This window comes from Nycticebus coucang, chromosome 8 (genome assembly GCF_027406575.1).
Source record: "Nycticebus coucang isolate mNycCou1 chromosome 8, mNycCou1.pri, whole genome shotgun sequence".
In the NCBI taxonomy this organism is placed as follows: Eukaryota; Metazoa; Chordata; class Mammalia; order Primates; family Lorisidae; genus Nycticebus; species Nycticebus coucang.
Genome location: NC_069787.1, coordinates 90,883,469 through 91,171,826, shown reverse-complemented (window position 1 = coordinate 91,171,826; position 288,358 = coordinate 90,883,469). Strand labels below are relative to the sequence as shown.

The following is a 288,358-nucleotide window of genomic DNA, read 5'->3' as shown; positions in this document are numbered from 1 at the left end:
TATACATATAGGTGTGAGAGTGTTACATGGGCATAGCTGTGTGTACTTGTGTGATGAACATGTTCTCAAATTGATTGTGGTGATGGTTGCACAGCTCTGTGAATATGCTAAAAAACCATTGAATTTTACAATTTTAGTGGGTGAATTATATGGTATGTGACATATATATCAATAAAGATGGTATTTTTTAAAAAAGCGATGGGGTACAAACTGGCAGGCATTGGGGACCTCTGGAAAGGTGTTCTAGAAGGATGACAAAAGTAGCAGTAAGTGGGGTGGTGAAGGTCATACCAGGCAGAGGGATCAGCAGATACAGAGACCTGGAAGTGAGAGAGAAAGCTTGGCTGGTCTGAGGAACTGAAACTAGCCACAAAGACACCAGCGGAGTCGGGCGAGGTGGCCGAGGAGGGGAACAGCAGGGGAGGGTTCGGTAAGACACTGACTACAGAAGCCTTGCAGGCCACGCTGAAGGCTTGGTCCTGACACAATCAGTACGTGACCCCAGCTTGGGAAAGACATGACCAGATCTGACTTTAGAAAGCTCATTCTGGCTGCAGAAAGGATTAAGAGAGGATAAGATATGGGGGTGGTAGGACTCTTTTTATTAGAAGCAGGGTGCGGTCCTCAAGGGAGGGCAGTGAAGACAGAGCCGTGAGGACATGTGTTCAGGAGGAGACCTCTGCAGGATTGTGGGGTCCAATGGGTCTGAGCAGCAGCGCCCAGAGGTCTGCTTCTGGAAGATGGGATGAGGGTGTCGCCACTTTCTGGGATTGTGGGCCCAGCTTGGGTAAGGGTGTATAACAGATTGGGTTCTAGATGTGCCACATTCTGGGTGGCTATGAGACACTCGGGGCTACTCAGAGACATGTACTCCCGGAAGATCTCCTTAATGCCAGCACCTAGTAACCAAAAGATTTCAGACAAAATCCGTATTTCTGGCTTTTTTAGAGAACCAGAACATTTGGACGCTCTGAGTTTGCATTACTCTCGGTCCCTGGGTAGCCGTCTGGTGCAGAGAAAATGAGAAGCAAGAAGATAAAGGGCCAGGAGCAAAAACCACCTTTCAGAGACAGGTGAAGATAAGACAGTGAAGGAATAGTCAGAAAGGGGAGAGGAAAACTAAGAGAGGAATGTTTCCTAGAATGTTTTAAAAAAGGAAAAAAAAAAAAAAGAAAAGCAGCAATTCAGGACACAAGTGATGTCCACAGTGTCTGGTGCAACTGAGTCACTGAGCAGCTGAGATGGGGCCTCTGGATAGTGACTGGGGAGAATGGGGAGGTGGAGGCAGATGTGGGTGCGCTGAAGAGCAAATGGGAGTTAAGAACGTGCAGTTGGCTTCAGGAAGTTTGGCTGTGAAGAGGGGAGTAACAGGGAAGAAGCTGGAGAAATAGGAAAGATGTTGCTCAATGAGGAAGATGCGTGCCATGGAGAGAGAGCAGTGGGCGACCTCAATGCTGCGGGGCAGTGTGCAGGGGGGCATGGGAGGGACTTGTGGGACTTGTGTCCTTGAAGACTGAGTCTGGCAGGGGAGAGCGCAGGTGAAGGGAGAAGATTTCTGGCATAAAGCTAGAAAGCTATAGTAGAACAGAAAGCTAGTGGGCTTTATCCTCATGGCTTCTATTTTGGGGGGAATAGGAATAGGTGTGTCACCTGCTAATGGCCAGGACAGGAGGTCAGAGAATTCTAGGGAGTGACAGACGGGATGTGAAGTACGTGGGAAACTGGGAAGTCGCTGGACAGTGATGAGACGCTGCCTGAGCAGCCCTGGGAGCTGCCTGGAGCATGGGGACGAGAGCCTGTGAATGACCTCAGGTCCCTCATCTGCACATAAGGCACAGCAGTCTCACCCCCCTGGGGGACATTTGAAGTATGAACTCCAGCCAGAAATCAGGGCGCTGATAACTATTTGGATGCACATACTCTAACTAGGGTCTTCAGCAGAGCAGGAGAGACCAGTTCTGTCTTTGAAGTGTACTCTGTATGCAATATAAAAAGCAAACGGAGCCCTTTCTTTTAAAAACTTCACTTTAAAACCCATGCAATTAAATGTGAATTCTAACTGAGCATCTACCCAGGGGTCCTCAAACTGCAGCCCGCAGGCCACATGCGGCGGTGTGATTGTATTTGTTCCCGTTTTGTTTTTATACTTCAAAATAAGATATGTGCAGTGTGCATAGAATTTGTTCATAGTGTTGTTTTTTTTTTAAACTATAGTCCGGCCCTCCAGCGGTTTGAGGGACAGTGAACTGGCCCCCTGTTTAAGAAGTTTGAGGACCTCTGACACAGTGCCCCCTCTTTTTCTAGGCTTGTTCCTACCTACTGACAGTTCACTTCCCCAGCAGTAAACTAACCTACCCCTGGGTGCACTGTGAAGGTAAAACTCAACCCACAATTCTGACCCGTCCTGTCACGTAGGAAAGGCAGTGGAGGGTGTTGTTGACACCAGGGCCTTTTTCATTAACCTCGAGTTCATGTTCCAGCTCCACTTTTCTCAGCTATGTGGCCTTGGGCCCTGCGTTCCTTCTTGGAAAGTGGGTTTTGACCACAATTCTGACCACAGAGAGTGCAGAGGAGCAGGCTGGTTTCAGAATGAGCAGCTCACTTTCTCTCTCTGGGCCTCAGTTTCTCCATTTACAGCATGAAGCCATTGGCCCAAGTGGCTTCCAAGGTCCTCTCCAGCACTGACATCTATGGATCCTTGGGCCCACAGTTCAGGAAACTGTAGACAGGGAACAGTGACCAGGCATGTCCTGTGTCTTTGCACGGTGAAGAGACTGGTTGGTTAGGCTTTTTAAATAATGCCTGCTTCATTCCCCCAACCATGTTAGAGGACGTTTTGAGTATCAATTGATACATCTTAAAACCAACCTAAAACTTAGTAGCTTAAAATACCAAAGCCATTTCATTATTTCTCGTGACTCTGTGGGCTGACAGAGTGATTCTCCTGCTTTATGTGATCTAGGCTAGGAGCTAGCAGGGCTGGAAGGGCCAAAGCGGCCTCCTGGGACAGCTGGCAGGTGTTCTGGGTGCCTCCCCGCAGCTCAGCTGGACTGTCAGTCAGGGGCTTAGTTCTCCTCCAGACCTGGCTTGTCGTGGTAGGACACTGAATTCTGAGAGCCAGCGACCAAGAGTAAGGGTTCCCAAGGGGAAGAAAGCGGAACTGCCAGCCCTCATAACCTGGGAGTGGGAGTCCCCACACACCCCTTCCACACTAGGTCAAAGCAATCACAGGGAAAGCCCCAGTGGGAGACGGTGGAAACACTCCACCCTCTGAAGCATATGGGGAAGGAAACAGAACTGGTGGTGAGCATCTTGGAGATTATCTACTGCTGGGTACAAATGCATCTTCTTTTTTTCACCAGTTAATAGCTCGAGAAGACTGGTATGCTGTGCCTCCTATCTGAGGCCTCCCCCTCACATGGCATAAGGACACTGAGGGCTCGAAAAGCTTGAGTCCTTCTTCCAAACATAAGCTAAAGGCTGCTCTGGCTGCCGCTGCTCTGTTCTAGAGACATCACTGGTCACTGTAGAAGCTTCACAGGGTGCAGCAAGAGGGAGTTGGGGTGCAGCCCCAGGCACGCTTGCCTACTTATGAGGTGACACCCTCACTGCTCTGGCTCCCTCCAGGCCACTGCGTCTGCCCTCCCAGATGCAGCTTCTTCAGCTCACAATGCTCAGCCATCATCCTCGTGTGAGACACATGCTGTGGTTGCTGGTGCAGAAGGCTGCAGGTCTTGGCCGGGGTGCTAGTCCAGAGTCCCCCTACACATAAGTACCAAAGATGAGGCTCTGCATTTAGCTTAGACTGCTTCACCCTGGAGAACTGACCTTGGCCTGTGAGGCTTTTGTCCCTCCCTTCCTGTCACCCTGGGCCATTCTTTCAGATTTTTTCACCCCTCAGTGTCCGCAGTCCCTCCCTTCCAAAGGCTTTCGGTTCCTTATGTGAAACAGTTCTCCCCTCCCCAAAGTCCTGTGGAGTCCAAGTTCCCAGCGGTCCCAGAACAGGCAGCTGTCATCAAGCCACACTGCACTGTGTGCAGAGCAGGGAGCTCCCCCTCGCTGCCATCTGTCAGTGGGAAGACGCTTGAGAAAAATCTCACCCAGCTGATCACCATTCTAAAAACCTCTGGCCAAAAATTAAAGTATAAGTGCACACTATAAAAATGATAGTGCAAATAAAACTACACAGTGCTCAGTAATCATTAATATTTGCAGAATATATTTACGTCGATCTTCCACGGCCGCTGACTTTAAAGAAAACGCGCAACCGTAGTGTTGGCTTAGTCATGCCCTTCACAAGGTTTAGTTTACTCTTCCCTCGACTTTGCGTTCCTGTTCATGGTGTAATCCAACCCGGAGCCTTTTCTTTGTAAGTTTTAAATTTGATAAATTCAAATTTACACAAAAGTTTTGAGAATACAGTGAAGAACTCCAGTGTCGAGAATATTTTATCCAGATTCACCAATTGCATACTTCGTCCCGATTTGTGTTATCATTCTCCTTCTTTCCTCTTTATACTATGTATATAATTATTTATTATATGTAATATATTATATATTTAATATAGCTATTATTTTATGTATATATAATTGCCCTAAAATGTTTGAAAGTGAGTTTCAGACATCATGCCCTTAAAAACTTCCTAAATACCTCAGTGCGGGTTTTCTAAGAACAAGGGCATTCTTTTACATAGCTACAGAACAGAGATCAAGATCAGGAAATTTCACAGGCCTCCATGCCGCTGTCCCATGCATGGTCCATGCCCACCCCCATCTTGCCAGTTGTCCTGAAATAGTCCACGGTCCGCTGTCTTTTCGTGGCCCAGATCCAGTCTGAGATCACAGGCCTTTCTGAGTCGACAGCCTTTCTTTAGTCAGGGCCACAGTGCTCAGAGCCCTTCACCTCCCTGCAGCCGGGCCTGCTGCCCCAGGGAGAGCCGTCGGCCTCCCCCCTTCCTCTCCTCCCTGGAGCACACAGTTCTGCTTCAGGTTGGAAGAATGCGGAGTGAGTGTTTTGTATCGTTCTCTTGTGACTATTTTCCAGCCCGGAAAATGTGATTCTGGTAACCCCATGCTTGTTCTCTTTTTAGAAACCACACTTTGGTGTGAAAACAATGTGCTGGTCACAATAAAGGAAACTTTTTGAACAGAAAAGAGAACACGATCCTCCTTTGCGAGCCTGTTTATTTTGACGTGTCTGGTGTAGCACCATCTTATATCATTGTAGCCACTCTGCTCTTTGCTGTCATCTGCTTGTCCACATTTTCTAATAGGCAGATTGTTCCCTGTCACTCCCCTCTATGTGGAATACTCAGGTACAGATGTGACCTCACGAGGCCCCTGCCTACCCTCATCCCCAACCAGGGGTTCCTGTGATCCCCACACCAGGCTCTTCCCTCATGTCCTTCCGTTCAACTGTTGCTGCAGTTCCGTTGTGCCCACCTGGTGCTCAAGGTGCCTAAGCATCACCGCCCCCCTGCCCCTGACCTCACTACTCCAGCCCTCACTGCCGGTCCCAGCCATAGTTATCATTCTGATTTGCAAATGTGCTCGTGTGCCTGCCTCCCCCACTGGACTGTGCATTTCTGGGGGCAGCACCTGTATCTTTTATTTCAATGTCCCCAGCACCGGGCACAGCACACAGAGAAACCCAAAAGAAGTCTGGGAGTGAAGATGCTGCTGTGAGGTCAATGTCCTTCTTTGACCCCCATTTCTGCTGTGAGGTCAATGTCCTTCTTTGACCCCCATTTCCATTCTAAGCCACAGTTGCAAGTAACCCTCTCTTTTGGACATCCTGGCAAGTGGCCTCCTCCCTCATTGTCCCCACTACCCCCTCAGTCATCCCTTTTCATCCCCCTTGTCCCTCCCACCCCACTTCCTTCTAGACTCTGAGTCTGTTTGAATCCCATCTTTCCCAATGACTACCTATGTGGTCTTGGACAAATGACTTTACCTTTCTGCCCTTGAGTTTCTTGATCTCAAATCCACTGCCTCCTCCACCCTCCAGCCACCCACACTTAAGACCTTGTCACCTCCAGAATCTGCTTTACCAAGAAATCCTTAACATTAACCATCTCTCTCTGCCCCATCAAGCACATTCTGGCAGCTATGACCCCCATTTTTCCTGAGTGTATCAGCTCTTTGCTGCCTTAACTTAATTCTTTATCTAACCAGGACACACAGTCTTACCCCACTCCTTGTGAGTCCACTCCACTGACAGCATGGGAGGTGGGGTGGTAATGAGGACATACTCCAGGTATGTTTTTCTGACAGCCTTATCTGGCAGAACCCAAACCTGGGTCTCTCGGGTAATCATACTTCTGCATTTATGCTCAGCCTGCTGTAGAAATTCACCCGGGTGTGAAGACATCACAAATCCATGATGTTTGACATCAGCTGGCCCTCAGCACCTGAGAGAGTGTATGTGATCTATAATTAGAAACCATGGGGTCAAGGGCTGGCTCTGCCATTTCAGGCCGTGAGCTGGATGTCCACCTGGTAGAAAGCAGGCAGCGCCTCCCTTCCCCCACTGAAGCCAGCTCAAAAGGGTTTGAAGCACTCCCAAAGTCTCCTTACACAATGGCCAAAATTTCCAGACTTTTTAATGTGATAAAATATATCTTATTTTATATAATTATAAACTTATATAAACTTGACCATTTTGGCTATCGTAAGGGTCATAGTTCAATGGTGTTAAGTGCGTTCACATTGTTGTGCAGCCATCACCACCGCCCATTCATGGAACTCTTTCCATCTGCCCGAACCAAAACTCTGTACCCATTAAACAAGAGCTTCTTCCTCTGATTTGGATGCCTTTTATTACTTTTTCACCCTAGTGGCTCTACCTAAGACTTCTATTACTATGTTGAATAGAAGCAGTGAGAGCAGGTGCCCTTGTCTTGTTCCTGATCTTAGAGAAAACGTTTTCACTTTTTTACCATTGAATATGATGTTAGTCATGGATTTTATATACGGCCTTTATTAGATTAAGATACTTTCTTTCTATTTCTAGTTTACTGAGTTTTTTAAATCCATCACAGCCTAATATTGTTATCATGAAAGAGTTTTGAATTTTGTCAGATGTTAAATGATTGAGATGATTGTGTAGTTGTATTTTCTTCATCCTATTAAATGTCATGTATCACATTGATTGATTTCTGTGTGCTGAATCACCCTTGCATTCAGGGATGGGTGCTAAATTTGGTGGGCTAGCATTTTGTTGAGGATTTTTGCACCAATATTAATCAGGGGTGTTGGTCTGTAGTTTTCTTGTCATATATTTATCTGGCTTTGGTACTGGGGTAATGCTAGCCTCACAGATATGAGTGATGAACTGTTCCCCCCTCTTCAATTTCTTAGAGAGATTTGAAAAGATTGGTATGAATTCTTATTTAGAACTCTCTGGTGAAGCTAACTGTCCTGGATTTTTCTTTTTGGAAAGCTTTTGATTATTGATTCAGTCTCCTTATAGTTATCTGTCTGTTCAGATTTTCTATTCTTCACAATTCAGTTTGGTAGAAACCGTGTTTTCTTAGGAATTTACCCATTTCAGCCAGATCGTCCAGTTTCTTGGTGTATAATTGTTCATAGTACTTTCTTATAATCCTCTTTGTTTCTGTAAAACCAGTAGTAATGTCTTCACTCTCATTTATGATTTTAGTTATTTATTCTTCTCTCTTTTTCCTTCATCAGTCTAGCTAAAGTTTTCTCAGTCTTATTGACCTTTCTGAATAACCAGCTCTGGGTTTTATTGCCTTTCTCAGTTGTTTTTCAGTTCTCTTTTTTATTTATCGCTACTCTGATCTTTATTATTTCCTTCCTTCTGCTAGCTTTGCATTTAGTTTAATCTTGTTTATCTAGTTCTTTAAGGTGTAAAGTTAGGTGAATGTGCAATCTTTCATTTCTTATAATGTAAGCATTTACGCTATCAAAATTTCTAGGATTTATTTGAAAATCACTCATCCCACCAAGGACCAGGAAAATCTCAAACTGAATGAAAATAAAGAGAGAATCAACAGATGCCTCGCCAAGAGATATGAGAACAGCCTGAGAATGATTTTAAGCGGTTATCACAAAATGTTTCAATGAGCAATTATGAGCACCCTAGAAAGGAAGTAAAATAGAAAAAACTTAAGAAAGTTAGATATAAGGAAGAATCACGTATAAATTGTAGAACCTCAAGATACAATAGCCAGAATTCTTTAAAGATTCAGTGGATGACTCATTGGCAGACTGGAAGATGCCAGAAAAATGGCACTAGACAGAGTTAGGCCCCAAAATTTTATTTAAGATAATTCCAGTAGGCATCAAGACTGTTGCAATAGTCTTGGGAGAAAGATTGAAATAATTCTTTTGAAACAAAAATCAAAAGAATTTTCATCCTGGGTGAGCTAGTAAAATGTATTAGAAGATGTAACCTGGCAGTTTGCGGAGGAGCCTTTATCAAAATTAGACTCCGCCACCTCCACATACACAAGGACTGGAATATAATGGTAGGGTGCCAAGCTAACCCCATCTTGAACTGAAAAGCCATTCCGTGGGATTCTGTCATAGGTGGTCATAACTCAGAGAAGAGAGACAGGCTGCAGATTCCTCACATCCTTGCACCAGCCCAGTTTCAGACCCCTGAGAAGCATGCTGACACTGCAAACCTCTAACACGCTCGTGAGAAGAGCTGCCTCCAAAGTCCCCATCGTGAGGTAACGTTTTTGATGTCCTGATGAGGACAACAGCCTGGCAGTCCTTGATAGAAACCAGCTGCCCCTCAGCCTGCTATAAGAAAACCTGCCTCCCTCCCTAAACCCTGCTAACATCCTTTAGATCAGCAGTTCTCAACCCATGGGTTGCGACCCATAGGAACAGTATTAAAGGGCCTGGACATTAGGAAAGTTGAGAACCACTACATTAGATCTTAACCCACTTGCACCCAAGTATCAAAATAAACATCACTGCCTCTGTTACACTTTGGTCTTGAGAGTTCTGATTGGCACCTTTCCGTTTTTTATCAACAATGTAGGGGTCCGATCTTTCAGCAGGATGGCTCCCAGGTCCTTGAGAAAGACATTGCTGAGTTGTAAAACCAGCAAAAAATCAACTAAAATAGTAGAGAGGAAAGCTTTATTAGTGATACTGGTTTGCAAACTGGAAAGAGACAGTCTCTGGTGTGGACCCAAGATGGTCTTCCTTCAAAGTGGGAAGGGACATATTGGGTTTTGTACCTCACAGGGTCCATATTACACAATAGATTCATACGTATTTGCAGGTTTGGGAGAAAGCTCTAGATATGTATGAGGGGAGCTGACCCCATGTGAAATGAGTAAACACATCGGTAACATACATCCCATGGTCACTTTGGAATGAAGTTTTAGCATTAGCATGAGGTGGAATTTGGCTCTTCAAAGCTGTAGGACACAAAGGTAGTTTGTGTACAGCCTCTATAAGCTGGTTGAAATTAGCATAAGGTCTGGAGTTGCTTGTCAGAAAAGAATGTTTATAAGAGCATTCCTCCGTCCAATCAGAGTTGTAGCAGTCTGGGTTGTAAATCCGAGTTAGGAGGGGTCTGGTAATTTTCTCAATAGCTCCTATTGTTAAACAGTTTAGGCAAAGTGTGTTTTTTTATAGCCATAGGAATTTAGAAATTTGCCATGCTCCCTGGGGCCTGAACCTTCAACCCATAGGAAACTTTTTTACTTCCTTAACATTAGGGTCCATCTTACCTGATCATGGGGCATCTATTTTGGTCTCTCAGATCACAGACAGCAACATCTAGTCTAATTTACAAGAATGTAACAAAGCCACATAGTTTATAAAGAGATGAAAAGATAACTCAAAGACAATGACCACGGGAAAAGAAAAATAGTTCAGACCAGCCTGAGGTATGTGGGGTGTGCAGGCCCACAGGGACATGAGTGCAGGAATTCAGTCATGCCCACCTCCCACCCTCAAAGCCCCTACCCCTCTACCCCTTACTCATGCTCAGAGGCAATTGTTTAAAGGTATTTTATTACTAACTGCCTCATCCATTATCTTCATGTTTCTGGAATTTCTGAGACAAGGAACAATGTATAGAAAATCATTAGCTTGGGTCACTTTAATATAAATTCTTGGTAAACAACTCAGGAACTGCCGCTTCTTTTCCCTTAAAAATCTACTTGTAACTGCTGCTAGTTGAAGTAGATATTCAGGACAACTTGAATCTATGCTCCCAGGTTGTAATCCTCAAGCTTATCCCAAATAAACCCTCTATTTATATTAATCTTGCCTCTGCTTCTTCCTTTTCAGTTGACAAACAGAATTATAATCAGATAATGAGAGGTTCGTCCAAGATGTGAAAAAAGGAAGCTGAGTTCTGTGTGGGCACCAAGGCTGTTTATTCACTCAGGTGCAAGGGGGCTAAGTTCGAAAAGGAAGTCAGTGTGAGGGGCAAGGCGGGATGGGAATGGAAGGGTTTCCGGGTCGAGGCCTCGTCCCTTTCTGGGTGGGACTGTGCACTCGACCCTGTCAGTGGACTTTTGGGCTTGGCTCTATTTTGTGGGCCCATGTGCTCCACCCTATCAGATCATTTTCTACTAAAACATAAAATTTTTCTCCTTAATTGCCCTCCACTTGTTTATTTTATTTTATTTTATTTTTTGAGACAGAGTCTCTCTTTGTTGCCCTCGGTAGACTGCCATGGCATCACAGCTCACAGCAACCTCAAACTCTTGGGCTTAAGTGATTCTCTTGCCTCAACCTCCCAGGGAGCTGGCACTACAGGCGCCCACCACAATGCCCAGCAATTTTTTGGTTGTAGTTGTCATTGTTGTTTGGCAGGCCCAGACTGGGCTTGAACCCACCAGCTCCGGTGTATGTGGCTGGCGTCCTAGCCGCTGAGCTATAGGAACCAAGCCAATTGCCCTCCACTTTTAATCAAAGATAATTAAATTAAGATTATTCTTGTTTATGAAATATGTTTCATCTCACTAGATTTGGCCTGTTTATTTACAGAAGTGAATTGAGAATGGTGATTGACTAGGTCTTCTTAAGCTTGCTTTGCTGGAAGTTTTCATAAGTAATCTGACATTGAACTTTTAAAGCCTTTCAAGGCTAGGAAACCAAACCAAGAACTCACTACCAGTCTTCACCTGCAGTACCTATAGATTTGGATCAATTCCTCTCTTCTAGAGGTCCTGAGAATTTCCTGGACCGCCAGGAAGTGGCCTTTCTTACTTATCTGTTAAGGTTGGGAAGCTTTAAGTCAGGTATAAGGCCAGTTTTCTGGAAACGCTGGCCTCATAAGCTCAAGCTTAGCTCCTTAAAACTGCCTGGTCATATCTGATTCCATACATCATTCTCAAATATGATATTTGTTGAGGATCAGAAAAGAATACTCCGAAGTATGGTGTTTTGATATGTTGTTTGGGAAACAGCAGGAAACAACATATGAAGCTGAGGTTTTCCGAGGTCCCCTTACCCACTTAAAGATGGATCTAGGAAAGAGTTTATCACAGGCAAAGAAACTAAAGGTCAATATCTCACCCAGAGAGGCTTTGCCTCAGGCTACCATCTATTCTGAGGATTGCTAACTGAGAGATTTTATCTGCACAATAAGATAAAATTAGTTCACAGATTTCCTCCCCTCACCCTCTCGTGACCTGTTGCCACCTCCCTTCTCAAACTTCATGCCCCTCTTTCTTTCTGTAGCTCAAGATACTATATAAAAACTTTAATCATTTGGCTTTTCTTTGAGTCTTGTATTTTGTGAGGCTCCCATATGTATGTATGTAATAAATGTATCTACTTTTTCTCCTGTTAAACTATCTACTGTCAGTTTATTCCAGAGACTCAAAACTCACCTTCAGTGAGGAAAAGGAAAGTTTAAAACTATCCTACATATTCTAGTCAAAGCTTTGATTACAAAATTTTTTCAATTATTTCCTCTTCCGAGGTTGACAGATTCTTACTGAACCTATGCAAATAATTATATTGCCATGAAAATAAGAATATTCAATAAGAGCTTCTCAATTCTAGAGAGATCTGGCAGGGAGAAATAGATAAAAACTGTTTCATTCCTGTTTACTAAACCATAATCTACTAAATTGTTCTGAGTTAGCTTAAGAAAAAGGGTTTTTTTATATGCAGAACATGGAGCATCAGTAAATATTCCAAATGCCATCACTACTCTTCATCTGTTCATTAGTCCCACATGGTTAATTCTTACTCTGCTTGATCTTGAGTTAGCAGGTTAGTGAACCCATCACCTTCTCCTCTAGACCTCTGGAAATTATGGCTCAGTCTGGTGGTCTGGTCTTAAAGTTGTTTTAGCAATGCCATCAGAAGCCTATACCCAGGAAAACAAATACTCTGGTCTGTAGTAAATGTTTTCAGGGAAACCCCAGAATAAAATGAAAACAATCTGTGGATAACAAAAGTCTTTTGACTTAAAATACACTGTTTGGGCAGACATGGTGGCTTACATTTGTAATCTCAGCACCTTGGAAAGCCTTGGAAAGGAGAATAGCTTGAGGCTAGGAGTTCAAGACCAGCTGGGCCATATAGCAAGATTCCATCTCTAAAAAATAATAATTTTTAAAAGTTGGCCAGGTGTGCTGGTGTGTACCTGTAGTCCTAGCTACTCAGGAAGCTGAGGCAAGAGGGTGCCTGGAGTCCAGAAGCTCAAAGTTGCAGTGAGCTATGATTGTGTCACTTGCACTATAAGAACAAGACCTTGTCTCTAAAATATTAAACGTACAGTGGTTAAGGATCTTATGAAAGTTCATTTGACCAAAACCACTTAGTTGTTTCTGTGGTATGCTGGAATTATGACTGATAGCATTTTACTGATGTTGTCTGCCATCAGGCAAAGCAGCCCTAGGACATTTCACAGACAGGAAAGGCAGTGATAAATTTCTAGAAACTTCATACAATTTCTGAAATTTTATTTATTTTTATTTCAAAATATTAAGGGGGTAGAAATGTTTTTGTTACATGTATATACTATATAATGCTGAAGTCGGGGCTTTCCGTGTGTCCATCACCTGGACAGAGCTCATTATACCTTATGGATGGATTTTTATCTCTCACCTCCCTCCCACCCTCTTCCTCCTTAGTTTTCAGGGTCTATCACACCGCTTTCTGATCATAGACATCCCTTGTTATCTCTCCCTTATATGTGAGAACATGTGGTATTTGTTTTTTCATTCCTGAGATACTGCACTTAGGATAGTGGTCTCCAATTCCATCCAAGTTGCTGCAAAAGACAGTACCCTATTCTTCTTTTTATTTTTTTATTTTTGGATGAGTCATACCCCATGGATGTGTGTCACATTTTCTTTTCTTCCTGTTTTCAAGACCATCCTGAAAGTTGTATTTCTGGGTTCTCTATCGTGTCCCATTGGTCCATGTCTCACTTTTATGCCAGTTTTGGTTACTACAGCTTTGTAGTACAATTTGAAATCAGGTAATGTGATACCTTCAGATTTGGTCATTTTGCTTAGGATTGCTTTGGCTATTTGCTTCTTTTTGGTTCCGAATAAAGCAAAAGATTATTTTTTCTAGGTCTATGAAATAAGATGTTGGTATTTTGATGGGAATTACATTGAATCTGTAAATTTGTGCAGTAATGCTATTTTAATCATGTTGATTCCACCAATCCATGAGTGTAGATTGTTTTTCCATTTGTTTGTGTCATCCACAATTTCACTCATCAACACTTTGTAGTTTTCCTGGTAGAGATCTTTTACCTCCTTTGTTAACTACATTCCTAACTATATATCTTATTTTCTTTGTAGCTATTCTGAAATATTTACATTAATAACATTTTACCCTGCAAGTGTAGCCTAGCCAAGGTTAAGCATTTCTTTGTATTTGATAATGCTTCCCATGCAGCTCAACACATTAGAATAAACGTAATCATTTTTAACACCTCTCTTTTTGCAGGGTAAAAGAACAAATCTTTTGTGATTTTCCAGGGGCTCCCTAGAAAAATCTCAAAGTCAGTTTGAGATCAAGATTTCATTTAGGATTTTATTTGGGAAGTCAAAATACCAAAAGTTATAGAAAATGTCAAAGAATTTAAACACTTGGCTCTTTTATTTTTTAAGACAGTCTTACTCTGTCACCAGGGTAGAGTACTGTGGCATCACAGCAATCTCAAACTCCTAGGCTTAAGCGATCCTCCTGCCTCAGCCTCCCGAGTAGCTGGGGCAACAGGCACCCAACATCACGCTGGCTAGTTTTTCTATTTTTATAGAGAGAGTCTTGCTCTTGTTCAAACTGGTCTCAAACTCCTGAGCTCAGGCAATCCACTCGCTTTGGCCTCCCTGGCCACCACACCTGGCCTGAATACTTGGCTTAATAGAATCATGAGTCACTGGGAAATAATACTTAACTACCTATTTAACCAAGTGGCAATAAAAGATTTCAAGATTTGATAAAATTCAACAGTTATTCATGATTAAAAACTCCCAGGAAAATAGGAATTAAGGGTGCTTGCCTCAACTTGACAAAGAGCAATTATAAAAACACTATTGTAAGCATCATAGTTAATGATGAAAACATTGAATTTTTTTCCTCTAAGTCTGGAGGAAAGGCAAAGTGTTCACTCACACCACTTTTACCTAGCAGAGAGCTGGATGTTCTACCCATGCGCTAAAGCAGGCAAATGGAATGAAAAGCATGTATATTGGACTGAAGGAAATTAAATTATCCCTATTTGGGGATGACATGATTATTAATTGTCTACTCGAAAAGTGCCAATGAATGTTTTTTAAACTTTTGAACTTCTTAGAACTAATATTTAAGTTCAGTAATAACCTAGAAACATAACAAAAATATTTACATTTAAAATATGTATATTCGGGCGGCGCCTGTGGCTCAAGGAGTAGGGCGCCGGTCCCATATGCCAGAGGTGGTGGGTTCAAACACAGCCCCGGCCAAAAACCAAAAAAAAAAAAAAAAAGAAAAGCACAAGTAAAATATGTATATTTCTACATGCTAGCAACAAACAAATAGACACCATAATTAAAAATATGTATACCATTTATAATCACTCAAAAGAGAAATACTTAGGTATAAATCTAACCAAGCCTATACAGGATGTTATGCTTGAAAATGTCAATGAAAGAAATCAAAACAGATCCAAACAAATGGAAAAACTTACTATGCTGGTGGATTGGAAGTCTCAACATAGGAAGGCTGTCAATCCTTCTATATGTTTAAACTAATTACTCTCAAAATCCCAGTAAGATTTTTATAGATATAAATGAAAGAGAACAAGGAATGTCACCCCAAAACATGGCACCCTAGTATGCTGATCATTTTAAATTAAAAGCCCTTGGAAACCAGCAGATGCTGGAAGAGGGTTTACCCTGATGTTCTCTTATCTGCCTAAAGATCAGAAGGGCCAAAGAAGAAATCAATGACTTTCAGTTCCTTTCCTGAGTTTTCATTAACTAAATTCATATCACAGGTATGAGAGGGAGGAAGGCAACCACAGCTGAGCAGATTTTGTCACAAGCTATTGTCTATCTCCCAGGCCATTCAATTCCCAAAGAAAATCATTTATTAGCCATTATATGAACATTGGGCCCATTCATTTCCCCTAAAAGTAATTTACTACCCCTCAAAGTCGCCACATTTCTCCTATCTTCCCTTCCCTCTGGACTTTATTGGTTTTGGGTAATCACTTTGCTGTGACTTTTCCCCAGGCATGGTAATGAACGTGTCTGCCTTTTCTGCTCTCTGTACTCTTCTATCTTCACTCTACATTCCATCCCTCAGTGATCTCATCCACACAAAAGCTCCGGTGACAGCAACATGCAAATTACCTGCTGAACATCTCCCCTCGGAGAGGCCAAAGAACTTTGAACTCAGTATGTTTTCAACAAACCTGAATTCATTGTTATTCCTCTTGAATCGACTCTTCTCCAGCATCCTTTTTAGGACACTACCCACCCGGATTCCCAAGTCAATAACCTGGAATATGCCCTGCCTCCTCTCCTAACTCCCACACCCAGTCACCAAAGCCAGACAGCCATGCCTTTCACTTAATGCCTCTGGAAGTCACCCCCTCTCCTCCACCCCTACCACCTTACATGACTTTGGGGACTATATGTCAGGTCTACTGGCCCCATCCTCCACCCTGCAAGCAGAAAGAACTGTCTAAAGTACAAATGTGACTGTTCTTCTCCAACCCAAAATGCCTTCAATGGCTCCCCATTACCTTTATAACAAAATTCACCCTCCTGTTTATCAAATTTTTCTTAAGCACCTACTATATACAACAGACACCATTCCAGGCACAGGGAATAGACTAATCAATAGATTCTAATTGGTAGCGCAATGAAAAAGCAAAGTCTAGACTTCTATGGAGCTAACATTTTAGTGGATGATAGGGTAGGAAATAGAAAAAATACTAGAAGGAAAATAAACCAGAGTTAGAAGACGGAGAACAGCAGAGTAGATGGTGAGAGCGATGTGTTATATTATCTGAATTATCAGAGGAGGTCTTTCTGATTAGGTGATGCTATTGGGGCAGAGCCCTGAGAAAAGAGAGGAAGAGAGCCATCCATAACCCACGGGAGAGCATCCTGAGCAGGTGCAAAGGTCCTGAGGACAGAGCATGCTTGAGGAATGTCGAGGGTACCAGTGTGGTTGAAGCAGAGTGGTTAGCTGGGGGACGAAATAGGAGATGCAATTAGAAAGGTGGTGGGACAGGATTACATAGGGCCGTGTAAAGAATATAAACTCCACGGAAAGCTACATGGAGCTTCTCATAACCCAGCCACTTCTTCCTCTGGTGTTCTTGCTCACAGTTCCTATGTTCCTTCTTCCATGCTCCCCACCCTTTACCCTGCAGCCTCGCTACCCCGTAGTTAGCTGGAATGCCTGCTCCTCTCTCTGCCTGGCCAAGCCCCACTTACCCTTCAAAGATCAGCCTAGACGTCTCCTCTCTGGGAAGCTGTCTCCAACACCCTGGGCTTTCATAGTGCCCTGCGGCTAGATTCTGTAACAGCCCTGAGTTTTCTCAGTCGTAATTTTCTCTCAGGTTGGTCATTTTTGTATTCCCAGTCTCCATCGCAGTTAGTGGCTAGTAACAGATGCTGACATGTTTGCAGGAAGGGTCATCTGGCTCCTCTGGCTTCTCCCAAGCAGAGAGGCAGACGCCCTGGCATGTTCCTGTTCTGCTCTGAGCATCATCTAGTTGGAGTTCTTCCTCTGTCCCAAACATCTATGCCCGGCTCCTGGTTCTTGCTCTGTCTCTTTGAACAGAGGCAATTTCTTTTTTGTCAAATAAATGTAATAGGAAGGGTTGATGCTGTCATGTTAATAAATTATTACAAACTTTTCTTCTAGCTATGTGCTTTTTCCCCATTTTGTATTCTCGTCAGCACGTAAGCTTGTTCTGACCAGGTACATCAGCTGCGATTGGATTCTTTGTGAATTTCTGCCCAAGTACCAGCATGTTGTAGGACTGACTGGTTGCTGGGGGTGGCAGGGGGTGAGGGGGACCGGCCCACCCTCTCTGGAGTCCTCTTTCACTAATTATAGTCTATATCTTAAAATTGTTCTGACGTTTTGACCCAGGAACTTCATTTCTAGAAATGATCCTAAATAACTAATCAGAGACATTTGTGTGAGAATAATCGGTGCTGTACTCACAATCATATTAAAAAGTTGGAGACAACTTAAGTGCCTAACAGTAAGTACCTGATGAAATAAATTATGATGAACCTGAAGGATGAACTATGTGATCATTAAAAATTGTTTCAGAAAATTGAATGTATGTATATTGCACACAATACGTGATAAAAATGGAAAACAGATTGATCTCAATTTCATCAAAAAATATAAGACCAGACGGAAATACCTCACAGCCAAGTGGTTATTGCTGAGGTATTAGGGGTAAAGCTTTCTTTTAATTTTTATTGTATTTCTCCAACTTTTCTATAATAACTGTGTATTCCTTTTAAAACTGATTTTAATATTTTAAAGGAAAAGACTGATATGTTTGAATACATTAAAATTAAAACTCCTATGTGAAAAAGATACTTTAAGCATGTATTACTTTTATAATCAGAAAGTTTAAAAATAAAGATTTCAGGGTGCTGAAATTAGGCATCATCATCATCATTAATATTTACAAAAGCGCCAAAGAAAAACCATCTATGCAAAAATCTGAACTTCAAAAATGGGGAAATTAGTAAATCAATAATTTCATTATACTTGAATTCTTTCTCCTCAATCAGATATATCGAAGACCTAAGTTAAATATTACCCTCTCCCCACCCCCACATTTGAAAAAGAATTCTTTCCACAGAAATTGCTTTCCCAGGACATAATCTGTTCCACAGAATAAGGTGCGCCTGTTTGAAACTGGCAGTGTCTCATCATCTTAAGTCCTTTCATCCCGGAAAAAAATAGCAAACCAATCACCAGAATCTTGGAGGGAAGTTCTCCTTTTAGAGAAGCAACAAAATTGGGGAAGTCGATATCTTTTTCTACCTTTAGGAAACAGTGAAGAGAAAACTGAGCTCAGGAGCAGACCAAAGAGGCTAAAATATTTTTTCTTGATCAATACTCAATAATTCAACCTTGTCATTTTCTATGATTCCAGACGTGCCCAAAATACCAGGTGCCTCTGTGGTCCTACCCCTACCACTCTAGGGTCAAATATGAACAGTGTGGGGTCGGACCCCATAATGAGTTATCCAAATGGCATACGCTCCCTGCCAGTGTGCAGAGAGGGCCGAGGGTTCTCAAAGACATGGATACAAATGCACCTCCGTGGGCAGCAGGAAGCCCGCTGGGTGTGTGCGGATGGTCAGAACACAAACTTTCAGCCGAGAAAAGTGAGCCTGCTTCCTATTCTGCCTTACAGCCACAGAGGGTTGGCAAAAAAGAGAAGAAGAGAGAGAGAGACAGGGAGTTGGGGGGAGAGGGAGAAAGAAAAAGAGGCGGATGGAGGTGTCCAGAGGAAGCGAGAGAGAGGAGGGCAGCGGAGGACACAGAGTCTTCCAGCTGCCTCCTTTCCCCCTCCTCTCGTTTACGCACCACACCAGCCAGCACCGTGGGAAGAGCCAGGCCGTGGCTCAGACGCCTTTGCATGAAGAACAAAGGAGGCAATGAGTCAGCTCTGACTTTGAAAGGTCGAGAAAGAAGACAGCTGAGGGGTGATGTGGTCTCTCTCCTCACTCCTGCCAAAGTGGTATATAACACAAACCACACGCCCAGCGAGGGAGGAGAGGAGGAGCGCAGCCAGGATGGTGCTTCTTTGTCTATGTCAGGGCCCGGTTTGCAGGGATGCTTTAGCATTGGTTGGTAGTAAGACGGCATGGCGCCCCGAGGACAGCTGGCGCAGGCCTGGGAGGCCTTGCAGCACAGTGTGGGAGGCCTGGAAATAGCCACAGGGGAAGGACTACCAAGACAAAGTCTGCACAGCCCTCAGCACACATGGGCAGGGCAGTGCTAGGTCTAGGCTGAAGGAGAAAAATGCCAGTTAATGCCTGACAAATTCCTGGGCTGCAAACCCTAAAAAAAATGGAGTAAGTTAGGTTTACTCCCAAGATAGATGGGAAAGTACTCACTAACTTCTTCCTTTTTTTTGTCGCCCTTGCTAGAGTGGGGCTGTGGCATCACAGCTCACAGCAACCTCCAGCTCTTGGGCTTGGGTGATTCTTTTGGTTCAGCCTCCTCAGTAGCCGGGACTACAGGCACCCTCCACAATGCCTGGCTATTTTTTGTTGCAGTTTGGCAGGGGCCAGGTTTGAACCCTCCACTCTTGGTATATGGGGCCAGCGCCCTACTCACTGAGCCACAAGTGCTGGCCTCTCGCTAACTTCTTGCTTGACTAACTCCTGAGCATGGGAAATGAACTATCCCCAGACTGACCTTTAAACAATGCCAGGTGGACAGAATACAGAGACAAAGATGTATAGAGGAAAAGTACTGGAACTAAAATGTATGGCAAAATATTAAAACAAAGATGTATGATGTATGGCTAACTAACTGCAAAATTTTGCTTCTGTACAATGCTTGCTTGCTACCTCCCTCCCCCGCCCAACCTAGACAGCTTGTGTGCCAACAGGATGCAGACCAAGCCTTAAAAACCTGACTCCATAAGCACTCGGGCTGCTCTCAGTAACCCCATGTTGGGACACTGAGGCAGTCGCCAGCTGGCTCTTCAATAAAAGGCCTCTGCTGTAAATTTGGCTTGTTTGGCAGTGTGGTCTTTGTGGAACTCCTGGGCACTACAGCAGGAAGGCGGGAGGGGTTGGTCCGGGAAGAGGAGACAGAGAAAGGGAAGTGCAGAGAGGGAGCAGCGTGTTTAAAAGCACGAAGTCAGTGTGTTGAAGAACTGCCCGAAGTCAGTATGATTTGTGCCAGATTGTGGGCAACCTTTACAACCAGCTAAAAAGCTGGCGCTTGTGAGGATTGGGGGAAAATTAAAATCCTGTCAATCCAGAAAATCTTCTTCATGATAAATAGAAAAGAAAGACCACAGTTTCATTGTTGAGAAAGCATTGAATCACTTTACAATGCACATGGTGGATAGTCTGCTGATGAGATTACAAAGATAAAAAGAAATCTCACCATTTAAAAACGTTCTCCCGTTTATTTCTATATGTCTACATACATAGAGTACAAGTGCAAATTTGCTACATTGACAGATTGCGTTGCAGTGAAGTCAGAGCCCTCACTGGAGCCACACACATTGTACCCACCATGCCCCTCCCATCACCCACGCCCCACCCTCCACGTCTCCATTGCCCATCATTCCACACTCTGTTTCCATGTGGACACATTATTTAGCTCCCCCTAACAAGCGAAAACATGCAGCATTTGTCTTTCTGTCTCTGAATTGTTTCTATTAAGATAATGCCTCCATTTGGGGGGCAAGACATGATTGTAAGAGGGTCTTTATCTAACAGATGCAATCAGGGTAACCTGGTTTCTTGTACCCTCAATGAATCCCCAACAATAAATAAAAAATAAAAAAAAGATAATGCCCTCCAATTCCATCCTTGTTGCTACTAAAGGCACGATTTAATTCTTTGCTATGGCTGAGTAGTATTACCACATTTTCTTTACCTAATCCTACATTAGTAGACACAAAGGTTGGTTCTGTATCACTGCTATTGTGAATAGTGCTGTGATAAACATACAAGTGCAGGTATCGTTTTTATACATTGGTTTCTTTTTCTTTGGGTGCCCATAGTAGGACTGCTGGATCATATGGTAATTCTATTTTTAGTTCTTTGAGAAATCACCATGATGTTTCCATAGAGATTGCACTAATTTACATTCTCACCAACAGTGTATGAGAGTTTCCTTTTCCCAGCAGCCTTACTAATATTGTTATTTTTTGTCTTTATGATAATAGCTATTCTGATTGGTGTAAGATCTCATTATGGTCTTAATTTGCATTTCTCCGATCACTAGGGATGTTGGGACTTTTTTTTCATATGCTTCTTGGCCATTTGTCTTCTTTTGAAAAATGTCTGTTCATGTTTATTTGTTTGTTTTTTACTGCGTTGTATGAGTTCCTTATAAATTCTGGATATTAGTCTCCTGTCAGGGTATAGTTTTGAAATATTTTCTCTCATCCTGCAAATTGTCTGTTCATTCTGCCCATCATTTCTTTTGCTGTGCAGAAGCTTTGTTGTTTAATTAAGTCTCATTTGTGTATTTTTGGGTTTGTTGCCTATGTTTTTGAGATCTTAGTATGAATTCTTTTCCTAGAGCAAGGTCAACAAAAGTTTTCCCTAGGTTTTCTTCTAATATTTTTATAGTTTCAGGTCTTACATACAAGTCTCTAATCAATCTTGAATTAGTTTTTTATACAGCGAGAGATGAGGATCCAGTTGCATATGACAATCCAACTTTCCCAGCCCCATTTGTTGAAAAGGGTGTCCTTTCCCCAGTGTACATTCTCAACTTCATCAAAAATCAGTCTCACCATTTTTACACCAAGCAGTTATAATCCATGACACACATGTATTTGAGATTAACAGTAATTTATTTCCCATAGGATTTGGCAGCACCATTTGTTGGGCATTCTTTCATAGCTCCTCCCATGCTCACCAGCTAATTAGCCTGCTAATTGCCTATGTCTGAATTGCCATCCCCTGGATGATAAGCAGGTGGCTGTAGCTTGAAGCAACATGCCTAGGCTAAACTCCCTTTATGACTAGGAGATAGGAATGCTATCTCCCTTGATGTTTATATTTTAAAGAGATAGCACCCAGGCCCTTACAGCGTTCTTGGGTTGTAAAGCTGGCAGGCTGCCTTACTTACAAATATTTACATACACATCAAAGCAGAGGAAGGGTTCACAAACACTAGGTTTCTCATGGGAATGGTCTAAGAAAGGGAGGGGGAAGGTCTTTTTCCATTTTGCCACTGAGAATGTTCAATTTTTAAATTTACCCTTCCATGGGTAATGGTGAGGCCCTGAAACATGGTGAGGCATAGGCTTCCTTCCCCAAATTCTGTGGGAAATTCCATAGTCAGCTACCTTTCAAATGTCCAGAGGGAAATGATTAGGAATCTGGCAATGACCAAAAGCTGACACAAAGGGAATTTCTTCTCAAGGCCTGAAAGGGAAGAAGTGCTTTCCTGGAGAAATGGCTGTTCAGTTATAGGGGATGATTTTTCAAGTAACTTGCAGTTACATTTCAGAGTCATCTCTGTGAGCAATGCCGAAAGCTCTTGGGAAGATGTTCTTGTGAGAACTTCGAGCACAGGAAGTGCCTGACCAAGTATCAAACCAACTCTCATTATAGGTCAAGCCTGAGTGGGGTGGTCTTTTTTTGTGGGGCTCATCATCTGCTTGTAGGGGCCCCTTCTCAACACCCAAGCTATCTCATTCCTGTGTGGTACTTCGTCATTTCCAGTAACAGAAGATTGCAGACAGTTCCTAAGTTGCTTCTGCAAACCACAGGCATTGCCCAAAGCATCCCATCCCCCACTTCAGATCATGGGTGTCATACAGACTGCAGTGACCTCAACAGGAGGAAATTTGTAATAATCAGATTTTCTGACTTCAACAGTAAGCATCTAGACAAGCAACAGGCAAGCAGCTAGACAAGCATAAGAACATTAAAATCACAAATTATCTGCCCATTTAACGGGCATCCTTCCATTGTGATGTCCAGTGCATTTTTATATGCTTTTCTTTGTTCCTTTAAGTCATCTAAACATACATTTTCCCATGTTTTATCTGAGTCAGCTTGGTGATTAAAAGTGTATGTTCCCCAGACTTCTATAAAAAAGAAAAGGAACAGATTTTCAATAATTTTTTTAGATTATTTTAGTAACTTCCAAAATGTTATTATTTCTCCACTCTGTTTTCCTTACAAGACTCTGCATAAACTTTTATTGTTTTGTATTTTTGTGTGTTTTCTTAAATTTCTTCTTTTTTATTTTTTTATCTCTTTTTTATTAAATCATAGCTGTGTACAATATTGCAATCATGAGGTACAATGTGCTGGTTTTATATACAGTTTGAAATATTTTCATCAAACTGGTTAACATAGCCTTCATGGTATTTACTTCGTTATTGTGTTCAGACTTTTATATTCTACATTTAGAAAGTTTCACTTGTACCCTTCTAAGATGTACCATAGGTGTGGACCCACTAATTACCCTCCCTCTACCCATCCTCCCCTTTCCCCTCCCCTCCTTGGCCCATTTCCCCATATTCTTGTGCTGAGTTTGGGTTATAGCTTTCATATGAAAGCTATAAATTAGTTTCATAGTAGGGCTGAGTACATTGGGTACTTTTTCTTCCATTCTTGAGATACCTTGCTAAGAAGAATATTTTCCAGCTCCATCCATGTAAACATGAAAGAGGTAAAGTCTCCATTTTTCTTTAAGGCTGCATAATATTCCATGGTGTACATATACCACAATTTATTAATCCATTCGTGAGTTGATGGGCACTTGGGCTTTTTCCATTACTTAGCAATTATGAATTGGGCTGCAGTAAGCATTCTGATACAAATATCTTTGTTATAATGTGATTTTTGGTCTTCTGCATATATACCTAGTAGAGGAATTATAGGATCAAATGGCAGGTCTATTTTGAGATCTCTAATATTCTCTAAACATCTTTCCAAAAGGAACATATTAGTTTGCATTCCCATCAGCAATGTAGAAGTGTTCCCTTTTCTCCACATCCACACCAACATCTCTGGTTTTGGGATTTTGTGATGTGGGCTAATCTTACTGGAGTTAGATGATATCTCAAAGTAGTTTTGATTTGCATTTCTCTGATGATTAAAGATGATGAGCATTTTTTCATGTGCCTATAGGCTGTGCACCTGTCTTCTTCAGAGAAGTTTCTCTTCAAGTCCCTTGCCCACCCTGAGATGGGATCACTTGTTCTTTTCTTGCTAATATGTTTGAGTTCTCTGTGGATTCTGGTTGTTAAACCTTTGTCGGAGACATATCCTGAAAATATCTTCTCCCATTCTGAGGGCTGTCTGCTTGCTTTACTTACTGTGTTCTTGGCTATGCAGAAGCTTTTTAGTTTGATCAGGTCCCAGTGGTGTATTTTTGAAGCTGCTTCAATTTCCCGGGGGGTCCTTCTCATAAAATATTCACCCAGGCCAATTCCTTCAAGAGTTTTCCCTGCACTTTCTTCTAGTATTTTTGTAGTTTCATGTCTTAAGTTTAAGTGAGAGTCTATCTTAGTTTAAATGTAAAAGGTGTGGGTCCAGTTTCAGTCTTCTACAGGTTGCCAGCCAGTTCACCCAGCACTATTTGTTAAATAGGAAATCTTTTCCCCATGGAATGTTTTTAATTGGCTTGTCAAAGATCAAATAACAGTAAGTAGCTGGGTTCATCTCTTGGTTCTCTATTCTGTTCCATACATCTACCTCTCTGTTTTTGTGCCAGGACCATGCTGTTTTGATCACTATCAATTTATAGTATAGTCTGAGGTCTGGTAGCATGATTCCTCCTGCTTTGCTTTTATTTCTGAGTAATGTCTTGGCTATTCAAGGTTTTTTCTGACTCCATATAAAATGATGTATTTTTTTTTGAGATCTTTAAAGTATGACAATGGAGCTTTAATAGAGGTTGCATTAAAATTGTATATTGCTTTGGGTAGTATAGACATTTTGACAATGTTGATTATTCCCAGCCATGAGCATGGTATGATTTCTTTATTCAAATTAATAATGAGGGTACAATCTTTAGGGTACATTGTTATCAGTTACATTACTTCCAGGGTAAAGTTCCATTTGTAGAAGAGCCCCTCTTCTGCATAAACTTTTAAAATAAGCCTTTACTAACCTTACAAGAATACTCTCATCAATCCATAGGTCAAAACACAAAAGTCTATGATTTTTCTGCAAACTTCTATAAAAAAGAAAAGGAACAGATTTTTAACAAATTTTTTAGATTTTTAACAAATTACTATGATTTAGTAATTTTCTTGCTGGAAGAGAATAATAAAATATTTTTCTTTGGGTTGATTATAAATTAAATTAATTAAAACTGCACTTAAAGTTATAGCTATGATATAATGACACTGGTCTTATAATGAAATAACAAATACATGTATCCAAAGTATTATTGTTTCTTTTTCAGTACATTGCAGCTTTGGCCTTAATCCAAAAACAGCTTTGACACTCCCCTTTGGGAATTATCATCAGCACCTTCATCTAACTGTTTTGAGTATTTTTTTGTTTCAGCTAATTTTCTTCTTGAGACGCTAGATTTAATATTGAAACTATCAAAGTAAAGTTTTGTGGCAAGTTTGGAAATTTAAATTAGTAATTTAATTTTGATGAAAAAAAGAAGTGTGAAGCCAGGCACGGTGGCTCCACCTGTAATCCCAGCATTCTGGGAGGCGAAGGCAGGTGGACTGCTTGAACTCAGGAGTTCAAGACCAACCCGAGCAAAAGCAAGACCCCATCTCTACTATAAATAGAAAAACTAGCCAAGCATCATGGAAGGAGCCTATAGTCCCAGCTACTCAGGAAGCTGAGACAAGAGGATCTCTAGAGGCCAAGAGTTTGAGGTTGCTGTGAGTTATGACCCCACAGCACTCTACTCGGGACACAGTATTAGACTCTGTCTCCAAAAATAATAATAATAACAATAATAATAATAGAAGTATGTGGTGCAGGCCTGGATCACTTGAGTTGAAATCCTGACTCAATGACCTAGAGAAATCACTTAACTTCTGTGAGCTTCAGTTTTCTTACCTATAAGATGGGTATATCAATACTAACTCTTTCACTGGGTGCTTATGAATATTAAATATACATAAAGCACTTTAAACAGTGTCTGTAACATATGAATACTATGTAAGCATTAGCTACTGTTTTTTGTTTTGTTTTGTTTTTTGTAGAGACAGAGTTTCACTTTATGGCCCTCGGTAGGGTGCCGTGGCCTCACACAGCTCACAGCAACCTCCAACTCCTGGGCTTAAGCGATTCTCTTGCCTCAGCCTCCCTCAGCCTCCTGTGGCTGGGACTACAGGCGCCCACCACAACGCCCGGCTATTTTTTGGTTGCAGTTTGGCCGGGGCCAGGTTTGAACCCGCCACCCTCGGTATATGGGGCCGGCACCTTACCGACTGAGCCACAGGCGCCGCCCCAGCATTAGCTACTGTTTTAATTTGTTCACAATCCTCTAAAGAGTGTGCAAAGGCAAAGGTTTGCTATTCTAAGCATTGTTGCAATGACCATCAATGACTTTTCCTAAGGAAATATGGAATTTATGGCTGATAGTGTTGGCGTCTTTGAAGGCTCTTATGCATATTGCCAAATGGCTTCCCAGGGATCTGAAACTGTTTAACCCAGCTCCAGTGGTGTGGGGGAGTGCCTGTTCTCTCATCACCACCAGCAATCCCTCCTGACCAGCACTGGCACGTTCCCACACACAGCTACATTCTCTCTTACACACTCCTCCTTACACACACACACACACACACACACACACATATTTATTAAGCTTAGGTATAATCAATCATTTTAAATGTTTTTTAAATCAATTTGTTACATTGAAAAAACTGATCTTCCTCTCTTAATTTGCATACCCTTGATTGCTAATGAGGATCATCACTTATTCAAATGTTCCCTGACCATTTGTCTAGAGCACTGTATTGAGAGCCACTGCTCTTTTTGCCCTAGAATTGGCTGCTGTGGACCAAAGAGCCCCAGGGAACAAAGGACTGGGGGACAGACACCACTTCCTTGGCTAATTCAGAGGGAGCCGCACTTTTCTGACACTTAGAAAGGAGCATATTCTTAGGTTATAACTGGGTTATAGCTTTCATGTGAAGGTCCTACATTAGTTTCATAATAAGGGTGAGTATAAATGTGGAATGTAGAGGTCTTGGCAAAATAACTAAGAAAATGCTACAAAGGCTATGTTGACTGATGTGATGAAAATGTGTCAAACGATCTATGAACCAAGTGTATGGTGCCCCACGATCATACTAATGTACACAGCTGTGGTTTAATAAAAATAAATAAATAAATAAATGATTGAGGAAGAATAGTAGGACAGTGAGATATAAGATGGATGGAGAACATCCACTTATTCATTTGGTTGAGGGAGGCAGGATTAAGGAACATAACTAGAAGGCTATTACAATAAAGTAATGGGATGAGAAGTGGACTCAACAGTAGTGGTAGACTTTTTTCTTTTGCTTAAATATAGATTTTTTTAAATTTTGAAAAATACATAAGAAAATAAACCAACCATTATCTACTGCCCAAAGATAAAAAATAAAGGTTGGACCATCCAGGGATTGATTAAAAAAAAAAAAAAAAAAGAAAGAAAGGAACATATTACCGGTGGGAATCACTCCCACAGTGGTTGATGCTGTGACATTTCCTCTCTGGGAGAAGAGGTGGCTCTCCCGACCCCTCCATTTCTTCATTCCCCACAAGCCAAGTGAGTAGGGGCCACCAGAGAATCGCTTGCAGATTTAGGAGGTGCCTATGAGAAAGGAGACTGAGATCTTGCTCCCCACTCGGAGGCTGCTTCAGCAAAGGAGGAAGACAACACTGAGGAAAGCGGATGGATGGGAGAGGGACGGGAATAGCCAGCAAGGGGGTGGCCCTGCAGCAGCCTGCTCTCCCAACATTTAGGAGGGAAGGATGCAAGAGTTTTCTGTAGATCAACTGGGCATTGCAGAAAGTAGCAGGGCTTTCACCATCTTGCCAGGATCTCGCCCCCCAAATGTAGCTACCTCCACAAGGAAACCCCAGCTGCACAAGAGGTGGGGTTGGGATGGGTACTGAGCAGGTTGACATGAAGGCACATGCAGTGAGATTTGGGCGCTCGGCAGAGCACCCACCTGTGGGCGGCAGCAGGAGACAGTCACCATGAGAAGGCTGCGGCCCCACCAGGAAGCTGAGGACTGCGTCTCCTCGCCGTATTCCTCTGTCCAGCCCCAAAGAATCAAGCCTCGTGGCAGGGAAGAAGACCACAGCCCCTGTGAGGGCCAAAGTCTGGCAGGTGCTGGAGGCAGAGGATAAAGGGAGGGTGAAGCCATGTCAGAGGCTGGGGCTTTCACCTGTGCTGGCCTGTGCCGAACCTGTCCCTTCCTTATTGGGAAGTGACTGGGAGTCAGGGGAGCTGACACAATATTATCAAAGAACGGGAAAAGAAAGTTCAACACAGGACAATGGACAGCGATTGTTAGAAGAAAACTGACATTTATGGCGGTGCCCCCTCTGTTCGGTGGTTTAATAAATCAGCTGCATGTTTTTCTTCCTTTGTGAATTTACAGGCCATGCCCAAGACTAGTGATTCTGGATCTTCTCTACTGAAAAGGAAGCACTGAGCGGCTGGGCTACCTTTCACCAAACACTTCTAATGTGTTGTTTTTGTTTTGTTTTGGGTGGGGGGTTTTGCTGTTTTTGGCCAGGGCTGGGTTTGAACCCACCACCTCCAGCATATGGGGCTGGCACCTTACTCTGCTGAGCCACAGGTGCCGCCCTACTTCTAATGTTTTGAAAAGAAACAAACTTAGACCATTTAAATGAAAAGCAAGTCTGTGTTGGAGGTCTATATTTGAGGAATTAGAAAAGAACTTTCTCCTCCATGAGTTTCACATTAGCCCTCTGCCACCAGGACCTCAGCCGCCCACCTCAAATCCAAGGAGTTCCAAAGCTCCGTCCATTTCAACCCTTGAACTCAGCCTTGTGCTGTCAGTTGCAGGGAAGATCCTCCCTTTGGACTAGAAAAGCCATCTCATAAAGATCACACAGAGGTGAAAGCCAATAGTCAAGGTGGGCAGACAGCCAAGTTCTCCACCCTACCAAGAGGAGCCCAGTAAACAGACTCCAGGGGACTCCATCAGAACCCAGGCACTACTGAGAAGAAATATAGTCCAACACGTAACTGCAGGTCCCACAGGCTTAACCTCTAACGTGATGGGGTTCTCAAGACCACAGGGCTTCACCAGTGTTCACAGAGGCAAGAAGCAGTGGGAGATTTCTCTTGCTAAATGACTATCAGAGTTTGTATATTTTTAATCTTGTAATAATTCATTTTGTAAGCATATGATATTGGTATTATATTTGTCATTACCCAGTAATTCATCCTTATAGCTTGTGGTGGTTTGAAACACGCTCATAAATTATTTGACACTACTCACATTAAGAGGTCAAGTCTACGTCCTCTTAAAACTGGGCCGGGCTTTGTAGTCACTTTAATGAATGGAATGTGGTAGAAGTGCTGCTGCGTGACTTCTGTAGTTGGCTTAGAAAAGGTCGTACAGCCTCCAGCAGTGTCTCTGTAGGATCCAGGGCTCCAGCTGCCATGTAAGAGTCTCGGCACCCTGAAGCTACGTTAGGGAGAGATGATGTGGAAAGAATAGAAACCTAGATACATACATAGATATATACATAGATGACAAATAAATAGAGGTATAGATTGATCCCCCAGTCTTTGAGTCCTCCCAGCCCAGGCTCTAGGAATATGAGTTAAGAAGCTTCAAAATGACCTTCACCCAGGCACCTGTCTTTCTGCAGCTACACTACAGACCAAGAAAGAACCACTTGGCTGAGCTCAGCCAACCCCACACGGTTAGTATTTTAAGCCACTGTTTGGGGTGCTTTGTTATATAGTATAAGAACATGCCCTTATCCATTTATCTAATAGGAATCCATATTTATAGAAAAATCATAATAGTACCCTATAATCTGGACCTCCCTTGTCCATGCTCAGGTTTGAGCGCACCATCCATATTCCAGGCAAAGTTATTCCCTTGGTGGTAATGACTCCAAGAGAAATTATTATTCTGGGAAAGAAACAGAAATGGTTCTTGAGAACAGTCATTTTTATTGTTATTTCCAATATTAATGATAATATATTTCCAATATTAATAAAAATAATAATATTTCCAATATTAATGTCAATGAAACCATACCAAACAAATTATGACATTCAAATTCTTGCCCCTGACATCATTTTCCTTCCCTACTTACTCTCTTACCCACCGTATGTGTATAAGGAATCGCGGCGTTTTAGAACCTGAAAGGAACCTAGGGAACATTGAGGCCAACCCACTTATTTTATAGTGGATAAGTCGGAATAGGTCACAGGTCTCCAGGCATCCCAGGACATGTCCTTGTTACTCTCTTTCATCACATCCTGACAAACTAAAAATGGTCCCTGTCACTTTTGAGACCCAGAGCAAGGACCAGCCTGGGGAAAAGCTAGCCTCTCAAAGGCAAGCTACCAGGTCACGTCATGGTCAGGAGAAACCGACCAGTGTCTGTCACATCCAGCTAGCACTACTCTAGGTCAAACCCAGATCCCATTCAGGCAAATACACTTTGTGAACAGCTATTAAAAACAGAAGAAAACAAAATAAAGCCACAAAAAGAAGGGTCCCCCCTCATCCCTGCTGGAAGTGAGAGATGAATGAGGGTTTCTGTGTCTCTCAACACTGGTGATGTGAGGAGGCAGGGAAAGACACGAGAGTTGAAGCAGAGCTAAAATCCTCTCTCCTCCCAATCTAAAAAAAGAAAAAGACTTTTTTTTTTAATGAAATAGGCAAAAGTCTTCAGAAACTGTCAAACCAAAGAAGGAGCAAATGTCATACTACATGCTACTTAGCAAAGTGCTGTCAAAAGCAGAACTAGACAACTCTGGGTATCCTCAAGCAGCAAAGCAGCTTCTTTCCCCACAACCAACAGAGGGATGGGGAGAGAGGGGAGCAGAGGGTGTGGGCTGGAAGCTGAGTGGACAGATTCTGGAAATGTTGCTTAAATCCCCATTTTAAGGAAGTCAATGAGGAAGGTCAGTTTCTAGAGTAGAAATCCTTCCCACCAAGATATCAAGAACAAAAATTAACTCACAGCATGCGGAGAGAAGAAAATAATCAGTGTGTACAATCTCTCCCTCCTAACACTAATATGGCATGTTTTTTACATCATCACTATCGTGATATATGGGCGGCGCCTGTGGCTCAGTGAGTAGGGCGCCAGCCCCATATACTGAGGGTGACGGGTTCAAACCCAGCCCCAGCGAACTGCAACAAAAAAATAGCCGGGCGTTGTGATGGGCGCCTGTAGTCCCAGCTGCTGGGGAGGCTGAGGCAGGAGAATCATGAAAGCCCAAGAGCTGGAGGTTGCTGTGAGTCCTGTGACGTCATGGCACTCTACCGAGGGCGGTAAAGTGAGACTCTGTCTCTACAAAAAAAAATAAAATAAAATTCTATACACTTTTTCTCTGAAAATTTCATCAAGTATAATTTCCATCCCATATTCTGAAAAATTGTATACAATCATTATGTTTAAAAACTACATAGTATTTGTTAACTATGCCATAATTTACTTATTTCCTTATCACCAGATGTTTTCTCCAATTTGTCAGTATTTTAAAAAATACTTGAGAAACAACTTTGTGTTCTAATTATATTTTCCAGAGTTACATTTTTTCTCTTAGCTTTCCTCTGTAAACACCTAGAAATAACTCATGCATATCTTGATGGAGAGAGACAACTCACATTGTCATTCTTAGTAAAGCATCACAAGAATGGAGAAGCATGAATCCTATGTACTCAATTTTGATATGAGGACAATTAATGACAATTAAGGTTATGGGGGGGAAGCAGAAAGAGGGACGGATGGAGGGGGTGGGGCCTTGGGGTGTGTCACACTTTATGGGGGCAAGACATGATTGCAAGAGGGACTTTACCTAACAATTGCAATCAGTGTAACCTGGCTTATTGTACCCTCAATGAATCCCCAACAATAAAAAAAAAAAAAAGAAAGTAGAGGTTAATGAACTGATGAAATGAAAATATATTATATATATTATTACATAGCATATAAGTTTTATTTTTATATAATGTACTATAACATACCATATTACATAATAATATAATATATATTACAATAGAATATATTTATATATTAATAGAATATAATTTTTATCCACAAACTCGAGGATATTTGATCATTTTTTAAATTACCTATAATAAATATATACTACTTTATAACCAAGGGAAAAATCTTCATCCTAAAAAACTTGTCTAATAATATGTTGATTTACAGTCCAAGATGATGGGCAGTCAGGTTTACCAATCCTCTTTACCAGAAAGTTGTTCTATTAACAACAAAGACCCACAACAAAGGAAATAGTTCCTAGGAGCACTTGTGCCTAGGGAAGAAGACAGCAGACTGAAGCTAGTGAGGAATTCTGTAAAGATGGAAAGTGTAAAAGGTGGATGAAGAAGGCAATGCCCAGAGAGCTTTGGGGGCTGTGATAGCGTAGCAGTTACTAATGAGGGCAGCGGGGGTATCCTTCACACAGCAGCCTCCTGAGGTTGGCATGGACAGAGATCAGGATGAGTATAAAAGAAGCGATTGACGGAATGACTGTACCTAAACTACTATAGGAACTGGCCTTCCCCACCCCGCCCATCTACCACCCTGTGAGTTGACTGCAACTTTGACCCCAAGGTAAAGCTAGAGAAACAATCCTTTTTAAGTAAAATGAATAGGGGTGGCACCTGTGGCTCAAGGAGTAGGGCGCCGGCCCCATATGCCAGAGGTGGTGGGTTCAAACCCAGGCCCTGGCCAAAAACTGCAAAAAAAAAAAAAAAAAAAAAAGCTGCTCCTAAGAAAAATGAATAGACAGAAAGAGAGAGGGCTTATAACATGGGGGTCACATCCCAGAACAGGGCCCTCCTTGAGTCGACCTGCCTTCTTCCCACTTTCACAGCAGAAAACAAACCCCACCATCAATGCCCCCTTGCACACCCAGAGAGCTTACAGACTGCCCTGTCATTCCAAGAAGCCCCTGCCCAGTCACTTCAATTCAACAACCCAGCCTGGCATACACAAGTAAGAATGGGCTGCCATTCATCCAAGAAAAGAAAAGAACCAAGATCAGTAAATATAGCAAATGCACCAGGAGGAGGTAGAGCTAAGGAAAGTGAACTGAATATAAACCCTGAAATCTCCTTATCTTCGTAGAGAACCAAGATGATGCATGTCTAAAATAAAATCAGTCTTCTATTCCAAAAATAGCAGCTGGAAACCAAGAAAAAGTCTGCTCACATCCCTTTTTAAATAAGTTTACTTTTAAATTATTATTACAAATATGATACATGCAATAAAAAACAAAATTGAAACATAGAAAAACCACATCCAAAAAGTCGAAAAGATTTTACAGAATAACAGAGTAAAATGACCAAAAAAATGGATAATTGGAGAAAGAGTCCATTCAGGTAAGCCAACCTTTATGTAATAGGAGTTTCAGAAAAAGAGAAGAGTAAAAATGGTGAGAAGAATACCAAAGAAATGCTTGAAGAAAATCTCCCAGAGGTAAAGAAATATTTAAGTTTTAGATTAAAGGAGGCCAAGTCCTGAGCACAATGAACAAAGAGTGAGCCATAAAAACAACTTCATGGGAATTTCAGAGCACTGATAAGGGAAATCCTAAAAGGCCTCAGAGGGAAACAAGAAACAGACAACCAACAAGTTGGAGACAATGGAGCGATTACCTGCAAACTTAAAAAAATATTGTATCAAAATTTTATATCCCAGAAAACTATCGGTCCTGTGTGGAGGAGAAATAAAGGCTTGTTGAGACATGCAAGAACTCAGAAAGTTAAATCCCATTCATTTCTTTCTGAAAACAAAATACTTGGTGATGTACTGCCTAAGAAAGAGGAAGATACCAGAACTGAAAAAAAAAAAAAATTAAACCAGGCTAGAAATGCAATTAAAAGAAACTCCAGTACAGAGGTGCATTCAACCCAGACACAAGTCAGAGTATATTTTGCAGCAATCAAAAAATGATATAGTTAAAGAACAGGAATGTATTTGTAATTAAATAAAGAAGGCATATGCTTCTATTGCCGATCAATTAAAAATTTTTAAAAACAATAATATGTGTGTATGTATATATATCTCATGGCCCAAATATAAAACCAGTGCATAAGTATTATGATTTCGCAAAGCTGATGGAGTCTAAGAGAAAAAGACCCATCTGACTTTGACCTTGGAACATGCCTCCCTGTAGTTCTCAATATAATACTTACCTATTTTGGTAATATTTACACAATCTTTGTTCTTTAAATACTGTTTGCTCATTGGCTTTCAATTATCAGAATTAACTTACTGATAAAACAAGAGGACAAATTTGTAAAACAGATTGTATGTGTTACAAACCTTGACGATGTAAAAGTGATACAGCTGAGAGAGGGTGAAGAGGGGAAGAGAGAAAAATGGAGGGAAGTAAAGGGGTGTTAACTTTCTGTCTTATGTAAAGGGAATCAAGAATTACTACCCCCAAATTAATAAGCCAAAATCGAGACTGAATATTATGCAAAGTCACGAGCTTAACCACAAAAGAAATAAAAATATACAATTATCAAAGATTTGGAGGTGAGAGAAATGATAGGTTACTCACCTGTTAAAGCTAATAGTCTACAGACAGTATCAATAGCAGTATCAATACAGGTAACTACTAGAAGAAATATAAACAAACAACCAGAAGAAGAGACCTATTTGGAGGAAATCTAGGAAAAGAGTAACAAAGAACACTTCTTACGGCTCTCTATCCTGTGTGGATTTTTATTTCCAGACATTTATTAATATATCATATTAATTAAAAGACAAAATAAGAAAAGTACCAAAGAATTGTAAAGGCAACAGGTCAAAAGAGGTTATATGGGTGATATTTTCCTTTTATTTTCCAATTATGTGTACTATAGATTTTATTCTCATAATAGAAAAACGCATAAAGGAAAAGCGTTAACACTTTAGTTTTATTACATGTTGGTTAGGAAGGGTGGGAAATAAGGATGACTAAGCAAAGATATTCATCTGCAGTGTTTGTGGAGTGATTCTAAGATGACCATGAAGAGAGAGGGTGGGGAGGGGAAAGAGAAAAGTAGAGGGAAGAAAGGGGCGTTCCTTTCTAGCTGTGTGGCCTTGGGCAAGCCACTTAGCCTCTTTGGACTTCAGTTTCTATCTCTGAAAGAGAGAAGAGTTGGCTTTCAGAACCCTTAGGCCCTGTTCCACTCCAAAAGCTTATGAATCCAAATTTCTAGCAAGTGTGAACATTGCCACTGAGATCATGTGACCAGGCAATCTTGAGGATGAAAATGGCTGGCTTCTAACTTCCGCTTTTGTTGAGGGGCTGAATAAGATTTCTACTTGATGTCTGAAACTGTGAAGTGCTGCAAACCTCATGTTCCTCTAACAGCAATGCAATAATTTTCTCCAACGGAAGTCAAAATTCACATAAATCGACCTTGATGTTCACATAGGAAAAGACCAAAGACCTCCCACTCTGAGGCCCAGTGATGCCCTGCAGACCCTGTGCCAACCCTTGAAGAAACCTGTAATTATCTGCTCTGGCCTCACTCAGAGGGGCAAGGAGAGTCTCTGTTTTGCAAGAAAAGCAGGAAGTGTGTTGAAAGTCATAACCACAGGGTTACACATCTGTCCATGTCACAACCGGGATATGGGCATTTTATATAGACTGAAGTTCCATGTGTATATGGTAAGCTATTAACACAAACGAAACAAAAAACAGAAACAGAAACCCTCACTGTCCAAAGTGAGACATGCTTGTGGTGAGTTCATGTGACGAAAGGTAATTCACTTAATTTTTCTAACCATAGTGTCTGAATTTGTGGGGTCAATTTTTGAAGATGAGGGACAGTAAGAGGTATCTGCACCTTTTCCTCGTAAGGTATGGTTCTCAGAACAGCAGCAGCAGCACAAGAATCTCCCAGATACAGAGTCTGGAGCCACAGGCCAGGCCTGCAGAATCAGAACCTGCCCTTCACCAGACTCCCCAGGCGATATACACATTTGGGCACTAAAGTTTGAGAGGCACTGGGGTATAAGACCTGGGGAGTCTGCACGCATACCTCAAAAACTGGGATTTGACCATGTGGCCAACTGCCTGAGCTCACAAATCTCAGAGAAGATATTATTTATTACGTGTGTGCAAATGAGGAAACCCAGGTTAACTTCAGAAAGACTGGGATCTATTAGACCAGGTGCTCAAAGAGCAGGCTCAGAAAAGTTAAGTAAATCATTCAAGGTGAAAAGTTACCAAAGGGGGCCAGAAAGGGTGGTTCACACCTGTAATCCTAGCACTCTGGGAGGCCAAGATGGGTGGATTGATTTGAGCTCAGGAGCTCAAGACCATCCTGAGCAAGAGCAAAACCCCATCTCTACTAAAATAGAAAAATTAGCCAGGCGTGGTGGCGGTGTCTATAGTCCCAGCTACTCATGAGGCTGAGGATCACTTGAACCCAGGGAGTTTGAGGTTGCTGTGAGCTAGGCTGAGGCCACAGCACTCTAGTCTGGGGCAACAGACTAGATAGACTCTGTCTCAAAATAAATAAATAAATAAATAAAAAAAAGTTAGCAAAAAGACTTGAAATCAGATCTTTGTGAATCCCAAACTCAAGTTCTTAACCATCACTTTCTGTTTCCTCTCTAGTGTAGAATGTGTTCAAGTGATTCATTTGAACAATTGTATCCACTTGGTAGCGTGTCAAGAATCATGTTCCAGATGTCATCCATAGGAGATGCCCTTAGGAGCTTCTTTGCTCCCCCTCACCCAATCAATCTGGGAACCCTTCTCAGAGCTTTGTACCAGAGGCTGTGACCCTCTTAGGCAACCAAGTTGAGTCACAGGGGGAGTAAATGTGACCGTTAGCCCCAGAAACCTAGCCTAGAAACGCCTGTGTTTAAAAACAGAAGGACACAGCTTCTGGAAAGGATGGTCTATTTCATAATACCTTGAGGTTTCAAAATGACTAGAGGTGCCGCTCACCTGCCTCCCTGAGCTACACACCATCATCTACGCCTGTGCCTTCACTGTCGGGTGTGGTAACAGAGGGGGTTACAGCAAAGCCACTCACAACTGACAGGAACCTTGCTTTGGGGGGGCCTGGGCCCAGGCACAGCTCTGGCCAAGGCTCCTCTCACCTCTTATGGTGTGATTTGGGGAAAGGAGGGTATTCTGTAAAGTCATGCCTGCACGCAGGGAAGGGAGAGGTGAGAGAGCCCGTTAGTGAGCTGCTCAGCCACCCCTTCCCCAACCCCTCCTCAGAGACCCCGTGTGGACATCCTCTACTCTATCCGCAGGAATTAAGTTCAGAGGCAAATAGTAGGAAAAAATAATAATAATAGTGGCTTAACCCTTTCCAATCCAATTTTTCTGCCACCCTCATATTCTTAGCTGTTATTTCTTATTTGAGGGAGGGAAGAGGTTGGTGGATTACTCGTAATTATCCTACAGTTTTAAAAGAGAAAAACATAAATATGAACTTACCTGATGATTTTATTATCTACTTTAGGTTACGTAACATAAAGTGGCTTTGTTTATTTTTGTTTACAAACAAAATCATTATGTCGGAGGATCAGAATTAAACCAGCGCCTTTCAAACCAGCATGTGCATCACCTGGGGATCTTGCTAAAAATGCAGATTCAGAGTCAGAAGGTTTAAGGCTGGCCCCTAAACTCCCTCGGGACGCCGCGTTGCTGGCCGACAGAGCATGCTGAGCCCTGAGGGCTTGAACAAAACAGAAGTTTGTTCCTCACTTAGGCAGAAGATCCTGGGGGCTGACCCTCTCAGCCACACGGAGACCCGTAGCAGCAGTAGAGACTTGAACTCTGACCTCTCTGCGCCTCCATCCTTAAGGTCACCTTTTGGCCCAAAGTGGCACCTGCAAACCCAGCCCACTCCTCCATGCTCTAAGCCAGAAGCAAGAGGAAGTAAGAGAGGGAAAATCCACGCTTCTAGCCACCAATATAGCTCCTGGGAAACGTGTTCCTGCAGTCCCATGCTCGCTTCATTGCTTGGCCACCACAGGTTTCAGAGACACCAAGAAATACTGTTTCCTCTGGAAGCAATGAGCCCAGAGAAAAACTGGGGCTCTTTTCCTAAGGAAGACTAGGAGAATGGGCGATGGGTGGACAATTGTGACATCTGCCCCGTGTCCTCACCCTGCTCCTTTGAAGTCATGCCACCAGAGGGAGTGTAGCCGCAGCAGCTCCCTTGTCCAGTGGTTTTTCTGAGGAAGAAACCACACCTAACTCTAACTGTGTGTTTTCTGGGTGACCAGTGGCCAAAGATAGGAGTCTGGATGGAAATAAGTAAAAAAATGCTGAGAACAGGGCAAGGGTGAGGGTGAATCATGCAAAGTGGCCTGGCCTCTTCTGCTGGACTCAGGCAAGGGGTGGAAAGCCCACTAGCAGACCACTTAGTGCCCAATTCTGGAAACCAGCTTTAGTCTTACTTCCAAGACCCCAGATTTACCTTATGTGCCAAGGAGTGGGCCTTTTTCCCTGGATCTAAGAGCCTCTTTTGGTCCCTCTGGAACAACTCTTTCTGCAGTGTTCTAGCAAGATTCTGCCCATCTCTCTTTCCACTCAGATACTGGGGGCTGCCTGTGCATGCTCTGGCTGAAGCTTGGGCCCTGCTCTGAGCTCGTGATCTGGCACCTGTCCTTGTCCACTCCTGGGCCACTTCTCTTGCTTTGAATAGAACTACCGCTCCAGTGCCAAAACTTGCCTGAATCACCAGAAGTGTCTGCTGACAACTCCTCATGCTATAGGTATTTTTCTCCTGTGCCCAATGCCCCTTTAGCTGAAATTGCCCCAGTTACAGCCCCCTCCCCACCCACCTAAGGAAAGCAGTCTGGGATGACCTCTAGGCAGGGTGATCACTGATGAGACCAAGTGTGGACACCTGCCATAAGCTGCTAGTCACTTCTAACAATGGTCACATGCAAAGGGACCTGCCAAACCAAGATGGCAACATAAACTAAGGCAAGAGGTTACAGGGAACCAGCAACTTGTAGGTAGCAGAACAGAACAAGGCAGATAGGTGAACTGCCACTGAGCCAGATTAATAAAGCCACAAATGCCTTTTGCTGACTTCTCCACCTCCTGGTGCCTCTGGGCCTGTGTTTGCGGACAGCCAACCTGAAGCTTTCTCTGTTGTGTACCTTCAGGAGGCCCACAGACTACAGGACAAGCATAGCTGATATTCTTTTCTACTTATCTAGTGAAAATAGTTTGTGACAACTCTGATGTGGGGCTGGTACCATGCAAGGTTCCTGTTTTGACACCTGCCATACCATATATCCCTTGCCAGCTGAAACTGCCTTTACCAGAGGAAAAGGTGCTAACGTTTCCTCTGTGCAAAAGTGGCTACTGATGAGCATTGACACAAAGGAGCCCAACCATAGGCTTTCCAGTGGAGGTTGTTGGCTTGAAGACAATAATGATTACCCAAATATAATAGTGACTTAGCTGCTATGACCAAACCCCAAATAACACGGATAAAACAAATAGATGTTTGCTTTTTTCTCACGTGAAATTCTAAGCTTATGAAGAGCTTATGAAGCTCTGTTCTACAAAGGTGTCAAGGGTCCCAGCTCCTTCAGTCTTGTTGCTCTGCCAACTGTAGTGTTGTCCTCATCTGCATGGTCCAAGATGGTGCTCAATATACCCATATTCCAACAAGTGTTCCCTTCAAAGGCATAGCCTGGGAGTTGTGCAGAAAACTCTCGTTTATATCCCAGTGGCCAAAACTTGACCAGATGGCCACACCCAGGTACAAGGAAGGCTGGGGAAGGTTAATACTATTCTAGGCAGCTATGTGCTTAGCTCAAAATCAGGGGTTATAATTTGAGACAGAAAAAATATTAGGGGATATCTCCAATCTCTGCTGGTGAGACCAGCTCCCTCTGGAGTCTGAGGCTGAAGAAATCAGACACGATTATCTTTTTGAGAGTAAGAAGAGGGGGGGACACACATGAGGCTCCTGAAATAAGAAAAGGTCATCAATAGGCCACAGATGCCAGAGACATCAGCGCTGCTTCTCCTGCTGCTGCTCTTCCCAGTGAGCATCCGTCAGGAAGCCCTTTTGTCTAAGGGGCCGGTGGCACCGGAAGTCTCCGCTGCACATCCAAGACCTCCAGTCCTGCTGGAGGTGAAGTCTGAGCCATGTTGTAACAGGAGTTCCATTCTACAGACAGGAACACTGAATCCTAAATGCTGTCCTCAGCCTGCTGGCCCTGATCAATCAAAGAATAAAAGATGCATTGGAATCTGTTCCTTCCAACCTCTGGATTAGTGAGATGGAAACAAACAATTACTGTATGATACTATCCGGCTTCCTCTGGGTGGAAAGTGAAGCTAGCAGTTCCAAGGGTCATATTTGGCAAACCACAAGCTTAGGATGTGTAGTCATATAATATTATAAGAGATACATAACAACAAATAGCAATGTGAGAACGAGTGAGATGTGGGGCACAGAGCAGCTGGACCCACACGCCTCACGGAGGTTCCTTGTATGTGAGGCCACTTGGAGATAACAGTGCATTAGCCAGTGTACCTGGTGGGCAGCCTGGGGATAGGGAGGACAAGAGGGTGTGGCCAGGGCCTAGGACATGGCTGGCATTGACAAGATGGAATCAGCTTCAGGTACTGGGGAGGAAGTCCTTCCCAGAAGGCACAAATGGTTTCTGAAACCTATACCCACTGTGATCTTTTGACTGACAATATGATTTGTTGTCCAAACTAGGGAAAGTTTTGAGAATAAAAAAGCCAAAGTTACTTAAGAGTTCTTAACTGACCTTCAGTACGCATGAGCCAGTTGTGGGCAAGCCCAGAGATGTGGGCCTCTTGCTAACCCTCCATGGGCATCTGCCAGGTGTGCTGGCCACAAGCAGACTGCACTGGAAGACTGAGGAGCCCCATTTTGGCTTAGATGCTCCTCAAGTCATGGTCAAGACAGTCGGGCAGCATCAGAAGGACAGGGTGAATGATTTTGCTCCTTGACAGTGAGCACAGGCCTTTAGCCATGAGTGAAAATTTGATCCTGTAAAGCAACTAGATGGTTGCTCAACAAACGCATCAGAAACCCAACTTAAGACAGCTTGAGCAAAAAATGGAACCTGTGGGCTGCATAACCAAATCCGCAGAGTGCAGAGGTGCAGCTGAACCCAAGGACAACCAGATTTAGAGATTCAAATATTGTTAGGACTTCGTCTCTCCCCACCTACGTCTTGGTCAGATCAGGCTGCTATAACAAGTTACCGTAGACTGGGTGGCTTAAACAATAGACATTCATATCATAGCTCTAGAGGCTAGGGAGTCCCAGATCAAGGTGCAGACAGATTGGGTTCTGGTGATGGCCCCCCTCCCAGCTAGCAAATGGCTATCATCTCACTGTGCACTCTAACGACAAATTCTTTGTGTGTGTATATTGGAGAAAGAGGCAATTCTAGTGTGTCTCTTCCTCTTCTTACAAGGGCACTAATCCCAGCATGATCTCGTCTAAACTCCACCCTCAGGACTTCATCTAAACCTAACTGCCTTCCAAAGACCTCCCCCCACCCTTCAAATATTGTCACGTTGGCGATTAGGACTTCAACATGAATTTGGGGTGAGGGACACAAACATTCAGCCGTAACAACTATGTCTCTAATTCTCTCTGCATATTGGATTCATCCTCTCAAATCAGCTGCCCCTACCAGGCCATGGCCACACCTGCAGGCAGCTCTGAACCTGAACACAGGGAAGGGAGAGAGCATCCTCATCAGCTCCAAGTTGAAAAGATTTCAGTGAAGGTTTCCGGTTAGCTTTGTAGGCCTGCTTGCCCATTCCTGGCCAGTCACTTTGGCTGCAGGGCTGAGGCTACTATCACTGGCTCAGGTAGGCCACATGCTTGTCCCCGTGCCATGAGGGCAGTTGGAATGAGGAAGAAGCAACTTCCCTCCAAAATGGAGAGTGCTGTTGTAGACAAGCCAAACAACAACTGCCCATTGCAAGGGGATCGGGAAGTGGAAAGGGATGAAGCAGGGCTATGCTGAGTGGGACTACTAATGAGTCCATGTGAGAAGTCTAGGGCTGCCTAGAGATAATCAGAAATAATACTTTGCAAGGGGCTAACATCATTGAGTAATGTGTTGTTAATCAAAGAAATGTACTAATATAGGGTCTGGGGTACCCTGGAACTGTGATATGTGCAATTTACTTATCATAACCATTAGTATTAAAGAGGGACTCAGCCTAACAAAGTCAAATATTTTGACCTGGTTGTTTGTACCCTTCCATTAACCTAAAATAAATTTACTTTAAAAAAAATCAATTCAATTAAATGCAATTAAAAATAAAATAAAATAATTTACAGCCCTGAACACATAATCTAAATGTAGGTGTGGCCCTTTTATTGACACTCCAGAGGCCAGTTACCTTAATCAAGGCAGTAACTGGGGAGGGGCTGTTAAAGAAAGTCTGATTGGAAGGACAAACCCCAGAGGGGTACCCACAAATGCTTCGGTTGCCTGGATCTCTGATCAGTATTAGAGGTTTTGTTAATTAGTATAATGAACATAGACATGGGCCTCACTGGAGAAGACAGGAAAACTTCCCAAATGTATATGAGCAGGGTGTTAGACTCCAGTGAGCCTTTCCTCCTCCCTCCTCAGAAATGTCCCCCACGACCTTTGTGTTAGCTGGTTCAGGAGAATGTGGGAAAAGTCAAGTCTGACTAGGTGGCTCCCCAATCCCATCACTAGAATATTGTCACATTTGCCTCAGGAGAACCTTACTTTTGATATGTAAAATGATGCCTGGATCAAAACACATGAGACCAAAGGTAGCAAACATGCTGGAAAGTTTGTTTTACACTTGTAGGCTGAATCTAAAGGGATATCAGCAGGTTCGGGAGGAAGGCAGTCCTATTTATGGCAGGCTGAAGACCAGCGGGCTTTACAGACAGGTCTTTCTTATCAGCTTATTATTGGGATTCTTGCCAGCTCTTTTTATCAGGGTGCCAGAGGCTTGCAGTGTCAGCATATTTCTTACTGGTCTGTAACTGGACCAGTACAAAGACGTGAGGAGTCTGTAGCAGGTCTCTCTGAGTTACCACCACCTGTAATAGTGTCTCACAGAATGGCTTTTCAGTTCAAGATGGGGTTAGCTTGGCCAACCTAACAACTTCCATGCAAGATCTTATCAGAACCCCCTAAAGAACAAAGAGTCCAGGCTTTATTAAGCTCATAGGAGGTGGTGTGACTGACTTTTGCCTGCTTGCTAATAAATATCTGTTTGAGAGAAAGAATTCAATCTGACTGTTGCTTTTATGGTAACTTGGATTAATACAGTGAGGAGGAGCTGGCCCCAAACACCTATAACTAGTAGTGGCCGCTGATATTAACCAAAATGAAACTCACAGTTGGAGATGACTAGATCAGGATGTAGAAGGTACCTTTGCAAGCCCAGGGGCCTGCCAGTTTTCATCAGAAAGATCTGTCATCTGTCGTGTCTCCAGGTTCTAGGCCCTGGGCTAGACCCCAAGGCCGGAAGCCAGCTCCAAAAGTGGGGGCAAGGGTTGTAGGTACGAGGCAGGGTCCATTCACAGAGACACTGGGGAATGAGCAGGTGTCCATGAGGGAGAGAGGAGAAGATCCTCAAGGGGCCTCTGTGGATGTGAGCTCCCACAGAGCCCAGCAGGAAGGAGCTTGAGAATGGTCTTGGCAGTGGTAACAGGGAGGCTACAGAGACTGGGAAGTAAGCCACATCTGGAAGCCCTTTGTCCATCCCAGCAACATCCCAAACCACTATAACGTCAGAACCTGTGACACTTGCTATTTATCGAGAACCTTAAACCTCCCAAGGGTCAACATTTTCAAGATAATTGCAAAGACTATGGAGAAAATATCTTTGTTGATGCTGACATGAGAATTTCTTTGAGGAGAAAGGTTCTTTAGAAGACAACCTCCAGCCTGAATTTGAGCTGCTCCCAGATTATCTGTAGAAGGGAAGAGGAGCAGGGCTGGATATTATGGGCAAAAAGCCAGGGAAGAAGGGGACAGACACCGCCACAGCCCAGGGAAGGTTCCAAGGGCTTCTGGACACATGCTTTCCCCCAGTTCCCCTACTGAAACATTTAGCAAATTTCCATGGCTCATTCATGCAGCAGACCTCCTGCTGCCCAGGTGCTAGAACCTGATCCAGTTTGGAAACCACAAAGCAGCTTTTGTCAGCAGCCACCATTAGTGCTCCTCTGTTACCTCACTCCCAAGAACAAGTCTCAGAATGAATTCTGTTTCAAATACAAATATTTGTTAGCAAGAAGGAAAGGGTTTCAAGCACATGAGGATTGTTTGGGGCCACAGATAGGGGGTGAGGGTGAAAACAGAGACCTCAACCAAAGACAAGCACTTATTCCAGTGAAAACTCATATAAGTTGTTTTTCTAGGATTTTCTTGTTTTGTTTTGTTGTTGTTATTGTTGTTTTGTTTTGAGAGAGTTTTATCCTGTCATTCTGGGAAGAGTGGCATCATAGTTCACAGCAACCTCAAACTCTTGGGCTCAAGCAATCTTCCTGCCTCAGCCTTCTGAGTAGCTAAGACTACAGGCACCCGCCACAATACCTGGCTAGTTTTTCTATTTTTAGTAGAGATGGCGTCTTGGTCTTGTTTAGGTTGGTCAAACTCCTGAGACTATATATATATATATATGCACACACCTGTTACTTCATTCAAACACTTTTTGGAGGCAGGGCCTATTTGTTTTGCTTTTAAAATCCCCATGTAGGCAGGGCATGGTAGCTCACACCTGGAATCCTAGAACTTTGGGAGGCCAAGGTGAAAGGATCACTTGAGCTCAGAAATGTGAGGCTGCAGTGAGCTATGTTTGTGCCACCACACTCCAGCCTGGGAGACAGAGTTAGACATCGACTCTTAAAAAAAAAAAAAAAAAATCCCCACATAACTTCATGCCCCAGCCAACAGGGGAAGAAATATGGTAAAATGTGACCCTTGAGTGCATACAAAGGAGCCTGTGCACTGTGAAACATTAATGGTGATTCTCTGTTCTGTGAAGGTATAGACATTGCAAGTACAGATATGGGATATTGATCCTTCCAAACCAAGCACTTTCCCCCTCCCCAGGTGTCTGCCAAAAAGATCTGCAATGATATCCTGTCAGAAAGATACAACTGTCTAGCTGTAGGTGCAGGGAGGAAGCCTAGAGCAGCGGGAAGGACTTGGGTGTCTGGAATCTGCACAGTGCCATTAGTGCTGTGGCTTGAATGTGCATGTCCTCCAAAAGTCAGGTCGGAATTCAATGCCCAATGCAATAGTACTGGGAGGTATTTGGGTCATGAGAGCTCAGCCCTTGTGGGTTGATTAATACCGCTATGGAAAGGGGTCAAGGGAGTGGGTTCACTCCTTCTTTGCTCTTCTGTCATCTGATGCCTTCTGCTGTGCTATGTCACTAGCACTTTGGGAGGCCAAGGACTTGGGTGTCTGGAATCTGCACAGTGCCATACACAGAGGCCTCACCCCTTGCTTTGGTATTGGGCTTCCCAGCCTCCAGAACTGGGAGCCAATAAATTCCTATTTATTATAAATTATCCAGTCTTGGTACTCTGTTATACCAGCATAGAGCGGTTTAATACATTAACTGATTGAAACCAGGTGAGCATGAAGCACTGCAGTCCACCAGTCATGCACAAAGAGGGGCAGATCTCAGAACTCAGCCAGGAGGACCCCAGGAGCAGTGGCCCTCTCAAGTCAAGAACAATGGGCAGCGGTGGGAGGGACACCTGGGACAAGAGTGAGGTACAGGGCTGTGGCTACTAGATGAAATTTTGAAAGAGGAGAGGACTCAGCCATGAGCAGCTGAGAATGAGAGGAGTAACGAGAGTGGGTTCTGGAGGGACTGAGCCGCTCTCAACTAGAGATGTCAGTTAGTATAGACAGTGAGAGAAAATCCCAGCACCAGAAACCAGGCTCAGGTCAGGGCACACCAGCAATGCCTGGAATATTGAGCTAAATCTCCTTAAATGCCCCTTCCCAATGTCAGCTTTAATCCTAGAAACACGAGCATGCTTTCAGCTACAAGTAATAGGAAAGTGAACCCAAAATGGCTTAAACAGTAAAGAGATCATTAGTCACAAAAATGAAAGTTGCATAGAGCAGGCCCGTGGCTGACCTAATCTGGTGACCCCAAATTCATTCTCCAATGACTATCTTGCTATCCCTCCCGAGAAGGAAGCGTCATCTGGAGGCTGACAGTAAAATAGCTCCGACCATGCTGACCTTGGGTGACAGAGTAACAAGTCAGGGTCAGCTTAATCATCCTGTTAGAAAGAAGGGGTGGGCCGTGAGGTGAGCCAAGCCCAGAGGCTCAGTGCTGCGATGCCTTTGGCCAGCCAGATAAACCAGAGCAAGCCGCTTCAACTCTTGGAGTAATCCTGTTTTTCATCTTGTAATAAAATTATTAAACTAGAGCATCTTTAAGATTCTCCCCAGCTCTAAATCCCTCTTTGACACTTTGGAATTAGATTGGGGTCATCTAGTTTGGAGAATAAAATGCTCAGTTGTAACTCAATATAGGTCTTCACACACGGAAATGATTGTAGGCTTCTGTGAAAGATTATATAGCCAAAGATGGCCACAGCAACCTCTCCCATCCCACATGCCCTTCTACCATGGGACTGTGCCACTCTCCCATCAGGAAACGGGATCAAATTCTCATCCCTTTGAACCTGAGCTGGCCTTAGGATTCACTTACACCCAGGGGACCACATTAGCTTATAACTAATAAAACATAGCAGAAGTGATGCAGTGACTTCTCAAAAGCCACACAACTTCCGCCTAGTCCTCTCAGAGCACCAGCTGTAGGAGAATCCAGCACGTGCCCTGCAACTGCCACACGGGTGAGGCCAGGCATACATGCTTGGGAAGGCAGCCCTGGCTGAGCTCCCAGCCCCAGAAGCATCCACCACCAGCCAGGGCAGGCCATCCTCTTAGACATCCAGCCAAGTCTGACCTGACCTTCAGATGAATGAAGCCACAACTGACGCATACTACAACCTCAGGAGAAACCTCAGGTGAAGGGCCCAGCAGAGCCTTTCCTGAGTTCCTCGTCCAAATCATCATAAGCAGAATAGAATGACTATTGTTCTATACCCTTAGGTTGTGGAGTGATTTTTTTAGGCAACCGTAGTAACCAGTAAGACATTATACAGGAGTGGTGCGCATAAATACACAAGGGAGGATTTAGAGTCGAGTTTAACACCCTGCCTGCCACACCATAGGGAAAAAATGTTTCCTTAGAGCCGCAGTGTTTTACTACAAAAATAAAATAAAAACTTTGAAAACAAGATGATCCTTTCTAATTTAATGAAAAATGTGTTATTTTTCATTTTCTGTGTGTGAGTTATATGCAATTCACAGGGCTAGAATCAACTTTTACACTGCACACCACATGAGCTGTGACTCACAACATACTTATTGAATTTGTTTCGAGAATTGAGTCTTTTATCATTCTACATGTATTTATTTGTGTCTGGAGTGGGCCTCGGGTGGTCCCGGATGGCCACCTTGAATCATACCCCCTAAGTATGAGCAACAATGTCCCTGTACACTATCCAGTCAATTTCCTTCAAAGAGTTGCCAGGCAAAGATTCAAGAGGATGGCTTGGCGCCAGTAGCTCAAGCGGCTAAGGCACCAGCCACATACACCAGAGCTGGTGGGTTCGAATCCAACACAGGCCTGCCAAACAACAATGACAACTACAACCAAAAAAAAAAAAAAAATAGCTGGGCGTTGTGGTGGGCGCCTGTAGTCCCAGCTACTTGGGAGGCTGAGGCAAGAGAATCACTTAAGCCCAGGAGTTGGAGGTTGCTGTGAGCTGTGACGCCATAGCACTCTACCCAGGGCGACAGCTTGAGGCTCTGTCTCAATAAAAAAAAAAAAAAGATTCAAGAGGATATTCACAACTGGAAGTTATGGTAGTTGGAGAACACAGTCTAGCTTGGGTGATGCTTGGGCCACCAGCTGGAACAAGAGGTGTGGGAGATGTGACATTGACATCACTTGCCATCAGAAACAATGAGCAGAATTTTCACAACACACAGGCATGCTCTTGGCCCTCCCACTTCACCACCAGTTCTATGTGCTTCCTGAGGCCATGGGCTCATAACTAGCATGAGTTAAACACACCTCACATGGCAGTTAATGTGTTAAACAGTAGTTTCTCATCATTTCAAAACCCCTAAGATATCTAACAGCCCCTTTCTGTGACTGTTTTAAGGAATCAAGTGGAGAGATTCTTTGAGGAATTATCTGGGGAAGTCTTGCCAAGAGGTCATGACGAGGGACCTTCACAGTTCTGCAGCCCTTTGTAGTTAATGAAAAGCAAACAATCACATTTGATCCTCAGAACTAAGGGTTAGGGCACAATCCAATCTGAACCAATCCACCTTGGTTCAGACCCCCTCCTGGAATTCCTGAGATTTCAGCCAGCTTCCTTAGAGATAACCCTTACAGGTGAGCAAAACTTCTCTTAGGCAAACTCCCACATGTGGCAGACACGCATCCAGGCACTTTTCAAATTGTGTCCCCATTGTACCTTCATACTGGGGACATCCGAGGGGGCTGGCGGCCTCTGAGCTGCCAAATTTCCCAGCTGACTATACCTATGCTCCTCATGGAGCTTCTGGTGATGCCACAGATTAACTCCGTTGTGGTAGCCAGCCTCCATGTTGGTCTGCAGCAGTTTGCATCTCCTGATAGTCACATCCTTGGACAGGGTTGGCTTGAGTAATAAATAGGATAGTGCAGAAATGACAGAACTTGACTTCAGAGGCTAGGTCGTAAATAACAGTGTGCTATCTGCCTTGCTCCCTTGGATTGCTCACTCTGGGGAAGCCAGCTACCATGTCAAAGGACACAGCAGCGCTCCCACCACCACCACCAGGGTTCATGTGGCGAGGAACTGGGGCCTCCTGCCAGCAGCCAAAGAAGGGAGCTATTGTGCAAGCACATCCACAGTCCCAGTCAAGTCTTCAGATGGCAGCAGCCCCAGAGGACGCCTTGACCTTGACTTCATCCCATGAAAGACCCTAGGCCAAAACCAACCAGGGATTCTCTCCCAAATTTCTAACCCACAGAAACTGAATAGAATAATAAATAATAATAAAGTCTTGAGGTAATTTTTATATACCAATACATATCTAATACATCCATTATGCAAATGAGAAATCAAGCCCCAGCCCAGAGTCACACAGCCAGAGCAGAGCTGTGGCAGAGGTGGGAAGAGAGCCCTCATCTTGTGACTGCTGATCCACAGGGCACAGCAGGTTCTCTGCTTTGGCTTCAGAAGAGTGAGAGATGAGTTTCCAGGTGTGATGCAGCCATCATCCACGCAGCACTGGCCACACCTGAGCCTGGATCAACACAGCCCCTCTGTCAGGGAGCAGGGCTGGAGTAGGGGAGGTGGGACTTGCAGGGGCCTATATGACCCAAAGAAACAATTCAGTGGTGAGGACCTCCTGTCATCTGGACAGACCTACACATGCTCATGTGTCCGGGGAACATTGCTGACCCTCACATGCACTCCTGCTGGGCCATGGTGGAGAAGAGTTGGGTGCACGGGCTTGTGCTTAGGATCCCCCACTGTCTTGCTTCCTAGCTCCCCTGCTGCTGACTCATGGGACCACTTTAGAGAAGTGCCCCCAGCGAAGGGACATTTCAGTTCCTATGTGAGTCACTGGCCATGTGAGTACCAGTCAGCCCTGCAAAGCAGGGCCCGGGGGCTATGTGAGCTCAGTAGCGGGCTGGGTGTTTTGGTCATGGGGTCAACAAATGGCAACTCTAGCTGGCTCTGTTTTCTCATCCTTGCAGCTGGATTGGATTTATTGTAGCGAGAGTTACTGTGGCTCCTGGGCAGGACTGGAATTGGACAAGTCAAAAGGGTAGCTTAAGACAAGAAGGTAAGAATGACTGAGCAGTCACTGTGTGTCTTCAGGGCCTCCAGGTAAGAGAGACTTGAGATGGTGAAACTTCCTGAGGGAAGGCCTCACAGAGTGGCTCATGTGGCATTCAAAGATCTCCAGGACAGGAGAGAAAAAAACAACAAGGAAGGTATACAACAACTGAGTTCTCATCTAAACTCAAGATCCATCACTTAGATCATCTTGGACAAGTTGTTGGCCAATAACAGCTTCAGTGTCCTCATAATAAAATCAAGCTAATGGTTTATAAACTGGGTTCCTTGGAACCCTAGGATTCTTCAGAGTTACCTGGGGGTTTGCCATGGGAGGGAGCCTCTAGACCAGTGCTATTCCATAGAAATATAAAGGGAGTCATATATGCAATTTTAAGCTGTTTTGTAGCCTCATCTTTAAAAAAAATCTAAAACTAAGTAAGTAAAATTGCCCAGGCACAGTGGCTCATACCTGTAATCTCAGCCCTTGGGGGGGGGGGCAAGGCAGGAGGATTTCTTGAGTCCAGAAGTTTGAAACCAGCCTAGGCAACATGGTAACACCCCATCTCTACAAAACTTTAAAAATGAGTTGGGTATGGTGGCACATGCCTGTAGTCCCAGCTACTTGGGAGGCTGAAGCAGGAGCCCAGGGGTTCAAGGCTTCAGTGAGCTATCATGATATGATGATGCCTGGGCAACAGAGCAAGACCTTGTATCCAAAAAAAAGAAAGAAAGAAAGGCCAAAAAAAATAAATAAATGGGTAAAATTATCTTTTATTTATCTAATATATCATTTCAACATGTACGTAATCACCTGATTACATGTCTTAATATTTCCCAGTCTCTGTATTACACACATATTAATACTGAGCCTTCAATATCTACCGTGTGGTTTGTATACAGGTACATCTCAGTTCCCAAGAGCCTCATTTCTAGAGCTCAATATCCTAGAGCTCAATTAACCTGTGAAAAGGGTGGCGGGATGGTGTCTTTAAGAAGAGAAGACCGCCCTCTGGTGGAGAAATTTGGAAAATACATGGGAGACCAATAGATGGCAGGAGTGTTCAACCTGTGGCCCCTAGGCCACGTGTGGATTATTTGAGGCTTGTTTTATCTGTGATCTCAGACATCACAAAAATTATGCACAGATCTTTTTGTTGTTGTTAGTCACCAGCTTTTGTTAGTGTTCGTGTATTTAATGTGTTTTGTTTTTAGGGGTTTTTTTGGGGGGGGGTTTTGCAGTTTTGGCTGGGGCTGGTCTTGAACCCACCACCCCCGGTATATGGGACCGGCACCCTACTCCTTAAGCCACAGGTGCTGCCTCTGTTAGTGTATTTAATGTGTGGCCCAAGACAACTCTTCTTCCAATGTGCCCCTGGGGGGGGGGGGGATGTTGGACAGAATGAGCAAAACACTGGGAAGCAAAGAAGCCAGGTGTGTTTGGGATTGCACAGGTTCAGTCCAGGCAGAGTATGATGGGAGGGAGTGGGAGAGCAGAAGCCGGGGAATCACTGGACCTCTGCTATACAACAGGGCTTTTTCATGACACCAATTTCTCTGACCATGTCTTTGAATTGTGAACCATCACACAACTGAGTTTTGTCTTTATAGCTGAGGTTTGGTGTGGTCTGGAGGATAACATGAAAGTAAAGCCTGACATTGTAGCTGAAAACCAGGTTATGAAGCCCAATAGCCTGGCTTCTAGTCCCAGCTCTGCCCTTATGGGCTAGGGATAAGTTGACACAGTTTCTGCATCTATGAAGTGGGCATATCCAACTACAGCCATCAATAGTTCTTCATGTTGCCCCCTACATGCAGGCCTGCTGTTCTTCCCATTCAAGGTCCGGAGTCTGTTTTCCTTCGCCTTGAGTCTAGGGTGACACTATGAGGCCGATACAATATGGCAGAAGTGATGCTGGTGGCCTCTAGAAAGCCAGCTGCCATACTGCCATACTGTGGAGAAGCTTGGGCCAGACGACTGAACGATGAGAAACCATGTGGAGAAACAAATGTACAGGAGGAGACAGAGGCACCAGGTGTGACTAAATCTCTCCCAGACCTCCCGACTGAACCCTGTCACCAGACAGATGAACAGAACTGTCCAGCTGAACCATGCGTGAATTTCAGATAACTGAAACAAGTGTGATATTTGCAGAACCTATTTGAGAGGGCTAGGCGAAGATCAAATGAGGTAAGGTGTGTAACATGCAGTGTCTATGATAAAGACTCAACAAATTGTAAACATGTTTGTAATAGTACTGCTATGACTATGGCACATGATAATTGGAATTTTGGTACTAGAATAAACCTAAGTGTTATAAGCCAGACATACCAGTACCTTAAAAACGAAAAGTTATTTCTTTGAGTAAGCCTTCCAACAAGATCACAGGTGGCAGGTGTGGCCTGTGGCATTTACAAGAATGCACTTGTAAAAAAATAATTTATGTTTAAAATTACCATTTAAATGACAATGGTTTCAAAATTCTCACAGAGAACTTGAGGACTGTGGGGATCACAATCCCAACTGGGAAACACCACAGTGCACATGAGGAGCAGGAGACTTAGAGGACGTAGGCGAGAGTGCCATGATGAGACCGTGGTCCTCCAGACCAGCATAGGAGGATGAGTGGGGACAGGGCAGGGCAGGACCACAGTCTGCAGCCCAGTATTGTAGTCCAGGCTACAGGTACAGAGGAAGGGAGGCAGCAGAGAGGCTAAGGATTCAGGAAACAAGCAGCAGCATCATTTTTAGTTTAGAAGATGAGAAGGGCGATTGTAAATTGAGCTGCAATAAACAGTCTAGTACAAGTGTCCTTATGATAAAAGGATTTCTTTCCTTCTGGGTAGATGCCTAGTAATGGGATTGCAGGATCGAATGGGAGGTCTAGGTTGAGTGCTTTGAGGTTTCTCCATACTTCCTTCCAGAAAGGTTGTACTAGTTTGCAGTCCCACCAGCAGTGTAAAAGTGTTCCCTTCTCTCCACATCCACGCCAGCATCTGCAGTTTTGAGATTTTGTGATGTGGGCCATTCTCACTGGGGTTAGATGATATCTCAGGGATGTTTTGATTTGCATTTCTCTAATATATAGAGATGATGAACATTTTTTCATGTGTTTGTTAGCCATTCAAAAAAAAAAAAGAAGATGAGAAGGGGCCTAGAACAGGGAAAGGGGTGAGTTCAGTTTGTCCTAAGTCAAGTCCAGGTTGGAGCTACCCTCGTGTCTTAGGTTGGATTCCTGAAAGCAGAGCCTAAGAAGGAGATTCTTGTGCAAAGTGAGGTATTGAGAAGGGCCCTTGGAAGACACATTTAAGAGTGAGGGAAGTGGGCTGAAGCAGGGGGAGTATGGGGTGAGGAAGATTGGCCTCTGCCTGACCTCTAACAGGCTGGAGCAGAACCAGGCAGCACAGTGAGACCAGCTGGCTGAGCTTCCACAATCCAGCACCAGACATCTACCAGCCACAGGCACTAGGTGGAGCTAGGGCAACCTCTGGGAATCTATGCTGAGGTATAAAACACAATTTTAAAGAGTTTACTTCAGCCAAAGTGGGAACAGCTGCCCAGGACACGCCTCCAAGTTGCCTTGGGGAGTGCTCCTTCCAGACTTTGTAACTTATAAGTAGATTTTTAAAGACAAAGAAGTGGCAAAGAGTGGGCTGATACAAAGTGTATGATGGGAACTCACAGTTTACAGAAATAACATTCATTAGAGATTGGCCATACATTGTTAGACTTAGGTTTTGAATTATGGGGTCCATTTTATGGCTGCCATTTTCTTTTATAGAGCCCACAAAGCCAGTGGCTTCAAGAGGGGGAGTGAGACGTGACTGCTGCTCCTTCTAATGCCCCTCCGGGCCTGATAATTTAAAGGGGTTTATATTTCTCAGATAAAAAGGGTTTTCCTTTTTTATTTCTCCCTTTTAATTTCCCCCTTTAGAAAAAATTTTTTCTTCTTGAAAGCATTGATGATCAAAGTCTGAGTGTCAAGGTGTCCTTCATTACTAACAAGGCTCATTCCCAGGTGTTTCGGTTCCACGGCAAGTAAAAAAAGGAGACTTCTCCTGGGTGAGGAATTTTAAAGAGTGCCATGAAGCTGAATTGGGGTGGCATCAGAGTGGCAAAAATGAAACCTCAGTCAAGTCATTGATTTACATACCTACTGTCACTTGTAGCATTATCGCTAGTCTTTAGAATACCATGATTTTTGTTTTCTTGGAAGAAGTAAAAACAGTGAGAGATATATAACACCAATAATTTAAATAGTAGGCCAGGCACCATGGCTCACGCCTATAAGCCTAGCACTCTGGGAGGCCAAGGCAGGTGGATTGCTTGAGCTCAGGAGTTTGAGACCAGCCTAAGCAAGAGCAAGACCTCATCTCTACTAAAAATAGAAAAACTAGCTGGGGCATTGTGGTAGGTGCCTGTAGTCCCAGCTACTGGAGAGACTGAGGCAAGAGGATCACTTGAACCCAGGAGTTTGGAAAGTTCCTATGAGCTGTGAAGATGCCACAGCACTCTACCCAAGGTGACAGAGTGAGATTCTGTCTCAAAAAGAAAATAATAATAATGATGATGATGATGTGAAGAGTAGAACTATTATGCACATAAGGATTATAATCAAAAAGATAATTTATATGTTAGAACAAAAAAAGAAACCCATTCCATTAGCAAGACAACTAAAACTGTCATGGAGAAAATTAAATCCCAGTTCTTCTTTAGAGACTTATTGTAGCCACATAGTTTCATCTCTGATATTTCCTAGATGAGTTTCTACTTTATGGGAAGTATTTATGTATACACAACAAGAGGTATTTGCCACCATACATACATATCCTTGTTCAGCTAACATATAACCTAAAGCAATGTGATTGTCTGGTTAGTACAAACTCAGCCAGTGAATCAATAACTTTCATTGAGTGGTGATGGACACAGCAGTTTCATCAGAAATATTTTCTAAAGTTACACAAAGATTCCTATTCATGTGCTCATAAGTGACTCCCCAAGGCAAAAGTGTTCTTCCAATAAAATGCTTGGAGCTATCATCTCGATGGCCAGGCAATTAGCGGATTTTCCTCAAATAGAATCTGTCTAAAATAGATTATCAGTCATGCCAGTGTTGAGTTTCTTTAGAGCTATATAGAGAGAGAAAGGTGACCAAAGATCCTAAGAGACTGGATTTCATCATGCTAGGCCTTTAGACATTTATAGGCTCATACACAGTGATTTCCTCACAGGCAAAAATAAATCCTGGTGGAACACGGGTAAATGTAGTATAATTTGGTCATTTACTATAATAGTTTTAGTCTATAATTGCTATGTGAATTGTATTTAACTTATGGCAGTTTGGGGGTCTCATGAAACATGGGTAACTCACATGTCTCTTGACCTATCTCGACCTATTAAAAGGCCTCAAGGGGAAAAAAGCGATTTATCTAGTGTGACAATCAATGTGTTTAACCAGGGTCAGAAAGGGTAGATCAAGAGGGCACGTTGAATCCTGATAGCTGGAGAGGTTGTTTCTTAATTTTCTAAGAATATAATGTACTTTAGTACTATCATTACTGTATTTTGATAACAGGATACTGATGAGTTAGATTGAAACATAGTATGAACAGGTTAGGATGAGTCAGGTAAACCCAAAGGACAAGTTTGGTTTATGTGGCTCCTGAGTTATGTTATGAATAGGACAATAAAGAATACTGGTGAAATTTAGGACAGAATGTACTTAAACAGTCAAAAGTAGCTTGTGGTTTAGGGTAGCAAACCCTGTATCTTGTCAAATTCTAGCAGTAGGAATAGTTGGTGAAATTTTTATCACAGAATTATCCCTCCGTGGTAATAATTTTTATCACAGAATTATCCCTCCGTGGTAATAGTTGAATTTATAACAGACAACAAAAACAGAAACTTGATCACATTTTGTGTTAAAATATATGTGTATGGGGTCTGACAATGAAGTTTTCAAACGTTCCACCATGCACATTCTTGGCAGCACTGTACAAACAAGTTGGTAATGGTTAATAACCTTGAGATACCAGTGTCTCACAACTGTGTTTGTGTCCACATATAGCAGGTCTTGCTGAATGCTATTCATTATTGTTGTGTGTTTTTGTGTGCCATTGCTAGACTGTCAGAGTTTGAATTAAAGCAACAAACAAACATTAAATTTCTCATTAAACTTGGCAAGAGTTGAAGTGAAATCAGGGATGTGTTAGTGCAAGTTTTGGGGTATAATACAACGAATAAAATGGCAGTGTATAAATGGATTAAATGCTTTTCAGAGGGGAGAGTGTCACTGATGAAGAAAGGTCAGGGTGGCCAGTAACAAGCAGAACTGACACAAATGTGGCAAAAATACATCAACTTATATGTCAAAATCATCAGCTGACTGTGAGAAGCATAGCAGACCAAGTAAATATCAATAGAGAAACAGGAAAATCTTAACTGAAAATCTTGGCATGAGAAAGGTGTGGCCCTTGCATCACAACAAAGCGCCAGCCCACACAGCACTGACTGTGAGGGAGTTTTCAGCCAGCAACCAAATAACTATCCCTATTCACCTGAGCTGGCCACCAATAACTTTTTTTTTTTAACTGAAGTTAAAGGAAATACCGAAAGGAAGTCATTTTGATGACATTCAGGACATCAAAGGTAATACAACAACAACTCTGATGGCCATTCCAGAAAAAGAGTTCCAAAATTGCTTTGACGAGCAGGCTAGGCACTGGTGTTGGTGCATAGCTCCCCAGGGGAGTACTTCAAAAGTGACCACAGTAATAGGAATGAGGCATGTAGCATTTTTTCTAGGATGAGTTCACAAACTTAGTTGTCAGAACTGGTATATATTTCACATAAAGTATGTGTGTAAGTGTGTATATATGACAATTTTACCAAAACCATGAGTAAAGGATGCCCACAGTATGAAGGAGACCTAAGTCTGTAAATATTCCAGCCAACAGAAAAAAAGAGACTAAATATTCAACGATGTCAGGCCTTCGCGTCTGAAGGACTGCTTCTGCAGGCTTGGTCCCGTATCTCAGGTGGAAGCAGACCGGCACAACGTCAGCTACTTGCTGTCCTGATCGAGAAGACTGACTGCAGGTCTAGTTCCTCCTTGGGAGCACCTGTTTGTGTTTCCTTCAATAAAGTTTTGAGTGGAGGATAAATCTGAAAGGACATTGCGAGACATCTATTCTCTGATGTAACCTTCAGGGCTACCCCCTCAGCTACAGCATCAGTGAAAGTGTTGCCATGGCTCTCTGGAGTATCTGATTTTGAGTAAGCAGGAATTTTGAGGATTCTGGTTTTAGAATTGCTTCTAAGAGGTGAGAGTTGTTGACCATTTGGATGGGGTGTGCAGACGAGGTCAGAAACCCATGTTGTTTCCAAAGCATTTCAAAATCATGGGCTACTTCGGACATGTATCTGCTGTCAGTATAAACGATAGCTGTTTTGTCTTCTGCCGATTGACAAGCACAAGTTAGGGCAATTGGTTCTGCCTGCTGAGCTGATTATACAGCTGGGATTATCCTCTATAGCCTCGGTGAGAGACACTAGGGCATAACCAGTCTGATAATTTCAGATTCATCTTACAAATAAGAAGCATCAGCAGTATCTGTAGGTGCTTCTTGCAGGTCCTGTCTAGGCACAAGCAGTTGTCTGGGTGATGCAGTCTTAAGTGTATCATCAGGGGCAAAGGCGAAAGAGTTTCTGGGTTAAGATTATTACAGCAGAAAACAGTAACAGCAGGCAAGGATTTCATAGGAAGAAGTCTATTAACAGCATATGGTGGGTATGAAGCTGAGTGGGGAACAAACAGTAAGAGGAGAAGCCCATAACTGTTTCCTCAACAGCTTTAAAGACAGAGGCAGTAGCACAGATTGCTTTTAAGCATGACGGCATTCCTCTAGTGACTGCACTGAGTTGCTGGTCTATTTTGGGGCCCATGTTTCTGAGTTAGAACTCCCAAAGCATTACCCTGATCTTCATAATTGCACAGGGGTATAATTGGGATGCCCTAAGGCAGGGAAAGTTGTAAACCTTCCTTGATAACTTGTATGGCTTTTGATCTTTCTGGAGTCCAAACAAGGGGATCAGGCTGATCCACTTTCAGGGGAGCGTATACAGGTTGAAGCACTAAAGAAAAATTGAATATCCTACTATGAAACCAATTTATAGCTTTCATATGAAAGCTATAACCCAATTATAGCGTAAGAATATGGGGAAAGGGGAGAGGGAGGGGAGGGGAAAGGATGTGTGGAGGGAGGGTAATCAGTGGGACCACACCTACTGTGCATCTTATAAGGGTACATGTGAAATTTACTAGGTATAGAATATAAATGTCTTAACACAATAACTAAGAAAATGCCATGAAGACTAGGTTAACCAGTTTGATGAAAATATTTCAAATTGTATATAAAACAAGCACATTGTACAATGTACATAGCTATGATTTTATTTAAAAAAAAGAAAAATTGGTATCTAATTCTGACACTGTCCAGCCAATCCCAGAAATCCCCGAAGTTGCTTCTTCATTGAGGGCTTACGGAAGAAGGCTAGAATGCCTTTAATTCTGTCTGGGTTATGAGCAATACTTCCTTAGAAATCAAATGTCATGAGTACTTGGCAAAATTGGAGTTCTTTCTAGAAACTTTACATCCCTTAAATGTTTTAAAAGATGCATACTGTCATCTTTAGAGGTTTGCATATTCAAAGAACAAAGGAGAAGATCATCCATATTTTGGGTGAGCATAGATCCCTTAGAGAAATGTACATCAGCCAAGTCAGGTTTTAATATTTGAGAAAATGTAGGGCTTTCAGTGTAACCCTGGGACACGATGGCTCACGTATACTGGTGGTCATCCCAAGTGAAAGCAAACACTCCCTTTTGTTGATTCTCTGGGTCTACCGGAATACCAAAGAAAACACTGCGTGTATCAACCATAGTAAATATCTCACGTTCAGTAGGGAATGCTGCCCAAAGACTGTGAGGATTGAATATCGTGGGATTACAATGTTATTGGTAGCTCTCAAATCTTACACAAAATGGCAGCCCCTCCCATTTGCCCTCCTTATAGGAATAATCAGAGTATTATGTGGTCATTTAAGCCACTGAGGAAAGTTAAATATATAAGGGAATTATTCCAGTGATCTTGGAGGCTATCATCCGCCATTCCAGAATATTGTTTAAAGGTTTTTGAAATTGTTCAGAATAAACACGGACAGATTTATCTGTCCTTTGGATACGTTGTTGCAATCTCCAATCTACATTTTTAGGAAACACCTGGGGACTGGCATCTCAGAGTGACTTTACTAAAGTGTAGATGGTCGGCTTCAGTCTGTTTTTGAAAATTAAAGGAATAATCCAGCTTGCCTTTGTCATTCAGTGGCCCTGCCTTCTGATACCAGCACGTGAGCTAATTGATAAAGGTCAGAACATCTGGGCTCCTAAGTCTGGGCAATTAAGTCAAATTCTTCTGCAAACCCTGTGGGATCCTGGAGTGGGTCAGAGAAGTTTTTCTTTTAATATTCTTAAGTCCAAGGGGTATACCCCATAGCAGGCTCACCTCTTCCTTGGGTTTTACCTGGAAAGGGGTTGCAAAAATACAAGTTTCCAAGAAGGGGTTAGAGACCCAGGGAATTCTTCAGATGATGGTGGAAAGGGAGGCAAGTCAGGACAGGAGGTTCAGATAAGAAAGGATATAAAGGTACAGGGGGAGGAGGAGGAGCAGTTGGGGACAGAAAAGAGAAGGCCTCCATAGTCTTTTGAAATTCAGAAATAGATAAGGATGATTTTTTGTTTGCCTCCTTAATTAAGGCGATGTTCTCAGAATGTCTCTTAGAAACTTCTTGGTGCCATTGAAAGTAATTCTCTCATTTAATTTGCTTGGTTGTAAAACCAGCTTTTTCCAATTGTTCATACAAGTAAACGATTTTATGCATTTCTAAAGCTCCTCATTTTACCCAATGCTGTTTATGATCATACCAGATTCTATGGGTCCATTTTCCTAGATATTTACCCGAAGATGCCCCACAAGTGTTATACAGGGTGTCCCAAAAGTCTCAAATAAAGTCACCATACATAGGGAAAATAGAAAATTTTTGTTAAACGTACTTTTATTGAGAAAACCTTCATTACAAAATTTTACAAAATGTTCTGTACGTTAGCCACTTCTTTCTAACGGTGGTTGTCCCTTAAAAGAGTGTCAGATCTTGAAGCTTGATTTCCCATAATTTAGGAAGATTTCAAAGGTTCCTACGTGGCCAGTAATGCATCTTGGTGCGAAGTGTGCTGCTTATGCGCACCTCTCCTCTAGGCGTCGCCCAAGAGTCATAAATTGTTCTGCAGTGAGTCTGCCGCGGTTTCTAACTGCCAAGCAGCAGCCCAGTGCTCAAGGTAAAGGTGTCGAGTTCCTTATTTTGTATCTGTTGGAATGATCAAAGGGGCCCCTAAAAACCATTTCTGTGGTAAGAATAGCCTCTGAGGCTGCTCCATCCTGGGCAACAGCCTGACACGTCAGCAAAGTCTCCAGTCACCTCTTTTCCTTGGCGTGAGAGAACTTAACCCTCAGTTTGGAACTGAGGAATTGGTCACAAATGAAAATCTAAATCTAAATTTTGTGCACTAAGAAGCAACAGCAATTTTAAAAGCATACTATAAAGTAAAACCACCTGTGCCAAATTCCCAATACCTTGACCTGGACCTTCCTGCCATGAGGCAGAGGCATAAAAAAACAGCTTTCCCTTCCCACCTCCCGAAACCCAAATATCTTGCACATTAGGCAGAAGCCAAAAAAAAATCCTGCATTTTATAAAGGGAGGGTTGGAAAGAACAACTCAAGCAAAGTGTAGACCAGTGTTTTCCAACCTTTTTATCTAGCAGCACACTTAACGATAGTTAAACTTCCATGGCACACTTAAATTATGTTGATCCAAAAGGAGCGAAATAAAAGAATATACTTATTGTGCTTTGAATTTTGCTCAAAATAATTTAATCAATGGTCTTTAAAATTTTTCTTGGCACACCTAAGATCCTCTCATGGCACATCAGTGTGCCGTGGTGCACTGGTTGAAAATCACTGGTCTTGACCTTCAGACAAAATATTGGAAAGGTCCAGATTTCATAGGATTTGCTCTTTACATCCGGCAATTTCTCTCAGAGTTGGAAGAGCAGGAGGAGTTCAAAGCTGGCCAAGCACCTGGACTGGGAGGAATGGTGGGTGGGATCTTCTCTGAAGCCTTCTCACAACACCAAAAATGCCAACTTGAAAAAAAAGAAGCTGAGGCACAGAACATAACTAAAGAGTTTACTTGATTCAAAGTGAGAAAAGCTGCCAGGGACACAATTCCAGTTGCTTTGGTTACAAGCCTCTGTTCTGTTTAAAGACAGATAGGGATGCCAGGCATGGTGGCTCACACCTGTAATCCTAGCACTCTGGGAGGCCCAGGTGGGTGGATTGCTTGAGCTCATGAGTTTGACACCAGCCTGAGCTAGAGCGAGACCTTGTCTCTAAAAATAGCTGAGTGTTGTGTCCGGCGTCTGTAGTCCCAGCTACTTGGAAGGCTGAGGCAAGAGCATCTCCTGAGCCCAGGAGTTTAAGGTTGCTGTGAGATGTGACACCATGGCACTCCACAGAGGGTGACAAAGTGAGACTTTGTCAGAAAGAAAGAAAGAAAGGAAGGACAGAAGGAAGGAAGGAAAAGGAAGGAAGGGAGGGAGGGAGGGGAGAGAGGGGGAAAGAGTCAGCTGATATGAAGTTGTCTGACCACAGCTCTCCTTGGTCTAAAGAAATAACATGGGTTAGTGATTGGCTGCATATTGTTGCACTAGAGGGTATGAGTTGTGGTGTCCAAGATATGGCATTTTATGGCTAATTGTTCTCAGTCCAGAACCCACAGTGCCAGTAGCTTCAAGAGGTAATTATTCAGCTCAAAGAGGAGAGATGTGAATACTGTTTCATTCCAGTCCCTCTCTGGGTCTGGTAATTTAAAGGGGCTTGCATTCCCCAGATTAAAAGTTTCTTTTCTCCCTCAGTGCTCACATACATGTAAGCTTTTCCCCAGTGAGTTGAAGTTCAAGTGCAATCTTTGACTTGCAGTATGGCAAGTATTCTCTCCTCCGAAGTGACAATTTTATTTCGATGAGGGCAGTGCCTAACAGCAAATTTTTCTAGTATCTTCAAACTGAAACTGCTTACAAGACCAAACTGGTGGGGACAATTAGGGACCATTGAAGTCCAGCCCCTTGTTTTACCAATGTAGAAACTTTCCTCCTTCCCAGGGAAATTCCAGAACTAATCAGGATTCACAATTCTGTTGCTGATGATTGCAATGATCTTTTTTTCCCCCTCTAAAATATTGACCACCATTTGTTGAGCTCTTATTAAGTGGCAGCCATTAACCACCTAATCCAGTGGTTCTCAACCTGTGGGTCACGACCCACAGGAACTGTATTAAAGGGCCATGGTATTAGGAAGGTTGAGAACCACTGCATCCATTTAACTCTGTAAGATGAGCGTCTTCCCCATTTTACAGCTGAGAAAGCTGAGCCTCAGTGTTTTCCAATTTTGCCTAAATTATAGGATCACCTGGAGCAATGGTTTGCATACAAAATCTGAGCCCCTCAGCAGTGGTTCTCAATCTTGGCTGCATTGGGAGTCACCTGAGGGCGGTCACCTTACTTATAAAAAATCCTGGTGGTCCAAGCCAGCACTCCAAGCCAATTTAATCAAAGGGTCTGGCTGTGAGACACAAACATTAGCGTTTTCAAAGAGCCACAAGTGATCCCAATTGAAAACCACTGATCACAAGTCTGATTCTGGCTTCCAACCTGGCTGGGGTCCTCAGCAAAACAACTGGAAAATTTCTGAAAGTCATTTAGGTGTATAGAATTTAATTGAAAATTGTCCTGATCGTGGTTTACTGTAATCATTAGTCCATGCCAAGTCCTTCTTTCTCCTTAATTTTGTTATTTTCTTCCTCATCACTTAGTCCCAGCCCATTGTCCCCCATGTGCTTAGGTATTCTTCCCTCTCCATTGTATTTAAACTACATTCTCATCCACCTTCCACGTACAGCAGAACCTCTCTAAGTTGAACACCCAAGGGACTGTAACAAACTGGTCAACATACAGAGGCGGTCAACATAAGAAACTAGGCCTTCTGTACTAACCTGTACATGTGCTGCATGCCAGGTCTATAAAAAATAGGTCAACTTAAGGAGGCAGTCAACATAGGGAGGTGATCAACTATGGAGATTCCACCATATTTGTGTGGAATATATATCTATACCTGACTATGGGTGTACCCTTAAAAAATCCAGCATGTATGTATATGTTTAGTTTACATAAATTGTACTGTGCCAGAAATTTTATTCTGAATACTTTTTTATTCAATATGATGCTTTGAGCTATAACTATGTAGCTATAGTGAATGTATTTTTGATTTCTGATTGGAACAAATAGGACTTGTTGCTATGCAAGGATTCCCAGATCTTCCCTTATGTACAACACACACAGCACCACACCTCTCAACCTAATTGCAAATGTGTGCAGTTGTTGGATGGTTGGAAGTTCTGTTGCATATTCATCATGCCTGCATTGTCATCACATTTCCACAAGTTTCTTGAATTTCAAATACCACTTCAAAATGGTCTTGGGCTCCTTGAATAACAACTGTGCTTCCACCATTTTCTTTGACTATCCTGTCTGTCTCATCTGATTAATGCCATCTTTTGAGCAAACATCATACCACACATTGCTACCACGTAGGGCCTTTTAAATTACCTATTTCATGTTGGGTAAGTTGTAGAAGTTTATGATTTTTGAGTAATCGCTCTGTCTCATTGAAATGTCCAATTCTGTATGTATAGAATTGTTCATAGTACAGTTGACCATTGAATAACAGGTTTAAACTGCACAGGTCCACTTAATATGCAGATTTTCCTGGGTCTCTGCCACCCTTGACACAGCAAGACCAACCCCTCCTCTTCCTTTTCCTCCTCAGCCTACTCAACAAGAAGATGATGATGATAAAGACTTTCTGGTAATCCATATAACAAATAGTAAAATACAGTAGAATTTCCATAGTTGACCACCTCCCTACATTGACTCATCCTTGAGTTGGTCTAATTTTCATAGATCAGACATGCACCACGTGTACATGTCAGTACAGAAGGTGTAGTTGATCACCTTGGTATGTTGACCAGTTTGTTATATTCCCTTGAATGGTCAGCTTACAGAGGTTCTGCTGTATTTTCTCTTCCTTATGATCTTAACATTTTCTTTTCTCTAGCTTACTTTATTGTAAGAATACAGTATAAAATACATATAATATACAAAATATGTGTTAATCAACTGCTTGTTATGGTAAGACTACCAGTCAACAGTAGGCTTTTATACTAGTAAAATTTGGGGAGAGTCAAAAATTAGACATGGATTTTTGACTATACAGGGAAAGCAGATGGCACCTCTAACTCCCTCATTGTTCAAGGGTCAATTGTATTTAATTATTGTCCTTTTATGTCTGTAGAGTCTGTAGTGATACTCTCTGTTTCATTCCTGATATTGCTAATTTGTGTCTTTCTCTTTGTCAGTCTTTTAAAGGTTCATCACTTTTATTGATTTTTCCAAAGAACTAACATTTTGTTTTATTTTCTTTTTTATGTTTTCAATTTTATTACTTTTGCTCTTCATTTTTTTCCTTTGTTCTACTTCCTTTGGGTTTATTTTGCTCTCTTGTTTCTAGGTTCTTAAGATAGGAGCTTAGATTATTTATGCGAGACATTTTCTCTTTTCTAATGTAAACATTTAGTGCTATAAATTTTCCTCTTAGCACTACTTTAACTGCATCCAACAAAGTTTGATATATTGAAAAAAATTGATACGTTATATTTGCATTTTTAGTCCATTTAATGTATTTTTCATTCCCTTTGAGAATTCCTTAAACTTTGGATTATTTAAAAGTATGCTATCTATTTTCTAATAACTCAGTGCATATTTTCAAGTACAGTAAGGTGGTTTACTGCTTTCGTCATATTTTCTTTCAGCTGTTGATTTCATAGTGAGAGTGTGCTGGAAGGAGAACCACAACTTTGTTATCAAAGGTTATGTTTCTGACAAAGGTCTGATAACTAGAATCCACAGAGAACTCAATCAATTAAAAAAAAGAACAAACAAACCCATTTTCTTGCTGTCAAGAGACTTGAACAGAAACTTCTCTGAAGATGACAGGCAAATGGCCAACAGACACATGAAAAAATGCTCAACTTCTTTAATCATCAGAGAAGTGCAAATCAAAACCACTTTGAGATATTACCTAACTCCAGTAATGTAGAGGATTAAAAATCATAGTTACTACAACAGCCACCAATCTCATAACTCACATCACAAAATCCAAAAACAGCAGATGTTGGCGTGGATGTGGAGAGAAGGGAACACTTTTAAACTGCTGGTGGGACTGCAAACTAATACAGCCTTTTTGGAAAGAAGTTTGGAGAATTCCCAGGGAACTAAAAGTTGACCTACCATTTGATCCTGCAATTCCTCTCCTAAGTATATACCCAGATGATCAAAAACCATTTTACAACAAAGACGTTTGCACCAGAATGTTTATTGCAGCTCAACTTATAATTGCTAAGTCATGGAAGCAGCCAATATACCCATCAAACCATGAATGGATTAACAAATTGTGGTACATGTACAGCGTGAAATACTATGAAGCCATAAAAAAGGATGGATACTTTATGGCTTTTACATTTACCTGGATGGAACTGAAACATTCCTTTTGGTAAAGTATCTCAAGAATGGGGAAAAAGTATCCAATATACTCAATACTCTTATGAAACCAATACTTCATCACCACACATCCATATGAATGATAAAACACAACTATAGTTCAGAAAGAAGGAAGAATACGAGGGAGAGGGGAGAGTGGGAAAAGGGAGGGTATTGGTGAGATCTCACCTATTGTGCATAATGCTATGGTATATTTCAAAACTACTGAGAGTATAGTATAAATGTCTTACCACAACAAATAAGTGAAATGATGGTTATGTTAATCAGTCTGATTTAACCATTCCACATTGTATATTGTATATCAAATCAGCACATCGTACCACATAATTGTACACAGTTGTGATTTAATAAAATAAATAAATAAAGGAGCCCAGGCCTGGTATGGTGGCTCACACCTGTAATCCTTACACTCTGGTAGGCCAGGGCATGTGGATTGCTTGAGCTCAGGAGTTAGAGTTAGAGACCAACCTGAGCAAGAGTGAGACCCCCATCTCTAAAACTAGCCAGTGTTGTGACAGGCACCTATAATCCCAGCTACTTGGAAGGCTGAGGCAAGGGGATGACTTGAGCCCAAGAGACTAAGGTTGCTGTGACCTATGATGTCATGGTACTCTATCCTGGGCAAAAAGTGAGACTCTGTCTTGAAAATATAAAAAAAATAAAAATATATACAGGAGCCCAGAACTGTGTCAGCTAAATTGTTTCAATGTGAAAACATATATGAAACCATCACACATGCACACAATGTACATATGTACACACACATATACCTATGGTATGCCTATACCCACAACTAACCAGCAGAGCTCAAACTCTCATTTTCAAAAAACAAAGCTGATAGCACACAGCATTGTAAACAAGCAACAGGAAAGGAAGCTGCTTAGAAAGGAAAAAAAGATCAGGTCAGCTTTGCACCTCTAAAAGAATTAGGCCAAACCAGAAACCTCTCAGGGGAAACAACAGAGACAATATTTTAAGATCTGGGTTGGATGTAGACAAGCCACATTTATTGTAAGTCGGCAACACTTCCCCAACTTTCCACCATCATGGCTCCATCTTAACAAGGTAGGTAAAACTAATTCAACTTCAAAAAAATGAAGAGAAATAAAGACACTGCATTTAATACAACAGGTGAATGGAAAGCCTAGGAACTAAAGATGTATCAAGAAGAAAGAAAGCTGTGCCCTACAAAGAAATACAATGTGTGATTATAAAAATATCAAGTCTATAATAATAATCACACCTTCTCAAATGGTATGTGCTTAGGATCATAGACATATTGTCTTTGCATTTATATGCAACATATATAAACATATAAATACGTTTATGAAGTCTCTGTCCATCTGATAGCTGTTTCTGTCCTCTAGATTTTGTGGCTTAATACCTTGCATTTAAATCTATCTGGAACATCATGTGGACATACTTTATAACAACTTTATATATCTGGCAGTGTCTAGGGTCCCTCAGTAACTAACCCATGGCACTGGATATTGGGACTCTAAGCTCCAAGAAGTTAAGTTGCCTTGAAGGAGGCAACTTTACCTCCCCCTTTAAACTAAGGATAACCAATCAGTTTAGATTAGGAGTTCACAACCTCAGGGTCATTGACATTCCAGTAATTCTCTTTTATGGGAGCTTGTCCTATTTAGCAGCATCCCTTGCCTCTACTCACTAGATGTCAATAGCTTCCTTCCAGTTTTGATAATGAAAAAAATGTCTCCAGACATTATGAAACTGCACCCAATGAGAGCCCCTTGTGTAGATATATGCTTCCCTATTTCCTGTATTTGATACTATAACAAAGACTTGATGCTTGGAGTCAGAGCAGCCATCTTGCAATCAGGGGAAATGGTACACAAAGTTTCTAAGGCTTGTACAGTTTGCTGTGCCAACCTTAGAATTACCTTTCAAGGGAAATTTTCTGCCTCCCAATACATAAGCCACTTCAGTCATGTGCTCTGTTACTTGCAGCCAAGAGCATCCATGGGAATCCACCAATGACCTTATTCCTTTGCTTAAAAGCCTTTGCTATTCTGCATTCAAGGATAAGTTTCCAACTCCACAGCTTAGCACCTAAGGGCCTTTGCCTCCTTCTCCTGACTCATTTCCCACCACCCCTCCCAACACACACTTTCTCCTCTTGAGCCATAAAGTCCTTTAAACCAGCCAAGATTTCCTGCCTTTAGCAGTTCCTTGCCCTTCCCACCACGTCCTTCCACCTCTCCCCCACTGCTTACTCCTACTTGTTTTTCAAGACATAGGCCATGTGATCTCCAGAAAGCTTTCCTTGGCTCTCCCTGTGGTGGTTTTGAAAAATGGTCCTCAAATTAATTACTGCTTCTCTGACTAAGAGTGATCACGTGTTTCCTGGGGCAGAAATCTGGGCCCCTGTAACTTTCCATAACTGTGAGCAACAAAACAGCATGTAATTGATTATCACAAAGGATGCACAAGGTGAGCTCTGTGAAAGGAATGTGAGGCGGGTCCGATGAGCCGAACGGAACTGAAGGCATCAAGCCCAGATGGGCCCAACCCACTCACCCGAATGAATGCTGCTCATCTTCCCAACCTTGGACTGTGACACTCCTGCCTCTTACACCATACATCTCTTCATGTTGAACCCATTAGCAGCCCAGAATGTCCACTAGTACATGAGTGTTCCCCTACACCTGGCATTCAGCCCTTTCTTCCTGGATAACTCCTATTCATCCGTCTGATCTCTCTTTGACATCACCTCCCCCAGGAAGCCTACCCTGCCTCTCCGTAGCTGGTACACAGAGCTTTCCCCTCACACAACACTTACCATACTACTGCACCTTAATCATCTGTTTCCACTTCTGTGAGTTTGTGAGCATCTTAACAACGGGGACCATGATTTATTCCTTTCTGAACCTGCTGCTCTTAGAGTAATGTCAGGCCCACCTGTGAAAACAAGTTTCATGGCATGATTATGCCAAAGGCATGGCTGAATGTGCTCTGGTCCTCCCTTCAATGGACATTCCTCGAGACCTGACTCTGTGCTAAAGGTACACAGCTTCCTGTGCTGCATCTGCTGCTGTCACCCAGAGGCTGGTGGCTAGCGAGCACTCTCCAGGTACATTCCAAATATTTAACACATATGAGTTCATTTCATTCTCCCAAGAACTCAGTGAAGCTGATACTGTAATTATCTGCAGTTCTGATGGGGAAACTGAAGCACCAAATTAGCATGGACACTGAATGCCAGAGTCTGGGTTTGAACCCCTGTGGCCTAACTCCAGAGCCCACAGTATTAATATCTACACTGCCTGGCTTCCTCCTTCAGAACCCCCTAGACACCTGTTATGAAAGCAGAGGCCGAGGCCCTGTTGGCAGAGGTTCTGTTCCTATAGGTCTGGGTGGAGCCTAGAAACTATATTTGTCATGGGCCCCCCGTAGCACGGTCCCCACCACCTTCCCACTAAGAAGTGATGATTGTGTCCCAGGAGCATCAGGGAGTGTCCAAGGCCTGACGTACCTGTCTTGCTGCATCGCCAACACACCTGTACTTACTGTGCTCCTCCAAACTCTTGTTCCCTCCACAGGACTGTAGGCACCGACCTTCCTCTGCCTACCACGCATACATAATGAGCACGGAGGGAGTGGGAAGTGGGCATATTCTCTTCAGGATGACTAAGCAAATGCCCTATGCCCTGGGGACATGCCCACACTACCCCTTCCAGAGGCCCTGGAACAGGCAAAGAGTCTCAAGCTTCTCAAATGTCTCTTTAGTCTTTGGTTCTACCAGAAAGAGCCAAAGGCTCCATCCAAAACCCTACACATTTTCAGAGGACCCTCACTAGGGATCAGTCCTCTAACTGACAACCTTGGCCACTCTCTGAAGCTCCTCGTCTAGGAATGGTTCACTCTGCATGAGACAGGAATGCAAGGCAGGGGTGCAGCTCGGGGCAGCACCAGGCAGCCACTGCATTTCCCCCACTCGAAGTGTGAATGCCATCTAACCAGGCTGTGCGTGGTCAAGTGAGCAAAGTGGCCTTCAAAGGAGTCAGTGATTTTGTTGTTGTCCAAGGAGGAGGGAGATCTGGCATGTGGAGATTCGGCAGGTGGCTCAGACCACTCAGTCTTCAGAGCTTGCTACAGAGAGAACAGGCCCACACTTGGGGATTCCCCAGCAAATAGAAATTGATCTAAGTGAAGGCAACCCTCTTAAAGCCACATCAAAGATAAGTTGTAGCTTGATCCCCTGTGGTGACAGTCCTCAAGGGAAGACTGAGAGTGTGGGATGGGCAATGGTGGGGTGGAAAAGCAGGCCAAGGATTTTCCCCTAACCAATATTACTTGTTTTGACTATTGCTATGCACAAAGTGCCCTAAAATATAGAGGCTCAAAAGAAGAATCATTTGACTAGATCTTATCATTTTACCACTGAAGAACATGGGTACAGGTTGGCTGGTAACTCTGTTTCATGTGGCATCAGTGGAGATTCCCTCAGTGCTGTTGAGCTGATGGATGGGCTGGCCCAAGGCAGCTTTGCTCTGAGAGCCGGACTCTGCTGGAACTACCAACCACTCCTGCATGGAGCCTCACCAGCATGGCAGCCTCAATTGCTGGACTTCAAAAGTGGTGGTTCGGATCAGACAGAGAATGTTCCAAGGGGCCCAGGTAAAAGCTGAAAGGCTTCTTATGACCTTGAAGCTCCAGAATGTCACTCCTGCCACATTCTATTGGTCAACCAAGTCACTGAAGCCAGCCCAGATTCCAAGGGAGTGGAATTGGATTTCACCTCTCAATGGAAGGAATTTCCAGCCATACTTAATCTCTCATGCTACAGAGGAGCTCAGAAATGCTTGCAAACTCACAGTGAAATATTTACTCCACACTTGCCTATTGAGTTTCTGGTACATGCAGCCATTGTCCTAGGCACCGGAAAGACAGACCAATGAACAAGACAGAAACATGGGCCCTGCCTTCATGGAGACCATATTCCAGAATAGTCTTATCAGTTACACAATGTCTGTCACACAGCTTGTGGGCAATAAGTGTTGGCTACTAATATTATGATTGTTAAAAAATTATTAGATGAAAACTTTGCCATGAGCATACAAATACAAGTATTTTTGAGAAATGATAGAGTAAAAAAGGACACAATCAAAAGCGTTTGACGTGTTTAGGGCAGTAACATTTAAGCCAAGGATGAAAAGTAATGAACCAGGGGAAGGGGGAAGTGAAGGCTTTTAGGCAGAGTGCAATGGTGAAGGGCAATGTGTGTAAGGCTGGGCAGGTGGTACAGGGACAGATCACCTGAGGCCCCAACCTGGGTGTCTTACTTTAAGCCCCCAGATCACCTTCTGCACCTGCCCAGTGCTTCTGAGCCAACTGTATGAGCTGCATCTATGGGCTCCCTGGCCTCCTGGCTGCTACAAGTGGAAGACACTAGCAGAAGTCTGGACAGGGTAGGGTGGAGGGAGAAAGAGGTTGGAAGTATTTATTCCTCTGGCTTCCTTTCTACTGGGCTGGGGTGGAAGTGACTAGATTCCTCTGCCAAAGGATGTAGGCTGTGTCCTCGGTCAAGCAGCCCTCTCCTATGGCTGTGGCCTCACCAGGTTCTTCAATGGCTTTTTCTCCTGTGCCTTCAGGACTATGATTGTTAGAAGCTTCTCACTACCGCTAGGTCCAGGATACCCACTATCCCTTCTTACATTCCCTACACCCTGCCCACACCTTTGTCCCTTCCTCTAATTGCGCTCAGTCATCCTTTTGAGAGAGCCACCTTTCTCCTACTGGGACCCTGAATGATAGAGCTATACCAGCTAGGATAGGAATTTGGAGCTTTGTCCCAAGAGCAATACTAAGAAAATGATAACCTTCCATCCAGTGGTGTGCTGGTCAATTTTAACAACCAGAGCTCCAAAGGGGAAAGCTCTGATTTGGACAGTATTTGTTAAATACTTCCACCATGGCTGATTTGAAGCTACCAATATGATATCAACCAGCATGCAAAATTCCTAAAAATATAATACAGGCAGGTATAAGCCAGCTTCAGCACACCTCTGTGCAGACAGAAATTCACTCTAGTTTATTCTACCACTGGAGCCACCTCAGCCCAGAGATAGGTGAGAAGTCCCAACAGAGAGGAGGATGGGCTCCCTAGAAGTGACCAGATTCCTGCTTCCTACTTCTCACCAGACCCTAGTGTCTTCAGGGGAGAGGGTGTCCCTATGCCAGGCTTGACAACACAGAATGGCTGTGAGATCCTATTTTCTTAGTATTTCAAAACCAGACACCGAGAGAGAATTAGATGTAAAAGAGAGCTCTTGAAAGGACAGAGGGAAAGGGTGAAAGAAGAAGCAGGGAGAGCCCTTAGACCCAGATGCAAGTCTGCCACCCATGAAAAGAGACGGGAAGGAAGGAGGACCCAGGAAGTAAAACCTGAGAGCACAGCACAGTGCTGAGAAAATCTTGGTCAGGCCATCGGGGGGGCCCAGAGCAAAAGTTGCCCTTACAGGAGTTCTGCTTCAGGAAGGAATGGGACGGCTCCATATTCTGTGAAGCTTGGTCATTGGCTAGAAGCAGATGAGAGTGTGTGGGAGAGTAGCCGTGTGGTCTCTGTGTTCATGGCGGGGGCAACAGGGCCATCAGTCAGCTGTGCACCCTGCCACAGTTTCCTGAAAGACAGCTGAGTGGCACATCTATGGCTGTTATAGGAACTCACATCCACTGTCCTGCTGCCCAGAGGCCCGCATCTCCTCAGGGAAGTTTAGAAACTATATACCTTCTCCTGAACTCTACCTACGCACTGAAAAAGCCCAGAAGTTGCAGAGATGTCCTGGGCTCGATCAGCTTCTGTGTGTAATGGGCACTGCCAAAACTGACGTCTGCCTAACTGAGACCTCTAAAGTGTCATGCCACTCCCTCCATGGTCTGTTGCCCCACAAAACCATGCCCCTAGATGCTCCAAGGATGGACTCTAGCCCAGAGAAAGGGTCTTTTATACCAGGATCTCCAAATCCAGCTTTAACCTCTGCCCCAGTGCTGGACTCAGCTCGGCCTCTGAATTCAAGCCCCCAACCCAGTGTTTTATTCACCTGGGGTTTTCTCACCTACTGTGCCCAGAAGCCCAGGAGACCAGGGTAAGAAGCCCAGGCCCTGCACGCTCTGACCCCTTCTGGTATTTATTGTCTAACCACCATCCTAGTATAGCTAACATACCACATCCCTTTTCCCCAGTAGGACCTCAGCCTCCAGCTTCCCCTGGCCCTGTCTGTGCCTTTTGATTCTAAGAGGCCTGTCCCAAGGAGTCTTTGGAAGCCAGGAAAGCAGACATGGGGAGGGCCCATATAGGTCAGATACCATGACATCATGCTTCAGCCCAAAGGTTCTCAGCAACATCCCATAAGAGTGTAGGGAATGCCCGTGTGAATGCTCTCCAGAGATGACCCCAGCAGAGGAAGATTTTAACAGTAAGTGGACAGAGTGATCCACTATGTGGATACCAGTCAGCTTCTTTCTCCAGACACTCCTGTCATCTCCCAACAGGCCCATGGATAAAGCAGCCATGGAAGTGGGGTTACTCTTGGGCTCAGCAACGCGGACTTATGCTCACCGAGATTGACCTGGCTGCAGCCTCTGCTGAGCACCCAGTCTGCCAGCAGCAGAGACCGACACTTAGTCCCTGGTGGGGACAGTTTCCCAGAGTGATCAGCTGGCTTCATTTAGCTGCAAGTTGATCACACCAAGGGCAGCACCTTGTTCTTACTGGAAAGAATACAGATTTGATTTCCTTGGATGCATTGCTTCAGAAAAAACTTCCCTCTGTGGACTTACAGAAAGCCTTATCCACCCTCATGTTATCTCATATAATGTTGCTTCTAATTAAGGAACCCACTTCACCACACATGAAGTGTGGGGAGGGGGGAGGGGGCCTGTGTTCATGGCATTCATTGATCTTCCATATTCCCATCATCCTGAGGCAGCAGCTTGCTAGAACGGTGGAATGTCCTCCTGAAGACTCAACTATGGTGACAGGTAGGTAGCAATACCTTGCAGAACTGGGTACATGTCCTTCTGGAAGCTTTATATGCTGTGAATCAGCAACCAATACATGGTACTCTTTTTCCTGGAGCCAAGATTCATGGGTCCAGGAATTAGGGGCTAGAAATGGGCATGGCACCACTCACTATTACCCTTGGTGATCCACTAGCAAAATTTTTGCTTCCTGTCCTGTGTCTTTAGGCTCTGCTGGTCTGGAGGTTTTAGTTCCAGAGGAAGGAATGCTTCCACTGAGAGATACAGTAGAGATTGCCTTGAACTAGAAGTTAAGATAGCCACCTTGTTACTTTGGGCTCCTCTTGCCTCTGAATCAACAGGCACATAAGGGAGTCACTGTCCCAGTTAGGATGAGTGGTCCTGATTACCAGAGGAATAGAAAAGAAATGAGGCAAAATGTGCCTGAAATACAGGAGACTCCCGGGGCATGTCTTAGAGCTGCCATCTTTTAGTTCTGTGATGAAAGTCAATGGAAAACTACTACAACCTATTCAGGAAGAACTGCAGATAGCTCAGGTTTCAGAAATGAAGCTTGGCTCACTCACCAGGCAAAGAACTGTGACCAGCTAAGATGCTTCCTGAGGGCAAGGGGAATATGGGCCATGGAAGGAGGTCGTTATAAATAAGGGCTGGACCATGTGACCAGCTGTAACTGTAATGAGGACTGTAACTGGCAAAACATTTTTTATATGTTTATATAGACACATAATATTTAGCTAATATTTTGGAGTTGTTCCCTCTTTATGTCCTGATCACCTAATGTAAGATGCATTAATAGTAATTAAGTTTTACATCAAAGTATTTAAGTTATAGAGTATTCAAAGAAAAGCATGAAGAGCACCAAAGGACTTGGCCACCTGTTCCAAGGAAAGAGTTGTGCATTGTCAGTTGTGTGTGTGATAATTGTATCATGTTAGTAGAAGTATGACTCTGTTATTGTAGAGACATAAATGTACTCATAGATGTCCTACTGGTTCTGTTTCTCTGCTGGAACTCTTACTGACACATGTCTCAATAAAACTGTACAAAAAAAACCTTGGTAGGGACATTGGTCATAAAAGGTTTTACAATTAAGTTTGTAAACTCATTCTAGTAAAAGTGCTTCATACCTTCATATCACCAAAAAGTGATACTTGAATATCACTACGGTCACCTTTGAAGTCCTCCCCTGGGAAGCCATGCACTGACACCAAGACCTAGGCCACCCTTTAAAGAAATTTTGGAACTCTTTTTCGGGAATGGCCATCTGAGCTGTCATTGTATTACCCTAAATATCTTGAATGTCATCAGAATGACTTCCTTTCAGTATTTCCTTTATCTTCAGATAAGGAAAAAAGTCCTTGGGGGCCCGATCAGGTGAGTAGGGAGGGTGTTCCAATACAGTTATTTGGTTTTTTTTGTTTTGTTTATTATTAAATCATAGCTGTGTACATTAATGCGATCATGGGGCACCATACACTGGTTTTATACACAGTTTGACACGTTTTCATCACACTGGTTGACAAAGCCTTCCTGGCAATTTCTTAGTTATTGTGTTAAGACAATTATATTCTACATTTACTAAGTTTCACATGTATCCTTGTATGATGCACCGCAGGTGTAATCCCACCAATCACCCTCCCTCCGCCCATTCTCCCTCCTCCCTCTCTCCCCACTTTACCTCTTTCATGTTTACATGGATGGAGCTGGAACATATTCTTCTTAAAGTATCTCAAGAATGGAAGAAAAAGTATCCAATGTACTCAGCCCTGCTATGAAACTGATTTATGGCTTTCGTATGAAAGCTATAACCCAGTTATTTGTTTACTGGCTAAAAACTCCCTTACAAACAGTGCCGTGTGGGCTGATGCATCATCATGATGCAGGAGCCATGAGTTGCTAGTAAAAAGTTCAGATCATTTTGTTTAGATTTTTCAATACTTTCAAATAGTAAACTTGGTTAACTGTTCAGTTAGTACATATTTGATAACCCGGCCCAGAACATTATCTTGCCCTCCAAAAGGTGTCGGCAAACTTTGGCTCTCCTTCACTGTTGTTCACTGGTGAGCTCCTCTAGGACCATTTTTGCACACACCTTTCCCATGCCAGTATGTTCAGTTAAGATTTTCCTGTTTTTCTATCAATGTTTACTTGGTCTACTTCTCACAGTCATCCAACAGTTTTGAGGCACAACTCAACACATTTTTGGAGTGCTTTTGTCAGTCCTGCTAATTATTGGCCACCCTCACCTCTCTTCATCAGTGACACTTACTCTCCCATCAGAAGAATGTTTAATCCATTTGTACACTGCCATTTTCTTCATGGCTTTATCCCAATAAACTTGGACTATCATGTTTCACTTCCACTCTCGCCAAGTGTTACAAGAAATTTAATGTTTGTTCGTTGCTCTAATTCAACCTCTGACATTCTTACAGAGCACACAAAACACAAAACAATAATGAACATCACTCAGCAAAACACTGCCAAGTACACGAGTTCAGGTAAGAGGCACTGATGCTCCAAGGCCATGCAGCTTACCAAGCTGTTTGCACACTGCTGCCAATGAAAGCACATGGCAGCAGGTTCACTTCTCTTTCCTCTTTTTTGCTAAAAGAAGTGGGAAATGGAAGGTGTAAGCACATATTACATAGCAGTCACAGTGAGAACACTTTATTGTATAGAAACTAAGAATTAGGAACTAGGATTTTCGTTCTGAAATCAACTAGTAAATCCAATGTGCACAAGCCGAGATTTGTGGGAGTGAACACAGAGACTGTCTACAAACACATGACTGGGCATTTGGATACCCATTTCTCCTTCCCAAAAAATGAGCAACCAAGGGCAATGCTCAGAGGTCTGCCCACTGAGGGTATTTCCTCTCACCACTGTCCTTTGAGGATGGTCCCACGAGGAGCTGTACACTCAGCTGTACACTACAGCTGACCACTTTTGACTGGCCCCTGCACATTGTGCAAAACCCACTATAAACCAGACCAGAAGCTTTTTTCTGTTCTCATTCAACTGGTCAGAAGAAATTCCTCATGAGGACATAGGAACATGCTGGGGGAGAGAAGGTAGTGGTAAGAGTCAGGCCCGTGGGCATGTGGACCTATTCCTCACGTAATTTCCTTGTGTGTTCAGGGCCTATCCAGACCTGACCTCACATTGACCACTTCTATTTGATGATGGAATGCATGCCCAAACTTATAATGTTGTGGTCAGACAGCAGTGGAAGGGCTGCTTCTAATGGCAAAGAAGATTCAGCAAAATGTAAGTATTTAATGTCTTCCCTTCCTTGGGATCTTACTGTATATCCCCATTCCAGTTTTGAAGATACTATTTCTTCTTAATCAATGCCCTAACTTCAACAGAAGATCCCCACCTTGCAAGATTGTGAATTCAATTTGCATTGTAATTCACCCACTGGAAGGATGAAACCAAAGATTTGGTTTTTAGAAATCCCGGCCCTGCAGCTACAGAGATAGAGTTTCTTTAAGGACAGACATAGAAGCTATCAGATCATGTCCGTGGAGCTGACAGTTTCGAGCCGTGAACTCATCATTTGCTTTCCCCACATTCAGCTAATCTCATTAGACACTTCATTAACAAGATCTCCCAAGGTTAATGCATGGTCATCAGAACCTTCCCTTTTCTAAGTATTTGATTGCGAGTATTCCCAGCTCACATATGCCCTCTCTAACACTGGAAGTAGAGTCTATAGTGGCTTTAAATCTAGTCATATTTGAGAACTAATTCTACAAATCTCAGAACCAAGTCATAAAATTGTCCCTTGGGATTCTGAACTTAGCAGCACTTTTGCTGTTTAAATCTGTATAAGTCAGGCCTTTCCCAGAGAAACAGAACCAGTAGGATACAGGAGATAGGTAGAGAGACGGATAAATGATTGATGGGTTGATAGACAGAGATCTACTGCAAAAACTGTCTTCAGCAACTGTAGGGGCTGACAAGGGAAGTCCAAACTCCACAGGGCAGGCCCTCCAGAAGAGAAGGTTGGAACTCCCAGGCAGGAGCCAACTCTGCAGTCCACAGGCAGAATTTCTTCTTCCTTGGGGAAACCAAGCTCCTCATTCAGGCCTTTCACCTGATTGGATCAGGCCACCTGGATTATCAAGAGTAATCTCCTTTACATTAACTCAGCTGGTTGTAGACATTAATCACATCTACAACATCTGCATTTCTGTTTGATTGAATAACTGTGAGATATAGCCTAGCCAAGTTGACACATAAAACCATCTGTCACAATGTATCATTAAAGTGTAGTAAACTGCACATATTTAAAGAGGCTGTATTAGTTTGCAGATGGACATTGGTTCTCTTGAGTAAATACCTAGGAGTGGGATGGGTGGCTCACATGGGCATTTAACTTTTAAAGAAACTACAAAACTGTTTTCTAGAATAATGGTACCATTCCTCCAATTTTTCGATTTGTCACAAAAAAAGTCTTTTGTTATATAGGTCATAAATTTTGTGTAAAAATAAATAAGTATTGAAATAATTTTTTTAGAAAGATGGATTCTGGCTCTGTTGCCCAGGCTGGAGTGCAGTGGCATGATCATAGCTCACTGTAGCTTCAAACTCCTGCGGTCTGAAATGAGATCTTGAAATGTTAATCTGACACCTATCTATCATGAGGACTACACAGAGATTTGGGAGAAAGCTTCAAACTATAAGAAGGATACTTATAAAAATAGTCCTATGACATTTGACATTAAGTCTATGGTAGACTGTACTCAATCAAAGATTTTCTTCTTTTTAACACAAAGTTCAAGAGAAATTTCTATCAGGGTCTTAGTACCAGAAATAATTCTACATAGTAATCTGTTTTGTTACACAGAGTCTTTAACGTGTGTAACTGGCCAGGTTTTTGGTTTTTGTTTTTATTTTTTTTAACACAGCCTATTAAAAACGAAACGTGTGGTCTACCCCTAGCTCTGGCTCCATTTGAACATCCTGTTCTTTACTCTCTGGTCCTACTCTTAAGTCTATTTGTTAAGTTTCATATAGCTTGTCTTTAGTTCTTACTGGATGAAGTGGGGTTCATAGCTAGAGAAACAAACAAAAAAGTAAAATGTGGAAAATACAGTTTTAGCCTAGAGATAATCAAATGCTGTTTGCAAGAGTCTGTAATGTCCTTCAAAATACCATTTCTGCTACTCCTGGAGAAGCACTGTCCCCACAGTAGTGGCTCTGGAAAGCAGCTGAGCCATATTTGGGGTCTGGGGGCTACTCCTGAACTAAAGAAGTGTTGATCCACTTGAGGACAGTCGGTCCAGTGACTCCATGCAGAACCAGAGGGAAGCTATTCCTTAGCTTATGCAGCTGCCAGGAGAGAGCCCCTGCTAATGGCAGTGATGTAGCCATTTCCTACGGTTGCCATAACAAGGTGCCACAGACCACGTGGCTTAGAACAACAGAAATTTATTATCTCCCAGGTCTGAGGGCCAGAAATCTGAACTCAAGGTGTCTCAGAGTCGTGCTCCCTCTGAATGCTTCTCTAGGGAAGCGTTCTTCCTTCCTCCTCACCTCCATCTAGATCCTGGGGGTTATAATCCTTGGCATTTTTTGACTTGTAGGCGCATCACTCAACTGTCTGCTCCACCTTCACATGTTGTTCTTCCCTGCATGTGTGTCCAATTTCACTCTGCTTGCCAGATCCACCACTACAAGGGCAGCGCTTTCTAAGAAGCAAAGCGCAATTGCGTTCTTCATGTTTTCCCTCCAGTACGGGATCCGGTCTGGAGTCACATATTGCACTCCCCGTCATGTCTCTTCACCTTCTTTAATCTGGAATACTTCCTCAGCCTTCCTCAGTTTGTTGTTGCTCTGACATTGATATTTCTGAGGAACAGAATGCCCCCCTTACTTAATAAAATCTTCACATTTGGGGTTTGTTTGATGATTTGTCATCTTTAGATTCAGGTTATTCATCCCTGACAGGAATATTATACAAGTAATATCACTTCTTGGGACATTATATCTGGAGGCACATAATGTCCACCTGCCCCTTCACCTGAGGCAGATGATCACCCAATCCAATCTATTAACTATTTATATAACAGTTAGCATTTCTTTGCCTGGTAATGAATAATCAATTTATGTAGAAACACTCTAAGACCTGGAAAATATCCTGCTCCTCATCAGCACTCTCCACCCCTAGATCCATAGACAGTTTTTGCCCAAACCCATCTTCACTTTGATGGCTGCACAGGGACTTTCTGGCTCCAGCTGTCCCCCCCCTCTATCTGCCAGCCCTGGTATTTCCCGTGAGCATAGCCCTCCCTCTCACCTGTTTATTTACTTACATATTATTAATATGGAGTCATGGATTCCTATTTATTTTGATTTATATCTTTTATTTTGATCAATAATTCACATTGACCCATGTGCCAGTATTATCTATTTAATAATAATGAAGTTAAATTTAAAAAGTTACTCTGAGGCTCAATTGTACAGTGACCTTCTTGGAGTTGTGCCTTTCTATAACTCTTAAAGCTAGATCTTAATTTCCTCATTTAGATCTAACTCTGCCCAACTCTGGCATAACTAGAAGAACCCCAAGCTCTCCAGCCTAACACATGCAGTAAGATCACACTGACGTGAAAGTCCAGATTACAGTGGGCCTTGTGCACACAGCTGTGTCAGGGCCCAAGCTCTCAAAGCCTACTTCAGTCAGTGATGCAGTGCCTGAAGAGGTCTCATGTTGTCATGAGCAAGACTGTGGTGTTCTTCCCTTCCAGTCCCAGCATGGTGTCCCTGCCCTTGTGAATGCACTGCCCAGCCACCATTCCCAAGGGCTCCCAAAGCTGCAAGACCTTTGATGTGACAATATGCCTATGGCTGGTCCCATGTGCATGGGAATGAGGCTCAGATAGAACCATCCACCTTGTTGGAGTTGGCCCAATCAGGCCTTGAGACCCTAGGGACCTAGAGCCAGCAGTTCCTGTATGAACAACAGGTGATTCCTGCCAACGACTCACCCTGATGCTGATGCCTGGTCTCCACCCTGAATCTCACTTCCCCACAGGTGGGTGGAACTCTAACTGTAGTGAGTGGTCCCCTGTCCATACTGCACTATCATTAGGACTGGACTTCCACTTCCGAATATGAAGGCAGCCTGAGGCTGGACTCTGTCTCATTTTTGTCCAGTTTTATAATTTCAGAACTTTCTGTTTAAGGCAAGAGCATGAACGTTTTTCACACTGAAACCCAACAGGAGGAAACATGAAAATCTTAGTTACAAATTGTGTCTTCACATTTAGGGAATAAACATTTCTTGAACACTTGCTACACGAGTCCTCTCAGTAATTAACCTACCTTAGCAACACACACACAGGCATTCAATTGGTCAATCTCAGAATAATAGAAATTTTGAATCAAAATGTGATATTCCTTCTCCTTCCAAATGACCAATATTTTAAAAGTTAATAACATCCAACTTTGACCAAGTATATGGAAATGGGCACATTTGTAAGTAGATGTAAGTAGATCCAATCATTTTAGGAAGTAATCTAGCAATATCTACCAAAATATAAAATTAATATACCCCATAACCAATTAATCCACCATTTCTAGAAATGGATTCTAGAGAAATATTAACACTAATGCATTAAAGATGTAAGTACACAGATGCTTCCTATAGCATTGTGGTAATTTTAAAAGTTGGAAGCAAACTGGATATCTATCAACAAAGAAATACGTAAAGTATGAACTGCATTGCAGTGGAGGACTTTTCAGCTCTTAAAAAGAATGAAATGGGCTTAAAAATAAGTCCATGTCATGTTGTTTAAGAGGAAAATAAAAGATAGATCAATGTGTATGGAATGATCCTATTTTTGCAATGAACACTCACCAGTTGTTTGCATGTAAATATATAAAAATGTACAAATCTTATACAAGTGTAGAAAATATCTAGAAAGATATAAACAAAAATACTAACTATTAAAACACTCTGGTTTCAGCTCCAACATGTAAAGAGCTTGGAAATCATCAATCCAGTCCTCATGACAAAAAAAAAGCTGAACAAACTGAGAATCAATTATTTTTCTTAGCTCCATTCAAGAACTGAGGGCATAGGACAAGCTACTGCCCCCTAAACTGAGAATACAGATTAGCTTACCTGAAGAAAAGCCACTTAACTCAATAATAGAAGGAATGCTGGAGAATTAACAAGTATATGAAGATTAAATAACACAAACAGTCACTGAGCCAAAAAAGAAATCACAAAGGAAATTAGAAAATATCTTTACATGTTAACCTAATTGTTTATACCCTCACATTAATCTGAAATTAAAAAAAAAGAAAATATTTTTAGATAAATGAAAACAAAAAAACAATGTAATGCTGCGAAAGCAGTGCTCAGAGGAAAACTTGTAGTAAAAAATGCATGCATTCTGGAGAGAGAGCAAGATGGCGGCCGAGTAACAGCTTCCTTGCATCTGGGCACCGTGAGTCTGGGGAGATCAGGCTCCAAGCATCTCTGGCTGGTGAGATCTGCCTATAATCATCCCTTTGAGGATACAGGGAGTCAGCTAGAGACTTCTGGACCCCAAGAGGAGGACAAAAACAGTGGAAAACTGGCAAGTGGTCGCGTGTGTTCAATCAGCCTAATCCCACCGACAGCTGCACAGAAACTTAAAGACCAGGAGGAACTGAAGGGAAAATTAGGGCAAGGAAACAGATAAAAGAAATCACTCATGAGGAAGAATCAGCAGAAAACTCCAGGCAACATGAAGAACCAGTCCAGAACAACCCCTCCAAGGGACCATGAGGTAGCTACTGCAGAGGATTCCACCTATAAAGAAATGTTAGGAATGACAGAAAGGGAATTTAGAATACACATGATGAAAACAACAAAGGAAATGATGGAAACAATGAAGGAAACTGCTAATAAAGTGGAAAATAACCAAAAGGAAATCCAAAAACAGAATCAAATAAGAGATGAACGATATGAAGAATATAGAAAGGATATAGCAGAGCTGACAGAACTGAAGCAGTCAATTAGGGAACTTAAAGATGCAATGGAAAGTATCAGCAAAAGGTTAGACCATGCAGAAGAAAGAATTTCAGAGGTAGAAGACAAAGTTCTTGAGATAACTCAGATAGTAAAAGAGGCAGAAAAGAAGAGAGAGAAAGCAGAACGTTCACTGTCAGAATTGCGGGACTTTATGAAGCGTTCCAACATACGAGTTATAGGAATCCCAGAAGGGGAAGAAGAATGCCCCAGAGGAATGGAAGCCATACTAGAGAATATTATAAAAGAAAGTTTCCCAAATATCACCAAAGATTCTGACACACTGCTTTCAGAGGGCTATCGGACCAACTCTAACTGAGCTTCTCCAAGACACATTGTGATGAACCTGTCCAAAGTCAAGACAAAAGAAAAGATTCTGCAAGCTGCCAGGAGTAAGCGCCAGTTGACCTACAGGGGCAAATCCATCAGACTGACCGCAGACTTCTCTAATGAAACTTTCCAGGCAAGAAGACAATGGTCATCTACCTTTAATCTACTTAAACAGAACAATTTCCAGCCCAGAATTCTGTACTCTGCTAAGCTAAGCTTTAAAATTGACGGAGAAATCAAATCATTTATGGATATACAAACATTGAGGAAATTCACCACAACAAGACCAGCTCTACAGGAAATACTTTAACCTGTTCTACACACTGACCACCACAATAGATCAGCAGCAAAGTAAGAACTCAGAAATTAAAGGACAGAACCTAACCTCCACACTGATGCAAAAGATAAAACTTTTGCATGAATTTAAGCAATGAACTCTCACAAAATAAGAGGAATAGAATACTACCACACTTATCAATTATCTTAATAAATGTTAATGGCTTGAATTCCCCACTGAAGAGACATAGATTGGCTGACTGGATTAAAAAACACAAGCCATCCATTTGCTGTCTGCAAGAAACACACCAGGCTTCAAAAGACAAATTAAAACTCCAAGTCAAGGGTTGGAAGACAATTTTTCAGGCAAATGGAATTCAGAAGAAAAGAGGAGTTGCAATCTTATTTTCAGATACATGTGGATTTAAAGCAACAAAAGTCAAAAAAGACAAAGATGGTCACTTTATATTGGTCAAGGGAAAAATACAAGAAGAAGATGTTTCAATTCTAAATATTTATGCACCCAATTTAAATGCTCCCAGATTCTTGAAACACACCTTGCTCAGTCTGAGCAATATGATATCCGACAATACCATAATAACAGGGGACTTTAACACTCCTCTTATAGAGCTGGACAGATCTTCTAAACAGAAATTAAACAAAGATATAAGAGATTTAAATGAGACCCTAAAACAACTGTGTTTGATAGACGCATATAGAACACTCCATCCCAAAGATAAAGAATATACATTCTTCTCATCACCCCATGGAACATTCTCCAAAATTTATCATATCCTGGGACACAAAACAATTATCAACAGAATAAAAAGAATTGAAATTTTACCTTGTATCTTCTCAGACCATAAGGCACTAAAGGTGGAACTCAACTCTTAACAAAAATGTTTGACCCCACACAAAGGTATGGAAATTATTCAACCTTCTGTTGAATAACTGATGGGTGCAGGAAGAAATAAAACAGGAAATCATTAACTTCCTTGAGAATAACAACAATGAAGACACAAGCTACCAAAACCTGTGGGATACTGCAAAAGCAGTTTTGAAAGGAAAATTCATCGCTTTAGATGCCTACATTCGAAAAACAGAAAGAGAGCGCATCAACAAATTCACAAGCCATCTTATGGACTTGGAAAAATAAGAACAATCTAAGCCTAAACTCAGTAGAAGAAAAGAAATCTCCAAAATCAAATCAGAGATCAATGAAATTGAAAACAAAAGAATCATTCAGAAAATTAATGAAACAAGGAGTTGGTTTTTTGAAAAAATAAATAAAATAGATAAACCATTGGCCAGACTAACGAGAAATAGAAAAGTAAAATCTCTAGTAACCTCAATCAGAAATGATAAAGGGGAAATAACAACTGATCCCACAGAGATACAAGAGATCATCTCTGAATACTACCAGAAATTCTATGCCCAGAAATTTGACAAAGTGAAGGAAATGGATCAATATTTGGAATCACACCCTCTCCCTAGACTTAGCCAGGAAGAAATAGAGCTCCTGAACAGACCAATTTCAAGCACTGAGATCAAAGAAACAATAAAAAATCTTCCAACCAAAAAATGCCTTGGTCCAGATGGCTTCACACCAGAATTCTATCAAACCTTCAAGGGAGAGCTTATTCCTGTACTGCAGAAATTAATCCAAAAAATCAACAAAGAAGGAATCTTCCCCAACACATTCTATGAAGCAAACATCACCCTGATACCAAAACCAGGAAAAGACCCAAACAAAAAGGAGAATTTCAGACCAATCTCACTCATGAATATAGATGCAAAAATTCTCAACAAAATCCTAACCAATAGATTACAGCTAATGATCAAAAAAGTCATACATCATGATCAAGTAGGTTTCATCCCAGGGATGCAAGGCTGGTTTAACATACACAAGTCCATAAACGTTATCCACCATATTAACAGACGCAAAAGTAAAGATCGTATAATCCTCTCAATAGATGCAGAAAAAGCATTTGATAAAATCCAGCATCCTTTTCTAATTAGAACACTGAAGAGTATAGGCATAGGTGGCACATTTCTAAAACTGATTGAAGCTATCTATGACAAACCCACAGCAAATATTTTGCTGCAGTAAAACTGAAAGCTTTTCCTCTTAAAACTGGAACCAGACAAGGTTGTCCTCTGTCACCTTTACTATTCAACATAGTGCTGGAAGTTCTAGCCAATACAATTAGGCAAGACAAGGAAATAAAGGGAATCCAAATGGGAGCAGAGGAGGTCAAACTCTCCCTCTTTGCTGACGACATGATCTTATACTTAGAGAACCCCAAAGACTCAACCACAAGACTCCTAGAAGTCATCAAAAAATACAGTAATGTTTCAGGATATAAAATCAATGTCCACAAGTCAGTAGCCTTTGTATATGCCAATAACAGTGAAGATGAGAAGCTAATTAAGGACATAACTCCCTTCACCATAGTTTCAAAGAAAATGAAATACCCAGGAATGTACCTAACGAAGGAGGTGAAGGACCTCTATAGAGAAAATTATGAAATCCTCAGAAAGGAAATAGCAGAGGATATTAACAAATGGAAGAAAATACCGTGCTCATGGACGGGAAGAATCAACATTGTTAAAATGTCTATATTTCCCAAAGCAATCTACTTATTCAATGCCATTCCTATCAAAATACCAACATCGTACTTTCAAGATTTGGAAAAAATGATTCTGCATTTTGTATGGAACCAGAAAAAAACCTGTATAGTTAAAGCAGTTCTTAGTAATAAAAATAAAGCTGGGGGCATCAGCATACCAGATTTTAGTCTGTACTCCAAAGCCATAGTGGTCAAGACAGCATGGTACTGGCACAAAAATAGAGACATAGACACTTGGAATCGAATAGAAAAGCAGGAAATGAAACTAACATCTTACAACCACCTAATCTTCGATAAACCAAACAAGAACATACCTTGGGGGAAAGACTCCCTATTCAATAAATGGTGTTGGGAGAACTGGATGTCTACATGTAAAAGACTGAAACTGGACCCACACCTTTCTCCACTCACAAAAATTGATTCAAGATGGATAAAAGACTTAAATTTAAGGCATGAAACAATAAAAATTCTCAAAGAAAGCAAAGGAAAAACACTGGAAGATATTGGCCTGGGGAAAAACTTCATGAAGAAGACTGCCATGGCAATTGCAACAACAAAAATAAACAAATGGGATTTAATTAAACTGAAAAGCTTCTGAATCCTCAACAATAAAAAAAAAAGTAAGGAGACAACAACCAAAGCAAAGAGACAACCTACACAATGGGAAAGGATATTTGCATATTTTGAATCAGACAAAAGCTTGATAACTAGGATCTATACAGAACTCAAATTAATCCACATGAAAAAAGCCAACAATCCCATATATCAATGGGCAAGAGACATGAATAGAACCTTCTCTAAAGAAGACAGACAAATGGCTAACAAACATATGAAAAAATATTCATCATCCCTGTATATTAGAGAAATGCAAATCAAAACCACCCTGAGACACCATCTAACCCCAGTGAGAATGGCCCACATCACAAAAATCTCAAAACTGCAGATGCTGGCATGGATGTGAAGAGAAGGGAACACTTTTACACTGCTGGTAGGACTGCAAACTAGTACAACCTTTCTGGAAGGAAGTGTGGAGAAACCTCAAAGCACTCAAGCTAGACCTCCCATTTGATCCTGCAATCCCATTACTGGGCATCTACCCAGAAGGAAAAAAATCTTTTTATCATAAGGACACTTGTATTAGACTGTTTATTGCAGCTCAATTTACAATCGCCAAAATGTGGAAACAGCCTAAATGCCCACCAACCCAGGAATGGATTAACAAGCTGTGGTATATGTATACCATGGAACACGCAGCCCGAGTCTGAGGTTGTGGTGAGCTACCACACCCACTGCACTCTGCTCAGGGGCATAGGGTGGGACCCTGTGTCAACCAAAAAAAAAAAAGGAGACTTTACATCCTTCGTATTAACCTGGATTAACAGATTCAATGCTATATCCCTATCAAAATTTCTTTTAAATTGCTTGATAGTAGCCTTTAACACCAAGTTCTATAGGTTTAGCTCTTACATTTGGCTCTTTAATCCATTTTGAGTTAATTTTAGATAGAATTAAGGTAGGAGTAGGTACAAATTCATTCTTTTATATCTAGTTTTGTTGACACCAATTTTTTGAAAAGGCTTTTCTTTCCCCACTGAATAGCTTTGTCACCCTTGTCAAAAATCAATTGACCATAGATGTATGGCTTTACTTCTGGACAGTTATATCCCATTAATCTTGGAATGTCTACAATCTTGGAAAGAAGAAAGAACAAAGTTGGAGGATTTGTGTTCCTGATTTCAAAACTTGCTACAAAGATCATGAAAGCAGTGGTGCTGACATAAAGATAGATGTAAAGATGAACAGAATATAATTGAAAGTTCAGAGATAAGACTAAAAGCTGCTAGAAGGAAACATAAACATACATCTCCTAAATATAGCACCCAAATCACAGGCAACAATTTATAAATTAGACTTCATGAAAATTAAAAACATTTGTGTGTCCACAGAATAGGGGAAATTACTTGCAAATCACATCTCTGTTAAGGACTGAGTGTCTAGGATATATAAATAACTTCTACACTAATGAAAGACTAATAGCACAAAGTTTATTTATTTTTTAAATTTCAGATTAATATGAGGGTACAAATGATTAGGTTACATTGTTTACATTTGTTAGGTAAAGTGCGAGTTGCAGTTGAGCCCTTCACGCAGGAGGTGTGCCATAGACCCTTACATTGTGCCCATTAGGTGGGAGCACTCCAATCTCCTTCCCGCCTCTCTTCTTCCCCTCCCTCATTGTCCCTCCACCCCTAACTTGAATTTAATTGTTTTCCTCTTGTGTGGGCATGTAGTTGTTCATCTACTGGCTTCATATTAGTATTGAGTACATTGCTTTTCCTTTTTGTGATACTTAACTAAGGAGAATGTTCTTCAACTCCACCCAGGTTAATACAAAAGATGAAAGGTCTCCATCTTTTTATGGCTGCATAGTATTCCATCGTATACTTACACCACAGTTTATTACTCCTTTCATAGGAAATAACCCAAATTTTAAAAAGGCAGAAGTTCCAAATAGCTATTTTTCCAAAGAAATACACAAGTATCCAATAAGCACATGAAAAGGTGTTCAACAGTATTATCAATTAATAATAATCAAAAGTTTAATGAGATGGCATTTTACATCCTGTGATTAAGAAATGAAACTATAGGCTCAGTGCCTGTGGCTCAAGCAGCTAAGGCACCAGCCACATACACCTGAGCTGGCAGGTTCGAATCCAGCCTAGGCCTGCCAAACAACAATGACAACTACAACCAAAAAATAGCTGGGCATTGTGGCGGGTGCCTGTAGTCCCAGCTACTTGGGAGGTGCAGGCAGGAGAATTGCTTGAGCCCATGAGTTGGAGGTTGCTATGAGCTGAGGCTTGAGGCTTGAGGCTCTGTCTAAAAAAAAAAAAACAAAAGAAATGAAACTACAAGTGTGTGTCCTCTAGCATTCTGAGCAGAACAGGTTAATTTGAATTTTAGAGAAATATGAAACAAAGAAGTACTAGTTCTGCCTCAAGACCCATGTAAAGAGGTGTAGATTCGGGTGAGTTCCTTTACAGACATTTTAAACTTAAGTTTTCCCCTATTTTTAATAGCCTACATCAGGAGTTCTTAAACTTTGGTGGGCATCAGAATCATCTGGAAGGCTAGTGAATGTGCAGATTCTTGAGCCCTACCTCAGGAGGCTCTGATTCCTTTGGTCTGGGGATTCCCAAGAATCTGCTTTCTTGTTAGAAAAGCTGATCTGTGGACCATACTTTGAGTAGAGCTGACATACACAATGTTTTTCTTATCCTTAAGCTGAAGAAAGTTGGGGGGGAAGGGCTTATTTGGCTACCAGTTTTTATGCAAGGCCTTGTTATTATTTGTGATTGTAAAATTTAAGGTTGTGTTTCTCAGTGCAAATTACATTGTGTGGGCCAGAAAGCTAAACTCAAAGTTGAGTTGGCTGCAGAGAGAGAGAAGGTGAGGTGGGGAGAGACCACAGACAAAAGAGACCAAACCACTGGAATCTAACTTTTTTTTAGTAGATGCCCAATATCCCTTTTATTTCTAATTTGCTGAGAGTTTATATTTTGAAAAGGTGTTTTGTCAAATGCTTTTCTGCATTTAACATAAAAGATTATATAGTTCTTGTCTTTATTATGTTAATATGGTGACTTAAATTGATTGACATTAAAACAACTTCACATTTCTGAGATAAACTCCACTTGGTCATATTGTGCTATCCTTTAAAATATATGGCTGGATTTGATTGGCTAATATTTTGTTCAGGATTTTTTTTTTCTTTTGTTAGGGATTTATCGAAGGTACAAGAAACCAGGTTACACTGATTGCATTTGTTACGTATAGTCCTGCTTATAATTGTGTCTTGCCCCCCAAAAGTATGTCACACACCGAGATCCTCACCCCCTCCCTCCTTCCCTCTCTCTGCTCTTCTTTTCTCCCACCCCTCCCTCCTTCTCTCTCTCTGCTCTCCCCTTCCTCCACCCCCCCACCGTGTACTAGGTCATTAATGGTCCTCATATGAAAATTGAGTACATAGGATTCATGCTTCTCCTTTCTTGTGATGCTTTACTAAAAATAATGTGCTCCACTTCCATCCAGGTTAATACAAAGAATATAAAGTCTCCATCTTTTTTAATGGCTGAATAGTGTTCCATGGTGTACACATACCACAGCTTATTAATCCATTCCTGGGTTGGTGGGCATTTTAGGCTGTTTCCACATTTTGATTATTGTAAATTGAGCTACAGTGAACACTCTAGTTCAAGTGTCCTTATGATAAAAGGATTTTTTTCCTTCTGGGTAGATGCCCAGTAATGGGATTGCAGGCTCAAATGGGAGGTCTAGCTTGAGTTCTTTGAGGGTTCTCCATACTTCCTTCCAAAAAAGGTTGATTAGTTTGCAATCCCACCAGCAGTGTAAAAGTGTTCCTTTCTCTCCACATCCATGCCAGCATCTGCAGTTTTAAGATTTGGTGATTTGGGGCCATTTTCACTGGGGTTAAATGATATCTCAGGGTGGTTTTGATTTGCATTTCTCTAATAATTAGGGATGATGAGCAATTTTTCATCTGTTTGCTAGCCATTCATCTGTCTTCTTTAGAGAAGGTTCTGTTCATGTCTCTTGCCCATTGATATATGGGATTGTTGGCTTTTTTCATGTGGATTAATTTGAGTTCTCTATAGATCCTAGTTATCAAGCTTTTGTCTGATTCAAAATATGCAAATATCCTTTCCCATTGTGTAGGTTGTCTATTTGCTTTGGTTATTGTCTCTTTACCTGTACAGAAGCTTTTCAGATTAATTAAGTACCATTTGTTTATTTTTGTTGTTGTTGCAACTGCCACGGAAGTCTTCTTCATAAAGTCTTTCCCCCAGGATATCATCAAGTGTTTTTCCTATGCTTTCTTTGAGGATTTTTATCATTTCATGCCTTAAATTTAGGTCTTTTATCCATCTTAAATCAATTTTTGTGAGTGGATAAAGGTGTGGGTTCAGTTTCAGTCTTTTACTTGTGGATGAATCCCTATGCAGGTCCAGTTTCAGTCTTTTACATGTGGATGTACCTGAGGTGGACCCGCACCTTTTACCATTTATTGAATAGGGATTCTTTCCCCCAGTGTATGTACTTGTTTGGTTTATCAAAGATTAGGTGGCTGTAAGATGTTACTTTCATTTCCTGGTTTTATATTCCATTCCAAATGTCCATGTCTCTATTTTTGTGCCAGTACCATGCTGTTTTGGTCACTATGGCCTTGTAGTACAGCCTAAAGTCTGGTATGCTGAGCCCCTGCCTTTGCTTTTTTTTTTACTAAGAACTGCCTTAGCTATATGGGGTTTCTTATGGTTCCATACATAATGAAGAATTATTTTTTCTAAGTCTTGAAAGTATGATGTTGGTATTTTAATAGGGATGGCATTGAATCAGTAGATTGCTTTGGGAAGTATAGACATTTTAACAATGTTGATTCTTCCCAGCCATGAGCATGGTATGTTCTTCCATTTGTTAATATCCTCTGCTATTTCCTTTCTGAGGATTTCATAATTTTCTTTATAGAGGTCTTTCACCTCTTTTGCTAAGTACATTTCTAGGTATTTTGTTTTCTTTGAAGCTATGGTGAAGGGGGTTGTGTCCTTAATTAGTGTCTCATCTTGACTGTTATTGGCATATACAAAGGCTACTGACTTGTGGACATTGATTTTATATCCTGAAACATTACAGTAATTTTTGATGACTTCCAGGAGTCTTATGGTTTAGTCTTTGGGGTTCTCTAAGTATAAGATCAACAAAGAGAGAGAGTTCGACCTCCTCTGCTCCCATTTGGATTTCCTTTATTTCTTATATTGCCTAATTGTATTGGCTAGAACTTCCAGCACTATGTTGAATAGTAGTCATGATAGAGGACCACCTTGTCTAGTTCCTGTTCTAAGTGGAAAAGCTGTCAGTTTTACTCCATTCAGTAAAATATTAGCTGTAGGTTTCTCATAGATAGCTTTGAGCAGTTTAAGAAATGTGCCACCTGGGGAGGAGACAAGATGGCTGACTGAAGCCAGCTTACCACAGAGGCTCCCGTCCAGTAAGAGAGTTAAAGGACAAAAATTCAGCAAGTAACCTGGTGGATTTGAGCTGCACTTAGAGAGAAGGTTGAAGAACACACGTCAACCCTGCTGAGGCGAGCTGCGACCACAAAGATACAAACAAAAGGTACAAAATCCATCACCAAGTGGACGGGAGTCCCCTCCCACATGAAAACGGCTCAGAGCGTCCCACAAACAATTTGGCAGAGTTCAAAAGTCCTCCCACTACACTCCACGGGAGAGACCCTCTAAAAACTGGACCTACCTCCCCTACTAGGGTGCCACGGCTTCCTCCTGCCAGGCATAAACCTGTATAAACTGTACATAGTCTCTACCTGGAATTCTGAACTCCCAGCACTCCCCTTCACTCACACTGAGGTCTGGAGGCCAGTCCCGGTCAGCGGAGAGGGGACCGCACCAGAGTGGCAGTTCCCTGAGGCACAGTGCGACAGCCATCTTTTGGTGACAATACAGCCAGGCATAAAACTGTGTAAGGCTGTGTGTGTTCTGTGCCCGCAACCCCAGGCTCCCAGCACTCCCCGCAATCCCCTCTGCTCTCGCTCCAAGGTCTGGAGGCCTGTCCCCCAGGGGTCCAGACTCTTGGGCAATTGCTCAAGGGGTGTAGACAGTGCTGGGCTGAGGCCAGTTGGTGCAGACTCTGGGGTACAGGAGCGGAGAGAGGACGGTTGGCCAGAAGGGAGCTACACCGGAGCAGCGGTTGCCTGAGCCATAAAACAGCAGCCCTCTTTTGTTAGCAATAGGCTCACTACCGAGTATTCTGAAGCCGCACCCCCTGTCTCCCTGGGCAACCAGAGACTCTGAGTATAGGATTTGCCTGAGGCAGCTCCAACTTGCAAACCGGGGAAACTCCCAGGGCAGGGCTGACCCAGAGGTCCGCTTTACTAAACCTAAGACACACCTGGCCCTCAGGGGATCATCAGCCTACAGACAATACAAGAGCAAAGACAAGCTGATTTGGAACTCAATTCAGCTTCTCTTCTGCAGGGGAACTGCAGAGTTGTTCTGTTCTGTTCTGTTCTGTCAGTAACATTAATCAGGGGCGAGACTGGACCTGAGTGAAAACCCCCCGACCTTCATCAAGAGCCCGAGGTAGTCAGGCCTCACCTCCTCCTGCTAGACAGAGGCAGAGCGCAGTGGCCTGGCAGACTTCCTTGTAATTCAGGCAGGTGCAAACTCCTGGAGTACCGATTCACTACAGGCAACTAGGTCAGCCAACTGCAGGGCTATCAGTTACTAGGTGTGACAGTGGTATAAGGTGGGGAAGGAGGTAGCAACCTTCCCAGACTGATCTATTGGCTGGGTGGCTCCTCCTGACTCCACACAGCACTGGAGCAAGCCACACCAGAGTAGTCACCAGACCCCTGTGATCCAGTTCCCAGAGACCTCTTAAACTCTCTCACCCGAGACAGGTGCAGACTGAGACAATTGATTTGGACTTTTTGAACTGAACCAATCGCCTGAGGACAAATCAGGTGGTGCCCTGGGTGCACGGTGGTAGGAAGGTTTGATTTTTCATTTCCAATTGTTTGCCAGTGGGGGGTGGGGTGACTTAATTGCTGATATTTCTCCACAGCAGAGACTTCAATCCAGAGTATCTGTTTCACTAGGGTGGAACAGAAACCAGATGAAAAAAAGACAGAACCACTTAGGCCTACCACACCAGACAGGGCCCCAGTTTCTCAGGCCACAACACTGTACTGGCCCTCAACAAAGCCCCAGGGGAAAAAAATCAAAGGGAGTAAAACAATCATGGGGTGGAATCAGAGGAAAAACTCTGGTAACATGAATAACCAGAATAGATCAACCCCCCCAAGGAAAGATATGACAGATGTAATTGAAGATCCCATTCATAAACAACTGGCTGAGATGTCAGAAATAGAATTCAGAATTTGGATTGCAGAAGGATTAACAAAGTGGAATTAGGAATTCGAGGAGAAATTCAAAAGTTGTCTCAAGAATTTAATGAATTTAAAGACAAAACCACCAAAGACTTAGAGACACTGAAGCAAGAATTTGCAGCCCTCAAAGATCTGAAAAATACAGTAGAATCCCTCAGCAACAGAATGGAGCAAGCAGAAGAAAGGATTTCTGACATTGAAGATAAAGCCTTTGAATGCTCCCAAACTCTCAAAGAGGAAGAGAAATGGAGAGCAAAAACAGATCATTCTCTCCGAGAGCTCTGGGATAAGTTGAAGAAGGCTAATATACGAATCACTGGAGTTCCAGAAACAGATGAAGTGGCCTCGCTGGGCACAGAGGCCCTTCTGCATGAAATTATGAAAGATAATTTGCCAGACATGCCTAGAGATTCTGAAATTCAGATATCGGACAGCTTCAGAACCCCAGCACGACTCAACCCCAATAAGAGATCCCCCAGGCATATCATAATTAACTTTACTAAAGTTAATATGAAGGAGAAAATCCTCAAAGCTGCCAGGAGAAAGAAAACCATTACCTTCAAAGGGAAGAATATTAGACTGACTGCAGATCTCCTTGCTAAAACTTTTCAAGCCAGAAGAGGGTGGTCATCGACTTTTAATCTCCTAAAGCAAAATAACTTTCAACCCCGGATCTTGTATCCAGCTAAACTGAGTTTCATTTATGATGGAGAAATTAAATACTTTAATGACATTCAGATGTTGAAGAAATTTGCCATAATGAAACTAGCTCTTCAAGATATTCTCAGACCTATCCTCCATAATGACCAACCCAATCCTCTACCACAAAAGTAAACTCACTCAGAAACTTTGGATCAAACTCCAATTTCCACACTGGCAAAAGGATTAAAAATGCCCACTGGACTTTGGAAAAACTTGATACCCAAAACTTCACCAGACTTATCAATATTTTCCATTAATGTGAATGGCTTAAACTGTCCTCTAAAGAGGCATAGGTTAGCTGACTGGATACAAAAACTCAGGCCAGATATTTGTTGCATACAAGAGTCACATCTTAACTTAAAAGACGAATACAGAAAGGATGGTCATCCATATTTCAGGCAAATGGTAATCAGAAAAAAGCAGGTGTTGCAGTTTTATTTGCAGATACAATAGGCTTTAAACCAACAAAAGTAAGGAAGGACAAGAATGGTCACTTCATATTTGTTAAGGGTAATACTCAATATGATGAGATCTCAATTATTAATATCACCCAACCAGAATGCACCTCAATTTATAAGAGAAACTCTAACAGACATGAGCAACTTGATTTCCTCCAGCTCCCTAATAGTCAGAGATTTCAACACTCCTTTGGCAGTGTTGGATCGATCCTCCAACAAGAAGCTGAGCAAAGAAATCTTAGATTTAAACCTAACCATCCAACATTTGGATTTAGCAGACATTTACAGAACATTTCATCCCAATAAAACTGAATACACATACTTCTCATCAGCCCATGGAACTTACTCCAAAATCAATCACATCTCAGGTCACAAGTCTAACCTCAGTAAATTTAAAGGAATAGAAATTATTCCATGCATCTTCTCAGACCACCATGGAATAAAACTTGAGCTGAGTAACAACAGGAATCTGCATACTCATACAAAAACATGGAAGTTACATAACCTTATGCTGAATGAGAGCTGGGTCAGAGATGAGATTAAGAAAGAAATTGCCAACTTTTTGGAACAAAACAACAATGAAGACATGAACTATCAGAACCTCTGGGACACTGCAAAAGCAGTTCTAAGAGGGAAATTTATAGCACTGCAAGCCTTCCTCAAGAGAATGGAAAGAGAGGAAGTTAACAACTTAATGGGACATCTCAAGCAACTGGAAAGGGAAGAACATTCCAAACCCAAACCCAGTAGAAGAAAAGAAATAACCAAAATTAGAGCAGAATTAAATGAAATTGAAAACAAAAGAATAATACAACAGATCAATAAATCAAAAAGCTGGTTTTTCAAAAAGGTCAATAAAATAGACAAACCTTTGGCCAACCTAATCAGGAAAAAAAGAGTAAAATCTCTAATCTCATCAATCAGAAACAACAAAGACGAAATAACAACAGACTCCTCAGAAATCCAAAAAATCCTTAATGAATAGTACAAGAAACTTTATTCTCAGAAATATGAAAATCTGAAGGAAATTGACTGATACTTCGAAGCACGTCACCTTCCAAAACTTAGCCAGAATCAAGTGGAAATGTTGAATAGGCCCATATCAAGTTCGGAAATAGCATCAACCATACAAAACCTCCCTAAAAAGAAAAGCCCAGGACCAGATGGTTTCACGTCAGAATTCCACCAAACTTTTAAAGAGGAATTAGTACCTATATTACTCAACCTGTTCCAAAAGGTAGAAAAAGAAGGAAAACTACCTAACACATTCTATGAAGCAAATATCACCCTAATTCCCAAACCAGGAAAAGACCCAACAAGAAAAGAAAATTATAGACCGATATCACTAATGAATATAGATGCAAAAATATTCAACAAGATCCTAACAAACAGAATCCAGCAACACATTAAACAAATTATACATCATGACCAAGTCGGTTTTATCCCAGGGTCTCAAGGCTGGTTCAATATATGTAAATCTATAAATGTAATCCAGCACATAAACAAATTAAAAAACAAAGACCATATGATTCTCTCAATCCATGCAGAAAAAGCTTTTGATAATATCCAGGATCCCTTCATGATCAGAACACTTAAGAAAATTGGTATAGAAGGGACATTTCTTAAACTGATAGAGACCATCTACAGCAAACCCACAGCCAATATCATATTGAATGGAGTACAATTGAAATCATTTCTACTCAGATCAGGAACCAGACAAGGCTGCCCATTGTCTCCATTGCTTTTTAACATTGTAATGGAAGTTTTAGCCACCACAATTAGGGAAGAAAAGGCGATCAAGGGTATCCATATAGGGTCAGAAGAGATCAAACTTTCGCTCTTCGCTGATGATATGATAGTATATCTGGAAAACACTAGGGACTCTACTACAAAATTCTTAGAAGTGATCAAGGAATACAACAGCGTCTCAGGTTATAAAATTAACATTCATAAATTGGTAGCCTTTATATATACCAATAACAGTCAAGTTGAAAAAACAGTTAAGGACTCTATCCCATTCACAGTAGTGCCAAAGAAGATGAAATATTTGGGAATTTATCTAACAAAGGACGTGAAAGATCTCTATAAAGAGAACTATGAAACTCTAAGAAAGGAAATAGCTGAAAATATTAACAAATGGAAAAACATACCATGCTCATGGCTGGGTACTAAAATGTCTATAGTACCCAAAGCAATATATAATTTCAATGCAATTCCTATTAAAGCTCCACTATCATACTTTAAAGATCTTAAAAAACAATTCTTGGTTTTATATGGAATCAGAAAAAAATTTCGAATAGCCAAGACATTACTCAGAAATAAAAACAAAGCAGGAGGAATTATGCTACCAGACCTCAGACTATACTACAAATTGATAGTGATCAAAACAGCATGGTATTGGCACAAAAACAGAGAAGTAGATGTCTGGAACAGAATAGAGAACCAAGAGATGAATCCAGCTACTTACCGTTATTTAATCTTTGACAAGCCAATTAAAAACATTCAGTGGGGAAAAGATTCCCTATTTAACAAATGGTGCTGGGTGAACTGGCTGGCAACCTGTAGAAGACTGAAACTGGACCCACACCTTTCACCATTAACTAAGATAGACTCTCACTGGATCAAAGATTTAAACTTAAGACATGAAACTATAAAATACTAGAAGAGAGTGCAGGGAAAACCCTTGAAGAATTCGGTCTGGATGAGTATTTTATGAGGAGGACTCCCCGGGCAATTGAAGCAGCTTCAAAAATACACTACTGGGACTTGATCAAACTAAAAAGCTTCTGCACATCCAAGAACACAGTAAGTAAAGCAAGCAAACAGCCCTCAGAATGGGAGAGATATTTGCAGTTTATGTCTCCGACAAAGGTTTAATAACCAGAATCCACAGAGAACTCAAACGCATTAGCAAGAATAGAACAAAGGATCCCATCGCAGGCCGGGCAAGGGATTTGAAGAGAAACTTCTCTGAAGAAGACAGGTGTGCGGCCTTCAGACATATGAAAAAACTGTTCATCATCTTTAATTATCAGAGAAGTGCAAACCAAAACTACTTTGAGATACCATCTAACTCCAGTGAGACTAGCCTATATCACAAAATCCCAAGACCAGAGATGTTGGCGCGGATGTGGAGAAAAGGGAACACTTTTGCACTGCTGGTGGGAATGCAAATTAATACATTCCTTTTGGAAAGAGATATGGAGAACACTTAGAGATCTAAAAATAGATCTGCCATTCAATCCTGTAATCCCTCTACTGGGAAGACCAAAAATCACATCATAACAAAGATATTTGTACCAGAATGTTTATTGCAGCCCAATTCATAATTGCTAAGTCATGGAAGAAGCCCAAGTGCCCATCCATCCACGAATGGATTAATAAATTGTGGTATATGTACACCATGGAATATTATGCAGCCTTAAAGAAAGATGGAGACTTTACCTCTTTCATGTTTACATGGATGGAGCTGGAACATATTCTTCTTAGTAAAGTATCTCAAGAATGGAAGAAAAAGTACCCAATGTACTCAGCCCTACTATGAAACTAATTTAGGGTTTTCACATGAAAGCTATAACCCAGTTACAACCTAAGAATGGGGGAAAGGGGGAAAGGGAGGGGGGGAGGTGGGTAGAGGGAAGGGGATTGGTGGGATTACACCAGCGGTGCATCTTACAAGGGTATATGTGAAACTTGGTAAACGGTCTGTGAAGCTAGTGAATGATGCCCCATGATTATATCATTGTACACAGCTATGATTTAATAAAAAAAGAAATGTGCCACCTATGCCTATACTCTTCAGTGTTCTAATTAGAAAAGGATGCTGGATTTTATTGAATGCTTTTTTCTGCATCTATTGAGAGGATCATATGGTCTTTGTTTTTGCTCCTGTTGACATGGTGAATAATGTTTATGGACTTGCGTATGTTAAAACAGCCTTGCATCTCTGGGATGATACCTACTTGATCATGATGTATGACTTTTTTGATAAGCTGTAATCTATTGATTAGGATTTTGTTGAGAATTTTTGCATCTATATTCATTAGTGAAATTGGTCTGAAGTTCTCCTTAGTGAGGTCTTTTCCTGGTTTTGGTGCCAGGGTGATGTTTGCTTTGTGGAACATGTTGGGGCAGATTCCTTCTTTCCTAATTTTTTGGAATAATTTCTGCAGCACGGGTATAAGCTTCTTGAAGGTTTGATAGAATTCTGGTGTGAAGCCATCTGGACCAGAGCATTTTTTTTGGGGGGGGAGATTTTTTATAGTTTCTTTGATCTCAGTGCTCAATATTGGTCTGTTCAGATCTATCTTTCTTGGCTAAGTCTAGGAAGAGGGTGTGATTCCAAATATTGATCCATTTCCTTTACATTGTCAAATTTCTGGGCATAGAGTGTGTCTTGTAGTATTCAGAGATTATCTCTTGTATCTCTATTTCTAGTTAGTCTGGCCAAAGTTTTATCTATTTTATTTATTTTATCAAAAAAACAACTCTCTGTTTCATTAATTTTCTGAATGATTCTTTTGTTTTCAATTTCATTAATCTCTGATTCAATTTTGGATATTTCTTTTCTTCTGCTGGGTTTAGGCTTAGATTTTTATTCTTTTTCCAATCCCATATGATGATTTGTGAGTTTTTTTATGAGCTCTCTTTCTGTTTTTCAGATGTAGGCATCTAAAGCAATAAATTTTCCTCATAGGACTGCTTTTGCTGTATCCCACAGGTTTTGGTAGCTTGTGTCTTCATTGTTGTTATGCTCAAAGATGTCAATGACTTCCTCTTTTATTTCTTCCTGCACCCAACTGTCATTCAGCATAAGTTTGTTTAACTTCCATGCCCTTGTGTGGGTTGAACTTTTTGTTAGAGTTGAGTTCCACCTTTAATGCTTTGTAGTCTAAGAATATACAAGGTAAAATTTCAATTTTTTGATTCTTTTGAGACTGCTCCATGGGCAATGAGAAGAATTTATATTCTTTATCTTTGGGATGGAGTGTCTATATGCGTCTATCAAGCACAGTTGTTCTAGGGTCTCATTTAAGCTCCTTGTATCTTTGTTTAAGTTCTGTTTAGAGGATCTGTCCAGGTTTAAAGAGAAGCATTAAAGTCCCCTATTATTATGGTGTTACAGGTTATCATATTGCTCAGACTAAGTAAGTTCTGTTTCAAGAATCTGGGAGGATTTAAGTTGGGTGCAAAAATTTTAAAATTGAAATGTCTTCTTGTTGTATTTTTCCCTTGACCAATATGAAGTGTCCATCTTTGTCTTTTTTGAGTTTAGTTGCTTTAAATACACTTGTATCTGAAAATAAGATAATAAACCCACTTGGTCATATTCTGAATTCTATTTGCCTGAGAAATTGTCTTCCAACCCTTAATTCTGAGTTTTAATTTGTCTTTTGAGGCTAGGTGTGTTTCCTGCAGACAGCAGATGGATTTCTTGTGTTTTTTAATCCAATCAGCCAGTCTCTGTCTCTTTGGTGGGGAATTCAAGCCATTAACATTTATTGAGATAATTAATAAGTGTGGTAGCATTCTATTCATCTTATTTTGTGAAAGTCCATTGCTCAGTTTTAACTTTTGCATCATTGTGGAAGCTAGGTTCTGTCCTTTAATTTCTGTGTGCTTACTTTGCTGGTGGTCTATTGTGATTGTCAGTGTATAAAACAAGTTGAAGTATTTCCTGTCGATCTGGTCTTGTTGTGGCAAATTTCCTCAATGTTTGCATATCAGTAAAAGATTTGATTTCTTCATCAATTTTAAAGCTAGCTTAGCAGGATATAGAATTCTGGGCAGGAAATTTTTTTGTTTAAGTAGATTAAAGGTAGATGACCATCATCTTCTGGCTTGAAAAGTTTTACTGGAAAAGTCTGCAGTCACCCTGATGGATTTGCTTCTATACATCAATTGACACTTACTCCTGGAAGCTTGCAAAATCTTTTCTTTTGTCTTAACTTTGGACAGGTTCACCACAATGTGTCTTAGAGAAGCTCTATTTGAGTGGAGGCAACCTGGGGTCTGATATCCCTCTGAAAGAAGTGTGTCAGAATAGTTGGTGATATCTGGGAAATTTTCATTTATAATATTCTCTAGTATGGCTTCCATTCCTTTGGGGCATTCTTCTTCCCATTCTGGGATACCTATAACTCATATGTTTGAACACTTCATAAAGTCCCATAATTCTGTCAGTGAATATTCTGCTTTCTCTCTCTTTTTTTCTCCCTCTTTAATTATCTGAGTTATCTCAAGAGCTTTGTCCTCTACCTCTGAGATTCTTTCTTCTGCATGGTCTAATCTGTTGTCGATACTTTCTTTTTCATCTTTAAGTTCCCTAATTGACTGCTTCAATTCCTTCAGCTCTGCTATATTCTTTCTGTATTCTCATATCGTTCATCTCTTATTTGATTCTGTTTTTGGATTTCCTTTTGGCTTTCTTCCACTTTCTCAGCAATTTCCTTCATTGTTTTTATCATCTGTGCTTTAAATTCCCCTTCTGTCATTTCTAACATTTCTTTATAGGTGGAATCCTCTGCAGTAGGTACCTCATGGTCCCTTGGGGAGAGGGCGGTTGCTCTAGACTGGTTCTTCATGTTGCCAGGATTTTTCTGCTGATTCTTCCTCATGAGTATTTTCTTTTATCTGTTTCCTTCCTCTAATTTTCCTTTTGCTTCTTCTTGCTCTTTAAGTTACCATGCCTGTGGCCTAAGGTTCCGATGAGTTCTTTTGGTATAGGACTAAAAGAATGAGAAGATTGAAGAGGAAGAAGGGAAAAGGGATTTTTAAAAAAAGAAAAAAGAAAAAGGAGAGGGGGTGAATAAAAGGGAATATTGACAAAAAGAAGCGAGGCACAGAAAGAGGGAGACAGGAGTAATACAGGTGTACAGTAGGGTACTTTGACCCATACCTTAAAAACCCCCAACCTCTGGGGTTGCTGGGTTGGGTGGTTCCCTTGAGGTCAGCAGCTCTTTGCCAGCCTGAGCAGACACAGTACCCTACCTCCACCAAATAGAGAGGAAAGACAAAAAATACTATAAATCAAACCAAAACAAATAAACAGAAAACCTTACAGGATAAAATTGGGGAAAAATCAAATAACAGGGGCAGAAACACTAGCAAAAATGTAGTTCTTGTTATTAAAGATGGCAACAATGGAAAATTATATCTAAACTAGAAAAATGAAAACAGAAAAGAAAAAAAAAGAAAAATCTAGGGGGAAAATGTTGAAATAAAAAAATAAAAACAAAAACAAAGCAGTATATATATCTTGCTGAATATTCTGGGCAACAGGTGATCTTCTGGGGTTTGAGATGCTAATCACAATACTGCTACAGCTGTATGAGATGGAGATGGAGACTGGAGGCCTCTGCTGACTTCTTTGCCCTCAAAGAGAACCTGAATCTCTCCTCAACCCACTTAATAATCACTTTAAACCATTACCCTTGGCTAAGCAGAAGCTTTCCCAGGAAAGCACTTGTTGCTGGGACCTCTCCTGAAGTGGCTGCCTGCTTATCTGGTGCACCAACACCAGCCTCACTCTACGTCCCTGAGGCCAGAGGCTGCAAGGCAGCCGTCCTACTGCCCCAAACTGAAAGCTCCCCTGCTCTTGCCCCTGCATCTCAGTCCCGACTTTTGGCGCTACTCACAGACACTAGATCACTCACCCAAGGTCTCCCAGCCAGAGCCTAGCTCTGCAACCCTGACAGCAAAGCCTGCAGGGAAGTTCTCCCACAATGGCTGTGTGGGTAGCCCATAGCCGAACAATGTTAGCTCCATTCAGGCCCAGTGACTCAGTCCTGGATCCTGGAAAACACTTAAAGTCACCTGCATTCTTGGCCTAGTTCTCCCAAGGTAATTCAACCAAGTGCTCGAGTCCAAAAAAACAAAACACACAGGGAAGGCCTTTCCTGTCTGCTGTCTCATTGCTGTTGTAGTTATAGCTGTGGCAACCTCAAAACGAATGCAACCACTTGCCACTTCTCCATTGCTTTTGTCCTCCTCCTGGGGCCCAAAAGTCTCTTGTTGTCTCCCTGCATCCCACAAAGGGATATTTCTGGGCAAAGCCCCCAGGCCAGAGATGCCTGGACTCTTCTCTCCCCAATCTCACCACGCCCGGTTGCAAAGAAGCTGTTTCTTGGACACCATCTTGCTCTCTCCCCATTGTTCAGGACTTCTGTGTCTACGTTCATGAAGAATACTGGTCTATAGTTATCTTGTATTGTATTTTTGGTCTAATTTTGGTATCAGGGTTATGCTGACCCCATAAAACAAGCTAGGAAGTATTACATCTCTATTTTAGTTAGTATGTATAAGACTAGTGTTATTTCTTCTCCAAATGTTTGAAAAGTGCACTAGAAAAATCATCTAGTTCCGGAGTTTTCTTTATGGCAAGGTTTTTAATAGTTCATTCTATTTCTTTTTCGTTTACTTTTCCCTTTCTTTTTTTTTTTTAAGCCAAAGTCTCACTTTTGTTGCCCTCAGTAGAGTACCATGGCATTATAGCTCACAGGAATCTCAAACTCTTGGGCTCAAGTGATTCTTTTGCCTCAGCCTCCCAAGTAGATGGGACTACAGGCTCTCATGTTAGTTTTGCTATGTTGAATTTTTTTAAAAATTTGCTCATTTAAGTTGTTGGATTTGTTAACATACAATTATAGGCTGGGCATGGTGGCTCATCACCTGTAATCCCACTACGTAGGGAGGCTGAGGTAGGATTGCTTGGAGCCAGGAGTTCAAGACCAGCTTGATGGCTCAGCACCTGTACCTCAAGTGGCTAAGGTGCCAGCCACATACACCTGAGCTGGTGGATTTGAATCCAGCCCAGGCCTGCCAAACAATAATGACAACTACAATAAAAAAAAAAAAAAAATGGCCAGGCGTTGTGGCAGGTGCCTGTAGTCTCAGCTACTTGGGAGGCTGAGGCAAGAGAAGTGCTTAAGCCCAGGAGTCGGAGGTTGCTGTGAACTGTGATGCCACGGCACTCTACCCAGGGTGACAGCTTGAGGCTCTGTCTCAAAATAAATAAATAAATAAAAAGACCAGACTGAGCAACATAGCAGGATTCCATTTCAGAAAAATATACAATAAATAAATAAATAAATAACCAGGCATACTGGTACGAACCTGTAGTCCCAGGTAGTAGGCAGACTTGCCCAAAAACACACTACTTGGGTCCGAATTTGATCTTAGTTCTTTGAATCCACTATGAGAATTGTCCAGCTTAGTGCTACTCGAGCGCCAGGCTGCCAAGGAGAAAGGAGGCTGTGACGGGGTGTAAATCAACTCACTGCTGCCTTCAGTATGAAAGTCTGGGTATGGCAACAGGAATGTCAGCCACACTAAACAATGCGCTTTTAACCATGTTCCGGCACAGGTTCCTAATCTCACTGCAAACACAGACCATACTTTTTTGGTACTATGGGTCCTCCTGATCTCCAGCCTAGCCACATGGCTTTCAGCTCCACGTCTCTGTCGTTTCAGGCGACCTTGAGGCCCCTGCCTGGGGGAATGGAGTCCTCCGGCACCCCAGCGACCACCACCCCTTTCCACTATGATCTTCAGAGCGTTCTGTGTGAGAACACGACCTTCCTCTTCGCCACCTTGAGCACCACCATGCTGTACTGCCTGGTGTTCCTCCTCAGCCTGATGGGCAACAGCCTGGTGCTGTGGGTGCTGCTCAAGTACGAGAGCCTGGAGTCGCTGACCAACGTCTTCATCCTCAACCTGTGCCTGTCGGACCTGGCCTTCTCCTCCTTGCTGCCCGTGTGGATCGCGGGCTACTGGGGCTGGGCGCCGGGGGACTTCCCCTGCCAGCTCCTCAGTATGGTCTTCTCCACCAGCCTCTACAGCAGCATCTTCTTCCTGACCGTCATGACCGTCCACCGCTACCTGTCGGTGGTGAGCCCGCTCTCCACATTGCGCGTCCCCACCCTCCGCTGCCGCGCGCTGGCGACGGCGTCGGTGTGGCTCGCCAGCACCCTGTTCTCCGTGCTGGACGCCGTGTCACACCGCGTGCGTCCTTGGGGCTGTGACTATTCGGAGCGCACGTGGTTCCTGGCCTCGGTCTACCAGCACAACGCCTTCTTCCTGCTGTCGGTGGGCGTCATCGTGTTCTGCTACGTGCAGATTCTCCGGACGCTGTTCCGCTCGCGCTCCAAGAGGCGCCTCCGCACGGTGCGGCTCATCTTCACCATCGTGGCGGCCTACTTCCTCAGCTGGGCGCCCTACAACCTCCTGCTGTTCCTGCAGACGCTGCAGCGCGTTGGGGTCATCCGCAGCTGCCGGGCCGTGCTGCAGCTGGAGTACGCCGTGCACGTCTGCCGCAACCTCGCCTTCTCCCACTGCTGCTTCAACCCGGTGCTCTACGTCTTCGTAGGGGTCAAGTTCCGCACGCACCTCAAACACCTGCTGCGGCAGTTCTGCCTCCCCCGGCCGCAGGCGCCCAGCCCCCCGCTGTTCCCCCCCTCCCCTGGCGCCTCCGCCTGCGAGGGCGCCTCCTTCTACTGAGAGCGGGCCCGTGGGAGCAAGTAAAGAGCGTTGCCCCGGGCATCCAGTCTACTCGGTACTATTATGAAACCAATATGTAGACAACACGGCACTCTACGGAGAGCGATAAAGTAAGACTGTCTCAAAAAAAAGAAAAAAGCATATAATCGCCCACACTTTAGTATGAAAGATAAAACACAACTATAGCTCAGGATAAAGGAGGAAGAGGCGGGGGAGGTGTGGAGGGAGGAGGTTGTATGGAGGGAGGGTAATCGGTGGGACCACACCTATGGTCCCAGGGCAGGGGGACATGTCAAATCTCTTAAATGTCCTAACACAGTAATTAAGTGAGGTGAAGGCTGTGTTAACCAGTTTGATGTAAGCACTCCAAATTGTATATAAAATCAGCACACTGTACCCCATAAATGCATTAATGTATACAGTTATGATTTAAAAAAAAAAAAAAAAAAAAAGAGCGTTACCCCAGGACGCTTCTGGACGGTGGGAGCGCCACCTTCTGCCGCAGGCGCCGGGAGAAAGAAATTCAGCACAACTAGGGGGCCCGCATGTGTCCTCTTCTGCAGAAAATTGGCTTCCTGCCTGCCAGTTTTATTTTATTTTATTTTTGAAGTTGCATAAAAATACTTTTAAGCCAAATTTTGTACTTAAGACCAAATCATTACTAAAAGATGCACAGATTTACTTTATACTTAAATGCTTCTTTAACACCAGAGTTTTGCTTAATGTCTGCATGTTTTTAAGTTTTCCTCTTTCTGATCAGCTGATTGAAATGGATTGCAGATGATATTATTCACAAGTAGGTATAATCAGAATCTATATAATCAAGAGAGAAGTTTCCATTCTTTCTGCTGAGTTGAAAGTTCCATTGTCTACCTGAAACTAAGGTCAATAGTTGTGTGTTACTTCAGCAAATATTCATTGACACCTGCTCTGTGCCGGCTGCAACAGAGACGCAGCAAGGAAAAGGACGCCTCTCCCCTCCGATTCCAGCGTCCAGAAAGAGCACACTCTGTGTGGGCCCCACAGCAGAGGACGCAGGGACACTTCACTGTGCTAGCAGCCACCACCTGGGAACTTTATATTGCCATCCAGAAAAACATTTCTTGGCCTCTGAGTTCATCATTTATTTCTTCATTTAGACACAAATTTCTTAGCAGTGCTTGGTTTAGAAGGTCATAAAACACAAAAAGATTCTGGAAAAGGAGCATCCTTTGATACTTTAGAAGGGCCTGAATCTCAATATTGATGACTATGTGATGCAGGTTGCTGGCAAGACAGAGTCTACCCAATTGTGGGGCAGGGAGCGGGGTGGGGGGTCAGGGTTGGGGGGTGCTAATTGTTCCCTTTGGCAGGGGCAGGCTCTTTATTCCTCAGGGACTGCTGGATGAGGTTGTCTGCACCTCAAGAGTAATCATACTCACAGTCAATGATGAAATCTGAATTCTAAAAACCCACAGTTGGAATGGAGGTATGTTGCGCATCCTAGCTCCAGTTCCTGGCGCACAAACTGGTCCTTAAATATGTAGCCTATGTGGATAAAGGCTTTCTTCTGTAAAAATTAAAAAATAATAATAAATTATTTAGTCTCTAAATATGTTATTGAAAGAGTGAGTGTAATGAGTGCTACCTTTTGCACTAATTATTGATTCATAGGATACAAAGATGAATGAGACACTGTTGCTCTACTCCAGATGCCAGCAGCCCAGCCCTGAAGGCCCACATATTTTGATGGACACTCACCCTGGTGAAGTCATCCAGGTTGAAGACTCTACCAGCATCTCATCCTTTCTAGGTGGGTAATGAGCTGACTTTAGATGTATCAGTTTCTATCTAAAATGTCCCCGTCTGGCTTGCTTGACGGTGCCAGCTTTCCCCCAGCACTACCGTCCAAACCTGAGTCTTCCTGGAGCCCTCATTTCCTCAGCATCTCCCCACTGTTTCTCTCTTTCCCCAGCAGGCCATCCTCTGTCCTGATTCTAGGGTGCTTCAAAACCTTCCTTACTGACACATAAAGGCTTTCAAGGCCTCTACAACTTGATGCCAACCAACTTTTCCATTCTTATTCCACTCTAGCCCACCTCCTCCAAGCAGCTTGGGAACCAAACCCAAAAGACCACTGGCCTTCTTCCACATGCCCTTCTCCCCAGTCTCCTGCCTCTGGGCCTTTGAGGTGCTGTCACCTGAGCCTGAAACACTCATCCTTCTCTTCCCTATCTACAAGCCCCAGCTGAAAGCCCAACTTCTTTAGGAAGTTTGTCCCAACCTGCAACTCCAGAGGGCACTCTCGGGTCACCACAGCCTTGGCCCCTCTAACATAGTATGTATCACTCTTCACATTATCTTGTAGTTACACACCTGCATGTCTCATCAGACTGCAAACAGATTGAGGGTAGGAACCTGTCGTGAGCCCCAATGTCCTGTCACTGTGAGCTGAATGGGACTAATCAATGACAGCTGTTATTATACTTAAGATTAATGCTCTTGGGAAACCAGACATACTTTACCTTCATTGCTCCAGGTTGCTTCTTTATAAATATTAACTTTTCTTTCCCAGTCTACCCTCTCAGAGCACATTGCTTACCCCTTTCTGTGGCAATAACTAAGCTTGCCCTTGCCTTCTAGTTAAGCCTAGCATCCTTGACTCTCAAACTGTCCCATAGCTTGACACCCAAGGGCATAGATAAAATCCACTCTCTAAACTTTGGTACGCCACAAACACCTGGGCCCAATCTGTGATCCTGATTCAGCTATGGAGTGGGAATCTGGAAGATCTCCCTAGGTGACTCTGGCATGCTCCCCAAGTAGGAACATTTGGCTGCAACTTTTTGAATATGGGAAGTTCAGAGTCTTCCAGAGCCTATTGAGCAGGACTTTGCACACAGAAGGCATCTGATGCTTATTGAATAAAGCAACTGCCAATGCAGGCCGTAGCTAGAGCCTAGAGAGCTTGTTCAGCCTTTCCCCCCTGAGTTCCAGCTAGAACGCCAATGTTGTACTTGTCATTGAGGAGCCAGCTCTGGAGGAGTTTGGCCTGTCTAAGGAAGAGCCACACCTAGTTTTAATAATAAGGCTGGCAGTACCTGTGGGAGAGGGCCGGGTAGTGCGCCGATGCAGGAAGAGTGTTCCCAGGGATCTTCTAACCTGTAAGTGAGGCCATCACTCACCACCGATGGGAGAAATAGGAGAAGCAAGAGATAAGGACCGAGTTTGTGGAGTCAGAGCTAAACCTAGGGGCTTCAAGTCAGGCTAATCTTATAGTGCCTTTTCAAATTGATTCTTAAAATTTTACTCTGCTTTTATTGAGGGCAGGCTGACCCAGGGAGCAAAAGGGCAGAGAACTCCCATTCACACACCCTTGTGGCCGAACCAAAGCACCTTGGGCTTTGAATCCACCCTTCTCAGAAGGTGGGTTGGGGGCAGTGCTCCTTGAGAGGCTCACTTTCCCTATCCCATTTCATTCCCCCCCATCCCAGATGCTTACCTGAGTATTTCTCTCAGTGTATGCAGCCATCTGCTGGGAGCATTTCGTTAAATAAATTGTGCCTGTCTCTTTACATTTCGGGGGATGCTGTGGCATCCCTAATAGTGGGTTCCTGGGACAATTTTTAGTCAGGCTCTACTCTGGCTCCTCAGGAATCCAAGGGAAGAGGCACAAAGAAAAAGAGGTATGAGTAGAGAGATGGAGGGGGTACGCACAGAAGGAACAGCAGGTGAGGCTGCTGGAAAGGCAGGCGGAGTCCTGCACAGCAGGGACCACACCGTCCATTCCTGACCATAACCTTCTGCAGTCTCCTTCCCTCCACCCATGAAAAGCACAGCTTGACGTCAGCAGGACCCTTGCAGGCCCACCCTTGCTTCCAGTCAAACAGCGATGTCCCAGATGCATCTTGTCACTTCTGGAGCATAAAAAAATCCAGAGTGGTTCTTCTTCATGGCATTTACACGTCCACATTCCCTCGCACAGAATTGGAAAGAGAGGGAGTTTACTGATCCCTGTCTCCAAGCTCAGGACAGCCTCAGACCTCATATGGCCTCGACTGGAGTGGCAGTTCCAAACTCAGTTTTCGGAACCTCCCTTAGTGCCCGGCAGGGTCTGGTGGGTTGATTGAGTGAGTGAGCAGGAGACTATATTTTTATTTTAGTCCACTTCCATTTCCTTATTTATTTATTTAGATATAATAGTATAAATAAATGTAAGTTATATTAGGGAGAGCGTCGGGGGAAGAGATGAGAAGGGGAGCAAGAAGAGGGCAGAGAGCAGTAAGCGAGAGGGGAAGCTGGGGTGGGGGAAGAGAAGAAAGCAGAGCAGGGAGCTGGCATGGGGTCTAAGAAGGAAGAATGCCCCCATTTCCTCTTACTGTTACATGACATCTTCCAGTCAACACAGGCACTTGTCTCCCATGCTTCTCATGAGCCAACCATGCAACACCTTGATGTCAGACTTCCAGTCTCCAGCACTGTGGGACTGTACGTTTCTATCACGTGAGGCACCAAGTGGTGGACGTCATTAACAGCAGCCCTCGCAAGCTAATGCAGGATGCAAGTTTCAGTGGGTGGGTGGGGAATCCCTGTGCACATCAGAACCTTCCTTGAGCCTCTCAAGGAAGGTCTACCTTGCCTACACAGCAAGCTACATCTAACCGAGGAGGTTGGAAGCAGACTTTTATTAAGACCAACCATGTACTAGGTCTCTACACTTTCACATCTCATAGCCATCTTGTAAAGTTTCTGATTTTCCCAGTTTAAGGAGAACAGAAGGAACCAGAGAGGTCATGTTCTAACACCCAGAGCTTCATGTCAGATCACATGGAAAGCCTGAAGAAATACAATGGCCACATCCCTCCTCCAGCGGTGTCAATGCAGTTGGTCTGGGCTATGGCCTGGCCTTCAGATTTTTAAAAACATTTTGATGGTTCTAATGTAGAGCCAAGCCAGTGAGAATCACTGATCTAATATATTTATTTATTCAATCTTTCAGTCAGTGAATATTTACTGAGCACGTAGTATGTGTCTCACACACGTTATGCCAGATTCTCACCACTTTGCAGGGTAATCATCATCTTTACCCAGATGAGAAAAGTGGGGTTTAGGGAGATAAATGACTTGCTCATGTTAGAGCCAGACTGGAGATTTTCAGCTGAGGTTTACTTTGCCCCAAACCTACTCTTTCCACCACATCTTGCCAATTCCCCAATCAAGCAATGTGTCCATCACAACTCTTAGCTGTAAACAACAGAAATCACCTCAAGTTGCTCTGGCTGAAGATAATGTATGGAAAAGATATTGGGCATTATTACACGGATATTGTGTCAGAGACATATCAGGATACAGTGTCTACAATTGCATAAAAAAAGATTTACAAAAAAAGAAAAAAATGTGTATCAGAAATTGGGGAGGGGAATAAAATACAGAGCAGTTTATAGTCAAAGTAAGAGAAAAGATTTTGGGTAGCTAACAAAACTGATGGGAAAGCAGGAGAAACAGTTAGGACAAAGGGAGACAGTCTCTGGCTGCCCCAGAGGCCAAGGATCACATGGCTTCAGAAAGCCCATTCCCAGACCCACTGCAAAGAGCAGGTACGTGAGGATCAAGACTTAGCCAAAGCCACATGCCTGCACTCTGGCCCCAAGGAAGCTGGAAATGAGGGGTCAGGCTTCCTTGGCTCATGTAGAAGTGAGTTCTGCCTCCTTCTAAGACTCATGTGGTGAGGAACCCCCCCCCACACCCAAGGAAGGTGCCCTGACACCAAACCCAAAACAGCCACCACACATGAGAAAGAGGTGACCAAGGTTTTGCTACTGCTAAGCCTTGTTGAGTATATGCCACCAAGAAGCCAGAGGTGTGACACCACTGTGCCCACCCACAAACATTTTACAACGGTGGTTCTCAACCTTCCTAATGCTGCGACCCTTTAACACAGTTCTTCATGTTGTGGTGACTCCCAACTATAAAATTATTTTCGTTGCTACTTCATAACTGTAATTTTGCTACTGTTATGAATTGTAATGTAAACATCTGATATGCAGGATGTATTTAGGTGACCCCTGTGAACAGGTTGAGAACCGCTGTTTTAGAAGAAGCTCTTGGCAGGCAGTACAATGAGATCCCACCCAAACTCCTCCCGTCAGCAGTATTGCTCCCTGCCCAGGCCAACAGAACTACTCATGACACAGCGATGCTCCCTGCCCAGGCCAACAGAACTACTCAGTGACACAGCGATGCACTTGGAAAGTGAGAGGCTCAATTTTCTACAGTCGGGCTATTGAGAATTTCCTTCCTACTGGCCATTTACTTAAAGGTTATCTTGGGGTAGCAAAGATAAGAGTTTTTCTAAGTAGTCATTTTCAGTTTCTTTCTGTGTCATAGATGGAGTTGAGATCTTTTATTCTGAGTGTTAAGAGCCAGTTTGTAAATGAGAGAACTTTATTTTCCTACTCAGAAATAAAGAGACTTTGTTAACACAAACAATCTTGGGAAAGGAAATACTTAGGTTTGCCTTGAGACTTAAGAGGCTTCAGGAAAACTGAGATAATCTGGGCCAGTTCTAAAGCCGGGATTCAGATTTGTTTTTCAAAATCTGGAGTCAGTAAATGGTTTCTTGCATGCTCCAAGCCTGAGCAATCTAATGTGGGGAGGGCAAAGAACTGAAATTTAAAGTGAGCCTGTAAAGAACTACTTGTGTTGGGAAAATAAATTTAAATCCTTTGCCATCTTCCTAATGCAGGATGACCAAGTCTCTTCTCTTGTCTCTGGAAGCTCAGCTGGATACTTCTGGAAATAGTGATGATGATAACAATGATGATGATGGAGGTGGTGACAGTGACGGTGATGTGGTGGTAGTGATGGCTGAGATGATGGTGGTGGTGATGATGATGATACAGAGGGTGGTGGTGATGGTGGAGGTGAATGGTGGAGATGATGGTGCTGGTGATGATGATAACAGAGGGTGGTGGTGGTGGAGGTGAATGGTGGTGGAGATGATGGTAAAGAGGGTGGTGGTGGTGGTGATGATGATGATACAGAGGGTGGTGACAGTGATGGTGATGATGATGATACAGAGGGTGGTGACAGTGATGGTGGTGGAGGTGAATGGTGGAGATGATGATGGTGATGATGATGATGATACAGAGGGTGGTGGTGGTGGTGATGGTAATGATAGCAGATGATGGTCATGATGGTGACGGTGACAATCCAATAATGTAGCCAGCAGTCATTTGGGGCTAACTTTATAGTAGACACCATGGTAGTGTGCTTGGCTTGTCTTAGTTCATTTAATGCTCACAAAATCATTTGAAATTGCTTTTATCATCTCCTCTGTATCAATGAGGAAGATGAAGCATGAAGGGTTTAAGCAAATCACCAAAAGTCACACAGTCAGGGTTCAAGCCCAAGCCTCTGACTGGCCCCACACCTCCTTCCATAGCTTACTAAGATTTCTAGGCCTTAGTTTCTTCATCTGTACTTCCAAGGATTAGATCAGAGGAATTTGCCTCTGATGTATGACAGAATCACCCGGGGCAAGGTACTTAAACAGATAGATGCTTGGGGACCCTCCAGACCTACCGAATCCTGGGTCTAGTGCATATAAGGGCTGTCTGGAAAGTATCCAGCCATTGTTGATAGAATAAACACCTCTGTTTGGCTGGGTACTCTCTGGATGGGCCCCAAGCATCTATGTGTTTAAGATCCCTCTAGGTGATTCAGATGCCCCTGGTGAAATCCAGTGAACCAACATACCAATGGCAATACCTTCCACCTCCTCCAGTTTTACATCTGCATTGTGCCAACATCTTTTCTGGAACAGTAATTCCTTAATGTGGCTCATGACCAGAAGTTCCTGGGGGTAAATCCAGTGGAGAAATACTTCCTGCCTTGTCTTCCCTGTGGAGACTCTCACAGCTACCCTGACCACCCTGGCCTGAGGCTACTTCACAAATCACACCATGCTGTGCTGACCAGAGTGGTGATGTCAGGCTCACCTACTGCTGTCCATTGCTGAAGGCCAGGTGTCAACAAACTATATAATCTAGCCTGCTACCTGTTTTTCCAAATTAAGTTTATTGGAACATATCTATCTCTGTTCATTTATGTGTGTAGTATTGTCTCTGGCTGCATTTGCCCCACAATAGCAGAATTAAACAGTTGAAACTCAGACAATATGATCTACAAAGTCTGAAATATTTACTATCTAGCTCTTCTTTTGAAATTTATTTATAGTATTTAGTTTAACTAAATCATTATAATCTTTTTAACATAGCTCTTTTAGTAATTTATCATTACTAGCATATCAAATCATTAAGGTTATAGGTTTAGATACACAAATCGATGAGCTTGATTTACATGACACATAGAATATTACACCCAGCAATTATAGTTATTCTTTTAAAATATTCCCAGAATATTCATACAAATTGCCCATGTTCTGGGTAACTACTCTGTTTCCCTGAAAATAAGACAGTGTCTTATTTTAAGGTGTGCTCCCAAAGATGTGCTAGGTCTTATTTTCAGGGGACGTCTTATCTTTCCTGTAAGTAGGTCTTATTTTGGGGAAAACAGGGTACCTCTATTTTATAAATTACCTTTCAATGTAGAGCTTAAAATAGCAAGTAGTAATTTGTCATTATCTCTTAAGGTTCTATGGGTTGACTGGGCTCTGATGTGTGGGATGTCCTGTGTGACTTCAGTCAGAAATAGAACTGGAAAGCATGGCTAGACCAGCTGTCCAAGATGGCTCCCTCAGTCACATGTCCTGGCATCTTGGTGCTCCTTGGTCTCTTTTTGGAGTCTCAGGATACCTCATCTCCAGGGTTTTTCCACATGAGTCTCTCATGGCGTGGTTGGTTTCAGGGTAGTCACACTTCTTTTATGGTGGTCACCTTCCAAGAAGCTGGAAGCAAAAGCTGCCAGGCTAGCTATTTAGCTTCTATCCAGCTCTTTACAGAAAAATGTTTGGAAATTCCTGATATAGAACGATGCCTGGAGTAGTAAGCGCTCAATAACTTTTTGTTGCATGAATGAATGAATAGCTGTGTCAACCAAATACAACTTTACCATTACTGAACAGAACTTTGTTTTTAAGTATAAAACAGAAATATGGCCTATTTCAGGGTTTTTTCCAAAATAAACATTTTTTTCCCCAAAGGTGAATCAGAATCCCCATCCCTTACAAGAGCCCAACTGTGAAATGACAGATAACCATCTGCAATTTTTTTCTGAACTTCTACCAGGGGCACCATTTTTAAACACTAGAGAGTTTCCAAACATCCTGTTGTATACAACTTCATTGTTTTTTATTTTGTTTTATTTTTGTCTTTGTTCAATCCTGTTTTCAAAACTTACCTGACCATAGAGCCCTACATTTTCCATGAAACACTCTATAAAGTCTCAAGAAACTACGTATCTTAGGGAGAGAATGACTATATAATGTATTGATAAATTGAGATACCACTAAGAGTGAAGAGAGGTGCTATGAATATTCATGCTGAGATAACAGGGCTCTCCTGATGAGCCAGGAAGAATGGTCACTCTATTTTGTACGAAATGCTATTTTCTATAATTATTAACTCAATGGAATAAATATGAATTTATATCATCAGGAGCTTTTCTTAAAATTTCAAAAGCTTTCAGTTGGGGTAATGAGACTCAAGAAGAAAATTCGATAATAGAATCATGGAGAAAACATTCTTGAAAATGTACATCTCAGAATTCAAACCAAGTTCTGGAACACTGGGCTCTAGATCATTCTAAATTATCCATGGGCCATTACTGAAAAGCACTGTTCCATTGGGGATGATGGCTTAGCCACTTGATTCTGCAGTCAGTCGACTCCCTAGGTGAGTCATAGACTCAGAGAAGACTGAGTCATGACCATCAAAAGGAGATTGACTCTTTTGAGCTGAGCTGCCACTCCAGGCCACTGTCATTATCATCTACCTCTGGCCTGATCAGTAGAGGCCAAGATGGTAAGTTCCCTGCCTCACATATGGAGCTGCCAGCACAGTGGTTAAGGGCTTACACTCTAATCAGAAAGACTCAACCTCAAAGTCTGTCTCTACTAGTGGTAAGTTTTGAACTTGGACAAATTAATTAACCTTTCAAATCTGTTTATTCATCTGCTTAATGGAAATAATTATGCATCCCCATTAACCACTGATACAAGGAAAAAACTTAACCATGTGTGGAACACATGTAACAGGGTGCCTGGTACAGATTATACAAAGTCCTTGAAGAACAGAAACAATTACTCAAAGAGCCTCTTCCCTCATCAGGACTGGCGGGCTTTCTGTGAGGAACAGTCTCTTCTACTGTTTCTTAAGGCTATGAAGACAAAGAGATGCAAGGTTTTTTGGTTTTTTAAACCTGATCTCTTTACCTACTGTATTTTTTCATTAGAACAGAAGAATATGGCTTGGCACCTGTAGCTCAGTGGCTAGGGCACCAGCCACATACACTGGAGCTAGCAGGTTTGAATCCAGCCTGGGCCTCCCAAACGACAATGACAACTACAACAAAAAAATAGCCAGGCCTTGTGGCGGGCGCCTGTAATCCCAGCTACTTGGGAGGCTGAGGCAAGAGAATTGCTTAAGCCCAAGAGTTGGAGGTTGCTGTGAGCTGTGATGCCATTGCACTCTACCAAGCGTGACATAGTGAGACTCTGTCTCAAAAAAAAAAAAAAAAAAAGGAAGAAGAGTATGCTGAGTTTGCATGGTTGCTTAAAAGATTATAGTTTGAAATACTCAGTTCTATATACAAAGGAAATTCAAGTTAAACCACCTGAATAATAGTGAATTTGTTAACTTCCAGACAGTGTGTTGGGTGGAGAGAAGACCCCTCAGGAGTCCCGGGATCTACCTTATCCTCTACCACTTTTTACTTACTGGGTGAACTGGGTGAACTTGGGCAATTACTTAACCTCTCCAAGCTTTAGTCTCTTCATCTCTACACTAGAGATAATGAATACTTCCTACATCATAGAGTGGTTGTGAGTTTTAAACACAGGGTGTCCCAAAAGTCACCCCTAAATTCACCTATGGATAGTGACTTCAAGGACAGCTTGTAGGACACCCTGTACAATGCTGTATGGTTTTTTTGGCTAGGTCCTCAATAAATATTAGGTCTGTCTTCCTCTTCTCTTCGAATTCCTTTAGAGTCTAAGTTCCTTTTCTTTTAAATTTCAGGTTAGTATGCAGCTACATACAACTAGGTTACATTGTTTGCATTTGTAAAGTTAAAGCCCAAGTTGTATTTGTGTCCTTCACCCAGGCAGTATGCCACATACCCATGCATTATACCTGTTGAGTGGGGACTTTCTCTCATGTGGGCCAGTAGTTGTTAATCTATCATTTTCGATTTAGTATTGAGTACAGGTGATACTTCCTTTTCCATTTTTGTGATACTTTGCTTAGAAGTATGTTCTAATCCTTCCAGGTTGTTACAAAAGATACAAAATTTCCAGCTTTTTATGGCTGAATAGTATTCTATGGTATACATATACCTCAGTTTATTAATCCATTTATATGTTGAAGGGCACTTGGATTGTTTCCACATCTTTGCAATTGTGAATTGAGCTGCTATAAATATTCAAGTGCAAATGTTCATATGGTAGAATGACTTTTTTCCTTTCGGTAGATACTTAATAATGGAAGGTCCACTTTTAGTTCTTTGAGTATCCATTCTTCTTTCCAAAAAGGCCGTACTCAGCTCGGCGCCTGTAGCATAGTGGTTACGGTGCCAGCCACATGCACTGAGAGTGGTGGGTTCGAACCCGGCCTGGGCCAGCTAAACAACAATGATAACTGCAACAAAAAATAGGCAGGAGTTGTGGTGGATGCCTGTAGTCCCAGCTACTTGGGAGACTGAGGCAAGAGAATCACTTGAGCCCAGGAGTTTGAGGTTGCTGTGAGCTGTGACACCATGGCATTCTACCAAGGGGGATGTAGTGAGACTCTCTCTTAAAAAAAATAAAATAAAAAAGGCTGTGTTAGTTTGCAGTCCCACCAACAGTGCAGGAGTGTTCCCTTCTCTCTGCACCCATGCCAGCACCTGCTGATTTTGGACCTTATGATGCGGGCTCTGCTCAGTAGGATTAGAAGATATTTTAATTTGCATTTCTCTGATAATTAGGGATGATGAGCATTTTTTCATGTGTTTCTTGGCCATTCATTCTGTCCTCATGAGGAAAGATTCCGTCATGTCGTTTGCCCAGTTTTTAATGGGGTTATTTGCTCTTTTCTTGTTGATTTGCTTGAGTTCTTTGAAGATTCTGGTTATTAGCTCTTTGTCAGATTCTCAGCATGTAAATATCTTTTCCCACTGTGAAGGTTGTCTATTTGCTTTGTTGACTGTGTCCTCAGCTGTGCAAAAACTTTTTAACTTGATCTACTCTCATTTATTTATTTTTGTTATTTCTGCAATTGCCAATGGGGTTTTCTTCATAAATTCTTTTCCTAGGCAATAAGAGTCAGGGTTTTTCCCATACTTTCTTCTAGGGTTTTTATAGTTTGGTGTCTTAGATTTAAATCTATTCCATCATGAGTAAATTTTTGTAATTGGTGAGTGGTGCAGGTCCAGTTTCAGTCTTTTACTTGTAGCTAACCAGTTCTCCCAGCATCATTTATTAAATAGGAACTCTTTACCCCAGTGTATGCTTTTGTTTGCTTTATCAAAAATCAGATGGCAATATTAGGCTGATTTCATCTCTATGTTGTCTGTTGGGTCTAAATTTCAAACAAGGATATTGGACTGGATGACCAACATTAAAATCTCTCCCATCCTAAATATTGCATAAATCTGTTCAGACTGTGATTGGAGCAATGATTTTTCTTAGAGGCCTATGTTGATGACTTTTCTTTTCCCTTTGTAATCTTATCTTCACTCTCCTCCTTTTCTTTCACAGTTTTCCTTTTGTTAACATGAATGGAAATGACTTTTATTCACATGCCTTCTCCCAACCCCAACCCCAAACTGATTGATCCATCCAATTTTCTGTCTTATCTACATCTAATTTATAAAAGATGACTAATGATGTTCCATGGCCTAAAATTAACTAAGAAATCTGTTTCCTTTCTTGTATTATTATACCAGACAACTCCTCACTTTCTTCATTTGTAATGTTGGGCTATACACAGCTCCTGACTACATGCCACTAGCTAACTTCTGTGAGGCAAAGGAGTGTTTCTGGCTTAACTAAAGGGAATCAGGGCAAAGTAAAGGATGGTCAGCCAGAGATAAGAAATGGAGTCAAACCCAAGGGGGAGTTCCCCAGGCCTTTCTCCATTGTGTCTATAGCGGACACTGTTCATTGAATGCATTTTGTTCTATTGTGTCTCTCTTCAGAGTGCCTGGTAATACATCACTTAGAAACAGAAATTGGGCTGGAGATAGGGCATGGGGGGGGGGGTGGTGGTGGTAATTCATTAATTAACTCACAGCGTTTGAGCACCTATTTTAAGTAATTCCCTTTATTAAGAAGTGAGTGGGGGTGGGGTCAAAGATGGGATAGTAGGCCTAATAATCTGTTAATATAATATGATGCTTTTTACTTAGCCCAATTTCAGCACAAAATAAACATAAAAATATTTGCGAGCTACCTGGCATCCTTTCTGCGGACTAAGTCTTTAGAATCCAGGTGTATTTTACATAGAGCCCATGCACAATTCAACTCGAACATAGCCACCCACTGACAGTGCGACAGACCCTCTGGGGTTGCCGGGTTAAGCTAGCGAGGCTGCGGCGGGGGACAGGCAGCGCAGGAACTGGGCTACGGAGTGGTAAAGGCCTGCCCTGCGGAGCATGCCGGGAATTGTAGTCTGCGTTCCACCTCCCCGTAGGGTCCGATGGGATTCGTAGGCCTGGGGGCCCGCGGGGCATGCCGGGAACCGTAGTCCGCGCCCGCCCGCGGCTGGGTGTGCGCGTCATGGCCGCCGGCACCGAGCTGCCGTACTTTTCCGCTTGGCCCCAGAAAGTTTCGGTCCTGCCCGGCCGTGGACCCACTAGCGCGTAAGTGCCGTAACAGACCGGCCAGACTCCGGGGGCAACTGGGCCAGTCTCTACCCCAAAGCCGAGAACTTCACTCAGGGCATGAACTTGTCCACTGCTGCCCTTACTGTCCCCGCCCATCCTGGGGCTCCGGCAGACCCTGCCCGAACCCCCGCCCTTACCTACCAAGTTGGGAAACACCTCGGGCTAGTAGTGGAAGCTGGCCCTGAAACCCTGGCTGCCTCTGTTGGTTGGCTGGAAAGACCCCCAGACACCAGTGCCAAGCCCCCCGCCGGCCGAGGGGCGCAAAGGAGCCCAACATGTGGACTCTCAGAACAAGCCGGGATCTTTTAGCACAGGAGAGGACAGGCCCCTGAGTTTCTGCTTGCCTTGTCCTCAACTGAGCCAGGACTTCCTAAGGACAAGGCTTCGGGAGACTCCGCTGATGCCCAGCCTAGGTCTTTCCTGTCTTCCCAAGAGGGGACTGTTTGTTCTTCCCGGCCCATCCTCAGCCCATCCTCGGGTGCTGGGCTCAGTCACTACCCACTGCCCCTTGTTGCCATGCGTAGAGTGTTAAGATAAACCCCTTGGTGATCTTTTCCGGAATCACCTGCTGGACGGCTTATGCATTGTCTCTGATGTGGCTGCACAGCACTAGGCTAAATAGACTCCATTCTGTTTAACCTAGGCTGAGGTGGGGGTGAGGGGAAGGGGCAGAAGTTTATTTTTTTTATAAGAAAAGCATATGTGGTTGACACGTTACCCACATGGCTCGCTGTTAAGGCACAAGTGTTCTCTGAAGCCCCATTTCCATTCGCTGTCCCCTGCAGAAAAAAATAGAGCACTTGTTGAAACTGCTTGTGTTGGCCTGAGCCTTTCTGCCCCTCTGCTTGTCTTACAACAGCAGTTTCCTTTCCTAACAGAGAAATGGGTCAGGGGCTTTGGGGGGGCAGAGGATCAGGGCTTAATCTGCTCACTGCCCTCCTGCCTCTGCGGGGGCTTGTGGTCTCCTGCAGCAAGCTTAATTCCCTGGCCATCTGCCTAATACGCTGGGGAGTATTGGGGACTGAGGGGAGCCAGTAAGAGCTGACCCTGAGCTCACTGTTCTGCGTGCACAATAGTTATGTAACCCTGGAAATCAGAGTTAATTGTCTCAGTGATGGATTTCAGCCTCCTTTGATTAAAAGGATCTGAAGAGGTTCTTGCTTTAGGAAATACCGTCATCTGTTTATGTTAAAAGCTGTCTATCTTTGTGTAGCACTTCAGGTATTTTTAAAATTATTTTCAATATTTTATTAGGAAAATGGATATCTAAGATCATTGAAACAGTTGTATAGTGAGCATCCAGGTACTTAGTTCCTAATATTTTACTTTGATTATTTAGTATAATATTTTACTTTGATTATTTTGCTTTAATGTTTGTAACAGTCTCAGGCAAGGATTTTCTAAGTCTAGCTGCTCTTTGGGATGACCTTTGCCCCTTGTGGCTGGGCTTAGAGTACCAGCATGGATTCAAGAGCCAAGTTTTTAGCCTGGTCCTTTTTAGGAAGGATGGTCCCAACTGGTGTTTGTGATTAGAGGAACCACTCATAACAGTGACTTCAGGGAAGCTGGTGGCTTTGACCTATGTTGGTCACCAAATCTAAAAAGTAGGTACTTAAGAAATGGCAGTCCCAGGCAGCGCCTGTGGCTCAGTGAGTAGGGCGCCGACCCCATATACCGAGGGTGGCAGGTTCAAACCCGGCCCCAGCCAAACTGCAACAACAACAACAACAAAAAAAAATAGCTGGGTGTTGTGGCGGGCACCTGTAATCCCAGCTACTCTAGAGGCTGAGGCAAGAGAATTGCCTAAGCCCAGGAGCTGGAGATTGCTGTGAGCTGTGATGCCATAGCACTCTACCGAGGGCAACAAAATGAGACTCTGTCTCAAAAAAAAAAAAAAAAGAAAGAAAGAAAAGAAATGGCAGTCTCCTTTCACCACCACCCCTCCCCCCCAGGCCCTTTCCCTTTCCGGGAGAAGTTTGGCCAATGCATAAACTGTGTTTTCTGGTTTTGTGATTCTAAAGACACACAAGATTCTTGGTTGTCTCGAGACCAGAATGTCTTTTACCAGAGGAAGCGTGTTGTCTAGCTGTGGTCTTATAGTGGAAACCACTGTAGGAATTCATCCTGTAGAGCCACGTTCATTGCAGGCAGTTCCAGGCAGCAGGTGAGACTGATTGGTGCCTGTGACCACAGAGGCAACCTGTGAACAAAGATAAATAGATTACGATCTTGTCAACATCAGCTCATCTAGTGGCTGCTGTGTTCTGTTTTTGTTCAAAAGATAAATGGTGTTTTATTTGTTTGTGATCTCAATGTCAGTTTTTAAAAAATAACAAATCTTTATTAGTTTAATAGCCTTTATTTGAACAATTAAATAAATCAGTAGGGTGGGAATTGGAATGTTTCTGGGGGTCTACCTATGGAGACATGTTCTACCTTCTTGCTATTTTTTGATACATAACTAAAAATCACTGAAGTATTTGCACTATCCCTATAATAAGAGCCTTGGCCTCAGAGCAAATGGGCCCTATGGATTTGAGAAAATGAAGATGTCAGAAGCTGTGCTCAGTTGGACAAGAGGATTTTTCTCCTCCCACATTGGAGCCTGATGGTTTTAGTGACAGCCAGTGGTCCTTTTGGTTTGCATGGCTCTCTGTGGCATCTGAAAGGCACCAGGGCCAGTTTCTGGTTGGGCCAGATCCCATTTACGGGGATGAGGATGTGTGCATTAGTGTGGTTCCAAGGATGGACTTAAGGAGAGTCTGTGGTTTGGTTATAGTATTGTGGCCCTGTGGCTGTTTCTGGGACCCACAGGCTGGTCTGGCCAACCACCTCAGGAGCATGGTGGACTACACTCTTGACCTATGGCAGGAAACTGAGTTAGGGGAGCCCTGAGCATGGGAGGTGGGGGAGAGAGACCAAAGAGAATATTCCAAGAAAACAATTAGCATGCAGGGAACTAGGCCATGAGAATCCCCACACAAGGTCTAGGATAGGGTTGGACAATGGAGCCAGAGCAGTGGTTTAAAATGAAGCTAGAAGGAGTTTCCTGAAGCTGAACTTCTAGCCCTGTGTGCTTTTTATAGAGCATATGTAGATTTTGTCAGGATCAGGGAAGCGGGTACTTAGAAGCCTTAGCCAAAGTTCCCCAGTGAGAATGTTCGCTCTTCCCCTTTCCTACCTCTTCCAAGGGCAACAGTTTTTAATCACTCCACACAAAGGAAGGTTATTCCCTGCAGTACATCTGAAAAAAGGACACAGTAGGAAGAGGCCAAGTGATTTCCCCAGGACAGATAGATTGTATGAAAATAGTTTAGTGAGGCAAATATACTTGGGTCTCACCTAACCATGTCATGATCCTCATTGCTTTAGTAGTTGCATAATAAGTAATGGAAAGTTTATATAATTAGTCTGATTCCAAAATCTGAATATGGTCCAAACTGGCAAAACTCGGCTACCACTGATAAAAGAGAGGAAAATATCTTTCTCATTGCCACAACCCCAGCTTCAGAGCCATTCTGGGTCTTTCTTGCCCTTCCCAAGTGCCAGCACAGCTCTGCCCCCAGGTTGTATGCAGCTCTTGTCGTGCTGCTCCTTAAGGAGCACAGCAGAACCGAGGCCCTGCAGCACCTCCCCACCCCAGTTTTGTTGATGGCACCAGATCCTCACTTCCAGCAATGGAAAGAGAGGAGGCTTGGGAGGTATATTAGTCTGCTAGGACTTTCATGGCAAAATACCACAAACTCAGTGCCTCATGCAACAGAAATGTCCCATAGTTCTGGAGGTGAGACGTCCAAGATCAAGTCATTGGCAGGTTTGGCTTCTCCTGGGGCCTTTCTTCTTGGCTCACACACAGCTGCCTTCTTGCCGTGTGCTCACATGGCTTTTTCTCTGTGTTTACACATCCCTAATGTCTCTTTGGTGTGTCCAAATTTCCTCTTATACACTCACCAGTCAGACCGGATTAGGGCCACTCTCACAGCTCATTTAATCACTTCTTTGCGGTCATAGTACAAGGTATAGGGCTTCAGTATATGAATAGGTGGGGCACAGTGTACCCCCTAGGTTGGTGTGTTGGTGGTACTGGTCATCATTGTCCAGCCTGGGGTTAAGGAGGCTCGTAGGTAAGACTTCCTCCGGTCCAAGCCAAAACCAGAAAGACAGGAGTAGTTGGCTAGAGAAAAGTGTGCTGAGCATGAGCCAAACAGAGCACAGTCTTGGCAGAAAAGAGCAGGCAGGGCCTCAGCCACTACAAGGCAGGCCAGGGAGGCCAGGACACAGGTTGGAGGAGAGAAAAGAAGATGGGCCTGTCTGTACCAAAGTCAGATTCAGATAGCCCAACAATGAAGGGCCTCCCAAGCTGGGTTAAGGGATTTTTATGCGTATCTGACAGCAATTGTTTGAGCTCTCGGGACACCTGGGGTCTGTTTCTAAAGAGAAGCTCAGTAGGGAAGGGTGGAGTAGACACACTTAGTCCAACCCTGAATTATCCTTGAATTATATTATTTCATTCACTCTTGGAATTAAATAGTTTGTACTATTCCCACAGTAATGTCAATATAATGTTCACAATTACAATTTGATTTCAAAATGCATTATTTTGGTCAACATAATTATGCTGAACAAAGGAAAATTGAAAAATCAGAGAAGTAGACTTAAAAAAAATTACCTATCTTCCCACCATTTTAAGATTATTATTTATATTTTAGAACGTTTCTATTCTTCACAGTCTAGTTTGGCTTATGGAACAAGGATCTATGCATTTTGTTTTGTCTAATTCATTCAGCAAGTGAATTAAGTGTTCTCCATGTGCCGGAACTGTGCTAGTGGAGTTTATAGACAAATGGGAGGAACAGAGATTAAACATAAAATTACTATGGTAGTGAATGACCCCTACAGCCACAGAAAAATAACATGAGACTCTGCAGTGGGGCTTCGCATCATGAGCAGATACAGTTTGGTGTGTCCTGGGTTCACTTGTTTTCATCAGAACATATAGCGGGCCTCAGGTGATCTTTCTTGTTAGGAAACTTAACGTATTGGGATGTATGCCATCTATTTCTCCCATTGAGCATGAGTTCCTGAAAAGCCAGGGTTCCACCTACCACCTTTTTTCACAGCTGTGGCCCGAGCTCCTGGATCAGGCCTGCCTCTTCATAGGGGTGCCAGAAAATACCTCTTACCTGGCTGGCGGTTTGTTAGCACAGGTTATATGTTGCTTCCACAAGGCCATGTTTCGTGGCTGTGTCAGGCTCTATCAGAGAGTCAGCTCTTAATTCATAACTAGCTAGATTGTCCCCTAGACACCTGGTCAGGAGAGTTCCCTGAGCACACGATTTGGGAGAGCTGTAGCTTTTCCCTACCCAGGTGGGCTGTACTCCCTGGGGCAGGAGTAGAGAACCAGTTGAGTTCTCAGTTGTTGGTGCAGTTGTTCCATACTCTGCCCAGGTTTTCATGCCTGTCGTCATCACCTCTTGGGTGTTTTTTCTGGACTTTTCAGTGGCAGGCCATTGGCCCTAAAGCCCCAAGTACATGTGTACATCTTCCCTTGGTGCACCTGCCCACTTTCCCAAAGAAAGATGGTGACTGGCTTCCCGAGAAGCAATCCCTCACATGTGCAGAGCCCTTTGGACTCTCCAGGGTCCATGGGCTGTAACAGTGGCTGGTTTTGTGTGTACTCTGGGGCAGTAACCAAGAAACATGCTATTGCTGGAAGGGAGGAGACCAAGAAAAGTTTCAAAAAGGAATAGCAAAGCTCCAAGTCCTCATTCCCTTTAAGAAAGAGAGAAGGTGTCAAGAAAGGAGTGGTTGGGAAAGATGACCCAGGCAGGTTGGTTAATGCTTAATTACAGGCCCAAGGGGTGGGGTCACCTAATGAGCCTTTATTCACCTGGGCTGGAATGCCTGTCTCAGCACTGGCCTCTGGCAAAGTCCTGAGCACTCTCCTGGCCACCTCTTGAAGCTCTGATTAGGACACCAACTGCTTCAGTGTCTGAGCCAAGAAGACCTCGCAGGTACCAGCCAAGTACCCTTGTTATATGTGATAATGAAATAGATGTCATTGAGTATGCTGAGCCAGGCTGAGGCGATGGATTTTTTTAGAAAGAATTTTATACTTTTTAAGTCATCCTTGTCATTAATATTCTTTCTAGGTCAGGGTAGAATTTGCACCTGGTATGTTCTACCTAATTTGGAACTGGGGAAGGAGTCCGGCAATAGGGTGCTCTCTTTGGGTCAGTTCTTGGCTATTGTGTTGGGAGCAGAAGTTTGAATGCATGGTTGACTTCCCACCCGCAGCCTCCTCCTCCCCTTTTGGTCCTTTCCTTCTGTGCTACTCAGCATGGTGTTTCTCCTGCCTCAGCCAGTTTCTGGGCAACATTATGAATATTAGCCATTTGCACCATAGTGTAAACAAGTTCACGTGAGTGAGCTAGTGTCTTTGCACTTAATTTGGAACTAAACTGCTATTTCTATTGTTTGAGATATTTAGGGCCTCTGGGCAGGGATAGAAGGAACTTGGAAGTCATGCAGGTCCTTCATCTCTAACATGATACCTAGGCCATGGCTAGTAATTCAGACACTAGTCCCAGGTAATAAATAAGAATTTTTTTTAATGTATTTAGTCCCCTTTCCTCTTTATCAGAAGACTGGATATTTTCAGACATTTTGGATAGGCTTAAACATACCGTTTTGCATTTTTGGCAAGAAAATCCAGCGCTCCCAAAGATTTTATGAATGAATTTCTCTGGTATTTGAAAGAGCTTGTAGAGACAGTGATGAGGTTTTTACATGTCACATAACAAGGACCCACCTTGAGTTCTAAGAGGTTATTGGCACTTTGTGGGCCTGGCAAAGTGTAGGAGTTCTAGAGTGCCTCTCCCTGTACAGAAGCAGCCGTGGGAGTGTGTATGGAGGCTGAGTGTCTCCTGAGTTAGGAGGACAGTTTGCTAATGGACTGTAGGATCCATTGGTAGGATCCTGATTGTCAGGATCAGGCTGGCTCATGCCAGAAGTCTCTGATCCTTCTACCAAAGAAGAAGCTTATCTAGAGACACAAGGAGTTGACCATGATATGGAAAAAGATAGCATCCCATTCTGTGCCTTTAATTGGTTAGTAGTGACCTCAAAGGGAGGGCAGGATGTATGAAGTCCATGAAAATAGCAAGGAAGCTCTGATTTATTTCCTGCATACTTGTGAGGTGATGGCCAGAGCCGTGGTGGAGAAGCTCACTGTGACCCATAGACCTGACAATCAGTTTCTCAGGGCTCTTTCCCTTGGTGGTGACATAGGCTCTTTAGAAAATCAGCTTGTGTAATCAGTGGCTGGAAACAGCTCACCCATGACCTAGAAACTTGACACCAGCTGAGCCCTCAGTTGAAGGTCAGAGCAGGCCTTCTGCCTCAGGCTAACACAAGGGCAGGGTCTCCAGAGCACCCAGAAAGCTTAAAGGAACATGTTACTGTGTTCAGGTTCAACACTCTGAGATATTGGTTTTGGTTTATAGACATTGTCTTCCCTGTGCCAGACTCCAGATAGGGCTGATTTCCAGAAAATCCAGCTGGCTTCATAGTTCCTGCATTGTCCCGGCCATAGCCCAGCCGGTGACTCAGGATCTGTTGTTGCTATGGCTTCCTTCCCGAGCTCCGCCTTCTCTCACTCTTGTCTTACGAGTACACACGCCCTGCGGACTGTGTGTGAGGTCTCAGGTCTAGTCATCTTCTAAGAGTTATTTCTCCCAGAAACTACAAGGCCCTGTGTGTTGACAGCAGCCAAGTAGGGGGAATGCGGTAGAGAAACAGCCTCTACTCTTGCTGTCCCCTCCGCCCTGGCACCCTTTCCTCCAACATCTCTTCAGTGACCTCTTAGTCATTTTTCAGTCCTGACCATCACAGAGTGTCAGCCACCCTCTCCCTTCCCCAAGCAGAAGTAAATTTTCTCTTCTTCAGGTTGCATTTTTAAAAAAACTCAATCATGGCTCAGCGTCCATCGCTCAGTGGTTAGGGCGCTGGCCACATACACCGGGGCTGGTGAATTTGAACCTGGCCCAAGCCTGCTAAACAAACAAACCAAAATAATAGCCAGGCGTTGTGGCAGGCACCTGTAGTCCCAGGTACAAGGGAGGTTGAGGCAAGAGAATCACTTGAGCCCAGGAGTTTGAGGTTGTTGTGAGCTGTGATGCCACATCCCTCTACCAGGGGTAACATAGTGGGACTCGTGTCTCAAAAAATTAAATAAATAAATAAAAATAAAAAACTCAATCACAATGCTGCTTTGTTTAAAAAGGTATCATTTACATTTACGTGAATTATAATAATATATGTTTGTCAAATATACAGTCATATAATCACTATCATAAATAAAGCACTGAGCAGAAGTGCCCCCATGATTTCCCTTTGCCCCTTTGTAGTCAAATCCCCTTTTCTCCCAGCCTCTGGCAGCCCCTAATGATTTCTCTCCCAATATTTGCCTTTGCAAGAATGGCATATGTGGGTCATTATAAACGTTTTGACTTTTAAATGTTTGACTGTGTTATGGTACATTATTTCACTTCCAAGAAACATAGTTGGCTGTGTCCTTTCGCCCATGCAAGTGTCACCTTGCTCAGCTTATGAGTGTTGCTGGGAGGGCTTCGTTTGTTTGATCCACGCAGATTTTATGTTTCTTGATTTTTGTTTATCTCAAACTTTCATAATGTATAGATGTATGTATACCGTGAACTGTGCAGCATAATGCATTTGAGGTTCATCCATGTTGTTGTGTAGAGCCATGGTCCATTCTTCTCGTTGCTGAGTGCCCATGACTTTTTATCCATATCTCTGCATGGGCCTCTTTGGCTGTATCTGTTTGTCAGATATATTTTCATCTCTCTCCTTGGTGGGTAGCTGTGCACCCTCCGGGGCTGGACCTTGTGTGCCTCTGTATCCCCAACCTGCGTGTAGAAGGCACTTGACAGAACATTGTGCTGGGGCAGCTGTGTTGGATGGTAAAGATCCTCCATCCTCTCCAGCCCTGGCTGGTTCCTGCTTAGTCCCTGTGTTCAGCTAGGCAACCTGCGGAGTCACCCAGGATGGGCAGGCAGACTTCTCCTGGACCTCCCTGTCTTCAGCTTGGTGTCCCTGATGGGCACTGTCAGCATGTAGGGGCTGGGGGCTCTCTGTAAATGCCTTGAATTTCTGCTCTCTGGAACTCTGTATCATGAATTACTGGGCACTGTGGAATAAGAATGCATCTGTCTCCTTGCTCTTAGGCAAGAGAAGCTCTGGTGAAAATCCCGGGACAGTAGAGAGAAACCACCTCCCAAACTGAGAAGGAACTGTGAGACCAAACAATGACTCAAACAAGACCAGCTTGATGAGGTAGATGAGTTTGTTAGAGGTTATTTACTAAGGTGCTTGCTCCTGGGTGGCAAAGGAATTTCTTCCGTGGGAGCTTTCTTGCTAGCAAAATCTCTATTTGCTCACTCTTTTATGTTGCCTTAAATCCTTTCCCAGAATAATACAAGCATGTTACATTGTATCTTTGCTTGTTCACAGTGAAAGGTATGCAGGCACCCAGCCATCTTCGCTGGCTGTCATGCAACCCATGTTATGTGAATGACACTACAATTTCCTGTTGGGCTGGGATTTTAGTATTACAGTTAGCTAAAGGGCACTATAGGACAGCAGGTTCTCAACCTGTGGGTCATGACCCCTTTCAAACGATGAAAATACATCCTGCATATCAGATATTTACATTGTGATTCATAACAGCAAAATTACAGTTATGAAGTAGCAACAAAAATAATTTTATGGTTGGGGGGTCACAACAACATGAGGTACTGTTTTAAAGGGTCGCAGCATTAGGAGGCATTAAGAAGGTTGAGAACCACTGCCAGAGGACAACGAAAGCAGCCCTAAAGCAGGCAGGGCCAGTTTGACCTTTCAGTGAAGCAAAAAGGTCCTGAGGCATTTAAGAAAGTGCTGGACACTTCCCAGACCCTGTAGTTATTTTAGTACATGTTTGGTGTACTTTTAAACAATTTTGCCCAACACTTCAGGCTAGCATAGCATTTCTATAGCATTTCTATAGCATTTCTGTTGTAGAATGGGGAGCCTGCATTTTTCTGTTCAAATTGGCCCCATCTTCTAAACTCTTTCTGCCCATTCTTCCACAATATTCCCTGAGCAGGAAATGATTGCATCTGTGACTTTGCATAGACTTACATCCCATGGCAGTAACTTGTGCACATAGCCCACCTTCACCAGTAGACAACAGCAGCAAAAGTAAGTGGCAGCTGTAACCAGTATGTCCAATTAACCAGGACTTAGCTCCAGTGCATCGGCAGGGAATGCAATTCAGAGACAAAATCAAAGATGCCTGATTTTTCTGTGTTATTGATCTGGGGACCTGAATGATTTAAAGCATCAGTAACATTATCTTATTTATCTGAAATATATGCGTAACAGGTGGTTCCCACTAAGGCACAGGTCCCACTCTGCACTGCAGTGAATATATCCAGGGCCATTCTAGTTTGTAAAACCACTTGTTTCATTTTGGGTAGTTTCTCGGCTTCAGAGGTATGCAGCTTTTTTGTGTGGTTTAGTGCTTTAGCTGAGAAGTGGCCAGAGCATTAACCTGGGTGAGAGCTCTTACCCTGGGGACTAGAATGTGTAGGGGTCATTCCCACCAACATACAGACCTGAGGAAACAAGCTCTGAAGACCTTTATATTATTGGGCTTAATGGGCAGAGTTTATGTGTAATTCTTAGCAGGAAATGCCACCCCATGGTACATCTCCCAGTCCGGTTGTGGGGGAGGTACAGCCATAAGCATGTGCCACAGCCATCCAGCCCCCAAAGGTGTAATGTAAGCTCCAGCTCTTTGGAAGCAGTTTTGTTTCCTGTGCAGCTGGAAGTGCACATTCTCACAGTGTGCATAAATGCTGAAGAGGGTAGCCATCCCATCTGTGGGGATGGGGTGGGGGGATGAGTGGTGGAGTTTGCAGTATGATTATGCCCGTGTATACGTAGAGGGGCCTTTTGGTATACATATAACATTCTATGTTCAGCTGTCGTCCGTGTTAGTTGCATCCAAATTGATGTGTGTTGGCTCACCAATGTGAAGACATATCTTTTAGTTTTACCAACAGGAGTTTTTAACAAACCATTTTTTCTTTTTTTACTGGACCAGCCCCTATTAGATTATATGGCAAACGAAATCTCCAATCTATGTTCTGTTCTATTGCCCATTGTTGAATGTCATGTCCTCTGAAATGAGAATCTTGGTCATTATCGATCCTTTAAATCCCTTTAGAGAGCATAAGAGAACAAACCAAAAATACCAAAGGCAAGATTACAAAAATTCACTTATCTTTAAGCACTGGGAATCTTGGTTTTAGTTAAAGACTTGTCAGAATTTTGTTATATAAAACATAACCATTTGAGGCTAAAGATTTAGAGACTTTAGTATCAGAATTTTTTTATGTGTGGTCTCTTTTAAAGAATTTTTTGTTTTTTAAATAAAAAGCTTATAAATCATGTCCTGACAATGACAGGAAAAGGAAGCTTGCAGGTAGTTAAACATTTAAATTATCTAGTAACAAATTTGTATTAATTTAGATGGAAGCAAAATTATTAAATGAGTCTGAATGTCTCTGAATACAGGCCTGGTCCTTTGTCTCAAAAAGCAGTTTTGTTTTATTTTGTCTTTTCCTGGGCCTGAAAACGAGGTTTTGCTTAAGTTGTGTTAGACACCATTAAGACACAGCCCTGTGACTTAACAGCACAAGGGTTAGTCAACAATATTTGATTTGATTTGAGGATGTTTGTCAAAGATGTCAAAAGGCTCAAAACACCTGTTCACAGGTCACTGTAAAATAATAGCAATGTATTAAGAGCAAATCAATATTTTAAGAAAACCTTACTGTCTTAACCAAAAAATTTCCTTTAATTATAGTCAACTTGATCATATAAAATTATTTTTATAAATTCTCTTTCATGAACCTTATAACTTGACACAGACCATTGTATGACATGCTTAGACTTTTTTTTTTTTTGTCCTAAATTTCCCTTTTTTAAATAACCAGCCAGTTTATTTTAGGACAGAAATTTATGGTGCAAGATCCTTTCTCACACAAAATTATTCCCTTTTCTTGTTAACCTCCCTTACTAGAATATATGTGTGTGTGTGTGTGTGTGTGTGTATCTTCATATCCTTAACTTTCTTCACATCTCTCTCTTTTATTTACTGGTTTCTTTTTATCTTTTCTTACATACAACATACAATGTATGTATATAAATACATATACAGGCAGATTAGTAGTTTTTACCTCTTGAAATTTAGCAGTAAGGTAACAATATAAACTCATCAGATTGAAAATGATGGTTGGATCTAAATTGTTATTGATCAGTTGGAAGTTATTCACATGACTAAACTTTAGTTGCCCTAGTAGGTAATGTAATGAAAACTGGAGACTACAGTTTTGGATAAAGCAGCTTCCACAGCAGTTTTGAGTTTTTAAAAAGCCCCTTTTACCCTTTTTTTCCCTTCAGTTTCAAATGGGTTTTCAATGTTCACATTGTAGGTAGAACTGGCTGCTCCTTGAATTAGTGCCATCACAGACAGTGGGTTTTATCTCAACACCAGTAACTTAGCAACTCCAGTTTCAAAGTAGGCAGGAAAAGAAAACAGAGAGCTCAGCAGACTCTGCATTTTAATTCTGTAGTGGCATAGTGATCATTCGAGCTCTGTGAGGTTATGGCCAAAGTCTCTTCCAAGTCCATCAGGTTATTGGTGGCATATTCTCTGACCTTCATGGTCTCGCTTACTGGAGCCCCGTCCAAGGTGCATGGTTGCACATTGTGTTGCATTGGTGCTTTAGCTTTCACTTTGAACCAGGGGTCTGACTGGGGTGTTTCCCCTGGTTCCTCTTTGACTTCTGTGCTATGTCATTGTCTTCCTCTTCCCAGGGTTTCCATATGTTAAGGTCCCACCCTGCTTGGGCTAAAATAGCTCCCATTCACTATCAGGATTGGTGATGGTGTATCACCATCCTCCCACGAAGCCTCAGAAACCAACAAGCCAGTCTCTCCTTTATCTTTCTCTTTCTTACCAGTTGTAATTCCTCCTTTTAGCTTTTGTGTCTCTTTAATCTGTTCCAGCATTCTTTTGGTTGCCAGCCTTCCCACCTAAAGCAACCCACTGCAGCTATCACCTGTTTGTGAATCTTTATCACACTTAAGCACTGTAGCTTCTTGTAGCAAACACTCCTTCCCAACTAGCATTCTCAGGGCATCCTGGTACTCACCCAGTGGTCAGTACTGACAGGTGACCCTGGTTAGTTACTGACCAGCAACTCCACTCCACAGGGAGTCTCTTTCCACTCCCAGGATCCCCTGAGAAGACAGGATTGCCCCCGCAGATGCCCCCTCTTTCTTTACTCATTCTTTGTTCTCTCAGACCCTGCTGTCTACGACAACTATTTTGTGAAAATGCCAGGGTAGTATAAACTGTCCCCTAGACTGAGAGGGGACCAAGAGACCAAAGAATGTCTCCAACAAGATCAGCTTGTTGCGTTAAGTTTATTAGAGGTCACTTACTAGGGGGCTTGTTTCAGGGTGGCACCAGGGGTCCTTCCACAGGAGTTTTCTTTTTTTTTTTTTTTGTAGAGACAGAGTCTCACTGTACTGCCCTCTGGTAGAGTGCCGTGGCGTCACACGGCTCACAGCAACCTCTTAACTCTTGGGCTTACACGATTCTCTTGCCTTAGCCTCCCGAGCAGCTGGGACTACAGGCGCCCGCCACAACGCCTGGCTATTTTTTGGTTGCAGTTTGGCCGGGGCTGGGTTTGAACCCGCCACCCTCGGCATATGGGGCTGGCGCCCTACTCACTGAGCCTCAGGCTTTTCTTGATCATAGAAATCCTCATCTGCGCAGCCAGTGATGTTGCCTTAAATCCCTCCCTGATGAGTTACACAAACGTTTTCACATTGTATCTTTGCTTGTTCACAGTAGCGTCTTCATAGGCTTTTGTGCACCTGGTGCCCTGTTAATGCTACTGCAATTTCCCACTAGCTGGGAATTTGGGTTTCAGCTAAAGGACACTGTAGGTGTCCAAAGTGGCTTTAATGCAGCCAGGCCAGTTTGACTTGGCTGTTTCTGGAAGGCACCCACGTTCTGGTGCTTTTCCCAGGCCCAGTAGGTTTCTTGATACCTGGTTAGTCTACTTTGTAACAATTTAACTAGGCACTCCAGGCTCCCATGGTGTTTCTGCTGTTCTAAAGAGCCTTCATTTTTCTCTGAAGCATCCTTGAGCCCTGTTTCCCCTGAGTCATAGCTGTAGTAGCTTGTTAGTTAAAAATAGGTGCTGGGCATTTCCACCCTGTGACAGGCCCTTCTCTGTCCGGTTGAGGCTGGCATGCTTATGTGAATGTTTGGAGGACTTTGTGGTTTGGCCCATTTCCATCTCGGGACCTCCTTGCCTGGTCTTCTGGAACAGGAAGATAGCATTTGGTCAGAGAGGCCACATGCTAATATCTTTGGCTCTGGAGTTCACAGTGTTTTCTTGAGCCATTGAAGGGGTTGGTCATTTGCTGTAGCGGCAGTGGCTTAGTCTTACAGGGTTAGCAGGACTTAACGGAAAAACACTAGGTTTGAAATCAGTGACGAAGATTCCAACTGCGACTGAGGGACTCCTCTGAGCCTCAGTTTCTGTTTGTAAACATGTACAATGTTACTACCTACACCAGGCTGACTGTGCCAATGAACAGGTGATTGTCTATGTAAAGCACACAGTAGGGCCCTGCACACGGTGGCGCTCATTTATCGATACTGCTACTACAGCCACCTCTGATCTTGCTGTGTACTTTTGCCAATGACACCACAGCTTTACATTGGACATCTAAAGGAAGAATCAGAGGTTCGAAAGGACATGGGAATGTCCAAGTGCAAATCCAGACCTCTCTTCCAGTGTGCTTTCATCTCTTAACCTTTGCTGGCCATCAGCCACTACTGTATCCTTAAATCACTTCGACAGCTGCCCAAGTAGGGCTGGTAACTCAGGACTCACTAGCCAGGAAAGGACTGTAACTAAGCTTAAAATAGAGACACATCCCTTGACTGGTACGAGGGCTGTTCAGGCCCCCGGACAGCAGGCTTCGTGGTGTCTGCACACACAGGCTCAGCTGGACTCTAGGCAGCTGGAGGCTGCAAACTTCCCTCCCAGGGGACCCCACCAGAAGCTGTCAGGGTATGTGACCTCAGCCTCTCGTTCCCTAGTACCTGGCCAGAAAATACTGACCATTCCTTGGAGAAAGAAAGCCTGGGGAGGACGCGGGGCTGGACGCGGGAAGACAAGGATCTGGACATAGCTGGCACCTTAGGCTTAACAGAGCTGTCTCAATCTGGGCTAGCCAAGTACTAGCCTTTGGTATAAGTGGGTGGAGGTAGCCATGGGTGGCTTTCTGGAGGATGGATGAGACAGTCTTGTCTGACAGCTAATGGAAGGGGAGTTTAGAAAAGATAGGGGCACTGTTTGGTTGGTCTTGCTTTTTTGTCAGTCCCCAAACCAGGTCAGTGTGTCTGAATGTAAGTGTGTCAGAGGCAAATCAGAGGTACTCACAGGGCCAGGCCCATAGAAGGCCTCCTACTGAGGGAAGAAGCCTAGACAGGGTGACCTTTAGGCCCGGAGCAGAGTTTATCTGTATTCTCTTCAAACTGTGTCTGTGCCTGCTTCCTCTATGGCCTCCTCTTCCCGTGTGCAGGTGCCACCATGGAGTCTGACCACTGCTGACCAGACAGCCACAGAGGGCTGAAATTCTAAGCCTCTCTTCAAGCCCCGGCGGGAGGCACACGGCAGGGAAGGCAGACTCACCATGGCGTCCACCAGTGCAGAGAGCCAGCTCCAGAGAATTATCCGAGATTTGCAAGGTATGTAGGTTGCTTGGCATACCGTGTTTGGTTTTGAGGGCTGGTGGCTATGCTTTTGCTGTTGCCAGGTGAAATTCAGCCCTTTCCTCTTTCTTTACACCGGGAGTAATTATAGCCCTCAGGTCACATCACATGGAAATATTTGAGGCTGACACATCCACCTTGTGTAAGGCTGGGAGAGCTTGCCTGGCTCTCCTTCCAGAGCACCATAAAGCCAGTTTGTAAACAAAATTACATACCTCTTCTCCAGGGCTGGGGCTGATTTCAGTTGTTTATGTAATTATTTCCAAACTATCACAAACCTCTGGGCTCTAATGAAGTTGGCTCCTATGGGGAAGAATGTTCTTCCCTCTGAGCAGAAAGGCCAGATACTCATCTGTCTTATTTGCTGTCCCACTGGGTCCTGATTGACAAATGGCCTATTCTCTGGGATATATTCCAGTTCTGGGCCTTCTGCCTCTCAGACTTCCCCAAACGATGGGAGAGACTGTAACTTGTAGCCCATATCTCATTGGATATAGGCCAGACAAGGCAAGATGAGACAAAGCCTCATAGGCTCAGGAGAAACAGATTATTTTCTCATTGACTGCAGATTCTAAGTTTGACCCTTTGTCTCAACAGTCAGAATTTTGGTAAGTTTTCCATCCTCCACTGATCTCCAGGACTGGTCTTTGGAGCTCACACATACTTGATACAACATAGTCCATAGCTGACCACTTCCTCCACGTCTGCAGAGTCTATGGTGATACTTTCTTGACAGGCTAAAGGCCCAGGTTCCCCAGTGCTCAGACACCATGAACGGTTGTCACTCATACCAAAAGATATCAGCCTGGCATGGCCACAATACAGTCCTCATTCTGAAGGTCCAAAGTGAATAAGATCAAATCACTGTCTCGGGCTTTTTCTCTTGCATCACAGTGCCTCGGGCATCTGATAGCTAATAATGAGTGGCATCTGTGTGGAATAGGCGCGGCCTTACACATGTCTTTTGGATAGTAATTCATGGAGTCCTCCTATCCACATATGGACAAACACTGTTGAGATATACACTGTTGTTATTCCCATTTTGCAGATGAGAAAACTGGCACAGATTAAGTAATTTACCTGAGGTCACACAGCCAGTCAGTAGCAGAGCCTGGGTTTGCACACCTATGCTCTTAGAGAGGCAAATGCTCTTAACCGCATGGATCTATTTCCATATAAAATGTTAGTTGCTTTTTAAAAAAATCTACATAGAGAGGCAGAGAAGGCAAAATGACAACCCATGCAATCTGAGTTTCAGAGTTTTCTCCACAAGATAGGTGATCTTTTCTGTTTCACTATCTGCTTCTCAAGGATAACTCTGGGACCCAGTGGTCCGTATGGGGCGGGAAGAGCACAAAGGAGAGTCCGTTGGGTAGAGCTTCTGATCCAGACCCTGTCTGCTTGTGGTCGGTGGAATCTGATCATACTGCCCTAAACAGTCCTCAGCATCCTATGCGTAAGCCATGGAGCACGCTGCTGGGAGTTCCTAAACGATGCCATTTTCTCAAGACCCTTCACTCTGATGTGTTGGTAAATGTTTAAATAAGCATACAGATCTAGAGCATCTACCACGGGAGTGTGTGTCCTTAACTGAGGACCTTAGGCAGCACATAGCCTTCACAACTCTGCAGGGCAGCCCACTTGTCCTCTTGGTGACAGCGGTTACCAAGACCTTGGAATCAGGCAGGCATGGAGTCAGCGTCTGGCTCCACCTTTTAGTGGTGAAAACGTTGGACAAGTCCCTTCACCTTTCCAATGTGTAATTGCTTCCTTCATGTGCCAGGCGGGTTTAATGATAACACCTACTTCTGAAGATTATCTAGAGAACCAGATATGTAATTCCTGTAAAAGTACTGTTACTCATAACTAATGCATTTGGATTATGAGGATTGGAACTGACAATTTCATATTTTATATTCAGAGGCTTTCAGGAGTTCTCAGATTAGGTTGTGAGTGTTCACCTGGCCTGAGGAGGAAGGAAGGTGGGGTAGGAAGGCTCTGTGTCTTTCCCAAGTCCCTGCATTCCTGGCTATCAGTGCCAGCCATGGCAGACACTTCTAGAAGAGCACAACTGGACAACAGTCCCTTGTAAAAATCAGCCCCAAGAACCCTCTTTGCTGACCTTTGCCTGAGGGGTCAGTGTTGATTAAACTTTCAGCCAGCTTAGGCTCAGCTTCAGTCCTGGGAAGGTCTGTTTAAAACCGGGCTATTTGTGAGCAGGAGTTAGTGGCTCTCTTAAGAATTGTTGGAGAATGCCGGGCTCAGTGACTCACGCCTGTAATCCCAGCACTTGGGAGGCTAAGGAAGGTAGATTGCTTGAGCTCAGGAGTTTGAGACCAGCCTGAGCCAGAGTGAGACCTCATCCCTTAAAAAAAAAAAATTGTCAGAGAAGAAGATAGTTTTGTCTAACACATCCCAGCCATCCCAACTCGGGAAATGTTTTCCAGTATCTAAGCCAAGTCCAGTGTCTCATAGTCCCTCTGTCCCACAGAAGCAGCAGTGAGAATCAGAGGTTTTTTCTTTTCTTCACTTTTCTGCGTAGGGAGGTAAATTATCTTAGAAGTTAAGTAGTGGGCTAGTGGAGTTTGAAAGCCTTTGAGAAAACCAAAGTTCCTATTTGAGTTCTGCTGTTTGCTAGTTGTAATCTTTGGCCAAGTGCTCTGACCTCTCTGTATGCTCATTTGCAAAATGGGGATAATACCAGACTTCACAGATGCTAAGTTGTACTTATTTTTTTTATATTTTAACAGCTCTGAAACTGGGACACATCCTATAACCAATTGCATCTTAGATTTGTTAAAATAAGGCAATCCCTGCTTAAATTAAATGAGAAATATGCTTAAAGTGCTAGCCCCTTAAATTAAATGAGAAATATGCTTAAAGTGCGGGCCCCTGTCAGGCACTCAGTTAACAGAAGCAGCACTCCTCATTGCTAGGAGTGTTGTTGTCATTACTATTGTTTGCTCATACTGGGTGTTTCTGAAACCTGCACTTACCTGTACCAAGCCAGTAGGGTTACTGTGAAGAACAAGAATACCACCAGAGTAAAGGCTAAAGTTTATGGAAGTCGGTATTAGACTCGTGCTTCATCCACAGAGCAGACATCTGTTGACTGTATCTGACTGCATACAGAATCCTAGGCCTACGGGGTGGACATACCGCGAAGAACAATAAGTGTGCCCACCGGCAAGCTGGTGCAGGGTACCTGTGGGCCCCCAGATGCCTGACACTGTCTGACTTGGACTTACACCCCATACCCTTCTACATTTCTGAGGTGCTCTGTGTCTCTGGCTACTCACTCCTCACGCTTCTTGAAGTTATTGCTGCTTTTCTCTCTGAGTTCAGTTTCTAACTGGCTACATGTTCCTGTTTGTTGTCTTAAAGATGCTGTGACAGAACTAAGCAAAGAATTTCAGGAAGCAGGAGAGCCCATCACAGATGACAGCACCAGCTTGCATAAGTTTTCTTATAAGCTTGAATATCTCCTGCAAGTAAGTGATGCCTGTAATGTGTTGATTTTTGCACTGTTGTCTCTTGTTTGCACCTTGGGTGACTCATTAACGTTCAGGATGTGGTTCATAAAGCTCAGTGGAGCCATTAAGCCCCTGTGGTTAGACTGAAGGGCAGAGCTGTTCCCAGTGATAGCTTGGGACATATATATATAAGTTAAACTATGCATAGGTTAAAAGAAAACTTCCTGGTTTGTGAACTAAGAATATGCTTATAACAAGCTCCAGGTGATGCTGCTGCTGCTGCTGACACTGCGGGTCTGCAGCCTGCACTTTGAGTGGCAAGACTCTAAAACAGGGTCCATGGATAATCTTCAAGGGTCTACATACTATTGAAAACTGTGTGATTCTCTGAGAAATCAGAGTGTCACCCCTTAGGATGGTTTTGGGAATCAAAAATATTCTTTGGACATTTAGGTCATCTTAAGTTAGCTCACGAGGTCGTCGTATAACAAAGATCTTAACTTTGGGGTGTTAAGTGTATACCCTTTTGAGAGTTTGGTAAAAGCTATGTGGTATCTCCCCCCAAAACATGTATGTGTATTACACCCCCAATTACACATTTTTGCAGGCAGTTTCATGAGTGTGTAGACCCTTGAAGATTATCCATGGACCCTGTTTTAGAGCCTTGCCACTCAAAGTGCAGGCCGCAGACCCGCAGTGTCAGCAACAGCAGCAGCATCACCTGGGAGCTTGTTAGAAGCGTATTCTTAGTTCACAAACCAGAAAGTTTTCTTTTAACCTATGCATAGTTTAACTCATATGTCTTCATATTAAGAAGTTCTAATGTAAAGAACTCTGTGCATTTGGAAAAATCCATTTAACTGAAATAGGCAGGAAGGAATTGCTCCTAAAATTATTTTAGAGTAGTGGTATTAGGATGACAATTTTTTTTCTTTTGTTTTCTTTTTTGTATTGTATATAGATTTCCTAACAATACATGCATATCTTGCTTTTATGATAAGAAAAAAATGCTGTAAAATATTAGAGAAAGATATACCTGTATTATTTTGAACACCATTATTTTACAACGTCCCACCAGAGCATGTAGGATGAAAGCTCATGGGAGGAAAGTTCCCCGTTGTGCTGAAGGGCTTACTTTTCTCATGACTTTTTCAACTGGTTCTTTGTTTAACATTGTGAAAATGTTTATGGACCTTGTTCTTTATTCAATTAAGCCCACTTTAGTTTTGGATTTAGAATGACTCAGAGCTCGCATTTACTTGAATTTATTGAACATTTATTAAAACAGTACTGAAACTTAAGAGTAGAGTAACTGGGATAAAATGTCATTACCTTATTTCCCTAAATTGCAGTATAGTTAACACTCTCCATGTTGCCCTTAAGACTATTCACTTATAATTCTTTTTTATGTATTAATAGTGACTTAGTAACTCTATGCACAGAGGTCCCTTCAAGGGATAAATCTTTTGGGGTCATTGTTATTCCCGAATCTCACTAACTGTATAACCTTGAGCCAGCTCCTTAACTTCTAATAGCCTCAGATTCCTCTGTAAATTGAGGATTAAAACACCCTCATTTGGGAACTAACACCTAGATCAAGCATCCTCAAACTGCGGCCTTCGGGCCACATGAAGCCGTGTGAATTGTATTTGTTCCCGTTTTGTTTTTTACTTCAAAATAAGATATGTGCAGTGCATAGGAATTTGTTCTTTTTTTTTTTTTTTTTAAACTATAGTCCGGCCCTCCACCGGTCTGAGGGACAGTGAATTGGCCCCCTGTTTAAAAAGTTTGAGGATTCTGATCTAGATTTTCGACTATATACAAATACTGCCAGTGACAGCCCCTCACCTGCCTCAGTGCCAAGGCCTACAAAGCTATTGTTACTATTTATCATTTAAGTGGAGTAATGAACAGCACTGGGTTTGGACTTCCTCTCTCTGCCCCTTTCCCTGCCCAGTTCGATCAGAAGGAGAAGGCCACACTCCTGGGGAATAAGAAGGACTACTGGGATTACTTCTGTGCCTGCCTGGCCAAGGTGAAAGGGGCTAACGACGGGATCCGGTTCGTCAAGTCTATCTCAGAGGTGAGCCGAGCAGATCACAGACCCCGAGTCTTCCTCTTGCCTGTCTTAAGCTTTTCCTGTGGAGAGCCACGTGAGGAAGTGGGGGTTTACAGGTGGTGGAGAAGTAAAGAAATCCAGTCCAGGTAGACTCAGTGCTCACTGTGCTCTGGTTCAACCTTGGGGAACTCGCTTTGGCACGTGTTTCCCAAGCAGAGGAATGCTGGGTTCTGAGTGTGCGTTAGACCACACCCCACATGTCACCTGATGGGGTGGGCTGCTCACGGACCCCTTGGAAGGTGTACAGCACAGGATACCTCCATCTTTTTTAAAAACTCATTTTCTTAGATAAACTCCTTAGTTTGCCAGGCCGCTTTTTCTACTGTTTGCCTAGGAAGCAGATTTGAAGTGAGAGTGGCATGGGATTTCAGGAGACGCATTTTAAAACGCTGGTGTGCTAAGCACCTTCCCACATTCCGTCCTGGATCCCTGAGAGCAGAGTGCCATCCCTGTGTCCTTTTACAAAAGTCCAGAATGGCAAGCACACACTTTCTTCTCCATCTCTCTCCAAGCTTTGCCCCTCCACGAATCTGTCTTCCTCTCATCAGCCTAACCAATCTTGGAGTGAAAAACTTTGCATATTAGGGAACAAGTAAACCCCAGAGGACATTTGTACATTTCATCTTTCTTTTCCGTATCACTTCAATAAATGTGAGATGACTTTAAAGTCAGTATACATGCTCTGTGGCTGGCCTCCCACCAAGGCCACAGCCGTAGGTGTGTGGGAAGAGCTCCTGTCCAGCCAGGCCCACTGGCGCTGGCTGTATGTCTTCTCACAGCGACACCCAGGGCTGAATATTTCCCACCATCTGTGTCGTTTAACAGCTGAAAAGATGAGGAAGGATCCTGGCTCTGAAGAGTTCCTTTTGTGAGTGTCTCTAAGATGCGGGTGGTGTGGGCTGGTCTCATGTGTTCTTGCTGGGCAAGGTACTCAGGTCCTTGGTATACAGCAGTGTATTGATTTTAATGCGCCGTAAATCCGGAAGGGGTTGTCATTGTCACCTTCCCCTCTTCATTCCTTAGCCACAGCGTCAGAGCAGCTTTATGACTCCAGACAGCTGAAATCTGGAAATAAATTTAGCTTTAATCCCCATTCCCCAGGGATATGAAATGCTTGCTAAATACATATCTACAGACAGTCCCCAAGTTACAAACATCCAACTTGTATACCATGGAGGCTGTTATACACAGTCCCAGTGTTATAAACATCCAACTAATATGTGACTTGCACTTATGACCGGAAGCTCTTATAGGTAATAAGTAAATGTACCTGTTCTAAGTTACATACAAATTCAACTTAAGAACAGTCCTCCAGAACCTATCTCATTCACAACCCAGAGACTTACCTGTGCTTTTTGGCTAGTTTCTTCATGTTTTCTCATTAATGCAGGCAGATCTTTAAATAGTTCAAAGCCATGAAGATAGACTTTTTAGAAGCAAAAAAGTTTTCCTTGCTTGCATGAATGTTGGTTTTTTGGTGGGTGGCATGGGCTCTGCTTCCTGTAGGGTCTAGTCATTTCATCTCTGTTGAAAACTCTGCTCTCTGGGGCATCACTGGTTGGAATGGCTTTAATGTCCCTAGACCGAGTGAGTTGCTGGATACTTGGATTTCCATTAATAACTGAGTGCCACTTGGGCCTTCAAGCAAGAGGGTAAGAGTTAATGGATCAGAAGCATTTGTAGGATCCCTGGAGCCCCTTTGGGGTAGATGGTAGCTATTTGAGCTAAAATGGGAAAAAGTTGTAATAAGCCACTCCACTTGTTCAGAATAGGCACAGTTTGGAGTGGGTTTCACAGTGACAAATGGAGAGGAGCTCAGCATCAGGCTCACAACGGGAAGGCCCGGCCCAAAGCAGAATCAGTGTGCCCTGCGGACTTCCTGTTGTGTTGCTTCTCAGTGTAATGCATATGGATTCCGATTACATGCTAAAAAATTAAGGAATTAGGTAGTGAAAGCGGACCAGGGATCTCAAAAACATAAGGAGGCTGTGCAGTATTTTGATTTGCAAGGAACTGTTATTCCCTTCCCTAAAGGGTGTTTAAAAATACCTTTTCAAATGAGTATCTTCCTTTATATAATCAGTTCAGTTAATAGGTTTGATAAAAAATATAGCCGCACATATTTACCCTTGAAAAAGTTTTACATTTTAAAGGCAGCATTGTAAAGCAGATTTGCCAAAAATAAGGACAGACTCCTGCCTCTGGGAGCTTACAGACCTGGGCTGTTATGTGAGGGTCTTAGACATTCTGCAGAGCCTGTGTAGAGCAGGGTGAGCGTTTGACTGACATATTTCGAGATGCCTTGCTCAGCTGCCGTTAGCTGCCTCAGGGTTCTGGTTATAACTCCTGGACACATTGTTTTCACCTCATTCATCAGAGGAAGAGGTATTTGGACATGAAAATGTCATCAAGATTCCACCCTGGATATCTGTCGAGATCAACTATAGGTAGACACGGCGTGGTGGTCAGTGGAAAGCTAGTCAGTCAGACTATCCACTTTTACCTCCAGGCGTCCTGCCATCCCCACAAAACACCCATGGAAAATGCCGCACAGCCGGTGTGGTTTCAGAAGTTTAATGGCTTTATTTTTAAAACCATTTCATGTTGAGGTATCATTTCCTGAGTCAGCAGTAAGAAGGTGCTAAAAGGTGCCATGTGCCAGGATGTTTATGCTCTCGTTAATGTGCCAGTGCTTGAAGCTACCCTGTGTATTTCCTGACTCTGTCTCATGCCGTAGTGATGTCTTAATAGATCACTGTTACCCCTTCCCTTGCTACATATACACTCGTTAAATATTTCTGACCTTTGAAGGGATGAGGGAGAGTATTGGTTCTGGCTTATCAGACTCAGAGCCAGAGCCTGATAGAGCAGTGGCATATGATAGTCAGGAGGTTTTGAATTCCGGCCTACTCTCTTGAGCTTCTGGGACTGAAACATCAGAATTCTGTTTCAAAAAAAAAAAAACTAAAGCATGAATTCTAATTTGCAAACTTGTCTCTTCTTTGGCTGTCCCCTTTCTTCTGCCCATCTTGGCCACCATGTGCTCCCAGCTGGCAGAGCCCTTCTTTGGCAGTTTCATGGCAGAGTCTCTGACCAGCGTATCCTATCTGCATCATACCAAGTTACCAGAAACCTCTTAGAAATTATGTTAAACTTAGTGGTAAAGTTAAACTTCAAAACAGTTCCAGTCACGTCTTCTCCTTCCTCTGAATTGGTTTTGTGGTTGTGGGCCCGGTGGAGATAGGTTTTGAAGACACTGCACTTGGGCCCTACTGTGCCATCTATCCCAGACTTGTAAAACAGACTGGTATCCATTTTATCCTTACCCCGGTGTGCCTGGGCTGCCTGGAGACAGCCCTGCTCTCACCCCTGGACACATCTGTCTCAGTGCAGTGATTTGGCATATCTGAAAGAACAAATCCACCCATGAAAGTGTGGGCAGATAGGTGGATGTTATTGATGATGTTGTGGAGACACAGGAGGCAGTTACATACCTAGCAACCTCCTTACAGGTCTCCCTCACACTCCTTTGCTCTTGGCCCCCTCCCTCCCCTTCTATACTTGATCCTGCCAAGTCCCTTAGGCTCCTTGTCCTGCACCTGTTCCCCAACAGCTTTGAAACAAACCAGCATGAGCTAAACTGAGAGGTCTCTTCCTCTTCAAGCTCACTTGTGGTGTGAAAAGCCCTCTGTTTATTTACTTCCAAGCTTTACTCTAAGTATTTTAAGAGTTTCACATTTGACTCCAAACCCAGGGACTGATGGAGGAGAGGAGGAAGAATGACATTTCAAATAGCATTCACGGATGCTTGAGAGCCTCCCATTAATATATCTTCCTTGATGTAGTTGCTGGATTCTGCAGATTATTCTCAGATGAAGGCCTGTGAGTATTTCACCCACTTTAAGCCTCATTCTCTGGAGTGATGTTATCAAATCTTTTGTGTCTTTAGAGGGACCTGTGTGAAGCCAGGTGTAGGGTAGAATTGGGTGACATATTCTGCCCTTTGCCTCATTTTTCAAGCCATCCATGAGAACAGGTCTGTATGTGGAATTAAGCTAACAGCTCTTCATCTCTGTGAAACCTGTTTTTTCCAGCTCCGAACATCTCTAGGGAAAGGAAGAGCATTTATTCGCTACTCCTTGGTGCACCAGAGGCTGGCAGACACCTTCCAGCAGTGCTTCATGAACTCCAAAGTGACCAGGTAAATGAAGGACAGCGCAGGGCAGCGCCTGTGGCTCATTGGGGAGATCGGCGATAGGAGACAGGTATAAGGCGCCAGCCCCATATACTGAGGGTGGTGGGTTCGAACCCGGCCTCGGCCAAACTGCAACAAAAAAATAGCCAGGCATTGTGGTGGGCACCTGTAGTCCCAGCTACTCAGGAGGCTGAGGCAAGAGAATCGCCTATGCCCAAGAGCTGGAGGTTGCTGTGAGCTGTGTGATGCCATGGTACTGTACCAAGGATGATAAAGCGAGTTTGTCTCCACAAAAAAAAAAAAAAAAGACGGTGCTATACTCACAAATGAACTAAAGTTCATTAATAATAACTGCAGCAGCAGCGCCTGTGCATGCTGTATCAAGGCACCTGCAGAGCTTTTTCATATCATCATTCTCTTCTGCTTCTCCCGACACAGACCTTGACACCCATGGAGCAGGGAGAACTGAGGTTTTTACAAGTGAGCAGGTGATGCCCACAGGGGCTTAAATCCCTTTCTCAGGGTCCCATCAGTGCTGAATTGTGAAGCTGTAGCTCAGAGTCAGGTCTCGTAACCCATAATACCAAGTCATTTTCCTTGATGGGTAGTGTGTAACTCGTAGGTAGCCTTGGACCCTCAAAAGAATCACCTGTGGGGCATTTAACATCACTGAGCCCAGGACCGCCCTTGACAGAGCTAGCAGCTACTGGAGTGTCTGCACTCCGGGGAGACTGTGATAGGAGCCCAGGTTTTCTGTGTGCTCAGCCTTTGCGCCGCTCATACTAATACCTTCACAGGGAGGGAAGAAGGAAGGAGCAAGAAAGGATTGAATAAGCGAGAGTGGTTTTCAGCTTAGGAGCTGCAAATGCAGGTCCTTACCAGGTGAACCACTCAACACTCCTTTACCAGCCTTGTCCCTACTCTTCCTTACGAGTATTCTAGTTAATCAAAGAAATCACTTTTGAACTAAGGAAAAAGAAACCTGCAGAGAGAAAAGTTTTGTTTCATTTTGTCACTGTGAAGATTGATTTACATAAAGACATACTGGTATTTCTTGTGCATGAGACAGGCCTTGTGAATTGGTGTGAGTTGAGAACATTTGCATATTTGATTTGAAGGGCATTTTGTTGTCCATCTTTGCTGAAAACCATCATAAACAGCTGGACAGCTGGACATCATTATAGTTCATAAACATCAGCCAAGTGGTTTTTTTTTCTTTAAAACAGAGTCTCACTATGTTGCCCTTAGTAGAGTGCTGTGGTGTTACAGCAACCTCAGACTCTCGGGCTTAAGCAGTTCTCTTGCTTCAACCTCCCAAGTAGCTGGGACTACAGGCGCCCACCACAATGCCCAGCTATTTTTTCTGTTGTAGTCATTGTTGTTTTAACTGGCCCAGGCTGGGTTCGAACCCACCAGCCTCAGTGTATGTAGCCAGTGCCCTACCCACTGAGCTACAGGCACTACCCCCGAGTGGTTCTTTAAACTCACGACTATTATCTTTTTAAATTCTTGTTGCTTCACCTGAAATGAAACAACCACTACCTCAAGGTGCAGAATACATTTCTGAATATATAGTTTGCCCTTTGGCTTTTAAATTGGTATGTGGACAGAAATTAGTGGATTTGGAGTCCCATATTGAGCTTGGAAATGAAATATAAAGTGAGGTTGTCTTTCAGAAAGGAAGTGTTCTTTCTCCTACAGTTGCCCATTCTTGGCAGGTAATTGAGATTTAAGGTTTCTCACATCCTTTTTTGAGAAGTAGTTAATATATAAATAATAAATGAATAAGCATGTAGATCACAAAAATTACATTGTAATTTTTTGGAGAAGGGCAAACTTTTTTGAGAATTACGTGTTTCCACAGTGAAAAGGACATGGGTTTATGTATTTGTGTCTTTGGTTCCCTTAATAACTTGAGCTGGGATTTAAGGAGGATTGATTAAGTTCACTCTTACCTTATCTTTACCACTTTTATAATTGACACATTGTATGTTTTTCTGCAGTGACTGGTATTATGCAAGAAGCCCCTTTCTGCAGCCAAAGCTGAGCTCTGATATTGTGGGCCAACTCTATGAGCTGACCGAAGTTCAATTTGACCTGGCCTCGAGGGGCTACGACTTGGATGCTGCCTGGCCAACATTCGCCAGGTACTTTAAGGAATAGTTTGGTTTAAAAGCTAGGGAACAAGATGTGTGAAATGTTGAAGATTGCCACCATTCTATTCAAAGCAATTTTGCTTGCTCAGTAAGTTACAAAAAGTTTTGCAACTTTTATACCGGCTAATTGTTTTTTTTATTATTATTATTAAATCATAGCTGTGTACATTAATGCGATCATGGGGCACCATACACTGGTTTTATACACAGTTTGACACATTTTCATCACCCCGGTTGACAAAGCCTTCCTGGCATTTTCTTAGTTATTGTGTTAAGACAATTATGTAGAATATAATTGCTTGCTAATTGTTGAAGCGTAATGAATGATAACATCTGATGGCTCCAACCTTAAACCAACCTAATTGGCCAGAGGGTGTGAGTCAGTGGAGATGCATACGCAAAACCAAAGCTTTTTAAAATGTCCTAAGGGACTTACTTGTTGGTATGAGCATTGGTGGAGGAGCAAATGGGCTTTTCCCCCATGAATTTTTATAGAGTTATCCTGGAAGCCCTCCAGGCACTAAGAAGGAGGGAAAGCCATAGCTCTTCCATGTAGGATTGCTAGAAAAGTTTTTGTGTTCTTTGCTTTTTTCTTTTTTTGCGGCTGTCAAGCCATCCGTACCTTTTACCCGTGTGGTTCTGGCTCACATACCATCAGAGTTGCTCAGAGAGTGGAGGGACGTGCCCAGAGGCATGCAGCTGATGGGCAGCAGGTCTGAGGCACTAGCTCAGGTTAAACTCAAGTCCAGCATTCTTCAGTTTATTTTGCTCTGTGTTGATAAGGTTTTTAAACTTTAATTTTCATATTTTTTTTTATCAGGAAATACTTTTTATGTAGAGAAAAGTATTAAATATCATCGTCATGTACTAACCACCAGGATTTCGTAGCTTCCATTTTGCCATTTTTAAATGTCCTTTTAAAAACTTTAATTTTGAAATCATTTCAGAATTACAGAAAAGTTAAAAAAAAATAGTACAGGTACTCATCCTTCATCCTGATTCCCCAGTTAGCGATATTTTTACTGTAATTATCATTTTTCTCTTCATATATGTTGGTTTATTTCCTAAGCCATTTGAAAATAAATTGCAGATTGGATTCCCCTTTTCTCTTCGGTACTTCCTTGTGTATTTCCTAAAATCAAAGATATCTTCTTATATGACTACAAATTCAGTATAGTCATTAAAATCAGGAAATCAACCTGAATATAATATGTTATCTAATCTATAGACCTTATTCAAATTTAACAAATGTGTCTCAGTGTCTCTCATGATCTGAGATTCCATCCATGATCCTGAGTTAGTTAATTATTAGTTAATCGTCATGCCTCTCTAGTCCTCTTTAATTTGGAACCCTTTCCTAGTCTTTGTCTTTCATGACATTGACGTTTTTGAGACGTATAGGCCAGCTACTTTATAAAATGTTCCTTAATTTGAGTTTGTCTGTTGTTTCCTCATTATTAGATTTAGGTTAAGCATTTTTACAGGAACACCGCAGATGTGTCCCTGTCAGCACATTATACTCAGAAGTAGGTGATGTTGAGGTTTCCAGTGAGGTTAACCACCGTCATTTGGTTAAGGTGGCATTTGACACGTTTCTGCTAAAGGTCCTGTCTCTTCCTTTGTAACAAACATGTATCTTAGGGAAAGATACTTAGAGATTATGTTCTGATCCTTTTCTCATAAATCTCACCTATTAGTTTTAACATCCATTCATAACTCTTACCTGAAGCTATTATTACCATCATGGTTATCATAGTGATTTTTTAACTCCATTATTCCTTTTACATTATTAGTTGCCATTCTACTATAAGATTTTTTTCTTTCTTCCCATTTATTCATTCATATCAGTATTTACTTGTAGATTCTTATTTTATTTGATGAGTTACAGCCTGTCACTGTTCTTACTTATTTGAAGCTTATATTATCCTGTATTTGGCCAGTGGGAGCCCATCAAGCTGGTTCTTGCTTTTGGGTGGAGGGTGGTTATATCTAATGCTTTTTTAAAAGAAATAAAATATTATAGAACTAAAGTCCCACCCTACTACACACAAGTAATGACTGTCCTTCAGGCATTTCATTCCCAAATATTATATTTTTACTATGTGTGTTTCCATAAATATGTATGGTGTATGTGTATATATACATATGTATATATAGTTTTGTTCCGTATGTATTTTTAAAATTTACATACATTGAATCATGAGACAGCTATCCTTTCCCAACTTGTTTTTTTATTCTGTGCTGTTCTTGAGATTTTGTCTTTGCACAAAAAAGGAATGCTGACCCATAGCGTAGTGTATTCTGTTGTGTGAGTAAACCACAGTTTATCTGTTTGGCTGGCAATACAGAGTGTATCTGGTTCCACTTTTTCCACGGTTACGATGTTGCCAAGAGCATCCTCATCTGTCTCCTGCTGCAGGAGATGTGACTGTCTTTAGGGAAAATACCGAGAAGAGCAATTGCTGAGCTGTGAGACTAACAAGTTTGAAAATACTGTAATTTTATATTTAGGAGATGATTCTGGTGAAGTAAAAATGTGTTTGGTTTCCAGTGTTCCTGCTAAATGAGAGTTGTCACACAGGCCTTTGTATTTCTAAACTAACGCTGTCCAATAAGACTTTGTCTGCCAAGGGAGATATTCTCCATCAGCACGTCCTGTGCAGTCACAGGGGTCAGAAGCAGGTCTCCAGACACATGTCTGTGTGATATAAAGTGACTGAGCCCCCAAGCACAGTATGACTTTTATTTACCAAATTGACTGCTACTCGCTCCTCCTACACAGAGTAAGACAGGCACCAAAAGTTCAAGGAAAATTTAAACTAAAAACTAGGGAACATATGTTAACTTAATTTTGACAGTGGGGGGAAAAGTCATGATGTTTAAACTGTAGCCATGGAGTGCAGCTGTCACAGGCCAGAGTAGATGTGCTCTTTGGTGGAAACTTTTGGGTTTTATCCTTTATAGTCTGTCATGGAAGGCAGTGCCCTCTCCCCCCACCTGATTGCCCCATGACCACCAAGGCCTCCATGTATGTGTGTGTTGTGTGCTTTGTGTATGTTTCCTGCTCGGAATATGTGTCTGTGTGTTCTGTGAGCCCACAGGAGGACACTGGCCACTGGCGCTTCTGCTTACCTGTGGAAACCCCCCAGCCGAAGCTCTAGCATCAGCAGCTTGGTGAGCAGCTACCTGCAGGTAATGCTGGAGGCTGGGATCCCTTGCATTCATGCTGACTGGGGCGTGTCCTTGCCCCCACGTACCTCAGGGTGGTATTCTCAGATACCTGTTGTTCCAATCAGAGCAGTGTAACCCTCAGTTATGTCCACTATTTCCAGAGTCTAGGTTTGTCCAACAAAGTGGAATTTAGGCCCTTTTAAAATTAAATTCTTGAAAAAGATTTTAAGGTGTTTTTAAAGAAGCGGTTTAGCACTGTGGTTAAAAGCAACCAAGTAAAATCCTGGCTCTGTCACCTGCCAGCTGTGACCACCTACTCAACCTCTGGAAGCTTCAGCTCTCATTCATAAGACAGGGATAATAAAAATCATTCTAGCACATAAACTAGGGAGTGTGTGCACAGTGCTTAAGGTCTTAACATACACAAAGGCTCAGTAAATGTTAGTAGGTAGGAGCAGCTTGTTAATGTTTTTAGAAATGTGAATGTGTCACAGCTGTGTATCGTTTTGTGGCACTTGGTCAGCAATACAAAAATAAAAACGATCAATATAAGGAGCATTAAGAGTAGAAAATAGAGCGTCCTTTACCCCATTTTGTGGTTTAATCATGCCAGGAGTTTAAATATGACTGAATTTATCTAAGAGCCAACATCCTTGAAATTAATAAAGCTGACGGAGGCCAGATGGGAAATGCAAGCCTCCTTTCAGTGGAGCTCACTCATGCAGCTTCATGGCTTTGGAAGGTGCTGCTGACCTCCTCTTGGCAGATGCTTAGAGCGAAAGCGTGCTAGTCTTCTGAATAGCTCTTTAGAATGACCTTAGGACAGGTGACTCCTGTATTTTCACTCTTACTCTCATTAAGCTCTAAGCTTTTCTGAGTGGCCATGCAGCTTCACCTCAGCGTCACCTGACTTCTGTGTTTCTCCTCCTCAGACTCAGGAAATGGTCTCCAGCTCTGACCTGAACAGTTCCCTAAACAACGAGGTGCTGGAGGGCTTTGACGAGATGCAGGTAGAGCTGGACCGGCTGGAGGTACGGGAGAAGCAGCTACAAGAGCGTGTGCAGCAGCTGGACAGAGAGAACCAGGAGCTGAGGGCAGCTGTGAGCCTGCAGAAGGAGGAGCTACAGAGGGAGAGGGAGCGAGGGTGCACGGCCGCGGAGGACAGCATTCACCTCACTCGCATGGCAGACAAGCTTCAGAAGCAGTGGGAGGTCACCCAGGCCACACAGAACATGGTGAAGGAGCTGCAGACATGCCTACAGGCCCTGGAGCTGGGCGCAGCAGAGAAGAAGGAAGACTACCACACAGCCCTACAGCGGCTGGAGTCTGTGCTGCAGCCCCTGGCACAGGAGCTCGAGGCCACACGAGACTCCCTGGACAGGAGGAACCAGCATTTAGCCAGTGCCCCAGACTGGCTGGCCATAGCTGAGCAGAAGACAGGTACGGCACCAGACACAAAGGGGCAGCCAGAGCCCATTCCCAATGATGCAGCCCTAGAGATCCAGGAGTTGGGGAAGAAGCTTCAAGCCCTAGAGAGGGAGAACACCAAGGTCCAGGAGCTCAATAGACAGCAGAGTGTGCAGCTGGAGCAGCTGGCCAAGGAACTACAGCTAAAGGCGGAGGCCCAGGCCAGCCTGGAGTGCCAGGTGAAGGAAATGGCCCCACTCCGGGAAGAGCTGTCTGGAAAAGGGCAGGAGGCTGCCCAGCTCCGACAACAGCTGCAGGAGACCCTGGCCCACTTGAGCTGTCTGGAAAAGGAGCTGGTAGAGGTGAGGAGGGAGAAACAGCAGCAGCAGGAGGAAAAGGAGCTGCTGGAGCAGGAGGCCAGGTCTCTGACCCGGCAGCTGCAGTTCTTGGAGACACAGTTGACACAGGTGAGCCAACATGTGAGTGACTTAGAGGAGCAGAAGAAGCAGCTTATCCAGGACAAAGACCACCTGAGCCAGAAGGTGGGGATGCTGGAGCAGCTTTCTGAGCATCCAGGCCCAGAGCTGCCCAGGTTAGATGAGAAGAAAGAGGATCTGTTCCCCTTGAACTCCACCTTGCAGTGGGCATGTGAGAAGCCAGAGGAGGAGCAGAGGGGCCTGCAAGAGGGACAGATGGACAATACCAAGGTGCAAGGGGGCAACCAGGAAGAGGAACTCCGGCAGACCAACAGAGAGCTGGAGAAGGAGCTGCAGAATGTGCTTGGACGCAACCAGCTCCTGGAGGGCAAGCTGCACACGCTGCAGGCTGATTACCAGGCACTGCAGCAGCGGGAGGCGGCCATTCAGGGCTCCCTGGCCTCCCTAGAAGCTGAGCAGGCCAGCATCCGGAACTTGGGTGACCAGATGGAGGCGAGCCTACTGGCTGTAAAGAAGGCCAAGGAAACCATGAGAGCCCAGGTGGCGGAGAAGGAGGCCGCCCTGCAGCGCAAGGAGGATGAGTGCCAGCAGCTGCGGGAAGAGCTGCAGCAGTGCCGGCAGCTGGTGGAGAACCAGTGGCACCAACAGACCCAACCAAGTGAGGCCCTGAAAGCAGAAAATGGCCAACAGGAGCTTGGCCCACCCCGAGATGATGCTACCAGCGAGCTGGCATCCCAGCTGGCCCTGTCTCAGGCACAGCTGGAGATCCATTGTGGAGAAGCCCAACGGCTGCAGGTTGAGGTAGTAGACCTCCAGGCCAAGCTGCAGGCTGCCCTGGGTGACAGGGACAAGGTACAGAGCCAGTTAAGCGTTGCCGAGGCGGTCCTGAGGGAGCACAAGACCCTTGTGCAACAGCTGAAGGAACAGAATGAAGCCCTCAACAGGGCCCATGTCCAGGAGCTGTTGCAGTGTTCCCAGCGTGAAGAGGTTCTTCAGGAGGAGAGGGCTGGGGAGGCCCAGCACAGGGAGGAGGAGCTGCGTGCCCTGCGGGAGGAACTGTGTCATGTGAAATGCAGCTCCGAGGAAGCCCGGCTGCAGCATGCTGAGCTACAGGAGCAGCTGCACCGGGCCAACACGGACACAGCCGAGCTTGGCATCCAGGTCTGTGCACTGACTGCAGAGAAGGAGCGGGTGGAGGGGGCATTGGCCTCAGCTGCCCAGGAGCTTCAGGCCTCCAAAGAGGAGGCCTCAAGGGAACGAGAGAGCCTAGAACACCAGGTAGCAGGGCTACAGCGAGAGAAGGAGAGTTTGCAGGAGAAGCTGGAGGCAGCCGAGAAGGCAGCCAGCTTGCTGCCTGTCCTGCAGAACCAGCTGGCCCAGGCTGAGCAGCGGGCTCAGAGCCTCCAGGAGGCTGCACACCAGGAGCTCGACACCCTCAAGTTCCAGCTGAGTGCTGAGATCATGGACTACCAGAGCAGACTTAAGGTAACTGTCACCTCTAGCCTCTGTTCATCGCCATGGGGCCTGGTGGGTTCATGGAAGGATGTCCTTCAGACAAGACTCAGCCAAGGGCCGAAGCATGTCCTCAGGGGTGTAGGCAAGGCCCCAGTGGTCCTGTCCTGACATCACAGCTCATGATAGCATCTGAGTGATGCTTAGCCCAGAAGTCAAGACAAAAACTGACCACACAGAAGTTCTTAAAATTAGAAACCAACATTGAAAGAGTAGAATGTTTAAATCCTGTGTCCTCAGCCCATGTGGCAACAGTCAGCAGGAGCTTGGTGGTGGCTGCCCAATTCTAAGAAGGCAAGCCTTCTGAGTTTTTCCTTATGCTCATTTGTGTCCTTGCACAGCCCCTTTGGGCATGTGAGTTGAGAGCCCTACCTTAGCCTGCAGAGCCCCTGCACAATGCCAGCCCGAGTCCTGTGTGCAGGTTCTTGATCAGTGAATAACCAACCCCTTCAGGTGCTATCCTGATAGCAGTGTAGAAAACTGACTCAATTCCTTTTTACAGGGCTCTTGGAACAGATGAGTGTGTGAGATCAGCAGTTGCCCATGCTTTTGATAGTGCACAAAGATGAGGAGTTAAGAATAGCTAAGAGTGAGGTTGCCAGCGGGAAGACCTGGGGCTTTGATTTCCAGCCCTTATTACTGTTCTGTCTGCTTTGAGGTCTCGGAGGTAGCCCCACTGTCTGCCACAGATGTGCCTTTCCACCTGCTGCCACCCTGCCTTGTAAAACTCTGTGGGCTCAGAGGCCACTTTTTTGTGCAGAAATTAAATTCTAAGTTTGGGGACCCAGCTAAGTCTCTTCTTAATAAGCTTGAAAGTGTTTTATTATCAATAAAGCCCAAAGCTTATTGAAAAGAGAGGTAGCTTGTTATTACCCATCTGGGTGATCAGCCGGAGGGAGTTTCAGAGCAAGGACCCACTTTTATGATCCTCTTCTTGTCCTCTCCAGACTTCCAGTGAAGAGTGCATGAGCCTCAGAGGCCAGCTTGAGGAGCAGAGCCAGAAGCTGCAGGCCACCGAGGAGGCTGTGGGGAAGCTAAAGGTAGGCTCAAGCCTGTGTATGCATGTGTGAGAGGGTATCTGGTGTGGTTTTTACTGGACTATTTAAGAGCGCTCCCTGTGATAGTCTGGGCCCCAATCTGGAGCTGTCCTCAGTTTGCCTCTGTAGACACCTCAGTTTGTACTGTGACCCTCTGCATTCCCTGGACAACTGGCTGGAGCTACACATACCAAAAGGAAATAAGTTGTCCTCCTTGGTCCTTTCTGTAGATGTCATCTAGCCAGTGATGCTAAACTGAGCAGGAGCTAGGGCAGCACTTGTCCCACAGTCTTCAGAGCAGACTTGTTCAAGTGAACTCTACCCCTGCCACCCTACCTCCAGCATCACCGTGGGGATTCTACTACTTGCCACCCTGCCAACCACCAGAATCAGTTGCAGCTGAGGCCCCACAAACATAAAGCAGAGGTTTTTGACCTCTCAGACTTAAAAAGAGATAACCATCCATTTAGAAGTGACTCAGCCAGATGGAGTGGATGGCACACCACTCATTTTACCAGTCATTTTATGGTATCTTGCCTGGGCTTCTGCAAACTGAGTATCTTCTCCCTGATGTCCTGTGCCAGGCCACCCAAGCAGACATGGAAGAGAAGCTGAGCTGCACCAGTAACCATCTTGTAGCGTGCCAGGCCACCATCCAAAGGAAGGACAGAGAGGGGGTCGCACTGCGGGAAGACCTGGAAAGGTTAGTCACACAGTCCACCCACGTGGCCATTGGTAGGCTTCATGGAAGGGGTATTCCATACAGTCATTTAGAAAGTCACTCACTCAGCTTTAGGAAGTCCTTTTGCAAGGACTTCCTAAACCACACACCCAGAAAGTACTTGTGCTGGAAGCACACCACAGACAGCGTGGCCATCTGCCTGTCACAACCTACAGATGGCTATAGCACCTTTCTCTTAATTCAATTTTCTTGTCTCTTGCGGGGCACACTTCAGTTGAGTAACTGAATTTTTCCACACTTTGGAAAAATCTACATTAAAAATTAGGGCATAATAATAATGGTAATAGTAACAGCATACATTTCAATAATGCTTAAAATGTGGTTGGCACTGTTTTAAAGGTTTTGCATATATTACCACTTAATCCTCCCAACAGTCCTACGAGGAAGGTATTATTTGTCCCCATTTCATAGATGAGGAGAATGAGAGTGCCGAGGACCTGGGTTGGCCCATCTTCATGCAGACGATCTCTGGTACTGTGTCTCAGAGACAGATGATGCTATCAACTCTTCTTGTTGTGTTTTTTTCACCTTAAAGTATAGTCCTTACAGTTCTGTTCTTGGCCAGCCCCAAGGCCTCCCTGATCTCCTCAGCTTCAGCTTGGGACCATCGTGCAGTGATGGGACCTGATTACACATGTTTAGGAGGGAGAAGGGGTTAGTGGAATCACATTGCACATGTGCCACCAGCAAAGACAGGCATCCATGTCTATAACTTTTCTTTTTTTTTTTTTATTTTATTTATTTATTTATTTATTTTTTATTAAATCATAACTGTATACATTGATATGATCATGGGGCATCATACACTCGCTTCATAAACCATTTGACACATTTTTATCACAGTGGTTAACATAGCCTTTCCGGCATTATCTCAGTTACTGTGCCAAAACATTTACATTCTACATTTACCAAGTTTCGCAAATACCCCTGTAATATGCACCACAGGTGTGATCCCACCGATCCCCCTCCCCCTTTCCCACTTCCCCCTATTGTTAAGTTGTAGCTGGGTTATAGCATTCATGTGAGAGTCCCAAATTAGTTTCATAGTAGGGCTGTGTACATTGGGTACTTTTTCTTCCATTCTTGAGATACTTTACTAAGAAGAATATGTTCCAGCTCCATCCATGTAAACATGAAAGAGGTAAAGTCTCCATCTTTCTTTAAGGCTGCATAGTATTCCATGGTATACATATACCACAATTTATTAATCCATTCGTGGATCGATGGGCACTTGGGCTTTTTCCATGACTTAGCTATTATGAATTGGGCTGCAATAAACATTCTGGTACAAATATCTTTGTTATGTTGTGATTTTTGGTCTTCTGGGTATATGCCCAGCAGAGGAATTACAGGATTGAATGGCAGATCTATTTTTAGATCTCTGAGTGTTCTCCATATATCTTTCCAAAAGGCATGTATTAATTTGCATTCCCATCAGCAGTGCAGAAGTGTTCCCTTTTCTCCGTATCCACGCCAACATCTCTGGTCTTGAGATTTTGTGATATAGGCTAGTCTCATTGGAGTTAGATGATATCTCAAAGTAGTTTTGATTTGCATTTTTCTGATGATTAAAGATGATGAGCATTTTTTGATATGTCTGAAGGCCGTGCGCCTATCTTCTTCAGAGAAGTTTCTCTTCAAATCCCTTGTTTTGGGATGGGATCCCTTGTTTTTTTCTTGCTGATGCGTTTGAGTTCTCTGTGGATTCTGGTTATTAAACCTTTGTCAGAGATATACCCTGCAAATATCTTCTCCCATTCTGAGGGCTGTCTGCTTGCTTTGCTTACTGTGTTCTTAGCTGTGCAGAAGCTTTTTAGTTTGATCAAGTCCCAGTAGTGTATTTTTGAAGCTGCTTCAATTGCCCGGGGGGGTTCTCCTCATGAAATACTCACCCAGACCAATTTCTTCAAGGGTTTTCCCTGCATTCTCCTCTAGTATTTTTATAGTTTCATGTCTGAAGTTTAAATCTTTAATCCAATGAGAGTCTATCTTAGTTAATGGTGAAAGGTGTGGGTCCAATTTCAGTCTTCTGCAGGTTGCCAGCCAGTTCACCCAGCACCATTTGTTAAATAGGGAATCTTTTCCCCACTGAATGTTTTTAATTGGCTTGTCAAAAATCAAATAGCGGTAAGTAGCTGGATTCATCTCTTGGTTCTCTATTCTGTTCCAGATATCTACTTCTCTGTTTTTGTGCCAATACCATGCTGTTTTGATCACTATCGATTTGTAGTAAAGTCTGAGGTCTGGTAGTGTGATTCCTCCTGTTTTGCTTTTATTTCTGAGTAATGTCTTGGCTATTCGAGGTTTTTTCTGATTCCATATAAAACGAAGTAATGTTTTTTCAAGATCTTTAAAATATGACAGTGGAGCTTTAATAGGGAGTGCGTTGAAATTATATATTGCTTTGGGTAGTATGGACATTTTGATAATGTTGATTCTTCCCAGCCATGAGCATGGTATGTTTTTCCATTTGTTCACATTTTCAGCTATTTCTTTTTTTTTTTCTTTTCTTTTTTTTTTTTTTTTTGTAGAGACAGAGTCTCACTTTATGGCCCTCGGTAGAGTGCCATGGCCTCACATAGCTCACAGCAACCTCCAACTCCCGGGCTTAAGCAATTCTCTTGCCTCAGCCCCCCGAGCAGCTGGGACTACAGGTGCCCGCCACAACGCCCAGCTATTTTTTGGTTGCAGTTTGGCCAGGGCCGGGTTTGAACCCGCCACCCTCGGTATATGGGGCCGGCGCCCTACTGACTGAGCCACAGGCGCTGCCCTTTCAGCTATTTCTTTTCTTAGAGTTTCATAGTTCTCTTTATAGAGATCTTTCACGTCTTTTGTTAGGTAAATTCCCAAATATTTCATCTTCTTTGGCACTACCGTGAATGGGATAGAGTCCTTAACTGCTTTTTCAATTTGACTGTTGTTGGTGTATATAAAGGCTACCGATTTATGAATGTTGATTTTGTGACCTGAGACGCTGCTGTATTCCTTGATCACTTCTAGGAGTTTTGTAGTAGAGTCCCTAGTGTTTTCCAGATACACAATAATATCATCTGCGAAAAGCGAGAGTTTGATCTCTTCTGACCCTATATGGATACCCTTGATCGCCTTTTCTTCCCTAATTGCGGTGGCTAAAACTTCCATTACAATGTTGAAAAGCAATGGAGACCAATGGGCAGCCTTGTCTGGTTCCTGATCTGAGTGGAAATGATTCCAATTTAACTCCATTCAATATGATATTGGCTGTGGGTTTGCTGTAGATGGCCTCTATCAGTTTAAGAAAAGTCCCTTCTAGACCAATTTTCTTGAGTGTTCTGATCATGAAGGGATGCTGGATATTATCAAAAGCTTTTTCTGCATCAATTGAGAGAATCATATGGTCTTTGTTTTTTAATTTGTTTATGTGCTGAATTACATTTATAGATTTACGTATATTGAACCAGCCTTGAGACCCTGGGATAAAACCAACTTGGTCATGAAGTATAATTTGTTTGATGTGTTGCTGGATTCTGTTTGTTAGGATCTTGTTGAATATTTTTGCATCTATATTCATTAGTGATATCGGTCTATAATTTTCTTTTCTTGTTGGGTCTTTTCCTGGTTTGGGGATCAGGGTGATGTTTGCTTCATAGAACATGTTGGGTAGTCTTCCTTCTTTTTCTACATTTTGGAACAGGTTGAGTAATATAGGTACTAATTCCTCTTTAAAGGTTTGGTAGAATTCTGACGTGAAACCATCTGGTCCCAGGCTTTTCTTTTTAGGGAGGTTTTGTATAGTTGATGCTATTTCTGAACTTGATATGGGTCTGTTCAACATTTCCACTTGATTCTGGTTAAGTCTTGGAAGGTGGCGTGCTTCCAAGTATCGGTCTATTTCCTTCAGATTTTCATATTTCTGAGAATAAAGTTTCTTGTACTATTCATTAAGGATTTTTTGGATTTCTGATGAGTCTGTGGTTATTTCGTCTTTGTTGTTTCTGATTGATGATATTAGAGATTTTACTCTTTTTTTCCTGATTAGGTAGGCCAGAGGTTTGTCTATTTTATTGACCTTTTCAAAAAACCAGCTTTTTGATTTATTGATCTGTTGTATTATTCTTTTGTTTTCAATTTCATTTAATTCTGCTCTAATTTTGGTTATTTCTTTTCTTCTACTGTGTTTGGGGTTGGAATGTTCTTCCTTTTCCAGTTGCATGAGATGTCCCATTAAGTTGTTAACTTCCTCTCTTTCCGTTCTCTTGAGGAAGGCTTGCAGTGCTATAAATTTCCCTCTTAGAACTGTGTTTGCGGTGTCCCAGAGGTTCTGATAGTTTGTGTCTTCATTGTCGTTTTGTTCCAAAAAGTTGGCGATTTCTTTCTTAATCTCATCTCTGACCCAGCTATCATTCAGCATAAGGTTATTTAACTTCCATGTTTTTGTATGGGTATGCAGATTCCTGTTGTTACTCAATTCAAGTTTTATTCCATGATGGTCCGAGAAGATGCATGGAATAATTTCTATTCCTTTAAATTTACTGAGGTTAGACTTGTGACCTAAAATGTGGTCAATTTTGGAGTAAGTTCCGTGGGCTGATGAGAAGTATGTGTATTCAGTTTTGTTGGGATGAAATGTTCTGTAGATGTCTGCTAAATCTAAATATTGGATGGTTATGTTTAAATCTAAGATTTCTTTGCTCAGCTTCTTTCTGGAGGATTGATCCAACACTGCCAGGGGAGTGTTGAAATCTCCGACGATTATGGAGCTGGAGGAAATCAAGTTACTCATGTCTGTTAGAGTTTCTCTTATAAATTGAGGTGCATTCTGGTTGGGTGCACAGATATTAATAATTGAGATCTCATCATATTGAGTATTACCCTTAACAAATATGAAGTGACCATCTTGTCCTTCCTTACTTTTGATGGTTTAAAGCCTACTGTATCTGCAAATAAAATTGCAACACCTGCTTTTTTCTGATTACCATTTGCCTGAAATATGGATGACCATCCTTTCACCCTGAGTCTGTATTTGTCTTTTAAGTTGAGATGTGACTCTTGTATGCAACAAATATCTGGCTTGAGTTTTTGTATCCAGTCAGCTAACCTATGCCTCTTTAAAGGACAGTTTAAGCCATTCACATTGATGGAGAGTATTGATAAGTCTGGTGGAATTTTGGGTATCGAGTTTTTCAAAGGTCCAGTGGACATTTTTAATCCTTTCGCCAGTGTGGAAGTTGGAGTTTGATCCGAAGTTTCTGAGTGAGTTTACTTTTGTGGTATAGGATTGGGTTGGTCATTGTGGAGGATAGGTCTGAGAATATCCTGAAGAGCTGGTTTACTTATGGCAAATTTTTTCAACATATGAATGTCATTGAAGTATTTAATTTCTCCATCATAGATGAAACTCAGTTTAGCTGGATACAAGATCCTGGGTTGAAAGTTTTTTTGCTTTAGGAGATTAAAAGTTGATGACCAGCCTCTTCTGGCTTGAAAAGTTTCAGCAGAGAGATCTGCAGTTATTCTAATATTCTTACCTTTGTACGTTATAGTTTTCTTTCGCCGGGCTGCTTTGAGAATCTTCTCTTTCATGTTAACTTTAGTGAAGCTAATTATGATATGTCTGGGGGATGACTTATTGGGGTTGAATCGTGCTGGGGTTCTGAAGTGTCTGCTATCTGAATTTCAGATTCTCTAGGCATGTCTGGAAAATTTTCTTTCATAATTTCATGCAGAAGGGCCTCTGTGCCCTTGGAGGCCACTTCATCGTTCTCAGAAATCCCTATAATTCTTATGTTGCTTTTTTTCGAATTATCTGAGAGTTCTCTGAGTGAGTGATCCGTTTTTGCTCTCCATTTCTCTTCCTCTTTGAGAGATTGGGAGCGTTCGAAGACTTTATCTTCAATGTCAGAAATCCTTTCTTCTGCTTGCTCCATTCTGTTACTGAGGGATTCTACTGTATTTTTCATATCTTTGAGGGCTGTAAGTTCTTGCTTCAGTGTGTCTAAGTCTTTGGTGGTTTTGTCTTTAAGTTCGTTAAATTCTTGAGACAATTTTTGAATTTCTCCTCGAATTCCTAATTCCATTTTATTAATCTTGTCTGCAATCCAAATTCTGAATTCGGTTTCTGACATCTCAGCCAGTTGTTTATGAATGGGATCTTCAATCACATCTGCCGTATCTTTTCTTGGGGGGGTTGATCTATTCTGGTTATTCATGTTACCAGAGTTTTTCCGCTGATTCCGCCCCATGGTTATTTTACTCCCTTTGGTTTTTCCCCTGGGGTTTTATCGAGGGCCCATACAGTGTTGTGGCCTGAGAAACTGGGGCCCTGTCTGGTGTGGTGGAGCAAAGTGGTTCTGTCTTGTTTTCAGCTGGTTTCTGTTCGATCCTATTGCAACTTCTACTCTGGCTTGAAGTCTCAGCTGTGTGGAAAAATCAGCAATTAAGTCACCCCGCCTGCCCACCTCTGGCCCCAGTTGGAAAAGGAGAATCAAACCTTCCTACAACCGCACACCCAGGGCACCGCCTGAAAAGTACTCAGTCTATTAGCCCAGTTCAAAAGGTCCAAATCAACTGTCTCAATCGGCACTTGTCTCTGGTGGGAGAGTTCAAGAGGTCTCTGGGAACTGGATCACAGGGGCCTGGTAACTCCTCTGACACGGCTCACCCCAGTGCAGCGTGGATCAGGAGGAGCCACCCAGCAAACAGAGCAGTCTAGGAAGGTTGACGTCTCCTTCCCCACTTTGCCCCTCCGTCGGACCCAGTCACTGTTATCTCTGCAGATGGCTAACCCAGTTGCCTGCAGTGAACAGACACTCCAGGGGTTTGCACCTGCCTGAATCGCAAGGAAGTCTGCCAGGCCCCCGCAGACTGCCGCTATCTAGCAGGAGGAGATGGGGCCTGACATCTTTGAGTGTTTGATGCAGGTGATGGGAAGGAGGTGTTCACTCAGGCTTAGCCCCGTCCCTGATAGTGCTGCTAACAGAACAGAACAGAACAGACAACTTTGCGGGGTTCTGTCTCTGTTCCTGTCGAAATCGCCTACAGAAGACGGGCTGTTTTGAGTTCAAACGTCTTTGCTGCTGGAGGTTTGCGTCCGATCACCTCTCTGGGTCGGCCCCGCCCTGGAAGCTTCCTGGGTTTGTGAGCAGTGTCAGGAAATCCCCCGCTCACCGGTGGCCTCCTCTGGTTGCCCAGGGAGACAGGGGGTGTGGCCTCAGAATATCCAGAAGTGAGCATTCTGCCGTTAAAGAAAAAACGGCTGTTGATCTACCTCCAGGGAACTGCTGCTCTGGTGTGGGCACTCAGGTGACCCTTTTCTCCTCTGTCTCGCGCCCCAGAGTCAGCACTGAGCGGCCGCAGTTTGTGCTGGGTCCACACCCCTCCAGAGATCCCCCAAGAATCAGAACTCTTGGGGGATAGGCCCCCAGACCCCGATTGGGAGTTGGGGGGGAAGCTAGAGTTTCATTCAGTTTTATGCAACAATACGGCCTGGGGAGGGCTCCTGCACTGCACCGCAGGGAAGTGCCGCCAAGGCTTGATTTCCCCTCAGCAGAGTGCCCTCTCTTCGCTCACGTGTCCCAGAGTCAAGCACTGTGCACTCCCCTCGAGAAATCACCCAAGGATCCGAACTCCTGGGGGATAGGCCCTCAGACCCCGAGTGAGAGCAGGGGCTCTCAGCTCTCAGCGGGGAAGCTAGAGTCTTATTCAGTCTTGTGCCCCGTAATGTTGCCCGGGGAGGGTTGCTGCACTGCACCGCAGGGAAGTGCCGTGAGGCGTGACTCCCCCTCAGCCCGGTGCCCTCTCCTCACTCGCGCGCCTCAGAGTCAATGCTGACCAGTTGCAACTCGGGGACTGTCCACTCCCCTTGAGAAATCACCCAAGGATCCGAACTCCTGGGGGACAGGCCTCCAGACCTCAGTGGGTGGGAGGGGAGCGCCGGGAGGGTTGCCGGCGAAGGATTCCCAAAGTTTTATTCAGTTTTATGCCTGGCAGGAGAACGCCATGGCACCCCAGTAGGGGAGGTAGGTCCAGTTTTTAGAAGGTCTCTCCCGTGGAGTGTAGTGGGAGGGCCTTTAATTTCTGCCCGCTTGTTTAATTGTGGGGCTCTTGAGCCGGTCTCATGGGGGAGAGGGACTCCCGTCCGCTTGGTGGTGGATTTTGTACCTTTTGTTTGCGTCCTTGTGATCACAGCTTGCCTCAGCGGTGTTGATGTGCGTTCTTCAACCTTCTCTCTTGGTGAGGCTCAAGTCCACCAGGATACTTACTAAATTCCTGTCCCTTAACTCTCCTTCTGGACGGGAGCCTCTGTTGAAAGCTGGGTTTAGTCGCCATCTTGTCTCCCTCCCTCCCATGTCTATAACTTTTCTACTCATCCCTTACCTCTTCTGCCATCTGCCTTCTAGGCTCAGCGGGAGATCTGAGAGCATGGTTTGATATTTGGTAACTTGGAAGCATATCTTTCTTCTCATTGACCCATCCAGTGTTCAGATTTTATAGGGCCCTGGATATAAGTTATGTTCATGTGACATTTTAAACAGAATCTCCTGAATTGGTGGCATTAAATAAATGCTATCACAGTGGCTATTTGTAGGATCTCAGAGCATTTGTTTTATCTGCTCAATGTTGCACAAGCCATGTGGCCACAATTGGATTTTATTTTATCCATGTTTGTATGTGTGCTCGCATGCCCGGAGATCACCTTGGTGGACAAGGTCTAGTAAACAACCTCCTGGCAATGTATAAGGGACGTGGGAGGGCTACATTATGTATAAGTTAATCAGTCTCTCTGCAGAACCCTCTGTTTAGTGAAGCTTTTACTGTGTCCTGCTGGGCCATCCTTGGGGGCAGCTGAGCTGAAAGAAGAGTGGGCAAGGTTGTAGAGTGGTGAGGTTCAGCCAGCCCCCCTGCAGTAGACAGAGACATCTCACAGTGCCCAACAAGAATTCCTTGGTCCTTGGAGGTCTATCGAGTCGAACAGCTCCTACCTAATGCAGATACAACTCTGTGCCTGCTGTGGGGTCAGCACCATGCCTTGTGTATTGAGTCCCAAAGACACGTGGAAGACAGGTCTTCCTCTCCATGGCCCCCCACAGAAAGCTAAGCCTCTCTCCTTCCTGTCTTGAATCCCTTATTCTCCTGCTCATCTTCCCCATGGCCAGCCCTGAGACTTGTTCCGCAAGTTTCTCTTACAACCTCAGTCCCTGTCCAAGAACCAAGAGGGTAGAATTCAATTCACCTGGGGAGCTTCTAGCAGTGTGGTGTCAATGTCCCCTGAGGATGACCCTTTGTATGTGTGAAGGGAGTGTGTGAGGGGAGTCTCAAATGCCAGGGGATTGAAGAACCTGTGAACAGATAGTGCTGAGGGGTTCCACACTGTGAGCCCAGCAGGACCCCTCATTAGAGGCCCACTGAGAAAGCTGAAATTCATGGCTAATCAAGAAACTATTGAATCAAGTTATTGCTCCTCCCCAGGACCCGGAAGGAACTCGAAAAAGCCACAGTAAAATTCCAAGAGTATTACAACAAACTCTGCCAGGAGGTGACAGACCGGGAGAGGAATGACCAGAAGATGCTTGCTGACCTGGATGACCTGAACAGAACCAAGAAGTACCTTGAAGAGCGGCTGATAGAGCTGCTCAGGTGAGTGTCAGCCCAAACCACAGCTGGGGCTTCTCCTATACTTAGATTTTTGTTGAGGAAATGCGAATGTTCTTGAAAAGACACTTATAGAATTTCCCCATTTTCTTACTCCTCTCTCAGGAGCCCTTTTCTCCCTTCTCCTCTGCCCCCACCACTCATTGCCACATCAGCTGCAGGCCCAGAATGGCCAGACCACCTTACTTCTCAAGGGAAGGTGGAATTCTAGACTTACGTGAATTTTCCTGACTTTTAAATGTTGGCAAATCATTCAAAACTTTTTTTTTATTGTTTGGGATTCATTGAGGGTACAAAGAATTAAGTTGTAATTCTTAATTAAGAATTAAGTGGGAGAACAATCCAAGATGGCGGCCGAGTAATAGCTTCCCTGCAACAGGGCATGGTGAGTCTGGGGAGATAAGACTTCAGGCATCTCTGGCTGGTGGGATCTGCCTATAATCATCCCTTTGAGGATACAGGGAGCCAGCAAGGGACTTCTGGACCCCAAGAGGAGGACAAAAACAGTGGAAAACTGGCAAGTGGTTGTGTCTGTTCGATCGACCTAATCCCGCCGGCAGCCATAAGTACAAGCAGCAGCGAGACTGCAAACTGGAAAGGCCTTACCTGTGAACTGTTTTGGTGTTTTTGGACTTGGCACTCAGTTGAACTGCCTTGGGGAGAGCTTGAGCAGGAGTGTAGAGAATTTTGGGCATTGTCTAGGGTCCCAGACTGAGCCGCTGAGCTGGACAGAGCTAATAGTGTTTGACTGTGGGCCACAGGGAGCCATTGTGAGAGAATTACCCTGGCAAGCTCCACGCTCAGGGTCGTAGAGCAAGGATCGGGCAGGAGCTAGTAACCTAGTGATTGAGCAGCCTTACAACCTTAACCCTCAGGGGCAGAGTGAGACCGGTTTTGGCACACTGGAGCCTTGGGCTGTTGCCCTGGGTAGAGTGCCGTGGCGTCATAGCTCATAGCAACTGCAAACTCCTGGGCTTGGCGCTGCCCAGACCTCCATAAGAGCTGCGCCATGACCCCCAACCCGCGACCTGCGCCTGCCGGGCCTCCGCGTTCCCTGACCAGGAACTGCAGGAGCCACGCAACCCTGCGTCCTCCCTTCCTATACCCTCCCTGCCTCCACACCAACCCACTTGTCTGGCTAGGGACTCTGGTAGGCGCGTGCCCTCCAGAGCCCTCCCTGCCTCTGCGCAGAGCCCTTCTCCTGGCCAGAGATTGCTGGAGCCTTGGGCTCTCTGTGCCAAAGTCACTGGGCGTTGGGCACTCCAAGTACTGTGCACACTACCTCCCACCCTGTTGTGTGTCACACTCCAGACCTGCTTCCACAACCAGAACTCCCTGGCTGGGGTAGCGCCAGAGGAACTACACAGGGTCACTCCCTACAAAGATCCAGCAACAATAAAGTGATCCCCCTGGGGTCTAATCTTGGAGAGACACCTCCCCAACACTGAGGACTGCCAGAGGCAATGGTGAAAAACAATCATGAGGCGAAATCAACAGAAAAACTCTTGCAATATGAATAATCAGAGTAGATACCCCAAGGATCAATGGGGCAGACACAGCACAAGATCCCATGACAAACAAATAGTTGAGATGTCAGAAATCGAATTCAGAATCTGGATAGCAAATAAGATCGAATTAGAATTCCAAGCAGTAACCCAGAAGATATCTCAAGAATTCAAGGAATTCAAAGACCAAATGACCAAAGATTTTGACACATTGAGACAAGAAGTTGCAGCCCTCAAAGATCTGAGAAACACAGTAGAATCCCTCAATAACAGAATGGAGCAAGCAGAAGAAAGGATTTCTGACGTTAAAGACAAAACTTTCGAACGCTCCCAAACTCTCGAAGAGGAAGAGAAATGGAGGGCAAAAACAGATCACTCTCTCAGAGAGCTCTGGGATAATTCGAAGAAAATCAATATTTGTCTTATAGGGATCCCCAAAAGCGACAAAGTGGCTTCACAAGACACAGAGTCTCTTCTCCATGAGATTATGAAGGAGAACTTTCCAGACATGCCAAGAGATTCTGAAATTCAGATAGCAGACAGTTTCAGAAATCCAGCACGACTCAACCCAAATAAGATATCCCCCAGACACATCATAATCAATTTCACTAAAGTTAATATGAAGGAGAAATTCTGAAAGCAGCCAGACGAAAGAAAACCATCATCTACACAGGGAAGAATATTAGAATAACTGCAAATCTCTCCGCTGAAACCTTTCAAGCTAGAAGAGGATGGTCATCGACTTTTAATCTCCTAAAACAAAATAACTTTCAACCCAGGATCCTGTACCCAGCTAAACTGAGCTTCATTTATGACGGAGAAATTAAATACTTCAAAGACATTAATATGTTGAAGAAATTTGCCATAACTAAACCATCATTCCAGGATATTCTCAGACCTATCCTCCATAAAGACCAGCGTAATCCCCAACCACAAAAATAAACCTACCCAGAAAATTTTGATCAAATTCCAACTTCCACAGTTGCAAAAGGATTAAAAATGTCCACCAGACTCTCTAAAGGCTTATCAGTATTCTCAATTAATGTGAATGGTTTAAAGTGTCCTCTAAAGAGGCACAGGTTGGCTGACTGGATACAAAAACTCAAGCCAGATATGTACTGCATATAAGAATCGCATCTTACATTAAAAGACAAATACAGACTCAAGGTGAAGGGATGGTCATCTATACTCCAGGCAAATAGAAAGCAGAAAAAAGCAGGCATTGCAGTCCTATTCACAGATGCAATAAGCTTTAAACCAACCGAAATAAAGAAGGATAAGGATGGACACTTCTTATTTGTTAAAGGTAATGCTCAATATGATGAGATTTCAATTATTAATATCTATGCACCCAACCAGAATGCACCTCAATTTCTAAGAGAAACTCTAACAGACATGAGTAACTTGATTTCCTCCAGTTCCATAGTAGTTGGAGATTTTAACACCCCATTAGCACTGCTGGATAGATCCTCTAAAAAGAAGCTAAGCAAAGAAATTTTAGATTTAAACTAAAACACTCAACATCTGGACTTAACAGACATCTACAAAACGTTTCATCCCAACAAAACTGAATACACATTCTTCTCATAAGCCCACGGAACATACTCCAAAATCGACCACATCCTAGGCCACAAATCTAACCTCAGCAAATTTCAAAAAATAGAAATTATTGCTTGCATCTTCTCAGACCATCATGGAATAAAAGTTGAACTCAATAACAACAGGAACCTGCATACCCATATAAAAACATGGAAGCTAAACAACCTTATGCTGAAGGATAGATGGGTTATAGATGGGATTAAAAAGGAAATCACCAAATTTTTGGAACAAAACAACAATCAAGACACGAATTACCAGAACCTCAGACAGTCCTAAGAGGGAAGTTTATAGCACTGCAAGCCTTCCTCAAGAAAACAGAAAGAGAGGAAGTTAATAACTTAATGGGACATCTCAAGCAACTGGAGAAGGAAGAACACTCCAACCCCAAACCCAGGAAAAGAAAAGAAACAACCAAAATCAGAGCAGAATTAAATGAAATTGAAAACAAAAGAATTATACAACAGATCAATAAATCCAAAAGTTGGTTTTTTGAAAATATCAATAAAATAGATAAACCTTTGGCCAACCTATCCAGGAAAAAAAGAGTAAAATCTCTAATTTCATCAATCAGAAATGGTAATGATGAAATAACAACAGACCCCTCAGAAATTAAAAAAATCCTTAATGAATACCACAAGAAACTCTACTCTCAGAAATATGAAACTCTGAAAGAAATCGACCAATACCTGGAAGTACCCCACCTACCAAGACTTAGCCAGAATAAAGTGGAAATGTTGAACAGGCCTATATCAAGCTCTGAAATAGCATCAACTATACAAAATCTCCCTAAAAAGAAAAGCCCAGGACCAGATGGCTTTACGTCAGAATTCTACCAAACCTTTAAACAAGAACTAGTACCTATATTACTAAACCTCTTCCAAAGTATAGAAAAAGAAGGAATATTACCCAACACATTCTACGAAGCAAACATCACCTTGATCCCCAAACCAGGGAAAGACCCAACAAGAAAAGAAAATTATAGACCAATATCACTAATGAATATTGATACTAAAATACTCAATAAGATCCTAACAACCAGAATCCAACAACAAATCAAAAAAGTTATACACCACAACCAAGTGGGATTTATCCCAGGCTCTCAAGGCTGGTTCAATATACGTAAATCTATAAATGAAAGTCAGCACATAAACAAACTAAAAAATAAGGACCATACGATTCTTTCAATTGATGCAGAAAAAGCCTTTGATAATATCCAGCATCCCTTCATGATCAGAACACTTAAGAAAATTGGTATAGAAGGGACATTTCTTAAACTAATAGAGGCCATCTACAGCAAACCCACAGCCAATTTGGTATTGAATGGAGTTAAATTGAAATCATTTCCACTTAGATCAGGAACCAGGCAAGGTTGCCCATTGTCTCCATTGCTCTTTAACATTGTAATGGAAGTTTTAGCCATTGCAATTAGGGAAGAAAAGGCAATCAAGGGTATCCACATAGGGTCAGAAGAGATCAAACTTTCACTCTTCGCAGATGATATGATTGTGTATCTGGAAAACACTCGGGATTCTACTACAAAACTTTTAGAAGTGATCACGAAATATAGCAATGTCTCAGGCTACAAAATCAACACCCATAAATCTGTAGCCTTTATATATACCAATAATACCAAGCCAAAAAAACAGTCAAGGACTCTATTCCTATTTCATGGTAATGCCATAGAAGATGAAATATTTGGGAGTATACCTAACAAAGGACGTGAAAGATCTCTACAAAGAGAGCTATGAAACTTTAAGAAAAGAAATAGCTGAAGATGTTAACAAATGGAAAAACATATCATGCGCATAGCTGAGAAGAATCAACATTGTTAAAATGTCTATACTACCCAAAGCAATATATAGTTTTAATGCAATTCCTATTAAAGCTCCATTGTCGTATTTTAAAGATCTTGAAAAAATTATATTTTGTTTTATATGGAATCAGAAAAAACTCGAATAGCCAAAACATTAGTCAGCAATAAAAACACAGCAGGAGAAATCACACTGCGAGACCTGAGACTGTACTATAAATTGATAATGATCAAAAGAGCATGGTACTGGCACAAAAACAGATAATTTGATGTCTGGAACAGAATAGAGAACCAAGAGATGAATCCAGCTACTTACCGTTATTTGCTCTTTGACAAGCCAATTAAAAACATTCAGTGGGGAAGAGATTCCCTATTTAACAAATGGTGCTGAGTGAACTGGCTGGCAACCTGTAGAAGATTGAAACTGGACCTACACCTTTCACCATTAACTAAGATAGACTCTCACTGGACAAAAGATTTAAACTTAAGACATGAAACTATAAAAATTCTTGAAGAAAAGTGCAGGGAAAACTCTTGAAGGAATCGGCCTGGGTGAATATTTTAGGAGGAGGACTCCCCAGGCAATTGAAGAAGTATCAGAAATACACTACTGGGACCTGATCAAACTAAAAAGCTTCTGCACAGCCAAGAACATAGTAACTAAAGCAAGCAGACAGCCCTCAGAATGGGAGAAAATATTTGCAGGTTATATCTCTGATAAAGGTCTAATAACCAAAATCCACAGAAAACTCAAAACGTATTAGCAAGAAAAGAACACATGATCCCATCTCAGGGTGGGCAAAGGACTTGAAGAGAAACTTCTCTAAAGAAGACAGACACACAATCTACAAACACATGAAAAAAAGCTCATCATCCTTAATCATCAGAGAAATGCAAATCAAAACTACTCTGAGATATCACCTAACCCCAGTAAGAGTAGCCCACATAACAAAATCCCAAAACCAGAGATGTTGTCATGGATGTGGAGAAAAGGGCACACTTCTACACTCCTGGGGGAAATGCGCATTAATACATTCCTTCTGGAAGGATGTTTGGAGAATACTTAGAGACCTAGAAATAGACCTGCCTTTCGATCCTATAATTCCTTTAGTAGGTTTATACCCAGAAGACCAAAAATCACAATACAACAAAGTACCAGAATGTTTATTGCAGCCCAATTCATAATTGCGAAGTCATGGAAGAAGCCCAAGTGCCCATCGACCCACGAATGGACTAGCAAATTGTTTTACATGTATACCATGGAATATTATGCAGCCTTATAGAAAGATGGAGACTTTACCTCTTTCATGTTTACCTGGAGGAGCTGAAACATACTCTTCTTAGCAAAGTATCTCAGGAATGGAAGAAAAGTTATCCAATGTACTCAGCCCTACTATGAAGCTAAATTATAGCTTTCATATGAAGGCTATAACCCAATTATAGCACAAGACTATGGGGAAAGGGCCAAGGAAGGGGAAGGGAGGGTAATGGATGTGGCCACACCTACGGTGCATCTTAGAATGGGTACAGGCGAAACTTACTAAAGGCAGAATACAAATGTCTTCATACAATAACTAAGAAAATGCCATGAAGGCTACGTTGAACAGTTTGATGAGGATATTTCGGATTGTATATGAAACCAGCACATTGTACCCCTTGATTGCACCAATGTACATAGCTATGATTTAACAATAAAAAATAATAAAAGGGGAAAAAGGAAGGTGAAATTCTGTGGGGAAAAAAATAAAAAAGAATTTAGTGGTTGTTAGGTAAATTCCCTCTTATAATTGACTCCTGCCTCCCAGAAGTGTGTCATACACTGTGACCACCATCCCCCTCCCTCTTCTCCTCTCCCCACTCTCTCTTCTCCTACCCCACCCTTATATTAGCTCATCTACTGCCTTCATATTAAAATTGAGTACTTTGGATTCTTGCTTCTCCATTCTTGTGATGCTTTACTAAGAAGAATGTGTTCCACCTTTGAGATCCAAGTTAATACAAAAGATGTAAAGTCTCCATCTGCTTTAATGGCTGACTAGTATTCTATGGTATACATATACCACAGCTTGTTAATCCTTCCTGGGTTGGTGGCCATTTAGGTTGTTTCCGCATTTTTGGCAATTGTAAACTGAGCTGCGATAAGCAGTCTAGTGCAAATGTCCTTATGATAAAAGGATTTTTTTTCTTCTGGGGAGATGCCCAGTAATGGGATTGCAGGATCAAATGGGATGTCTAGTTTGAGTTCTTTGAGGATTCTCCATACTTCCTTCCAAAAAAGTTGTATTAGTTTGCAATTCCACCAGCAGGGTAAAAGTGTTCCCTTCTCTCTGCATCCACGCCAGCATCTGGAGCTTTGAGACTTTATGATGTGGGCCCTTCTCACTGGGGTTAGGTGGTATCTCAGGGTAGTTTTGGTTTGCATTTCTCTGATTAGAGATAATGAACATTTTTTCATGTTTGTTAGCTATTTGTCTTTCTTCTTTAGAGAAAGTTCTATTCATGTCTTTTGCCCAGTGATATATGGGATCGTTGGGTCTTTTTTTGTTGATTAATTTGAGTTTTTTGTAGATCCTACTTATCAAACTTTTGTCCTATTCATAGTATGCAAATATCTTTTCCCATTCTGAAGGTTGTCTGTTTGCTTTGGTTGTTGTCGCTTTAACTGTACAGAAGCTTTTCAGTTTAATTAAGTACCATTTGTTTATTTTTCTTGTTGTTGCAATTGCCATGGAAGTCATCTTCATAAAATCTTTCCCTAGGCTGGTATCTTCAAGTATTTTCCCCACACTTTTCTTCAAGGATTTTTGTTGTTTCATGCCTTAGATTTAAATCTTCTATCCATCTTGAGTCAACTTTTGTAAGTGATGAGAGGTGCAGATCCAGTTACAGTCTTTTACATGTGGTTATCTCATTCTCCCAACACCATTTATTGAATAGGAGTTCTTTTCCCCAATGTATCAGTGTATGTTCTTATTTGGCTTATCAAAGATCAGGTGGCTGTAAGATGTTAGTTTCATCTCATGGTTTTCTATTTGGTTCCAAATGTCAGTGTCTCTATTTTTGTGTCAGTATCATGCTGTTTTGATCACTATGGCCTTGTAGTATAGCATAAAGTCTGGTAGGGTGATACGTCCAGCTTTGTTTTTATTAGTAAGAATTGCCTTGGCTATACAGGGTTTTTCTGGTTCCACACAAAGCGAAGAATCATTTTCTCCAAATCTTGAAAGTATGATGATGGTATTTTAATGGGGGTGACATTGAATCTGTAGACTGCTTTGGGAAGTATAGAAATTATTACAATGTTGACTCTTCCCAGCCATAAGCATGGTATGTTCTTCCATTTGTTAATATCATCTGCTATTTCTTTTCTTAAGGTTTTATAATTTTCTTTATAGAGGGCCTTCACCTCTATTGTTAGGTCTGTTCTTAGGTATTTCATTTTTTTTTGAAGCTACTATGAAGGGAATTGTGTCCTTGATTAGCTTCTCATCTTGGCTATTATTGGTATATCAGAAAAGCTACTGAATTGTGGACATTAATTTTACATCCTGAGACATTGTTGTGTTTTTTGATCACTTCCAGGAGTCTTGTTTTTGAGTCTTTGGGGTTCTCTAAGTATAAGATAATATTGAGGTCAAACAAGAGTTTGACCTCCTCTGCCCCCATTTGGATGCCCTTCTTTTCCCTCTCTTGCCTAATTGTATTGGCTAAAACTTCCAGCACTATGTTCAATGGTAGTGGTGATAGAGGACAACTTTGTCTGGTTCCAGTTCTAAGTGGAAAAGCTTTCAGTTTTACTCCATTCAGTATAATATTAGCTGTGAGTTTGTCCTAGATGGCTTCAATCGGTTTAAGAAATGTGCCATCTATGCCTATATTCTTCAGTGTTTTAATTAGAAAAGGATGCTGGATTTTATTGAATGTTTTTTCTGCCATCTATAGAGAGGATCATATGGTCTGTTTTTGCTTCTGTTGGTATAGTAGATTACATTTATGGACTTGCGTATGTTAAAGCAGCCTTGCATCCCTGGGATAAAACCTACTTGATTGTGATGAATGATTTTTTTAATGTATAGCTGTAATCTATTGGCTAAGATTTTATTGAGAATTTTTGCATCTATATTCATTAATGAAATTGGTCTGGTGTTCTCCTTTTTAGTTGGGTCTTTTCCTGGTTTTGGTGTCAGGGTGATGTTTGCTTTGTAGAACATGTTGGGAAAGATTCCTTCTTTCTTAATTTTTTGGAATAATTTCTGCAGCATGGGTATAAGTTTCTTGAAGGTTTGATAGAATTCTGGTGTGAAGCTATCTGGACCAGGGCATTTTTTTGTTGGGAGATTTTTTATTGTTTCTTTGATTTCAGTGCTTGAAATTGGTCTGTTCAGGAGATCTGTTTCTTCCTGGCTAACACTAGGGAGAGACTACTTTTCCAGGTATTGATCCATTTCCTCCACATTGTCAAGTTTCTGGGCATAGAGTTTCTTGTTGTACTCAGAGATGATCTCTTGTATCCCCATGGCATCTGTTGTTATTTCCCCTTTATTGTTTCTGATTAAGGTTATTAGAGATTTTACTTTTCTGTTTCTAGTTAATCTGACCAAAAATTTATTGATTTTATTTTCTTTTTTAGATTAATTTTTTGTTTTGTTAATTTTTTGAATGATTCTTTTGTTTTCAATTTCACTAATCTCTGATTTAATTTCACTTGATTCTTTTCTTCTGCTGGGTTTGGGATTAGATTGTTCTTCTTTTTCCAATTCCATAAGATGGTTCATAAGTTTGTTGATACTCTCTCTTTCTGTTTTTTTTAATATAGGCATCTAATGTGATAAATTTCCCTCTTAAGACTATTTTTGCTATATCTCACAGGTTTTGGTAACTTGTGTCTTCATTGTTATGTTTGAGAAATTTAATGATTGCCTCTTTTTATCTCGTTCTGAACCCAACTATCATTCAACATAAGGTTGTTTAATTTCCAGTCTTTGTGTGGGGATGAATGTTTTTGATGAAGCTGAGTTCTACTGTTACTATCTTGTGGTCTGAGAAGATACAAAGTATGATTTCTATTCTTTTAATTTTTCTGAGGTTTGATTTGTATCCTAGGATGTGGTCAAGAAAAATGTGTATTGTTTAGCTTTGGGATAGTGTTTTCTGTATATGTCTATTGATCCTATTTGTTCTAGGGTCACATTTAAGTCCTTTGTATCTTTGTTTGGTTTCTGTTTAGAGGATCTGACCGTTTCTTTCAGAGGGGTATTAAAGTCCCTATCATTAAGGTCTATTTCATAAATCTGGGAACATTTGAGTTAGGTGCATAAATACTTATTTATTTCTATTTTTTTATTAATATTAAATCGTAGCTGTGTACATTAATATGATCATGGGGCACCATACATTGGTTTTATAAACAGTTTGACACATTTTCATCACACTGGTTAACATAGCCTTCCTGGCATTTTCTTAGTTATTGTGTTAAGACAATTATATTCTACATTTACTAAGTTTCGCATGTACCCTTGTAAGATGCACTGCAGGTGTAATCCCACCTATCACCCTCCCTCCGCCCGTCTTCCTCCCTACCTCCCCTCCCTCTCCCCATTTCCCCTATTCTTAGGTTATAACTGGGTTATAGCTTTCCTATGAAAGCCAAAAATTGAAATGTCTTCTTGTTGTATTGTTCCTTTGACCGGTATAAAGTATCTATTTTTTTCTTTCTTAACTTTAGTTGCTTTAAATCCGCTTGTATCTGAAAATAAGATTGTAACCCCTCCTTTCTTCTAATGTCCTTTTGCTTGAAATACTGTTTTCCATCCTTTAACCCTGAGTCTGGATTTGTCCTATAAGGTGAAGTGTGTTTCCACATAGATGGCTTGTGCTTTTTTAATTCAGTAACCCAGCCTATGCCTCTTCAGTGGTGAATTCAATCCATTGACATTTATTGAGAGAATTAATAAGTGTGGTAGACTTCTATTAATCTTATTTTGTGAAAGTCTGTTGTGTAGATTTATTCTTAGCACCGTTGTGGAAGCTAAGTTTTGACCTTTGGTGTTTACTTAGCTAGTGGTCCCTTGTGATGGTCAGTGTTGAGAGTAGTTCTAAGCTGGTGGACTTATGGTGGCGAATTTCCTCAGCATTTGTATATCTATAAAATATTTGATTTATCCATCAGTTTTGAAGCTTATTTCAGCAGGATACAGAATTCTGGGCTGAAATTTGTTTTGTTTAAGAATGTTGAAGGTGGATGACCATTCTCTTCTGGCGTGGAAGGTTTCAATTGAAAAGTCTGCTGTCATCCTAATGGCTCTGCCTTTATAGGTCAGTTGGTGCTCACTCTTGGCTGCTTGCGGAATTTTTTCTTTCATCTTGACTTTGGACAGGTTCATTACACATGTCTTGGAGAAGTTCTGTTTGAGTTGGGATGCCCTGGGGTTTGATATCCATCTGACAGGAGTGTTTTGGGATCTCTAGTAGAACTTGAGAAGTTTTCATTTATGGTAGTCTCCAGTAGGGCTTCCATTCCTTTGGGACAGTCTTCTTCCCCTTCAGGGATCTGGATTATTCATATGTTTGAACACTTCGTGGAGTCTCATAGTTCTCTAAGTAACTATTCTACTTTCTCTCTCTTCTTTTCTGCCTGTTTGACTACCTGGTTTAACTTGAAAACTTTTATCCTCTAGCTCTGAGGTTATTTCTTCTCCATGTTCTACCCTATTTTTGATACTTTGTACTGCATCTTTACATTCCCTAATTATCTCCTTCATTTCCTTAAGCTCCACCATATCCTTTCTATATTGTACATATCTCTTGTCTGACTTTTGTTTCTGTCTTTCCATTTTCTCATCCTTTCCTTTTATTGTCTTTATCATCCATATTTTAACTTCCCTTTCTGTCAAATTCATTGCTTCTTTATTGGTGAAGTCTTCTGCAGTAGCTGCCTCATGGCCCCTTGGGAGAATTCCTCTGTTTTGGTTTTTCATATTGCCCAGATTTTTCTGTTGGTTCTTCCCCCTGTGTTCTTTCTTCTTGTTCACCTCCTTGTCCATCTCTTTCCTTCTCACTTCTTCCTTTGCTTCAAATTACTTTGCCTCACAGCATGACCAAAAATATAGGAGTACTTTCTTTCAATAGGAATATATATGTTGCAGTATGTCACCAGAACACTAGGTGGCACTGTGCTTTTTTTTTTTTTTTTTAGGAAATGGAGATCACAGCTGACAACCTCTGTGGTTCTTATTCCTAACGGAGTTGTCCTTGGTGATCGCCTGATTGTTTCCTCAGCATTCAGACTGTGGCAGGTTGGAATCTTAAAGCTCTCCAGAATCCTTCAGAGTCAGGCCTCACTGTGCCCCCTGATCGCAGTTCCTGTGGGGTGCGGGAGTCCCTCAGCCTCTTCCAAGAGTGGAGTTCTGATTCTGGCAGGTGGAATTAAGACAGCCATGCTTTAGGCCCCGGCTAAGACCTTTTCACGGCCTTCCCACAATGGCAGCCCCCTGGCTGCCTGGACATTCCCAATATGGCTGTCTTGCCAGCCACCAAAGCCACACCAACCTGCATTCAAATCTGGTTGCTATATGCTGTTAGAGTCCGCCCAGCCTTCCTAGCTTTTCACTCAGCACACAACTTTCCCCAACTGAAAACTCTGGAAAGGCTTCCTGTGTCTCAGACCTCTGTGGGGGGTGCTGGCCGATCCCAGCAGATCACAATTACTTGCCTAATGAGTCACATTTCCACTGCTCTGGGTCACATGGCTGTGTCCAGCTCACCACTTCCTCACTGTGCTCCCTGAGCTATGACTCTGGGTAAGGTCCCCATGCTAGGTATGGCTGGGTCCTCTCTTTTCTCCAGTCCTTCTGGTCCACCATCTTGATCCACCCCCCTGTATTTATCAGTGCTGTTGTTTAGATGTCTGAGTGGTATGGAGCTTTGTCAGCACTGGCACCTCTTTGCAGTTGATAGAGTCTTCCATGTGGTGTGTTTCCAAGGTGAAAGTGAATTGTCTTTCTTTGACTTCAGAAATTTAATAGCAGTTTTAAAAAGTGAAACTGGGATAATTTGATTATTTTCATGGATTCCTTTATTTTTTTTTTAAATGTGGTTTTGTTCCAGGGACAAGGATGCTCTCTGGCAGAAGTCAGATGCCCTAGAATTCCAACAGAAGCTCAGTGCTGAGGAGCGGTGGCTTGGAGACACTGAGGCAAACCACTGTCTAGACTGCAAACGGGAGTTCAGCTGGATGGTGCGGCGGCACCACTGCAGGTCAGCACACAACTCACAGGCCAACGCTGAAACCCTGGCAGGACCCAAGACCAGAGCAAATGGCTCTGAACAAGGACTCAGTGATAGGTGTTGGTACCAGGACTGGCTGTCTAGGAAGAGCATATTGCTTTTGGCTTTAAGGGAACCATATGAGGACGGTGTATCAGTTAGGGTCCTAGCAGGATACTCAGAACTCACTGAAAGGAAAGAGAATTAATTACAGAGGTGTAGGGAGAGTTAAAGGATCCATTGGGATGTGATGTTCCCAGAAATCAGCAATCTTCCAGCCTGTGGATACTGGAGGGAATGGGGCAACTGGAACCCAGTAGCAGCTGGACCTGAGGCTTCTCTAAAGGAACACAGGCAGTACCAGGGATGGCAGAGACCCTTGGAGGGCCCAGAGAAGGGTGGGTAAATATGGATCTCCAGCTGGGTAGGGGTAGGTGGGAATGATTGGCATAGGCACGTGAGGGTCTATGTGTCTTAGAGCCATAGCCGCTGAGGTGAGGGCTGCTCACCTACAGTGTGGTGTCAGGAAAGGTAGGCTCAGCCATGTACCTTCTGTCCCTGCCTCCCAGGACCCTAGGAAATAAAACCCTCCCACTGGGCTTACCAAGGCCACTCTCTAAAGTAGAGACAACCAGGTCTCCTGAGACCCACGTGGCTTCCACAGCCCGACACAGAGCCCAGTTCTGATGCTGAGCAGATCACAGGAGATCCACAGTACATCATCCTCACAGCCTGGGCTTGTTTTGTTCCCAGGATATGTGGCCGCATCTTCTGCTACTACTGCTGCAACAACTATGTCCTGATCAAGCGCAGTGGCAAGAAGGAGCGCTGCTGCCGAGCCTGTTTCCAGAAGCTCAATGAAGCTGAGTGCTCTCCTGATAGCACTGGCTCAGGCACTAGCCAGGGAGAGCTCAGCCCCACACTGTCACCAGCCCACACTGGACCCCAAGCCACAGGAAGCCAAGGTCAGGCTTCTGCTACTGCCTACTGTGTTCTCTAGGTGCCACCCCACCCTGTTGTGGCTAGTCAGCTCTAACAAGCTTAATTCAGTGTTTTCTAAGATTAGATATTAAGGAGGTGCTAAAAATATATTACCACAAATCAAGGCTTTCTTTTTGATGTAATTAGGATTGAAAAGGAAATAACTTTCTTCTACTGTGATTTAACATGAGGTCTCTGTACCTCTTAACCCACATACCACCAGTGAAATACACCCCATGCTTTGGAAAATGCTGTCTACCAGAGCCTCAGCCCTGGTATTCACCCTCTCTCCCAGAGTAATCCAAGTTCAGAAGTTGTATCTGGACTTGTACAGATTCTTCACACTCTCCCTGAAGCTCATGTTCTCTTCTCTTTTACTGGGCTGAGTGGGAGGACACAAAGGACAAAGAGGATGTATTGTCCTCTGTGTCCTCCGGCCAGTAAAAGGAAGCAGAGTTTGGGTCCTACTGCTTTTGCTCTGAACAGACCAACCCAAGCCGCCTCTGGGGTATTAGACTTTATTTTTTTATTTTTTTATTTTTTTTGTAGAGACAGAGTCTCACTTTATCGCCCTCGGTAGAGTGCCATGGCCTCACACAGCTCACAGCAACCTCCAACTCCTGGGCTGAAGCGATTCTCTTGCCTCAGCCTCCCGAGTAGCTGGGACTACAGGCGCCCACCACAATGCCCAGCTATTTTTTGGTTGCAGTTTGGCCGGGGCCGGGTTTGAACCCGCCACCCTCGGTATATGGGGCCGGCACCTTACCGAGTATTAGACTTTAGATGTAGAGCACAGGGAGGCAGAGCTGAGATGGCACTGACAGAAGGGGTCTCATTTCTGCCATCTGCTCTTAGAGCCTGTGAACTCCTCTTTGGCCTCTGCCTACACACAGGCCAGCCAGCCTTTAGAAATACTATTGTTAGTTCCTCATATGTTTAAGTGGATCACCAAGGAAGTTGGCAAGCCCCAGTATTTTACTGGGTGCAAGGAACTGCTTAGAATGGGGGGAATGCATTAGTAAATCTTCTTCAGATCTTTTGTCCATTTTTCAACTGTATTTTTAATTACTGAATGTTGAGAGTCCTCTATTCTGGATGCAAGTTCTTTATCAGTTATGTGTTCATAAGTTCCCCTATCTATAACTTGTCTTTTATTTTTTTTATGTACAAAAGCGTCTTTAAAGAGCAAAAGTTTATAATTTTGATGAAGTCCAATTTATTAATTTTTTCTTTTATGACTGATTTTCTTTGTTTTCTTTCTTTCTTTTTTTATTTTTGTGTGTCATATTTTACCAAGGACTCAAAGATTTTTCTCCTGTTTTCTCCTAGAAGTTTCATAGCTTCTGGTTATACATTTAGGTCTATGATCTGTTTTGAATTAATCTTTGTGTATGGTGCAAAGGATGAGGAGACATTCATTCATTTTATTTTATTTTACTTTTATTATTTTTTTGAGACAGAGCCTCAAATTATCATCCTGGGTAGAGTGCCATGGTGTCACAGCTCACAGCAACCTCAAACTCCTGGGCTTAAGCTAGTCTCTTGCTTCAGCTTCCTGAGTACCTGGGAATACAGGCGCCTGCCACAATGCGTGGCTATTTTTTGGTTGTAGTTGTCATTGTTTGGCAGGCCCAGGCCGGATTCGAACCCGCCAGCTCCGGTGTATGTGGCTGGTACCTTACTTAGCCACTTGAGCTACAGGTGCCACCCAACATTCATTTTTTTGGTTGTCTAGTCATTTTTAACACCATTGATTGAAAGTCTTTTTTTCCATAGACTTGCTTTTGCACCTTTGTCAAAAATCAATTGATCTTATATGTGTGAGTCTATATCTGGACTTTCTGTTCTTTTCCTTTAATCTATGCATCTATTCTTTTACCAATACTGCATTGTTATGGTTACCATAGTTTTATAAAGCATCTTAAAATCAGAGTGAGTCCTCCAATTTGTCCTTTATCAAAGAATTGGCTATTTTAGGTTCTTTGCTTTTCCATATAAATTTAGAATACGTTTGACAATTTCTACAAAAATCCTGGTGGTATTTTAATTGGGATTGCGTTGACTCTGTAGGTCAGTTTGAGGAGAACTGCCCTCTTAGTAAAATTGACTCTTTCTATCCATGAACATGGTACAACTTCCCATTTGTTTAGGTCTTCGATCTCTCTCAGTGGACATCATTTTGGATCCCGTTGCCTGCTTTTCCCTTCCCTCTGCCAGCCTCAGAAGGCAGGTTCAGGAGTGTGGCTGGGCTGGATCTATAAGAAGAAAACAGTTCTTGTAACATTTTTTCAGTCTATGACTCAAGCTCTTCATTTTGTAGACTTGAGACAAGAGGAAGAATGTTCCTCCTAAGGCAGAGTCTGTCCTAGTAGTCATGTAGCAGAGCTAGCTGGTAACTTATAGCTCACATGAACTGTTCTGGCTAACCAGCCCAGGAGCTTTTGTGCCCTGACTCATTGGTAGGTGTCCTAGGAATAACAGGGAATGGTACTGGGTCAGAGTGCTGAGGTCACTTGTTTTGATTTTTGACATTTCCTATCTGCTCAGTTTTTTCTTTTTCTTTCTTTTTTTTTTTTTTTTGCCTCAGTCTTGCTTTTACATTTTTCATGGCATATGCTACAGAGTGCTTATGGATGGGTGGGCAACCCTACAAGGATCTTCTTACTTAGTTAATGGCCCAGAAAGTCAGACATGAGGCCTCTAGTGCAACTCCTTGAGCAGAGGGAAGTTCTTTCCCATCGAGTGGATGAAGGGAAATGCAGGTCAGACAGACTACTATTTTCAAAGAGTAATAAATAATTACTATCTTATATCTGGACAGATTAGCTATCAGTGAATGACCATTTAAAATGTGTCCCAGAGGCTTGTCTGCATAGCTGTACTCCCTACTCCCTTCCTTTCCTAAAGGCCCTTCCCCATCCTACACATAACAGTGTGTGTGTCTTTTCTCTCCTGATCTCCCTCTGCATCCAGGAGCAAACACAGACTACAGGCCACCAGATGATGCTGTGTTTGACATCATCACAGATGAGGAATTATGCCAGATACAGGAGTCTGGCTCCTCCTTGCCTGAAACACCCACAGAAACTGATTCTCTTGACCCAAATGTGGCCGAACAGTGAGTAGATGTCCCCTCTATTTCCTGTTACTGTTCATTACATGCCTGGCCCTGGTGCTTTTTTATAAAGAAGCAGTACAGTTAGATGTTGGAAGCAGGATAGGCTGTCTTTGCCTAAAGGATGATGCCTTAGAGTAGTGTTCGAGATGGAGTGGCCCTTAAAAAGCACCAGCAACTCGGGAGTGGTCAGTGCTGAGCCTTGTCAGAGAGTTCCTAGGAAATGCCAGTGTTCCCTGATTTCAGCATCTCCATTAAGGCCTATTTTTCTTGGCTCTCGCAAGTATATTAGTTTGTTTGGTTGCTATAAGAAGATGCCGCAGACTGGGTGGCGTAATAACAGGATAACAGAAATTTATGTCTTCATCATTCTAGAGGCTGGAAGTCCAAGATCAAAGTGGCAGCAGGGCTGGTCTCCTCAGGCCCTCTCTCCTGACCTTGCAGACATGCTCCCTCTTTGCTGCCTCTTCACAGGGTCCCCCTCGTGTGCATGCCCTGGTGTCTCTGAGCCTCGTAATCTCTTCTTACAATGACATCTGTCAGGTCGGATGAGAGCCCACCCTCACAGCCTCATTCTAACTTCATCTGTAAAGGCTCTCTCTCCAAATACAGTCACAGTCTGAAGTGCTGGGGGTCAGGGCTTGGACATGTGAATTTGAGGGCTGGAGGGACAATTCAATAGCCTTTGCTGTGCTCCGCTTGGCTATTGCTTAGACCAAAATGCTGCTTTTTAAAGACCTTGCTCACAAGCCCCCCGGCTCTGGGTCCTGCTTACCTTACTACCAATCCACTGGCTTGCCAGGTGATGAAGGCAGAGTTTGGCTTAGTACCAGTAGAACCAAACATGCCCTGCATGCTCTGGGCTATAGGGTTTGGGGAGAACCCTGCAGGCTTACACAGTCAGGGAAGCCTTCTGAGGGGGGTCTTCCAAGAATAAAAGAAAGGAAAGGAGCCAAAGTCCCAGAACCAGCAGTGAGTAGGGGCTGTCTTGGGCTTGATAATTGGGTTGGCTTTATCCATGAGGCTACAACATGGCAAGTTTAATTTGTCTGTTGGAAACAGTTAATGATACTGTCAGAAAGGAAGCTTGAATTCAATTGCAGCTGTCTCATGTAGATGAATTCTCAGAAGTCCCTTTACTTACAGATAAACCCACCCAAAGTTTCCCTCACCCTGTGGCACCCCAGGGACTTTCCACTCACCTCACCTTCCACTCAGGGCATCTTGCCCTCTCACAGTATCTTACCCTGCTCCTAATCAGTGACCTGAGAATGCCACAGCTCACATGGTCAGGGCAGGCTTCAGAGGGACAGAAATATCAGCCACATAGCTATCCGTTAGTGCCTGTTCTCCCTTGCCCTCTCACTTGTCTAGTATAGCTATTTTCCAACAAAGTTTACAACAAGTATTTTATAAGGACTACTTTTTTTAAGATGTAAAATCAATTGCATAGAGTGGCATCATATTAAAATGTCAAGAGTTTATGCCATGAGACCCATGGGAAGAGGTCCTAGCTTTGTGGTTTCTGAGCCCCTAGCATCTGTCTTTAATGCAGTTTCTATAGCATAAACACTCACTGTTTAGATGCTTGAGAAAGAATTTATGAGGCTCCCAGGTCCCAAATGTTTTTTAACCCTCTTTCCCGCCAATCAAGGACTTCTTATGATGTTCTTGCTAGCCCACACTGAGATCTCTAGTGGTCTCTTCCTGCCTAGAATTCAAGGGAAGGCTAGGATTGGTCTGTTGGATTGATCATTCAGAATTTCTACAGCATTGGGAGTGGAGAGAGTGTATTTAATCTTCATAAGGCTGTAAGTGCAAGCGGTTTTAAGCTTAATTTTATCCTACAATCCTCTACTGCTTGACTAGAGAGCAAGTGAACTCACCGTGCTGTAGTTTCATGGATAAAGCCAACCCGATCACCCAACCCAACAGCCCCTGCTCAGTGTTACATCTGAGACTTTGTTCCTTTCCTTTCCTTCCTTTGTGGAAGGCCCCCCTCTGAAGGCTTCCCTGAATGTGTAAGCCGCAGGGTTCTCCCCAACTCCCACGGCCCAGTGGTCCCCAGGGCACATTTGGTTCCATTAGCACTGAGCCACACCCTGCCATCATCACCTGGCAAGCCAGTGGGTGTATGGTAAGGTGAGCAGGACCCAGAGCTTGGGGGCTTGAGGGGACGCCTTTGGTTTGAATGTCTCACCACTTCCTGTAGCCTGCAGGAGAAAGTGACCGTCCTGCAGCTCCCTCTCTCCTCATCCCTCACCTTCCTTTTCCCAGTAGGAACAAACAAGGTGTCCTGACTGCCAACAAGTCTGTGCGGTTTGGGTCTTCGGAAATCAGAAGCTGCCCCAGGAAAAGGAAACCGCCAGAGTGGTGGCCTTGAGGCCTCTGAGGCAGATCTGGGACTGATTGATGGGAACCTATAGTCCCTCAGCTGTTTGGGTGAAGAGCCATCTTTCCATGTTAGTTGCGGGCTGCAGCATTAGATGCTTTTTTGTGTTAGCTAGAGATAACCAACCTTAAGCATGCCTGGTAGCTCTTCTTGTATTCTTTGTTTCCCGTAAGTTTAAGATCAATCACAAGTGCCAAGAGCCTGAGAAAGTGTGGGAGATCTAGAGCCCTGGATTTGTACAAGCATCCTTGGCAAGGAACGTAGAGAAAAAAATAAACAAATCAACAGTAAGAAGTGATCCAGGAGGAATTAAACATTATTTAAGTCCAAATCCATGGGGAAAATAAAGCAGCTTGGTATTGTCGAAAGTGACTCTGTTAAACACCTTCCCTGTACCAGCTGCTCATATCCACGATCTCAGTCCCTGCACAGCCCTGCAAGGAGGAGGAGTTATTACCCATTTTCCAGGTAAAGAAGCTGAGCCTTAGAAGGCCAGATTAAGTGTCATTTTAAATCCTGCCTACTTTCTGCTGGCTTGAAACTCACTTGGAAGAGTCCAGCTCTCTTCTCCAGGTCCCCTATTTGCCCATGAAAATCCTGCCTCTCCCCTGTTGCCACGTTCACTCTTCTGCACACATACACATTCCTAGGGCCTAAGGAGGTTGTTGCCTTTGTCCTTCCAGGCAGGGATGGAACAGGAAAAGGTCCCCAAGTCCAGCCTAGCAGGGAGACCTGGCAGGATGCTACGTCCCCTCTCAGTGACCTCCCAGTTGTCCCCTGAGAGCTGGAATGGTGGCATCAAGCAGGAGCATAGCCCCTCCCTCTGGTGAAAGGGTGGTATTTTTCAGAGCCCTCCAGACATCCCCCTGCACCGCTTACCTTGTCAGGCAGGCCCGCGCTCAGCCTTCTCCACTGACCTGGGCATCCAGCTGTTCCCAGGACTGAGGCAGCAGGCAGAGAAGGAACCAAGCTTTTACCAGCTGGTGAACCAGGCTGGGAGGTCGGCAGGGCACTGGGCTTTGGCTGCCTTGGACTCTGCACAGCCTCCAGCCAGTCGTGGCTTCCCCAAGGCCTGGCCTCCCCCTCTGGCTGCTAGACAAACAGACTGGCAGTGAAGAGCTTGAGCTCCGGAATCAGGCATACCTGGTCAGACCCATGATCTGCCACCTCCTAGCTCCAAGGCCCTGGACAGGGCATGCGCTGAGCTCAGCTCTCTACCCACTAGGGTCGTTGGGAAGCTTTGGTGAGAGCCGTGTATGTGAAGCACTAACCCCAGGGCCTGACTCCTGGGAAGCCTTTCGTGAACGTGTGTTATTTTCATGCTGTTCAACCCTGAATTGCGACGTCAGAGCTGAGCCTTGCTTACCCCTGCTGCGTGCCTCTACCTTACACTGAGCATTCCAGAGCTCTTCTCCAAGGAAATTTGCTTCAGAAGACACCTGGATGGTGCTAAGTGACCTTAAACTTGCCCACAGAGACCATCCCTGAACCCGCAGAACGTCTGTGCTTCAGATCTGGTGCTTCAGGGCCACAGTGCTTTGGGGAGCTGTGGTGGGCTGTCACTAAGCAGGAGGTTTGATGCCTGGTATATCAGAAACAAAGTGAGAACAGGATATGGTGATAATGGTTACAGTTAGAAAGCCACCTTGTGCTTGGGTTAGCCTAGTCTCTGCCTTCAGATGAGTACAGAGTCAGCAAGTACCCCTGCAGCTTGTCAGCAGCATTAACCCTCTCTAGCCAGCACTGGGGGTTGCTTACTGGGGTTGTATCCCTGCTCTCCTGTGTGAGCCTTGGCAGGTATTATCTCTACAAATTAGGTTTTTCACATGAAAAATGGGGATGACAGTGCCAGGCCTCCTGCAAAACTGTTGGTTACCATGGACCAAGAAGGACTGGGCAGCTGGAAGGGGTGCTGCCTTGAGTGCCCCTTGGAGGAGAAGGCCATAGCGACCCCCCACCGCTCCTGGGCCCCAGGCTCCTTTCTACTCCAGCCTGCCACTAGAGGTAGCTCCAAGCTTTCCTCTCCTGTGGCACCATCTCCTCAGTCCAGAGCACTCACTGCAAACACCTGGGCTTCTGGATCCAGGTGGCCCCTGAAACCAGTGTCCTCATGTAGTCACTGTGTCTCAGATGATGTGACCATCTGTGGAGTCTGCCATGCTTCTAAATGGGACTGGAGCCCATCAGCATACCACGGCCACCCTCAGTGTTAGGAACTTGGGGGAGGGGGAGAACATTATTTACCCTCTGACCTTGAGGCCACACCTAGGTGTGACAAACTAGACTCAAACAGAGTCCACTCCCAGCCTGGTCTCCCTTCCCCCATCCTCCATGTGCCCTAGCCTTTGATGCCATAGTGTGTAAGTGAAGGGGAGAACTGAGCAGGGGGGAGAAGAGTGGTTCTGAGGTCAGGAGCTGGCTCTGCCCCACGACTGCGCCCAGTCTCCTCCTCTGTGAGCAAAGCCTGTGGCAGGAGTACCTTCTGCTTCCTGCACTGGAGGTGGAATGAGGGAAAGATGTGCAGGCCTCTGACTGGAACCTGCAGGTGCTATGCTAGTGCTTACTGCCAGGCTGGTGTGGACCCAGGGCAGGGGTCCAGAGAATGTGGGGCTGGTGTGTGGCTGAGGAACCAGGCACAGTGTGTTGCTTTGCTGTTCCCGAGGACAGGCAGAGAGAGATTTCCTAGGGCCAGCACAGAACCTATTCGCAGGGAGCAAGGGTGGGGGGTGCAGGCCCGTAATTGGGGAAGCCTGTGGGGAGCAGCTCCCCTCTGTTGCCATGGCCAGGCCAGCCCTTAGAGCACAGTGTCCAAGCCTCACAAGCACCCTGGGACGGAGATCCATCGTGAGCCACTGGTGTAGGTGGGAAAGCACTTGTCCAGGATGTACAGTGATAAAGCTGTCACTGAGCACTGAGTGAGCCCAGATCCCTGCATTCCCATCACACCACAGTCCTTCCCTCTGTGGGGACCTGTGGACATGCCCAGGGCCCGTCTCCTGAGTCTTCACTTCTTTCCCACTTAGGTCTCTGTCTCTTGGCCTGGGGTACGGTCAGGAAGCCAGGGACTGGTGGCTGCTGTAGCAGAAGTGCACAGAGAGTGATGACTGAAACTTCCCTTGAAAGCCAATTAAAAGAAGATAAACCTCATTATTGACACCCTGAAAATCAGGGCAGATTTTGTTTGAAGAAGCACTTGGTGGTCCTCGTAGCCTGAGCATAGTAAGGAAACTCTTCTCGCTGGTGCATTTGGGTGTGCTTGTGAAATAGTACGTAGGATCCCGTGGCCCCACAAGGCCTGGCCTGTGCTCAGCATACCAGATGCATGTAGTATGCCACACACCTCTGGGAGTGTGACACAAACCCACACGGCTGACACAGCTAGCTTCCATTTTGTGTCACTAATCTTACAAAAGATAATAACTTGTACTATTTGTCGACCTTTTTTAGCCCCCGAATGCAGACTGTGCCAAGTGTTTTGCATGCAGTATCACACCAACCCTGGGAGGCAGGCACTGGTATGATTCATGTTTCCGCAGAGAGGAAGCGAACACATGCTCAGAGACTAAGAGATTTGCCCAGGGTGAGTGGCAGGGATTCAACCCTAGTCTGTCCAGCCCCCAAAGCCCACTGTTAATCCAGTTCTGCCCTAACTCTGTGTATGCTGCTACTTAGCAGTTGTCAAATGGTGCTCCAGATTTTGTTGAGATTTTGAGATACATAAGCCCAGAAAGTATCTTTAGGCCCATTGAATAGATTGCCAGGATCTGATAAATATGCCTAAAAGCCTGACATTTAAAACTACCTCATCCTGTGACCATATTACACACATAGAAGCTAAACAAATGTACCCCACACTTTGAGCAGGAGGTTAGAAGCCACAGTGAAAGGGCAGGGTTTCTTACCACTGGTATATTTCATTTCCTTGATATACCACTGTCCTAAGTTTGCAATTTTAACATATTTCCTGTGCTCTGAGCCCAGAAGTAACCAGTTTTGGTATATTCCAGGCATATGGTATTAAAGTGTACTTAAGGGTAAAAGTATTTTGGAGACCTTTAAAAACGTTTATTTCTTAGTAATGAAACTCATATGTATATGCGTGTGTCTATATATATACACGTGTATATAGTGTGTGCGGCAGGCATTAGATAATTCCATTTTTAAATGAGCAACACAACCAAAGAGTCCGCTTCAAAACTGCTGCTTAGATGATGGTCTTAAACTCTATTTTGCACATTTTTCAGCATTCCGTGGACCATGAGATTCTCAGCCTACTTTAATTTTTTTTTTTGGTGGGGGCCATTTATAGTCCCCAGTTCTTGTCCTTCCAGGGTTAAGGGCTAATCGAAGAGAATCTGAGCATTGGCCTATACAACATCAACCCCAAAGTGGGGCCGAGTCTGCTCTCTTCCTGGTAGGTACCTGGTGGTTGATCTGAGCTGTGTAGGCCGGCACTTGTGTTCATGGCTGCTCTAATCTCCACTTTTGCCTGGTAATCCAAGAGTCCTCTGAAATTTGGGGCTCTAGTGACCATCAGCAGCTTTGTTTGCTCACCTCTGTAACCTTCAGCTCCAGTTCCATTAAAGGAGAACCTAAGATCTTAATTTTTTTTAATTTTTTTTGATTGTTGGGGATTCATGGAGGGTATAAGAAACCAGGTTACACTGATTGCATTTGTTAGGTAAAGTCCCTCATATAATTGTGTCTTGCTCCCAAAAGGTGTGTCACACATCGAGACCCCTGCCCCCTCCCCCCTTCCCTTTCTTTGCTCTTCCCATCTCCTACCCCACTCCCTCCTTCCCTCTCTCTGCTGTTCCTTTCCCCCACCCCCTCCCTCCTTCTGTCTCTTTCTGCTCTCCCCTTCCCCTACCCCCCCCACCATGTACTAGGTCATTAATTATCCTCATATCAAAATTAAGTACATAGGATTCATGCTTTTCCATTCTTGTGATGCTTTACTAAGAATAATGTGTTCTACTTCCATCCAGGTTAATACAAAGGATGTAAAGTCTCCATTTTTTTTTTTTAATGGCTGAATATATTCCATGGTGTACGTATACCACAGTTTGTTAATCCATTCCTGGGTTGATGAGCATTTAGGCTGTTTCCATATTTCAGCGATTATAAATTGAGCTGCAGTAAGCAGTCTAGTGCAAGTGTCCTTATGGTAAAAGGGTTTTTTTCTTTCTGGGTAGATGCCTAATAATGGGATTGCAGGATCAAATAGGAGGTCTCATTTGAATTCTTTGAGGGTTCTCCATACCTCCTTCCAAAAAGGTTGTATTAGTTTGCAGTCCCACCAGCAGTGTAACAGTGTTCCCTTCTCTCCACATCCATGCCAGCATCTACAGTTTTGAGATTTTATGATGTGGGCCCTTCTCACTGGGATTAGATGTTATCTCAGGATAGCTTTGATTTTCATTTCTCTAATAATTAAGGATGATGAACACTTTTTCATATGTTTGCTAGCCATTCATCTGTCTTCTTCAGAGAAGGTTCTATTCATCTCTCTTCCCCATTGATATATGGGATTGTTAGCTTTTTTCATGTGGATTAAATTGATCAAGCTTTTGTCTGATTCAAAGTATGCAAATATCCTTTACCATTGTGTAGGTTGTCTGTTTGCTTTGGTTGTTGTCTCCATAGCTTCACAGAAGCTTTTCAGTTTAATTAAGTCCCATTTGTTTATTTTTGTTGTTGCAATGGCCATGGATCTTCTTCATAAAGTCTTTCCCCGGGCCGATATTTTCAAGAGTTTTTCCTATGCTTTCTTAGAACCTAAGATCTTAAGAGCCACACATCATCCTCTTGGTTTCAGCAAGCCCTCTTAAAAATTTTAGACCCTACCCGCCTTTGAACTTTAGGCCTGAATGTTCTAAAAGAGAGCAGATGATGTTCATGTCTGAGAAGAAGCATTTCAAACCAGCCAGAGCACTTGATTACTTCCTCACGAGAATGCACAAGCTATAAACAAAGCCTTTCTCATTACCTCTGGAGGACACAGCCAGGCTCCTATAAATTCCAGAGCAGCTTCTCCAAGCCCCAGCAAGGCCTACAGCTGGAACATGTTGGTGGCCTCCACATTTTGGGAGGCAGAAAAAGTCTTAGATGTGTCCTCGGAAGATTTCCACTGATGTGAGACTCCAAGATAAGGGAGGCAACCAATGTCCTTCACAAGTTTCCAGAAATTCTTCCTAAACTTCAGGCCCACAAAGGCGTAGAGCAATGGGTTAAGGCAGGCCCGCAAGTATGCAATGGCCTCCGTTACTGTGATAGCATAATGATAACTGGTCATAGCATAATACTCCCAGCTTGTGCTGCGGATGAGCTTCACGAGGTTGAAAGGTGTCTGGGTCAGCAGGAACACAGCCACCACTAGGAAGATGATCTTTAGAGATCTGTGCTTCTGGAAGCCTCGAGCATGAAGCAGGGTCTTGATTATGACTGAGTAGCAGACAATCATGGTGAGCAGTGGCAGGAAGAACCCCAGTGTCATCTGGGTAGCAAGAACCACAGAGGAAATGCCATCATCATGGTAACCACAGATGACCTTATCAAGATAAGGGACATTGCCATAGATGATCTGGGGCAAGGAAACCAGCAGGGAGATCACCCAAATGAGTGAGCAGATGATCTTGCCCCTGATCATCCTCTTAGCCTGCTGGTTGTAGGCCTTGGTGGCCTGAACTACTGCAAGGAAGCGATCCACAGTAATGCAGGTGAGGATGAGCATGGACGTGTAGAAGTTCATAGTGTAGATGCCCAGTATGGTCTTGCACATGAAGTTGCCAAAGATCCACTCATGCATGCTGGCATAGGCCCAGAAGGGCAGAGTGCACACAAACACCAGGTCCGCCAGGGGCAGGTTCACCAGGAATACGTCTGTCAGGTTCTTCAGCTTCTGGTAGAAGATGGATATGACCAGCACCAGGGAGTTGCCCACTAGGCCACCGACGAACACCACCATGTACGTGCAGGGCAGAAAGATCTTCTTGAACTGCAGGAAATTTTTATGGTCCTGGCTACTGTCATTAGAAGTGTTGAAGAACCCATTATCTTTGTAGTCTTCATACTCTGCCATCGTGTCTGTTCTGATGAACCCCTGTAGTCAAAACCCAAGAATTATATGTGGTGCTGAGGCGGACACTCCCCGTCTTTCCACAACCTGTTGACCACATGTTGGGGGCAAATAGCCATCTCCTAAACCCACCCACCATGGTACTCAGAAAGAACACAGTCCACTATGCTGAGGCTAACCACTTCTTAGGGAAATGGCTCAGACAGGAGACAACTTTTCAGGGTCTCAGCCATCTGGGAGACAACTCATAACTGACCCACACACAAACATTCCATAAAATCTTGTGCTCAGTTGTTTTGAAAGCAAAAGTGACTGTGCAGTCAAATAGGCAAGTGCCTTTGGAAGGGTAGCCCTGCTCATTAGTGAGGAGGGCCTGTCTTCATCCCACCACACCTGACCCACAGCTGCCCACCCATCCTCAGCCTTATTTGCTGTTAACTTGCAAAAGCTAAAACAAGTTCCCCTTCTGGGGGGGTCTGCTGTCAAGGAGATGCCTGGAGGCTGCAGGTGTTTAGGGGATGACAGAGACTTCTCTGCCTGGGCAGACAGTCCTTCCTGCCTTTTGTTCCCCTCAGCAGCATAGATTTAAAAAGGTGACTAATGGAGAAGCAAGGCATAGAAACCCATGCTGCCCAGCACTTTGTCCATGCGAGCTTCACGGATAAGGAATTGGGTGTTTCTCACACCCCATCCCACATTGCCTTTGTCACCTGGCACATTTTATGACATTCTACTGTCAGAGCCTCATTTCCTAAAGACTTACTGATCTTTAGGATTCTCTTAAAAAGTAGATTTCCCAGCGAGGGACATGGCCTTAGCTTCTGTGATTAGTAGTTTAGAGCTTAGGGGCCTCTTATTAAATGAAGGACCCCCCAAAAATAAATAAATAAATAAATAAAAAATAAATGAAGGACCCAATTGAAATGGGGCACCAGGTGCACTGAGGCTTGTAGCAAAAAGACCAGATAACTGCCTTTCTTGCTCAGTGTTCTGGCCCTACAAGATGTCACTTTTCTCTGACCACCTCTCTGCCCTGTGACCCTGAAGAGGGCCACAAAACATGGGACATAACCGACAGCACAGGAGCAGAGGCAGTTGTGACAACATCAGCCTGGGAGCACCAGGCCCATCCTTGCCACTGCAGATATTCAATACCCAGCAACTCATTTCCAGTGGCCTGGAACCATATCCCACCAGCACATTAAGATGTTTTAGGAATAGCAGTGTTTGGACAGAATCTCTGCAAGGTTTAGCAAAGTCAGAATATTGCCTGGCCAGAACAGGATATGCAAGAGGCCAGGTCATCTCTTTATTCCACATGGAGATTTCCTCTTTCCTTAATGTTGCTCCTAACTGACAACAGCCTCAGCCCTGATGCTGCTGCTTACCTTGGTCTTTCCTGGGGCCAAAGTACCCTTCTCTCCAGAAAGGAAGGGCTTTGCCTTTTGGATGAGACTACCCAATAAATAGTCCCTGCCCCTCCGCCACAATGTTAGAACTCTAAAGGTGATCGGTGACCAATGGGCCTCCTGCCCCTGCTCCTTTCTGGGTGCTAGATTAAGTAGGTCCAAGGGTGAAATATATGTGTTATTGCTTCACACGGGGACAAAAACATTTGTTTTCATCATTGAAAATATGAAACAGGCAGCTTGGCTTTGCTGAAGAATACTGTTCGTCTCTGCATTATTGCTTGACTTACTCTTGGCTTTTTTGTTATTTTCCTATTCCAGCTTTTGCTAGACTCTATGTTCTCATTATATGTTGCCTTAAAGGATCTGCGCAAATTAATTTGTAATAATTGGTAAGCTTTAACATTAAGTTAACTAGGATGGGCAATTCTGAAGATTATTGAAAATTACTTTCCCTTCTAGTAAAAGTTAAAAAAATTCATTTCTTTATCTTTTATAATCAAAATCCTAAGTTGATTTCTGATAATTAAAAAAAAGTAATATATATAACTTAGGAAATATTGTAAAAGTCTAATACTAAAGAATGAAGCAAATTATAATTCAGATATAAAATGGAATATGACTAAAATGTTTAGTAAGCATTTTTATGCCTTTGAAAAATGCAGTACACTTAAATTGCTCAGAATGGTGTAAACACAAAGTGAATAAGCAAAGTAAGTATTTGCTATTACCATTACAACAAGTAGATGGCAAAAAGGATGTAAAATTCATTGTGATTCTTAACTTTTTTAAGTTATAAACTTTGAGAATCTCATAAAAACTTCAGACCTTTCCTCAGAAATAATGTACACACATGCACACACATACACAAAGACCTGCAATTCTAGGGGTTTGCAAACCCTTGAATCCCTCTGTGGACCCTTGTTTAAGCATCCATGATAAACTGTGAGATTTTGACTTTATTTGTAAAAACAAATAAAGACAAAAAAACAATGACCAAATTTTATCAGCACTTGGCCTCTGGCTGGTAGAGTTATGGGTGACTTATTTCCTTTCTTTATATTTTTCTATAGTTTCTAAAGTTTATAGTAGCATATTGATTTACATTGAAAAAAAGTAATAATCTGCAAAGAAATGAAAGGAGAACAGAGATTATTTGGTGAATAAATACAGTGACTAGACTCTCATGTCCCTGCCCGTGCCTGATTTTGCCACTCCTAGCAGTACCGTAAGCTTATACACACTTACTGTGTGTCGTGTTCAGTAGTTTCCATATTTCTCTAACATAACCCACACAGCAGCAGATGGCAATGATGGATTTGAACCAAGAGCAGCTCAACTATGGCTTGGGGCTTTGTACCATTGTCTCATTGCAGGCAGGAATCTGACAACCCCAACAATAGTTGGGTTAGTCCTCCCCGTCTTCTCTTAAGTATTAGAGGAAGACAAATGACTCACCAGCACAGATGTTGCGCCGTTTTGTTCCAGAGAGGAGCTTGCTCTGCTTCTGCTTCTCTGTGATGTGGTCCATGCTTCCGCTGAGTATTTTTTAAGAGCCCTCGGGTGGTTACTATAAGAGACCCACCCCACACTCTCATCCTTGAGATCAGAAGCCACATGATCAACCTGCATGGTGTGATTTGGGGGTTAGAGATAAGCAGCTGTGACTCTGATACCCTGTACCCCTTCATTCTGGCTGTGGGCTTATTCTTCTGTCCAGACCTGAGAAGCATTTTACTTGTAAACCAAAGGGGAGCAGTAAGTAGGTTTGGCTCTGGTAGTTCACTGAAAATGGTGGCAATTGTACCTTTAAATTATTTCATTGGCTAGTCAGACATCTCTTTGGAATAGTTTGGGTATGGGCTGATGTGAATTCCATGCTATGGGCTGAGTTCTGTGTTGCATACATCCCCAGCAAACAGGATAGCCATGGAGCCTTATGTTCTTGGGCAAGTGAGCAGCTCTGCAAAGTGGGTATTATCCTCATTTTATAGATGAGCACACTGAGGAGCATAACCAGAATAATAGCATCATGTGCGCACAGCTAGTAACTGGCAATTTAAAGATAGAAACTCAGATCTCCATCATTACCAGACCAATGGACTGGATGGCTTCTAGGTGATGGGTCTGCCAGAGAGCCTGGTGCAGCCTTGTCTCCAAAATTTACACCACTCAGGCTCCTTGGCAGGCAGTGCCCACTCACCCACTCTGTTTCCTGGCTGGAATCATCTCGTTTCCTGGGGCTGCCCTCTCTATTCCTGGAACCCTCTAGATGTCCAACACCTTGACCTCAGTATAGTTCTAGTTGGTAATCTTTATGGTCCAACATTCCTGACCCCTCTGGGAAATAATACTGGAAGACAGGAATTGGAGGAATGTCTGCCAGAGTCACATTCCCTGGTGCCTCCTGGTAAAGAGGACACTAGGACAAGGTGTGACTCCATTTCTGCTTTCCCAGAAGCAGCTAGCCTCATGCTGAGGTGCCCGGCTCCCTTCTCTGACTCTGCACTACCACTCACCCTGCTTGCCTCCAAGTCTGGTGGCTCTCTCCCATCTGCTGGACAAACTCTCTTATGTGACTCTTCCTAAGGGCAAGGGCATTAGGAGCAGAGAGCAGGAGCAGCCCCAGGATTCAGAGACTGACGCTCAGTTCTGCTATGAGCCTAGCCCCTTGCTAGATACTTCCTGTGTTCAGTCTCATACAGATGAATAAACAGAAGATTAGAGAGATTAGCTCACTTGCCCGAGAACATTCATATGCCCACAGTCACCCAGGGTCTGTTTTGTTGGGTTTTTAAAATTTATTTTTTTAAGTCATAAATACATAAATCATGTATACATTAATGCATTTATGGGGTACAATGTGCTGATTTTATATACAATTTGGAATGCTTACATCAAACTGGTTAACATAACCTTCACCTCACTTAATTATTGTTAAGACATTTATACTGTACACTTAATAGATTTGACATGTACCCTTGCAATATGCACCATAGATGTGGTCCCACCATTTACCCTCCCTCCATCCAACATCCCCCCCTCCCCTCCCTCCCCTCCCCTCTCATCTCCCTCCTCTTCACTCCTTCATCCGGGCCATAATTGTGTTTTGTCTTTCATATGAACGTGTGGGTGATTATAAATTGATTTCATAATAGTACTGAGTACATTGGATGTTTTTTCTTCCATCCTTGAGATACTTTACCAAGAATAATATGTTCCAGCTCCATCCATGTAAACATAAAAGAGGTAAAGTCTCCATCTTTCTTTAAGGCTGCATAATATTCCATGGTGTACATATACCACAATTTATTAATCCATTCATGGGTTGATGGGCACTTGGGCTTTTTCCATGACTTGGCAATTATGAATTGAACTGCAAAAAACAATCTGGTGCAAATATCTTTGTTGTAAAGTGATTTTTGGTCTTTTGATATACACCTAGTAGAGGAATTGCAGGATTGGACAGCAGGTCTACTTTTAGATCCCTAAGTGTTCTCCAGACTTCTTTTCAAAAGGAACGTATTAGCTTGCATTCCCACCAGCAGTGCAGAGTGTTCCCTTTTCTCCACATCCAACGACAACATCTGTAGTTTGGGGATTTTGTTATGTGGGCTACTCTTACTAGAGTTAGATAATATCTCAAAGTGGTTTTGATTTGCATTTCTCTGATGATTAAAGATGCTGAGCATTTTTTTTTATGTGTCTGTAGGCCATGTGCCTGTCTTCTTCAGAAAAGCTTCTGTTCGAGTCTCTTGCCCACGATGAAATGGGATTACTCATTCTTTTCTTATTAATAAGTGTAAGATCTCTGTGGATTCTGGTTATCAAACTTTTGTCAGAAACAACCTGCAAATATCTTCTCCCATTCTGAGGACTGTCTGCTTGCTTTACTTACTGTGCTCTTGGCTGTGCAGAAGCTTTTTAGTTTGATCAGATCCCAGTAATGTATTTTTGGTGTTGCTTCAGTTGCCTGAGGGGTCTTCCTCATAAAGTATTCTCCCAGACCAATTTCTTCAAGTGTTTCCCCTGCACTCTCTCCAAGAATCTTTATAGTTTCTCTTTTTTTTTTTTTCACCTTATACTGGTTTTATATACCATTTGACAAATTTTAATCACACTGAAGATAGTTTCATGTCTTAAGTTTAAATCTTTTATCCAGTGAGAGGCAATTTTTGTTAATGGTGAAAGGTGTGTCACCCAGGGTCTGTTGACCACAAAGCCAGTGTTCCCTGCTCTTTTTTTCTGAGTATGGAAAATCTCAGAGGCCCCTGCTAAAAGATCTGAAGATGTGTGTTTGGGGGCCCTTTTTTTTCTTTCTTTCTTTTTTTTTTTTTTGCAGTTTCTGGCCGGGGCTAGGTTTAAACCCACCACCTCCAGTGTATGGGGCCAGCACCCTACTCCTTTGAGCCACAGGCACCACCCAGGGGCCTTTTTTGAATGAACTGCTTCATACTGTCCCTTCTACCAAACCAGTATAAATGAGTGTGGTGCTCCTTATGGACGGGAACCATGAGGCTGCATAGACTATGAACTGATAGACAGATGAATGCAAGGAACGCTTTATAAGTAAAGACACAGGCTGAACTGAATACTGAGAGGGAGATGAGCCAAAGCGCTTATCCTGGAAGCGACCTTTCAGGGCAGGACAGCCATTCAGAGTAAGCCTGCCTGACACTTAACAGTCTTTAAGCCTTGAGAGGTGAGTTTTTCCCAGGGACAAGACAATCAGGCCATTCAGGACAGGTTCACAAGGTGTTAGAATGGCCTGAGCCTTGTCCAGCGTGCTTGGCTGTGCACTTCTCGCCACAGTCCTGTCTACTCTGGGGGTCGGGGGTGGAGGCCTGCACCTGGTACCCCCCCATGATTGTGTGCCTGCCAGTGTGGGAATATGTGGAGGTGAGAAGGCATGGTGTATTTGTTGCAGCCGTTCTCTAACAGAAAGTTCTGCTTAGTACAGAAGACACGGAGCTAAATTTGAGGAACTGAGCCACTAACACTTTTGGGGTCAAACTTTTATTTCAAGCACTTTATTAAATGCCTTTTATTATTTGCCACTTGGTAGTATTAATTGTTTTGAGGACATTTATTTTCTTTAAAACAAAATTCTAAACTCCTTAAGGGTGAGTACCCAATCATATGTGTCTTGGATGTCCCCAGAAACACTTAAACATTTTCTAAATGGAATCTGGGGAAGAATAAAAGGAAAGTGGCAGACATCTCTGCCATAGGTTAACCCTGCAAGTCAGGCCATTGCCCTGCTCTCCTTTCCCGAAGTCGACTGGGAGCTTTTAGGAAGTTAGTTCCAGGACCATGGGTGAGACATTTGCTGCTACTGGGAGAAGAGACAAGTCTAACTGCAAGGCTTTGGTGGGTGACAGGGCTGTGGAGGACGAGTTAATGACTCCTGACCCACACAGTAAAGGAGCTTCACCAAACATCAGGAGCTGAGTGGGGCTGGGTTTGCTCAGCAGCGCCCCAGGCGGTGAGGATGGGCATGCAGGCAGGTTCGCGTGTTGTGGTCAGACCATAGTCACCAAGCAATCAGAAAGCAAAATACCAGAAGTGCTCCCCTTTTCTTTGTTTTTACACACAAAGAAAGCCAGTGACGAAAAGGAAAACTACTAGTAATTTAGTAGCAGAATAAGATAAATTTAACAAAATGTATAATAATAAAATAATTTAATAGCAAAATAAAAGGATGCCCCCAGATCCCAGAGTGGAGGTGAGGCATGGTACAGTTCAGCCCTACCTCCCAAGCCTGCACTGGTCAGTGGAACCTCCTCCTGTGATAGATGTGCTCTGTACCTTCACTGTGCAACACAGTGGCCATCAGCCCATGTGATGAATAAGCACTTGAAGTGTGGCTAGTGCTACTACGGAGCCTCAAATTTTTAGTGTCCTTCACCGGATGAATTGAAGTCTAAATAGCCACATGTGCAGTTCTAAGCTGACAGTCCCTCCAGTTCTCAGGAGCCTGTCCATTGCCTCCTCAGCCAGACAGTCTAAACCAGCAAGGGATCTGCTCCCCTGGCAATCTGCAGGGTGGAAATTATACAGTAATTGAAAAACAGTCTAAGGCAATTTGATTTGTGACAGGGAAATACAGTAGCTTCTGTCTGTAGAAACCAAGCTACAGGGACCTCCCTGACCATGCCTAGAGAGGTGTGAGCTCTTAGACTGCATTGCCAGGGCTGTCCTGTCATCAACCTTGCTTGTGTTCACCACTTTACTCTTACTTGGTTTGAAAGTGCAGTCTTGCATATGTCCTCCTTTGGCAGCATTTGGGGCAGAAAGGAACCTAATCCCGAGGAATGTAGTCATTTATCCAGCAGAGGCGGCATGCACAGCAGGTGCCCACCCACAGAAGGGCTAGCAAGTTGGCGAGCTGGTGTGTGTGCTAGAGAGGGTTAGCTTGGCTGACCTCTGGCTCAGGGACAGAAACTGAGCAGGGGTTGGAGGTGTCACCATAGCTAGAAGGCTCCCCATGGCCTGGGGAAAGGGAAGAGGAACGTCCTGCCGGCAGGGAGTTTATCTGGCATCTTTCTCAGATAACTGCTGCTGGTGCCCTCTAGTGGTCTTGTTTTTGTTGCCTGTCACTCTCAAACTTTATCCCTTGCCATCCTCAGAACTGCTAGAACATTTTCTACTGCATCCCAGAGTAAGAAATACAGTTCACATGGCTACTCAGTGCACATGCATGTATACATAAGGTCCAAAGAGGAGCCTCATAAATACTTATCCTCCCAACATGCAGTATACTCTTGCATTTGATAGTTTCTATTTTATTCCATTTCTTTTAATGATGAACGTACTAAATTGATTCATAGCCCACTAAATGGGTCATGACCTACAGTTTGAAGATCCATCGAAAAGATTTCTCCGTCCTAGTCATTACCTTTGAGACTGCATCACTCTTCCGTCCACACTCCCCCCACTCAGCCAGGGCCAGCAAGAGCCTAGGAAGCTACTCTGTGGGTTGTCTGCTGTAATCGGGAGCTGTCCATCTTCACGGTGAGCAGAGAGGAGGGTGATGGAAGAAAAGAGGGAAAAATAGGTTAGGACGCCTTTTATCGTAAACGCAGGAAATTTGGGAGAACTAACTTCTGTTTTCTGAGTTTCTCTCATCCTACGTTCTTTCTTTATCTCATTTATGGTATTTACACTTTTGGCAAGGATGAAAGCAAGGGAAATGAGGCAGGCGTGGACCTTGATCCCGTGCTCTGCCCTGCACCTCAGCTGCTCACTGTCAAGTGGGTGGTTGACTAGATGTCTGAAGCTGCTTCTCACACTAACATTCTGTGATTCTGCCTGTCCCAGGGTGAGGGCTCAGGGTCTAGAAGCCAGTGTTTGGAAGAACAACAGGAAGGAGGTATTAGGCAGGATCTGGAGCCACGGAGAAAAGGAAGCCTGAAGTGACATGGCTTGCCCTTGGCAGCAGCGGGTACTATAGGACATGGCCTTGTTGCACCTTCCTTGGAAAGAGTGGACAAGGCCCAGGGCAGGGAGCCGCTGAACTGAGCAAGCCCACCTCTTTCCCAGCCAGTGGGCTCTATAAAATGCCTCCTCCAACTTCTTCAAGGTTTATAGCCTTTTCAAGCTGGCCAAACCTAGAACCCATCTGTTTCCATCGGCATCTCCCTTTTTTGTTTTTTATTCTTTCTCCCATTTAGAAAAGAGAAAACTGTTCTCAGAGGAGAAAAGGGCTCATCAGGAGTCACAATCACAAAGCTGAGGCTGGAACCATGATGGAGTGACCCCACCTGAGATCTTACCACCCCTCGGGGCCCACAGTGACCCCCAGATAGTGGGAGCCCCACTGCTCAGGGTTGATGGCCGTCAGTCCTCAGGAGTAGGCTGTTTTTGAAACTCTGTGCTTGTCACAGGCTTACTTAGCTTAGTGCAGGCACCTGGGTACTGGTGGGTTTCTGATGATCTGAGCAGCCCCGGGGATTGCTCCAGACTCTAGCACCTGCCCCCCCAGCGTATGTGTTTTTGGCTCTAGCCCTGTCTCTGAGGAACTGCCTGGGCCTCTGTGTCCCCATCAGTGAATGCAGGGACTGCAATCTGCCTGTATGTTCTAAGGATCAGTAATGCAGTAAGTATTAAAAATCTCAGTCAAGCCGGGTGTGGTGGCTCACGCCTGTAATTCCAGCACTTGGGATGCTGAGGCAGGTGGATTGCCTGAGCTCAGGAGTTCAAGAACAACCTGAGCAAATGCAAGACCCTGTCTCTAAAAAAAAAAAAAGAAAAAAAATATTCTCAGTCAAATAAATATAGAAACACTGGAGTCAAAATTTGATATCCTTACTGCAGGGCTTCTTGGAACCTTTAATCTATTGTTTAAATACACCGTGACTTTCTAAGGGAAGGAGACAGTGTGTACTGCTCACACTGCCATCCTGGTCCACTGCTGGCTCTCTGCACAGCGGATGGTGGTTGTGATGGGAAGAGGAGATGAGTCAGGCCCTCCCCTTTTATGTGTGGCCCTGTCCCATCCCCTCCCCCTTGGCCACATGGCTGGCTCTGGGACTTAGACCCAGTGGCGTTAGCCCTTCTGGCATAGAACAGGAGGGTCAGTTTGTGTTTATGCTCACCCCTCCCTCCACCCAGCAGGAGGACGCTGGGAAAATCACCACAGCCCCCTTGTCTTTCCCACTTCTGCCCGCTTGGCCCCAGCCCCTGTGGCCTCCCTCTACTCACAGAGACTGTTGGTGTCTCTGCCATGGCTTCTGTGTTTAAGGATTCCCCTTCATTCCGGGTTTGACTATATGACCCCAGACTGTGGGACTTTGCATGCTGATAGCTAAACAGCTGTGATCTCATGTGTGACATTTCAGGGACACCACGTCAAACTCATTAACTCCTGAGGACACCGAAGACATGCCTGTGGGGCAGGATGCAGAAATCTGCTTGTTGAAGTCTGGAGAACTGATGTAAGTGGTAGCTGCCAAGTGGGCCTTTCTCAGGTTTGGCACTGGGGAGGTGCCGGAGTTGGGGATCACCCTGGGGCCTTTCATTTGGCACCAATGGGGGTGCTTTTTGAGTGGTATAATTTATATGCATTAAGGGTCAAGAAAATAGATAGTGCTTAAATTTTGATAAATGATACAGTACAGTCCCCAACACAATTAAGATAGAGGATAATTCTGTCACTGTGGAAGGTTGCCTCTACTCCTTTATCCCTCTACCACCCCATGTTCTTTTTTGAAAATAACTTTTAATTTTCTCATTGTACAAGTGCTGGGTTTACAGGGCTGCAACAGCATCTGACCTGGGCTTCCATCGTTTTCATACACGTATATACATATAATTTTTGACATAAACAAATGCTCCAATTTTATTTTGTAGTTTTTTTTAACTTACTATAGTATGAGTATTTTCCCATATCACCCAGTGCAATGGCTGTGTAATTTATCACTGAATAGATTCAGCTATTCATTCACAGATACTCACTCATTATCTACAACATGCCAGGTATGTTTTTTGTGCCTGGAGCACATCAGTGAACAAAATCAACAAAGACCCTGACTAGCTCATATTCCAGCAAGGGTTATATTGCTGCAGCTTATATGCCAGCAAGGGTTGACAGACAATCCTACAGTAAACACAGGTAAGTAAGTGAATATTAGTGTGTTACAAAGTGGTGTTTGCAATGGAAAAAAGTAAACAAAGAGTAGGACAAACGAGGAGGGAAATTTGCACTTTTATTAAATAGAGTAACCCTGAGAAGGTAAGACTTGAAGGAGGTGAGGAGTTGCGAGGCATCTGTCTGTGGGATTAGCATTTCAGGCAGAGCCCACAGTGAGTACAAAGGCCCTGAGGCAGGATGACAGCTGGCATGTTCAAGTACAGAGGAAAGGGCCAGTGTACCTGAAGCAGAGAGAGCAAGGGGGACAGAGTCAAAGAGGGAGGGGGGTCTGCATCACATAGGGCCTTGCTGGCCATTGGAAGGACTTTGGCTTCCAATCTCAGGGAAGCAGGATCCCAAAACTGAGTGTATAGCAGAAGAGTGACTTACCGTAATCTGATTTACATTTGAGAAGGGATCACTCTGGTTGCCCTGAGGGGGATAGATGGTGGAGGAACAAGGACAAAAGTGAGGAGACCAGTTAGGAGGGTGTTTTAGGGACCATGGTTCTTTGGATCAGGTGGTGGCAGAGAGGGCAGAGATGAGGGCAGATTCTGGATTTTGATGCTAACAGAATTTACTTAAAGGTTAGATGTGGTTGTGAGAGAATACGTCATGTATTAAACCTGTTCTTGGTGATCCTTGGATCATACTTGGATAAACACAGTACTGAGTTATGGGGCAGACCAAACAGGAAGCAGTAAAGAGCTGCTCTCTCCCAGGCTGTTGATGCCAGGGCACTGTCAAGTGTCTGGGCCACCTTCCTGGAGAACACCTTGGCTCTCAGGATGTACCAAAAGTTCAGGATTCTGTTTTCCCTTTAATTCAATAAGCCTGTGTCTGGGAATTTATTCTAAGTAAGTAGTAATTAGATGTGTAAAGATAAGGCTACTGGAATGTTCCTTGTATGCTGCTCAGAGCAGTGACATTTAGCAACAGTAAAAGAGAACTTGGGTAATCATGAATGGGTATTGAATTTTTGTCAAATGCTATTTTTGCATCAATTGGTAAGAGTGAGTGACTTGCCACAGCCACACCCTTCCTAAGATGCAGCTCTACCCTGTCCCTGTGACCCTGAGCTAATAACCTTGCTGCCTCTGGAATCACACAGTACAGAAGGGTTGCCGCTCAGCCTGGGTGGGCCCTTGAGATTTCTTTGTTCATGTCAAAATCAAGTTCATCTTCTAATCTGATCCTCACAGCAGTCATGAGGCAGGTTTGGTTGTCCCTGTTTTGCAGACGAGGAAACTGAGGCTTATGAGAGGGTGAGCCCTGCAGAAGATACGGAGTGAGGCAGGTCTATGGACTCCTCACCTCACTTCTTCACATCACACTTTGGGTGCTGCAGAAGAGCTCACTGTCTGTAAAACCTGGAAACTTGTGGAAGAGGCTTTTATCCACCTAGTGAGAGTTAGAACAGCAGACACAGCCCCAAGAAGGTTCTCTCCCCAAACCATCATACCAACTCTATCACTCGTGTATAGGGAAGAGTCTGGGGTATTGGCTTTCAGAAAAGGTCAGAGTGCTCATGTCGAGCTAATTAGATGAAAAGGGAACACGGGGAACCCGAAAGAGGAAGGGAAGAGAGAGCACGGACAGGTGAGCGACAGGGCGGCTTCAGGAGAGCAGCAGGGAGCTGAGCCTCAGCGCAGCTTCCTGTCCACGAGCACACAGAGCAGGTCAGCTCCGCAGAGGCAAGGATTGTCATATGTGTTTTTTACTGCTGTGTTTCAGATACCTAGAACCATGCTAGGCATGTAGAGAGTGCTCAGGAAACTTTCGTTGATGTGAGTTGTCCTGCCAAGAGCTTCTGAGGCCTCCGGGCCCCCTCTGAGCCACAGACGACCTGGCCACTGGATGCAGATACTCTTCCCAGTCAGTCAGTCCCCTCTGCAAGTCTTTTTTTTTTTTTTTAGGATCAAATTACCCCTCACAGTGGAAGAGATCGCCAACTTTGGGGAGGGCAACAGGGAGCTGTTTGTGAGGTCCAGCACCTACAGTCTGATCCCTATCACCGTGGCCGAGGCAGGCCTCACCATCAGCTGGGTCTTCTCCTCCGACCCCAAGAGCATCTCCTTCAGTGTGGTCTTCAAGGAGGCTGAGAACACGCCGCTGGATCAGTGCAAGGTGAGGCCAGGCTCCCTGCCTGTGGGCTTCTTACGCACACGTCAGGATGCTCAGGTAGGCCTCTCCCAGAGCAGGGAGGCAGCCATCTGCCCTCTGCTGGGAAGGTCGCACCTAGAATCTTCTGAGCTGTGTTATTCAGAGCAGGCAAAGCACCTAGGGCTCATCCAGCTTGGGGAAAGCAAGACCCAGAAGGTCAGGAGCTCTGTCTTGAAATGTCTGAGGTCACTCCTGTGTCAGGCAGGTGCAGTCTGTTCCCAGGATAGATTAGTGGGTGAAACTTAAAGGAACACAGATGTATCACTTAGTTTAAGGATCATTTTCTCAGAGAGCTGTGCAAGTAGGAATGTATCAGCTTGGGAGGTGGTGACCTCTTTGGCTCTGGTTATTAGCTTATGGTGTTCAGCTTCTCACTTACAAAGTATCAAAAGAGACAATTCTGGTGTCACTTGGGTGATCAAGCTTGAAATCTTGGTGGCAGATACCAGGTCTCCTAAGACATTCTGGGCATGGAATGTTGACAGCACCTGGACTGTAGTTCTCAATCTTGGTACACATTAGAAACTAGGTACCTACAGAGCTTTTAGAAATCCCACTCCTAAGGCTACCCCCTGACTATCAAATCAGAGTCTCTAGAGGTGGGACCCAAGCATCCCTAATTGATTCCAGTGAGCAGCCAAGGTTGAGAACCACCGAGCCAAAGTAGCAGGAGGGAGTGGAGCCAGAGCACAAGGACAAAGGTTGGTGGGGCCCCAGGGGTGGCTGACTCAGCACAGGACAAGGGGGAGGAAGCCCCTGCCGGGGGTCTGAACTCCATGCCTACGTCTCTGTGGGGGAACGTGCAGAGGCATAATGGAGGGGGAGCTGGTTGGAATGGAAACACAAGTGCCACTTGAATTGGTCTGAGTGGAAGGGATAGTGAGGGCAGTCAGACACGCTGGATTGGAATGGAAGGAAGAACCAAGGCTATGAATAAAGCTGAAGAAATCTCCACTTTGCAAGAAGAGCAAGGCTACGGACAGAGAAGAGCAATTTCATGTCTGGGCAGTAACATCCACTAGTGCGTCATGTATTTGGTCCCCTGAGTGCTGCCGATGTGTGAGGACGCACAGTGGGCCCCACATCACTGCCCTGCCCTGCTTCTGTCATCCCCATAGAGGGACGTGCACCCACTGGGGTTTGTCTCCTGCCATCCTGCCCTGTGAGATCTGCTCGTTACAGACATTGCTCTGTCATTGCTCTTCTTTTCAAAGTCACTCTTAAATGTAATTTTTCCCACGAACTGGCCTGGTTTATTGGGGTCTCATGTTTTTTGGTTTTTTTGGGTTTTTTTTTTTTGTAGAGACTCACTTTATGGCCCTCGGTAGAGTGCCATGGCATCACACAGTTCACAGCAACCTCCAACTGCTGGGCTTAAGCGATTCTCTTGCCTCAGCCTCCCGAGTAGCTGGGACTACAGGCGCCTACCACGATGCCCAGCTATTTTTTTTTTTTGGTTGCAGTTTGGCCAGGGCTGGGTTTGAACCCGCCGCCCTCGGTATATGGGGCCGGCGCCTTACCGACTGAGCCACAGGCGCCGCCCCTCATGTTCTTTTTTTTTTTTTTAATTAAATCATAGCTGTGTACATTAATGCGATCATGGGGCACCATACACTAGTTTCATAGACGGTTTGACACATTTTCATCACACTTGGTAACATAGCCTTCCTGGCATTTTCTTAGTTATCGTCCTAAGACATTTACATTCCACATTTACTAAGTTTCACATATACCCTTGTAAGATGCACCGCAGGTGTAATCCCATCAATCCCCCTCCCTCTGCCCACCTCCCCCCTCCCTCCCCTCCCTTTCCCCCGTCCCCCTATTCTTAGGTTATAACTGGGTTATAGCTTTCATGTGAAAGCCATAAATTAGTTTCATAGTACGGCTGAGTACATTGGATACTTTATCTTCCATTCTTGGGATACTTTACTAAGAAGAATATGCTCCAGCTCCATCCATATAAACATGAAAGAGGTAAAGTCTCCATCTTTCTTTAAGGCTGCATAATATTCCATGGTGTACATATACCACAATTTATTAATCCATTCGTGGATCAATGGGCACTTGGGCTTTTACCCTGATTAGCAATTATGAATAGGGCTGCAATAAACATTCTGGTACAAATATCTTTGTTGTGATGTGATTTTTGGTCTTCTGGGTATATGCCTAGTAGAGGAATTATAGGATTGAATGGCAGATCTATTTTTAGATCTCTAAGTGTTCTCCATACATCTTTCCAAAAGGAATGTATTAATTTGCATTCCTACCAACAGTGTAGAAGTGTTCCCTTTTCTCCACATCCACGCCAACATCTCTGGTCTTGGGATTTTGTGATATAGGCTAGTCTTACTGGAGTTAGATGATATCTCAAAGTAGTTTTGATTTTCATTTCTCTGAGGATTAAAAATGATGAGAATTTTTTCATATGTCTGTAGGCCGTGCGCCTGTCTTCTTCAGAGAAGTTTCTCTTCAAATCCCTTGCCCAGCCTGCAAAGGGATCACTTGTTCTTTTCTTGCTTATACGTTTGAGTTCTCTGTGGATTCTGGTTATTAAACCTTTGTCGGAGACATATCCTGCAAATATCTTCTCCCATTCTGAGGGCTGTTTTTTTGCTTTATTTACTGTGTTCTTGGCTGTGCAGAAGCTTTTTAGTTTGATCAGCTCCCAGTAGTGTATTTTTGAAGCTGCTTCAATTGCCCAGGGGGTCCTCCTCATAAAATACTTACCAGACCGATTTCTTCAAGGGTTTTCCCTGCACTCTCTTCTAGTATTTTTATAGTTTCATGTCTTAAGTTTAAATCTTTAATCTAGTGAGAGTCTGTCTTAGTTAATGGTGAAAGGTATGGGTCCAGTTTCAGTCTTGTACAGGTTGCCAGCCAGTTCACCCAGCACCATTTGTTAAATAGGGAATCTTTTCCCCCACTGAATGTTTGTAACTGGCTTGTCAAAGATCAAATAACGGTAAGTAGCTGGATTCATCTCTTGGTTCTCTATTCTGTTCCAGACATCTACTTCTCTGTTTTTGTGCCAGTAACCATGCTGTTTTGATCACTATTGATTTGTAGTATAGTCTGAGGTCTGGTAGTGTGATTCCTCCTGCTTTGTTTTTATTTCTGAGTAATGTCTTGGCTATTCGAGGTTTTTTCTGATTCCATATAAAACGAAGTATTGTTTTTTCAAGATCTTTAAAGTATGACAGTGGAGCTTTAATAGGGATTGCATTATTTGTTTTGGGTAGTATGAACATTTTAACGATGTTGATTCTTTGGGTATTGCTTTGGGTAGTATGAACATTTTAACAATGTTGATTCTTCACAGCCATGAGCATGATATGTTTTTTCATTTGTTAACATTTTCAGCTATTTCTTTTCTTAGAGTTTCATAGTTCTCTCTATAGAGATCTTTCACATCCTTTGTTAGATAAACTCCCAAATATTTCATCTTCTTTGGCACTATTGTGAATGGGATAGAGTCCTTAACTGTTTTTTCAACTTGACTGTTATTGGTATATATAAAGGCTACTGATTTATGAATGTTGATTTTGTAACCTGAGACGCTGCTATATTCCTTGATCACTTCTAAGAGTTTTTGAGTAGAATCCCTAGTGTTTCCAGATATACAACCATATCATCTGCAAAGAGCGAAAGTTTGATCTCTTCTTCCCCTATATGGATACCCTTAATTGCCTTTTCTTCCCTAATTGCGGTGGCTAAAACTTCCATTACAATGTTAAAGAGCAATGGAGACAATGAGCAGCCTTGTCTGGTTCCTGATCTGAGTGGAAATGATTTCAATTTAACTCCATTCAATATGATATTGGCTGTGGGTTTGCTGTAGATGGCCTCTATCAGTTTAAGAAATGTCCCTTCTATACCAATTTTCTTAAGTGTTCTGATCATGAAAGGATGCTGGATATTATCAAAAGCTTTTTCTGCATCAATTGAGAGAATCATATGGTCTTTGTTTTTTAATTTGTTTATGTGCTGAATTATACTTATAGATTTACATATATTGAACCAGCCTTGAGACCCTGGGATAAAACCGACTTGGTCATGATGTATAATTTGTTTGATGTGTTGCTGGATTCTGTTTGTTAGGATCTTGTTGAATATTTTTGCATCTATATTCATTAATGATTTTGGTCTATAATTTTCTTTTCTTGTTGGGTCTTTTCCTGGTTTGGGGATCAGGGTGATGTTTGCTTCATAGAACGTGTTGGGTAGTCTTCCTTCTTTTTCTACCTTTTGGAACAGGTTGAATAATATAGGTACTAATTCCTCTTTAAAGGTTTGGTAGAATTCTGACGTGCAGCCATCTGGTCCCGAGATTTTCTTTTTAGGGAGATTTTGTGTGGTTGATGCTATTTCAGAACTTGATATGGGCCTGTTCAACATTTCCACTTGATTCTGGCTAAGTCTTGGAAGGTGACGTGCTTCCAAGTATTGCTCAATTTCCTTCAGGTTTTTATATTTCTGAGAATAAAGTTTCTTGTAATATTCATTAAGGATTTTTTTAATTTCTAAGGAATCTGTTATTTCATCTTTGTCATTTCTGATTGATGAGATTAGAGATTTTATTCTTTTTTTCCTGATTAGGTTGGCCAAAGGTTTATCTATTTTATTGACCTTTTCAAAAAACCAACTTTTTGATTTATTGATCTGTTGTTTAATTCTTTTGTTTTCGATTTCATTTAATTCTGCTCTAATTTTGGTTATTTCTTTTCTTCTACTGCGTTTGGGGTTGGAATGTTCTTCCTTTTCCAGTTGCTTGAGATGTCCCATTAAGTTGTTAACTTCCTCTCTTTCCATTCTCTTGATGAAGGCTTGCAGTGCTATAAATTTCCCTCTTAGGACTGCCTTTGCGGTATCCCAGAGGTTCTGATAATTCGTGTCTTCATTGTCATTTTGTTCCAAACATTTGGCAATTGCCTTCTTAATCTCATCTCTGACCCAGCTATCATTCACCATAAGGTTATTTAACTTCCGTGTTTTTGTATGAGTATGCAGATTTCTGTTGTTACTCAACTCAACTTTTATTCCATGGTGGTCCGAGAAGATGCAAGGAATAATTTCTATTCCTTTAAATTTACTGAGGTTAGAGTTGTGACCTAAGATGTGATCGATTTTGGAGTATGTTCCGTGGGCTGATGAGAAGTATGTGTATTCAGTTTTGTTGGGATGAAATGTTCTGTCGATGTCTGCTAAATCCAAACGTCGGATGGCTAGGTTTAAATCTAAAATTTCTTTGCTCAGCTTCTTATTGGAGGATCAATCCAACACTGCCAAAGGAGTGTTGAAATCTCCGACTATTATGGAGCTGGAGGAAATCAAGTTGCTCATGTCTGTTAGAGTTTCTCTTATAAATGGAGGTGCATTCTGGTTGGGTGCATAGATATTAATAATTGAAATCTCATCATATTGAGTATTACCCTTAACAAATATGAAGTGATCATTCTTATCCTTCCTTTTGTTGGTTTAAAGCCTATCGTATCTGCGAATAGAATTGTAACACCTGCTTTTTTCTGATTTCCATTTGCCTGAAATATGGACGACCTTCCTTTCACCCTGAGTCTATATTTGTCTTTCAAGGTAAGATGTGACTCTTGTATGCACAAAATATCTGGCTGGAGTTTTTGTATCCAGTCCACTAACCTGTGACTCTTTAGAGGACAGTTTAAGCCATTCACATTAATGGAGAATATTGATAAGTCTGGTAAAAATTTGGGTATCAAGTTTTTCAAAAGTCCAGTGGACATTTTTAATCCTTTTGCCAGTGTGGAAGTTGGAGTTTGATCAAAAGTTTTTGAGTGAGTTTACTTTTGTGGTAGAGGATTGGGTTTGGTCATTATGGAGGATAGGTCTGAGAATATCCTGAAGAGCTGGTTTGGTTATGGCAAATTTCTTCAACATATGAATGTCATTAAAGTATTTAATTTCTCCAGCATAAATGAAACTCATTTTAGCTGGATACAGGATCCGGGGTTGAAAGTTATTTTGTTTTAGGAGATGAAAAGTCGATGACCACCCTCTTCTGGCTTGAAAAGTTTCAGCAGAGAGATCTGCAGTCATTCTAATATTCTTCCCTTTGTAGGTAATGGCTTTCTTCCATCTGGCTGCTTTGAGAATTTTCTCCTTCATATTAACTTTAGTGAAGTTAATTATGATATGCCTGGGGGATGTCTTAGTGGGGTTGAGTCGTGCTGGGGTTCTGAAGCTGTCTGCTATCTGAATTTCAGAATCTCTAGGCATGTCTGGAAAATTCTCTTTCATAATTTTATGGAGAAGGGCCTCTGTATCTGGCGAGGCCACTTTATCGGTTTCAGAAATTCCAATGAGTCGGATATTAGCCTTCTTCGAATTATCCCAGAGCTCTCTGAGAGAATGATCTGTTTTTGCTCTCCATTTCTCTTCCTCTTTGAGAGTTTGGGAGCGTTCAAAGGCTTTGTCTTCAATGTCAAAAATCCTTTCTTCTGCTTGCTCCACTCTGTTACTGAGGGATTCTACTGTATTTTTCAGATCTTTGAGGGCTGCAAGTTCTTGCTTCAGTGTGTCTAAGTCTTTGGTGGTTTTGTCTTTAAATTTGTTAAATTCTTGAGACAACTTTTGAATTTCTCCTCGAATTCCTAATTCCGACTTTTGAATTGCTGCTCGAAGTTCTAATTCCAAATTTTCCTCCAGTTTATTGATCTTGTTTGCAATCCAAATTCTGAATTCTATTTCTGACATCTCAGCCAGTTTTTTATGAATGGGATCTTCAATTACATCTGCCACATCTTTCCTTGCGGGGGTTGATCTATTCTGGTTATTCATGTTATCAGAGTTTTTCTGCTGATTCCGCCCCATGATTGTTTTGCTCCCTTTGATTTTTCCCCTGGAGCTTTGTCGAGGACCCGTACAGTGCTGTGGCCTGAGAAACTGGGGACCTGTTTGGTGTGGTGGGGCTAAGTGGTTCTGTCTTGTTTTCAGCTGGTTTCTGTTCGACCCTAGCGAAACAGTTACTCTTGTTTGAAGTCTCAGCTGTGGAGAAATACCAGCAATTAAGTCACCCCACCCACCACAGGCAACAATTGGAAAAGGAAAATTAAACCTTCCTACAACCACACACCCAGGGCACCACCTGAATAGTCCTCAGGTGATTGGCTCAATTCAAAAGGTCCAAATCAATTGTCTCAGTCAGCACCTATCTTGGGTGGGAGAGTTTACGAGGTCTCTGGTAACTAGATCACAGGGGTCTGGTGACTACTCTGATATGACTTACTCTAGTGCTGCGTGGAGTCAGGAGGCGCCACCCAGCAAGTAGATCAGTCTGGGAAGGTTGATGCGTCCTTCCCCACCTTGCACCTCTGTCACACCCAGTATCTGGTAGCCCTGCAGTTGGCTGACCCAGTTGCCTGTAGTGAACAGATACTCCAGGGGGTTGCACCTGCCTGAATCACAAGGAAATCTGCCAGGCCTCTGCGCTCTGCCTCTATCTAGCAGGAGGAGGTGAGGCCTGACAGCCCCTGGTGCTTGGTGAAGGTTGGGGGGTGTTCACTCAGGTCAGCCCTGCCCCTGATCGATGTTACTGACAGAACTGAACAGAACTGCTAAATTCCCCTGCAGAAGAGAAGCTGTTTTGAGTTCCAAAGCCCTGTCTTTGCTCCTGTAGGTTTGTATTAGGTTACCTGTCAGTTCTATCCTGCCACCTTCCTTTGTCTATAGGCTGACGATCCCCTGAGGGCCAGGTGCATCTTAGGCTCAGTAAAGCGGTCCTTTGAGTCAGCCCAGCCCTGGGAGTTTCCTGGGTCTGTTAGTCAGTACCGCCTCAGGCAAATCCTTTACTCACGGGTTGTTGCTGGCCTCCTCTGGTTGCCCAGGGAGACAGGGAGTGTGGCTTCAGAATATCCATGAGTGAGCCATATTTCTGCTAAAAGACAGCTCCGAGCCTCAGGGAACTGCTGCTCTGGTGTGGTTCCCTCTCAGCCGACCATCCTCTCCTCGCTCCCGTGCCCCAGAGTCAGCACTGACCAGCTGCAGTTTAGGGACTGTCCACACCCCTCAAAAAATCACCCAAGAATCTGAACTCCTGGAGGACAGGCCTCCAGACATCAGAGTGAGAGTGGAGGGGAGTTCTGGGAGCTCAGAGTTGCAGGTAGAGAATATATACAGTTTTAATACAGTTTTATGCCTGGCAGGAGAATGCCTTGGTACCCTAGTAGGGGAGGTAGGTCCAGTTTTTAGAGGGTCTCTCCTGTGGAGTGTAGTGGGAGGACCTTTGAACTCTGCCTGTTTGTTTGTGGGGCACTCCGAGCCATTCTCATGGGGGAGGGGGCTCCTGTCCGCTTGGTGATGGATTTCGTACCTTTTGTTTGTATCCTCGTGGTCGCAGCTCACTTCAGTGGGGTCGATGTGCGTTCTTCAACCTTCTCTCTTGGTGCAGCTCAAATCCACCAGATTACTTGCTAAATTTCTGTCCTTTAACTCTCCTTCTGGATGGGAGCCTCTGTGGAAAGCTGGCTTCAGTCAGCCATCTTGTCTCCACCACCATCCCCTCCCCCGGGTCTCATGTTCTTAAAACTATTCTTCTCTGCCCTCTTTCCCTTTGGGGCTTGCAGCCAGTGCCTCACACCTAGGTCAGGAGCCCTTCCTTCTGGAGCAGTTCTGAGCCTCTACTCAGGAGACCATGGCACCTGTGGTCTGAGGCTCAGCCACGTGACCATCTGAGAAGGGTGGATTTGGATTCAGTCCCTGCTGACTGTGCACAGGGAGGGTATTGTTTTCACTCTTTGAAGCAAGTGTTAGCCCCACTTTACAACTGAGAAAACGGAGATACAGAGTGACAGTCACATGGCAGTTTGGCCAATACCAAGAACTTCCCACAGTGCCTTTGCCACTGTCCTTCATGATCCCCAGGCCTACGAAGTGCCTCACGTGGTGCTGGCCCAAGTAAGACATTGGTGAATGTCTGTGACAAGGGAAGAGGGAAGTGATAAAATCAGGGGATGCAAGCTTTGCTGTTCCAGCTCCACACACATGGCTGGGCTGGGCCTCTCCTCTTTGCTAGTCATTCACCCTCCAGGTCCACTTGAGCCTGGGATTCCTGTATGGTTCTACCAAGAATCAGGAGCCTGGAGACCTGGAGCCTTCCTCCTGTCTTCCAGGGGACCCTCTAGGGTTTGTAACTACCACTGTCTTTCCTGATCTGGACACCAGGGGGCAGAAGGGGCCTATGTCAGAGATGCTTAGGTGCTCCTTCCAGTTCCCCAGCCCACTATCACCAGCCAATGATGGGGAGGGAGGCTGTTACCTCTGCCTGAGGTACCTGAGCCTGTTTCCAGGCACACATCCTCTTCATCCCTCCCAAGTACTGTGCTCCCTGGACCAGCCAGAGCCTCACAGGAAACGATGGGTGCAATGCACACTGCAGCACTTGGGTTTCATGACTGTGGAGATGTAGACACAAGGGGCTGTGTTGGGTACTACAGTCCTGACAGCCATTTGCTGACATGCTGTGTGTGGGCTCTGTAGGGCCTGCTGGGGAGTGAGATGAAGGGACATGGGATCCACATTTGAGGAGCTCACAGTGTTGGAGAAAGATCTGAGTAGACAGACACCTGTAACTCCAGGTAGCGTGTGTCATGATAGGGAGGAGAGAGCACTGAGGGTACACTTGGGAAGGATAGTGATTGGGGAAGAATACCTTAGGCCAGTAATGAAGCCCACATTGGAAGGAACATGGGGAAGCAGTTGTGAGGCCATGTGGTCAGAGGAGAAGCAACCAGACAGGCAGAGCTGCCCAGCAGCAGGCCAGCTCCATCACTGGGGTACCTGCTTGACACCCCACTCTGGGCCACCTTCTGTCCAGAGCAGCTTCCTCTATAGGGTCATAGACTCACCCAGGGCGGGTATCTGGTGAAAAAAACAGTAAACTAAGGACTCGAGGCCACCTGTGTGCAGATTGCTGGCCTGAAACCTGGGGATAAATCAGAGAATCAGACCCTACCCTCTCTGTGCACAGGAACCATCTTTGGTCAGAGAAATTCACGCAGAGAGAATCATAGGAGAAACCAGGACCAAGAACAAGGTGTACAGGGCAGGCATACAGGTATCACTGCATACACAGCGGGTGTTTCTTTCCAGCAGCTCTTTCTATATATCTTTGCTTCAGTGGCCAACACCAGGCTTAGAATTGTTAGGTTAGGGACCATAGGAACGGACCCAACTCTTCAGTCTCTCAGGCTTCTTAGTCCCTGGAAGAATTAGAATGTTATAGAACATTAATGGAACTAAATGAGATACTGTGTACACAGAGGGGCACCAAACCCACATGTAGCAGATCCTCAGCAGGGCTCTGCACATGTCTTTGTCTCCCTAGGCTTGTTTGGTGCTGTCCTGATCCCCCCACGTCCCCAGCTTCAAACCCCAGCAAAGGCACTGTCACATCAGGAGCACACTGCTCACTCTCCTTCCTGCACCTCTGCCCTCATGAGTCCTCTCTTGAGTTCTCTTTGACCAATATATTTAAGTTTGTTATTTAGTTTCCAAATGTTTTGGAATTTACCAGAGATCTGCTATTTATTTCTAATTTAATTCCATGTAGTCAAAGAACATTCTTTGTATAATCCTCTTAAGTTTGAGGGTAGGGGAATTTTTTTTATAGCCTAGAATGTGGCCTGCCTGGTTAAATGTTCCAAACTGACTTGAAAAGGGTATGTGATCTACTGTTGTGGGGGGAGTATCCTATAGATGTCGGTGAGGTCAGGTCACTTGACAGTGTTGGTCAAGTCTGTTTCCTCACTGAGTTCCTGTCCACTTATTCCATCAGTTACTGAGAGAGCAGTATTAAAATCTCCAACTATAATTATGAAGTCTATTTCTGCTTATAATTCTACTTTTTGAAGCTCTGTCATTAGGAGCATAAATGTTTACAATTGTTACATCCTTTCAATGGGTCATTATCCTTATCATCCTTATCATGAAATTACCCTGGTAATATTCTTTGATATAAAATGTACTTTGATATTAGAACATTAACTGCCATGTGAATTATAACTCATGCAAGTTTTGAGCCCAAGGCCTTGTGAAGTGTATGTAAGTCACATGTCCTCTTTACCTGGGGAGCTGTGTGGTGCACAGGCAACTGACACGTACGCTGTCACACAATAGATGGCCCCATAGGCAAAACTCTGCAGTTGGTTCGTGAAAATCTTTGTTGTTGATGTTCTTATTGTTACAATTAATATTGGCAACTTAATCCTAAAAACATGGATTAAATGAATAGAAGTCAACAAATTTCATTTTTCTACTTATGTTTACCTTTAAATTCCACTTAAGATTGACAAGTTCAGAAAAACATTCTAGCATTATAAACTATTTTTCAAGTCTTCACATTACTTTTCACATAACTAATTTTCAAATTTTTTTTTTTTTTTTGTAGAGACAGAGTCTCACTTTACTGCCCTTGGTAGAGTGCCGTGGCGTCACACGGCTCACAGCAACCTCTAACTCTTGGGCTTACGCGATTCTCTTGCCTCAGCCTCCCCAGCAGCTGGGACTACAGGCGCCCGCCACAACGCCCGGCTATTTTTTTGTTGCAGTTTGGCTGGGGCTGGGTTTGAACCCGCCACCCTCAGCATATGGGGCCGGCGCCCTACTCACTGAGCCACAGGCGCTGCCTAATTTTCAAATTTTTATATTACCTTTTTATTGGTGTATGTTTTAAGAAAAAGCACCCCCCATGAAAGTACACATTACATTTGCTGTGTTCCCATGGTGTTTCCGTGTCTTCGTGGCACACTCACATCCCTTCTCTGCTCACACTTCTCCATCGCACACAGTGTGTCGTCTCCTGGCAGAGCCCAGGTTTGTGAGAGAACAAGCCCCAGGTGCAGACTGAGGGCTGGCCCTGCCAAGGGTTTCATCTGTCCAGAGCAGTTGTAGGCAAACTTGTTCTTTAAATTTTGCGATCAAGATCTTATTTTTGTTCAGGACTCTACATGTACAGAACAAGCGAGTTCACTAACACTGATCCTGTGATTAACTCTATTGCTAATATTCTGAACCACTTTATACCACGTCTCAAAGAACATGAATTTGACCTCAGTTGATCTGGGAAGTCAGTGAACGCCTTTGAATTATAGTCTACAATCGTGTAGTTGGTTTTCCTACACCTTTTCTTGTTTCAGCTGCTTGAGTATCTTCACCATGCAGAGTACTTAGCATCAGTACCTCTCTCTCGTTTGAGGATGGCGACGACTCCCATGTCACTTTCTCAAGCATTTACCTCTTTCCTACATCTGGTAGGTTCAGTCTCCTGTTCTTAGTGTTCCCACTAAATACGTAGAGTGCTCAAGGAGTTGACGAGCTCCATGGATGCTGGTGTGGTGGCTGTCAGTGTATAAAACACATCAGCTATCTAGGAAACCTCTTAGCTTCTGACAATAAGCTTCCATATAACAGCTGTAACCATCTTTTAGGCTTGTTTTTATGAACTGTGCAGAACACCAACGTCCACAAAATGGCACCATTGTTGCATCAATATGTATTTCCTTACCTGGAACTATGATAAACTGAAACCTTTCAAGAAGACAATCAAGAAGCATCTGAATCTTGAAGAAACGGTCACCAGGAGGACATTCTTCCTTGTTAGAGAAATGCTACATTCTCAGAAGCATTTAGACTAAGCGATTGTGTAATAAACTTTTTCACTGAATTGTCATATAGAACATTTTCAGTCAAAAAGTGTGGAAGTCTTGGCTTCTTACTAAAACCATACTCCGCCAAATCATTCCATTTCTTGGGAAGTAATATCAAACCCCTTTTTCAGTCAGGAGTAGGGTTTGAAGTCTAACTTATATAGATCCTACTTTCCTTCACCAAGTAGTCAATAACGTCACTATGAAGAATCTGAAAAAATTATGAGGTGTTTTTTCACAGAGATTTATGGAAATTTTGGTTAGAACACCAGGTTACTTTGATTTGTTCAAAGTCAAACGTCTTTATATTACTTCCTGACACTGGACCCCAAGTTAAGGTCAATACAGATTCTTCAGAAATATCTGATGGAGAATCACTTTCACTGAAATTGGCTACAACTGCTTCGATTGTTTCAGTAATAGATTTTGAACAACCTTCCCCTCTGGAAAGATCTGTATGTAACCACCTTCTTCTAGTTTTTCTTAGTGGGCTGGCAACTATCAGAACTATCACCACTATGTTTACTATGATAGTACTCCTCTGAATCATCACTAAATAGGTCAACATCTTCATCACTCAGATCCAAAACTTCATGAGTTATATATAATTCACACACAGAAACAATTAAAAATAACATTTTTCATTAAATTAGAAAGGATTATTTTGTTTTTGAAGTTTTTATTCTGTTTTCATAATAAAACACCATACCCCAAAGAAAAACATTTGTTTCTAGTGTGGCAGTCTGTGTGTTAATATAGTCACCCCCATCCCTTTGTCTGGTGGAGTAGCACACAATCTGTTTGCGTTCTTTTACTTTTTCTCTATTTGTATTTAAATTTTACTTCTCATAGGCATGATAGGGTTGGGTATTGCTTTTATCCCATCTAATAATCTCTGCTTTTTCATTGAGATTTTGAAACTTTTTTTTTGTTTTGGAGACAGAGTCTGACTATGTCATCCTCAGTAGAGTACCGTGGCATCACAGCTCACAGCAACCTCCAACTCCTGGGCTGAAGTGATTCTCTTGCCTCAGCCTCCCAAGCAGCTGGGACCACAGGCACCCGCCATAATACCCAGCCATTTTTTTGTTGGAGTTGTCATTGATGTTAAGCTGGCCAAGGCCGGGTTCGAGCCTGCCAGCCTGGGTGTATGTATGTGGCTGGCGCCCTACCCACTGAGCTACGGGTGCTGCCAAGATTTTGAGACTGTTTGTACATAACAGTCTTCTTGCTATTTGTTTTCTCTTTGTCCCATCTGGTTTTTGCTCCCTTTTCCTCTGAAAGCTAGGACAGTCTCTCAGGGGTCACTGTCCTTCATTGCTTGATGTCCGATCTTCCATCTTTTGAAACCTGTCTTTTTGTATGTTTTGTCTGTTTTTTGGTTGTTTCTTGGGAGGTTAAATCCTTGTTGTCCTCCCTTGCCTTTGAATATGTTACCCCCAACTGCCTGAACCGCCAGACCCCCCTCTAACTGGCTAAATTGTCCAAGCTTGGCACCGCCTCTTCCAGGAAGGCTTCCCTGATGCTCAGCCTTCTCCCCCTCCCACCCATGGGCTGCTTTAGGCACCTCTTGACAGCTGTCCCCTCATGGCACATTCACGCCGGCATAACTGAATGTTTAACTCTGCCATCTACGCTGAGGACCGGAGCCCTTTGTGAGAATTTACTTCACTTTGGAAATTTTGTGGCCAGGATGTAGGGTTTTAAGAAATATGCAGTTATATTCAAATTTGAGTTGAAAAGTAATCACATCTTTGTAAGTACTCTGGACTCATTCATTTGTACAGGCTAACAAATGTTTAATAGGAAAAGATAAAAATCAAATTTAACAAAAATTGTATTTTTAATAAAGGTGCGACACTGACTTTGTAAAGAATTAAAATGTGCACTTTACCACATTAGGAGCTCAATATTGCTAAAATGTTACTGTTGTCCATAGAGCTCTCTGGTCTGTTAACCATTACATGTGGTCAGTCCTAAATGGAAGGCTTGGGGACACTTTATGACACACATCCTCTTGGTGCTTGGTACTGCTAAAGAAAAAAAAAAAGCTGGAATTTGGGTTGACTTTGTCTTTTCTCCTGTCACATCTTCAGTTTTAAAATAAGGCCTGTGTCTTTAGCTGGTAAGCAGTTTGAAGCTTCTGTCCCTATGCAAAAGAGCTTGGCTATTCAAAGGCAGTCCCAGCTCTGGCCCTGTCCAGAACACACCATTTTGCAGACTTGGCCTCTAACAGCAAGGCCCTCGGAAAATAGCCTGAGAAAAATCAATGTATCCTGGGATGAATTTCTCATTCTGAGAGAAGGCAGAGAATAGATGGGAGTCTAAGGCTAAGGCTTGGAAAAAGGATAGGGTCCTGGGGCAAACAGACTGACCAGGGCTAGCCAGGAGTGGGGCTTGTGGCAGAGCCAAGTGAGAAGCCATGGTGGAGCTGAAGTGTTCATCCTGGAGGAGGGGGGGCCAGCAGCTCCATGCCAGAAAGACTGTCATCTGGAAGAAGGGCTCAGCATGTCCTGTGATCCTTAGGGGTAGCACTAGGAACAAGAGGACACAGCTGGACAGATGGCTCATACCTAGAATAAGCCCACTTCCTGAAGCCGGAGAGAGGCTGCTCCTCCAGGTGGTGGTGCGTTCCCTGCATTCTAGCAGTGGCTGTGGTCAAGGCAGGCAGGTGACTGCTCCCCAAGAGTGCTGTCTAGCTCCTGATTCTGGATGAAGCTCAGACCCACAACTTATCAGCAAACCGAAGGTGTATGGATGGCACCCTGCCTCTTCTGGGGGCTGGTCCCAGCACCAGCCCAGCTCAGCTATGACCTCAGACAGAGCACTCAGGCTCCCTGGCCTCAGTCTCCTCCCCCAAAATAAAGGGTCTGCCTAGAGGATCAAGGAGCCCTCTCAGCCTCTGTGACATTTTTATTATCTTCTTTGCCTCCCAGGTTCTCATTCCCACGACCCGGTGTAATTCCCACAAGGAGAACATCCAGGGCCAGCTCAAAGTCCGCACACCAGGCATCTACATGCTCATCTTCGACAACACCTTCTCAAGGTAGGGGCCACCTTATTCACCTGCCTCCAGGTGGGTCCACCTGTCTCCCATGCCTCTGTGCCACCTGCTCTCCAGAGATGGATATACAATACCAAGTATTTCATTGTCAGTTTTTAATAATTGTTCTTTGATTGTAAACCCCTCTACCATGGTGTTCCAGTGATTGTGATAGATTTTGTGCCATACAGGCTCCTGCTGACATGGTGTCAGCACATGCAGGGCATGTTAGACACTCTGCTCTCTTGGCTCACTCAGGTTCCACAGCCTCCCCTGGTAGGAAGAACTGCTTTTCTTCTCACTCACTGATGGGGGGACCAGAGGGGCAGAGGAGTGACACTCCCAAGTGACACAGCTTGTGGGGGAGCCAGATTTGAACCAGATGGTGCTCTTTGCCTTTTCTGATGCCAGATTTCTGCTTCCCTATCTGAGAAGGACTGAGTGAATGAATGAATGAGAAAGGGAGAAATGAAAGAAGGGAGGACAAAGCTTTGAGTTGAGCGGGGCCAAGACTGCCGGGTGAGGCCCTGGGGCTGTGTCAAGAGAGCAGCATGTGCTGTCTCCGAGAAGGACTCTGAGGGTGGCAGGGTGCAGCTTGGGGGATCAGGGAGGAGTTTGGGGAGGAACATGGGAATGTAGGAGGAAGGCCGGGAGGGAGTGGGAGAAAGGGTCGACATTGATTGAGCATCTGCCATGAGCCCGAGGCCAGGATGGTGAAGAGTATTGGACATCGGTCTCTTTTCGTGCTCTGGGCTTCAGCTTAATCCCTTTCATTGGGGTTGCCTCTCCGCAGAGACCTGCCTCATCTGTTTCAGCCACGTCCTCCCTGAGCAGACCCCTGGGCTAATGGTCACATCCCCTGACATGGGCTCTTGGCTTTTAGCAGAACCACTTGCCAGGGCATGTGGCTGAGAGCCATTACCCTAGAAGAGGTTGGGGGATGCACTTTCCTCCCTTGCCCCTGATGGAAATGAACACCCACCTCAAGTTAGCAGTTCTTCAGGGCCCAGTCTTGGCATGTCCAGAGAGCTATACTTAGAGCTCTCTGCAAGAGTGAGTGTGAGGCCCAGCCCCTCCCGGGTGGTAGGACAGGGCAGTGGTTAGGGAAATGGGTTGGGACAGCTAGGCAGGATCTCTGCTACTGCCTAATTCTGGATGAAGCTCAGACCCACGAGTTATCAACAAACAGAGTGTGTAAATGGCATCCTGCCTCTCCTGGGGACTGGTCCCAGCTGGGCCATGGGTGAGCCCTAGTTCCTTCCTCTGTGTGATGCAGCAAACATGGGCACTGCCTCACTGAGCCCCAGATGGTGCTCTTTGAACTGTGGACTGAAGAGAACCCAGGCGTGGTGTGGTGAGGCAGAGTAAGCCCCAAGTAAGTAGGTGGTAGTAAGGCTCCTACTTACCACTGACAGTGACCATGCATGGCACTGTGACAAACTCTAGCCTTGGCCCATTGAGGCCATCTCAAGGCCTATTTGAGATTTTCAAACCATGGATGGCAAAACTGATTAAGATACCCATGGAATGTGAATGGAATGTGTGCTGGCCTGTGCCCTGTGCCTCCTCCCATCACCTACTCCATCCATTCCACCCCACACACACACCGTGCAGTTTGACAGCCAGCGGCTTTGGAGCAGCCGGGAAAGCAGGCAGGAGGTTCACAGCCTGGGACTGAAAGACATTCCTCTAGCCAAGCCCAGGAAGGTCCAGAGTAAGTTCTAAGATACTGACCCTTGCAGGGAGAGAAGCTGCTAGACAGACAGGAAATGGGGATGAGGGCCCTGGAGAGCCACATGCTCTGTGAGGTGCCCAGACCTTCGAGCAGAGTTCTCCCTCCGGTGTTCCCGCACCCACACCCAACAGGGTGAGTACAGTAACCGCAGCGAGCCCATAGCAGCCACCTCCCTTTGGCTTTTAGCTCTTAGATTGATGCCTCCCCTTTCATTTCTCTTTCCCCAGGTTTGTCTCGAAAAAAGTGTTTTATCACTTGACGGTTGACAGGCCTGTGATCTACGATGGAAGCGATTTCCCGTAGCCTCACGCACCTGGATTTTAGTAGCTTCACGTCACCCATAGGAAACACTACTCTTCTTCACCTGTCACATAAAGGACTTAATAATAATAATAATAATAATAATAAAAGCAGCTGCTCCAAAGCTCTGGAAGAGAGACCCGGGCTGCTTCTCAGAGGCTGTGTTGCATAGGAGCACTGTATACCCAGCACTAAGCACCCAGCACTCTTAGCCCCTGTGGCTGTTAAGGGCTTGCCATTGTTTCCATTGATTAGAGACCCAGCTGTCCTCACACCCAAGGGTTGCTTTGCCAAAGGTTAAACACGCAGGAGACTATCAGCCTCTCCAGGGATGACAGTTGGTTACAGGCCTGTGGAGAGTTTTACAGGCCAGAGGTGAGCCTACCTCTGCCCCAGAATGCCCTGCTCTGGACCATGCAGGGCCCAGCATCCTGGTGACCATGAGCCAAGACCTCTGGCCTTGGGCTGTGAGGCCCTCAGCTACACCCAGGAAATAGAGGCCCAAGGCCAATGTTTGAGTCAAGCCCTGGGGTGCCCTCCTAAAATCTCAACAAGACTTCTCCTGTCGTGGCCCACTCCCTGACTATCCCAGTAGGTGGGGACTGCTCCAAGCTGAGCAGTGTTAGAGGAGCCTCTGAGTTGTGCTTTCCTCTGCACCCTTCAAACAAAGCCCTTCACAGGTCAGGCCTCGCCACAGCTTGAAGCATCACCCAAAGAATCAGAACTGAAGATAATCCAAGAAACAAAATGCGGCCCACTGAGGGTCTGCGGTGGCTGTGTGCGCCTCACAGCTAACACCCGAATACTGGCCGATGTCAACACCATGACCAGAAAGCAGAATTGTGCACTGGCTTGGGGCTCAGTCCTCAGCTGGTGGCCTGTCCTTGTTTATATAAATAAGAGCTTCTGCTTCACCTGCAGACATGTGTTTACTAATAAACAGGGTAAGAACCACTTTCAAAAACCGAGGCCTTCTTAACAGAAGTCTCTGGTAACTTAAGTACCACAGCAACTGAGTAAATAGTGGCATACGGAGGCATGACTGAGTCCTGGTCCCCAACAGCCCAGCTGCCACATCCCAGCAGCCCACAGGCCTAGTTCCCGCTGCTCAGCCTGCACTTTACAGCCACCAGGAGACACCTCCCCTTGAAGCAGAAGGATCCTGTTTCCTTTTCCTGGACAAAAATTAGAAAATTTTCTGTTTTCTGTAGTCCTTTTCTCCTACCACAGAGAGCCCATCTTTGATGGCCCCTTTGTCCCTTGTTCACAGAGCCAGCTGCCTACACTCAGACCCCAGGTACTTCCACAGGTGAGCAGAGAATCTGAGGAAAGGGTCCACTTTGGCCAGGGAGAGAGCACCATACAGGTTGTGTGAGGCTATGAGAGCTCAGCTATGCCTCCAGCTAGCCTGTGATCCAGATCCAGTCACACGGAGAGCTTCACTATAGCATTCATGACCCTAATCTGTCCCATTTTGAAGGCTGGGAATGGGTCACGGACTCCAGTAAATTCCAGCCCAGATCTCAAAAGCACTGCAAACCTGCAGCCACAGCCTCACCACCAGCAGAAAGGACTCTCATGGGGGCACAAGGAAAAAGAGATAAGTTGTGAAATGGACGCAGACCTTTAATTCCAACAGGAGAGTTGGACACTCCAGTGAGCTTAAGCAGGGCGTGAGGAATGGTGTACACAGAGCCTGTCAATGAGGCCCGGAGAAAAGCTGGACCTCTTGCATTCTATTTCCATGGAGCAGCTCTGTCATCTGGTCAAGGCCCTGACTGTGCTTAGCACTGGAACAAAGTGGCCAGGCCCCCAGAAACTGTCTAGCTTCATGTTTATCCTCACAGCCATGCCTCATAGCCTGGGATGATTCAAGAGCAAATTATCCTATCTTTGAATCTGTCATTTTGCAAAGGATAGTGAGAAGTCAGCTTGTTCAGTGTAAGAAAGAAACTAACAAAAGAGGACCCAGAGCAGTCCAGAATCTTTATTTTGAGTGCTTAGCTTTCCCAGGATACCCTGCAGACTCTGGCCAAGCTAATGGCCTTCTGCTGGCGTCATTGTCACCATGTGCAACGAGAACCACCACTCAGTGAGTAGCTGATGTATTTGGGGCCTGGGAAGGGCCTCAGATTCCATCAGAGATGCACTCTGAACATCTGTCACTCAGCACAGCAGGGGACCGATGCAGCTTAAAAATAATCTGGCTCTTGGAAACCACCCCAAAACCACTGTTCCAGGAGAGCTGGGGTTTTTTTGGTGCACCACCTCCAACAGTGACCACCCTGTACAAAAAAGACCTTTCTGCATCTGGAGACTGCCCAGTGCCCGGTGGTCACTTCCTGACTCTTTGGCTTTGCATATTTAATTTTTGTGCTGGATGGACATTTGTACTTTATTAGTTCGCTGTTCAAGCTTGAGATTGCTGTGCACTGTGCAGCTAGAGAATATCTTGGCCTATTTAAGTAAGGCTTTGATAAATAGCTTTATTCTTGTTCCTACCTTTACCAAGGATTAAGGACTGGGTACCTTTAAAAACTGCAAATAGCAATTGAAGAACCACTGCTGAGGGGGGTAGCCTGGCTAGACTGAATTACACTAGAAATCAGCAAGATTGGGATCCCAGATCACTATTTTCTTTAAAAAAAAAAACAGCCTCTTGATGGCCCAGCTCTCTGAATAACAGTCACATTTTAGTGTCAATACTGGCTGCCTTGTTCACCACTGCCACTAAAGCCACCCATCACCTTCACCCAAGAACACAGCCCATGTCTTATTGACAAACAAAGTGTGCGGGGGGCACAGTGGTATTTGTTCGCCAGGTCTCAGTAGACTCCACTGAGCACCTCTCACTCAAGCACACTGGACTCCTGAGCAGGCAGACACTCACAAGTGGGAATCTGGAACTGAAAACTGCACAGAGTTTGGCAAGTAGAAAGAAAAAGCCATATGATACAACTAGAAATAAAGGAGATGATGTTTCTGAATTTTGTCAATTGTCACCTACAGTGGTAAAGCTGTTCCAGGCCCAAATGAAAGGAAATCTCACTTGGGGTTGAAATCGCAGTCTGTATTTTATGGTTAGATGTCCACTGTTACAATTTTAGAGGAATTTCTTTTGTAAAAGTACACCTTGGCAATTCTACCTGTGAAAATTCTTTAGGCCAGGAAACCATCCTTGGCTCCAAGGTGTTGGGAATTAAAGCAGATGCCATCTGTGAAACATAAAACCAAGGATTATTGTCTAATACATGAAGACTGTTGAGATAACCATTAATGTTTACAAAACAATCAAAAAAGCGCTTCCTAGTGGAACCTTGGTAAGTTCTCATTTCACAGTGGTTCTTCCAAGGAAACAGGGAAGACTGAATTTACAATTCCCTTTGTCCTCTTAAGCACTTTTAAAAAATAAAGTATATCTTTAAATCAGGGGGCATCTCTGATAAAAAGACTTACTTAGAACCTTAGAACGTGTGTTATCCAGAGATGGCTCTGCCTCAGGTGGCTGCAGAGCAGCACCCAAGCCTCAGTTGGAAGGCTTAAAAATTGGAATTGCACTTTAATCCTCAATTCACGCGGCCTTATGGATTGGCAGGTCTGGGAACCCAATTCATTCTTATCTGCCAAAGAAGTACTTAGAAGCACATCGAATAGCACCCTGCCTGCACATGGGGGTGAGAAACTTTTGTATTCCAAAACATACTCTTTTATAGTATCTGCTGTGCCATTTGGAAATATTTTATTTTTTAACCTCAGGATTTAAATAAACACTATGACATTGAGAATAGCATTGTCTTTCATTCCTTTGGGACATAAGGTGAATGATGGAATTTGCCAGGACCCAAGTTAGGAGTTGAGCTACCCTGCTGGAATATAAAGCCTCTTTTATGGCAGCTTTTCAGAGGGGCTCCAGCCAGTAGATGTTCCAGGAATTGCCAAGTAGCCTGGCATTGAATACTTCGGGTCTGCTTTGAAGGTGGCCTTCAGGCCTGCCTGAGCCAATGCATCCTTCCATCCCACCCCCTGCCACGGAGTTCCTGCCCTCAGCTCAGAAGTCCCAGCTCTCCCACAGTACACAGAGTGCTCTGAGCAAAGAGCAGACTTGATTTGCTAGAATAATGGGGTAAGGGAGAAAGATCGTGGGCAGCCTGAGGCCACAATATGTCATGCAACACTGGGCAGAACTGCCAAGCCGAGATAGCTGGCACCCCAAGGTGCACTGCTTTTTTTGGGTCAGCAAAGAGCTCGAACCCAGGCCCAGAAGGGCAGGGCCCAGTCACTCCTGGACTGGTGCAGCGCACCCACACTCACCTCACATCCCTCATCCAGGATGACTGGGCTCTGTCACTCCACTACCCCAGGCCTCAAAGAACACCTCCCAGCATCCCCTCCCTCCACTGCCCCTGCCCCTGGGTTTTTCTCTGGCCTCTTCTTTGATCAGTTATTCAGGTGAGGAAGTGACGTTTTCTTTTTTTTTTATTGTTGGGGATTCATTGAGGGTACAATAAGCCAGTTACACTGATTGCAATTGTTAGGTAAAGTCCCTCTTGCAATCATGTCTTGCCCCCATAAAGTGTGACACACACTAAGGCCCCACCCTCCTCCCTCCATCCCTCTTTCTGCTTCCCCCCCCATAAACTTAATTGTCATTAATTGTCCTCATATCAAGATTGAGTACATAGGATTCATGCTTCTCCATTTTTGTGATGCGGAAGTGACGTTTTCTATAACTGTGTCTGGTTCTCTCTCAAGGGCAAGGGATGGTGTCATATTCATTTGTTCTCCATTCCCCTCCCCCCCACAGCATTGAGCAACATGCCAGACAGGAAAAGGCTCAAAAAATAACTGATGAAGCCCGGGTCAGTTCCAAGGCCGTGGGTCAACTAAACAATCAGTAATCCCATTGGCCAGCTAACTCTGCCAGGGATAGAAGCTTCTAGAGCATTGTCATTGCAGAGAAAGGAAAGGGAAGGCCTGTGGGAGAAGATTTGAGGAGGATGGATGCGAGCTGGTCCCTCAGTCCTGCCCCTGCACCTCCTCTCCTGTGAAAGACGCCCTTGAACCAAGCCTGTGGCTAGGGACCAGGTTGAAGTAATGGAAGATTGGTGTATCCAAGTGCCCCAGACAACACAGCCAAAGGATTTCTTTGTTAATACAACAGTCCTTGAGGCTTGGTGGCCACCTGGGCTGGGGGTGGGAACAAGATGCACAGAGATGGGATCTGGGGGCCTCCGAGTCAGAATCCTCCATCCCCCTCACCATGCCACTAACCACAGGGTGTCCCAGATGTCCCACGTCAGCCCCAGGATTCCCACGCCCCACATTTGATTCCAGGTCACCAAACCAGTCCAGAGTCAGAGGTGCCCCGCCCCCCTCTGCCACACGGCCAGGTGGGTGCTGAGGACAGAGAGACTCAGATGACTCAGACGGCTACTCACAGCAAGGTCAGCCCTTTCAGTTTGAAGATGCGTGGGAAAAATCTCTCACCACCCACACGTATCTGAAAAGCAAAGCAAATAAATGGTGAAACCTGTTGCCCAGAATGAGAAAACGGACTTTTTTTTGAGGCAGCGGTTAAAACTGAAGCCATGAAAAACCAGGGGAAAAGCATAGCTATTATGAAAGATGTTCAAAGTGGGTTAGGGTTGACAGAAAGGTCAGCTTTTACTTTTCCCACACCCGTGGGTTTCTGACGAAGGACGGTGAAGCTGAGCAGAAGTGTGCTGGCCGACCTCTGGTCTTTGATGTGTGTCCCTCCTGCCCCCGGCCCCGTCCTCCAAGCTCTGTGGGAGGACAGAGACCCATGTGGTTTCCTCACACCTCCCACTGTGCGCGCACTGAGGTTATCTCAAGAGTTGGCAGCCTAGTCTGAAGCCTGGAATGAATTAAGTGTTTTTAGCTAAAAAAAATAACAAAAAGAGGCCTCACCAAACCTGAAATGCAGGGGTGTCCTTAGCAAAAGGAAGGTTCATTTCCAGGCTAGGTTTGGCTTTGGGCCTGGAGGTCCACAGAATGATTGCGGAGAAAGTGATCCCAGGAAGGCCTCCCCAGCCTTCTGATGCTGGCTGAGCTACAGAGAAGAGAAGGAAACCATTTCCAGGAGGCCAGAACATCTATCTTCCAGGTCAGCGGGGCAGGGGGCAGGTGCTGTCTTCTTGGCATGAGAAAAGAACGCTGGTGAGGGAGAAGAGAGAGAGGGATAACAGCCAGACAGCCCAGGAGTGGTGAGAAGGGGAGGATACACTGCAAAGGCCTTTCCCGAGGTTGTGCATGGGTGCTGGACACAGGTCAGCTTAGCAGGAGCCATTTTTCTTGTCAGAAGAAAGGGACACTGGGAAGTGGCAGTGTCGGTGTGGCTGAACCAACCACTGCATTGGTGGAGGCAGAATTTTAATGTAAGCAAGGCCTGGACCGCTGATGGGACAAACACCAAAGACAGTGACTGCAGACGTGGAAAGATAAGCCAGTTTGTTCCCCGGTCTCTGGGGTGACTTTGAAGCCCTGTATGCTTTCACAGAAAGGCCACAGGAGGGGAAGCACGAGAGACAGGGTCCATGTGTGGAAGCAACGGTTTTCAAAAAGACAGTTCATCTCCACCATCAGGGCCCTCACATAACTGCTGGATGGTTTCATACAGAAGACCACATGCTCTTCTGGAAGTGACCCTGTGGAAGGACAGGGAAACTAAAATCAGTCCCATATCAGGTCCTCTGCCTCTTCAGCTGTTAAAGGTTCAGGTGTTGAAGGACTAGGAAAAACTCATCCAGGGCTCAGTTTTGCTCCAGAGTCAACTTGTCATTAATGTCAATAACAACAAAGCCAGTCCCAGAGAGATTCTCAGAGGAGGGTTCTCTCACTTTGGTTACCTGGTGAGGCCACCAGGTAAATTAAAATGCACTCACCTGGAGCAGTGTCTCACCCCTGTAATCCTAGCACTCTGGGAGGCCGAGGCAGGTGGACTGCTTGAGTTCAGGAGTTCCAGACCTGCCTGAGCAAAAGCAAGACCCTGTTTCTACTAAAAATAGAAAAATTAGCTGGTGTTGTGGTGGGCACCTGTGGTTCCAGCTCCTAGGAAGGTGGAGGCAAGAGGATCTCTTGAGCCCAAGAGTTTGAGGTTGCTGTGAGGTATGATGCCATGGCACCTTACCTAGGGCACAGAGTGAGACTCTGTCTCCAAAAAAAAAAAATTCAGATTCATGGGCACCAGCCATGGTAACTGGTTCACAGGTGTGATTCATTCACAGGTCTTTCAGGTGATGCTGGTGAAGGTGATCCTTGGTGAACATTGCTGCCTTACCATTGCATTGGTTAGAACTTGAGGAAAGAGGTAAAATGAACTAACTGATCTGTCTCCTAATTTTAGTCTACCAGCAGCCTATAGATCTTGGAACTAGACCTTCATTCTCAACCCCCCTTTCTAAACACTGGGGGACAACAATGGGAATTTCATTCTTGGAGAAGAGGATATTTCTAAATAAGTCTCCTGGTTGAAACTATTCTACAAGTAAAATATTTTTACAACTACCGTGTTTTTATGGCTTACATGGCCCCTGTCTCTCTATTGCTAACTGGCAGATCATTTCTGGGTGGAAAAACATCCCCTTCCCCAAATCCTAAGTAGTTCCACACATGTCCAAATTTTAAGAAATGGAGAAAAAAATATAAGCTTGGTACCAGTAGTTACGGGTGGAGGAGATAAGGTTTAATAGGAGCTTCTGAGCTGGTCCATTTTCAGAATTAGGTTCAAAAGGTCTGTAAACTTGGAAGAAGGAAAAATGGCGTCTTTCTCCTAACTGCTAGCTAAAATTTAGGTCTCCCTTCAATCATGAACATACACAACATGTCCCTCTAGTATTATCAAGACCTGTGACTTCGCCAATGGATGTTGGCACAGATGTTTTTATATTACATGACGGTTGTTGCAGAGTCTCAAAATAGCATTTATACTCATATCCCCTTTGAAAGGAAGGTTGTTGCTAGATCTGCTGATGCATTTTATGTAAAACACTAGTGTCACATCCCACTTCTGACACCACTTGTCAGGGCCCAGGACTGGCCAGATCTCGGGACTGGCTTAGGTAGGTTTCGGACACAGACCACTAAGTTACCTTGCCCAGGTCTCTTAGGTGCCTGAGGGCTATCTACTTTAGCTGGAGAGAGAGAGGGAGAGTATCTTAAAGAGAGTAAAGCAGTCTTCTTAGAAAGATAGACTTTAGTCTTTAGCAGAGCTTAGTGATCTTCAGCAGAGAGATGCTGTGCTGGCGTTCTGCAGGCAGAAGAGGTGACAGAGTAAGTGAGTCTGTGATAGAATGCACATACTTCCAACTGCCTGCTCCTCCAGCCTGATATAAGGTTGATCTCGTGCCTCTCAACACCACAGGTGTAGAGACTGCCAGTTCACAACTGCTCTCATCTCGTGAGTTCTCGTGCTTGTTAGGAGAGATAAATCCCTCTCCATGCCGTTTTCACCAAGGTATTCCATTATTGAGCTATGCAGGTATTTCTTATAACTCTCACTCCTCCTAGCCCTAGGCTATACGGGCTGCTACCCACTAGTAAAGAGGTACATGTGTTACTAGTTCATACATTGGTTTTAGTATTGGAGAATTATGTTCCAATATAATTGATTTTCTTTGTAATACTATACATTTTATTGTAAGCATTTTAAAACATTCTGAGAAAGGGGCTATAGGCTTTATCAGATTGCCAAAAGGGTGTGTGAGGCATGAAAAAAAATGTTAAGGATCTTTGGGTTCTGGCAGATCTTCATGAAGAACAAGATAGAGAAAGATCAGCTCCTTGCAGCACTGGTTTACTAACAGTAACAGCAATAGCATACATGTATAATTCAATAGGCTCTTGCCAAAGTCAGTGAGCTTTTACAGATGAAGAAACCAAGATTCAAGGAAGCTGGTCAGCCTGAGCCATTTACAGAGCATATTACTGCTGCTGCACCATGCTGAGAAGACTAAACAGGTCAGAAAGGTTTGCAAACTCACCCGAGAAAAAGTGCTACCTACCTCATTGCTGAATATCACTACAGTCACCTTAGAAGTATTCCCCGTGGAAAGCTGTGCACTGAAGCCAGCACCTTGTCCACCCCTTCAAAACACTTTTTCTAGGACAAGTTTGCAAACTTCATTGTCACTCCTTGTATGATGACAGCTGTTATGGCCATTCCAGAAAAAAGTTCCAAAATTGCCTTGAAGAGTGGACGAGGCACAGGCATCAGTGCATAACTTCTCAAGAGGAGGACTTTGAAGGTGATCGTAGTGATAGTCAGCAAAGAGGTATGTAGCACTTTTTCTAGTACAGTTTGCAAACTTAATTGTTGACCTCATAGGAGTGGTTTTTGCTAAACCATTCTCATTTCACTTGAATATAGATTATTTAATTATTTTTATTTAATTTTTTTCTTAAAGCATTTATTTACTGAACAAACTTTTCTTTTTAAAAAATTTTATTTCAGGGATAGGTGCAGTGGCTCTTGCCTATAATCCTAGCACTCAGGGAAGCCAAGGCAGGTGGATTTCTTGAGCTCAGCAGTTCGAGACCAGCTTGAGCAAGAGTGAGACCCCTTCTCTACAAGAAAATAGAAAAGATTAGCCGGGTGTTGTGATGGGCACGTGTAGTCCCAGCTACTTGGGAAGCTGAGGCATGAGGATCACTTGAGCTGAGCCCAAGAGTTTGAGGTTCCTGTGAGCTTTGGTAATGCCATGGCACTTAAGACCAGGGCAACAGACTTTTTTTTCTGTCTCACAATAAAAAAGAAAAATTAATTCAGAATATTACAGATGCACAAACATTTTGGTTATATAAATTGCTTTTGTACCATTTTGAGTCAAAGTTGTAAGTGTGCCCATCACCCAGACAGTGCACATTATACCCATTAGGTGTGAATTAACCCATCCCCTTCTCAGCCCCCCCATATATTTGAATGAGTGTTATTTCTATATGTGCACATAAGTGTAAATTAATTCCAATTTAATACCCTGCTTCCCCGAAAATAAGACATCCTCTGAAAATAAGACCTACTCACAGGAAAGATAAGACGTCCCCTGAAAATAAGACCTATGCATCTTTGGGAGCACACCTTAATATAAGACACTGTCTTGTTTTTGGGGAAACAGGGTAGTACTTGTGGAGCTTGTTTTTTCCATTCTTGTGATACTTCGCTTAGAAGAATGGTCTCCATTTCCATCCAGGTTGTTACAAAAGACTCTAGATCACCATTTTTTATGGCTGAGTAGTACTCCATGGTATACATATACCACATTCTGTTAATCCACTCAGGTATCCACATTGGGTTGTTTCCACATCTTTGCATTGGTGAATTATGCCGCTATAAACATTTGAGTACAGGTTTCTTTTTTTCAAAAATATCTTTTTTTTCCCTTTGGGTAAATACCAAGTAGTGGAATATTTGATTATATATATATTAAAAAAAAAAAACATAAACCAGGATTTGTTATGGCAGCCCTTGACCTTCAGACCTTTACTATGTATGATTGTTTATCAGAAGGCTGTATCAGTTATTTATTGTCAAAATAACAGCACATTATGCTGCCTTTTTTTTTTTTTTTTTTTGTGGATTTTTGACCAGGGCCAGGTTTGAACCCACCACCTCTGTATATGGGGCCAGCGCCCTACTCCTTTGAGCCACAGGAACTGCCCTATGCTGCATTTTTTGAAGTTGTGTGTTGTGGTTCTTGAGTGAGGTTGCCTGGCTTTCCAAATCTGTTAGCCCCACAAGAAATGGAACTTCCCATGAGTTCCAGATCAAAGCACAGCCACCAGCACCCAACCGGACTCTGGGGCCCCGGGCTCTCTGTCCCTCCCTGAAGTTGGCCACTCCCACCTCACTGGCGGGCTCCTCTCCTGTCCTCTGGTCAGACGGTCTCAGGTGAGCTCGGTAAAGGGCTCTGTGTGTCTTTGAAAGAAGAGTAATAATCATGGCTTCAGCACCTGCTTTGTACATTTGAGATGCTCATAAGAAATGTTTCTCTTCATTCAGTGATTCGTCTCTGGTTGTTCACTATGTGTTGGTTGGCGAGGACCACAGCCTTAGAACTTTCCTCACAGACAAGACCCTTCTCTCCCCAGCTCATGTGCCTTTCCTAACAACTGAGATCTCTGGCCAGCATCGTCTTGTGACCATGCAGTATTTCTCTAACCATTTCTACATATCGGTACAGATAGCCCAGATAGCTAATGACCCATGCAGCATCTTTCCTTGACTTTCTATTATCAGAGCCTAAAAAATACATGCAAATGTGCACCTCCAGCAAGTGACTGTCGATGAGTTCCTCTTCACTGCAGCCATGGCTGCTAGAAGTTTCCTAGCAGCTGAACTCTGAGAGCTGAAGTATGTATCTGGTCAATGATTAATTTTACATATTAATAAGGTATTAACTCTATATATTGTGTCCACTACACACAATGCATTTGCATATGGAGGGGAGGGTGAGTGTTTAGTGTAGGTTCCAGAACAGGTACACAGAAAGCTACTTGTCCAAGATCTTACCTGGGGAGTCTCTGTTGTTCTAATAACACTGCTGTGTGTGTGACTTGTCCTGGGGGCTGCCTACAAACCAGTGTATAAGCCATGAAACGACACCAGCCTCGTTATTCTCATCTAAGGGATATCACCTAGCAGAGTCTTCCATACTACCCTCTAAAATCTGGCTCTTCCATACAGCCAGGATGGAAATGTCTTGAAGGAAAGACTGTCACATTGCCCATTATAACCTTGGTGGACTGACGAGCTAGCTTGGAGCATATATACAAGTTGACTGAATAAATGAATGAGCGCCTGCTCATTCTGCAGGTCTGCTGATGGCCCAGGAAGATCAAATCTCAGGTCATCCAAGCTGATGACTTCAGAGTAACATTCCCTGTTTGTATGTATATTGTGGTGAATTGGCTTAAAATTACTTAAAAATAAAATTTATTTAAAAAGCCAACTTCTTTTTAATAATGAAAACATGTCACATTTCATTCAGTTTTCTGATTTGTTCTAATTTATAGGCCAGTGAAATGTAATTATATATTAAATTTGTCCTATATCTTTATTGCAAAAATCTTCACAAGCATATTCCTAGAAGTACTGAGTAGATCAGTGTCTTCGTGGATTTCTCCATGTTGATATTGCTAACATTTTTATTTTAGGATTAACCTGTTACTTAAATCTATCTTAGAATGCAAAATTAAAATTGATGCTGTCATTTTTTACCAGGCCTATTTATGCAATCATTTAAAAAGACACTTTATCAACAAAGGATGCTTAAAAGTTTTAGAATACAGTACATGTATGGTGCATCTTTACTTCTACACTGAAGCTATGACAGGACTGGGAGGGTCCAATAGCAACTGCTGGGTCCTAGAAGTTCACTAGACATGGTCACTGTGCATTAGGGTACAATGCAGCATTCGTAGTTCTGTGGTGTTCCCACATCTCTGTTCTTATAAATCAGAGGGAGAAAGTGGGCTCCCTGCCATTTTTTCCCATTGTTTCCCATCCCTTCTCCCATCCTCAGCACCACTGACACTCTTGAGTATCAGAACCACAATATCAAAGGATGTGGTATTTGAGAATTGAAAAGCCAAACTCAACTGTGTTCTTTCCACCTATCCGGACAATGTTATTTAGGTGTGACTTGTACTTCCTGTTTAATCTTCTAAGTTCCTCAAAAGAGCAGACATCTGGGTCTTCTGGGAATGATGTCCTGTGGATGGCTCTGTCCACAAACTGACCTTGGAGAAGTCGCGCTCCCCTGACAGTGGAAGCGGTGCTGGCTGTGCAGGGCCCATGTTGATATGTTGATGTGCTTGGCCCAGGCACAGGCACAGGCAGCAAGTGGATGGGGCAGCAAGACCTTTGCTTTGCCCCCTGTGCTTCCATTATCAAGCCGCCCATATTCTGCTGACTTTATTTCCCACTATAATGTGCTTTAGAAGCTGGCAGAGAGGAAAAGGGTAACATGGCAGAGTCCAGTGCTCTTGCGGGGCGTTGGAACTGGAACCACAGCAGTCCACAGTGCACTGGGGAAGTCAGACGCTTCCTCTGGAGCAAGTAGCAAAGCCCAGGATGGTTTTTGGTGCTGCTCCAATAGTCTTCCTTGGATGTTCCATTTGACCAACTACAAAAACTTGGGAAATAAGTTTGGCCAGAGGAGAAATAAGCACCAGTAAGCCAAGATGGTTTTAAGACATTTGGAGACCTTATTTCCCTGTCTCAGTCTCTTAGTCTTCACACTCTTAAAACATCTATTTGATTCTTAATTTCACACACTTAAGGTATTTAGACAGGTAAGGAAAGTGACAAGCAATGACTATTTTAAGTACACATTAAAAAGCAAATACGCAAAATGTGTTCAAAAAATAATAAATTTTCCAAATAGTTAAAATAAAGACACAAAGCAAAAGAGAATTCTATTACTTTTTTTTTCTAGCCTAATCTCTATATTAGAAGCTTTTAAAATGTTGGCACTATAGCCTAAGGAAAGAAACATGGAAGTAAATAGCCGTCTGGCAGCTTCAGGAAGAAGGGGACCGGCCACATATGAGAGAAACTCAATTCAATTCAAGGGAGGATGAGGAAGGGGACAGAGGGGAGGAGGGGACATTGGGGTCTTCCCACTTAATGGGCACCTTTCTGGTGTGGGACACAACTGCAAGAGGGATTTTACCTGGCAAATTCAAATATTGTGACCTGGTTGTTTGTGCCCTCACATTAACCTGAAAGAAAAAAAAGAAAAAAGAAGGGGACCAACAGCACCAGTCCACTCTGTAGGGAGTAGCCAGGGTGGACCAGAAACAAGGGCCCCTCAACAGAGCAAGCCCATAGCAGAGCCAGCGCAGGCTCCCACTAATGCAGATTAGCAACTCCTTGACCCCCCGGAGGTCACTACAGTAATGCTCGGGCAAGCAGCAAAGCCAGGGTGGGCTGCAGTGCTGTTCACTGGCTTCCTGTTGGTCCCCTGCAGCCAAGGGCCAATCCATAGCCTCCTGGGGTAGCCAGTCAACTTGGAAAACTCTGGTTTGGCAAATTCTGACTAAATGTGACAGGGTTGTTCAGAGTCATCCCTTTCTGGGTTTGTGTTTTTTTTTTCTTTCTCACTTCCTTTTCCTCCTTTGGTTTCTCTCTGGTCCCATCGGTGAGGAAACTATCTACACTTTCGTTCCTTCCAAAGGGACCACCCTCCTGGGAGAAGGTCCCTCAGAGGGAGAGCGCTCCCGAGGTTGTCTCCAGGAGCATGGATGACAGCTTCAAGCTTCCCTCTCTCCTTGTAAACGAAACCCACTGGGCCTGGCTAATGCAGCCCAGGTTCTTCAAGGTCTTCACAAGATCCCGGCGGAATCTCTCACCCACAAAAACATAGAGAACGGGGTTCAGGCAACTGTGGAAGAAGGCAATCGTCTGAGTGACCTGGAGGCAGATGTCAATGTTGGTGGAAATGGCACAGTTGGAAATGAACAAGACATAGGCATCTATGGTCTGCACCAACAAAACGCAGTTGTAGGGGAACTGAGACAAGGCAAAGACAGTAAGGACAGTGATGGTCACTTTGAGGGCCTTGTGCTTGGATGACCTCTTAGCTTGTATCAGGGTGTGGATGATGATGGTGTAGCAGCAAGCCATGACCACAAAGGGAAGGAAAAAGCCCAGGATGACCTTCAGGGTCAGGACGGCTGACTTCAGTTTGGTACTCTCGTCCCTAGGGTAAACCATGGTGCAGACAGTAATGCCAGATTCCGTCTTGATTTGGCTGTACAGGATTTCTGGGATACAGAGCGCAGCTGCTGTCACCCAGATGGCACAGCAAACCATTTTGCTGTACAGAAGCCTTTTCTGCCTCCAGGTCTGTGCCCGCATGGCCTGGGCGATGGCGATGTACCTGTCCACGCTGATGCACATGATCAGTAACACACAGCTATAGAAGTTCATCTTGTACATGCTGTTGACCACTTTGCACATGAAGGTCTGGAATCTCCACTGGTCTGCAGCGGCAATGGCCCAGAAGGGGAGAGTGACAAGAAAGAGAAGGTCAGCGATGGCCAGATTCAGAAGGAATGTGTCGGTCATGGTCTTCACTCTCGTGCAGTACCAGTAGACGAGGATGACCAGACTGTTGCCCACGGCACCCACAGTGAACACAAGCCAGTACAGGGGTGGGAGGAAATGGCTTGCAAACTGCCTGACGTTGCTTTTCTTACAGAAGAAGTCAGTGAAGTTGAAGTTCAGGTAGTCGTCGGAGGAAGAGGCAGAGTCGTAATTGTAGTCATCAGACATATTAGGAGTAAGGCCCTGCGAGGGGACATGAGATGGCATTAAGTCAAGGACAATCTTTTGGAGGTCCTGTCTGACGGCAGAGGCACGGACCACTTGACTTTCCAACCCCAAAATCTATAAGGCAAAAGACATGTACGTGTAGGAAGTAGGAATTCTGAGGACATCTGTTTTGGGATGTAATATGTTTATTCAACGAATGTTTACTAAGCACCTACTGTGTGTTGATTATTGTGCTCTGAGCTAAAGATACAGTGGCTAATAAGTCAGACTTGGATCCCACTCTCCTGGAGGACACAGATGAGCAAACAAACATTGACGGTGCACTGGGCTGGGTGGAAAGCACGCCTCACACGGCCGGTGCGCATTTCATCAAACCGTGTGAATGACTGGGGTTGCCCTTCTCCTAGCTATTCTACCTACCCCTCCAAAAAAAGAGGTCAGCAGGGGCTTTCAAACCTGAGTCACAGACCCTCTGAGTTTCCTGAAAGTCCAGAACTAGCAACACACACACACTCACTCTCACACACTCTTACACATGCATATACACACACATTCGGACGCTTTCAACTGCAGCCACACACAAACACCGTGACCAGCATATAATTTGCAGGGATTTTGTCCAAAAATTATTAATATTAAGCATTTCAAGACAGCAAGCCTTAAATCAAGCAAGCAGCACTTCTAAGCCAGGGCCCCTGCGTGACTGCATGGGTTGCCCGGCCATGAAGCTGGCCCTGACAAGCACACACACTAACACACATGCACATGAGTATTTACACACACTCTCGTGTGCACAAACATGCCTACACTCATGTTCACATCACTTATGTACACACTCATACATGCACACTTATATATACATGTATGCATGTATCTAGACACATGTATACCCCCCCCCAATGCCTGGTTACACTTTCTGTTGGTTCCTAGACCAGGAACCATCCTAGAACACCTGCTAGATGCAGTGGTTCTCAACCTTCTTAATGCCACGACCCTTTAATACAGTTCCTATGGGTCTTGACCCACAGATTGAGAACCCCTCTGCTAGAGGAAGAGGAAGTAAGGGCTGGATGTGAGCCCTTAAGTGAAGCCTAAGGTGGGGGGGAGGGAGAAAGCACATTGCCAAGCAGAGACAAGGGCTGCCAGATACAGGGGTGAGTCAGTGCAGCACCTGCTACATTTTGTTCCCAAACCTCTGCCTACAGATCCTCAAATGCTCTGACTTCCCACTGGTCCCCTCCCAGGGCTGCCTGTGTCCCACAGGGTCCCAGACAGGGGTAACCTCCCCCCGGAGGCCTGGGCCCACATGCAGCAGCCCAGGCATCATAGCTACGCAGCTCTCAGAGCAGGAGGGTCTCCAGAGCTTTCTGGGGCCTCCGTTTCTGACTCCTGCATTCTCTGGAAACCCTTGGCCAGCCCCAGGCCCCAAATTCCCACCTCTGGGGAATGGATGGAGGAAGGGCAAAGACTGCACCACCAAGACTGGGCCCCCATTGTTCCTTAGCACTAAGGTGGGCACATGGGGATGGGAGACAGGATGAGAGTGGGGATGAGCGGGAAGGAGATGGACCTGTCAGCAGTTGTCACCATGTCTCCACACTTGAGGCCTGGAGTTCAGTGCCTTTGACACTCGCCCACAGGGAACAACCCAGAGAAGCCATGAGTGCTGAGACCACTCCTGGGCACTTCTCCAGAGTGCTGAGGCCTTGAACCAGCGAATCAACTCTCCCAGTCTCATGTCCTCGCCTGTCAAGAGGACTCTGCCTTATTATGAGGCTGAGGAAATGTGGGGCACCAGAGTGGGGACGGATCCTCAGAAAGAAGGCCAAAGGATGCCATGGGCTACTTTCCACCAAACATGGGAGTCAGGGCACAGAGACCCCATCTTCTTCCATTAGGTGGTACTGGGTTTCCTTGGGCATGGAAGGTCATTATTGGAATGCAGTGTCCTTATCTGAGGGTGCCTTGCAGAGTCTGGCTATTTTCCAAGTTTCCAAAGGATAAAACCAAGTGACTGACAGTCTCAGAAGCAGCCCTGGCTCTGATGCCTCCATCTAGATCTGCTCTCATGGCCTTAGGATGGAAAGGTGAATTCTGATGCAGGAGGAACTGAGGAGTTCACCTCCAGTCAGAAAAATAGACAATGACCCTGTTACCTCCCTGGGACCAAATTAATTTCCATTGTTTGTTGTTATGGATCCATGTGCAGTTAGGTAATTGCACATATATGACAAGTAAAGAATCATTAGCATATCATAAATAATTGAGCTGACAAACTACTTTAACCACCATTGTCCTAGCTCATGGAGACCTACAATGTACTGTGAAGGGCAGTTGTTAGCTCCCCTACGAAAGCCTTAATTAGATTATCTACATGTAAAACTCAGGCTTTCCCTTTGAGAAAACAAAATTAAAACTCTTAGGTATTTCTGTAAGGCATTTATGAATACCACAAAGGGAAAAGAATTTGATTCGATTCTATAATTAATTAAATTTGGCTATAAAAGAAAAGGTGATTCTCTGGATAGTGAGTTGACTCACACATTTTTGCTCAGTTCCTAGTGTCTTTCAGAGGAATATATACCATTATGTGTTTTCATAAGGCCTTTCTTGTGCAAGAAATACAGTTAATGTGCCCACTATAGGTTCTTTAAAAACAAATTAAATGTGCCAGGTGCATTGGCTCATGCCTGTAATCCCAGCTACTTGGGAGGTGGGAGGAACACTTGAGCCCAAGAGGTCAAGATTATCCTGGACAACATAGTAAGAAAGACTCCATCTCTAAAAACATAAACTAATTAATTGAATGGAATGGATTCTAGACTGCCCTTGCTTGCTTGAGTTTCAGAACACACACGTATGGAACTAATCAGGTCCTAGTTATAAAGATCATAAAAACCCTTACCTATTAGTAAAATCCAAAATAAGTTTTCCTGTCCTTACAACATGTCCCAAGGTACCTCTAAGTCTTTGTGTTTGCAAAGTCCTCCATGCTAGACAACAAACTACCAATTGCCAAGCAGAGGTCTTACCCTGAGAAACCACACAGAAAAATCCTTCCTCTGCAATGAATTTCTTCCTACACCCAACAGAAAGGAAGACAGGCACTCATTCTGGGGAGCTAGAGAGGCATGGGTGTACTCACTGTGAATTCTGTGGCCACCATGGTGGTTCAGGTACAAGCCTGCTTCTAGAAAGAAAGGGCAAAAATCAAAAAGGGGACTGGCTTATAAATGTACAGTAACAACCAAACACCAAAAAGATAAGTTTAAAGATTAAATCTGCTTATGCTTGTGAAAAAATATCCCAGCAAAAGTTACAGTCTGTGTTATACTGACATCAATTCAAATATTCTAGATTTCAGAATCATATTGATTGTCAACATAGAAATGAACTAAATCTCTTTCTCGAAGTGATCATTCACCTCCTTGACTCTGTTAGTCACCTTATTCTAGTATTTATTTTCCTTCTTAGAAAATAATTGGTGACTCTCATCCCCTGTGAGGGGGCTTTCAACTTTTTCCTAGCCTGTTCTTTTTACATTAGTGTCTTTTCTCTTGATTCTCCTTCTCTGGCAAACCCGGTTTTGCTAAATGGCTCCCTTTCCCCCACTCCATCGACTAAGGGGCTCACTGAAGATGGCAGGACTGTGGTTGCTTTGAGAGTGCTCTGGGCCCAGCTCTGCCCAGGGGAAGGGCCTCAGGGCAACCAGGTGGTACAAGGGACAAGAGGGCTGAGTAGTGCCTGCTGGGGTTGGGGTCGAGGTCCTTCTCCCAGGAGGCTCCATGGCCCAGCACCCCCTTGCTCCACTTTACTCAATTCCACCAGGAGGAGGTCTTTGGTCTGTGCACTAAAGAAAAGGCCAAAAGGCCTTTGTTCACTAAAGGACAGGGCCTCAGAGCTGACTGTGGTTACTTTTATATGTTTTGAATCTCTTTAAAGCCCACCCCTATATAACCAAAGAAACAACAGCTTGACCTCCTTCATGGAAGGGGTCTGAGCCTGAGCAAGGTCATGTCCTTCTAAATCTTCATAAAGGATCTTTCAAAGAAACATGTCCAGTGCCACAGCTCAAGGTTCTAGAAGAAAATATTCTCTCCTCAAATCCATCTGTAACCTGCTGGCTTCCTTTCCATAACAACATCAGGACCCACCCTGGTGAAAGTACAGTTATTTCCAATATATAACATGTGGTACAACCACTTTGGAAAACAGTTTGGCAGTTTCTTCAAAAGTTATATATACCATGTGATCCAACAATCCCACTCCTAAGTATTTAAATAAGAAAAATGTAAGCATATGGCCCCTGTCCCTACAAAAACTGGTGCAGGATACTGATAGCAGTTTGATTTGTATTAGACAAAAACTGGAAACAGTCTAAATGCCTATCAAATAGTGAATGGATAAGTAAACCGTGAAATATCCATTCGATCAAATAGAGAATGAATGATTCATTCACACAGCAATGTGGATGAATCTCAAAATAATTATGCTTAAAACCAGTCCAAAAAAATGTACATATATGATTCTATTTACATAAAACTCCAGATAATGCAAACTAATCTGTAGTGAGAGAAAGCAGGTCAGCGATTTCCTGGCAAGAGAGAGAAGGGGAAGGCAGAGCAGGGAGAGGGCTGGCAGGTGCAGAGGCGCAGGAGGAAGCCTGGAGGTCAAATAGTTCACCGCCTAGATCAGGGGTCCTCAAACTGCAGCCCGCGGGCCACATGAGGCAGTGTGATTGTATTGGTTCCCGTTTTGTTTTTTTACTTCAAAATAAGATATGTACAGTGTGCATAGGAATTTCTTCATAGTTTCTTTTTTTAAACTATAGTCCAGCCCTCCCATGGTCTGAGGGACAGTGAACTGGCCCCCTGTTTAAAAAGTTTGAAGACGCCTGGCCTAGATTGTGTGGTGGTTCATATGGGAATGTGCATGTCAGAGCTTACATTTTGTACTTCAAGTATTTGCAAAGTATTGTACTTGGACCTTGATAAAACCGTTAAAGTGAAGGAGAAAAAAACAAGGGCTGAGGAAAACACTCTGATTTTCTTCACTCCTCAGAGTCATATCTGGTTATCGGCAGGCAGGGAGGAAGGCAGCCAGAACTTCCTGCCTGGGAGGGCCTCGTGCAGTGTGGTGGCCTTGTGAGGTCGGTAGGAACACTTGTGTTTTTAAGATTAGATTAGGTAGAGACAGGCAGATAGGATGGATGTATAGACAGATAATAAAATAGATGATTAATAGATGAGAGATAGACAGCTAACCCGAGTATGTGTGTACATTTGTGTGTTTCACATACATGTTCCTGGCTCTTCCATGACACACAGTAGAGTGAGCACCCCATGCCCTTGTCTTGGTGTCTAAATCACTTTCTCCGCCAATAAGAACCAGGGCTCCTTGGAGAAATGTCTGGTTCCATAGCCAGGGCAGAAAAACCACAAGATGAACCTAAAACAGCTTCTTGTCCAAGAAAGCAAGGAAGTGCTCAAAGGACCATGAGGTCTTGTCAAAAGACCTAGGAGCCAATTGATGGGGTGAAATCTGAAGCAATTTGAGTATACAAATAAATAACAATATTAGTACTTACAGCACATTCAATAAAATGAGAACCTGCATGGATACAAATAAATGAATAACAAATTCAGAGAAGAGAAAGCTCTTAGTATGGTGCCAGCTAATAAACATAGAGGGGAAATGGCATTAGAAATCACCCGTGGAAGCTGAAATCAGTGAGTGACCATCTGATGGGGAACAGGATATTCACCTCATCTCAAAGGCTCTCCCCCAAATGGCGTGTTAAATACAAAGGGAAGAACAGGAACTTCACTGTGGAGAAACTTAAGTGACCTTCAAACCCCACACCACCCAGGTGGGCACAAACCGATGCCACGTTTGTCCTAAAACGGTGCATTGAAGAGGAAGGACACAGCATCTTTGTTCCTGACAAAAAGCACCAACCCAAATCTAGGGATGAGGAAACAGACAAACCCCACATGAGGGACTTTCCGCAAACTAACTGGCTGAAAATTCTTCAAAAATATGATCGTCATGCGCGTGACACAAAGAAAGACATAGCAGCTGTCCCCGGATTGAAGGAGACTGAAGAGGCACAACCCCCAGACGCAGCACAGAGCCTGGGTGTGACCCTGGAGGGGGGAAATGCTCCTACAGGGTGTTACTGGGGAATCGAGGGCATTTCAACGTGAACTGTGACGTAGGGAATAGTGCTGTATCAGTCTTCAAGTTCAAGATTTTGTGGTTGTCTAGGAGAATGCCCTGTTCTTAGGAACTATCCCCGGTTAAGTATTTTGGGGTAAAAGAGCACAATGTCTTCAGCACATTCTCGAATTATTCAGAAAAACAACCACATGTAATAAAAACATGTGCATAGAGAGAGAATAAAGCCAATGGGGAAAAAGGGAAACAACGGTTTGGGTAAAGGGCTCATGGACATTCCTTATGCAATCCTGGATGTTTCCCTAATGCTTCAAATTAGATCCTAACAAGGGTCACAAAAAAAAAAAAATGCTTTTTAAAGAAAAAATTTCTTGGAAATTGATCCCAAGATACAAGAACCCCTGAAACAGGGCTGAGTGTGAAATATTATAAATCTAAGCAGCTTCGGCTACAACCACAACCTCACACCAGCTACCTTGGCAAAAGCCAATTTCACAGTAGCCCTCTGAGTGTCAGGAAAATTCTGGTGTTTATATTAAAAAACAAAAACAAAAACATGCTGGACAGAGCAGTGGCTCACGCCTGTAATCCTAGCACTTTGGGAGGCAGAAGCAGGTGGATTGCCTGAGCTCAGGAATTCAAGACCAGCCTGAGCAAGAACAAGACCATCTCTACTAAAAATAGAAAACCTAGCTGGGTGTGGTGGCAGGGGCCTGTGGTCCCAACTACCTGGGAGGCTGAGACCGCAAGTGATCAAGGGGATCCCTTGAGCACAGGAGTTTGAGGTTGCTATAAGCTGGACTGACGCCACGGCCCTCTAGACTGGGCAACAGAGGGAGATTCTATCTAAACATAAAAAATTTTTAAAAACACTTGCTTTTGTTTTATGACTTTTCTATTATTATAAAAGTAACAGGTTTTTGTATGAAATCAAAATCACCCATAATCTTAGTATCCCAAAGTAATGGCTCTTAACTTTTTGTTATTTTTCTTCCCAGCCTGTTTCTATTCATTTACGCATTTTTATTAATAATTTTTCTGGTTATTTTTACCTAACAGATAATAAGCATTTCCTTCAACATTAAAAATTCTTTAGGCACGTGACTGCGTGTGTCAGCTGCATGGCATTCCAACATAGGGGAACGCGTTCCCACGTAGGCTCTGCCACAATTCATGGCGTTCACACACAGGGGAACACACATGAACACACATGGTGTGCCCACACAGGCTCTGCCACAATTGATTTAAACATTCTGCTCTGTGGGGGCAATTGGTTTATTTCTAACCTCTTTTTATAATTACTTTTAAATATTTCCAAGGTGAATGGGAAATATATTTTCTTTTCTTTTTTTTTTTGTTTTTGAGACAGACCCTCAAGCTGTTGCCCTGGGTAGAGTGCTGTAGCATCACAGCTCACAGCAACCTCCAACTCCTGGGCTCAAGCGATTCTCCTGCCTCTGCCTCCCTAGTATCTGAGACTATAGGCGCCTGCCACAACGCCTGGCTATTTTTTGGTTACAGCCATCATTGTTGTTTGGCAGGCCCGGGCTGTATTCGAACCCAGCAGCTCAGGTGTATGTGGCTGGCACCTTAGCCACTCGAGCCACAGACGCTGAACCAAGAAATATACTTTCTTAAAAAAAAAAAAAAATTGCACTTTGCCTGTTTGCTCCTAAGCACAAGAACCAAGTACTTTTCCCCAGGTCATACTTCTGAATGTTCTGGTGTCTTCTTTGGAGTGATTGATTTCTGCTCAGGATCACTACAGATGCCAGCAGGAAGCCCCGTCAACATCTGTTTTGAGATGGGAAATTTAACCAGCAAGCGGAAAAGCAGCCATTTGGGAGGCGGAGAGTTGCTATTCCCTTTATTTTCTCTAGATGAAAAATACCCTGGTGAGTTTGGAAGACCCCCAACTCAGAAAATTTAACATTATTACAGCTTGGCGAATAGGGAGATTGGTTTTTGAGACACTAGTTAGAAAACACTTCTAACTAGTGAATATAACTTCAGATATTTCTAGTACCCATGGCTTATGTCTCTTCCTTTTTACTTGCACGAAGAGATTGAATATTAATCAGATAATAGGTGAGAAAAATTTTCAAAGAAAGAAGCCACAGAAAGAAGAAAGAATGGCTTTGGTTATAGTTGGTTATAGCAAGTTTCGGATTGAATATAGCAATCGATCATAATGATGTTAGAGTTTGGGGAAAAGGCCTCCCCAATGCTGGGGGGAGCATAAATTTAGGTGACCTTTTTGGACGGCCAAGCTATGTCTGTCAAAACCTACAAACTACTACATGTCTGAATCAGCAGCTCATCTGCTGGGCATTTGCCCCGCTGGTATTCTCACAGAATAACATAAAGATTCATATATGGGGATGTGTGTTTCAGCATTTTATTGCTGAACAAAAAAATGAAAACAACCTAAATATCCAGATATATCCATTCAATAAACCAGTGTGTAGACAATTCAGAGACTAAGATAGCCCTTATGCTGATGGAAAAAGAGGTCACCAAGATGATTAGGTTCTAACGCCAGGTGGAAGACTGTATCACGTGATCTTTTAAACACTAGATATAAAGGGATATACATTTCATCGCTGAATAGCACTGGCCGAAACATTCTGGAAGGAGACTGAATCATGACGACTAGTGAGACTTTCATTTGTTCCATTAGCGGTAAATACGTTCCAAATGTGTGACATTTTATTTTAAGAGCTACTATAAAAATAACTTGTCATCTTAACAACAAAAAAACAGGCAGCCCAGTGTTCTTTGGTTCAGCACACCTGTGGACAAAATTTATCCAAAGGAGGAACTTGCTCCAGCTGGTGCAAAAAGAGCAGAGCTGGTGATTAAACTCACGGAAGCTACTTTTTGCAACTTTGAAATCCTACACTAGCTTTCTATAAAGGCTCACCTCTAGTCCATCCTAGATGTGCTTCTGGCCCATAGAAACTTCAGAGAGACCCACCCTCGAAAGACTGCACAGACAGCCTTGCCACCTATCTCTCTTCTGTTTTTGTCAGAACACTGTACAAATTTTTTATTTCACCACCTGCAAAGTCTCAGAGCTTGTTTTCATTCTATTCTGGCCCCTGGGAAGTGGGGAAAACATAGTAAAGTCCACTTGGCATACTGAGAGTGCAGAAACTCTCAATGGTTTGCTGGTAGTGAACTTGTGACTAACTCAGCGGCGCAGCCAAACTCTCCCCTCTCTGTTCCATGTGGCCTCATGATGGGTGTTGCCGCTGCCCAAATCTGAAAATCCAGCCAATGTTTTTGCAGCATAGAGTGATGAAGTCAGGGAAAGTACACCGGACCAGAAATCAAAGGACCTGTCCATCCCTTGGTCTGTCCTTTGCTGCAAGAAGTGACATACTATCACCGAGGCGTGGTTTGCTCATGCATGAAATGGGGGTGATAGCCTAGCCTACTCCAAGGGCTTGTTGCGAGGGCCGAGTGCGATGGTGTGTGTGAATGCTCTTTACAGAAGGCAGAGCTGTGTGAGAACACAAGAACATTCTTCATCCCGTAGCTCACATGTTCAGGGTGCCTTAAGCAACTGATATCCTCGCTGGGCTTAAATGGTGTACAAAACATGATCCGTGTCCTCAAGAAGCACACGTTCAAGTACAGTGGGTAAGTCGTAGCTGCAACAGTGGTAAATGCCATCAGATATGGTAGGAATTGGGCAGAGAAAGTTGTGTATCCAGCTCTGAGGAAAATGTAGACTGGCTTCATTGAGGAGGTGACGTTTTGCTGGTCCTTAAAGGCTGAAAAGCTTGGAGACATGCAATAAGGGGAGTGAACATTGCTCTGGGGCAAGAAAACAGACTAACAAAGGTATGAAATCCAGAAAGAATAGGATACAGTAGTTCATACCTGTAATCCCAGCACTCGGGGAGGCCAAAGGGAGAGGATCACTTGCGCCCAGGTATTCAAGATCAGCCTGGGCAACATAGTGAGACCCTATCTCTAAAAAAAAAAAAAACGTTTTTTAAGTTAGCTGGGCACTGTATCACTCGCCTATAGTCCTAGGTTCTTTGGAGACTGAGGTGGGAGGATCCCTAGAGCCTCTGGTTTGAGGCTGCAATGGGCAATGATTGTGTCACTGCACTATAGCCTGTGTGACAGAGCAAAAAATGTCTCAAACAAACAAAAAAAAGAATAGGGTATGAACATGTGTGCAGGGCCTGGGAGGTAGAGGAAAGGGAGAGAGCTTCTAATTCTTAAGAAGTGACCTTTAGAACCCAAATCCAAAAGTGCTTATTAGAAAAGCTAGGCATTTTCTATTTTCTATTGTCATTTTTGTATTTTCTATTGTCTGTAAGAAGCCAACACAAGAATCAGCTTGGAGCTGTGGGTGGGCAGCACCTCCCGGGCCCATCACCTCCGATGCTCGCAGGGCTGGTGTTGCATCGGATACTAGTGAGTCAGGAACGCAGGACCTTACTCTGATCTTTGTACAATGTGCTACCGGAGCTTGACTCGTCTCTTACATTTTTTCCTAGCTCTGCTTCTTGTTCCCTACCTGTCGTGGGGGCTCTGAGCGGTCTTCAGGTCATCCACTCACCAAGCCTGGGGCAGTCACCCACTACCCACACCCGGCAGGTGCTTCTCTGCACTCGGGGGCTCCCGTGTAAGCCCTGTGAGGGGATGAAGCATGAGGGGGCTTCACAACAGATAGACAGATGTTGGAAGAAAGGGACTTTGAAGACTCCAGGTGCTGCCATGCCAAATTAACTGGTTTGTTTGGTAAAGGGAGTGAGAAAACAGGCCTCCCCGACTGGCTGCCCGGCATTTCCAGTTCAGCACTGGACGACGGTCACCTGACATACTAGCATCTGCAGAGTAACAGCTAATTAAGAACTAAACAGGGTGGATGTGTTTGAAAAGCCAAACCTGTATCCACTGATGAGTCATTTAAATAGCTTTGCCTTTTTCTGATCGTAAAGGAGTACTTTCACAATGCACAAAAATATCCCCAAAATGCAAACATGTATTTGGGGTATGAAAAAAATCAAGCACCCTTTCCTCATTTAGCGATCATTAAACTTCTGAGATACATCCTTTCTGACTTTCTTCTGGCACACACACACAGATACACTGCACACACTTAGTAGGAAATTAGACTACATAGAGCATCTTCTGAATCACTTTCTACTTGACCATCATCCCCGACCCCTTTCTAAGCTGTACCATTGGGTAGAATGGAGGCCAAGTATTCCCTTGTCTGGAGGCGCCACCATTCATTTAACCGTTCACCTCGTCGTGCAAAGTTGTTTCAAATTTCCCACTGCTATAAAGAATCCTTTCCAGGGCTCAGCGTCTCTGCCCCTTAGAGGGGCTTTCATTTCCCGGCCCCTGGCCACCTTCTCGGCACTTGTCCCCAGCATCTGCTTCTACCTCCTTTAAGGTACAAATTGAAGAGCGCCTGGAAGCTAAGCTTCTTGTGTGTGGGTGGGGAGGAAGTCTTATTACTCATCCTACAAGAAACCTGGCCTGGGCAATACCAAATCAAATCACCTTTGCCTGTCTGGAAGTTTCTAGCAAAGTACCTGGTGTTCAAGACCACTTAAGAAGTGAGCACAAGCCTGGGTTTTAAAAGCCATCATGGTAGCACATAACCAAGGGCACAGGTGACACTGGGGCTGCAGGGAGGAAGAAGGGTAATACTCACTGTGGAGGGCAGCTGGAGGCTCCAGGGGACAGCGGGCCACACCAGCTCTTAGCGTGTGGGGAAAGGGCTGGGCTGTTCTGCCTAGGATGAGAGGCAGGCCTTCTGTGAGTTCTGAGCAGACAGCCACCCAGCACATATACCAAAAAGGAAGCTAGGCCACCCCAGCCTGTGTTGTCACTGGTGGGGTGGCCTGGGAGGGTGGGGAGTCACCAGCTGGAGCTTGCAGCAATCAGCGCCAGCATTTGCAATCAGAAACAAAAATCTAAAAACTGCTGGGATAAAGGGAAGCCATCTTCTCTGAAAACACACATACAAACTGATAATCTAAGAGTGAATTTGCTTCCTAAATAGCACGGCCACTTACAGGGAGTGGGGAAATGGGAAGTCCCACGGACAGAAGTCAGCCTGGTCAGGCACACCAGACAAGGCATGCCAGACAGGCACGCCAAATCTTACATTTGTAAGATTTTTGTGGGTGGTGTTACCTGAGCAGGCCTAAATGAGACTGTCATCCCCAGCAGTGTCCATCACAATATATGGGGGTCATTACAAAAGTTTAGAGACATCCAAAAGTCAAGAAATGTAAAATCCACACAGACAGAAACAAATGAAGCCCTCCCAGAAAGGACATGTCGACTGTGTTTCTTGTAAGGGAAGTCACAGACCATATCACAGTCGTCTCTAAACTTTCATAGTGACAAACCTATACCCTTCAGTCTTGACAGAGGTATCAGAACCTCAGAGAGCTTTGCTGTTCAATACAGTAGCTACTGGCCACATGTGCCTATTTAAATGTAAATTAGTTCCCAACACTCTGGGAAGCCAAGGCAGGTGGATTGCTTCAGCTCAGGAGTTCAAGACCAGCCTGAGCAGGAGGAAGACCCCATTTCTACTAAAAATAGAAAAATTAGCCAGGTGTTATGGTAGGCTGCCTGCAGTCCCAACTACTCAGGAGGCTGAGACAAGAGGATCTCTTTAGCCCAAGAGTTTGAGGTTAGTTACTATGAGGTGTGACTGGCCTGGGCAACAAGTGAGGCTGTCTCAAAAACAAAATTTAAATTCACTAAAATATTAACTAATTCCTCAGTTATGCTGGGCACATTTCAAATGCTCAATAGCCACACATAGTTCGTGGCTACCACAGGGACAGTGCAGATGTGGAACCTTTCCATTGTCACTGAAAGTGCTACTCGGTGGCAGGCACTGTGCTGGAAAGACTGTACACGGCGTGTGGCCAGGAAGACATGAAGTGCCGGACACACATGCCTCCAAAGAGGGGAAAGTCCAGTAAAAGCTTATGTGTCAAATGCATTAGCTCTGATAATACATTTTATTAATCACAGGTGTCTGATAAAATTTGAAAAAGGCTAAACATACAAACTGTTATATTTTTAATGAGGCTCACAGGTGAAGCCTTCCCACCCACAGCTATTGCGGGGCCTTCCATCCTGGTGTGAATACAGATTCCCTGTCATCGGCATGACAAAAGCCTCTTTTTTATATTCGTTCTGGGGCAGAATCAGAACCGTGCCTAGTGAAGGCCGGTGACCTCCTTACAGTGTACCTGTCGTGCTGTGGACTCAGCACTGCCCTCCAGAGCGGTGCCCAGACACAGGGCACAGCCATCGCCATCTGCTCGTACAGAAAGAAGGGACAGAGAAAAGATGAAAGGTAGCTGGATTTATTGTCTCACTAGGAGAAGGCCAACTAATAGCACCCTGAGAAAGGCAGAGACCAGGGACAGTAAGAACGAAAGGGAGGGAGGGAGCCGTGGTGTCAGCGAGCCCTGAAATTCCCTTCTCTGGCTTCCCCATTCATTGAGCATAAATAGTGTCTAAAACGGTGCAAAGCTGACAATCAGCCAGATGCTCTGCCCTTTCACTCTTCCCAGTTTATGGCAAATAATGACAAAAAAGGAAAGGATAGTGGGGAAAGAAAATGTTCCCTCATCCAACCTTCTGGCTGAATTGTTTCTTCTTCCCTGTTCAGTGGCGCCCTCACAGAGCTCTCCGGGACGGGGCGGGGGGCGAGCGCCGCTGCAAGTGCCCGGGGTGAGGAAGGTGCCGTGCGTCTCCTTGCACTTGACTCAGGCTGCTTCTTCCTCAGGTAAGAGCATCCCAGGTAGACACACTGCTTGCCCACCAGAGAGTTGGGGTGAGGCTGGGGGGAAGCTGAGAGGTGGGCTGGCGGTCAGGGAAGAGGATGACATGAAGCAGGGAGGAGTCCCTTCTCCACGTGGGCCCCAGTCCACATGAGGTAGGGCAGCCTAGGGAGCATCATTTGTCTCTTTGCTGCGTTTCTCTCTTTCCAGCTGGAATCCACAGGGACTATAAGAGGCTGCAGGTCCCCTTTGATAAGGGATATTTCTCTCTTTGCATTCTCGCCTGCTAAAGTGAGTTCTGGAGGGCAGGACAGTGTAAGTGTCCCCTGGGTACCTGGACCAGGTGCTGAACCTGTCAGTTGAGGAGCATGTGGGTCTTAATTGCAGAAAAGAAGCTGCAGCCCACAGCTTCTGGTACTTACAACCAGGTCAGTCCCGGTGCCGGGCCAACAGAAGTGCCAAGTCTGGCTTTTCTCTTGCTGGCTCCCGTATACTGTCTAATACCGTCTCTAGCAGAGAAGAAACTAAATATTTAAAACTACTATAAATATGTAATCACCTTCCTCCTTAGTCTTCCATACATAATGGAAAAGTCATATTTCAAAAACATATTGGAATCTTTGGCAAAGGACTATCCTTTCCGTCTAGTCTTCATTGATTAAAGGTCTTATTTTGACTTGACAAGCCAATCAAGACCAGGCATGGTGGCTTTGTCACACCTGTAATCCTAGCACTCTGGGAGGCCAAGGTGGGTGGATTACTTGAGCTCAGGACTTTGAGACCAGGCTGAGCAAGAGTGAGACCCTGTCTCTACTGAAAATAAAAATTAGCCAGGCATTGTGGAGGGTGCCTGTAGTCCCAGCTAGTGGGGAGGCTGGGGTAAGAGGATCACAAGAGATTGAAGTTGCTCTGAGCTATGACACCACAGCACTCTACCCAGGGCGACAGAGTAAGACAAGAAAGAAAGAAGAAAGAAGGAAGGAAGGGAGGGAGGGAGGGAAAAATGCCAAAGTACCTTGAGGCGGTCAAGGGTAGCTTGGTGGTAACAGTATGATTAATGCAGCATAAGAGGTCCCAGGGCAAAACTTCTGACAGGTTAAATCTGCAAGGACTCTTTTTTCCCCACTAATCCAGGAGGACAGCCTGGTTGTAGGCCAGCAGCACTCTCTAGGAGCACATTAAACATCTTCTGACTAAATTAATAGGGGAAATGTGGCTTCTGTGAGTCCTGGGATCAAGAGGAGAGCTCTCCAGCAGTGTGCTCTGCTGCGGAGGTGTGTTCTATGTCCTCCATCCCCCGAGTGCAGCTTGGGCACAGCTACTGAGCACTTCCACTGTGGTTAGCATGACTTTTAAAGATTTTGTTTAATTGCAGTTGGTTTAAATTTAAGTGTAAATAGCCAATATGGCTAATGGCCACCCTAGTGGACTGTACAGGTCTAGACTGACCCACATTTCAACAGCTAATATGTAGTAGTTAGTTCTACCTTAGCAATGGCCTTAGATGGGCCACTTGGCCATACTAGTCAGGGCAGCTGGCCTATGGCAGAGCCTCTGCACAGGCAGAGGGGGCTGAGGTGAGCTCCTCCTTCCCCAGTAGGATTAAAACCAGGACAGGCTTTAGCCACACTGGTATAATAGAACACCTATAGATAGTTTAAATTCCTCACGTTTGGTGATTATCAATAAAAGCCATGAAAGGGCAAGAATGAGGAGAAAGGAGTCATTTTTGCTAAATTTAATTGCCATGAATAATTGCTAGCTAGGAGGCAATTGTCAGAGAGAGAGACAGACAGACAGACAGGAGACCACCCCATCCAGCAGCAGGAGGGGAAGGGCCAGGAGACACATGGCCAAGCGACCAGGGGAGCTAGCAAACGATGGGACGTTGCAGGAAGGGGAAGAGCAAGACCCTCTGGAGGCTCTGGAAGGACTGTGGTGCCTTAACAGAGAGGGAGTGAGAGGAAGTGTTGGTTTTGACAGGCAGCGATGCCCTTAGCACTGCATGTCAGACGGTCGCCTACTGAAGTAAAGGTGTCTTTCAAGTCGTCAGATGTGCTCCACGGGAGCTCAGAGGGGAGGTCAAGAGTTCAGACGTGTGGCTGCCAAGCTGTCACAGAACCCAAGCTATTTATAAGGGAAACACACGTCATTCTCACCTCCTGAGGTTTCGCGCTGGGAGCACAGGAGTCATGAAGCCAGTTGAAGGGCTTGTGATCTTGTTTGTCCCATCTGTTAATCATAAAAGCTGTCCCTTCTGCCCTCACACAATGTATCCCACTGGAAGCTCGCACTGGGGCCCTTCGTTCAACACACGTTTCACGCGTTCCCACTACTTGCCACATGGTTCTCAGAGGCGGGCATGGCAGTAGGCAAGACAGGCCAACCTCAGTGCAGCCGGTGCCTCCCAGGGCCAGAGAGACGAGTGCCTGGGCCTGGGTCTCACCCTGGAAGGAGAGGGAAGAACATAAGAACATGCGACAGAGCTGACGTGGAAGACCTGCCTACAGGAGGTTCCTGCGAATGGGAGGGGTGGGGTGGCCATTGCCGGCAGAGAGCTGGCAGGAAGAGCCTGACGTGTCCATGGTGGGGGAGGGCCAATGTGCAGGGGGAATGGAGAGGAAGACAGGGGAGAAGCAGGAGGGCCGATTGCATGGGGGTCCCAGGTGGGGTCAGTGGTTTTCACCTGCTGCTAGCTGTGTGAAGGGATTTAGGTAGAATATGACATGAGCCAATTTCCTTTTTTTTTTTTATGAGACAGAGTCTCACTTTGTTGCCCCCTATAGAGTGCTGTGGCATCACAGCTTATAGCAACCTCAAACTCTTGGGTTCAAGTGCTTCTCTTGCCTCAGCCTCCCGACCAGCTTGGACTACCAGAGCCTGCCGCAAAGCCCGGCTATTTTTAGAGGCCGGGTCTCACTCTTGCTGAGGCTGGTCTGGAACTGGTGAGCTCAGGCAATCTGTCTGCCCTGGCCTCCCAAAGTGCTGTGATTACAGGCGTGAGCCACCGCACCTGGCCTAATTTCCATGTTTAACAGATCCTAGCTGCTGTGTGGGAAACTTAATGGAAAACAGCAAAACCTCAAGGTTTTTCTGTAGGCATGGAAACCAGATGTCTAGATTAGAGAGAGCTTCTCCTTAGCTGGGCTGCCCAAAGGCAAGGCTGCCAAGAGGGCCACCCTGAGCAATGCCTGCCCCTGTCCCTGCTCTGGACATCATGCTGGGGAAGCACCAGGGTGAGTTCAGAGCACGTTTACTCTGCTCCCCTCAGCCCCCCTCCCGTATGGAAAGAGTACACACACAGCAACAGCCCAGGGAATGTTTGCAGCGACGGGGATAGTTATATAGTCAGACGTGCTGATGGGTTTTTCCTAAATACCTTTATTTTTGGATCCCTTACTTCTGCTGTGCAGAAGGTACAGAGAGTTTCCATGTACCCCTACCCCAACTGTCAGTCTCAGAGTGAACCTACTTTGACACACGGCTATCAGCCATAGTCCAGTGTGCATCAGGGTTCACTCTGGAGGTGAACATTCTGTAGGTTTGGACAAATATCTGACATTATCCAGAATTATAATATACACAGAGTAGTTTCACCACCCCCAAATCTCCTGTGCTCCTCCCATTCATCCCTCACCGTGTAGCTGGACTCACAGCACGGAGCCTTTTCGGACGGGCTTCTTTCACTTACTCACATGCATTTCATACTCCTCCACGTCCTTTCCTGGCTTGACAGCTGATTTCTTTGTCAGCTCTGAATAATATTCCACTGTCAGGATGTACTGCAGTTTGTCATGCACCTTCTAAAGGACGTCTTGATTGCTTCCAGTTTGGGCAACTGTGAATAAAGCTGCTATGTAGGTTTCTGTGTGGACATTAAGTTTTCAGTTCACTTGGATAAATACCAAGAAGCATGATTGCAGCACCACTGGGGAGGGACGTGTCCAGTTTTGTAGAAGCTGCCCAACTGTCCTCCAAAGCAGCTGTGCCATCTCGCAGCATCCCCAGCAGCAGTGAATGGGGTCCCTGTTGTTCCACCTCGTCAGCAGCGTGCGGCCTGAAGGTTTTGGATTTGGGCCCTTGTAGTGATGTGTAGTGGTGTCCCATGGTTCTCATTCGTAGTTCCCTAATGACATATGAGGCTGAACCGCTTTCCCTAGGCCTGTTTCCCACCTGTGTATCTTCTTCTGTGAAGTGTCTGTTTGGGTCTTTTGCCCATGGTCCAGGATCATGCCTTTGGTGTCCTATCTAAAAGGTCATCAAGATTGTGTCGCATGTTATCTTTTAGGAGTTTTGTAGTTTTGTGTTTTACATTTAAATCTGTGATGCATTTTGAATTAACTTTGGTGAAGGGTGTAAGGCCTGTTTCTAGAGTCATCTTCCCCGTGTGGCTGTCCAGTTGTTCAGCACCGTTTGTTCAAAAGACTCACTTTCCTCTGTCAAATCGCCTTCCCTCCTTCATCAAGATCAGTTGACTATACTCGTGTGAGTCTGTTTCAGCTCTGTCCCACTGCCCAGTGTCTATTCTTTTGCCAAGACCATGCTGTCTCAGTTATTGACAGAATTTTTTAACTTGGGGATTTTTGTGATCCTAGAAATCAAACTATGAAATGTTTACCCTTTTTTTTTCCTGTAGGAAATGTTAATAAAAAGTAAGCCCTGTCCCGAAGTCTCACCCTGCCTCTTTTTTGCCCACCCTTGCCTGCTCTGGCTCTGTGGGTATTGATACTAGACCATTTTCTCAAAAGCTGTTCAATGGCTGGTGCTTTTAAAGTCAGAAAATTTCCACAGCATCAAAATAGCTATGTCAAATGTCCTCAGTTTCAAAATGGCCACATCAAGACAACCACATCAAAAGATCAGGCCCCGACCATGAGGCCCGGAGCAAAGCTTCAGTGGGGGCGGCTCGCTGGAGGCCTCAGGCCAGTGCAGACAGTGGTTAATAATACCATTTTGTGTATTTCAAAATTGCTAAAAGAGTAGATTTTAAACATTCTCCCAGTAAAAAGAAATAAGTAACTGAGATATTAGATGTATTAATTAGCTTGATTTAATCTTTCTACAATATATACATGTATCAAAACATGACTTTGTCTCCCATAAATATACGCAATTATTTGTCAATGAAAAAATAATAAATAAAATAAATTATGCTTTTAAAAACAAAGGCCCTATCACGGACTTCAGACTGCTTATGGGATTCCATTTTAAAAAATAATAGCCCACTTTTCAGCATTAACCACATTTGGAAAAAAAATAGGCCCCCAAAACCCAAGGTCTAGCAGCCTTCCCCAATTGAGTTCTGCAGCCCAGGAAATGGGTAGGTATCCAGAAAAAGGAGAATATTTGAGAAAAATGCAAATCAGCATATTGAGCATTCTAAGAAGCCCTGCTTGGTATCTTTTAAACTTGAAGAGGCCTGCTTGGTATCTCTTAAACTTGAAGTTTATTTTATAATAGCGTGGAGTATTTCATTCAGTATACCTCAGGCTATAGGAGTGGGGGGCCCCTTACTTTCCCTTTCCCTGATACACATTAAGGAAGCCTTTTCTCCCTGTATTTGAGATGACCAAGAGAGTGACCGTCTCTGCCATCTGTGTCCAGCATGGAAGGGCTGGGGAAGTTTGGGAGCAGATACTCTTCTACTCCACCCTGTGTCACCCCAGCATGATCCATCCTTCTTCTCCATTGGCCCCCAAGATTTCGCTCACTTCTATTTTCATTTTAAGGTTTCTAGCATCTGCCCAATTTCTTGAACTTTGCCTAGCCCACCCCTTCCCCTAAGAATGGACAAGGGAGCACAAGGCCAGGACCACAGGCTTCATTGTCAGTACTGCCCCTTACCATGTGGCCCCTGGCAAGGTACTTTCCCTTATCTGTGACCTTGTATGAAGATGCTGTGAGAGGAAAAAGAGATAATGTGGGAAAGAGCCCACCCAGCACCCGGCACAGAGCAAATGCTTAGTGAGAGGCACTTTGTACTGAAGTTGTCATCGTAATAACAGTTCACTACTTGTTCCCACAGTGAACAACTTTACAGTCACTATGACATTGTTTATTAATATTTATAAAAATACTAAATAAAACTAAATTATAAAGATAAGAAGGTAAGTAAGGCTAGTGTGGGCATGAAATCCTCACCCATTATTGTAAAAGTAAATGAATAATGTCTAAAATTTATTGTCAAAACACACAGCTAAAAGAATGATTAAAAACTTTCCAAGACACTGCATGGCCCACAGACCAGCACTAGCACTGCCTGGGAGCTTGTTAGAAACACAGAATTCGAGAGGCTTGAGTCTAAGACAAAGAGCATATCATGTGGAAGATGAACGGGTGGCAGCGACAGAGCCAAAATCAGAGCCGGAACCTGAGGGGAGAGTGTTCCAGAAGGAAGTGTATCTTCATACATCACCACACCTGAAAGCAGACCTGATCCAACTGCAGAGATGGCAGCTGAGTCATTGCCTTTCTCCTTTGGGACACTGTCCAGCTGGGGGCTGGAAGCCTGGTATGAGGACCTGCAAGAGGTTCTGTCCTCAGATGAAAATGGGGGTACCTATGTCTCACCACCTGGAAATGAAGAGGAAGAATCAACAAAAACCTTTACTACTCTTGACGCTGCCTCTCTGGGTTGGCTGACTGAGGAGCCAGGAGCAGCAGAAGTCACAGGCACTTCCCAGAGCCCTCACTCTCCAGATTCCAGTCAGAGCTCCCTGGCTCAGGAGGAAGAGGAAGACCAAAGAACCAGGAAACGGAAACAGAGTGGCCATTCCCTAACCCGGGCTGGAAAGCAGCGCATGAAGGAGCGAGAACAGGAGAATGAGAGGAAAGTGGCACAGCTAGCTGAAGAGAATGAACGGCTCAAGCAGGAAATTGAGCGCCTGACCAGGGAAGTAGAGGCGACTCGCCGAGCTTTGATGGACAGAATGGTTAATCTGCACCAACCATGAATGACTGGGACCATCACACTCACACACACACACGCAGGCCACACTACTACCTTTCCCAGAAGTGGCTCCTGACCACCTTCTCACTAGTGCCAATAATGTGACCCTCAACCCCACATATTCAGAGGGTAGGCTTAGGACAGACAAAAGGAGAGGGTCTCCCCTTGTATATAGAGTGTACATTTATTTATTACTATCTCTATCCATTAAATGATTTTCTATGAGTCAAAAAAAAAAGAAACACAGAATTCCAGGCCCTGTCCCAGACCCACTGAGTCAAATCTGCTTTTAACAAATCTTCAAGGGATTTACATACCCAGGAAAGTTTGAGAACCTTGAAAATTTGGTTTTAGGAATAGGACTGGAAGTGGAGAAAGAAGAAAAAGGAACAGGAGTTTCGTGTCTTAAGCCTTCGAAGTACTATAATACCTGACCTTGGTTTAGCCATGTTCATGTTATTTATTAATTTGATTTACACGTTTCTAACAATTAAAAAAATAAATACCTGGTTAGAATGTGGTCCCCTTCTCACTAATACTTATTCCCTATCACTCCTGGCCCCAGCCCTGAGCTAGGAATAAAGTGATTTCTCTAAGACATCACAGTCCCCCAGGCAGACACTGTTCCTCACTTGCCATCTGCAGACTTTTCCATGAAAAGCATTTCTTGGGGTTTTCTCTGATTCTCTGGAATGTCCTTAGCCCAGAGGTTGGCAAAGTATGTTCCCCAGCCCAGCAGCATCCGTATCACCTGGAAATGTGTTAGGGCTGTGGAGTGCTTCAGACCTACTGAGTGGGAAAGGCTGGGACGGGTTTCTCATTCCTTCTGGAATCCCTCCTGGAAATCCTGATGCTTGCCAACCCACCCCTGTTCTATTCTTGGATTAGATTGTTGCAAATCTCACCTGGGCTCATAAATTAGCACTTCCTCAGTGATCATTTCTACTTACTAGCCATATTCCTAAAGGACAGAAACACAACCTATCCCGAAGCTGGCTGGATCTTCCTCAATCCAGTCTTCTTATACACAAGCTTAAATCAGGAGTTTATAGGGGTTATGACACACACATTCAGCTCTCTGATGCACACCACGGCCTAGCTTTGGAGTTCATTCCCGCATCTGCTCCACGGCCTCATCCACATACATCAGAACCAACTTGAAAGGATGGATCTCCTGCCTCCTCCCTCTTGTACAGAGGTCCTTGAACCCTTGCACCCTGTAAGTACCCCATTGTCTCCCGAAGCCCCCAGACTTCAGCTCCCCCCGCCCCCAGGAGATGTGTTGTGGAGATAAGTTCTGCTGCGGTTGAGCCTGATTCAGTGAGCCTGGGCCTGCCACTTCTTGCTACCACCTGTTTCTCCTCCGTCTCTGTCAGCAGCAGTGAGTGATGAGCCCCTCAGATAACCACAGCGAGGACCACAGGCTCATGTCACTTCCTGTGATGGGAAACTGGTAGCAACAGCCCATATCCCAGACTCCCACCAGAGTAAAGAGTTCTATGGGAAAGAGTGGGCCTGGGATTGCAAACAAAGCCTTCCACAGAACGTGGAAGCCAGATTTCGTGTATTAGTTGGAAATGACCCTTACTGCCGTCAGGCACCGGGGAGACCTGCCCTGCTCGCCGTTGTCTTTCATCTTTGCCGTTGCGATCTTGGGGGGCTTCGCTCCAATTGCTACAGGTGTGTGGGTGTTCAAGCACGCTATGGAAAAAAAAACACGCACATACACACACCACAGTCTTTTTTCTCCACTTCTATGCAAGCAGATGCTTTTGTGACTTTCTGAAATAAAGAAAAACGTCTAGTGTGTTACTTCTTGCTCTTCACAACTTCTTTTAGAAAAGTAGTCCTGCTGCTACAAACCAATAAGAAAGGACAATCCAAAATTTTAAATGTGCAAAAGTATGAAGAGGTTTCCCAGATGAGGGAAGAAAAACATCTGAGAAGAGGCTCTAACTAGTAATCAGGGAAATGAATGTTAAATAAGAACAGCACTTCCACCCCTCAAAATGGGCGAACCATTTTGAGTTTAATATCAAGCACTGGAATTGGGAACCAAGAACTTTCACCCACGCCTGAGGATGTGAAAGTTGGTTCAGTCACTTTGGGAGGGGATGATGGCCACATCTGTTCCAATATAGAGTGTGCCTCCTCGCATCACAGCTATTCCATTCTGCCAGGCCTTTTAGAGAAGTAGGCATGCATTTCCTCAAGGAGGAATTGCAGAGGGAGACAAGACGGCGGACTGAAGCCAGCTTTCAACAAAGGCTCCCGTCCAGAAGGAGAGTTAAGGGACAGGAATTTAGTAAGTATCCTGGTGGACTTGAGCCTCACCAAGAGAGAAGGCTGAAGAACGCACATCAACACCGCTGAGGCAAGTTGTGATCACAAGGACGCAAACAAAAGGTACAAAATCCACCACCAAGCGGACGGGAGTCCCCCTCCCCCATGAGACCGGCTCTAAAGCCCCACAATTGAACAAGCGGGCAGAAATTAAAGGCCCTCCCACTACACTCCACGGGAGAGACCTTCTAAAAACTGGACCTACCTCCCCTACTGGGGTGCCGTGGCGTTCTCCTGCCGGACATAGGGCTGAATAAAACTTTGGGAATCCTTTGCCGGCAACCCTGAATCCCCGGCGCTCCCCTCCCGCCCACTGAGGTCTGGAGGCCTGTCCCCCAGGACTTCGGATCCTTGGGTGATTTCTCAAGGGGAGTGGACAGTCCCCTTGAGTGCGACTGGTCAGCATTGACTCCGAGGCGCGCGAGTGAGGAGAGGGCACCGGGCTGAGGGGGAGTCACGCCTCGCGGCACTTCCCTGCGGTGCAGTGCAGCAACCCTCCCCGGGCATACAGGGCCCAAGACTGAATCAGACTCTGGCCTCCCCGCTGAGAGCTGAGAACCCCTACTCTCACTCGGGGTCTGAGGGCCTATCCCCCAGGAGTTCGGCTCCTTGGGTGATTTCTTGAGGGGAGAGCACAGTGCCTGAGCTGCGTCAGGTCAGCGCTGACTCTGGGACACGTGAGCGAGGAGAGGGCACTCCGCTGAGGGGAAATCAAGCCTTGGCGGCACTTCCCTGCGGTGCAGTGCACCAACCCTCCCCGGGCATAGGGGGCCCAAGACTGAATAAGACTCTGGCCTCCCCGCTGAGAGCTGAGAACCCCTACTCTCACTCGGGGTCTGAGGGCCTATCCCCCAGGAGTTCGGCTCCTTGGGTGATTTCTCGAGGGGAGTGCACAGTGCCTGAGCTGCGTCAGGTCAGCGCTGACTCCGGGACACATGAGCGAGGAGAGGGCACTCTGCTGAGGGGAAATCAAGCCTTGGCGGCACTTCCCTGCGGTGCAGTGCAGGAGCCCTCCCCGGACCGTAGTATTGCGTGAAACTGAATGAAACTCTAGCTTCCCCCCGCCCCACTCCCAATCGGGGTCTGGGGGCCCATCCCCCAAGAGTTCTGATTCTTGGGGGATCTCTTAAGGGGTGTGGACCCAGCACAAACTGCGGCCGCTCAGTGCTGACTCTGGGGCGCGGGACAGAGGAGAAAAGGGTCGCCAGAGTGCTCACACCAGAGCAGCAGTTCCCTGGAGGTAGATCAACAGCCGTTTTTTCTTTAACGGCAGAAGGCTCACTTCTGGATATTCTGAGGCCACACCCCCTGTCTCCCTGGGCAACCAGAGGAGGCCACCGGTGACACGGCTCACAAACCCGGAAGCCTCCAGGGCGGGGCCGACCCAGAGAGGTGTTCAGACGCAATTCTCCAGCAGCAAAGACGTTTGAACTCAAAACAGCCCGTCTCCTGTAGGCGACAACAGGAACAGAGACAGAACCTCACAAAGTTGTCTGTTCTGTTCTGTTCTGTTAGCAGCATGCATCAGGGATGGGGCTAAGCCTGAGTGAACACCTCCTTCCCATCACCTGCATCAAACACTCAAAGATGTCAGGCCCCATCTCCTCCTGCTAGATAGCGGCAGTCTGCGGGGGCCTGGCAGACTTCCTTGCGATTCAGGCAGGTGCAAACCCCTGGAGTGTCTGTTCACTGCAGGCAACTGGGTTAGCCATCTGCAGAGATACCAGTGACTGGGTCCGACGGAGGGGCAAAGTGGGGAAGGAGACGTCAACCTTCCCAGACTGCTCTGTTTGCTGGGTGGCTCCTCCTGACTCCACGCTGCACTGGGGTGAGCCGTGTCAGAGGAGTCACCAGGCCCCTGTGATCCAGTTCCCAGAGACCTTTTGAACCCTTCCACCCGAGATAAGTGCCGATTGAGACAGTTGATTCGGACCTTTTGAACTGGGCTAATAGACTGAGGACTCTTCAGGCGGTGCCCTGGGTGTGCGATTGTAGGAAGGTTTGATTCTCCTTTTCCAACTGGGGCCAGAGGTGGGCAGGCAGGGTGACTTAATTGCTGATTTTTCCACACAGCTGAGACTTCAAGCCAGAGTAGAAGTTGCAATAGGATCGAACAGAAACCAGCTGAAAACAAGACAGAACCACTTTGCTCCACCACACCAGACAGGGCCCCAGTTTCTCAGGCCACAACACTGTACGGGCCCTCGATAAAACCCCAGGGGAAAAACCAAAGGGAGTAAACCATGGGGCGGAATCAGCGGAAAAACTCTGGTAACATGAATAACCAGAATAGATCAACCCCCCCAAGAAAAGATACGGCAGATGTGATTGAAGATCCCATTCATAAACAACTGGCTGAGATGTCAGAAGTCGAATTCAGAATTTGGTTTGTAGACAAGATTAATAAAATGGAATTAGGAATTCGAGGAGAAATTCAAAAATTGTCTCAAGAATTTAACGAATTTAAAGACAAAACCACCAAAGACTTAGACACACTGAAACAAGAACTTACAGCCCTCAAAGATATGAAAAATACAGTAGAATCCCTCAGTAACAGAATGGAGCAAGCAGAAGAAAGGATTTCTGACATTGAAGATAAAGTCTTCAAACGCTCCCAATCTCTCAAAGAGGAAGAGAAATGGAGAGCAAAAACGGATCACTCACTCAGAGAGCTCTCAGATAATTCGAAAAAAAACAACATAAGGGTTATAGGAATTTCGGAGAATGATGAAGTGGCTGCCAAGGACACAGAGGCCCTTCTACATGAAATTATGAAAGAAAATTTTCCAGACATGCCTAGAGAATCTGAAATTCAGATAGCAGACAGCTTCAGAACCCCAGCACGATTCAACCCCAATAAGCCATCTCCCAGACATATCATAATTAGCTTCACTAAAGTTAACATGAAAGAGAAGATTCTCAAAGCAGCCCGGCGAAAGAAAACTATAACGTACAAAGGTAAGAATATTAGAATAACTGCAGATCTCTCTGCTGAAACTTTTCAAGCAAGAAGAGGCTGGTCATCAACTTTTAATCTCCTAAAGCAAAAAACTTTCAACCCAGGATCTTGTATCCAGCTAAACTGAGTTTCATCTATCATGGAGAAATTAAATACTTCAATGACATTCATATGTTGAAAAAATTTGCCATAAGTAAACCAGCTCTTCAGGATGTTCTCAGACCTATCCTCCACAATGACCAACCCAATCCTATACCACAAAAGTAAACTCACTCAGAAACTTCGGATCAAACTCCAACTTCCACACTGGCGAAAGGATTAAAAATGTCCACTGGACCTTTGAAAAACTCGATACCCAAAATTCCACCAGACTTATCAATACTCTCCATCAATGTGAATGGCTTAAACTGTCCTCTAAAGAGGCATAGGTTAGCTGACTGGATACAAAAACTCAAGCCAGATATTTGATGCATACAAGAGTCACATCTCAACTTAAAAGACAAATACAGACTCAGGGTGAAAGGATGGTCATCCATATTTCAGGCAAATGGTAATCAGAAAAAAGCAGGTGTTGCAATTTTATTTGCAGATACAGTAGGCTTTAAACCATCAAAAGTAAGGAAGGACAAGAATGGTCACTTCATATTTGTTAAGGGTAATACTCAATATGACGAGATCTCAATTATTAATATCTATGCACCCAACCAGAATGCACCTCAATTTATAAGAGAAACTCTAACAGACATGAGTAACTTGATTTCCTCCAGCTCCATAATCGTTGGAGATTTCAACACTCCCTTGGCAGTGTTGGATCGATCCTCCAGAAAGAAGCTGAGCAAAGAAATCTTAGATTTAAACCTAACCATCCAATATTTAGATTTAGCAGACATCTACAGAACATTTCATCCCAACAAAACTGAATACACATACTTCTCATCAGCCCACGGAACTTACTCCAAAATTGATCACATTTTAGGTCACAAGTCTAACCTCAGTAAATTTAAAGGAATAGAAATTATTCCATGCATCTTCTCGGACCATCATGGAATAAAACTTGAATTGAGTAACAACAGGAATCTGCATACCCATACAAAAACATGGAAGTTAAATAACCTTATGCTGAATGATAGCTGGGTCAGAGATGAGATTAAGAAAGAAATCACCAATTTTTTGGAACAACATGACAATGAAGACACAAGCTATCAGAACCTCTGGGACACTGCAAAGGCAGTTCTAAGAGGGAAATTTATAGCACTGCAAGCCTTCCTCAAGAGAACGGAAAGAGAGGAAGTTAACAACTTAATGGGACATCTCACGCAACTGGAAAAGGAAGAACATTCCAACCCCAAACCCAGTAGAAGAAAAGAAATAACCAAAATTAGAGCAGAATTAAATGAAATTGAAAACAAAAGAATAATACAACAGATCAATAAATCAAAAAGCTGGTTTTTTGAAAAGGTCAATAAAATAGATAAACCTCTGGCCAACCTAATCAGGAAAAAAAGAGTAAAATCTCTAATATCATCAATCAGAAACAACAAAGACGAAATAACCACAGACTCATCAGAAATCCAAAAAATCCTTAATGAATAGTACAAGAAACTTTATTCTCAGAAATATGAAAATCTGAAGGAAATAGACCGATACTTGGAAGCACGCCACCTTCCAAGACTTAACCAGAATCAAGTGGAAATGTTGAACAGACCCATATCAAGTTCAGAAATAGCATCAACTATACAAAACCTCCCTAAAAAGAAAAGCCCGGGACCAGATGGTTTCACGTCAGAATTCTACCAAACCTTTAAAGAGGAATTAGTACCTATATTACTCAACCTGTTCCAAAATGTAGAAAAAGAAGGAAGACTACCCAACACGTTCTATGAAGCAAATATCACCCTGATCCCCAAACCAGGAAAAGACCCAACAAGAAAAGAAAATTATAGACCAATATCACTAATGAGTATAGATGCAAAAATATTCAACAAGATCCTAACAAACAGAATCCAACAACACATCAAACAAATTATACATCATGACCAAGTTGGTTTTATCCCAGGGTCTCAAGGCTGGTTCAATATACGTAAATCTATAAATGTAATTCAGCACATAAACAAATTAAAAAACAAAGACCATATGATTCTCTCAATTGATGCAGAAAAAGCTTTTGATAATATCCAGCATCCCTTCATGATCAGAACACTCAAGAAAATTGGTCTAGAAGGGACTTTTCTTAAACTGATAGAGGCTATCTACAGCAAACCCACAGCCAATATCATATTGAATGGAGTTAAATTGGAATCATTTCCACTCAGATCAGGAACCAGACAAGGCTGCCCATTGTCTCCATTGCTTTTCAACATTGTAATGGAAGTTTTAGCCACCGCAATTAGGGAAGAAAAGGCGATCAAGGGTATCCATATAGGGTCAGAAGAGATCAAACTCTAGCTCTTCGCAGATGATATGATTGTGTATCTGGAAAACACTAGGGACTCTACTACAAAACTCCTAGAAGTGATCAAGGAATACAGCAACGTCTCATGTTACAAAATCAACATTCATAAATCGGTAGCCTTTATATACACCAACAACAGTCAAATTGAAAAAGCAGTTAAGGACTCTATCCCATTCACAGTAGTGCCAAAGAAGATGAAATATTTGGGAATTTACCTAACAAAAGACGTGAAAGATCTCTATAAAGAGAACTATGAAACTCTAAGAAAAGAAATAGCTGAAAATGTTAACAAATGGAAAAACATACCATGCTCATGGCTAGGAAGAATCAACATTATCAAAATGTCCATACTACCCAAAGCAATATATAATTTCAACGCACTCCCTATTAAAGCTCCACTGTCATATTTTAAAGATCTTGAAAAAACATTACTTCGTTTTATTTGGAATCAGAAAAAACCTCGAATAGCCAAGACATTACTCAGAAACAAAAACAAAACAGGAGGAATCACACTACCAGACCTCAGACTTTACTACAAATCGATAGTGATCAAAACAGCATGGTATTGGCACAAAAACAGAGAAGTAGATATCTGGAATAGAATAGAGAACCAAGAGATGAATCCAGCTACTTACCGCTATTTGATTTTTGACAAGCCAATTAAAAACATTCAGTGGGGAAAAGATTCCCTATTTAACAAATGGTGCTGGGTGAACTGGCTGGCAACCTGCAGAAGACTGAAATTGGACCCACACCTTTCACCATTAACTAAGATAGACTCTCATTGGATTAAAGATTTAAACTTAAGACATGAAACTATAAAAATACTAGAGGAGAATGCAGGGAAAACCCTTGAAGAAATTGGTCTGGGTGAGTATTTCATGAGGAGAACCCCCCGGGCAATTGAAGCAGCTTCAAAAATACACTACTGGGACTTGATCAAACTAAAAAGCTTCTGCACAGCTAAGAACACAGTAAGCAGAGCAAGCAGACAGCCCTCAGAATGGGAGAAGATATTTGCAGGGTATAACTCTGACAAAGGTTTAATAACCAGAATCCACAGAGAACTCAAACGCATCAGCAAGAAAAAAACAAGGGATCCCCTCAGGCTGGGCAAGGGATTTGAAGAGAAACTTCTCTGAAGAAGACAGGCGCACGGCCTTCAGACATATGAAAAAATGCTCATCATCTTTAATCATCAGAGAAATGCAAATCAAAACTACTTTGAGATATCATCTAACTCCAATGAGACTAGCCTATATCACAAAATCTCAAGACCAGAGATGTTGGCGTGGATGCGGAGAAAAGGGAACACTTCTGCACTGCTGGTGGGAATGCAAATTAATACATTCCTTTTGGAAAGATATATGGAGAACACTCAGAGATCTAAAAATAGATCTGCCATTCAATCCTGTAATTCCTCTGCTGGGCATATACCCAGAAGACCAAAAATCACAACATAACAAAGATATTTGTACCAGAATGTTTATTGCAGCCCAATTCATAATAGCTAAGTCATGGAAAAAGCCCAAGTGCCCATCAATCCACGAATGGATTAATAAATTGTGGTATATGTATACCATGGAATACTATGCAGCCTTAAAGAAAGATGGAGACTTTACCTCTTTCATGTTTACATGGATGGAGCTGGAACATATTCTTCTTAGTAAAGTATCCCAAGAATGGAAGAAAAAATACCCAATGTACACAGCCCTACTATGAAACTAATTTGTGACTCTCACATGAAAGCTATAACCCAGCTACAACTTAACAATAGGGGGAAGTGGGAAAGGGGGGGGTGGGTAGAGGGAGGGGAATTGGTGGGATCACACCTGTGGTGCATATTACAGGGGTATTTGCGAAACTTGGTAAATGTAGAATGTAAATGTTTTGGCACAGTAACTGAGATAACGCCGGAAAGGCTATGTTAACCACTGTGATAAAAATGTGTCAAATGGTTTATGAAGTGAGTGTATGATGCCCCATAATCATATCATTGTATACAGTTATGATTTAATAAAAAAATTAAAAAAAAAAAAGGAGGAATTGCAACAAAGATCACAGCAGCCTTGCTTAGGTTGATGAAGGTGGAATTCCACCTTCAACATGTCCATCACGAAGACAATGATTACATAAAGGATGGTTCCCTCGCTCTCGGGAATGCTGGGCAGCAGTGACAGGAGGATCCCCGCACACTAACATAGGAAGATGCCCAGGGTATCTCTTAAAAAATCTTCTTGGCACACCTCAGGTCCTTTCGTGGCACACCGGTTGAAAATCACTGCTTTAAAAGGATTCATGGCCAAATGGGCACAGCTATTACCTCTATGAAGAAGTCAGGGGTGGTGGGAGGTGGTCCCTCTGAGGCATTTAGCTAAGTCTATAATTATTTCATTATTCGAGTGTTTTCAAGAAGAAATTACATAAAACCACATGGACTCTATAAAGGTATACAGCTATTAGGTACCCATAATAATTAAACATTCAAAAATAGAATAAAAAAGAATCAATGTTACACCATTAACATTAACAATAGGACTTTAATAAGTCTTTTTACCTGTTGAATAACATCACAAAATCTGTTACTTGTTTTAAATGTTAAGTAGACTTTGTACAAATACACAATTGCTTCTCTTTAGAAAGTTACTATAAACTCATCCCATTTGTGAAATCTTTTGTTGTTCATCTGATCGTTAAGAACAGATTTCTCTGTCTTCAACCACAAACACACACACACACACACACGTGAACACACATACGCACACAGACAACCATAACTCATCCCGGGGATAGCAATTTCCACCCTCTGCCACACTGTGCTACCTGTCAGGATGTCTAAACCACATCCAAGCATGCCTTTCTGACTAGCTGATAACTTAGTTTCCAGGCTTCCGTGCCATCTGATTGTCAACTCATAATTTCAGAGCTGCTGAAACCAAGGCACACCGGACCCGGTGGTGGTGCCCGGGACTGTGGGTGGAGCCTGACAGCCAGGCACCTGGCTTCCTGACCAAACCTCACAGCTTCCTGTGTGGCCTCACCAGCATCCCTCCTGCCAGGCTGAGCTTCAGAGCAGGCACTGGAGAGACCATGGGGGTGGGGCAGAAGACTGCTGATCTGCAGAAAGTTCCTTATAGCTTTCCGATTTATACATCGTGTTGAATAAGGCAGCATTATAGAATGAAAAGACGTGGAGATTTGGAGGAAAATTCAAAACCACGTTTTTAGGGACTCCAGTGCTTTTGCTGCATAATCACTCTTTCTCTCCATGAGCAGACCCACTACAGAAGCCAAACTATGATCCTAAAGGGAATGGTTTTAGACCAGAGCTTAAATGATGAGGGAAATGTCATCTTGGCTTCCCCCAGACCTTGGGGTGACCTCCTCTTTCTGAGCCATACATACCTAAATTTCTTTTTATTTCAGTAAGATGGCAATTTTAGAGCTCCAAAAAGACAGACTCTAATCATTCTCTACCAAGGCCAGTCTAAGACATCTCCAGATGTTACCAGATGTTCCTAAGCACCTGGTGCAAAGGGGGTAACCAGTGAAACATGCAGTTGGAGGTTCAGAGTTGGCTGCACCCCCTTAAAAATCAGAGATGGCCCAGAGGAGGGATTCTCCTTCTTATCTGGCTGTGTCCCATCCCAGGAGGGAGAGGGAAGAACCTGTAGACCCAAGGTAACACCGAACCACTTACTTCATTGAGACATTGATCCTGCTTTCCGAGAGAGATATAACAGAGACATATGTTAAATGTTAAGTAGACTTTGTGCAAATATATAATTGCTGCTCTTCAGAAAGTTTCTCATAACAGAGTCAAGCAGACATGACTTTAAAGTGACACCTGGCAGGCCTGGCATCTTCTTTTCCTGCTTCTGAGAAGGTCCTCGAAAATCTTGAACATGACAGACGGATTACAATCTGCCTACTCTGGTATCCCCAGGGTTTCCCAGAACCAACGTGCACCGCAGCAAGCGGGGAGCCCTGTGCCTCCCTCACACACCTGGATTGTCTTTGCCAGTGGCCTTTAGACAAGGCCCTCCACCCCTGAGCAATGCTGGGACTGCCTGCTGGTGGTGGCCTTTGTTATACGTCTTCTCTAGTCCTCCCTGCCCGCCCAACACACACACGCACACTTCCTCCAGCTCTTCAGCCAGTGCCACACAAGCCCTACGGGCCTGAGAGACACCCGCTCTTCTCAGTGACTCCAGATATTTCTGCTCCTGCTGTGATGTGGGTATCTGGCAGGCGACTCAGTGGGAGTGCTTTCCAAACTTTAAGGTGGGGATCTTATTGAAATACAAATTCTGAGTCGGCAGGTCTGAGTGGAGCCTGAGAGTCTGCGTTTCTAGCAAACTTTCAGGCAATATCCATGATGGTGGGCCAGGACCATACTTACTTCCATGTTAGAGAACTGTGGGAAGAAGACCTGCCTCCGGAAAGAGAAGGGCCACAGGCCTGACAAGACAATGTGCCAGGGGCCCTGTAGACTGTGGGTACAAGGGAAATGCTAGCTGCTATTACTGATACTTTTCTTCCTATAAATGAGATACGTACTTTGGAATCAGAGAGAGCTGGGCTTATTCCTCTCATTGCTTACTGGGCTTACTCAGTTTTCGTAGCTGTAAAATGGGAGGTTGTTGTTTGAATATAGCTCTATTTGCTCTTTATTGATCCAAATGAACAAAAGATTTGTGTGTGTGTAACTCACTAGACATTTCTGCTACATGCTAAGAATCTAGAACCAGAACCTGGCTAAAAATCCACTTTAAAACTGTTCAAACTGCTCTGTTCAGCCGTCTGGTTATCTAAAGTTTATAAAACTTCTTAGGAAACCCAGCATGATTTATGGTTTGCTGCCACTGCTCTACAAAGCTAGTGGTTTCAAGCAAGTTTCACTTGTTCAACCCTGAAGTTTAGCAGAAAGCTGAGGAAACTCCACTTGAAAGAAAACTGCTCCCCTTTTGCCCTTCTTATCACCAGCGCTGCCCAGAGCCAGAACTTGGGATCCATTCCATTAGGGCCAACATTTACCTTTGGCTAAGCCAGGCTTCCTAAAGCCGTGCTGCACAGAAACAATGTAAGCTCCAGATCTTATCATTTAATTCCAACCCATCCCAAATTCTTCAAACAAGACTGATAGATGTGTTCAGACTGGCAGATTCCAAGAAAAATCTTAAATTGAGGAGAATTTAGCAGGAGCCACAGGTAATTCTGGCACAAGAACGGCCCATAAGCACCTATTACAAGGCCACTCTCTGCCCAGCATTTTTGTAAGCACAGTTTTTACCCTGGCATCTTTAACCATAACCACAACCTTGACAGGTGGATACTATCTACTACTATCTATACGAATAACTATATTATTACTCTGCATTTTACCAAAGAAGAAACTGAGGGAAAGAGAAGTTCATTAACAAATGAATTTAAGAGATGGAAAATGTGACTATCTTATTTTTATCTATGCAATGTAAAAGTCATTACAATATTAAGTCATCAACCTACTTAACTGGATCCATGGATTGTTCTGGAGTTGCTCATGGCATACTTCAGTCTTCCACGGTATACACAAAGATTCACATCACTATTGAGTATATTTAAAAACTGTAAATGACCCATCTAAAATCAATTACTGTACATCCAGAGAGGTGTACGGCCATTAACATGTTTTCCAAGAATTTGTATTGACATGAAAAAGCCCTAAAGATAGGATGTGAAATGCAGAGGGTAGGCTATTTACACATTCATTTACTTATTCAAAGTTACTTATCCCACGTTTGCTTCTCCAGCATAGTTCTGTGAGTACAGCTAGTGAATCAGGCAGCCCCACCCTGATACAGCTGACAGTATGGTAGACAGAAAAATTTCTCGATAGAAAAAGCTCCAGCTGGGTAGGGTGGTTCATGTCTGTAATCCCAGCACTCTGGGAGACCAAGGGGGGTGAATTGCTTGAGCTTGGGAGTTCAAGACCAGCCTGAGCAAGAGTGAGACCCCAGTCTCTAAAAATAGCTGGGCGTGGTGGCGGGCGCCTGTTGTCTCAGCTACTCCAGGGACTGAGGCAAGAGAATCACTTAAGCCCAAGAGTTTGAGGTTGCTATGATGCCATGGCACCCTGCGAAGGGTGGTAAAGTGAAACTCTGTCAAAGAAAGAAGGAAGGAAGGAAGGAAGGAAGGAAGGAGGGAGGGAGGGAGGGAGGGAGGGAGGCAGGGAGGAAGGGAGGAAGGAAGGAAGGAAGGAAGGAAGGAAGGAAGGAAGGAAGGAAGGAAGGAAGGAAGGAAGGAAGGAAGGAAGGAAGGACGGAAGGACGGACCCCGTGTTAGCAATTACTTTTTCAAGACAGTAAGGAGTCTTTTTATTTTTCTTCTTCATTCTTAAGTTATTTCACTATTTTTCTGTATTAAGCATGTATAACTTTCTAAATAGATTCACTGAGCATAATTAGCATGCAGTTAGATACATTTTGCTATAATATAGCCCAGTGAAACCATCACCACAATGATGGTAGTGACTATATATATCAGCCCCCAAGTGTCCCAGCCCTCCTTACCCCAGGCTCCATTCAACCGCTGATCTGCTTTCTGCCGCTATAGTTTGGTTTGCATTTCTAAAATTTTATGTAAATTAAAATAAATAGGCTCGGCACCCGTACCTCAGTGATTAGGGCACCAGCCACATACACCAGGCTGGCCCGAGACTCCTAAACAACAATGACAACAACAACAACAAAAAATAGCCATGCATTATGGCGGCGCCTGTAGTCCCAGCTACCTGGGAGGCTGAGGCAAGAGAATCGCTTAAGCCCAGGAGTTGGAGGTTGCTGTGAGCTATGACACCACAGCACTCTACCAAGGGCGGCATAGTGAGACAAAAAATAAAAATAAAAATAAAATATATGGTGTGTGCTCTTTTTGCCTAGCTTCTTTCACGCAGCATCACTGTTTTGAGATTCATTCAAGCTGCTGTAACAGTCATTGTCCTTCATTACTCTGACTAACATTTAATTTTCTGGCTTACACCACCATTTGTTATCCATTCACCGGTTGGTAGATATTCTGGTTGCTTCTAGTTTTTAGTTATTACCAAAAAATGCTGCTACACATGTCTTTAAAAATGTGTGATAATGTGTCTTTGAAGTCATAATGTGACCATCTGTTTCTTTTCTCTTGGATAAACCCCTAGGAGTAGAATGGCGGGGTCATACGGTAACCCTCTGTTGAAGTTTTGAGGAACTACCAAGATGTTTTCATATGACTGTGCCATTTTTATATTCATTATTCTTTCTTTTTAAAAATTACATAAGAAATAAACCCGCTGTAAATGAGGTGAAGGCCATGTTGATTCGTAGGCTGTAAACACTCCAATTTGTACAAATAATCAACACACTGAATCCCATAATGGCATAAATGTATTCATGATCTATGTACAAATGACTTAATAAATAAATAAATAAAAGGATATATGGATAAACCAAAAAAAAAAAAAGAAAGAAAGAAAGAAAGAAACCTGCTGTTGTAAAAAGAAAATTCAAAAATTTCAGAAGTGAAAGTTCCCTTTTATTCTGTCCTTTTCCTAGTTCCTCATACATATTTATTATTAAAAGCTTGGTATGTGGGCGGCACCTATGGCTCAGTGAGTAGGGTGCTGTCCCCATATACCGAGGGTGGCAGGTTCAAACCCGGCCCCGGCCAAACTGCAACAAAAAAAATAGCTGGGCGTTGTGGCGGGTGCCTGTGGTCCCAGCTGCTCGGGAGGCTGAGGCAAGAGAATCACCTAAGCCCAGGAGCTGAAGGTTGCTGTGAGCTGTGACGCTACATAAGGGCGATGAAGTGAAACTCTTGTCTCTAAAAAAAAAAAAAAAAAAAAGCTTGGTATGTGTTCATCTTTTCTTTGTGTGTGTGTGCATGTACAAGTGTTTGCACCTGCATAGACGTGTGTACACAGAATTCGTTGAGCACTGTTGCTATAACTCTGGCTTCACTCACTAAACAATGAGGCTTAGAGATTTTTCCTTATCAGTACATGTAAACCTCAATCTTGTAAAATGTTAATGAATATCCCTCTTCAATAATTTGGAGAAAAATGTGTTCTTTTTTTGTAATTTTTTTTTATTAAATCATAGCTGTGTACATTAATGCAATTGTGGGGTACAATGTGCTGGTTTTATACACAATTTGAAATATTTTCATCAAACAGGTTAACATAGTCTTCACGGCATTTTCTTAGTTATTGTGTTAAGACATTTGTATTCTACATTTAGTAAATTTCATGTGTACCCTTGTAAGATGCACTGAGAAAAGGTGTTTTTTAAATGAGTAGGTCCCTTCAAATGTTTAAGTTAATGTGACAATTGATGAAGCTCCTTTTTCTTCCCATAACTGAAGAAAGGCTGCCTGTGGTCAAGGACTGCATTTCTTCTGGTTGATCCAGGACTCCCAGGAGCACTGCAGGCGTGACCTTCAGGAGAGAGAGACCAGTCAATGAAAATGTAATAGATGACTATAAGGTTCAACAGCTCCACTGTCACGTTGAGTCTCTACTTGTCTCAGATCCGTCAGAGCAGAATTGCCTTTTCGGGGCCCCCATCTGGTCTTGTGCTTGGTGGTGAAAAGGCCACTTAAGTCTAGTCATTCTGAAAGGACAAAAGGGCTTCACCTCTTCAACTTTCAGCTTCAGAGATGAGTACAGTTAGGGGTTTCTTTTTATGATGTAAAAAGAACCTACTCTCTTGCTTTAAACAGAAAATAATGTAATCCATGGTTGGTCAACTCAACAATTTTTTTACTGTTTCCCCATAAATGGGTTTTGGGGGGGGTTTTTTGTCTCTTTTAATTTCTTCCATCAGTGTTAGCAGAACTACATGAAGTGGCACCTCTTTATTCCTCGCTCAGCTGGAAGGATATCTGCAAGCTGAATCATTTACACTTACATAAAATTGGGGTTATATTACAATATAGTTGTATACCCTGCACTGAATATAAACATGTTTTCATGTTATTAAATCTTTACGCAAATGTTAAATGAAATAAAAATCTTAATTGTTTTTTTAAACTCTTAATTTTTTTTCTTTTATTTTATTAAATCATAGCTGTGTACATTGATATGATCATGGGGCATCACACACTAGCTTCATAAACCGTTTGACATATTTTCATCACACTGGTTGACATAGCCTTCCTGGTGTTTTTCAGTTATTGGGCTAAGACACTTACATTCTACATTTACTAAGTTTCATATATATCCTTGTAAGATGCATTGCAGGTGTGATCCCACCAATCCCCTTCCCTCTACCCACATCCCCCTTCCCTCCCCTCCCTTTCCCCCTTCCCCCTATTCTTAAGTTGTAACTGGGTTATAGCTTTCATGTGAGAGCCCTAAATTAGTTTCATAGTAGGGGTGAGTACATTGGGTACTTTTTTTTTCCATTCTTGAAATACTTTACTAAGAAGAATATTTTCCAGTTCCATCCATGTAAACATAAAAGAGGTAAAGTCTCCATCTTTCTTTAAGGCTGCATAATATTCCATGGTGTACATATACCACAATTTATTAATCCATTCGTGGATCGATGGGCACTTGGGCTTTTTCCATGACTTAGCAATTATGAATTGGGCTGCAATAAACATTCTGGTACAAATATCTTTGTTATGATGTGATTTTTGGTCTTCTGGGTATATGCCTAGTAGAGGAATTACAGGATTGAATGGCAGTTCTATTTTTAAATCTCTAAGTATTCTCCATATATCTTTCCAAAATGAATGTAATAATTTGCATTCCCACCAGCAGTGCAAAAGTGTTCCCTTTTCTCCGCATCCACGCCAACATCTCTGGTCTTGGGATTTTGTTAGATGATATCTCAAAGTAGTTTTGATTTGCATTTCTCTGATGATTAAAGATGATGAGCATTTCTTCATATGTCTGAAGGCTGTGCGCCTGTCTTCTTCAGAGAAGTTTCTCTTCAAATCCTTTGCCCAGCCTGCGATGGGATCCCTTGTTCTTTTCTTGTTAATGCGTTTGAGTTCTCTGTGGATTCTGGTTATTAAACCTTTGTCAGAGACATAACCTGCATATATCTTCTCCCATTCCAAGGGCTGTTTGCTTGCTTTACTTACTGGGTTCTTCGCTGTGCAGAAGCTTTTTAGTTTGATCAAGTCCCCGTAGTGTATTTTTGAAGCTGCTTCAATTGCCCGGGGGGTCCTCCTCATAAAATACTCGCCCAGACCGATTTCTTCAAGGTTTTCCCCTGCACTCTCCTTTAGTATTTTTATAGTTTTATGTCTTAGGTTTAAATCTTTAATCCAGTGAGAGTCTATCTTAGTTAATGGTGAAAGGTGTGGGTCCAGTTTCAGTCTTCTGCAAGTTGCCAGCCAGTTCACCCAGCACCATTTGTTAAATAGGGAATCTTTTCCCCACTGAAGGTTTTTAATTGGCTTGTCAAAAATTAAATAATGGTAAGTAGCTGGATTCATCTCTTGATTCTCTATTCTGTTCCAGGTATCTACTTCTCTATTTTTGTGCCAATATCATGCTGTTTTGATCACTATCGATTTGTAGTATAGTCTGAGGTCTGGTAGCGTGATTCCTCCTGCTTTGTTTTTATTTCTGAGTAATGTCTTGGCTATCCGAGGTTTTCTCTGATTCCATATAAAATGAAGTATTGTTTTCTCGAGATCATTAAAGTATGACAGTGGAGCTTTAATGGGGATTGCGTTGAAATTATATATTGCTTTGGGTAGTATGGACATTTTAACAATGTTGATTCTTCCCAGCCATGAGCATGGTATGTTTTTCCATTTGTTAACATTTTCAGCTATTTCTTTTCTTAGAGTTTCATAGTTCTCTTTATAGAGATCTTTCACGTCCTTTGTTAGATAAATTCCCAAATATTTCATCTTCTTTGGCACTACTGTGAATGGGATAGAGTCCTTAACTGTTTTTTCAACTTGACTATTGTTGGTATTTATAAAGGCTACCGATTTATGAATGTTGATTTTGTAACCTGAGACGCTGCTGTATTCCTTGATCACTTCTAAGAGTTTTGTAGTAGAGTCCCTAGTGTTTTCCAGATATACAATCATATCATCTGCAAAGAGCGAAAGTTTGATCTCTTCTGACCCCATATGGATACCCTTGATCGCCTTTTCTTCCCTAATTGTGATGGCTAAAACTTCCATTACAATGTTAAAAAGCAATGGAGACAATGGACAGCCTTGTCTGGTTCCATATCTGAGTGGAAATGATTCCAATTTAACTCCATTCAATATGATGTTGGCTGTGTGTTTGCTGTAGATGGCATCTATCAGATTGAGAAATGTCCCTTCTGTACCAATTTTCTTAAGTGTTCTGATCATGAAGGGATGCTGGATATTATTGAAGGCTTTTTCTGCATAGATTGAGAGAATCATATGGTCTTTGTTTTTTAATTTGTTTATGTGCTGAATTACATTTATAGATTTACGTATATTGAACCAGCCTTGAGACCCTGGGATAAAACCGACTTGGTCATGATGTATAATTTGTTTGATATGTTGCTGGATTCTGTTTGTTAGGATCTTGTTGAATATTTTTGCATCTATATTCATTAGAGTAACTGTTTCACTTGGGTCAAATAGAAACCAGCTGAAAACAAGACAGAATCACTTAGCCCCTCTACACCAAACAGGGCCCCAGTTTCTTAGGCCACAGCACTGTACGGGTCCTCAACAAAGCACCAGGGGAGAAATCAAAGGGAGTAAAACAATCATGGGGCAGAATCAGCGGAAAAACTCTGGTAACATGAATAACCAGAATAGATCAACCCCCCCCCCCAAGGAAAGATATGGCAGATGAAATTGAAGATCCCATTCATAAACAACTGGCTGAGATGTCAGAAATCGAATTCAGAATTTGGATGGCAAACAAGATTAACAAAATGGTACTAGGAATTCGAGGAGAAATTCAAAAGCTGTCTCAAGAATTTAATGAATTTAAAGACAAAACTACCAAAGACTTAGACACACTGAAGCAAGAATTTGCAGCCCTCAAAGATCTGAAAAATACAGTAGAATCCCTCAGCAACAGAATGGAGCAAGCAGAAGAAAGGATTTCCGACATTGAAGATAAAGCCTATGAACGCTCTCAAATTCTCAAAGAGGAAGAGAAATGGAGAGCAAAAACAGATCATTCTCTCAGAGAGCTCTGGGATAATTCGAAGAAGGTCAATATCCAAATCATTGGAATTCCTGAAACCGATGAAGTGGCCTCACTGGGCACAGTGGCCCTTCTACATGAAATTATGAAAGAGAACGTTCCAGACATGCCTAGAGATTCTGAAATACAGATAGCAGATAGCTTCAGAACCCCAGCACGACTCAATCCAAATAAGACATCCCCCAGGCATATCATAATTAGCTTCACTAAAGTTAATATGAAGGAGAAAGTTCTCAAAGCTGCCAGGCGAAAGAAAGTTATTATGTACAAAGGTAAGAATATTAAACTTTTAATTGTTAATGACTTTGTAATATTTCAGGTATGGATGTATGTAAATATAAACTATTTACCTACTAGTTTCTCTACAGTTGAAAGGTTTTTACTAGCAGATAAAGATTTGGGGTAGCACTAAGTGAAGAAAAGTTATAGAAATCATTCCTGATGGTAAGTAGAAATCAAGTTCTGGTGACAATTTTAAATTAAATCCTGCCTTAAAATATTTTTACTTATACCTCCGTCTCTATTTTTGAATTAAATATGCTAATCTTTTTCACTCTTTACTCTCAGACTTCAATCTTTAGAAAATGTCTTACAAACTTTTTACTTAGTATTTGGTAGCAATTACACATTACTTGCTGGTCTCGGAGAAATGTGTTAGTTAACCCTCCACTTATGCTCAGCCTTTCCACAGGGGCCCTGAACATCACAGTCCATTTCACATGTAATGTTCAACTGTATGTCTTATGTGAAGAATAAATTAGAGACAGCATGATGTTCCCAAAATACCTCAAAATGCATTTCTTAAAAAGAAAAGAGCATTTTCTAGCTTAGCAAAACGTAACATAATCATATCTAAAATTAATGATCATTCTTTAGCATCATCTAACAGCCAGTATATTATTCAAATTCACCAAATGTATCTCCAAATTTTCATCCAGCCTTCGGTCTCTTTCTTTATGGATAGCTTCTCATTGTAGCCACTTAGCCAGTGCTCTATAGAAGACCCCCTTGATGGCCAGTGATATCATTTAGCTTGCTCCTCTCTCCCTTGTATTTTCTGGAATTACATCTATAGGTTGATTAAACGGCAGCTAAATATCTTTGCCTAGACTCTATCACAGGTGATGCTCCTACATCAGAATGATAGTCCAAGGTATGGACTGTCTGGTTGATGCAAGGATCAACCTTTAGAATAGGGGTATGGAAATCTAATCCATTTGTTGCACAATTCTGGCTTTTATCTTGATGACTGGAGCCATATTATTGTAGTGTTGTTGTTTTTTTGGCACCTCTAAATGTCCGGATCTTATCAACCATGCACCTACTGTCTTCAACACAAGTTGACAGTTCTTTCCTGGATCCACATTCTCATTAGGAGTTGCAAAACTGTGGTTTTCTAAATCTATCATACTTCTACATTTTGCAGGCTTTGTTCTGTAAAACAGAGCTTTATGGGCGACACCTGTGGCTCAAAGGAGTAGGGTGCTGGCCCCATATATGGAGGTGGTGGGTTCAAACCCGGCCCTGACCAAAAACTGCAAAAGAAAAAAAATTAAAACAGAGCTTTATCTTGTCAGTAGAGCTATTTGGTTACCCTGAAATATAGTCCTACATTAAATGGACTTTCCCTTAAGTTATATAGTGTCTAAATAAGGAGTTGATACCACTAGCTGCCTCAAATGCGTTTTTTCTAGCTTTCTCTTTTTTGAGTATCATCATGGACTCAGGAATTTTCATACATTCAGTAGGCATTACATTCAATAATTTGATTGAATTATTCTTGAGTCTTATGATAATACTGTTTTCACCAGAAATCAATGCAACCAAAATTGGTTTGATTTAAAACAAAGTTTCAAAACAAGGGTGGTTCTAAAAATAACATCCAGGCATTCTGGAAAGAGGAAGTGCTAATTCCTAGAGAACAATGGCAAGATAATCTAATAAACAATTATTATTATTTACACGCGTGCCCTCTGGATGTGCGTCGGAGGGAAGCCGCCAGCTGGGGCGGGTTCTGCTCGCTGATCAGCAGCAACATCACTAACGTGGCACAGAAATTCATACCCAAAGTCAAAAGGTGATCGATTGGCCTGTACGGTAAGACTGCAGTCCCCAACACCCAGTACCTGCCCATGACCTGCTGGGAGCCAGGCTGCACCACAGCAAGTGAGCGGAGAGAGAAGGACTGAAGCCCCCTCAGTATTCACCACTGCCCCCCCACTCACCTCTCCACCTCCTCCACATTAGATTTCCATAGAAGCGCGACCCTTACTGAAAACCGTGTGTGAGGGATGTAGGTTGGGCTCTCCTTATGGGACTCTAATATCTGATGATCTGAGCTGGAGCTGAGGACATAAACAATGCACTTGGGGTGTCACTGTCTCCCATCACCCCAAGATGGGACCATCTAGTTGCAGGAAAACAAGCTCAGGGCTCCCGTGGTTCTGCATTATGGTGAGTTGAGCAATTATTTCATTACATATTACAATTTAATAATAATAGAAATAATGTACATAATAAATGTAATGTGCTTGTATCTTCCCCAAATCATCCCCTCCCCAGTCCATGGAAAAATTGTCTTCCATGAAACCGGTCCGTGGTGCCAAAAAGGATGGGGACTGCTGCATTAAGAAGCTTCCAAGCCCATTGAATTATTTGTATGTCTCACTTGCAACAAGAACCCAGCATAGCCTTTCTTTCTTTCCCACAAACATATTGTAGAAACAAGAGGATCAGAGCCCACTTAGGATTATTCACTTAGTAAGTCATTGCTTCCCACCCACGGTTGTGGAAGAAATGCTGAGTTAAAATAACTCCCAACCACTGTGTATGTGCAGAATCTCATCTCCTCCACGCTCTGCCTGGTCCTGAAGACTGCTCTTTGATTTTGCCATGCGTCACTCTTGGTCCCCTCCCTGGGGAAGACAAGCCACCACATCCCAAATCCTCACCTTATGTGCAACCAATGTTCACTCCCCTCCAGCACAGCCTGTCCTGTCCTTCCAGTCTGGTCCATGTATTCCTGGATGTTACAACTGGGCGATGTAGAGGCTAAAATTAATTTGTAAGTTTCTTCAAAGTTAAAGAAAAATACATAGAGACAATTCACACAATTTTGTCTCACTTTACCTTACTAGAGCAGACTATGCCAGTTTTCATCACCATTATGACACCAGAGCCTAAGATAGGGCCTGACATGTTTATCAGGTCCTTGATATACACTTGATGAACAAATAAATGAATCTGGTTACCAAAAGTCCATAGCTGGCCATATACGGTTTTTATTTTCTCAGGAAAAACAAGGTCCATAATAAAATAATGGTAATGAAATAACAACCCGGCGGGAGGGGAGGTGGGGGGGAATAAAATACTTGGTACCTTAGGCAAGCTATCTGGCTTTACTGGACCTTGGTTTTCCACAACACAGGTTTGTGATAAACGGTATAAATGTCCCTCACAGCTTTCAGCTTCTATAAATAGATTTCTTTTTTAGGCAAGGGTAAGTAAATTCTTCCAGTTAGTTACACTGACAGATGTAATTCACGAAGCCCAAGAAGGTGGTAGCCCTCAAATCAATTGCGTGCCTTAGCTTGTGATAAAATACCAGGAGAGCTAGAGTATGGTCTCCCGTATGGTCCTTCTTATCTGTGATTTTGCCTCCTGTATCTAAAAATAAGCAGGTGTGAGAGCGGCGCGTGCGCACGCACACACGCACCCTTTGCAAATATAACACACTCACCAAGGCCAAACTACTCGTAGGACTTCATTTAAACCTACCCCTCGCCCCTCCTCTGCAAACATTAAAGCTGTAAAACAAAGGGTTTTTATCATATGCTTATAAGCCAGTTAGAAAATCATTTTAGGAATAAGGCAAGTCTATGTGATTTGACTGGCTTCTGGCTCAGAAAATACAAACACTTAGCAAACCAAACCGTACTTCTGGGTTTCCTGAGCTTTTTTGCATTTTAATCATTTTTTCGATTTTACTCACAATCTATCTTCTCTTTCAAAATTAAAACCAAATCCTCGCTTGAACTTTTGCCCTCTAAAGTTTTGATCTCTGAAGGGTGTTTGTTTATTCATTTTCCTTTTTTGTAGTCTTTCAAAATAACTATAATGCGCATAGGCAGTCTTTGTATTGCTATCAGGCAAGCTGGGATAAATGGCACTCCCAGGCCTTCTCTAGTTTTCCATCTGTGCCTCTCCCACCTGAGCCCATTCATACAAACCCCGTGTGCTTGGACCCTGTTCTGATTTGGAGCACTTTTCCCCCCTTATTTTCTCTCTTAAAATAATCCCAAATAAAAAACCTAGAAGAAATATGCCTAGATGAGAGTAAAGCAAAAATATGTCAAGCAGAAGTCAGTGGGACGATTTAAACTGAAAATCTGTCCTACCAGAGGGGGTTTAGGAGGGGTGGGGTGGGGGAATAGTGATTTTTTAAATTATATTGTGGCCAGGCATGGTGGCTCATGTCTGTAATCCTAGCACTCTGGGAGGCTGAGGCGGATAGATTGCCTGAGCTCAGGAGTTCAAGGCCAGCCTGAGCAAGGGTGAGACCCTGTTTCTACTAAAAATGTTAAGAAGTAGCCTGGTGTTGTGGCAGGTACCTGTAGTCCCAGCTCCTAGGGCAGCTGAGGCAAGAGGACCACTTGAGCCCAAGAATTTGAGGTTGCTATGAACTATGATGCCATGACTCTCTACCCAGCGCGACAGAGTGAGGCTGTCTCCAGAAAGATAAAACTGGTATCCATATCATAAGTAGCTCAAGCTCTCCATATTTATCTCATAACCCCTTGAGCTAGTTTCCCTGCTATTTTAGCCCTTTCAGAGACTAGTGAGAATGTAACCTTTTCCTACACTCCAAAGCTCTACTGGAGCCCTGTCATGTCCTTGTGATCCATTTACAAAATGACTATCTGAGGTGTTCCATGAGCTCCAAACATTGCATTGAGGCCTTTTACTAAAACATGTAAGCCTTGCCTAATTATTGGCTTCAAGCAATAAAACTGTAATTTCAGGCAAAGAAAAATTCTGCCTTCCAAAGGAAACTTCACAACCATTTCGTGAGAAAAGTAGATTCTTCACTTTTGCTGATAGTTCTGTTTTTATTGCCTACAAAAAAGCATTTATTAAAATAAGTGCTCATCCACTGTCTAAATTACCTTTGGATTCTGGAAATCTTTCCTTTTCATTTTGCTCTTACCCACAAACACACACATTCATGCATGTGACTGCACATACATTCACACTCCTGTGTACATTCATGTACACACATACACTCGTGGACACAAACTCTTCTCTTGGCATAATTTCTCAAATAAACTACTACTTGCAAGTACACTTTTTTTTTTGGAATAATTAATGTTTATTACATGAACTAAGACAGGACAGAGGAAGGCTTCTTGCCCGTAGCACAGTGGGTATGGTGCCAGCCATGTGCATGAAAGCTGGTGGGTTCAAACCCAGGGCCTACTAAAAAATGACAACAGCAACCAAAAAAAAAAAAAAAATAGGAGAGAGGAAGAACTATTTGCCTTTCTAGGCCTTAATTTTCCTCAGCTAGAACTCCAGCTCTTTGCCTTCTAGCACATAGCCATCTGCTCGGCCATACTGGTTGGTCTTGATGCAATGCATGCAAGAAGCTGGCCCTGCTGGAACTGCTCCCCAAGACTGCTTATTTTGGTGTTCTTTTTTCCTTTCATCATATTTCTTCTGAATTTTTTTTGAATGTTTTTTGTTTAAATCTCTTCTTCTTCTGGAGTCAGCTTGGCCCCTTTCTTGTGGCCCAGGGGCAGTGCATAGTGGGACCCATACCACTGTCAGTGTGTTGTGTTGTCAATAAGCACAACGCAGTTCTTCACCAAGGTGAACCAGCTCATTATTGGATGCATTGTAGACAACATCAATGATCCTTGTTTTCCTAGTACAACACTCTGAGCTCCAAGAGAAGTTCCAACGTCCAGCCTCAGGGCACGGTATTTCTTGTTACCTCCCCAAACGCGGAGGGTATATATTCCGTGGGGCCAATCTTAGTGTTAGCTGCGGGGCGTCCCGACTCACACGTCCACTTCTTGTGGTAGGGCTTTCTCTTGCCCCGGGCTTGCGGCGCGTGTGCCAGTTGTCCCGAGAGATGCCCACCGCTCCGCGCTGGCTAGAAAGAGCGCAAGTACACATTTTAAAATCTACATTAAGTCTTTATTTTCTCTCTCTTAAAATAACAGAGGCTGTTCATCATACTCTGATCACTACAGCCTATTAGAGTCACATTCTGTGATTAATATATACAATACATGTCATTCCATTTCAAATTTACCAACTTCTTATTTTTCAAAAAAAAAGAGAGTAAATTTTCTTTCCATTCTTCCCACTATTAAGTATTGCACATAGTGTTCTATGATGGGAAAGATCCACTTTCATTCATTTATTACTGTTTGCCATTTGGAAATGAGAAAACTAGTCCGTTGGTAGTGGAGTTTGGGAGAGTGTGATGTCCTTCTGATAGATATGAATAGAGCAAAAAAATTAGAACAGACTTTTGAGTTCCTATCACGTGAAAAATTATCTCTGTATAGCAAATTTAAAAAACAGGAAGAGATTAGTTACCATTTATACCCCATCTGATGTATTATCAGCAAGCAGCATCCAGAAGAACAGAGACCCTGCTTTTTTTAAAAAAATTCAACGATCAGAGCTCTTTTTACTTTCACCTACAAATACTTTTTACAAGGAGTAATACGTCCAATTCTGCCCCTGCTTCTTGGAGTACTTCCTAAAGGTGGATGAATTAAATCAACCTCCCCTGAAAACCACCAAGCTTAAATGAACAAACATCAATCAATCTCTGTGGTAAATGTCTCATAACAAACATTTGCAACCTCAAGGTTCAAGTCAACAATTCTTAGAATAATTTTGTAAATGATGACATTATAAGAAAACTCTTTGTTCTTTTTAGCAAAGACAGACTGGGCTTTTTGGTAATTAAATACTATATGAGTCCAGAATTAACAAATTTTACTATCTTTGGGATCTAAACAAAGACACTTACCAAGCAGTTATGTCTATAACTTCTCATTTTCTCAAGATTTCCATTCTTCAAACAATTGAGGTTACTCATTTTTTTGTTTTTGTTTTTATAGCATGTACAGCTATGAGTACAGTTACAAAATATGGCATGTGGCATCACCTTTAACAAAGGATAAAAAGCTATTTGGGGGCATTAATAAATTACTCCCATGATACTAGGTAAAAATATAAGCATGTATGATTTTGCTCCGTACCCATCACTTTAAAAGCTTCTCTAGAGTACAGGACCACACTTACCCCAGGGGTCCCATAGACTAGAGTCCCCCAGATCTTCCTTTGACCTTGAGGTCATGTGGAAGGGCTAATTCCCATTCTGACTAAAGTACTTACAAGTACACACCTCACAGTATCTTTCAGAGTAAAAAAGAACAACACAAAACACTTTTGTTGTCAAACATAAGGTGCTTTTTCTTGACGACGTACCATGACAGTTAAAGAGAACCAAGTGTCGTAGCTGTAATTTTTAATCTACTATTCGTATACTTGTTTACTGTTCTTGGAAATAAATATAGATTAGCCAGTATTTTCTTCTTGAAAACTGATTGTGTAAAAATGTGAGAGCCCTGGAAAAGAATTAAAAAAAAAAAAAAACTATGGTAAATTAATTTAGTCCATTTCTTAAGAAAAAGGCAGAATTAGCAGACATTAAAACTAGCATTTCCTTTATAAAATTATCATGATGATCAACTAATTTGAAAAATCACAAAACACTTTTTTCTTTGAACATCAGAAATGAAAATTAAAACCAAATCGATGTAATTTAAATTAAAACCAATGTCCATGTAAACTATGGCCATTGGGTGATAATGATGTAACAGTGTAAGTTCATTGGTTGTAGCAAAAGTATGGCTCTGTGGGGATGTGGATATCAGAGGGGCAGTGGGAACAAGTATATGAGAAATCTCTGTACCTTCTTCTCAATTTTATTGTGAACCCAAAGTTCTTTAAATATAAAATCTATTTTTAAAAATTGCCTTTCGGCCTATTTACCCAATAATATCTGCAGCAGATATTTTTAATATTTACTGTAAATATTGCAAAAGGACAGCTGGGCACAGTGGCTCACACCTGTAATCCTAGCACTCTTGGAGGCCAAGGTGAGGCCAGGCGTTCAAGACTAGCCAGGGCAGAGCAAGACCCCATCTCTACAAAAAATTAAAAATTAGCCAGCCATGGTGGTGCACACCTGTAGTCCCAGCTACTTAAGAGACTGAGGCAAGTGGATCACTTGAGCCCAGGAGTTGGAGGCTGCAGTGAACTACTACTGTGCTGCTGTACTCTAGCTTGGGCAGTAGAGTGAGATCCTAACTCAAAAAAATTAAATAAATATTTAAAAATGAGTTTTAGCCCAGTGGGCAATTTTATTGTTGTGATTAACTTCTAGGTTGGTATAATAGCCCACAAAGGCAGGTGGGAAGAAATCATCACTTTGATTTTCCAAAGAACCACTTAATTTTTTTGAACTCTCATTTCTCATGTTAGGCTAAGAGTATCCATCAATTAGTACCCCACCCAGCTATGCTTTATCGACTTTTCCATGAAACTGGTCTAAGTTCCAGCAGGGAGAAATCTCTCTGAACTGACAAGTGCTACAGAATTGTTTTGGCCGTTATTGATGTTATTGTTCCAGGTAAGAGGAATAGGATCAGA

The 288,358-nt window shown here is 43.6% G+C and overlaps 6 protein-coding genes and 1 long non-coding RNA gene across 11 annotated transcripts; 4 read left to right on the top strand and 3 right to left on the bottom strand.

The window, feature by feature from the left end:
- Positions 1-22,063: 22,063 nt before the first annotated feature.
- LOC128592489 (uncharacterized) lies at positions 22,064-38,867 on the bottom strand. Of its 2 annotated transcripts, none has more exons than XR_008381888.1 (6): positions 38,755-38,867; positions 30,144-30,249; positions 29,605-29,793; positions 28,300-28,463; positions 27,792-27,938; positions 22,064-23,241 (listed from the first exon to the last, which is right to left on the bottom strand). It is a non-coding gene; the product is annotated as an uncharacterized LOC128592489 (long non-coding RNA). The 2 variants fall into 2 exon arrangements; XR_008381887.1 differs by lacking the exon at positions 22,064-23,241 and adding an exon at positions 25,196-25,343.
- A 66,050-nt stretch (positions 38,868-104,917) lies between these two features.
- On the top strand, positions 104,918-107,226 carry XCR1 (X-C motif chemokine receptor 1). Its single transcript, XM_053600050.1, has one exon. It carries the CDS (start codon positions 104,940-104,942, stop codon positions 105,936-105,938), a length of 999 nt encoding a protein of 332 aa, XP_053456025.1. The 5' UTR covers positions 104,918-104,939; the 3' UTR covers positions 105,939-107,226.
- Positions 107,227-119,820: 12,594 nt separating this feature from the next.
- FYCO1 (FYVE and coiled-coil domain autophagy adaptor 1) lies at positions 119,821-223,555 on the top strand. Of its 4 annotated transcripts, none has more exons than XM_053599601.1 (19): positions 119,821-119,936; positions 129,209-129,317; positions 135,702-135,867; positions 139,276-139,382; positions 141,322-141,447; positions 145,578-145,684; positions 147,682-147,825; positions 150,936-151,026; positions 151,938-154,334; positions 155,309-155,401; positions 155,983-156,101; positions 165,588-165,755; positions 178,791-178,940; positions 179,703-179,914; positions 182,904-183,048; positions 202,765-202,860; positions 205,472-205,682; positions 221,332-221,441; positions 223,401-223,555. In XM_053599601.1, the coding sequence occupies exons 3-19, from the start codon at positions 135,813-135,815 to the stop codon at positions 223,474-223,476; spliced, it is 4,407 nt and encodes a 1,468-aa protein (XP_053455576.1). In that variant the 5' UTR covers positions 119,821-119,936; positions 129,209-129,317; positions 135,702-135,812; the 3' UTR covers positions 223,477-223,555. The 4 variants fall into 4 exon arrangements, with proteins under 4 accessions (XP_053455576.1, XP_053455577.1, XP_053455579.1 ...); XM_053599604.1 differs by lacking the exon at positions 119,821-119,936 and adding an exon at positions 125,954-125,974; XM_053599602.1 differs by lacking the exon at positions 129,209-129,317 and having other exon boundaries at positions 119,838-119,936.
- On the bottom strand, positions 189,574-196,270 carry CXCR6 (C-X-C motif chemokine receptor 6). The gene is made up of 2 exons (XM_053599605.1): positions 195,383-196,270; positions 189,574-192,539 (listed from the first exon to the last, which is right to left on the bottom strand). The coding sequence occupies exons 1-2, from the start codon at positions 195,554-195,556 to the stop codon at positions 191,490-191,492; spliced, it is 1,224 nt and encodes a 407-aa protein (XP_053455580.1). The 5' UTR covers positions 195,557-196,270; the 3' UTR covers positions 189,574-191,489.
- A 13,603-nt stretch (positions 223,556-237,158) lies between the features above and the next one.
- CCR9 (C-C motif chemokine receptor 9) lies at positions 237,159-250,733 on the bottom strand. The gene is made up of 3 exons (XM_053599872.1): positions 250,629-250,733; positions 241,911-241,955; positions 237,159-238,780 (listed from the first exon to the last, which is right to left on the bottom strand). Exons 2-3 carry the CDS (start codon positions 241,929-241,931, stop codon positions 237,692-237,694), a joined length of 1,110 nt encoding a protein of 369 aa, XP_053455847.1. The 5' UTR covers positions 241,932-241,955; positions 250,629-250,733; the 3' UTR covers positions 237,159-237,691.
- An 8,315-nt stretch (positions 250,734-259,048) lies between these two features.
- On the top strand, positions 259,049-259,903 carry LOC128591777 (DDIT3 upstream open reading frame protein-like). Its single transcript, XM_053599520.1, has one exon. The coding sequence runs from the start codon at positions 259,049-259,051 to the stop codon at positions 259,151-259,153; it is 105 nt and encodes a 34-aa protein (XP_053455495.1). The 3' UTR covers positions 259,154-259,903.
- Positions 259,179-259,903, top strand: LOC128591776 (DNA damage-inducible transcript 3 protein-like). Its single transcript, XM_053599519.1, has one exon. The coding sequence runs from the start codon at positions 259,179-259,181 to the stop codon at positions 259,680-259,682; it is 504 nt and encodes a 167-aa protein (XP_053455494.1). The 3' UTR covers positions 259,683-259,903.
- Positions 259,904-288,358: the final 28,455 nt, after the last annotated feature.

What these genes read in the sequence shown, in the direction of transcription:
- XCR1 (XM_053600050.1), top strand. Translation starts at nt 104,940, where the DNA reads ATGGAGTCCTCCGGCACCCCAGCGACCACCACCCCTTTCCACTATGAT.
- FYCO1 (XM_053599601.1), top strand. Translation starts at nt 135,813, where the DNA reads ATGGCGTCCACCAGTGCAGAGAGCCAGCTCCAGAGAATTATCCGAGAT. An exon ending in AGCTTGAATATCTCCTGCAA is followed by an intron (nt 139,383 to 141,321) that starts GTAAGTGATGCC and finishes TTCCCTGCCCAG; the next exon opens with TTCGATCAGAAGGAGAAGGC. An exon ending in GTGCGGCGGCACCACTGCAG is followed by an intron (nt 178,941 to 179,702) that starts GTCAGCACACAA and finishes TTTTGTTCCCAG; the next exon opens with GATATGTGGCCGCATCTTCT.
- CXCR6 (XM_053599605.1), bottom strand. Translation starts at nt 195,556, where the DNA reads ATGCAGGTTGATCATGTGGCTTCTGATCTCAAGGATGAGAGTGTGGGG. An exon ending in ACGGCGCAACATCTGTGCTG is followed by an intron (nt 192,540 to 195,382) that starts GTGAGTCATTTG and finishes TTTTGACTACAG; the next exon opens with GGGTTCATCAGAACAGACAC.
- CCR9 (XM_053599872.1), bottom strand. Translation starts at nt 241,931, where the DNA reads ATGGTGGCCACAGAATTCACA. An exon ending in TGGTGGCCACAGAATTCACA is followed by an intron (nt 238,781 to 241,910) that starts GTGAGTACACCC and finishes GTCCCCTCGCAG; the next exon opens with GGCCTTACTCCTAATATGTC.
- LOC128591777 (XM_053599520.1), top strand. Translation starts at nt 259,049, where the DNA reads ATGTGGAAGATGAACGGGTGGCAGCGACAGAGCCAAAATCAGAGCCGG.
- LOC128591776 (XM_053599519.1), top strand. Translation starts at nt 259,179, where the DNA reads ATGGCAGCTGAGTCATTGCCTTTCTCCTTTGGGACACTGTCCAGCTGG.